At 43.4% G+C, this 288,358-nt stretch overlaps 1 protein-coding gene and 1 pseudogene across 2 annotated transcripts; both read left to right on the top strand.

Annotated features, from left to right (window-relative positions):
• The first annotated feature begins 64,094 nt into the window (after window positions 1-64,094).
• Window positions 64,095-262,276, top strand: ARID5B (AT-rich interaction domain 5B). Of its 2 annotated transcripts, XM_075534830.1 has the most exons (10): window positions 64,095-64,246; window positions 64,674-64,928; window positions 96,556-96,781; window positions 155,364-155,594; window positions 214,159-214,271; window positions 221,795-221,999; window positions 224,011-224,063; window positions 235,557-235,654; window positions 252,509-252,707; window positions 256,201-262,276. In XM_075534830.1, exons 1-10 carry the CDS (start codon window positions 64,226-64,228, stop codon window positions 258,352-258,354), a joined length of 3,555 nt encoding a protein of 1,184 aa, XP_075390945.1. In that variant the 5' UTR covers window positions 64,095-64,225; the 3' UTR covers window positions 258,355-262,276. The 2 variants fall into 2 exon arrangements, with proteins under 2 accessions (XP_075390945.1, XP_075390946.1); XM_075534831.1 differs by lacking the exons at window positions 64,095-64,246; window positions 64,674-64,928; window positions 96,556-96,781; window positions 155,364-155,594 and adding an exon at window positions 212,304-212,697.
• Window positions 112,895-113,040, top strand: LOC142429954 (U2 spliceosomal RNA; annotated as a pseudogene).
• Window positions 262,277-288,358: the final 26,082 nt, after the last annotated feature.

The following is a 288,358-nucleotide window of genomic DNA, read 5'->3' as shown; positions in this document are numbered from 1 at the left end:
TTTCACACTTAGAGAGGTTTTATGCTGCAAGTTTATGCAATGTAATACATTATTTGATTTTTCGATTGTTGCTACCATGAGCAAGGAACCCTAGTGGCATAGTGAGTTACACACTGGACTTTTAACTCAAAGGTCTGCAGTTTGAATCCACCAGCTGCTCTCTGGGAGAAAAATGAGGCTGTTTGCTCCTGTAGAGATTTACAGTCATGGAAACTCAAAAGAGACATTCTGCTTGGTCTGACAGACTCGCTGTGAGTCATAATTGATTTGATAGCAATGGGTTTGGTTTGGTTTGGTTTGGTTTGGGGATCCCATAAGCATTGATAGTCCAAGTAATTGAAATATTAAACACTGTCCATCTTTTCTCCATTTATCACAGTGTCTAATGATCGACTTGCAACCGTTTTAATTTCTTTATATTGAGTTGTAAATCATGCTGAAGGATATGTTCTTTGGTCTTCATTGGTGAGTGCTCTGAGTCCTTTTCACTTTCAGCAAACATGGTTGTGTTGTGTGTGTACCTAATGTTGTTCATAAGACTTCTTCAAATCCAGACACTCTGCTCTTCTTCATATAATCCAGGTGCTGGGATTATTTGCTCAGCATACAGACTGAATAAGCATGGTGAAATAATACAACCTTGACATACAATTTTTCTGATTTCAAACCATATTCAGTATCCCCTTGTTCTGTTCAAGCAACTTCCTCATGATCATGCCTGAGCATAACTAGGTGTTCTAGAATCCCCATTCTGTGCAATATTATCAATAGTGATTATAACCATACCACTGAATGTGTTAGCATAGGAATAAAATGCAAGCAAGCATATTTTTACCCATTCCAAAGAAAGGTGACCCAACAGAGTGCTTAAGTTATGGAACAATACAATTGATATCACGTGTGAGTCAAATTTTGCTGAAGTTCATCCGACAACGGTGATAGTCATCCATTGACAAGGAGCAGCCAGAGATTCCAGTGGGTTTCAGAAGAGGATGCAGAACAAGCGATATAACTGCAGACATAAGACGTATCTTGGCTTAAAGCAGAGAATACCTGAAAGATGTTTACTTGTTTTCTATTGACTATGCCAAGACCTTTGACTGTGTGGATCGTCACAAAGTATCCTGGAGAAGAATGGAGATTCCATCATTGCGTTCCCTGGGAACCTGTTCATGAATCAAGCAACAGTTGTGCAAACTGAACAAAGGCATGCCGCATGGTTTAAAATCTGGAAAAGCATATGTCAGGGTTGCATCCTCTCACCATACTTATTGACTCTATATGCTGAGCAAATAATCAGAGAAGCTGGATTAGATGAAGAGAAATTGAACATCAAGATTGGAAGAAGGTTTTTTAACTACATGCAACATGCAGATGATATTGAAGAGGACTTGAAGCACTTACTGATGAAAATCAAGGATTGCAGCCTTCAGTATGGATCACCACTCAATGTATAGAAGACCAAATCCTCACACCTGGACAAAGAGATGACATCAAGATAAATGGGAAAGGATTGAACTTGTAAAGTATGCAATCTTGCTTAGATTCCCAGTGCTCATGGAAGCAGCAGCCAAGAGATCAAAGAACAAAGTTTTATTGGGTAACTGTACTGCCCCAGATCTCTAACACAGGGAAGTTACTTTGAGGACTAAGATGTGCCTGACCCAAACCATAATATTTTCGATGGCCTCATATGCCTGTGAAGGTTGAACATTGAATAAGGAAGACTGGAGAGGAATTTATGCATTTGGACTATGGGATTATCAAGAATAGCTAAAGAACCATGGACTGGGACACAAAAGACATTTATAGAGGTATCAACATAGGCATGCATATATGTAAATATATTAATATATAACAATAGAGATTTAGGTCTGTGAACATATATTTATAGGTTAAGTATTGAGATAGCAGACGGACACTGGGCCTCTGCTCAAGTCCTCCGTCAATTCAAGAACACTTTATTCTAATAAACTGGCATTCTGTGCTACCTTCCTGACACGATCGCTGAAGACAAAAGCCATGCATAAGCTAATGTGGTGAAGCAAGCTGATGATGCCTGGATATAGCATCTGGGGTCTTAAAGGCTTAAAGTTAAATAGGCATCCATCTACAGGGAAGCAACAAAGTCCACACCAACCGATGTGATCACGAGGTGTCACTGGGATCAGGTATTAGGCATCAGAAGACCCAAAACAACCATTTCACTGTGACAGATGGGTGTTGGAATGGAGATACAAAACCTATCTGTAGACAATTGTACATCACCTCACATAAGGGTCACAAGGAAAGGATGAGCTAGCCAGGGTGCAGAAACATACAACATTCCTCTAGTTCCTAAATGCTTCCACCACCCCCTGTCCCCCATTATCATGACCCCATTTCTATCTTACAAATCTGGCTAGAGCAGAACAAGTACACTGGTACAGATAAGAGCTCTCTCAACACACAGAATCCAGGACAGAAAAACCCCTCAGGCCCAATAATAAGAACAGTGATAAAAAAAGAAGAAGAAGAAGAAGAACAGTGATACCATGAGGGTGGGGGGAAGGTGCAGGGGGGAAAGGGGGGGAAATGGGAAGGGATCAAAATAATAGATGTACAACACCACCCCCATATAAGGGGACAAACAACATAAATGTGGGTGAAGGGAGAGAGCAGATGATATAAAGTATGGAAATAAAAATAATGTATAAATTATCAAGGGTTCACGAGGGTGGGCAGGTCGGGGAGGGAGGGGAAACAGAGGCTGATACCAAGAGTTCAAGTAGAAAAAAAATGTTTTGGAAATGATTATGACAACATATGTACAAATGTGCTTGATATAATTGATGTATGGATTGTTATAAGAGCCCCCAATAAAATGATTCATTAAAAATATATAAATAAAAAATAATGTACCAGGGACTGCCAAAAGAACAAACACATCTGCTTTGGAAGAAGTACAGCCTAATGTTCCTTAGAAGCACAGATGGTGAGACTTTGTCTCGTGTACTTTGGACTTCTCAAGACCAGTTCCTGGATAAGGATAAGAACACGATGGTTGATAGGATGGTTGGTAGAGGGGCAGTGAAAAAGAGGAGGGTCCTCAACAAGATCGACTAACACAGTGGCTGCAACAATGGGCTCAAGCTTAAGCACAATTGTGAGGGCGATGCAGGGTCAGGCAATGCTTTGTTCCATTGTGCGGAGGAACCAACTATTTCCAATACTCTTCAACAAAGTTTTACTTGCCTGTGCTATGAATAATATTGCATAATAATTCTCACACTATGTTGGGTCATCTTTCTTTGAAATGGGCACATTCGTACAGTTATTTGGTCAAGTAACTGCCTTCCCAATGCTTGGCAGGGACTTGTGAGGGCTGCCAATTCTGCATCATTTTATTGAAAATTTTCAAATAATATCCCATCAATTTCTGGAACCTTGATTGTTGCTCGTGTTCTCACTGCACCTTGGCCTTCTTCAGTACTATAGGGTCATGATCATACGCTACCTCTTGAGCTTGTGGAGTTGACCAGATCGTTTAGGTACTGTGACTGTGTATCCCTTCCATCGTGTTTTGATGTTTCCTACATCATTTATTGTGTCCATAGACAAATTCAATATTACTGATTGAGGGTTGAATTTTTCTTTCAGCCTGAGATGTGCAAGGAGTGTTCTTCGTCCCTTCTGGTGTTCTAAATCCAGGTAGGTTCACATTTCAGTCAAATGCTTTACTTTATCTCCTCAAGCTCCCTTTGAAATGTGCTGTTCTGCTCTTTATCCCACCATTCCTCCGTTTGCTTTAGCAGCTTTTTGATCAAGAAAAGTGTTCAGACTCCTGATAACCACTTTGGCCTTTGTCTTTTTCCTTTTCTTTTTAATGAACTTTTTGCTTTCTTCCTGTATGGTGTTATTGATGTCATCTCACAAATTGCCTCATCTTTGATCATTAGTGTTCAATGCAGCAAATCTGCTCTTAAGCTGATCTCTAAATTGGGGTGGAATAGAGTCAAGGCTCTTTTGGACTTGTCTTCATTTTCTCCTGCTTTAACCTGTACTTGCATGTTAGAAATTGATTATCTCTTAAACAATCAGCCCCTGGTCTTGTTTTGACAGAAATATTGGTCTTTGCAATTGTCTTCTTCCCCAAAGGTGGCCAATTTGATTATGTGCATTCCACTTGGCAAGGCCCATGTGTAGTAAAGATGAACAGCAACTATGTGTGCTGCCTAAGAAGGTGTTTTCCATGAAGAAGTCTGCTTTAGTCTAGAAAAATCTGATCATGCAATATCCAGCTTGGTTTCTGTCATCAAGTGCATACTTTTCAACTCCTTCTTTGTTCCCAACTTTTAAATTTCAACCACCAATAATTATCTTATTTGCATATTGTTTGCACACTTGCTCAATAACAAAAAGAAGTCAGTAGAATTATTCAATTTCTTCATCATAGACTAGTTTGTGTACAAATTGAATATTAACTGGTCTTCCTTATAGGTATATGGATATTATTGTATCACAGATAGCACCAAAATATATCTCAAATGTTGCTTTTTGATGATGCATACAAAGCCATTCCTCTACAATTTGTTTCCCCAACATTAAATCATGTGGTTGTCTGATTCAAAATGACCAATACCAATCCATTTCTGCTCACATCTAGGCTACTGACCCTATGAGGTCCATGTATCTTTTGACAACTTTGTTTTTCTAGATTCATACTTCATACATTCCAAGATGTGATTATTAATTAATTATTCCAGCTCTTTCTTCTTGTTTTGAGCCATCTCCCAATAGTAAATAAAGGTCTCAAACATTTTGCTCCATCCATATCATTAAAGTTAATTCTACTTTGAGGAGGCAAATCTTCCTCAGTCATATTTTGACTGTTTCCCACCTGAAGAGTCCATCTCTGGTGCTGTATCCAACAATGAATGTTCCACAGTTATTCCAAATGTTTTCACTAGCTAATCTCTCAGAAGTGGACAGACTTCTTCCCTAATCTGTTCTTAGTCTGCAAACTCCTGATGAAACTTGTTCACCAGGGGTGATCTTACTAAATACCAGAGATATAATTTCTTGCAACACACAAACTATCATAGTACTGCAGAATGACAGGTTGATGGGGAAATAGCACTTCATGTGGGCAAATTCCAGCTAATAAATAACACAGCTAAAATTGGGATTGGAATTATTTTAAACTATATACTTTGCTGTTTTAAGTCTTGAGATTAAAAACTTGGCACAATTTGGTGAGGGTAAACACATGTGCACATACACCAACAACCTCTATGACTTTCTTTGAGATTTAAATCACCTCTATGGGTCCTTTTAAGGAGCCCTGTTGGTGCTATTGAGCAAGCATTGGGCTACTAGCTACAAGGTTGGGCCTTCTTCCATCCATCATTGGTTCTTTCCATTTCCCACATTGCATCCCACTGTCTGCCTGATAGCAATATCTTTTTCCTTCCCTACATCCACAACAAAGTGACTATTTTTTAAACTAATGTATATTAGAGAGAAGGGCCTTGGTGCCTCTGTAGAGTAAACGTTGAACTTCTAAATGCAAGGTCAGTGATTCTAACACAGAAGCTGTTTCTCAGAGAAAGACAAGGCCGACTGCTCCTATAAAGATTTTTATAGTCTCAGAAATTTGATGTAAGGTATCTATTAGTCAAAATGAACTTGATGGCAGTATTTTTAGCCTTCTGAATGGTTCTGGTCCTCTCTACAGTCAAGAACTGCTATTATACCAAACAACTCATATGGTATGTTTCATACCATATGTTAAAATGTTTTAAAATGTGAGTACTAATTATTTTTTATTAGTGAATATTTCTCTATAGGCACAACCATTATTTAAAGGATCTTATGGCTATACTTAAAAGTGAGAAAATGTAATTTTGAAAAGCAAATTATTGTCCTAATTTGCATCTAGATATTAGTCATTGAGATTACTTAAGACTGTGTGAACTACAGTTTAAATGGTGCAGTATATAGATCATATATAGAAGACAAAGCACAAATTTTCCTCTGTTTCAAATGCTTGGATAAATAGGTCATTCAAGGTATCCAGAATGGCTCCAGAACTCTCACAGACATCCTCACTTGAGCAAAGAAAACTTGGCAATAACTTTTATTGAAAAAAATGACTTATCAAACTTGCATTCATTAAAAATAATAATAATGAAATTTGAGAACCGATTAAGTTCTGAGGATTGTGGTCAGTAGTGGGAATGTAATATTAAACAAATGCATGAGAGTCTGCTCTCTAAGAAATTGTAGTCTTGAAAATAAAGCCCAGTTTTTCGGCTGAGGAGGTGCTGGTGGTTTCTCGCTGCCATTGTGAGCTACTTACCAGCTGTGCGGTTCTCAGCCCCACATGTAACCAGGACTCCAGGGCTCCTTTAGTCTTCTTAAGGTGCAGTCAGATAAATGGCCCAAAGAAAGCAGTATCTTCCAAAGGGATCTGATGGGACAGTTAAAAGTTAGGGCAGAGCTGTCACCTCAGAAAGTTTTGGGGCTTTCAAAAGAGTGATCTTGATAGTGAAAGGCACAAGACAATCACAGGGTTTATTGGGAAGAAGGTTTAAGAAAATTGAAGACTGCATTGGTGAGAAAAAGGCCAGAAAAAAAAAGAAAGAAATTATAGTCTTAAAGGTGTTTTCTGTATGATGCTGAAAATGGGTGTACTAAGAGATATCTAACTAATAAATGTTGTACTACATCATCAGAAAAAATGGGGTCACACATCCATAATGAATGTATATTTACTCATTTAAAGATTATATAATTACACTATTTTCAAATACAGGTAGTATAATCCCCCCTGGCCTTCACTATCGGGTTTCTGAGACAATGAGTCTTGATGACAGTAGATAAACTTATCTTTCTCCCAAGGAGTGGCTGGTGGGTTTGATCCTCTGGCCTTTTGGATGCAACCCAACACCTAACCCACAGCACCATCAGCAATCCTTATAAAGTAAAAGCACACACAAATAATAGAAAGTAACCATCCAGGTGTAAAGTTCTACTTTTTTTAACACCCCACTTTGAAGACGCTTGATCTAGTGGACTGGACTTTTTTTTTTGGGACTGGACTTTTAATGCTCAAGCATTGGCCTAACTTGAACCACAGCTAACTTCAAATATGATCAATGGTCATCCTATATTCTGGGTCTAGGGCTGGGTTGAGTTCTTATCCCTCTTTAGAAGGGAGCCACCATCAGTGCTCCTATCTGAGCTTCACAAACTCTTGAAATTGCTCTTGAATTCAGGACCAACCAGTTGCTTATCGGTCAATACCAACCCACGGGGACCAGTGCATGTCAGAGAGGAGAGCTGTTCCACTCCATTTTTACGTCGGTGACCTGTAAGAAGCAGATCACCCACTGTTTCTTCCAAGCCCCACTGGCTGAGACAACTTCTTAAGCAGTGGCCCAGCATTTAACCTTTTTTTTTTTTCATTATTGTTTTGTTAGGGGCTCATATAACTCTTACCACAATCCATACATACATCAATTGTATCAATTGCGTAAAGCACATTTGTACATTCATTACCCTCATCATTCTGCGTTTAACCTTTTACATCACCCAGAGGCTCCTGAATTCAGGAGAGCTTCGGACTAATCAGTGGTTTCGCTGATTGAGTTTTCACTTTCCAACCATCTATTGGGCATTGGATAGACACGCTGCTTGAGTAAATATTCCTCACAAAATATCTCACTTGCACACAGAGAATCGCTGCTTCATTGACCAATGCTGGGAAATCCAGGGACCAAGAAAACTCTCCTGTGCATTCTCTCCAGAAATGCAGTGCCTGGGTAAGGCTGGCTGCACACATCGACCAGCCCTCCAGGTATGAAGCATCAGTGTTCTTGTCATCTCGGTTTTCAAGGCTAAATTCTACAGCCAACAAACTCCAAGACATTGGTATTTCCTTAAGCGAATCTCTGCTCATTTCTGTAAATTATTTTAACTGAAATGTATTGAGTGCCTGCCATACACAAGGCACCACAAAGAAGAGTTTACTGTTTCCAAATAGTTTGCGTCAACATAGATACATTGATTAAAAGACTTGGTGATATACATAGCTCCCATTCCAAGAGAATTCTTTCACAGAGAATGGTTGCTGAAGGGAGAGTGCATGTCCATCCCGACACCATCGCGAGCGCACATTAGCGACCAGCATGCTTTCATTCCTGCACACGCTGATGAAAAATGATTGCTCATCTTCCTAAAACCAAACCAATTCTTCTTCTTTTTATTGAAGGGGAATTTAGCTTGTGTTCAGTGCCAGAATAACTAAATCTGTCTTATTTGGAACTCAAGCATCAACGTGGACCCTGTCCCTTTGCTGACAGGAAATGTAACCCAGATAGCTTATTCGTCAAAACAGGGCTATTTGGACTTTGAAAGAACAGCAATACACCAACAAGCTCCACTCTTAGGACTTCAGAACGAAGGAACCCTGTGCCCTGCCTTCCCTCTCCCTCTGTCTGGCGACAGTCCTCACGCTGCACATAACAAGGCAACATTTTACACATCCAGCAGCATCTGCTCCACGCTGGTATACAAACGCCTACCTGGTGGAATATCACCATTTCAGAACTGCTGCCTAATCACATTTTTTCAGGCTGCGTGAACAAAATAATGTTTCTTTAATTACATGAACTCTTTATTTTTTGATATTTTAATGACATTTTAGAAGATAGAACAGCCGCTTCTCTTAGATCGGGTGGTATTAATCAGGTGTGACAGCTAGTTCTTTGATACATTTTTAAATCCCACTTGTCGTTTCACGGAGTAATCTGGGACTTGATTTCTCAGTCCTGGGTCTGTAATGTCACTTGTGCTTCGGCCCATAATGAGCAAAATAATTGAACCAAATTAGCACGATCTATAATTCAGTGCTAGCTTGGAGGCATTAGTTTATTTTTTTTAATAATAATAATGAAATTTAAAAAGCATTCTCTATTCTCCCCTCAGGAAAAATGTTAATAAATCAAGGTCTGTGGGATCTATATTCTTCACCAAGTGCCTGTCCAACATAAATGGGGATATAAATATGGCACAGCTGTCAGTCACGTCCATTTCCTCACTGAATGGGCGTTTTGTGCTGGGGTGTCACTCAGACATACGGGGGTGGGGGGCTCTCTTCCAGGGGTCAGGAACCTGCGAACCATTTAGTCCAACTTAGATGCTGCTTAGGGACCACAGCTATTAGCATGCATTTGTCAAAAGTGTGATCATTGTTGACTTGTTAGTCTCTCTGGCATCCTGAATCCTGAACTGAGAGGTCCCACAGGACAGGCCTGGGTTGCCAATGCCTCAGCAGCCATTTTATTTGAAGCCCCTAAGAGAGCATCAGAGGCACTTGCCCAGGTCCCACCTCTGGCTCCAATGTTTGACACTGTTGGTAAATGGGGTGTGTGTGTGTGTGTGTGTGTGTGTGTGTGTGTGTGTGTGTGTGTGTGTGTAAGGCAATGTCTAAATATTGGTTGGTCCTCTACTTTTACAGAGAGAGACTGAGCATAAACGTGACCAAAGGCACAAAGCAAATCTACGTGAACGCCATCCTCCGTTCCTAGGGCAGGGTCCCATCCACCATTACCTGCCTTTGAGCTGTGAAGCGGAGGGCCAACAAGAAGAGCCATAGGGTAGTGCTGCTCCAGTTTGAATGTGCCTAAGAACCGCCTGGGGAGCTTGTGAACGTGCAGATTCTGATTGAGTTGGCCCAGGCTGGAGACCAAAGATCCCGCAAGTCTCAACAAGCTGCTTGTTGTTGATCCTGCAGCTGCTACTCCGTGGAACTCACTCTCAGCAACAAGCGAGTAGAAGGGTTCATGTCCCTGTCTTTGTTGCCGACCGGCAAGGTTCAAATCCTGACTGCTGCTTCCTGCAGGTGCCCATGTGCTAAGTACGACACTGCTACTGCATGCCGGACCCTTTCCTGTATCGTGCGCAGGGACCAGAGGAGCAAAGAAAGTAGTAGAGAATGTCATAGACGGTGGCACACGGAAGCACATGTGTTCTTTCTGAGGCAGGAGCTGTGGTTTCTCTTTATTTTGTTATTAGTTGATGAAAACAAGGGCACTTGGATGCCAGAGCTTTTAAATTTTCTAAAGAAAATTTTGCATCATGGCTTTTATTTAAAGAAGGAAGGGATGATTATAGATGATGATGATGAAAAAGAAGAAAATTAAAGATGATAGATAGATAGATGGTAGATATAGATAGATAGATAGATAGATAGATAGATAGATAGATAGATAGATAGATAGATAGAAGTCAGCGATAGCTCATGATTTTGAAAAGTTCACACCTACTTAAAGCATCTTAGAATCTCTTGCCGGCAACCCACTGGCTGGATCCTGCTCTGGTTTGCTTCTTTATAAATATGTTCTCATTTAACCTTCAAAATGGCCTCAAACTTTAGGCATTAGGTTTTTTGTTGTTGTTGTTTTTAGCACAGAGGAAGCTGGTTTAAAACTAGTCAGTAAATAATTCCTTACATTTAGCTAGTTGAAAGCCTGGTGGTGTCGTGGGTTATGAGTTGGGCTGCTAATCACAAGGTCAGTGGTTCAAAACCACCAGAGGAAAGATGAGTCTTTATACTCCCATGAAGACACAGTCTGGGAAACTCACAGAGGCCATTCCACTCAATATTATAGGGTCAATATGAGTTCAAATCAACTGATAGCAGTGAGTTCGGGTATGAGTTTTTGGAGTCTGTGTTAGGTCAGGTTGTCAAGAGAAACAAATTTAGTGACACTCATCTATATAGAAGAAAGAACTTTATATCAAGAACTAACTATATCGCAAGAAAGGATCCCAGACCAGCCCAACTCAAGTCCATAAGTCTGATGCTAGACCAAAAGTTCCTCTTCAGTCCCTCAGGTAGCTGCAGGTCAATGATACAGAATGATGAATTGAGGAGCAGGAAGATCACAGGCCAATGGGTACAAATTTCCTGAGATCCAAGGTCAGTGGAAATAGGACAAGCTCCCAACAGCTGTCAGAGTCAAGTGGCCCACATGGGGCTGTCCCTAGAGGTAGGCAAAGTCCCAAGAATCAGGAAGGTATAGGGCAGAGAGAGAGAGAAAGAGAGAGAAGTTTCCCCTTTCTCTCTAATAAGAAGGCTACACCCCAAGGAGGCACCCTCCCACTCTGATCTGATTGACAGGACTCCACTTTCATACAAAATTCAAGGTGACATAAAATCATCCACCAACCACAGAGTCTCTGGGTAGAGACTGCTAACCAAATTTTAGATGTTTAAATCCACCCAGAGGCTCCTCAGAAGAAAGGCCTGGTGATCTACGCCAGGAAAAGATTAGCTGTTACAAACCCAGTGCCGTGCAATTCTACTCTGACACTCCGAGAATATCCATGAGTCAGAATCAAAACATCAGCTCATTGCTTATCCAGCTAAAGGGAGGCAAAGTAAGGCTCCAAGCAAGAAATGACTGCAAAATGTGCACCCTTAACTTCTACCTGTGCTGAAGAACGTGTTTTCCCCAAACCTCCCCAGTGTCCCGAACTGCTATGCGGCGTTCCATCAAAGGAAAAAACATCAGTAAGCAACGAAAAAAGTTTCAGAGTACTGGGGTTAAAGATTGAGTTAGTTTATTGTGCCAACCTGGCCAATAAACACAAGTGGGATTAATTGAAAGGTGGAGAGATAAATGGCTCGGTGAACCTCACCTTTCTAGTTCTCAGGTCTCTTGCTCTCTGATGGTCAGACCAGGGTTCAGCTGCCTTAGCAAGTTCCCTGCTTCAACTGGCAAGGCTCACTTCCGGCAAGACATCCCTGAGGAGAAGCCACATGGACCTACCCTTATGCAGCCCTGGGTGCTGGAGCAGCCGTGTGGAGACCCCTGCCAGCGCTGAGATACTTACACATTCACTGACTCAGCTTTCCTCCTGCAGTTGGCTTCATTGCATCTGTTTCGTGAGATGGAGGAGGACTTTGTGGATTGGTGTTGGACATATGGGCTAATGTTGGACTTGTGGGGTTGGGCAGCACTGTGTTTAGGTGTTTTCTTGATGTGCACATCACCTTTATATAAAACTCTCTCTTATACATATGAGCTTCTGTGAATTTGTTTCTTTAAAGTACGCAGACGAACACAAAGATCAAATGTATGACCCTGGCCTCTGGAGAATGGTGCTCACTCATTACCACCCCAGATGCCACCGCAGCATTGTTTGTCGGTCAAGGAATGAAATGACGGCCCTTGCCAGTTTTAGACTCAGTTCGACCCCGTGTGAACCTGCCTCTGCAAGCCACTTCACGTCTCTAAACCTCAATCTGCCACGAGGCCATCTTTTGAGGCCGGTGTGATAGTGCAATAAGATTCTTGCACATCAGTGACCCATATCAAGCCCATTGATGGTCTTCAGTATATTGCAACCATGTGTCATAGTTCCTTACGCTTGAAGGCATCTCTTCCAGGAAATGAACACATAATCTGAGCGTTCCTTGTGTGCCAGGAGATCTGGTTCACAATGTAATTTCCTCGATATCTGAGCAAGGGAAAAATCTCACAGCCCGTGGGCAATGCCAGGAGTCCCTTAGTCATCATTTCCACTGTCCCTCTCTCATCGTCTCTCCCTCCACCATTAGTGCTACTATTCTCCCACTAAAAATAGTATATTGTATGTGCAAAACCTAGAGTCTGGAGACAAGACAACAAAGACCTGACTGGAATGATGGTGGGCCTTTGGCTGGTGGTGCCGCCTCCGTTATATCACATGAGCTACTGTAGGTTCCTTCTTCCCACCTGAGAATGAGTGACGGCACCCCGTAAACCTGCTCCTTATTTTTTCAGGAATTCAATGAGCTGGTGTACATGAAATTACTGATAGGCAGTAAATACCTTGTAAATTTACATTCCTTTTATCTCCATTTAGTGGGGTTTTTTTATCCACCTTCAGCCAACCTGGTCCTGCAATGTTAATAGAAATAGAGTGAGCTGATTGTATCAAAATTGTAAGCATTCCTGGGGGGAAATGGATTGCCTTGGAAGAAAGAGAAAATCATACCATTGACTCTGGTATAACAGAAAGCACCCCAGGCTGGGGATCAAGAATTTATAGATATTTAGAAACCATCCTTGGAAGTGAACGCTGTCTTATATTCATTTTAAAGCTGGGAAAACTGGTGTTGGAAGAGAGTAAGTTACTTGGCCAAGATCTCTCTGCTATTAACCAAGTCTCAGACAGAGTGTCATTTGTTGATGGCACACCCAGCTAGCAACAAGGAGCTCCTGGCGTGTCAGTTTCTGATGACAGGAAACGAAGCACTGGTGCCTACAACAGTGTGCAGGAACCTGGAAAATGTCGTGCTCAAAGAAAGAAGTCAGACACAAGGCCATAGAGCGTGTACAATTCTATACTTGGGCAAAGTCCAGAATAGATCCGTCTGAACCAGAACTCAGAACAGTTGTGAGGTGAGGTGAGGAGGGTGATGATTGGGGAGCAACTGAAAAATGGGCACAGACATTCTCTTTGGGGTGATGCGGAAGTAGACAGAAGTGGGGGTTACACACAATTTAGTCAATAAACTAAAGGCTATTGAACTCTTCACTTTAAAATAGTTAATTTTGAAAAAATAAAATAGTTAATTTTGTGTTATGTGAATCTCACCTCAATTTTTTTTTTAAGTATCTTAAATGTTCACCCATGTAAGAAGTTCCTATTTCTGTTCTGACCCTCGGGAGGGGGGGGGGCGTCTTTCCCACCAGATTCGCCATTGAGACAGACCAGGACACAGCACGATCAAACAAGCAAAGGGCAGTGGCTCCCTCTCAGTCGCACTGCTCTGAAGCAGTGGGATTACAGACAGGGCAGGGTTGGTCATCTGTCCCAAGCTGCTCTCAAGTTGGCTTGTGTGTGTGGACAGTTGGTGATTCTCGGCTCTGGATCAAAACGTATTTCCAGGGATAGTATCCCGCTGATACAGGCCAAGTTCAGCTTGGATCAATAAACCCTTCCCCACTTCCCTGTGAATTTTCTCCAAAGTAGGGAAACTGAGCGCAGCAACTCAGAGTGGAGGTACCTTGTATCAAGGCTGGAGAGAGGCAGGGGGGACAACAGCCTTCTCTTAGCTGCATGAAGGCTCCCATCAGGACTGAAATCCCAGGAGGAGGAAAGATACTTTAAATAGAAATCAAATGTTGCCGGCCCCTCCTCCTCCCCCTGCACTCACTTTGCAGACGAACACATACAGTTTACGACTGGTTAGAGATTTGGTTTCATTTCAAGCTTAAAAGTAGGTTTAGAAGACTTCAGTTTCCTGTCTCCTAACTTTCCTGACCACAGGTATTTTGTATTGTAAGCCGTAAAGCACAGGGTTATTTAATAAATTAACACTTCAAATGCCTTTGGATCAACTTTCAGAGTGTTATAAGCTTAGTTTTTCCTGGCCTCCTGTTGGTGGTTCCAAAGAAGGCTGGTGCTGGGTGCTCCCACACAGATCTGCAGTCTCAGAAAGTCTTGGATAGCTGGTTGCTACGGACCTGAATCAACTTAATGGCAGGATTTGTTTTTGTTGTTGTTCATGAAATCCTGGTGGCACAGTGGGTTAAGCATTAACCCACCAACTACTCTAAGGGAGAAAGATAAGACTGTCTGTCCCCATGAAGATGCACAGTTTCCTTACAGAAGGGTCACAAGGAAGAGAAAGCCTGTCAGGGTGCAGAATAGAACTGTTGAGACATTCAACTTTCCTCTAGTTCTTTAATGCCCCCCCCCAATCATAACCCCAATTCAAACTTATTAACTTATTAACACGGGTACAGATAAGAGCTGGAAACATAGGGAATCCAGGACAGATAAACCACTGAGAACGGGTATTGAGAGTAGCAATACAGGAGGGCAAGGGGAAGGTGGAGGGAGAAAGGGGAAACTGATAACAATGATCTATATATAATCCCCTCCCAGGGGACTGAAAACAGAAAAGTGAGTGACGGGAGACATGGATCAGTGTAAGACATGAAAAAATAATTATAAATTATCAAGTGTTCGGTGGGGGGGGGGGGGGGAATGAGGAGCTAATACCTACGGCTCAATTAGAAAGAGTTTTGAAAATGATGGTGGCAACGAGTGTACAAATGTGCTTGCCACAATAGATTGTGGTAAGAGTTGTACAAGCCCCCAATAAAATGATTTTTAAAACTTAAAAAGAAAAGCCGTGCAGTGCCGAAGACCCTCCGGAGCGCTTGTGCGCCATTCTAGAGGTACTGTGAGTCCGATTAGACTCAAGGGCAGTGAGTCGTCATGAAGTTCAAGCACTTAGTCCTGCCTCATCTCCCCCTTAATGCCTGCACCTAGAAAGTCCCAGTTCCTAGACTTGCTCTATGTTATGGTTTTACAATACTTTATTGAATGGCTACATTAGAATATCTCTACCTCCCCCTCCCCCTCAAGCTAATCCTTTTACGAGGAAGCATCCACAAAGCCTGGAATGTGGTTAGGTAAACACAGCAGTCTTTATAGCATTTTACAAATTTCTCTTGGCCTCAGAAATCATGAAATAATCCCACAAAGGAACGTTATCCCTTTGCCTGCAGGACAATGCATGATTTTTTATTAAAGGAGGAATTTAAATTCCTTCTGTGCACAGGCTGTTTTAAGTATAAAGACTTAGAAAATTAATTTTTGCCTATAATCTCTTATAGATAATACTATAAAAATAGTTCCTCTTTAAGAAGCATATTTCATGCAAATATCAAAAAGCCTTTTATCTGTGTTCAAGATTTCTTGTTCTATTTCTGTCCCTGGTTTCCCATATCTCCACTGAGGATCAGACTTCGGCAGCCCCAGATCTCTGTAGTTACCACAGCCAGAGCATTGGACAGGGGGAAGGCGGGCCTGCTTGCTGTCATAGAAGCAGAGAAACTGAAGACCCACTTAACTTCCTACTGTGTGCTGGCCCCTGGGCTGCAAGCTGGAGCAGAGAAATGGCTGAATCGAAGAGCAAGCAAGAGCTGATTCCCGCCCTCAGGGAGCACATCCAGGCTGAAAGATCATGAAGACATGAAGCTGGTGTAACAGGGCATGAAGTGGGAAAAGAAGCGGTTACAGAAATAGACACATCTTTTAAAGAGCGCTGCCCAAACTTCTGTTGCTCCCCAACTACCTTTTGTGGTATTTATCCCATTTCTAGGATCACCTATCCTATAATACCTCACCTAATTCCACCGCCGCCGCCGCCGCCCCTGTGGTAAATGATGCCTTTTTGCTGTCGTTTAATCTTGTTCTATTAAAATAAGTACCAGCCTCTTCCATCTTCAGTTGCCACTGAACTGGCGACTCACAGCGACCTCATGTGTTACAGAGGTGAACTGCTCCCTTGGGTTCTACTGTCAGCAACCTTTGTGGAAGCAGGTTGCCAGGACTTTTCTCCATGGCACAGATAAGTAGATTTGAACTGTCAACCTTTTGGCTAGCAGTTGAGTACATAGCTATGGACATTTTTTAAAGGTGCAACTGGGACGTGCCTCAGGCATACTGTTTCTCAAACTCCAGAAACATGGCTCATGCTGTGTGAGTCTGGGTGCATTAGAGAAACAAATCCGCAGAAACTCATGTATAAAAGAGAGTTTTATATAAAGGGTAAGTGTTCATCAATGAAACATCCCAACCCCGTGCTGCCCAAGCCCACAAGTCCAACATTAACCCAGGTGCCTGACACCAATCCACAAAGTCCTCCTCCATCTCACAAAAAACAAATTATGACACCGACTGCAGGGGGAAAGCATCACATGTAAGCATCACAGCGCTGGCAGGGGTCTCCACACAGCTGCTCCAGCACCCAGGGCTGCATCAGGGTAGGTCTAGGTGGCTTCTCCTTGGGGATGTCTTACAGGAAGTGAGCCTTGCCAGCTGAAGCAGGGAACTGGCAAGGGAACTGCACCCTGGTCTGACCATCACAAAGTAAGAGACCAGAGAACCTGAAAGGCGAGGCTCACCGAGCCATTTATCTCTCCGCCCTTCAATTAACCCCACATGTGTTTATCGGCCAGGTTGGCACAATAAACGTTAACTGCCTCACATGCATACCACCAGTCATCCATACACCATGCTTTGGAAAACCCCTCCTTAAATACATAGCAAAAGAGGAATGAGGACAACATAGCCGTTGCTGTTAGGTGGACCAAGGAACCCTGGTGATGTAGCGGTGACGCTTGGGCTATAATCCCTCAAGGTCGCAGTTCAAAACCACCAAATGATCTGCAGGATTAAGACTGAGCTTTCTACTCCCACACACAGTAACAGTCTTGGAAACCCACCAGCGTGTTGCCATGAGTTAGCATTGACTCGATGGCAGTGAGAAAGAGAGCATTGTTGGGGGCAGTTGAGTTGATTTTCAATGCCTAGCGACCCCATGTGATAGAGTAGGATGATTTTCTACCCAAACCCAGTGTGCCTTTCAGCAGATTCCAACTCCTCGTGACAGAGCAGCGCTGCCCCCATAGGTTTCGAAGACTGTTGGTCTTTCAGGGAACAGCCAAGCACTTAAGGGCTGTGCCACACGGACAGTCTTAGAAAAAGGACTCTCCCTGGGAGATGGCAGAGAATCTTCTCAAGAGTATATACGTACTTCAAAAGAAGCCCTGAAGACTGGGGAGCAAGACATGTTGAACCTCCAAACAGACCTCCAGGAGACCTAAGGCATGGGTCTACGAACTCACACCTCTTGGTAACAGGACGCCTGGTGGCCCCGTGGACTAAGCACTAGCTGTTAGCCAAAAGGTGAGCAGTTGGAACCTGTCAGCCATTAGGTGCCTCCAAAATGGTGTGAAAAACCGTTCCACTCTGTCCTGTGGGGAGGCTCTGGGTTCAGCTAGAAAACAGTGGGCAGGGCCTGAGTGGGTCTGCCCAAATCCATCATGATCCTTAAAACACCCATCCAAAACACACATCCTATCGCTGGAGTCAGTAAGATAAGCCTTGGTAAGGGAGAACACCAGTGCTTATTGTCACAATCAGATGCCACCAAGGTGATAAATCTGTGGCTTGCAGAGGACCTCCTGCTCGCCCATGTCCTCAGGATTGGATGTTTCAGTTCTCTCATTTCCTAAAAGCAACTGTGGAATCAAGGAAAAAGAACTGGGTGCAGACAAGGGGGGCTTGTTAGGCTTTTCTGACCAGCTGGGTGATCTTGAGTGAGCTGCATAAGTCTTGTGATGCTCAATGTCCATATCTGGTAAGTGGAGGAATTATACCCAAAGCCATCGAGTTGATTCCATCTCATCTCGTTGTTGTTAGGAGCAACCAAGTTGGTCCTGACCCCAAACCACTGTAGACACAACAGAGCCATTTACCTGCCAGTTAGTCGGCCTGTGAGGGCTTGTGTGTTGCTGTGATTTGGCAATCCATGGCGCAGGATCACTCAAAATGAACAGATTTCGGCGGAGATTCCAGACTAAGACCACATCATGAAGAAGGACTTGGATCCCCTCTTTGGAGGAAGGAGCTGCCGGAAACCATGTGCGTAGCTCTCAAACATTCCAACGCGCGGCACCTCTCCATAGGGCTTCTGAGGTTTGGATCTATATGGGAGCGGATAGCCTTATCCTCCTCCCACTAATAATACATATTTCAAAAATAAGTATCTGAGGAGAGGGGTCAAAATTACTAGAGTATATAAAAAGGAGTGTGCCTACCATGCAATTTTAAATCATACAGAACAAACCCATGTTTTAATATGAATATAGGTAGCCACTGGAAATAATCAGATCATAAAAGCAACATCACAGCACCATATGATGATTTTGAATAGGTTAATGGTGAATATGTGTGTATCCACTCACTCTGGTTTCAAAGAAGTACACTGAGTCAAAGACAAGTAAACTCAACGAAAAATATAACCGTTAAGGAGTTAGGATGGGAAGGTAGTTGGAGTAGAGATTAAGAACATTCGCCTTGAGTCGCTGAGCCCTGCCAGTTCATAAGTATATTATCTTAATTCAATTGTCTGGCCTATCTGGGCCTCCGTTTTGTTTTCTAAAAAGAATAAACACCCTGAGAGATATTGATAATCATGCCCAGCTCATCACTTGGCCTAGGGGTTTCTGGTTGTGGTGGAGTGGAATTTCTTAATGTGGCTCTTCTATCCACATCTCAAGAGCCCTGGTGGTAGAGTGGCAACACATTGGGCTGCTAATTGTGAGGTTGGCAGTTTGAAACTCTCAACTGCCCCTCAGAAGAAATACAAGGCTTTCTACTCCCGTAAGGAGGTACAATCTTGGACACCCACCCCCCGGGGAAGTTCCACCCTTCCCTATGGGGTCGCCGTGAGTCCCATTGGACTTATTGGCAGAGAGGTTGGTTTTTAATCTAGATCTCTGTAATTCCTACCAAATGACTGTATGGGATTATTCAAATAGAGCATGTGTAGCAATAATAGAGGGGACTGGTAAATGTCAGTTGCCAATCCCCTGGCTATAAGGATGAGTCCCCTCAGCGGGAACAGAGAAAGAAATGCCAGGACCATCAGAAGAAGACGGTGTCTGTCTGAAGCAGTGGAGGTCGAGACCACAAGCATCTGATCCTGTGACACGGAGACTATGAGACAGAACAAAGGCGCCAAGCCAAGACCAGTGGACAAGGGAAGGGAACAATGGCACTGAGCAACAGGGCAGCGCGGGGCTTATGGGACTACTAGGCAGTTTGACACGTGGACTTCCTGGCTCTTGAAGGCAGAGGCCAAGGCCAAGGACCATGTGGCTGAATCCCTGAAGACCAGAGAGAGGCGGGGCCGCTGCCCGAGGAGAAGTGTTGCTATGAACCGATGCCTGCATCCTTACAGTATACTGATTCCGACTTGTGATGACCTGCTCACTCTTCCAAGGAACCCCCTGAGCCATGAGTATATTCTGAGTTCTGGGTGGCCATTTTTGAATCCAGCACATAGAGTGGCATAGGAGGGATCATTGGGATCAGAATAGGTAAAGGATGATGGAAGGTGGAGGCAGGTCTGACCCCTCCTTGTGACATTTCAGCAACCAGAGGTTAGATGTGATATCCCCACTAATATTCTGTCCATTTGCCGTAAATAAACATATGCAACAAGTATTAACTTTTTGGTGAATTTTTTTTTTCCCATTTAAGAAAGAATCTTGCTTTGTTCACTCATAGAACTTGGGAGTAGCCAATGCACACCAACATTTTCTCTGGGGTTTCGATTGTTCACCCCAAAGGTTGTACTGTGGGAAAAAAACAGAAACTCAAAGATGCCGCCACCACCACTAGGCTACCCTCAGTCAATGCCAAAGCCCCCTAGACAGCTTGTGACTGAACCAGAGGGACAAAGACTTACCTCCCAACTGGCACAGTCGAATAAGACCTAATGAGCCCAGTGCTTTTTCTCTCTACACAGAACAAATGCATTTTAAATATCCCTGGGCTGTGTGTCTACAACTGCCACTTCCAATTTTACTTCACAGCTACATTGGAAAATTTTAAACCCTCTTCAATTTAGGCTGCTTGTATTTGTATTCAGAAGAAGATAGAGTGTGCGTGTCAGGGGACAACTTGACCATTAAAAAAAATTCTATTTGACTACATATATTTTTATCAATTTGGGAAAGCTATCAAAGCAGGCATTCTCACTTAAAAGCTTGGAAATAAAGCTGGTATTATCTGGTCAGGGGAGGGCTGGAGAAAATCACCATAGCCAAAAAAAAAGAAAGAAAGAAATCCTTTTGTGTATCCAATTTCACATTGCTGTTGTCATGTACAGGATGTATATTCAAATGTGTTTGCATATTTCTAAACTGATCATACATCAGAATTAGAGCCATATTGTTCCTTTTACAGTGAAACTGTTTATATAGGAAATATTGTACCAAACATTCCCTGCCTCCACCTGGGTTGTGACTGATTGCAGAGTGAGATAAAAGCACTTCTGTCCACAAACACAAGAAAAGTCTATGTGCGTGCAAGAAATCAAAGGGAGGTGTGATTTCAACACAAACACTATTATCAACCCAAAAAATAAAGACTGCTGGAGTTTATGCAAATTCAGAGAAGGCAAAAAGCATATACTTACTCAAGGACAGATTGGAAATTAGGGGTTGGGTTAGATAACAGTAGAATTCTGCTTGGTACAGTTCAAAGCAGCCCCTGACTGCCGTTGGTAACCAAGTGACCAACCGAATTAGAGTCCTTTATAAAGAGGCAGTTATGGCCCCGGAAGGGAATCTGTTTCCTGATCGACTGTGGGAAACGGTCAATTAAAACTGACCCCTTGTTTTTTAAGTGTATCTTCTGGAAGGGTTGAGTCAGTTTTACTAACTTCAATTAACCCTTCCTACACAAGCAGCCAATCCCCACCCCCACCCACTAGTGATTAGTCTGCTCAGACTGGTCCAAGCAGAAAATACAGTAGAAAGTGGGCAACTACCCTGTAAATCCAGTTGATGTTGTTAGGTCAAGAGAATTGTAGATTTAGTGGGACTCAGAGGAATTTGGGAGATAATCCTTTCAAACACTTACTCTGATCTTATTCTTTTTTGTTATTAATCATTTTATTAGGGGCTCATGCAACTCTTAGCACAATCCACACATACATCAATTGTGTAAAGCACATTTGTACATTCATTGCCCTCATCATTCTCAAAGCATTTGCTCTCCACTTAAGCCCTTGGCATCAGTTCTTCTTTTGTCCCCCTCCCTCCCTTCTCCCCCCTCCCACATGAACCCTTGATAATTTATAAATTATTATTTTGTCATATCTTTCCCTGTCTGACATTTCTCTTCACCCACTTTTCTGTTGTCCGTCCCCCAGGGAGGAGGTCACGTGTAGATCCTTGTAATCAGTTTCCCCTTTCCAACTCACCCTCCTTATGCCCTCCCAGTATCGCCACTCACACCACTGATCCTGAAGATATCATCTGCCCTGGATTCCCTGTATTCCAAGATCCTATCTGTACCAGTGTACATCCTCTGGTCTAACCAGATTTGTAGGGTAGAATTGCGATCATGATAGTGGGGGAGGAGTAATCTAGGAACTAGAGAAAAGTTGTATGTTTCATCATTGCTACATCGCACCCTGCCTGGCTCTTCTCCTCCCCAAGAGCCTTCTGTAAGGAGGTGTCTAGTGGCCTACAAATGGGCTTTGGGTCTCCATTCCACACTCCCCTCCTCATTCACTATGATAAGAATTTTTGTTCTGATGATGCCTGATACCTGATCCCTTCAACACCTCATGATCACACAGGCTGGTGTGCTTCTTCCATATGGGCTTTGTTGCTTCTGAGCTAGGTGGCCACTGTTTACCTTCAAGCCTTTAAGACCCCAGATGCTATATCTTTTGATAGCTGGGTACCATCAGCTTTCTTCACCACATTTGCTTATTCATCCACTTTGTCTTCAGCCGTTGTGTCAGGAAGGTGAGAATCATAGAATGCCAATTTAATAGAAGAAAGTATTCTTGCATTGAGGGAGTACTTGAGTGGAGGCCCAATGTCCTTCTAACTCTGATCTTCTTAGTGAGATCATCTGTAGAACTCCATTATATAATTTTAATTTTAGGGCTACCTCACTGCTAAAATTTTATTTGTTTAGTGTAGTGAGATCATATATTAAAAGCTATTATATAATTTTGATGTTAACTTTTCGCTACTAAACATGTATTTTCACAGTAAACCAGGAAAAGAAATCCTAATTTTAACATTTACCTTCTTTAAAAAAGCAGCCAGTGAGAAGGCTAAGACTGATTGGATAAACCCAAAATAATGAAATATTGAATTATGAAGGTAGTTAATAGTTTTTTAGCTATCTGGTTTATTGCTATTGAGAATATCATTGCTCACAGAAATAAGTCATATAAAAGAGTCAAAGTTCACGTTGAACTTAATCAGGAATCTTCATTTCACAAATTCAAATGTAAGGGATTACTCTATTCCAAGATCTTCACACGGACAAAGGGACCCAGTTACTCAATTAAAAGAGATGATGGACTTTGCTGTGTAGCATCTTTGCGGGTGGTGGTTCCTATGAGTATCATTCTTAAAGTTGAACAGAAATATGCTTTGAAAGGAACTTCTAACAAGATGCTTCCAAAACCCCTGAATGTCTTGAAAACCACCAGTCTAGTCCAATACCCATATTTTAGGAAAAGAAAAACTAGGACCTAATATTGGTATGACTGGCCCAAGGATATATTAAGAAATAAGAGCAAGGTATCCTAAGCTATTCTTGTAGCTCTCACATCTCCCACCTTTATTCCTACGGATTCTACTCTTTTGTTCTCATACTACTTGTGGCAATAAAATATTGAGCACTGAAATATGTCTTATCATCTCTCATCTTCAAAGCAAAGAAACAAAACCAAACAAGGAAAACTATTTCCATTGGCCCAATAGCCCAACATGTTCATCACATGTTTCTAGTCCCCTTCTTGTTGGCTCAAACTTCTTGAAACAATTGTCGACAGATACTGGCTCCTCGTTAGTCAACTCCAAACTAATTAGATCTATTTTCCAGAGTCTACTTTCTTTTCACTAAGAATCCATTCGCTTCATACAATAATTTGCAAACTGTATTAGCACACAGCAATTTTTGTCAAGAGGTCCATTACTTTATCCTGATTACCTGGAACAATGTCTGGCTCATAGTAAGTGCCCAATAACTATTTGTTGAATAAAGCAGTAGATCATGATATATTGTTGTTAGTGACTACATTGACATCACAGATCATCAGTAGATCATGTTATACTGTCTTAATGATAAGAGACTATCAAACTGGCTCCACTTCTGGGTGACTCTATGTACAACTAAACAGAAGAGTCCTGTGCCATTATCACAATCATTGGTGCATTCAAATCCAATGTGGCAGCCGCTATGGATTTCGAGGGCCTTAGAGAGTTGCTATGAGTTGGAATCAACTTGATGGCATTGGGTTTGGTTTTGGCTGGTATGATGACAGTTACATAATCTGGTGTCCATTGGAGACACTTATGAGTGAAGGGGTGGAGTCTGGCCTGTCAATCTAGATATAACCAATGAGGCCTCTGTGTGGGCATGGCCTTCTCCTGACGACTCTGGGAACTCCTATATTCTCCTCCTTAGAGGCAGAGGACACCTCCATCTCAGCTCTCTCCCTGAGAGACACTTCACTGACAAGACACATGGCATGAAGCTGATAGACCCCATGGCCTAGGAAATGGAGAAGCCACATGGAGACCCCTGCCAGTGCTGAGGTGCTTACAATCCGCTGGATCCAGAAAACTTCCCACCCACTGGCCTGTGATCTTCTTGCATTCAGCATCATTGAGTCTGAAGAGATCATTGTGGTCTAATATTGGACTTATGGACTTGATCTGGATCTGGTCTTGGTGGGTATTTTCTCAATATTCGCTGCTCTGTATATAAATTGTTTTCATATATATATATATGAATTTGTTTCTCTAGTCTACCCAGACTGACACATCTGGTCTTCCAACAGCATTTCAGAACGTTCTGTTGTGATCCATAGTGTTTTCAGTAGCCTTTCTTCCTAGTCCTACTATGGGAGCTCTGCTGAAGGCTGTTCACCATCCTGTCGGTATTTGAAATGCTGGTGTCGCATAACTTCCAGCTTCACAATAGCACACAAGCCACCCCCACATGATAAGGCAGGTGATCTGTGATGGGACCATGTGATAGTCCCTGTCTTTGTGACTAAAAAAGATAACAGAACATCTCTCAGATTTTAAATAAAACTTGATAGCTAAATAAAGGAGAGATAGGTATTGATCAAAAGTACTTGTCCAGAAAGGGTCACTTAAAAATAATCACTCAATTGCTCTAGAAACATTTGTATTTTTCTGTTTGAAGTTTTCATCAGACCTTGTCACTCAAAGGCCTTCTTAGTTTTATATTTTACCAGTTGTAGATGAGGCATGTTTTCATTTTTCCAAAATTCCTGGAATTTGAAAGCTTATAAATGGCCTTTTGATTTTGCTTGTAAACCTGTCAGGTCATTTTAGGTCATCTCTTTCTCGTCAAATGTAGCCAATAGAATGAAGGCATAGTAATATTCTGTTTCCCAAACCCGCCTGCCTCCAAGTCATGCCAGATGACATTTTTGCCAACTATTTCACCTCCATAGAACATGGGTTGCCATCTTTCCAGTCTCCAATAACAGTTAATGGCATATTAACCAGCCCCAAATGACACATATTTTTGGCTTGGCTTCAGTAAGAAATAACCATAAAAATCTTCGAGGCTTATGACAATAAAGAGTTATTTCCCAATCATAGTACATATCAGCTGCAGGGCAGCTGCAGATCTGCTCCATGTGTGTTCTTTCTTCTAGAATTCAATCTCAAGGATCAAGCCTTATTTGGCACATTGCATTCCCATGACAGAAGGAAGAAACTTATGGCTCTGAAACTTCTCGGATGCTCGTGACACTTCCATGCCTGTTTCTTTGACCAAACAATCCACATGACCACAATCCTGCTATCAATGGGGTTGGAATGTGCTTCCAGCACAGAAAGTGGTGTCCTGTAGAAGAAGAGGTCAGGGAGAAGTGGATATTAAAATATATATATAGGAAGTATGCTGGGTTTTTTTTTTTAACACAGCAGTATTGTCCTATCCAGTAACAATCTGAATAGTGGGAATGAGATAAAGGCTGGAGTCCAGAGAGACTTCCATGGTTCAAATGCTAAGGAGTATATGGGAGCTGATATGGGAACCTGAAGGGGAGAAAGATTACTTCTGACTGAGCTGATCAGGAAAAGTGTCATGACATGGGTATTAAAAGATGAATATATATAGACATTCTTTCCTCTAGGCCCTCACCTTCAAAACTGTAAGTTAGAATCTCGGTCTTCCACGTCCTCCATCTAAAGGCCAAGTAGATAGGATTTCTTTGAAATTCCATAAGCACATTGTTGTTTTCCCATAATGTTCATCCTGCCTTTGTAGCCTGTAGCAGAGATTACTGGTGAGCCACCAAACCTCTTTCTACTTCTCCTTGGGACCATGATAAAGTATATCCCCAGCCTCTAAAGATGTTACTTATGTGACTGCATTCTACACAATGCCATGTGGAAAGAGGTGCCGTGTTCCAGATCTGATCTCTGAAAACTACCTACAAGTGACCCGCTGCTCTTCCCCCTTCTACCTGGTTGATGCCCAGGCTGATCTGAAAAGCCACCCATTGAGGATGGCAGAGACTCCATCAACGGAGTTACCTGAGGGACCACGTGGAGCAGCCACCGCCATTACTACTCAGCAACACCTCACTGGACTGTGCATGGTGGGAAATGAAACTTCACAGTGTTAACTCTCTGACGTCACACAGTTCTTTACGGCAGATGCCGCAGCCCTCGTACGCAGCCCTGTTTTTATTAGCAGCCTCACTTCCCCCTTTTTTGAGTATCTTTGTACTTTTCCAAGGTGATTTTTGTGCATCTCTAAGCTTCTATTCATTATAAATTGCAATGAGTTAAAATCCAAGTTTTTTGATGGGAAGACAGCATTTTTCCATGACATTTGACTATAAACTCCCCCAAGCCCTACTTTACACATAAAGGAAGGCATGGTTTCACACGTGATCTAACTCCTTATGGCGCTAAAGGTCTGCTTCTGTGGTACAGTGACAATGGTGCCAATGGGCACATTCCAAAACTTACCAAACTCACTACCATGGAGTTGACCCTAAGTCATAGTATTAATGTAATAATTTTTAAAAGGGGGTATCAGACTCAAAGTCAGAAATTCCTGGGATCAGTTGCATGACCCCAGGCAAATCCCCTAATCTCTCAGTTTCCTCATTGGTAAATTTAGGATAAAGAGATCTACTTTGCAGATGATGTTATTATGTATCAACCCAACCATCTTTGATGAAATCCCAAGTAATAGGTTGCAGTGATGCAATGAAATAAGCATATGTATGTGAAGGTGCTTCGTCTACCTTAGCACACTCAACAATGGTTGACTTCTTTATCACATGAGCTAGCTAGGTTTCTGCTCATGTGTGCCCCCGCTCAAAACCAATGAAAGGCATCAGCAAGCAACATTGTTTGATCTGAACTAGGAGGCTACTTAAAAATTTTAAAAAAGGTTTTATAAAATGTCCCCCATGTCCCTTTGGCCACTTTACCATTTTCCCATTTGAGAAACACCATGTGGACTACCATCACCAACACTAGGTCCTGCCCCTTTCACAGATGCCCCCATTTCCCCAGGTATGTTAGATAGCCAGGAGCCAGGATTTTAGTCAAGGGACAATGGAGGCAGAGTTCATCGGTCAATCACACAGTCAACTTCAAGACGCGTGTTTCTACTCATCAAAGTAGCTCTGTCAACTTTAGGTGGACAGATTTCCTCTCTTCACTAGATTTAGAGGCCAAGTAGAAATCAAAAAGAAAATCTTATCTTCTCTGTCTCATGGCTTCCTGTCCATGTTACCATGACCACTGATGGGGAGGACTGCCATCTCATCTCTTCACTTAGAATCAGTGCCTGTTAAGGACAGGATCGGAAAGCAAGACCATTAGGCAGTTACCTGATCATTGTTTTCTCTTCCAGGGAACATTGTCATTTCTGAAAGATGTTCGCAACTAACAAATAAACGAAGTAAACTAAACCAGGTACCATTGCGTTGCTTCAGATTCATAGCGTCCCATTGTCCCCAAGAAGGCTGTGCTTCATAGGGTTTCATTGGCTGTGATTTTTCAGAAAGAGAACCCCGCTCTTCGGAGCGGACTAGACCCTCCGACTTCTGGCTAGCAGTCACCACTGACACTTCACACCAACTACATCACGAAATGTTTGGAAAACACTGAGGCAAGCAACTTAATTCTTCAAGCTCAACTTCCTCAACCACAAAATGGAAGCGACACGATGTGTTCTTTCTGCCACCCAGAAGGTTTGTGCATCACAAACGAAATTATTTCCAGCCTGGGAAAATGCACTAGGTATTCGTTCTCATTGCCTTTATTGCCATAGCACCAAGAACCGCATTAAGACCTAAGCCTATGCATTGCCGTGCTATTGACAAGGCATATCCTGGTTCAACCATGCGGGACACAAAACCACAGTAATTGCAGTGTGAAAATACGCAGGAGCTCTCTGACTTTAAGGTCTTGATCATAATAAAGTCTCAGGAACTCAGACACTGTACATTCAGAATATACCACGCTTTGAAGGGAGCTAAACCAACATGTACCTTTGCACCTCTTGTGAAATAAGGACTTGGTGTGTAAACAAGGCTTCAATGGGAGTATTGACCCTGCTCTTGAGTCAGTCTAAGGAGCATCTTGCTCAGAACTTTAAAAAAGATATGTTCAAAGCAAGCAGTCCTATAAATAAGTGATATAGCAATTCTGAAATAGTCATCTCTTTTTTAAAGCAAGTCCCCTAAGAGTCTACTCATGTAGAAGAATTTGTTAACTGAGCTTTCTTAATCATATATACATTGGCTTAGATAGTCTATAATTTAGATCTTTTACTAAGAATAAAAAAGTGTCTCTTATTGAGCGTTTACTGTTAGCGCGCCACTCTAGTTAAACCATAGTCACAAACACCATGGACGTTAGCCACTATAGGCTCGCCCCAGTGTATGGTGGAGGCTCTTTTTCTCTCCTTATTCGCATGGCAGCTGGACGGGCTTAGTGTCCTGAGTACATCCAGTGTTATAAAGTGTGGGAGTAAGTACATATGCCTAGGACTATCTGATTCTAAACGTCTTACACCTAACCACTTGTCTATATTGTTTCTTATGTGAATATTAATTTTTATCCTCTTAGTTCAACTCAGGACAGGCTATATGTTCCTAGAAGACAAAAACCACCCTCAGCTAAGTCTGTATAAAGTCCATTCCACGTGGCGTGTGCCATTGTTGGTGAATGCTGCCAGTTTGATAATCATGATACTGTCTGAGTGCTCTTCACTGTCCGAGAACTGGGACATTTAGGAAATGTTCTGGACAAGGTCCAAAAATCACCCAGCAATTGGGACTAACACAAGGTTAGTCCCAATAGCTATCGGGTGGTTTCAACAGTTAACATTTAACTGAAAGTTTCCACGTTTGAATTCACCCAGAGGGACTTTGGAAGGAAGGTCTGGAAATTTGCTTCCCCCCAAGAGCAGCCATTGACAGTCCTGTGCAGGACAGTGCTACCACCAATTGGCATCAACTAGACCACAACTGCTTTTTCATGATGTTCATAAAGCCTCGTCTTCCTCGACTCTGCCGGCATTTCTCCACACAGCCTTGCTGGCACTTTGAGGGGAGGATAAAGTGTCTTTGAAGGCCAAGACAAGAAGTATTAGTCTTTCCTGATCCCTCCCAGAAAAGAAAAGCGAAGCAGCTGGAAAGAGCGGTGCAGTTGTTTCACGGTAATGCAGGCTTTGGAGGGAGCTGGCCCCAACGTCAGGAATGTGCAACTCTATCCACTGCTGACTTTCTCCCCAAAGAGAGACCCTCTGGAACGTAAACTTCAACCGAGGATTGGATTTTTCTTACAATGTCAACAATTACTTTGTTATTAAAGAAAAAAAGTCTGGGAGGGAGACAACAGATGGGCACATCTGACAGGGGGAAGGGAGGAGGGAGCCATGTACCAGGTAGTGAAGAAATTGCTCCAGGACAATTGGTGAGTGAAAATATAACCCCTATAAATCTGCCAAAGCCAACGGGGCTGCAGACGAATCACTTGAGGAACTGCATCTCTCCCCAGCCAAGCTGACCACAGCCCTAATTGCTGTTCACACCCTGTTTGTGCAGGGTTAGGGAGTTTTTCTAAGGACAGCATGGGCAACTAAGAAGTAAACTGATATCGGTCCCCCTGCTTTGTCCTGTTAACATCTTTGGTCTCCTGGTATTTTTAGAGCTTTGATTCAAAATATCTATGCCATACACCAGATCATCAAGAATATCGTTGCCATGGAGGAAGAATATTGGCCTTGGAGTGAGAGAGCCAACTTTTGGTTCTCCGTGCCACCATCAACGTCCTTGTTCTTGCTGGCGTGTTTGAAAGAGATGGAGACAGGGACCCTTGATTTATCCAGTTGAGAATTTCCTAGGCAGCTCATGCAATCCACTAGCCTCTAAGTCACATTAGGGCAAGGGTTTTGTTTTCTTGCTCGGGGTACATTCCATGTCTTAACAGTGTAGTGTTAGGTGCAGTCAGATCAGTTCTGACTCATAGTAACTCTACGGATTACAGAACAAAATGTCCTGTGTTGTCTCGGGAGAAGGACATCATGCTTGATAAAGCAGAAGGCAGAGAAAAAGAGGGAGGCCCTCCATGAGATTGACTGACACAGAGGCTGCAACAATAGGCTCAAACATAAGAGCAATTATAAGGATGTCACGGGACCGGGTCGTGTTTCCTTCTATGAGCTGGCGCCAACTCAACAGCATGTAACAACAATGACAACAACCTCACAGGAAGAGGCCGGTTGGATCTGTAGTTTCCGTCACTGTGTGGATCCAGCAGCACTAACGGTTTTCGCTCTCATTGACCCTTTCTTTCATTTTTCTAATGTCCTGTTGCTTTTACCATGCATGATATGATTCATACCATCCGACAGTTCCTCTACCCTTGAATCATTCGTGTCCAATGTTTCGAAGCTAAAGTGACTGAAAGAAATGATGAAGTAAAAGAGAAAAATGTCAGGTCGCAAAGAGTCCCTCAAGAACACAAAGTATTCTGACGAGCTGGGCAAACACCGGGAGTTAGAAAACCAAAAGGGAAGAGCAAGCTCAGCACTTCTCAAGCTGCCACAAACGAAGACAACAATCAACTCTTGGGTAGCAATACTGAAAGATTCCACAGGCGAAACTATGGGGCCATACAGGATATCTCAGAAGAAGAAGAGAGCAATACAAAGAGCCACTGTACCAAAAAAGAACTGGCGAACCCTCACCCACTCCCAAAATCAGCATCTTATCATGAACCAGTGTTATTGTATGAAGACATGCAAGCTGCATGGAAAGCATGGGAGAAAAATAAGGCTTCTGGAAGTGATAGAATACCGATGGACATGCTTCAACTAGCTGAGGCAGTACTCACTTGTCTCTGCGAAGAAATGTGGAAAGCAACTACCCGACTAAACAACTAGGAAAGACCCATATTTGTGCTCATTTCTAAGAAAGGTGACTCAACAGAATGCTGACATTATAAAATGATATTATTAATGTCACATTGACATAAAATTTTGCTGAAGATTATTCCAAAACAGTTGCCACAATATATCAGTCGGGAGCTGCTCAAGCGAGATTCAGAAGAGTACATGGAATGAGGTGCCTCCATGCTGATGGATGTCAGATGGACCTTGGCAGGGAGCAGAGGAGACCTAAAATATGTTTACTTGTGTTTTATTGACTGTGAAAAGCAGTTGAGTGTGTAGATCATACATACAATGAATAAAATCGTGAAGAATGAGAATTTCAGAGCACACACTGTTCTCCTGAAGAACTTGCACACATACCAAGAAGCAGACATTGGAACTGAAAAAAGATGTTGATTTGGTTTAAAACCAGGAAAAGTGCGCATCAAGATTGTGTCCTTTCGCCATATTTATATTTATTTAGTCTGCATGTTGAGTAAATAAGCCCAGAATCTGGACTACCTGAAGAACAGAGCCCCAGGAGTTGAGTAAGGCTCATTAACAACCTGTTAGCTGTTGCTGGGTGTCATTGAGCTGGCTCCAACTCATAGTGACCTTATGCACAAGAGAACCACATGTGGCTCAATTATGCACCATCGTTGCAACTGTTCCTATGCTTGAACCCGTTTTTGCAGCCTATTTCAATCTATTTCACTGAGGGCTTCCCTCTTTTTCCTGCCTCTCTACTTGACCAAGCATGATGTCCTTCTCCAGGGACTGGTCTCTCCTGACAACATGTCCAAAGTACATGAGACAAAGTCTTAACATCCTTGCCTCCAAGGCGCATTCAGGCTGTACTTCTTCCAAGATAGATTTGGTTTTTGTTTTGTCAGTTCATGGTACTTTCAGTAATCTTCTCCAGCACCATTCTTTTTTGGTCTTCCTTATTCACCTGCATATGGAGCAATGAAAAATACTGGGGGCTTGAGTTGGGCACACTTTAGCCCTCAAAGTAACATTAGCAATGGGCTATATACAAATGACAAAATCTTGATGAATGAACACAAACAGGCCTTGAACTCCGTGATGAGTTAGTTCCAAAGACTATAAACCAACATTTGAGTCGGGCTCATTAACGGGCTGTTAGCTGTTGATACGAAGCACATTCATTTGATATGAATTACACCTTAAGGGAAAAATATCTCACAACTATCCCAATAAACATTATGATAAACCAAGAAAAGAATGACGTTATCACAGATTTTATGTACTTGATTGAACCCACAACCTACACTCATGAGAGTAGCAGGTCAGAAATTCAAAAGGCATATTGCATCAGATTAATTGGGTACAAAAGACTTCTTTCATGTGTTAAAGAGCCAAGATATCATTTTGAGGACTAAGGTGAACTTGATCCAAGCCATGGTACCTCCAAATGCAAAAACTAGACCATGAATGAGGGAGACTACAGAAGAATTGATGCACTTGAATTAGGATTTTGCATAGAATATTGAATATACCATGAACTTCCAGAAGAACAAATATTATTTTATAAGAAGAACAGCCAGTATGCTCTAGAAATAAGGATGGCAAGACTTCATCTCATGTACTTTGTCTATGTTATCAGGAGAGACCAGTTCCTGATGAAGGGCATCATGCTTGGTAAAGTAGTGGAACAGGGGATAAAAGAAATCCTTTGGATAAGATGAAGTGACACAGTGGCGGTAACTATAGGCTCAAACATAAGAATAATTGTAAGAACAGCAAAGGACCAGAAAATGTTGCTTTCTGTGGTACTTGGGAGCAAGTATTCTGACTGAACATCTTCCAAGACAGATTTGTATGGTCCTCTTGCAGCCTACACTGTATTAATTGTCTTCCTCCACACACAAATTCACATAAATCAATTCTACTTCAACATTCCTTTTTCCCTGTCCAGCTTCTGCATGCATATGAAGCATCTGAGAAGACTATGGTTTAGATCAAGCACATCATAGAATTCAAAGATATCCTTGATTTTTTAACATTTAAAAGAGATCTTTTGCAGTAGGCCTACTTTATGCAAGTGACCTGCCTGTAATAAGAGGTCAGTCATTATTTATGACCTTAATGAGTGAATTAATTCATTAATCCACCCTCAAAGATTAATACAGAATATGCATGGGGTATCTTTCCATGGAATTTCAAATGATACTCATTATCTCAACTTTTGTTCATAGACCATGGGTAAACCACTGGAAGATATCACCTTGGTTAAGCCATTTCCTCTGGACCACCATGTCCTCATTTATGATAGTAGACAATGGGACCAGATCAGCACCTCTAATATGGAAGCACTCAGAAAAGATGGAAGCCATCAACATATTTTGTTTGGCCTGCAGAGGCGTGTGTGTGTGTGTGTGTGTGTGTGTGTGTTTAGCTGACCAATATGTAAAGAAATTTCCACATAAAAATATGGACTTCTGATTTCTCATTAGAAATATGACAACACTGAATCCAAAGTCTTGCAAGAGAACAATGAGCTCAGGTATACCATCCCCACACCATTCTCCCCCCCCCCACCCGCCCCCGCAGTTAACTGGTACTGTTTGGCTCTCAGAGCACCCTGAGACCTACATTACTCTTCCATGTTAGCTGCCTAATACCTGAACCGTGAGCCTAGAAATTCCTTCCATGCTGAGCACTCTGTTATTCTGGAGGAGATTCTGCTCTCTGGAGCTAATCAAAAGATTAGAGATGCCTTGGAAGAAAGACCTGGGGATCTACTTATGAAATTTTCACCATGGGAACTCCTCAGAGGGAGCCCTGGTGGCGTAGTGGTTATACTTTGGGCTGCAATCTTCAAGGTCCACAGATCGAAACCACCACCCACTCTGCAGGAGACAGACTGGGCTTTCTAGTCTGGTAAACAGTGACAGTTTTGGAAACTCACAGGGGCAGATCTACCCTGCCCTATAGGGCTGCTATGAGTCATCACCTAATGGATGGCAGAGAGTATAGTTTGGTTTGGGAAACTGTATTAGTCAGGGTACACTAGAGAACCAAATTCATAGACAATCATATGTGTATAAGAAAGAGCTTTATAAACAAGAGCAATTGAATATTGAGAAAACATCTCAGTCCAAATCAAGTCCAATATTAGCCCATATGTCTGATACCAATCTATAAACTCCTCTCCAGACTCATAAAACACATGCTATGATGCTGAATGCAGGAAGTTCACAGGCCAGTGGTGGGAAGTCTTGTGGATCCAGTGGCAGTGAAAGCATCTCAGCACTGGCATGGGTCTCCACGTGGCTCCTTCAGCTCCAGAGCTCTAGCATAGCTCCATGTGTCTTGTCAGCAGGAATGCCTCACAAGGAGTGAGTGTCCCACCTCCAGCGAGCAATTCCTTTCCTTAGCGCCTCCATATGAGGTCATCAAGCTGTGGCCTGAGTGACAGGTCTATCCCTCCATAAGTTGACACCAGATTACATAGCCACCACAGCAACCAATCTTTAGAGCATCATCCTACTCTGATATACATGAAGCTGTCATGGGTCGTTCCCAAGTCAGATGACAACTGGTCATGTAATTAGGGAGGTGGGATACAAAACAAGGGGTTATTGAGGCTCAGGAGTCCCATAGAGCTCTTCAGTCTACTTATTAAAGGTTAAATAAGCACTACTTTTCGAACTACCAGATATTAACATTGGATTTTCTTGTTGGCCTGCCTCTCGTCAATGAAGTAGACAATATAAGCTGTAAAACAGCACATTTTTCCCATGGGACTCAATAAAGCTATTTTTATTTTGAATGGAAAATAAATGCAGCACATAAACACTGTTTATCTAAGCAACCCTTTCCATTTTTTAAATTCTGTGATTCTGTGTTTGATTATGTCTTTTCTCCACCCAGAGCAAAATAATTCTAAGCTAGGGATCATCTGTAAATTATCACATCGGTAGAAAAGAGTAAAACTGCAATTGCCTGGATATACGGTATATTCCCAAACCTTTCCAGAAATTAAGGAGTTGTGGTGGCATTGTTAGTTAGGCACTAGGCTGCTAACCATAAGGACCTGGGTTCAAACCCCTTCAGCCTCTCTGTAAGGAGAAAGATGAAAAGTCCCCCTGTTCCCTTGAATTTAAGAAACCCTAAGGAGCAGGGCCTGTCCTTTATAAGGAAGGACACTATGACTCAATTGATGCAGTGGGCTTGGGCTTTTGTTTCTGCTTTTGGTTTTTACATTTTCACCTCACAGCAGTCCTGTGAGGCAGTTATTACCATCCTGCTTTTTTTCTGTGAGAGGCTAGTAAACGCTGGACCTGGAAAGCAAACCTCAGCTCAGTCTGACTGGAAATCCCAAGCTCTCCCTGCTGTTCCCCATCGCCGCTGCACCACGTCTGTGCCCACAGTCAGAAACAATAGACGCCATCTTTCCTTGAGGATCTTTCTTGAGCTGTACAAGAGGATCACTCTGTCAGGTTGATCATTGCTCACTTTCTCCTGTTGATGCTTCACTTTTCAAAGCTCTCTTGAAACAATGTCTTTGTTTCAAAAACAGTGTCTTCGTTTCCATCACAAGGAGCCCTGGGGAAATAGAGGAAAGAGCTGGGAGGCAAAGGGCATTTATAGAGGCCTAGATAAAGACATGTACATATGCAAATATATTTATATATGAGGATGAGGAAGTAGATCTATGTGCCTATATTTATAGGTTAAGTATTGAGGTAGTAGAAGGACATTATACTCAAGTACTTGTACTCCCTCAATGCAAGAATACTTTCTTCTATTAAAATGGCATTCTATGGTGCTCACCTTCCTGATACAACCACTGAAGACAAAGTGGGTGAATAAGCAAATGTGGTGAAGAAAGCTGATGGTGCCCAGCTATCAAAGGAGATAGCGTCTGGGGTCTTAAAGGATTGAAGATAAACAAGCGGCCATCTAGCTCAGAAACAACAAAGCCCACATGGAAGAAGCACACCAGCCTGCGCAATCACAAGGTGTCGAAGGGATCAGGTATAAGACATCATCAAACAAAAAAATCTTACCATAGTGAATGAGGGGCGTAGTGCAGAGTGGAGACCCAAAGCCCACTTGTCAGCCACTGGAGATCCTCTTGCAGAGGGGTCTAGGGGAGAAAACGAGTCAGTCAAGGTGCAATGTAGCACCGATGAAAAATACAACTTTCCTCTAGTTCCTAAATACTTCCTCCTCCCTCCCTACTCCACCCCCCCACCACACACATATTATCATGATCCGGATTCTACCTTGCAAATCTGGCTGGACCAGAGGATGTACACTGGATAGGAACTGGAACTGGAAACACAGGGAATCCAGGGTGGATGATCCCTTCAGGACCAGGAGTGTGAATGGCAATACTGGGAGGGTAGAGGGAGAGTGGGTTGAAAGAGGGAACTGATTACAAGGATCTACATGTGACCTCCTCCCTGGGTGATGGACAAGAGAAAAGTGGGTGAAGGGAGACATTCGACAGGGCAAGATATGAAAAAATAATAATTTATAAATTACCAAGGGCTCATGAGGGAGGGAGAAGCAGGGAGGGAGGGGAAAAATGAGGAGCTGATGCCAGGGGCTTAAGTGGAGAGCAAATGTTTTGAGAATGATGAGGGCAATGAATGTACAGATGTGCTTTACACAATTGATGTATGTATGGATTGTGACAAGAGTTGCAGGAGCCACTAATAAAACGATTTTAAAAAATACAACAAGGAGCCCTGGGGACGCAGTGGTTACCAAGAGTTGGGCTCTAACTGAAAGGTCCCTAGTTTGAAGCCACCAGTTCCTCTGTGGGACAAAACCGAGGCTTTCTCCTCCCAGAAAGAGTCACGTTTCAGAAACCCACAGGGGCAACTCCACCCGGCCACCGCAAGACGGAAGGGACTCGATGGCGGGAGGGTTTTGTTTGTTTCCAGTGTCCTTATTTTTATGGTATCTCTTTACTTACTGCCAGCGATACTAACTTTTCTTCGGGCAGTAATATAACATTTTAAAAGCGAGTCAACATACAAAAATAAATAAATGATCATTAGGGGCAAACCATAGCGAAGGCCAAAATCGGGAGAAAAATATGCCAGCGTCTGAAGTTTGAGAACCCCTGGTTTGAAGGACAGTCTTTAAAACTTCACCCGTGGGAACAGCTGTCTTATTGGCTACATGTGCAAAAGGGCCAAAAATAATGAGATATCAATAAGGAATAAGGTTAACCAAAGGAAAGGTCTCTTCTCTTGTTGTCTCCTTAATATTTCCTCCTCAATACGCCCCTTCTTGCCCTACCAACCCTAACCCCACCCAGCATCTATTATTTTTCGCTTTTTCTGGGAAGCTCATGCATTTTTAAATCCAGCTTAATTGGGCACTGACAAATATCCAGCTCCTCTCTTTTGCACAGAAGTCACCCAACTCAAGTAAAAAATGTCCTCTCTCCTCAGTACAGCAAATAGAACAGTATCTGCATGCATAACTAAGTAAAATAAAAACTCCTGTAAGAATGAATATCAACAAGAGCACAAGGTAGAAAATGCCAAGTGTTTAGAAAAGAACCATCAGTTTCATTTTATTTAAACGGTCCATTGTTTGAAATAAATTCTTAAGAGCTTGAAAATCAATTTTTTTTTCTTTCCACTACCAATTTTATCCCTGGCCACTTGGCAAACACTGACTTTTTTCCTTTTGTGCCTCTGTTACCCAAGTGAGAAGTTGGATATTATGATACGACTCCTTAATTATGAACCATTGCAAGGAAAATATAAGTTCTGCACCAAATAGTATCAAAGCCAAGGTTGTTAAAAATTGTTTGAGAACTGATTATCTCTCTACCTGTTATAGACGAGAGGACCCCAGGGAAAGAAGAAATGGAAAGTCTGTTAAGGTCAGTTGATCAGGAGTGAAATCCTGAGTTAGTTAGTTTATTGTGCCAACCTGGCCGGTAAACACATGTGGGGTTAATGGAAGGGCGGAGAGATAAATTGCTTGGTGAGCCTCGCCTTTCTAGTTCTCGGGTCTCTTGTTTCTGATAGTCAGACCAGGGTGCATATGCCTTAGCCAGTTCCTGCTTCAGCTGGCAAGGCTCACTTCCTGCAAGACATCCCCAAGGAGAAGCTGCATGAACCTACCCCGATGCAGCCCTGGGTGCTGGAGCAGCCATGTGGAGACCCCTGCCAGTGCTGAGATGTTTACACATTCACTGACTTGGCTTTCCTCCTGCAATCGGCATTATTGCGTGTATTTTGTGAGGTAGAGGAGGACTTTGTGGATTGGTGTCGGACATGTGGGTTAATGTTGAACTTGTGGGCTTAGGCAGCACTGTGTTGGGATGTTTTCTTGATGTACACTTAACCTTTATATAAAACTGTCATATACATATGAGTTTCTGTGGATTTGTCTCTCTAAAGTACCCACGCTAACACAAACCCCTTTTAATTTAGAAGGCACAATTGCACCTCACTCTTATGCTAGCCATCTATTACCCATTGTAGGACTATTGCAGAGTTGGAAATGTATGACAAATGTGCCACGACTCCCCTCACCTACTTTCTTGTCAGGCATCACTAATCAATTACAGAGTTCTTACAACCAAACATTCTAGACAAATATTACTGTTGAAATTGAGTAGACAGAGGTGGGTGGAAGTGGCAGGAATTTCCCTTATTTTTGTACTTCCCTTTCTCACATTGGTATATTCTTTCTGGAAAAGGAGAGCGAGAGATTGGGAGAGAGTGAAACAGAGTGAGAAGGATGGAAGGAAAAGCAAACCAAACCAGTTGCTATCAAGTCAACTTTGATTCAGGGCTACCCCAACTGTGTCAGAGTAGAACTGCACTTCTTAAGATTCATGGTGATTGCATCTTGGGAACGAAATCACCATTTGTTCTGAAGACATTCTGGGTGAGTTTGAACTGCCACCAACCTTTCCATTGTTAGTTAAGTACAGGACTGTTTGCATACCACCCAAGGACCCCTGCTTTCCAGCTATCTCCTCATTTATTCTTCCCTGGGGTAGGACGAAAGACCTCATCCTATCAGTGATGTTTGAATGAAATCTGGCCACGGATTGGCGAGCCCCTTTCTGAGAAAGACTGCCCACTCCCAGAGAGTATGTGCTTCTGGATCTTCCCCGCCAGTGAATGCTTTGGTCAGTGGAAAGCTCAGTCTTTAGGGGAAAGTCATAGTGGCTTGGTGCTGCCTGAGAATGGGTGTTGTTTCTTTAAGACTGGAACTGTGATTGGTGTAGCCCACTTGGTCAACAGATAGAACTCACATCCATCATAACAGTGTTTACAAATAACAAAGGGATGCTTTGGTCTTTCTGTCTACTCTTTTGCCTAGCTCTAGTTGACTTAGGAGGAGCTCTAGTGGTGTTGTGGGTTACATGTTGGATTGCTAATCACATGGTCAGCAGTTCAAAATCACCAGTTGCTCCCAGGTGGAAAGAAGAGGCCTTCTAGTCCTATAAAGAGTTATAATCTCTGGGAGGATAGAGGGAAGGGGAAACAGATTACAAGGATCTACATATAAACTCCTCACTGGGGGGCAGACAGTGGAGAAGTGCGTGAAGGGAGATGTCAGATGGTAGAAGATATGAGAAAATAATACAAATTTATAAATTATCAAGGGTTCTTGGGGGGGGGGGCAGAGAGGGAGGGGAAAAATGAGGAGCTGATACCAAAGACTCAAGTAGAAAGCAAATGTTGAGAATGATGAGGGAAACAAATGTACAATGGATGGATGTATGGATTGTGATAAGACTTGTAGAAGTCCCCAATATTTTTTTTTAAGTTATAATCTCAAAAACCCAAGAGACAATTCTACCCTGTCCTATAGGGTCACTGTTATTTGGAACCGACTTAATGGTGGTGAATTTGGTTTGGGTTTCAGTTTGAGTTGACTCACTGTGAGCACACAAACACACACACACACACACACAGAGTGATATATACTGAGTTGCTAAAACAAACAAAATTGATTAAGATTTTCACAGAAAATTAAAGTGCTATGTAAAGCACTTTAGAAGCTACAGTCTACTCCAGCTTATAGTGAGAGATGTGCTGTTAATGTTGTTGGAGAGACCAGCTAACTCTCTACACGGGCCCCTTCACAGTAGTAGATCTGCAGCCATCAAGGTTTAGAGGTTGCAGTCCAGAGAGTTTTGCCATTGATGCGGAAGTAATCTGTCCCGAGTAATTACTGTAATCCAGTTGATCCAACTGCTAAGCAACTCTCCTCTGCCCTTTTCAAAGTACAAAGCAGTTCTATCTTTTGATGGCACATTTGGCAGCACACTTTGACATGGCAATGTCACCCTGCCTATCTATCCCACAGGAAACACTTACACCCATGTGAAGTGTATGACAATGCTTACGGTATGTAATAAAGGAAAATGGGAAGCTACATGAGTGTCCAATAATAGAAATTGCTTAAATGAATTATGAGTTTGGATGCACAGGCAACCATTTGGTTGTGTTTCTTAGTTATATGTATGGTACTAATGAATAACATGGGGGTAAGGGAATGGGGAACTTGCACTTCCAACTCTTGTCTCACTTTCATTTGAAATTTTCAGAACATATATGTACTTGTGTTCATTGTATAATTAATCATCAATAATTAGTAATATAATCAATAATTTTAATTCATAGTCATTTCTGTTCCCCAGAGTACAGGATGGTATTGTTCACTGTTTAAATTAGTCCTCATCAACACATCACCGGGAAACTGAATCAATTCATCAGAAGGCTGTGGGAGTCCATGGGTGGCACACACCACTCCAAGGCACCTCAAAAGAAAGCCCAGGCAATCTACTTCTCAGAGGTCACAGCCACTGAAAATCCTCTGGAACACAGTTCTGTTCAGAAGCTCTTGGGATCTCCGAGAGTCAGAAGGGGCTTAATAACTCAATGGTTGGTTGATTCTTGGTGGACGAACAGAGAAGTGCAACACGGAGAGTAATTATCTAGGGGAGGATTCCTACTGGACCCAAGTGGGTCTGATTAGCCAACTCCCTTCCTCAAAACAGCCCATTTTGCAAGGATCAAAGTTCTCATGACTTCCAAATTCAAAGTTCCCTTACCCTTTATAAGGCTGTGTGAACATCAGTCACATCTTCCTCTTTTGTTCCCCATTTCAGAAACTCTGAACAGATCATGAACACATTTCTCTGCAGTGAACGTTTATATGATATTTATTTCAGTTTGGGCAGGATTACTGTCTTTGAAAAGATTAGTCCTTTTATGACCCATGGGACACATAAAAACCTCAAACTCACTGTCGTGGACTCAATTCGGACTATAGGGCAGGGTAGAAATGATGCTATGAGTTTCCAGGACTGTAACTCTTGATGGGAAGAGAAAGCCTCATCTCCCCCCACCCCTCCCCTCTCAGAGTGACCAGTGATTTTGAACAGCTGACCTCTGGTTAGCAGCCCCACATGTAATCACTGCACTACCAGGGCTCCTCAGTGGGCATATAGTACCCATCTATATTTTCCACCTCAGGTGTTTAATGGGAATATGCATCTCACTTTTAGTGCATGCTGCTTGTCATCTGATGAAGGCATGTATAACTGGGTGGATCTGTATAAAAGGGCCTCATCCCACCAACCTCAGCACCAGAAATTCCTTGGGACATATGCATCCCACTAATTGCACCAAATTCTTTCTCTTTCATTCAAAATTTCTTCCATTACTAAAAACACATGGTTTCAGCCAAAACTTAAAACCAAAAATAATTCTGTCTTGAAAGGGTTAAAGCTGTCTCCCTCTTTCCCTCTTGAAGAGTTGTACTAGCAATCTAAGCACTTTGTTTAACTCAAACTTAGTAGACTCATATTTCTTCCTGGAAAAAAAAACCTGTTTTCCAGATCAAATGTTAGAAAGGCTTCCCAGTGTTCCACTTTCCAGCAATATGAGTATTCTCCCCTGATTGACTAGGAGCCATCCTCATCTCATTCCACAGCCACTCAGGCATTTCCACAGGAGGTTGGTTTTCTTGAATTCTAGGTAGAGCTGATCCATACGTATAATAGCAACCCCTCTGCAACATACGATGTGCTTTGTGATAAGTCGTAAGAACCAATAACGTCATGGATTTGTCAAGTACATTCATCTTAGTAAAGGCTTTTCACAACTGCTATTGTATTTTAAGAAGCCCTGGTGGTGCAGCGGATTCAACATTGAGCTGCCAACTAAAAGGCTAGTAGTTGGAACCGACCAGCTGCTAACACTGGATAATTCACTTCTATGAAGATTTCTAGCTTCAGAAACCCAGTGGAGCAGTTCTCCTTTATGCCATATGATCATGGTGAGTCGGAATTGACTTGACAGCATATATATACACACACACACACACATATTGTTGTCACAAGTTGTATTTCACATGAGTGGCCCATGTCATTTGTGGCTCTGACAGATGAGGGACCTGAAGCTCCAAAATTCTGTCCTAGTGATGACCCAGCCAAGCCTACAACCTGCATCTTCTCATTTTGAGTCCTGAGCGGATGTTGCTGTGAGCTCTTGAGGTGACTCAGAGTGACCCTACGGGACAGGGAGAGCTGCCCCAGAGGTTTACCAAGCGTCATAGAATCTGAAAGTCACGTCTTTCTGCCACCCAGCACCTGGTGGGATCACACCACCAAGCATTTGGTTAGCAACTGACCAACTTACCATGGCGACCAGGGTCCATTGAGTCTAGAACAAGAAATCAAATAACCCCTGCACAGAACAGCTTCTCGATGTACTACGATTTTCAAACCACTTGAAGCCAAATGAAAGCTTAGTCTGCTGTACAATATCTGTATTAAACCATTAAGCTCTTCTTTGTTGGAATAAATATGCCGCTCTAGCTATGCTACATGTCATTGCTGTTTCAATCTTTTCACTTTTTGTCATTTAACGGGGTCCCTGTCCAGCTCACGGCAGCCCCCAAAGGGAATAGAACTATTGAAGATACTCAAACGTGACTACTGAAGGAAGCCACGCATGCCGCCTGTGCCATTGCGGTCATTGTCCACTGGGTCCACCAAGGAATCCTAATGGAAAAGGAGGCCCTGAGTTGGGTTTCAGTGAATGATGGCAGAGGGGAGAACGAGTAGAGGCATTCCAGGAGCAGCAGTGTCACCGACAAAAGTCCCTGGGGGTCATGAAGGTTATTCTGTCCTTTCAAGAATCTTCAAAAAACCTGGGTGGTGTAAGTGGTTGGCAATTGACTACTGTCAACCTTGAGGTTTGAACCCACACACATTAGCTCCATGAAAGAAAAGGTCTGGGGATGTTCTTCTGTAAAGATAGCAGCCGGGTAAATATAGCATCTGGGATCTTAAAGGATTGAAGGTAAACAAGTGGCCATCTAGCTCAGAAGCAACAAACCCCATATAGAAGAAGCACATCAACCTGTGTGATCATGGGATGTCAAAGGGATAGGGTATCAGGCATAAAAGAACAAAAAAAATCAAATTACTGTGAATGAGGGGGAGTGTAGATTGGGGACCCAAGACCCATCTGTAGGGAACTGGACATCCCCTTACAGAAGGGCCATGGGGAAGAGAAGAGTCAGCCAGGGTGCAGTGTAGCAACAATGAAATATACAACTTTCCTCTAGTTCCTAAATGCTTCCTCCCCGCCCGCTATCATGATCCCAATTCTACCTTACGAATCTGGCTAGACCAGAGGATGTACACTGGATAGGAACTGGAAACACAGGGAATCCAGGACAGATGATCCCTTCAGGATCAGTGCTGTGAGTGGCAATACCAGGAGGGTGGAGGGAAGGTGGTATGGAAAGGGGGAACTGATTGCAAGGAGCTACATATAACCTCCTCCCTGGGGGGTGGACAACAGAAAATTGGGCGAGTGGAGACATAGGACAGTGTAAGATATGACAAAATAATAATAATTTATAAATTATCAAGGGTTCATGAGGGAGGGGGGGATGAAGAGCTGATACAAAGGGCTCAAATAGAAAGCAAATGTTTTGAGAATGATGATGGCAACAAATGTCCATATGTGCTTGACACAATGGACGGATGTATGGATTGTAATAAGAGTTGTATGAGCCCCAATAAAATGATTTTTTTAAAAAAAGATGGCAGCCAAGAAAGCCCTATGGAACTGTGCTCTGGAACATAAGTGCAGCTGACAACAACAACATGAGCAAGAGGCTTGCTCCCACACCCTGAATCACAACATGGAGGATTATCAAAGGCAATGGTGACAGCAATTCTTGGGTCTGCAAGCACCCTGAGGTTAGGCAGAGATCCAAGTATTAGGGCATTTGTCACATTCATTTTGTAACTAGGTCACTGATTCTTTTTGTTTTTTTAACCTCAGGATTAAGTGATTTACCTGTGACACATTCTTTGATTTACACAATTGATGTTTTCACATTCAAGTGCTATGCAAACACAACTTAAGGTGAGTCCCTAGTTACCTCTCCCTCTAACTGTACTACCTCCTTAAGGTTCTATTGTTTGGAAGTCCTAGCATTCCTAAAGCATTTAAAACTTCCCTTTCCTCTGTTCTCCAGTCATTAAACGGGGTGAAACAAGATGCAGAAGATAGAGACTTTCACAAGAGGAGATCTTGGTTGTGTGAGAAAGATTGGAATGGGTCCCAAACCAAGCCCAAATGTCAAATTACCAAAATTGCATGGAAATTATTTTCTCCTAAGCAGGAGCCCTGGTAGTGTAGTGAGTTAAGAGTTGGGCTGCTAACTGCAAGGTCAGCAGCTCAAATCCACTAGCCACTCCAGGGACGAAAATCTGACTCTCTACTCCATAAACTGTTACAGTCTCAGAAACCTGTAAGGGCAGTTCTAGTCTGTCCTATAGAGTCACTGTGAGTTGGAACCTACAGGATGGCAGTGAATTTGCATCCCACCCAATTTATATATCAGTTAAGAACTTTCTATCTTACACCATAGAGTCATTCATCCAAGTTCTTGCAGGGATTAATCCCCAGTAGTGGATAGTTTTATTTTTAACCAGCTAAACAGATCCTTTGTGTTGGGTTAGCCAGCTGAACTTCTTTCACCCAGGATATGATGCCTTAACTCCCTTGGGACAACTTTATTCCATATTTCTGCATCCTAATGATTCATATGCCCTTAGAAGCAGCCTCCTCAATGAACTCAGACAAGTTATTTAATCTTTCAATCCTTCAGTTTGCTCAGCTGCTAAAAGGAACTACTGAGAATGCTTATATCTTAAGAGTTGTAGGGATTTTTTTAAGAAAAGGAATTGTAGGGATTAGATAGATAAAATAATATGGTGAAAGTATTTACAAGAGCCCCTAATGTATAATGAGTGCTCAATAAATGTTAGCTATGAATTTTACTCCGAGCCTACTCTGGGTCAAGTCACTACTTGTTTTTCACATCTGTAACAAGTGTTCCAGTGACTACAGCAAGGAATTCCTAGTGCTTTTTCTTCCTTTCTTTTGAAAAAAATCATTAGTGTAGAAATTTTTGAAATGACCAAGAAGTACTAAGAAATGGCATTTATTTTGCTGTTGACATAAACTTATATGTATCCAGTTAAAAAGTCGAGTCCTTTTAAAACTTAACATTATTTTGAACATCTTTCCATTTCACTAAACATGTTTCCATTCTATTCTTACTGGGGGGAAAAAACCAAAAAACCACTGCCTTTGAATCACTGCACACTCACAGTGACCCTACAGAACAGAGCAGAACTGCTCTGCCGGGTTGCTGAGGCTGTAAGTCTTTTTGGAAGCAGACTGCTACCTTCTTTTTCCCCTGAGATGTTTCTGGCTTTGAACCATCAGCTGCCTATAGGCAGGCCAACGCTACCTCCATTGTGTCATTTGCATATTTTTCGTATCAGGAAAAATAAGTTTATTTTAACTAATTCCCTATTGTTAATTCGTTTTTTTCCAACTTTTTCCTTTTTTTACAATTTTGAGCAATGTATTCTGTACATCCATTTTTGTGAACTTGTGCTCATCTTTCTTTTGGAAAAATTCATATAAGTACAATGTCTGGGTGTAAGGGTAGGGCTGGTTGTAAGGGGATATTATAGATTGCAAATTATCTTTCAGAAGGTCTGTAGAATTGGCCCTCCAACGAGGGAAGCAAAGCATCTATCCTTACGTCTAGTCCGACTGAAAGCCACCTCATTGCTGTTGAGCTGGGTCTGACTTGTGGCAGACCCCATGTTGAGAAGTTCAATTCTTCTAGAGTCTAGAGTGTTCTACAGCTGAGACCATTCAGAAGCAGATACCAGGCATTTCTTCTGAGGTACCTCTGGGTAAGTTCTACCAATCTTTTGGTTGGTAGCTAAATGTTTAGTCATTTGTGCCGCCCAGAAATGATTTTCATTCCAACATTGGGATATATTAGTCTTATATGTCATGTTATTTTTAAATAATTTTTAAAATCAAAAATAAGGATGAAAACTTTCTTGGGGAACTGATTACAAGGATCTACATGTGATCTCCTCCCTGGGGAACAGACAACAGAAGAGTGGGTGAGGGGACACATTGGACAGGGCAAGATATGACAAAATAATAATTTATAAATTATAAAGGGTTCATGAGGGGAAGGGAGCGGGGAGGGAGGGGGAAAAATGAGGAGCTGATGCCAGGGGCTTAGGTGTGAGCCAACGTTTTGAGAATGACGAGGGCAATTAATGTACAAATGTGCTTTACACAATTGATATGTGTATGGATTGTGATAAGAGTTGTATGAGCTGCTAAGCGAGGTAAGTCAGGCACAAAAGGACAAGTACAACATGAGCGCGCTGAGGTAAGAATTAAAAAAATTTTAAAAAAGCAAAAGTGGCATAGGGGAAAAAACATTTTTGGGGTGAAGACTGTGTATTATGGCAGAGACCAGACCCAAACCAGGGATGCACATGGTAGACAATGGTGGAGGAGGCGGGGAAAGGAAAACAAAAGGATGAATACAAGGAAGAAAAGGGTAGTGGGGTCATGGGGCATTAATCCACCCAAGGAGAGGGTATTGTTTATATCTCCACAGGGAAAGTGGGACCAGACTTCAACCCAGTGCCACAAGGTGTGAATGCAATATCCCGGCATGGAGTAGGGAACCAGTGGAGAGGTCTGGGAGGCTGGCCCAGCACCATAAATTAAGTGGATTCCTGCCCCTCCCCCAAAAAGAATTTGTTCCAAAGGACGACATTGACTGCAGCTCCGGGACATGGACATATCTGATCAGAGCACACGGGAGCAGATGAAGGGGCAGGAGGAGAGAGTGGAACACAGCCTGGCCCACCAAGCCGTGAGGATGATGTTCCTGAGTAGAGCAGCCAGACCACAGAGAGAACAACATGACTGGCCCCACTATGAGAAACGATGCCAATCAGTGACTAAGGGCGATACAGGGGACAGGACCGGAGACACAGTGTGGGAATTGCACCTGACCTGATCCCACCACACTGAGGCAAAGCACTGGGGGAGTGCAGCGGAACAGCAAGGGAATGGAGTGGCAAGGTCCCCAGGGAATGCTGAAAGTGGACTTTGGGACCAGGGCGTGGTGCCCCAACAGACTGGACTGGAAAACGCTCCTAAGGGCCAGCAAATGATCCCTGAACTAACCACAAGCTTTTCTCTTGTGAAGTGTTTTGTTTTGTTTTTTGTCAGTGGTTTGTTTTTGTTGTTTTGTTGTCTGGTTGTATACTGTTGCTTTGTTTTCCTCTGTCTTGTTTTCGTGCATGTTAGTGTCTCCACAAGTCTGTCTGAATAGCACAGGCTGGATGAACTATCTGGAGGAAAAACAATGAGACCGACAGTTCCTGGGGGACTTGGGGTGGGGGGGGTAGGGGGGGTAAGGAAGTGGTGTTAACAAACACAGGGACAAGGGAACAACATGGGACCCAAAATGGTAGAGAGGGGGGAGTGGCAGGCCTGGTGGGAAATGATCAAGGGTAAGGTTGCTTAGAGAAGAGGTATACTCTGGCCCAGGTGGCGACGAAGCATGATAGTAGGGCAGGAGGAAAGTCAAGGGAGATGGAGGAAAGAGCTAGGAGTCAAAGGGCATTTATGGAGGTCTAGACAAAGACATGTACATGCAAATATATATAGGAGGATGGGGAAATAGATCTAGGGGTCTATATTTATAGGTTAAGTATTAAGATGGCGGAAGGACCTTGGGCCTCTACTCAACCACTCCCTCAATGCATGAATACTTTCTTTTATTAAATTGGAACTCTGTGATGCTCACTCTCCCGACACAACTGCTGGAGCCAAAGTGGGTGAACAAGTAAATGTGGTGAAGAAAGCTGATGGTGCCCGGCTATCAAAAGAGATAGTGTCTGGGGTCTTAAAGGCTTGAAGGTGAACAAGCGGCCATCTAGCTCAGAAGCAAAAAAGCCCACATGGAAGAAGCACACCAGCCAGTGTGATCACGAGGTGCCAAAGGGACCAGGTATAAGGCATCATGAAAAATAAAAAGATATATGTGTGTATATGTATGTATATATATATATATATATATATATATGTGTGTGTGTGTGTGTGTGTGTGTATACCATATTGAATGAAGGGGGAAGTGCAGAGTGGAGACCCAAGGCCCAAGTGTTGGCCAATGGAGATCCCCTCATAGAGGGGTTTAGGAGAGGAGATGGGTCAGTCAGGGTGCGAGGTAGTACCGATGAAGAACACAGCTTTCCCCCAGATCCTGGATGCTTCCTCCCCCCAACTACCATGATCCGAATTCTACCTTGCAGGGCTGGATAGGGCAGAGGTTGTACACTGGTACATATGAGGGCTGGAGGCACAGGGAATCCAGGGTGGATGATAACTTCAGGACCAAGGGTGTGAGGGGCGATGCTGGGAGAGTGTAGGGTGAGTGGGTTGGAAAGGGGGAACTGATTACAGGGATCCACATGTGACCTCCTCCCTGGGAGAGGGACAACAGAGAAGGGGGGGAAGGGAGACTCCGGATAGGGCAAGATATGACAAAAAAACGATGTATAAATTACCAAGGGCACATGAGGGAGGGGGGAAAAAAAAAAGAGGACCTGATGCAAAGGGCTTAAGTGGAGAGCAAATGCTTTGAGAATGATTGGGGCAGGGAATGTATGGATGTGCTTTATACAATTGATGTATGTATATGTATGGACTGTGATAAGAGTTGTATGAGCCCCTAATAAAACGATAAAATGAGAAAACTTTCTCATTACATTCATTAAACATTTGCATTTGTTCTCTTCTGTGAAATCTGTGATAATCTCAGCAAATAGAACATGGATTTTGGAAACTGACTACCTGACTTTGAATCCAGCTGTGCCACCTGAGTACAATGACTTATCCTCTCTCTGCTTCAGTGTCTATCAGAAAGGAGGACAATATCTGTGCATACAGCATAAGCACTAAGAGCGGTGAGCTACAGGTACTTACTGTCCGTTTTCCAGTTAGTGTGTGGGGCATCTAGAGTTGGATATGGTGAACCAAAAACCCGAGCAAATTGCCAGCCACGGAGTCCATCCTGACCCACAGTGACCCTATAGGACCAAGCAAAAGTGCCCTGTGGGTTTCTGAGCCTGTGACTGTTGATGGGAGTAGAATGCCTCATTGTTCTCCAAGGATACAGTGAGGAATGCAAGCCAAGGGACATCCAGATAAAGAAATGGCAAAAACAAAGACCCAAGGTCATGAAGTAGCATGCCAGCTCCTACATTTGTATCTTCCCAATAAGTTCATGTGCTTTAAAGAACGAAGAAAATGGTTTTGTGCTTGCTTTTCTACTTTATGAAAGTTGATTTAAACCATGTGGCAAAAAACAGGTCACCGACATGCAGTTTTCTTAGGCACAGTCTCCCGAGCTCTAGCAGTGCCTAGGTTGTGCAGCCGGTCACCGACAGTGACCCTCTTGAGCAGCATGGCAAAGCATGCCTTGCATTTATTCCAGAGTCCTATAACCCCTTGCCTCTGGATTCCCAAAGTATGTCGGTCCCTGGTACGCAGCACCAGAGAGAGCTAGTAGAAGCCAATTTGCTGCTCTGCTCGTGTCGTTAGGTTTGGATGGCATGATTCTGAAATGCGCCCAGACCCCAAAGTTTCAGGGAGTCACAATGGCAGGGTCAAAGAACCCTTCCAGCTCATCTAGTTCAAGCTCTTCATTCACAGAGAAGGTTCTAGAAGCTAGATTATTACCGTCAACACAAATCCAAGAGTGGAGAAATAGGCCTTTGGGGCTTGGGGTGGGGAAGCCTCTTGTTTACTCTCTCCCTCACTTCCACTGAGTCCATGTTGACACCCAGCGACCCTATGAGACAGAGTGTACTTGCCTTCTAGGAGTTTCTGAGACTGTGACTCTTGACCACATTAGACAGCCCGATCTCTCTCCCATGGACCTTTCAGAGCCAAACCCAAACCTCGGTATTGCGTCCGTGTAGATGGATTTTGAGAAAGATGGAGGAGCCCCATACAGCCTGTATAAGAATGGCCTGGGGGGTGTCAGGAAACTGGAATGCCAAGGCTCAGACTTGAACACCTTTTGCTTATAACAGTCTTCTCTTGCCCCCTCCCCCACTTTTCAAGGCTTTTTTTCTCGGAGATTTCCCTTAAGGAAGTCACCCAACCCCGCTGAGCATCTCTGGATCTCAGTTCTCTCCTACATAAAACAGGCACGCTCTTCTAACATTGTCTTCTAGAACATTTCGTGCTTCCATTGGAGGGCCTGTCTCTAAATTGACTCCAAGAAAATACTTTCCTGAGACTAAGTGCTTATGATACCCAAAAATATCACCTTCTCCATAATGACCATGATTGAAAAAATAACGCAAGGTCTCAGCACAAATTCTCAGTCAGGCATAAGATCCAATGCAGGGCTCCTTGTTCCCAGACATGAACATGCTAGACTTACTCCAAATGGGCATTAATTCAACAAATATAAACAGGGGCACTAACTGAGATAAAGAAGAGTTAAAACCATGCTGCCTAACTTTACAAACAAAATGTTTCAAATCCTCCAAATATTTCAAAACTGCCTGTCAACTACCTCGTGTTACCCTCACATAAATACCTCAAGTGGATGGTTTAACAAACAGAAATGTATTTCCTTGCGTTCCATGATGCTAGAAATCTGAATTCACATCTAGGGAGAAGTTCTTTGTCTCTTTCTGTTTCCGATAGTTGCCAGTCCTGGGAGTCCTGGCTCAGTAGATTTCTCTTCAGAGAACCTTTATCTTCTTCCTTTTGTGTTTTGCATTCTTCCCTGGGTCTAGATCGCCCCAGAAGTGGTTAGATTTCAGACACACCCACATGGATATGGACTCATTAACATAACAAAGGAAACTATTTCTAAATAGGATTACAAGCCCAGTTAGAATCTCAATACATATTTAAATGGGGAGGGGAAGGAGGCCACCATTCCAAACCTAATACTGCCTTTCATATTATCTTTGTGATTTTTCCCCCAGATTACTGAAATACACTAATCTCTCCTTCATGGTGCCACAGTGACTGGCCCAGTGACTCAATTCTGGCTACACACCAGAATTGCTTGGAGTATTTTCAATTGCCTCATATGCATGTGAAAGTTGGATAATAAATACAGAAAAGAGCAGAAAATTTGATACATTTGAATTATGGTGTTGGCAAAGAATATTGAAAATACCCTGGACTGCCATAAAAAAAACAAACAAATTTGTCTTGGAAGCAGTACAACCAGAATGCTCCTGACAAGGGAGGATAGCATGACTTTGTCTCACATACGTTGGACATGTTATCAGAAGTCACCAGTCCCTGGAAAAGGGCATCATGGTTGGTAACGTGAAGCGTCAGCAAAAATGAAGAAGACTGTCAGGAGATGGATTGACCCAGTGGCTGCAACAACGGGCTTAATTGTTAACCATGCTTGTGAGGATGGTGCAGGAGCAGGCACTGTTAGGTTCTGTTGTGCTGTGAGGGGGAACCAACCCTACAGCGCCTCCCCACATCAACAACCACCAGAGGGGTGGGCGGGGGCAGGGCAAGGTTTAAAATTATCTGTGATCTATACAGTCTTCAGCGATTCTCGTGTAATTGACCTGGCCTGGGGCCCCAGCATAATATCTTTCAAGATTCCAAATTGATCAACTGTGCAACCAAAGCTGTGCACCTTTGGTCTATGAGTTGTCTCCAGGGGTTCAGGTGTGGTTTGAGATGACCCATCAGAGTTCTAAAAATATTCAGAATGTGTTTTTTCCATATATTTTCCTTTCATTTTTAAAACATTTCATCGAGCTACGTCTTTTTAATATATTGGTACACGTTAATTCATTTTTAACATATTATGCAATTATAAACATACTTTATAAGTACATATACATTGGTCTGGTATGCATTTTGAACCAAGGGTTTTCTGATAGGCGTATATGCCCCAAAAGTTTGAATCTAAATAATTCATTGAGTAACTAGCTATTTCTACTAAGTAGGCATTTCTTTAATTATGGCCGTTGTGGTCCACTGTTAGCTAACTTTTATATTGCTTCTTATTTGAGCACTATGTCTTATCTCAAGAGTAGATTATAAATGCCTTTAAGGCAAAAACTGTTTCCTGCTTTTTACTCTGCCCCATATTTCTTGGCATACTGTTAGGCTCAGCGGGCTCTGACACTTGCTAACTGTCAACTTTGGGCCTTAGTTTCCTCACACACACAAAAATATATATAGATAGATAATCATATTACTAACTTTATGGCATTATTATCAATAATAAATTTTAGATCACTCATGTGAACCATATTGCCAAACATATATTATGCATGAAACAAATGGGAACTTTTATTTTTTTGTTGTTGGTTGAATTCAATTCTTATAGCATGCTAAAAACAAGGAGAAAATGTCTAAGGCAAGACTCTTGTCATTAAGGAATTCACAAGACTTGTGACAACAAAAAACATTTAAACATACAATTATAATACCGCATAATAGACACTGATTGATCTGTGTATAAAGTGTTACGAGAAGATAATTGAGGGAGCAATAGCCCTCGGTGGGTTAGGTGTTAGATTACCAACTGCAAGTTCAGCAGTTCAAAAATGCCACCCACTTCCCCTGAGAAATATGAGGCTGTCTGCTCTCACAAAGATTTACAGTCTCTGGACCCTTAAGAAGAAACTCTACTCTTTTCCTATAGGGTTGTCTAAATTGGCTTTTGAAAGTGGGCAGGGCCTTCAAAGCAGGAATAGGAGTTTGTGTAAAGAGACTGATAGTCATTGAGTCAATTCTGACTCCCAAAGACTCCATATAGGGTTTCCAAGGCTGCGAATTCACGCTTGCCTGATAATGCCACCTGGGCTCCATTAGCTGGAGGCAAAGGGGGTGGTTTGTGTATGAAAACACAGCCCACGGAAAGCTACGGAACTCTGTTTCACAAAGTATGATCTCTGGGAATCCCGATACCTTTTCAGAGAATCCAAGAGGTCAACACTATTTGTATAACAATGCCAAATTTTGTTTTGTTTTTAATCTTATTCTTTTACAGATGTACAGTCGACTTTCTCAGAAGCTTATGATTTGTGATATGCGGCAGATTGAATGCAGAAGCAGATAAGAAGTCTATTTTATTAAGTCAGACATTAAAGAAATTTGTAAAGATGTCTTTTCTCAATGTTTCTTTGTTTTGAAAAACACCATTATTTTTATCATTGTATAATGAGCTTATTATTATTTTAAAATGAGTTAATGAATACGTGCTTTTTATATCTCAATTCTAATTTCTGGTATACTACATATTTGATACATAGAATCACCATAAACAAGAGCTCTTTGGACTTCTAAATAATTTTTTAAAGTAAAAAGGGGTTCCCAGGCCACTGGCATAGAGGCATGAAATTGCATGGCTTATTCAAGGAATAAATGAATAAATGAATACATGCAGTTAGTCGCCCTCAGTTCTCTTTGGAGGTGGACAGAGTATAAATTATAAATATACACATCACACATTCATATGCAATGAATCTGATTATCATATTCTCTTGGTTTTTGAACAACACCCGGACACTGAAAGGGTTAATCTGAATTTACTGGTGATTTGGGGGAAAGGAGGAGGGAACAGATTTAGTTAATCCAGTGGAAGACATAGCATATAAATTTGCAAACTAAAATACTCCCTGGGTTGAGGTCATGCGTTTCATTTTAGTCAGTAGAGTGAATATGTTTGGGGAGGTATTTTGATGAAGCCGTGGCCTGAGCTGGCGATGGGTTTGACAGTGGAAACAGTGACACAAGCTTTATTATTTTTGATGCAAAAAAAAGAAAGAAGGAAGAACTATTAATGTGATGTTCTGGTTGAGAATTTAAACTCTCAAAAAATCTGGAAATTCAAAGTCATGGTACCCATAGCAACCCTAACTCGGTCCCCTTGCCTGCCCAGTGTGGAGTATTTTGTATTGCAGTGCATGCTGTGAAATCTATGCCTAAATGTGCTATATAGCAGAGTTACAGTTGCTGTGGGAACTGTAACTTTGAATTGCCTGCCTTTTGTGTCATTAAACTTTCAGCTGAAGTATTACATTAAAGAAGTCTTCCCCGCCCCCCCCCCTTTTTCCTCATTTAAAAAAAAATGATTGGACTTTTTTTTAAGACTATAAATGATGTTAGATTCAAATGCCAGGATAATACATTTCAGTTTCCCAAATATATACACTGATATAGCATTAGTGAGTTGCCACACTTACATATTTCAACCTGCAATAACAAGTCATAAAATAATCCTCCATTTATACAGCAACTTTAATCCTGAAGGGTCCCATCACATACACAGAGACACAGTTAACTGAACCTCATTGAATGGGAAAACGCAATAAATATTTAACAGTGTCCAACAAAATGATACAGTGCTTCAGGACAAACAGGAAGGAAGAAAAGCACAGTCATCCTCTGGTCAGAACACAGACCAAGGAGTGGGAAAGCTTATGTTCCAGCCGCACTTTTATGAAGGCTTTGCCTCTCTCTTTGACCTTGAGCCACTGACAAGACTCTCACAATTCCTCGGATTCTATTTTCTCTCTCTTTTCTTTGCAGAGGGAGGATTTCCAGGACCAATGGCAAGAAAAGACTTCAAAAAGTCATTTGATTGAGTCTACTACTCCCAGCCAAGGGCTGTACCTACATATTCTTGAACAAAACAAAGTAACCTCCTACTACAAGGGGCCAGGTAGTAAACATTTTAGGCTCGAGGGCCATATGGCGGTCTCTGTCCTAAGTGCTTGTTTTAGCGTGAAAGCAGCTTAGATGATACATAAATGAATGAGCATGGCTATATCCCAACAACATTTATTTATGGACACGAAATTTTTAATTTCATGTAACTATCATGCATCACAAAAAATATTACTCTTCTTGTGATTTTTCTTTTCAACTGTTTAAGTATACAAAACCATTGCTGTCCCACAACAGGGTGGTGGCCCTGTTACCCACTCTTACACTAGGTAAGGTTGAATACCATGCTTACGGCTGCCTTTAGACAGAGGTGCATCTCTAAATAGCTAACAACTTGCTCCACTTCCCCCAAAATATTGTTAAATATTTAGAGATGTACTGTCTAACATATGTATGTTTTGTGTATTTGATATGTATGCATTATACATTTATTGTACATATATAATGTGTAGTTTACTGATACACAGGATATAACGCATACATTTTCTAGTACTAATAAAATATGCAATGCTCTTCATTGGAAATCTCAGGAACCAATCTATTCTGACAAAATGCATCTGATATTATTTATTGAACTCTCAGATCCCTGGCTAACCTGTGGACACAATTAACAAATGACTCTCGTTCCAACATAAATATTGATCAATCATTTCATTTCTATTAAGGAGTAAGGCAAAAGTGAAATAATAAGTATGTATGCCGGAACTTTACTTTTTCATGAACGGTGTAAGCTATTTATTTGTCGAATCAGATAATAGCTTCCAACCATTTCCCTAATAGTTTGTTGACATTCACAACGTGATGACTGTAGCTATAAGCATGGCTTCCACATCCCTTTAAGTTTAAGCTGCAATATTAGCACTTTCTCCATCACTTTCCTGAATTTACACAACCAACGAAACTGTAAACCAGTCCCAGATTTGAACATTTGCTGAGTTCTGTGGTCTAAGTACTCTCCCACAGGCCATTTCAAGGTGGTGCCAGTGTCTGCAGTGTAGAATTTCCCCAGAAAAATACAATGGACATGAGAGTTAGATAAAAGTACAATGTGGCAATTAGAAGGTGATGAGTTTTGAGAACATATGATCTTGTTCATTTTAATATAATGTATTTAATTATGAGTATAAATAACTTACTGTTTAATAACAAATGCATTTGATAGTTTGCTTGCAATATTCTTGTATGGGTAGCATTAACCTTGGTGAGTGTGTAAGATGATTCTCAGTACATCATTCAGTAAGCACTGAGACACCTGGTCCCGTATCATGTCGTGGAAAACTAATTATCTTTTGGCCAGCATTCATTGAAGATGACAAGAGAGGCAATTTTTGTATCCCTATATGTGGCATTATTTTTCTTCTAAAGTACTCAGATCCCTTTATGCCCATTAGTGAATTTATATATTCATTTGCATATTTCAACATGCTGTAAACCCAAACCAAACTTAACTTCTATTGAGTCAGTTCCAATGCATAGCAACCCTCTCCAGAGTTTTCAAGGCTGTGAATCTTTTTGTGGGCAGACAGCCTCATCTCTTTATGGTGAGGCAGTTAGCGCATATGAACTTCCAACCTTGCGGTTAGCTGTTTAAGTTTACTCAATGTAGCACTACTAGGGCAGCTTTCACTCAGCACTCACGAGTCATAGAAGAATCCGAGCAAAGTGAAGGTGCAGGCCATCAAGTTGCCTTCTTGCTGGTGCTTCTGGTTGGTTGATGGCACAACCCAGGCAAAAACCACTGTGCTGATGACCAATCTGGACCATACTATCACAGCATCTTGAGAAACTCCACGATGGCCAAAATTAGGGTCTGGGCCCTCATGATAATTATAGGCATGGGCGTGAAGACAAAGAGAACCGGTGAAGAACGGCTCCCTTGACTTTCAGTCTAGTGATTACCGGCAGTGCTCACTCTGCTCCTAAGTCATGAGTGATCCAATGCCTGTCAGTAATTTCCCATTATAAATCACCAAATACAAGGCATCGTTAAGGTCCACTTGAAACCACACAGAGAAATGTCCAGTAGGCAGTCTATGAATCTTCCAGCATAGCCAAAAGCAATGTCTGCATATTCTCTTGTCTTCTTTTAAAATCAGGAGTGGCGAGATGGTTTAATATCCTCCCTGCTTTCAGTATGACCTCAGATAGCTACTCTCCATAACCCCTTAAACACTATGTTGGGGGGCAGTTGGATCTAATACTTTATGCATATGTGGATCATAAATGAATGCGAAGAGCCGGGAGCATGACTCACCACTACCCTTTCTTCCAGCACCTGCCATCTGGGATGAAATGGTACAGCATTCTGAATAACGGGATAAGGTCACAATTCAGTCAAAAGTCATATATGCCACTTTGGTGCACGCAATTTAAAAAAATAGAAGCAGCAGCAGCTTACTTATCTCTAAACTAAATAACCCATAAATGTCAAGGGCACTTGAAGGCAATGAATTGTTTAAAATTAAGGAGTGTTTGGGTGTATATGTGATTGGGGTAAGGGAGTGGGACTCGGCTTTAATTTACAAACAAATTAGGAAAAATAAAGACTCAGCAGTGCTGTTGGGACTTGCAAAGGTTTGGGCACATTGATTCCAACTTCCCTGAGAATACTTGATCTAGTTCAGACCCTAGAGAACAATCAAGATAGAGAAGAAGTCTCCATCTGTATTGAGACAGAGAAACTTGGGCCTCAAGTTTCCACAAAGGGCATTATCTTTCGCAGAAGGGCGGGGGACTTGCTTACATCTAGCTCCCTGAGCCTCTTTGGCTTTGTCTCCAATTCCCTGAGATGTTTGTTCCCATTCCTGTCCTTCTGAAACTACCAGCATTTACAGCTCAAACCAGAGCTGGAGCTCCACCCCCAACCCAGCCCATAGATAGAATACCAACCCCCCATCAAGTACCAGGGAGTCCATTGTGACTCAGAGTGACCCTATGTGACAGAGTAGAAGTGTCCCACAGGCTTCCAAGACTAACGCTTTAAGGAAGCAGACTGGCCCAACGTTCTATGCTGGATCAACTGGTGGGTTTCAACTACCCACCTTGTGCACTTTAATCACTGCAACACCAGGGTGCCCAGATGACGAAGTTTGCCATTGCTATTTGGTGTCATCGAGTTGGTTCCAACTCATAAGGACCCTGAGCACAACAGAATGAAATACTGATGGGTCCTGCCCTAGCTTCACAATAATTGCTGGGTTTGAGACCATTATTGAAGCCAAGCCTCAAGGTCAATTCATCTCATCGATGGTCTTCCCCTTTTTCACTAAACATCTACAGTGTCCCTCTTTAGGGGCTGGTGCCTTCTAATAACATGTCCAAGGGAGATGAGATTGACTCTTACTATTCTCACCTCCAAAGAGCATTCTGGCTGTCCCTTTTCCAAGACAGATTTGTTTGTTCTTTTGGAAGTCCACGGCATAGTCAATGTTCTTCAGCAACATCATAGTTCAAAGGCATTCCCTGTTTTCCCATCTACCTTATTCATGTCCAAATCTTGCATGTCCCAGAAACGACTGGAAATACCATAGGTTGGCTCAGGCGCCTGGGAGCCATCCATCAAGGTGACCTCCTTGCTCATTTTTGCACTTTAAAGAAGTCTTTTGAAATAGATTTGTCCAATACAATTTGGTTGGCTTCTTGACTGAGCTTTCTAGGTGTTGATTACAGATCCCAAGTAAAATGAAATCCTTGGCTACTTCAACCTTTTCTCCATCTATCATGATGTTGCCTACTGAGCCAGTTGTGGGAATTTTCTTTTCTTTATGTTGAGGAATAATCCATAGTGAAAGCTCAAGTCTTTGACGTCTTATAAGGAGCTCAAGTCTTCTTCACTTTCAGCAAGCAAGTTTGTGTGCTCTGGAGATCAATCGTTCATGAATCTTCCTTCAACCCCGATGCTGTCTTCTTCTTAATGTGCAGCGTCTCCGATGACTTACTCAGCCTACGGGTTCAGTAAGTATGGTGAGAGGATACAACCCCGACACACTCCTTTCCTGATTTTCAACCAAGAAGTGTGCCCTGGGTCTATGTAAACTTGGTGCATGCATAGACTGTGCATCGACACCATTCAGGGTTCTGGAATTCTCATTCTTCACAATTGTATGCTTAATTTGTTGTGATCCACGCAGCCCATTGTCTTTTCATGGCTAATAAAGCACAAGTAAACATCTTTCTGGTGTTTCCTGCATTCAGCCAAGTTCCACCTGACATCAGCAATGATATGCCCCTTTCCATGTCCTTTTCTGAATCCAGTTTGAATTGCAAGCAGTAGACGCGAGTAAGAGCCTTACATTTAAGATGTAGCTCAACCTTTGACCACTAGAGGTCTCATGGAAAGCAATGACCCGTATAACCCGGTTTATCCTCTTTTCAAACCAATAGACTTGTTGCTGTAAGGCTGGGTGAGCCCGCTCTGCTGGAGGCCGCCTTATTAATAACGCTACCTACCCAGCTCCCCATGATGGCGCCAGGCCTGGAGGAGGAGGGAACCAGGCGCTGACTAACCCTGAGATCGTACTGGCTTTCTAGACCAGGAATGAGTCTGCAGACTCTAGGACTGCCCCTTGGCACCCCACGGCTTGACTAATGGAGAAGGGTAGCGCCTCCATAGCCCAAGGTCCCCGGGTGGGTAGGGCAGCGCCCACGGACTTTCAACTACTGATCGACTTGGCTAAGGGGCCAATGTACAAAACCATGGGGCATCGTGTCCACCAAGAGTCTCGGACACCCTCTCTACCTCCCCCTTTTGCCCCCACTCATTGACCCCTCCCTGCATCCTGCCCCCCCCCCGTCCTTCCCACCCCCTCCACCCAACCCCCACCCCCCCATCCCTCGATCTCAGAGCCGGTACGAGTTTAACGGGTGGCTGGATGTTAAGGGACCATCCACCGTCCCTGTTCTGATCCAGGCGATATTTTCTGAAAAAAATTAGCAGCTTCTAGCCAGGGGAGGCGAGGACATCGGGGTGGGCGGGGAGGGAGGGAGGGAGGGCGGGGGAGGGCGGCTGGTAGAGGAGTCCGGGGAGGGGGGGGGAGGGAGAGGGGGCTAAGCCCGGAAACAGCCAGGTTGAATTCCCAGTCTTTATCAAGCAATTCGCTCACCAATGAAAGAACTGCAGTGGCAGACTCGGCCACACGCGGTAGTGTGTAGCAATTAGTAGATAAAACGCTGACTAAAGTGCTAAAACATGAAGTATTATTGTAGCCAAGGTCAAAAATGCTTCAGTTGTCTTTTGCAATTTGGGGGAGGGGTGCGCAGAGGAGGTTTGCAGTTTTTGAAACGATCGCCTTCTTTCTTCAAACTGTACTTTTTAATTAATTAATTAATTTTATGATCCTGTTTATTACAGTCCGAGCTGCCTAATTATGTCACTGCTGGTTTTTGCCACGAACTTAATCCGCTTGATCCTTTATGAAACGATTCACAGACACTGAGCAATGTGTCTACTACCTCCCACAACCCCTTGAGGGGTGAGGATTTCTAAAAAATATTACCTTTTAAAAAACCAGGTCTCTTAAAACAGAGCTAGATCTTTGGCTAGCAATGCAGCTAACATATAGATATGGACATATAAATTCTTGTATTTCTGTTCAAGAAACCTACTAGAAACAGTGGCTTGTGTAAACATAGGCTGCCCCCCCCAAAAAAAATCCTCTTTTATACACAGCAAGTTCCAGCTATAAGCTTTTTTTAAAAAGATAAATAAAGCCATTGCTTTTCATGATTATAACCGTCCTGAATGGATTGTCTTCTTAGAACATGCAATCTGTTTATTAGTATTTACTTTACATTAGCCCAGGGACCCTGCACTGCAGGGGTTTGCCTCTCCTCCCCTGGGTGTGGGGTCTCTAGGCTTGCATCTGCTCTGTGATTGATGGAGCCTTGAATCCACGTTATTACTCTCTCACAAGCAGAAATCAAACAGGCTATTAACTACATTACTTCAAAGAACTGTTTCAATACAATCTCCTTATCTTAATTGAAACTTTCTTTGTATGGATATTTGCTACAGAGATAATTTACAGGTGCTTACCAAGCATCACATTAAAGAAGAGGTAAAATAGATTTTTTTTTTTTTGGGTAAACACATACCCTTGTTATCTGTAATTTTAAAAGCCATTCACAAGATTGGACTAGAGGTTTGATTTATTAGATTTATTATGGTCATAGGGGCAGTGGTAACAATAAGAAGGGTAGACACTCCTGGAATTCAGTTTTGAAATTTACCATTCATCTGATGACAAGACTGCAGGTATTCAGAAATATTCAGATTAGATCCCTGCAATTGTTAACATCTCAAAACCTTAGGTATGGGAGGGGTGGTGAGGGTGGAAGAGTGGGTTTGTGGAGAGTTAGAAGAGGGATTACCCCCAGAAAGCTGGCTAGTTCAACACTTACCTTTAAAAGAAACAGATAGGGGGTTTCTAATTAGATGAAGTCCCTTATAGACATTTAATAGACTTATGGCCCCCAAGGTAGCTCACAGTGCTTAGATGTTACAAAGAGCTGTATATTTTTAAAGAGAGATTTACTATATAATGGAGAGACACCCTCAGGCATTCTGTTGAGGTTTCCTGCATAAATGCTGCTGCATTGGCCATACAGGAAACTGACTCAGAGTCGATCTCAAATATGATCTTGTCAAAATACTGCAACTTTAAGTTTCGTAAGATAGGATTTCTTGAACTGGATGTGTGCATTTACACTAATAGGACAGAGACTAACAGCCTCTGGCAGCACTCTTTTAAAAAAATGTTAAAATGCCTTTCTGTCAAGTCCATTCATATGTAAAAAATGAAAAAAATGGGTTATTCTAATCAAACGTCTGCAGTATGCATCATAAAGTTAAAGAGAAAGAGAGCTGTAATTTCTCTTTGTAACCCATGTTTATAAAATAGAAAGATCAGATGAAATTTCAAGGCAGATAATTAAAGAGGGATGTGCAAGTCATAATTTGGCTAATGCAAAAGATGGAGACTGTGAATTGTTACATTGTCTTCCTCAATGGTGTAGAGTTGTGATATTACTTTAAATTATTAAAATAGTTTCGACAGCTTTCACAATACCGACTCTTTGGCATGAGCTTTTATTACTTATTGTAATTGGAGGATCTGCCATTTTCTTTCGTTTATCTCTGTGTGTATAGAAACGAGATAGATCTTGCCTTTTATTACTTCCCCATGTTCTGAATCAAAAAATGTGGTTTAGATGATGTTTAAGTGCCCTAATTCTTACTGCAGCGGACGCAGACGTTATGAAAAGGCATAAAAATACACACAGAGGGTCTTTCCACCTCAAGTCACTGAATACGAGGCATTTGTGCTCTGCCGGGTGTATTAACTTCAGCCATGTGAATATAATTTTCATTAAAGTAATCCTGTTTCAACTAGATGCTGTGACTAGAGGTGAAACGTTGCGAAAGCGTTAAAAATAGCTTACTAGTAATTTCAACATCCTGTAATTTTATCACAGATCAAGTTTCAACTGTCATACTATACAGACCTTATTCCCCATATATTACATGTTTACTTTTTTAGCATGCCAGACCCACTTTGGAAAGATTGGTGCCAATATAATAAAATCGGGGGGGGGGGGCTGCTGGAAGAAGTGGGAGGAGAGCGGGGAAGGGGGTGGGGAGCGTGGGGGGAAGCTAGTACACCATTTTACATCAACACTGCGAAAATGCAATCTCGCCTGGCGGAGGACCGGCAGCTGGGTCGGAGCAAGCGAGGGCTTTGCAGTCTCTGCCTGTTCCTTGTTCTGTCCCTCTTAAGTTTCTCTGTGTTTGCATAATAGCCGTGCATGCAAACCTCGCAATGCTCCAGGGCTCCAGAACAATAAATATACACATTTAAAGCCTTTATTGTCTTACGGTTCATGCCCCCGGTTTTCAACAGCTTAATTTCTGGTTGTATTTAACTAGTTTGCAAATGGATTTTTTCAGTTTCAAACTATTATTGAGGAAGCTCCCCTCCCCTTTTTTTTTTTGGCTGGGTGGGGGTGGGGTAAGAGTCAGTATATTATTCCTGTAGCGCTGGGTTATATAAACACATTATCATTTGAGAGCGCCCTTGGCGTCCATCAGTATTGTAAACACGTACTAGTGTATATACTTCAAAATTAAAGAATGCACACTCAGAACCGGGAGCCTGAATTCATATTCCGAGCAGACTCGCTGCTCGCATTTATTGATTTATCATGCATCGTTTATTGTTCCAGTGCCTAAATGCAGTCGCTGTCCCTTCAATATTGTTTGCAAAATCCTGTAATGTGTGCTCACTGCTCACTTGTCTTTCTGTTCCTTTTTTTTTTTTGCTGAGTATTTTTTTTGAGAAGCGAACAAATGCATTAATATTTATATGTTTATATAATCGATAACCCACTTTTCCCTTCCATGTAAATAGGCATCAAAAGATAATTTAACAGATTAGTTCTCGAAAACATGGCAGTGAGGAAGCGTAATTTAACTATCAAACAAATCTACATGTCTAATAACAGCAAATCTGCTAAGGAGCATTAGAAAGAGGAGCAGCGCCCCGGAATCTCTGCAGGAAATGTTCTTTATATTAGACATATACAAGCAGGTCCTGTCAGATGCACAGCGGAGCTCGCTAGTCCTCTACTCCTCCAAAAATCTCATTAGGCGGCACCTCTAGAATGGGGCGGTTGGCAAGAGGGAGATAGTCTCTTCACGTAGTTCTAGGGTGGGTTTTGTTTTTTCAGATCTTCCTATATGTTTTTTGCCTTGATCGATCAGCTTCCCGCCGACATCAGACGGAGCCTTATTGCCGATTATGAATTTGATCAACCAGCATTCGGAAGGAAATCTGCATAGTTTTGACAGAAGCTGAAATTCGAGTTGTCAGAGAAATATTAGGATACATTTTCAATCATTTTGGTGCTGAAGGGGAGGCAAGAGTTCAGTTTTATATTGAGACATTACGCCCGCTGAAGGCAGAGAATGCTTTTCCCTGCCAGGACCTGATGCAATCCATTCAAGCCAACAAGTTTGGAGAGAATGTTGAGTTCAATCAATTCAGAACGTCGAGATGGAGCCCAACTCACTCCAGGTATTTCGCGCTCCTCCGCTCCTCCGCTCCCGGCACCCCCGGCACCCCCCGACCCCCCAGCTCACCCACACCTCTGCACCCACCCACACCCCCCACAAACTTTTCACCAAACTTTTACCCTCTGCATCTCCCAAATCATTTTTATTGTTTTTTTAAAAAAATCCCTGCACTGATCATACATACATAATGTAATTTTACCGCCTCAAATGGGGAGCTGGGGAAGGAGGGGGGCGGCGGCGAGAATTGGAGTTCTTTTTTTTTAAGGGAAACAAAATTTGTGGGTTCGATTATTTTTCCACCCAGCGTTATATCTGTTGGCTGGTGTGTATTAAGAGTGTGGATGTCTTGCGTGTAACTGTGTCTGGAAATAGATGTATGTGCTCCGATGGCTACATTATTCATTTGGTGCCTTTTTTCCCCCCTGCAGTGGGTCGGCTCACCGTGTGGCTTGCACGGACCTTACATTTTCTACAAGGCTTTTCAATTCCACCTTGAAGGCAAACCAAGAATCTTGTCCCTTGGCGACTTTTTCTTTGTAAGATGTACGCCAAAGGATCCGATTTGCATAGCGGAGCTCCAGCTGTTGTGGGAAGAGAGGAGCAGCCGGCAACTTTTATCCAGCTCCAAACTTTATTTCCGCCCGGAAGACACTCCCCGGGGCAGAAATAGCGACCATGGCGAGGTGGTAAACCGATCTCTCTCTCTCTTCTTTCTTTATTATTTCCACTCCGCCCCCCCCCCCCGCCCTAGTAATGCTTATTACAGGGCCAGCTTGAAAATACTGTATTCACTTCTGCAGGCGAGCAAGATCCACTCCTTTTTTAAAGGGGTAGCGCCGCTAGCGGGGGCTCGAGTATTTTGCCATTGTCAGAGTTTGGCTGTCAGCTTCACAAAGAGGATCCAACTGCTGATTTTAGTCAAGATCAAATAACTTGTTCTGTTCGGGAAGGGTTTTGTTCAAGGATGTGTGTGTGTGTGTGTGTGTGTGTGTGTGTGTGTGTGTGTGTTCGTTCGCTCTCCTACTGCTACTTGAACATCACATGCTTAATTTTTTTTTTTTTTTGTCTTTTGAAAATTTACCTTCGTGTCTGTCTCGGTCGAGGCTGGGTAGATTTCTTTCGATGGGGTTCGATATTGTTCACTTTTTTTTACTAAGTATTTGATATGTTTAAGAGGGCGGAAATTACGAAATGGAGGCAGAGTGAGATCAAAAGCTATTGCGTTGGCAAAGACGTGTTGAATAAAGTGATAAATGACAGGTACTGGAATAATACATTCAAATAACTTGCAGATCTGCCCGGGCGGATTTCAAAGCGGTCGTGTAACCGGCACAAACACGTTAAGCATTAACAACTATCTCTCGCCCCCTCTTCCCCCCCCCCTCTCCGAACAAGCCATTTGATGTTCTAGTTTGAAATTACTCCACGCAAAGTGGACGCCTCCCAGCAGGATATTTGGGGGGTGGGGGATGGAGGCGGGGGAGGGGAGGGCAGAGGGGTGTGTGCTCGCCCACCGGCCCGGCGGGTCCAGCGTTATCCGTGCCCAGACGGCGCTCCCGGGAGGGCAGGCAGGGACCCAGCCTCCGCCCGGCACGTTTCTGGGCGGCCGCGGGGCGCTCTCCGTGCTCCCGGGAGGACGCCCGAGGTGAGCCCGCTGTCACCGGGCTCCAGGGCGGCCGCCTCCCCCTGGCTCTGTCATTTCATGTGTGACCGCAGTTCGGTGGGCTCCCCTGCCTCAGCTGACCCATCTCAGCGCCTTGCTACCTACTGGGGTGGTTGTGATGGGGGAACTACTTGGGGGCGCCGGTGCCCGCGGAGGGGAGGGCGGGCGCACGGCTGCCAGGCAAGGCTTTGTGCTGCCAAAGCGAGAGCAGGGTAAGCAAATGGAGACTTTTGAGGGCAGCTAGCTCTGTGCCAGGCTCCCGAGCTTTCGAGGTAGGTGTGAGGATTTCTTTACGAAATGAATGCTGCTCCGTTTAACTCATCCCGGGGCTCAGAGGTGCCAGCCCGGCCCCGAATGCCTAGGTGTGATGGAGTTGATTGTACTTCGGGCACCGCCAGTCCTTTCCCTTCTGCCCAGGATCGAATTACCCTTCAGTGGTCTGTGCGGGTTAATTACTGGAGTTCGTCAAAACGTTCGTCCTCGACTCTGCCTTCGGAAATAAGCCCCACCCTCCTCCACGAATAGCAGCCCGCCCCCTGCGGCCCGCCCTCCTCCCTCCCCCTTCCCCCCCCCCCCCCCCCCGCCTTTCCCGATCAGCTTGGGGTTTTAAACGTTCTTATTTCCCGACATCCGCCTGCAGTTTTACAAAGGTGTTTGGAAAGACTGACAAATCCTGCAACCTACCAACAGGTTGAGCTCCTCCCCCTCCCAAGGTCTCGCTCGGCCCCCTCCCCCGACCGAACTTTCCTGCGCAGCTGTCTTCCTCCCCTCCCCCTTCCTGATTTCTTATTATTTGCTTTTCAAATTTATTACTTCAACATGGCCTGTGATCTGGAAAAGGGAAGGATTAAATATCAAAAAAAAAAAAAAAGCTGGTGCCTAATGGACTTCTGACTAAACCCAGAAGGAAATTATTCAGTGTTTTATGGGATATTTTGTGGTCACCTTTTTTTTTAACTGAAATTGGAATATTGTTTAAAGACCCCGAGTTGACCCCACTTGATCTAGTTTTAATTTCAGGTGGTGTAATTAGTGAATTCTGACTTAAGCAGGAAGGCTCTATTAACCATAGGTTGCATCTGCTAGAACTGCTGGTGGTGAATAGATCTATTTTTAAATACACGATTTCTTTTTAATTGTTCTTTATGGGGAATTGAAAGCGAACCATTGTAATGATCGGTGCATTTCGTCACTGCTATATGAGCCATACCTGAGAAAATTAATCTTGCCATTTAAAAGTAAACTCTAGGGGGTTTGCGGAGGGAGCTGGCTCTATTTATAATCCTCAGCTGCATATACATCGTCTAATATTATGCATGATTTGTTTTTTAATGCTAACGGCTGGTAATTAGCTGTATGATTATACTTGTATATTTCATTAGGACTTTGGCTGATGTCATTGTGAATTATTCAGCCATATTAAAACAATTTTCAATTGAGATAATGACACGCCTCAAAATTATGCAAATGTAGGCTGCATTGTGCAAAATAATTATGACAAATGTAAAGCAGGTAGAAAGTTTCCCAGTGCGGATCGGTTTTCCACCCTGGTGATGTCATTTCCCCCCTGGCCTAAGTTAGTCATTCATTAGCTGAATAGCAGCGGCAGTGTCCTCTGGAGGAGAGGCTGCAGAAACCAGCCTTTACTGCCTGCACCTAGAGGGGGCAACAGGGCCCTCTCATTAAGAAAATTGCTTTGTTTTCACTTACTCCATTAACTTGTTTATATACATTGAAATGATTTTTATTATTGATCTGACATACTTTTGAATGATGCACTTGCTGTTTGCAGTATGTAGCCGAAAAAAGGGAAAGGATTTCTTGGTGGTAGGCAAGTGACTTGGAGAAAATGTTCCGCACATTTAATCTGCCAGTACAGTTTATTTTAAGGAACCAAATGGAGGTTAATAATTTCGTGATCGAGCTGACATCAGCATCCATTTCCAAAGGACAGCCAGGACTCAGAATGCTTCTTTTTTCTTCAAGAGATTCATTCTATCTTTTCATGATTTCTTGAAATGTAAAGACGTCAATTCTAATAGCAGGAAATTGATAATTGCGTGAGATTAGAAATAGCATCCCTGTGTGATTTGCTATGGCTTTCAGAGGGTTTTTTTTTTTTTGGTGGGGGAGACAGGGAGGATGGATGTTTTCTCAATGATTCTTCGGATAATTGGGGAGACTGGATAAGGGAGAACTTTACATCTCCACTTTCCAGATGGGGACAGAGGTTTGCACAGGTTATGTGGTTTGTCAAAGGTCACTGAGCTACAACTAACATCCACCGAAGCTTAAGTTTGTGTGTGTGGCAGGGGTTAAGGGGGGGTGATTCTACTGAAACCTACCCTTAAAACCTGAACTTGAATGCATAGTATAGTCTAGATGAAAGAACATGGGCAGCCCCTTGTACATTTTAGAACGGTGACGAGTCAGCTCTGCCAAAGGTTGCGAGATATTTAGGTAGCAGCAGCATTCTTATTTGATGACGTTCAGCTATTTCTAGCCAGGGTAATAGACCAATAATGCTATAGTTCAGACATTTATGTTCTTAATAATTCATAGTAATTATTAGTTTTAATTATTATGATACTGACTTGTGTCCTTCTGCACACTGCAGTCTCCACGTACACCCAGTGCTGGCAGACGTGTTGAGGAAAGCACTCCAGAGTCAACATCTTGATTCTGCAGCTACCTGCTTGCCCTTGCATCTCTAACACCTTGAGCCTCAGTTTCTGCGGCTGCAAAATGGGAAGTGCAGTAAGAGGACCAGGGGCTGTTGTGACGATCAGGAGGTAGTAATCTGACAAAAATGTCCTAGAAACTTTTTTGTTCTAGAACTTGTTCTAGAAAGTCCTCACAGAGATCGAAAGGCGTTATGATCACCGCCCTTGGTTCTAGATAGCCTTAATTTTATACACAATGGCAGAACTTTTTTTATGTCTGTTTGGAGGTTACTGGGCCTAATCATGAAACACTGTCTTAAATAACCATGAACGTGAATAGCAGAGCCATGCACAGGAAGTTCAGTGTCTTCAGGACTGTAATTGCCCACAATTGCCACATTGAGCGAGGAGCTCTTCAGAGCAGGAAAATGGCAAAGTAGGTGGGTAATTGGTTCTGTTACTGGGGAACTTCTGATGACTTTCCATTTTAAATTGCCAAGTGCTTGATTTATTGGCAGTTTACCCTCTTTAAATAGGTAGAAGTGTTAGCTTGGATTTCAGCAGCACCAGCCATGAGCTTGCTTCTCCATAAAAGGTTTGCCTTGGCAGAGATGGTCAGAGGGTCAAGATCAAGCATCCTCGGGGTATTCCAGACTCTTGTCTGGGATGCATCCCGGCTTTATCCAAGTGGTTTGGCCATCACTGGCATCATCAAAAAGAGGCTTGATGGCGCTGCTGGGGAAGCACTGAACTGATACCTGCAAGGTGGGTGGTTCAAACCTACCAGCCACTCTTCAGGAGAGAGATGAGATTAGCTGCTCCCTTGAAGATTTACAGCTTTGGAAACCCTACAGAGGGGTGCTGTGCACCAGAACCGATTGGATGGCAGTGGGTTAGCATCACTGGGACATTTGCAAAGATGCAGACTCTGGGGTGCGTGATAGAATCAACTCAATCAGAATCTCTGTGGATAGGGCCCAGGATTCTGCATTCTAAACATCTTTAACGGTCTTGTGAATATAGGCAAGTTCTAAAATCTCTGTGCCTCACTTTTCTCATCTGTAAAATGGCAGTATAGTGTCTATATCATGAGGTCGTTTTTTAGGTTTCAATGAGTGACTACCTGTAAAGTGCTTACTCACTTTAATGTTTCAACGAGTTGCTACCTACAGAGTGCTTACAATTGAAATTGGCCCCTACTAAGTATCTCAATAATGGCTGGCTCTCATTGACATTGCTAACATCCATGATATTGTTCTCATTGAAATTTGAGACTACTACCTGGGACCTTTAAGAAGACAGCTTTTTAGGTTAATTTGCTAGAACACAATTGTCAATCAAGGCCCACCCCTCCACAAAAGAGACTATCAGTCATTCATATGGTGAGTTTGACTGAGTCACCAAAGTAAAAGGCTTCTCAAGGATTTTCATTTTCAGACTTACATATACTGTCAACTGGATTGGCCAGAGTTGTTTTTTTTTTAAGATTGCCTGATCTTATCACATCTGGAGTTCGACAGCGCATTCTGGAATCGAAGAGGGACTCGCTCATTTCGGCCTGTTCAAGCTTGCTCTGCCTTTGAGCAGATGTGTGTATATATATAATAAAAATATATATTTTATATATTATATATCAATAATATATATATATTTAAGGAAAGATTGCTGAGATCTCTTAAGTGACTTCACTGGCATTCAACAATTTTGTTAACTTTTGGAACCTCAGTTTCTTCATCTATAAAATGGATTTAATGGTCTCCACTTTACAAGATTCCAGAGACCGATGAAGGCTTTCTATTCTGGGAGCAATTTACAGTCTCAGAAACCCACAGGGGGCAAGTCTACCCTGTCCTACAGGTTCGCTATGAGTTGGAACCAACTCAACGCAGGACTTTTGTTTGTTATTCAGTTGGTAGTTACTTTACAAGATTAGTGAGAAATTTAGAAACACTAGTGACTAGGGCCTGATCATTAACATAGTATCTGTCTGTGGGACCTCAATAAATAATAAACTCACTGCCATTGAGTCAATTCTGACTCGACACATTCATAAGGATTATTTACTTTAGAGCGATTACTGAGAGACAGCATATCTTATCTTTCTGCCTAGCAGACCTTTCCAAAGTTGTGAGAACCAATGAATGACATGGCAGGAGAGGATTACACTGTGGCCTACTCAAAAAAAAAAAAAAAGCACAGTGTCTATTCATGCCAAGCACCTTGCCTATTCCAACGTCTAGCAATCGTTTCTAGGGTCTCCAAGGCTGAAGGTCTTTATGGGAACAGATAGCCTCATCTGTCTCCCACGAAGAAGTTGGTGAGTTTGAACAGGGGTCTGCTAACTAAGACCCGAGGGTCACATCTGATCCCTCTACCACCTGTTTTGTTTTTTCTTGTTTGCTTGGGTGTTTTTAAATAAAGTTTCATTGGACCATGGCCACACTCACTCATTTGCATGTTGAATATGGCTAGTGTCATGCTGCAACCACTGTACTGTGTAGTTGTGACAGGGACTGAATGTATGGCCTACCAAGCTGAGTGCATTTCCCACCTGACCCTTCCCTCTGCTGACCTTTGGCTTACGGGATTGATCTAAAATAAGATAGGCAATTGTAAGCCTGTTTCTGCTTCTTTCTTGAGGTTGAATTGAGATGTAGGAATGGAGGAGAGAATTTAACCTTCATATTTTTCCATTAACATTTTCATGTATGAATCTATTAATCACAAAGCCAGGCCTAGGCTCGTTTAAAATTTGAGGAGTGGAGTATATTGACTATTTTTATATGAGTAAGAGTCATACTCTAGCCAATATCAATATGGACTTGTCTTGAGTTAATGAAGAACTACTTGCTAAATACTTACAGCACTCTGTTGGGTGCAGAGAAAAAGGCAAAGCAGTCTATCATGTGTCCTTTCTCCAGAATCTTTTATCAGCCTTGATAAGGAGATGAGATCAACATGCATTAAGCAAATATAAAAGCAATTTAAGATACCACAGCAGGCCAGTCAATTATGCTGACAATACATGTAATATCTATTTGAAGGGAGACCCATGATCAGCATGTGTTCGGAAAGAGAATTTGTTTCATTAATCAGATACTGCTTACAGACCTACTACTCTCTGGGCACTGGAATCTAGAGACCAAGGAGAATGACGGCCACCCTCAAAGAGGTCATGCTCTCGCCCCACCAGCTACCACTGGTGCATATTCAGAAAAGCCGTCAGAGTGTTTGTCTACATTCCTAGTGTTGAAGTTGAGCATAAATAGGGTTGCTATGTATTTGTAATCTTCCGATGTCTTCCTGGAAACTTAAAAATGAGTCTTTGTCTTGGAACTGTTATTCTCGCAGCACATAGAGCACCTGCTAAGAGCCAGCGCCTGTTCTAAGCCCCGTGGAAACAGTAGAGAAAGAAACAGGCTAAACCCAGCGTGGAGTTTGCAGTCTAGGGACGGGTTGTAACCTCTGTGGCCTTCGCACATTGTGTCTTAGGTTACAGTCAGTATCTCTTCAAAGTGATGCGTGTTTCTCTGCCTTGTCAACACCCCTTTCCCCATCACACACACTTAAAGTAACGTTGTCCGGGCCAAAGGATTGTGTCTTCTACAGCCTCTTGTCCTTCACAGTATCCTGTATGAGTCACTACCTATTTATTGAATGACTAACCAACAAGCTCTTTAAGCTTGGCCTGCTTTCTTTCTGATACGGAACCGGCGGGCCAGTCTCCATGTGTGGACAGGCTCAGGCACCCCATCTCACCCTCTCTGCCCCCCCCTCTAAAACTCGCAGTCCTTTGGCCCCAGGAGACACAGAAGCCTGTACCAGGCTGTTTGTAGGAGGACTCCTCAAAGGAAGTCGTCACTGTTGAGAGGGAATGACAGTGTTGACACCAACCTCTTCATCTCTCTGGGGGGTGTCCAGCCTTCAGTCATTAAAGATGAGCTCTGAGATGGGGACTGGTGAAAAGACGGAACTGTAGGGGAAAGAGCCACATATCGTCTGAGCGGGGGGACAATTCGTGCAAGGCAGCATGTTGTCCAGGCTGGCCATCTTAACTAGGCCCCAGGCCCTGGTAGCGAGTCAAAATTGTAAGCAATTCAAACCTCTCTTGACATTTAGACTGTCAGGCACATACTAAGGAAATGCTATTTTATGAAGTACAAGAGTCCACACATGTAAATACTTTGTTATTAATTATTAATAAAGCATTCCATTGTTCCAAGTGGCATCTAGTGATACATGACTCAAGCCCATTTATCAAAGTCTAGTTTTAACCAATATCCAGAATATAATTGCTGGAATCAAATGCATTTGCTTGTCATTTTTTATAGCCAGGGTACTTGGATATTTGCCATCGTCTACTCAGGATACTGTTGTCGCTAGTGATCCCCTGTTGGCTTTGGCTTTTAAAGAAATTTAAAACAAATTTATCGATTGTTGGCTTCGGGACCCATTCACCTCTCAGAAATGTGGTCCTAGGTTCTTGAATTTCTTGAGGGAGTGGCTCCTGAGACTTTGCCCCATGGTGCCTTTTCCTGACCACTCGCTAGAGATCAGAACCACAGCTCAGCCCACAGAGCGTGCCGCTCCCGTCCTGGACCGTGAGCGTCAGTATTGACAACACATTTCAAACATGCAGATGATGATGCTTATTGCAAGCGTGCTTTAGAATCATGCTAATGGCATCCATCTCCAGAACACACTTGCGTAAATTAATTCAGCTTTTAAAAATCAGATGCGCTGTTAGCAGTGTTGAAGATGGATATTTGACATTTATCATGCAGACGAGGCTGGGGAGTTAATTACGGGAATTTTCGGTAGGATCGTGGTGGCTGCATAAATAGGCACACGGTGGCATGTGTCCTTATACACACACACACACACACACAGATGGCCATCACGTTCACATCCTTATCTCCATCCTTAAGCCCTAGAGGCCACATGTTGCTAGTCAGTCTAATGGCCCCATAAACATCTTCCCCATGACCTTGCTTTTCTCATGACTCTCAGTGTACCCCTCCTCCCATAGTTGTGTTCCAAGCCTGATCAGTGGCACTAAACATTAAACTCTTGTCTTTGAGAATAATAGGCTTTGCTTGCTACACCCTCAAGCATGTTGAGCTACTGCGCAGGCTGGAAAATAAAAATGTTCTAATTGTGTCTTTTAAATAAGCATAGGAGTGAATTAATTAGACCATATTTTGTCTTTAGTTGCTTAGTTACACAATAGTATTCCTGAGCACGAGTAAGATAAATTGGCTCTTTTTGTGCGGCTTGTCCCTTAATCATAATTACTGTATTGCTTAGGAGAGTAAAGCATATATAGATTTTGAATTTTTTATTAATAGTCAAAAATATGCACATGATATATAAAGTAGATGCTGTTCAACCTGTTTTATATGCTTTTTTTGTGGGGAGAAGTTTTATTGTGGTGGTAACATTTGCATTAGTTGCTCAAAAATGTAGTTCTGGGAAATACATAATTGAAATGTTTTTGAATTGCTTTTTCTGGCCTTTTCAATCTTATTCAAAATAATAGTCCTCCAGTCCTGGAGCAGTCAATCTTGTTTGATTGAACATCTTTCTTTGCCAATGCAGCACCCCATTTTAACCCTGCAGAGCCCAGAGGAGGTTCTGAGATTCACAGGACTCCCACTGGCACCATCTGTCACGTATTTTGGCTCATCCTCTCGGGGTGGTGGGCAGAGTGGGGGTCATATCCTACGGCCGTTACATCAATGCTCCCGTCCTTGGCACAGTTCCACATTCGTGGGGCTAGAGGTCATGTTGTCATTTAGGCTGGACCACTCTGTGTTTTTGCCCTCAGGGATCTCACCAAATGAGAAATTGCTCCTGGAACTTGAGTTTCTAGACAACCCCCCTCCCCACCCCGCCCATATCCTCAGCCAAAGAGGGCAGCAAGAGTTGGATAACTTGGTATAGTTATTGGAAAATAGGAGATCCTGGCTTAAGACCCAGGATCCATGGATGTGAAAGTTGATCCCATTGCTCTGTTGTACAGCGGTCCCCAGGTTCCGAGTGCGATCCGTTCCTGGAGATGAAGAATTAGTTGGGAGAGGGCTTGGGTCAAGTCATTTCCAAATGGACATAACCTGAAAGGGCAAGTAGGAGTTGTCCATAAGTCAGATGTTCATGATCTAGGGAATGACTGTATCTGAAAAGCAAGTAGATTATTTACAGATACTTGCTAATTAAAGCGCATGCTGTTTTGCCAGCACGGAAGTACATAGGACCAGGATGAGTCAAAAAGTGTTGCTGCGAAAATCCTAACAATGTTTAGGAGGCAAAAAAGATCAAATACGAAATTACTGTTTCTCAACATAGCCTCTCCCTATGTCCTTGTACTTGGCATTACAGGTAGTGTTGACATCTCTCTAACCTTGCCCCGAAAGAATCCTGTGCTCTCTATTTACTGCATATCAAAATGGCAGTTTGGGCACCCAAATGAGGTTCCTTTAAAATACTCTTTGATTTTTGCAAATTAAAAGAAGTGTGAAGGGACAAGATCAAGCCTGTAGATTGGATGGGGGTAAGGTTTCCCAGTGAAACTGCCCTAGGATAGCATTGCTCCTCTCAAACAAGGGGCAGATGCTCTGTTGTGATGGAAAACAATTTCTTAGTTCCACTTTCCTGGGTCCTTTCTTACCAAGGAAGTTTTTTCAGTTTTTCTTACAACTTCACCAAAATAAGCCCCTATGATTGTCCAGTGTCTGTGGAGAAAATCTATCAGGAGTATCCCCTTGGAAAAGGGCATTTATAGAGGTCTAAATACAGGAATGTGCATATGCAAATATATTTATATATGACGATGTGGAAATATATCTATGTGCATATATTTATAGGTTTAGTATTAAGGTAGCAGATGGACATTGGGCCTCCACTCAACTACTCCCTCAACACAAGAACACTTTGTTCTATTAAGCTGGAATTCCATGATGCTCACCTTCCTGACACAACCGCTGAAGACAAAGTGGGTGCATAAGAAAATGTGGTGAAGAAAGATGATGGTGCCCAGCTATCAAAAGACATAACATCTTAAAGGCTTGAAGATAAACAAGCTGCCATATAGCTGAGAAGCAACAAAGCCCACATGGAACAAGCACAGCAGCCTGTGTGATCACGAGGTGGCGGAGGGATCAGATATCAGGCATCAAAGAACAAAAAAATCATATCATTGTGAATGAGAGGGAGTGCAGAGTGGAGACCCAAAGCCCATCTGCAGGGAACTGGACATCCCCTTACAGAAGGGTCGCAGGGAGGAGATGAGCCAGTCAGGATGCAGTATAGCACCAAAGAACCCTACAACTTTCCTCTAGTTTCTTTGCTTCTTTCCCCCCAATATCATGATCCCAATTCTACCTTACATAGTGGCTAGACCAGAGGATGTACACTGGTACAGATAAGAGCTGGAACCACAGGGAATCCAGGACAGATAAACCCCTTAGGACCAATAATGAGAGTAGTAATATCAGGAGGGGAAGGGGAAGGTTGGGGATAAAAGGGGAACAGATCACAATGATCTACATATAACCCTCTCTCTGGGGGACAGACAACATAAAAGTGGGTGAAGGGAGACATTGGACAGTGTAAGAGAAGAAAAAAAAATAATTTATAAATTACCAAGGGTTCATGAGGTAGAGTGGAAGAGGGAGGGGGAAAATGAGGAGCAGTTACCAAGGGCTCAAGTAGAAAGCAAATGTTTTGAGAATGACGATGACAACAAATGTACAAATGTACTTGACACAATGGATGGATGGATGGATGGATGGATTATGATAACTGAGCCCCCAATAAAATGATTTTTTTTTAAAAAGAGTATCCTCTTGGAATCCTGAAAAGTGGTCACCATAACTTTTTTGAGCTAACCTCTCTGTTTTGCATCTAAGTGGCCCAGCAGGTCCCCTCAAAACTGTTTTGCTTGGACCTGTTTTTTGAGGCTGCCCTAAGGAGAAAAATGCAGCTTTCTGGAGGCTGTTTTACCAGTTCTGCACTGTCCTATAGGTTCACTATGAGTCAGCATTGACTCGAGGGCAGTGAGTTTGGCATTCCTCTTTTAAGGAGACTAAAATAAGTACATTACTGAGAGAACTTGTCTGCAGCTACCCACTGATTGTGCAGCAACATGTTTGAATGTGTCATGTTTGGAAGGAACCCATATATATATGTGACCGGAACTCCAGGAACAATACTTTTTAGCTTACCCTCATATATTTATACACACCTACATGTATATTCTACAGCCCATTCCTTTCAAGGTAAATACACAGAATTAGCAAGTTTAGGTTATTCACACTTTGCTCTCTAGTCACACGTACACACATACACACACATTTGTTGCTGGGGTGATGGGCCCATTTTGGCAGACTAGGACTTGCCCAGAGGGTTTTCAAGGTGTACGGCTTATAGGAGGAGACCCCCAGGTCACTCTCCCACGAACTGGATGGGTTCAAACAGCTGCCCCTTCAGTTGGCCAGCGAGCACTTAACCATTGGCCAACAGGGGTATATGGACACCCACATTAGGCACACCCACACGCTCGCTCTCAGGTACATGAAGGTTTTTTAACCCCCTATCAGGGAGACCTTACCTATTACAGAGACAGCGGGCCAAGTTGGCATCCAGTTCCTCATCAGTAGGCCTCCCACAGCTCTCCATGACCCCTGGAGACAGAAACCATTCTGACAGAATACTGGTTTCTTTTGGGTCCAAACATCTATTAGCATCACCTGATTTGAGCTCAGATCAGGTTCCATTGGGCGGCGGGGGCGGGGGGGGGGGGGAAGTGAAGCCAAATAGACCCAACATTATACCAACAGATAGAAAAATGTTATTAATTTGTTCTCTGACTTTCCTAAATGGTGGACGCATTGTTTCTCTTCTGTGACTCCCCAACTTGGGCAAACTTCCATGTGGAAATGTGTGTCGTGGCACGACTGTCATTGACCCTCGGTGAGGGTCAGACACAGAAAAAACTGCTGGTAATCATTCTGGGGACCTTCCTCTTGATGGGAAAGGTGGTTGATCCTTGGAGGACATTGGTTTCCTGATTCTGCCCGCCATCTGCGTGGACACAGTTGGTCCCTGGCTATTGTTGATAAAGATAATGATCACAGTTATCTAAGGAAAAGATTCATATTTATTTTGCCATAGACATTTAATAGACATAAGAGATACGATTGAAGAGATCTAAGAATGAGTCCAGCCACTTTTACTAACAAACGCAAAAACGAAAACCCAGAAAAGTCCTCTCCTGTACGTCTACAAGGGCCCCTGTGGGCAGATGTAGCCCCAGGTCCTGGAGAGATGGAGGTGAGAAAACAGGCGGGGCTGCCTTCATGGAGTTTGCTCGTGTGTGTGTGTGTGTGTGTGTGTGTTACACACATGATGGAAAAAGCTGCTGTGAATCAAGGGGTGATTTTTGTATGTGATCAGAGGGATGAAGGGACAATTCACAGACATGTGAAAGAGGTGCCTGATACAGTCAGGAGTACTTGGAGAGGCATTTTGAATGAATTATTGGCGTTGAGGTCTAGAGAGATTCTGGGGTGAAGATTGACAAATGGTTTATAGGCAAGATGGGGAGATGGTCACAACATCCCCGCAGAATGATTTCTGGACTGGACCTGGGCTGGTCCAGTCAAATAACCAATGTGCCCACTAGAGGCACCTGCTGCTTATGACTTCAGCTAGACCCCTGAAGGCCCTCTTCAGGTCTCAGTGGCACTGCATGGCATTGGAGCTAGGAAAAATCAGGAGTTGGCAAACCCTAGGTCATAAGCTCTATCTGACCCAAGGCTTGTCTTTTTATAAATGGAGCTTTATTGTCACACACAGTTGCTGACACGTTGTCTCACAATTCTTTTGTGATACAAAGACAGAGTTCACTAGTTGCACTAGTTGCATGATGTCCAAAATCTAAAATATTTACTGTTTGGCATTTTACCAAAAAAGTTTTCCCACTTACCCTTAGTCTAAGATAATATTAATAAGGATAATAGTCTGACTAACTGCTAAAAACAAGCTCTCAATGTGACTTTCAATTTACTCCTTACAATGATCATACCATGACATAGGTTCTAGGATCACCCCATTTTGTAGCCGGGGACCCTGAGAGGTTGGGTTGTTTGTCCTGGCTCCCAAGTTCATTTGGCAATTAAATGACAAAGACCAGATGGGACCTCAAAATGGTCTTGCTTCCAAAACACAGACAGCAGAAACGTGTGCTGTCCTCCTTGTAAGGAGAGGATACAGAAGTGGTATCAGGCAATGCGGTGGTAACCAAAAGGGACAATACATGTATCTGGATTTTTGCTCTGGCAAGACAGCTATTATGTCATCTTTCAAGATTCTTCTGAAAATGCCACCACCTCCAGGAAGACTTCTACTGACTATCTAGGAGAGAAGCGCCTTAGCAGAGGGGTGCATGTTTCAATGGCCATTGGACTAGCTAGGCAGGTAGCTCCGCTGAGTTACCTAGTTAAGCTAAGCCTGGAAACAATCATGTTTGGGAGAGCAGAGGCACACAAGGCCCATTGGAAGCATGTCTCTGTCTACAGTGCTGTTCCCCAGGGACGACCGATCATTGCTGTTGGAACATCATCTGCTATTGTCAGATCTTTCCGTTTTTCAGGAGAAGCCAGGAATCCAGGTTTGTGTGTGATTTTCCATTGGCAAGTTATTTAGATTTCTAGAAAATATATGGTAGGCCAAACAAAAGAGACCTCTGTCCAATCGCTAGCCCCTTACGACCTCTTTGGATGATTAGATGTTTCAATGCTTGCTTTCTCCTCCTTGGTCCATTTTCTGTAGTTAAAGCAAAGAAGGGAGAGGAATAGCTTCATGATTGTCGATGGGCAGGGTTCCAGAATCTAGAGAGGGAGATGAATGTGGAAGGCCAGCTGGCCCTGCCTTGAGGCCCACGGTTCGTCCTGGGAAAGGGTGGACATGGGGACAGACAAACGTGTGATTGCGACAGTGGCCGGTAGCTGCTCTGGAGGGTGTCCTATGGAAGGGGAGCTCGAGAGCCATCACTGGGAATCCCTGAGCAATTCCTTAGGTCTATCCCTAAGATATTAGGGATAGGTGTACTAGAGGGAGGAATTTCTAGGCAGAAGATAAGCCATAGGCCAAGTAGGAAGGCAGGAAGTATACATACTGGATATGGTATAGTTTTCGTAAGAAAGCAGGTGTCTTATAGGAAATAAGGTAAACTGAGGCCAGACCACAGGAAGTCTAACATGACAGCTTACAAAGTTGGACCTGAATCTAAAGGCAGTGAGTGTGGTTGCCATCGGAAGTTTTAAAGCAGATGTACCTTGTTGACTACTACTTTCGTGTGTGTTTCTTCTTCCTAGTCATAATATAAACTCTTCTTCTTAAAGTCTAGTAGATCCAAGTTAAATATTTACTTTGCTAGTTAAAAGCTGTGTGTCATCTCAGGCCATTTATTTAATCTCTCTGGGGTCTCAGTTTTCTTATCTGTGAATGGCTTGATCTTTCGGAGGTGAGACTATCTGATGAGAAATCTAAAACACTGAACCAGGCTCACCCTAGTCATTCGGCAGATGGGAGTTATCATTGTCACTTCATTGCCCCAAGGAAGCCTGTCATGGGCCTAGACGTTTAGTAGCTCCTTAATAAGTCACTTATTGGTTGAGTCACTGGAATACCAATACTGTGTGAACAACAACTAAGAAAACTACCAATTTAATAGAGTTTAACTTCCTTGTTCTTCATCTGACCCAAGAGACTATGCTCGGGCTCAAAGATCTTGATCCAGGTTTGAGGTTTCCTGTCACTGTGGAGGGGACATCCTCTCAAACTTCTTCTGTTCTGTTGTCTTTGGGTCTAAAGGGCTTAAAGCGGAATTTCTTCCACCACCAAAAAATAAAATAAAATGAGATAGGAGCATGGTAGAGTCTGGTGACAAAACTTGCGCTCCAGATGCCCCATTCCTATCCACCAAGCCTGGTGCTGCCCAGGTTCGTGCCTTCCCTGAGCTGACCTGGCATTGATTTCCTGAATGTGCTCAACATAGAATTTAAGGAGATTCAAACACACGCACCTTCCTGAATATTTTTTTCAAGTCTCACCTATGTGTTAATCTTCCAATCATCCCTAACACGAACACTTCTCTTATCCTCTTCCCTCTTCTTTTTCCAAAGCTGCTCAGGTGGTGGTAGTGATGGTGGGAGGGTTGAATTCCAAACCAACTCTTTAAAGATATATAATGCCAGGGTCTTTTAAAAGGGCATCAGCAAAAGGATACAAGGGCGGGGGGGGGCAGGGGGTGAGTTCCAGCCAGAATGGCTAGAGGATCGTAGAAGAAAGATCTTCAAAATAGAGATGCTGGGCCGTGTCATTAAATCCTGCTTTGGGTGAATCCCACAGGGTATATCAGATTACTAGAATTCAAATGAAAACCCTGCTCTAAGACTCATTCTCTTCACCAAATTATGCCACAATCCAGTGTATATTGGTTTTTAAGACAACACAATTGAAGTCTGTATGTCTAAAATGAAGCAGCCTGTTTCATTCCGCTCCTTGTGATTATGCTCCATAAAACGTCTGTCTTTTGAGTTCCCAGGGCTGAATGAAGAAGCCTTGGTGGCATAGTGGTTAAAGCAACTGGCTGCTATCCTAAAGATTGGCTGTTCTAACCCACCAGCCGATCTATGGGAGAAAGATGGGGTAGTCTATGTGCATTAGGATCACAGCCTTAGAAACAGCACATGGGCAGTTCAGCTCTGTCCTGCACGGTCACAATGAGTTGGAATTCACTTGAAGGCAGCAGGTGAGGGGCTGAGTATGAGTTGATCCAGAATGCAATGGGTTCTAGAATGCACATTCCCAACTATGTGGGCAAGCAAAAAAAAAAATCAAGGTTCTAATAAAAAGACTGAAAATACGTTTCTAAATTGTATAAATCACATAAATGGCAGAGTGTTCTAAAATTATCAACAGGCAGTGAGCTAAAATCAATGAAAAGAATGGCACAGGATGCCTAGTGGGGCTGAATCAAGGGCAATATAGCAGCAAGGAATTACTAAACCCATATGAAGACCAAACATGATGGTGAGACAAGAGAAAAGTAAAAGGAAATAGAGGAAAGAACCAGGAGGCAAAGGGCATTTATAAGGCCCAAATACAGGCATGTACATATGTAAATATATAGAGAGAACTATGTACTCAGATTTATGTTAAGAATTAAGGTTGCAGATGGACATTGGGCCTTGACTCAAGTACACCCACAACACAAGAACACCTTGTTTTAACAATCTGACATGCTCGATGCTCACCTTCCTGAACACAATCGCTGAATACAAAATGGATGCATAAGCAAATGTGAAGAAAGCTGATGGTGCCCGGCTATCAAAATATATAGTGTCTTGGGTCTTAAAGGCTTGAAGATAAACAAGCCATGTAGTTCAGAAGCAATAAAGCCCACATGGAAGAAGCACACCAGCCAGTGTGATCATGAGGTGAAAATGGGGTCCGGTATCAGGCATCTGCTATCTAGAACAAAATCATACCCAATGTGAATGGAGGTCGGGAGGCATGGAGTGGAGGCCCAATGCCCATCTGTAGACAATTGGACACCCCCTCACAGCAGGGTCGCAGGTAAGAGATGAGCCAGTAAGTGTGTAATGCACCGATGAAACACACAACTTTCCTCTAGTTGTTCGGTGCTTCCTTCACCCCACTATCATGACCTCCATTCTACCTTACAAATTGGATTAGAGCAGAATATGCACACTGCAACAGATAAGAGCTGCAACACAGGGACTCCAGGATAGATAAACCCCTCAGGGCCAACAAGGAGAGTAGAGCTATCAGGAGGATTAGGGGAGGGGAGGGGAGAAAGGAGGAAATCAATCACAAGAATCAATCTAGAACCCCCTCCCAGGGGGACGAATAATGGAAAAGTGGATGAAGGGCAATGGAGGATAATATAAAATATGAAAATAATAATCTATTACTTATCAAGGGTTTGTGAGGGAGGGCAGGCAGGAGAGGAAGGAAGAAGAAATGGGGAGTTGATATCAGGGGCTCAAGTGGGAAGATAATGCTTTGATTTAAAGGATGATGGAGGTATATGTGCAAACGTGCTTGACACACTGGATGGATGTGTGGTTTATGATAAGTGATGTAAGAGCCCCCAATAAAAGTAAGAAAAAAATATCAACGGGCTTGGTAGTTGTTTTTGCCTTTAGAGTATAGGTCCTGATACTCATTGTATATGTTTGGTGTTACTAGATCAGTGATTCAGTAGATCGCCCAGCTGGGATTCAAAGTACCTCTAACCCCAGAATTCCTCAATTGGCTCTTTAATGCAGTAGAGTAAAACTTTCTCAGCATGTCAAAATATGGACATATCTCTGTTCCCTTAATTTTCTTCCCCTTAAATCTTAAAAGCTATTTTCTGCCTTTGGTTTTTTCCCTTCCCTTTTTAAGCAAAGAGGACCCTTGCCTCTCTGGGCAGAGAGGATCAGAGGCTGTGGGCCTTAACGACTGGCCAATCATGGGCCCCGGCTGCAGAGTTCTCAATGCTTCAGCTGTGCCGAAGGCCTCTGAAAGAGGAATCCTGAAAAAATGGCAGAAAATGGAGAGAATTGACGCTTGGGATTCTTTTCTGGTAGCTAAGGGCAGCAGGAACCGCGGAGTCAGCTAACGCACGACCTGGGCCTCCTGATGGCTCATCTTGGTTGCTTAGACAACAGCGAAATATATTTAAAGGATATAATACTGCTCTTGAAAAGCATAATGTTTCTATTTTTAAATATAGATCTTTTAACTGCAACCCCCTTTCACCTCATTGGACGAATGTGCATAATTCGCATGGATTATGTGCAGGATACTACGGGGGTGATAAAGGGAGGGATAACAATCAGCCCCCCATTGTTTATAATTCTAGGAGAAAAGATTAAGCACAGATAAGACCACCTGACTTGGTAAAGTCATACTGTACTCTTCCCCTCCCTCCCTGAAAGGTGCGTGCAGTTACTACATGGTTAAACAAATACTTGGACTTTTTCTGGGCGCTCAAAGAAGAAAAAGTCTTCTCTAGGCAGTGCTTTCAGGATTTTGGCAATTGCCAGAGGCCTTTTTTTCTGTTGGCTTGTCAACCTCTTAGCAGAAATTAATCTAATTTCCAGGCACAGTTGAAACTAGCAGTTAGCTTGCTGTATCACACACTTTATTTCCTTGTCACACAAAAATGTGCAAATGTGTCCCATGTTCAAGCCTGGTGTATTTATTATCTATTGTCTAATAAATCACCCCCAATCTAGCAGCTTAAAACACACACACACACACACACACATCACATAGTGGGTAGGACCCACCAGGGTACTTCTAGCTCTTAGTTCAGGGTCTCTCAAAGGCGCGATGGAGGCATCAGCTGGGGCTGTAGCCATCAGGAAATTCAGCTGAGGGAGGATCTGCTTGCAAGCTTCCTCAGTTGGCTGTGGTAGGCCTCGGCACCTCCCTGACTGATAGAGGGTATTTGGTCCTTGCTGGCTGTTGGCCCAAACTCCCTCTGTTCTTCGCAGGAGGGCCTCTGCATGGGACAGCTCCCAACATGGTAGGAGACTTCCTTCAAGCATGGAAGTGAGACAGAAGCCACAGTCTTTTTGTAACCTAATCTCAGAAGTGACATCCCATCATTTCTACCTAATTCTTCTAGTTAGAAGCGGGGGCACCATGTGCAGCCCGAATTCCAGGGGAGGAGATGATGCAAGGGTTGTCGACTACAATCAGCAACAATGTCAGTCCCCTTAGAGGACTGTGAATCTGATGAGGGTAGAGTTTCTAATCACTCTTTTTTTTTTTTTTTTTTGGTTTTCTCTTTTCTTGTTATTATATATTCTCCTTCAGTGGTTCTTCCCCAAACACCTCTCTTCTCTTTGGGGCGTTTAGTCATGCAGAGTAGACAGAATATCGCATGAATCTTTGAACGATTTAAGGACTCACATAGAAAGAAAATGTTTTAGAAATATCGATGGCAACATGTATATAAGTGTGCTTAATACAATTGGATGATGGATTGTCATAAGATTTCTAAGAGTCCCCCAATAAAATGATCAATTAAAAAAATCTATGAAAGATTTGTTAGTCTTACAGCATGTCAGCAAATCATTTTGGGTCTTAAAAAAATCTGAAGTCTTAATCAGTGAACTTGGAGAGGTTTTCTGGAGAAGGTGCTGCGTCTGCTCTAGCGATGAGCCTGCAGAAACAAGGGGAAGGAAGCTTGTAGCTGATCAAATTAAAGGGAGAAAATACCAGGGTGTTTTGATAAACTTATGAAAAAATGGATGGATTTTTTGAAGCCCCCTGATAAGTATGTGTCAGCTGCAGTCATTGAGGTGGGTTGTTTTTAAATCAAGTTGGTGTCTGCAGACATGAAGAAGCCCCCAGGAGGCTGAACCATCTCGATGGGTTGTGTTTTCAGTGAGTGTATCCCCAGAAAGTGAGCCCCTCCCAGGTGCTCGCCAACCTTGTGCGCATGGCAGGAGCACAGCCGGACGTGCATCTTCTAAACCACGTGGGAAACTCACCTTTCTACCCACTTCCCTTGTGGGATGTGGATAGTTTGGTGTTCAGTGGAGTGCAGTGTGTGTGTGTTTGCTTGGAAATGAAATACACACAACAGCTGCTATTCAGTTCACACTGCTGTCTCATAGCCGCCCCACATGCCCCACAGAACGACAGTGTCCATTGGTTTTTAACGGCTGAGTTTCCAGAAGTGATCACCAGGTCTTTCTTCCCAAGCACTTCTGGGTGGACTCTGGGCCTTCAGCTAGGAACTGAGCATATGAACTGTTTGCCCATTACCCAGGGACTCCTCGTGAGGGGAAAGGTGGAACAAAACGGATTCGGCTCACTTGGTGATAGTAACGAGGGGTTTATGCCTTGACTTCCAACCTTAATCTACTTGATGGCTTAGAGAAGAGGGGTCTGCATTCAAATTTGGAGCATGTGTATATGGTTTCTTTTTAAACCTTTCTTGAACCTTTCCTTCCATCTTAGTTGCACCTTGGCTGTGGTGGTAGTGTAACGTCTGCCAAAATGGCCCAGTGTTCTCCGACCTTTTAACCTTCGTCTTCCTGGGAGGTCTCAGCAGAGGGACCTTTTCTAACCCATGGAGTTGCGGTCATCACCACGCTTGTCCCTGGCCTCCCAATCTTGACTTTCTTTTTTCTTTAAGTTCAGATTTTGTTTATTAGTTTTTGTCCTTTCCCCTCTCCTCTGGCACACACAGGGCTGCAGGCTTTCAGAGGGCAGAGTAGGGTGTTTTGACCCTCACTTTGAGTCTAGCACAGTGCCTGGCTCACAGTAGGTGCTCAATAAACATTAATGGATTGGATGAAATCGATCGTGGTTATGTGTTGGGCTGCATCACAAGCTCGGCAGTTCGAAACCACCAGCCGCTCTGTGGGAGGAAGACGGGCTTTCGACTTCCATAAAAGAGTTACAGACCCGGAAACTCTCTCAGAGGCAGTTCTATGTTGAACTCAGAATGACTGCGAGTCGCATTGACTCTGGCGGTGAGTGAGCCAGTCCAGTGAGCCATAAACACATTTAATAAGAGGTTCCTTGTAGAGTGTATCTCTTTCCCACCAGGTTGACCTCCGATGAGGCAGGGGCTCGTTCTCCACCTGTTCCCACCCCGTGGCTAGCACGGCTCCTAGATCATGCTGAAAATATTGAGGATGTAAGAGGCAATGATCTCCCTTCCGATGAAGACTAGAAAGGGAGCAACCTTCAGTCCCCAAGCGAGGAACCCAGAGGCCACCGCGCTGTGTGACTGAGGGGCAGGGCCGGGGTCTGATTTCCCCTTATCTCGTCACGACTGCTACGCGGCTCAGTGCCTGGCACCGAGCAGATAGCCGTGCACGCTAATTGGATGGGACTGCATTGAGTTGCAGGGGGGCTAGAGCCACTCCCCCCTCCCCGCTTGACAGCAGCACTGGATAAAGCTCAGCTGGTGAAGGCTCTGTTACGGGTCGCAGACTTGAATCCTTCTGGATTCTCTTCCTCAATGGCTCATTTCTGTCAGAGCGCCAGCAGCGTGCACATTAGTTCATTCTTTCTGGAAGTCCCACCTGGTGGTGCACAGGGTTTGGCAATGGACAGAGGGCTCGGCAAGGGCAGTCCTTTGAAGAAACTCAAGTTTTATTTGAAGGTGTGTGCAACCGCCCTGAGATGGCAGATGAGTTGGAGTCAAGTTCAAGCTATGGTTGTCTTGCTGGAGTCTGTCTGCCCTGTTGGCCTCCACACCATTGTCATTGAACCCGAGCAAAAGGTCAGCAACTATAGCTACCAATTGGCTCTTGTGTTATCCCTGGCTTATCCAACAACATTCAATATTTTTTCCAAGCTAAGTTTAGGCCTTTTGCTTGAAATCTGAATCATTTCCCAGGGTAGAACATATCAGTAGTCTGTGTGGGTGGGGGGTGGGGGGATTGGGTGAGTGTCCCTTTAAGTAATCCAATATAGGATAATTACATTATTAAATAAAACTGTGGGTCTCACAGCATTCTGCCATTGAACATGTGAAGATAATAATGGGAACTGTGTTAAGTGAGCCAAAAAAAAAAAAAGTTGAACAAGCGGGAGCGTGTCTAACTCAGGCTTGTGTTTAAGTGGCGGCTGTACAGAACAGGAAGTTACTTGGTTTCTACACGAAAGCCTTCCAAATAGGCACAAGCTTTCCGTATTTCTCCGCGAAGACTGTTCTTACAGCGAATGACGGTGGTATAGCAAGATTCCACGCCAGACCTCTAAAAGAATCTTTCAAAATTCCGGAGGCTCCCTGTTTCCCTTTCAAACCCCAACCAGAGAGAAGTGCCTTCTCTTTCTTTTGAGGGTCTCTCTGGAAGATAGGCCACGCCCAACTGCAGACCTGTATAGAAAGAAACTCACAAATAGTCCAGAAGATGTAACAATGGTTCTTTGGACTCATTCTGTCCAGTAAGACAATTGGGTTGGGTCTGGGTTTTGCCCGTTCCTCTAGAACATTCCGACAGGTAGGTCAGCTGAGTTTTAACATCGGCATTGGGCCCATTTATCTTCTTTTGCTTCTGTTTTCATGGCTAGCACTCACTATTTGGGTGCTAATGTAATTTTCATTAAGCCTGAACGTAGTTATAAAAGGGGCTGTGGCATGAACACCCTCTTAATGTTGGGAAGAGTAGATGCCCCCACTATTGGCTTCAGGACTTGTTTGACCGAATGATGAGAGAGGAAAGTGCCGGACACTTTCTCTCCATGTGAATGAAGCTTTGGGAAGCAGTGAATCTGTAAATGAATCCGAGGGGAGGATGTCTTAGAGTCATGTGTATTAAACAATGTATTGAAGAACATACACTAGTTAGGATTTTTGAACTATTTTGTATGCAAATGCCGTTGACTGCGTCTTGAAGGATGGTCTCATGGCACGGGACAAATAGTGCCCCAGAGCGATATTCCTCATTGTGAAGGGAGGAATTTCCCAAATCCACCGAACTACAAGCGACACACAAATGTCTGGTAAGAGGGAGCCGGCCCGGGAAACGGGGATGAGCCTTTACACGAATGAGCCTCTGTGGCAAATCTGTTCAGGATCACATTAAGGGAGTCAAATTAACCAAGTGTGGATTTGAGAGCATCTCTTGGTCACTCAGACGACTGTGCGCCTTTGACTAGCGCATGAATGGCAGTTTCTGCCCGTTTACTTTGGGAGCAAAAACACAATAAATGTACAAATCCTTTTTTGTTGCGAACAATAACCCATTTCCATGGAGTTAATTGCCACTCAGCATTTTTTGGGTAGCATTTCTGTGTAGCGGGAAGTCCTGACGGGACCAGACACTCTCATCTTTTTCTTGAGTGGCTAGGGGGTTTGAACCCCTGAGCTTGCAGTTACCCAGCCCATTGCCTAACCCACAGGGACAGCAGCTTTAAACCTCACCCACCTCGGAGTATTAGTGGGAGGGAGGGAAGATTCAGCTGTCCCAGGTCAGGAGTAGGATGGGGCTTAGGAGCTCTATTTTCCAATAGGAAGATGGTGCGACTCAGCTGGTTTCTGGGTTCCCTTCAGTTGTGTCCTCTCCAAAAGGGTCCTAAGGAGCCCTAGTGGCACAGTGGTTGTGAGTGGGCTGCGATCTTCAAGGTTGGCAGTTCTAAAGCACCAGTTGTTCCTTAGGAGACTGTAAATAGTTACCATCTTAGAAAATCACAGGTAGTCGTTCTACCTTGTCCTATAGGGTTGCCGTGAGTTGACCTTGACTCCCTAGGGGGCAGTGAATTAAGTATGTGAAAATGATCCTGAGAACGTCTACTTTGAAACGTGCTTGCAGAGATTAGATGATAGTATGTCTGTAAAGTACTTGAGTAGTGCCCAGGCAAAGTAAACAGCAAGCTGTTTGTACCAGGTTTCCTGATTCTCTGATCCAATGATCCCTTGCAGTACCCAGTAGGCGTGACCCAGTAGGCATTATTGTTCTGAGACAGAGAATTCAAAAGTGTTGGTAACACACATAACGAGCCCTGGTTGTGCTGTGAGGTAGGCACTAGACTACTAACTAGAAGGTGGGTGGTTCAAACCCACCAGCTGCTCTATGCTCCTATAAAGAATTATAGTCTTGGAAATTATATGGGGTCATTATGAATTAGAATCGACTAGCTAGCAGTGGTTTCGCTTATTTGGGGTTTTAGGTAGACACATAGTATTGATAGGTAACATCTGAATATGCTATCTCTCATTTTCAGTTAATATAATATATAATATTATAGTGATGATAGTAATAGCCTCCATTTCTCAGCTACTTACCTTGTGTTGACCACTGGACCATAACAACTTTAGCATCCTGAGGCTAGTTGTTTTATCCCACATCGATGTGATAGAACTTCCCAAGGGTAATGTGGGCGTTCAGCCCAGTAGCACTAACACTTGAAGGAGATCTGTCCGACAGTATTGTCTCAGTTACCGTTCAGTTTCGGCCAACATGGAAAGCTCAGAGATAGCATGCTATTCAAGAAAGTTTGGGTGAGTGCTTTAGAGTCTGCGTAGTCCTTGGCTCTTCTGAAATTCATGAAAAGTTCCACAAGGGTACCTGCCTCTGAGAAGTGTCTACAGTTTTAGTCTTCTTACAGAAGATCCACCCCATTGTCATCTAGTTGATTCTGACTCATGGAGACCCGATAAGGGTGGAGTAGAATTGCTCCATAGATTTCCAAGGCTGTAAATCTTTATGGAAGTAGCTTGTCTCACCTCCTGCAAAGCAGCTGCTGGGTTCAAACCACTGACCTTTTGGTTAACAGCCCAACATTTAAACCACTGTGCGACTAGGACTTCTTCTTCTTTTATTTGAACAGTTTTATTGGCACTCAATCCACATATCATATCAAGAAGAAATGTACAATCATTGCCACAATTAATTGCAGAACATTTTCTATCTTTCTTTTCCCACCATGATTAAGTTACCATGATGACTTTTTTCCCTCGCAAATAGAAGGGTAAAGTCTATCATGAACGCATTTTATATAGGTAACCCCTGTAGACGCCTATGCGTTGGCCCTCTCTGCTCTGCTCTTGGAGACTGGCCTATGTGGGGTCCGTCAGCAGAGTTCCTGAGGCATCAGATGAGGTTTCTCACCAGAGGAGAGAGAGAGAGAGAGAGAGAGAGAGAGAGAGAGAGAGAGAGAGAGAGAGAGAGAGAGAGAGAGATAGATAGGACAAGTTCCCCATTCCTTTCTCTCTAGAGCCTTTGCCCCTGCCAGAACAGTCTGCTATGGCCCTGGGCACCATGCTGGTAATTTGGAGAGGTGACATAACTCAGCAGCCTCTACCCCATGTTCTGTTACTATCAGTCTTTTATGGTTCCTTGTGTCATATCAACACCTTTCTCATTAGTTCCTTTTGTAAATAAAGACTCTTCCTCCTTGGGTAATTATCATTGGAATATTCTCTTTCCCGTTGGGAGTCTACTAGTATATGGATAGTCTTTTAAATCTAGTGCTGTTTAGCTGCATGAAACACTGCTTGGTCCTAATTTTTCTCATCCCATTGCTGACCAAAAAGCTTTATCTTGTTGACCCACATGTGCATTCCATCTTACATGACTTTATTGGACTACAGCATACCCTAAAATGTAACAGGGAAGGCAGTTGGACAAAGAGCTCCCATTGCTGTTGAGATAATGCTGAGTCATAGTGACCCTCTAAACTCCAAACAAAACTCACTGACGTCAAGTGGATTCTGACTCAGATGACTCCACAGGACAGAGTGGAACTGCTCCTCTGGATTTCTGAGACTGTAATTCTTTATGAGTGTAGAATACCTCATCTTTCTCCCTCAGAGAGGCTAGTAGTTTCGAACTGCTGACCTTGAGGTTAACAACCCAACATTGACTCCACTATGGTACCAGGGTTCCCCAATGACCCCGTGGGATAGAGCAAACTGCCTCATAGGGTTTCCAAGGGTGTACTCTTTGTGTAAGTAGGCTGCCACATCTTTTGCCCACAGGTGTCTGGTGAGTTCAAACTGCCAACCTGTTAGCAGCCAAGCTCGTAATCACTGGGTCACCAGTGTCCCATGGGGCAAATGGATCAAACTCAAACTTGCTGCCATCAAATCCATTTGAATGGAGGTCTTAAATCTAAGGGAGGCTAGAAAGGCGTAGCCAGCCTAAGCCATGACAGAGGTGGCATCCCGTTCTTTCACTGGTGCGCCTTGGTACGTGGGAGGCACACGTGTCCACCTGGAATGGTTCAGTGCTAGGGTGTAGGTTGCGACTGCTCTTTTCAAAAGTCAATTCCTTTTTCTCTCGTGTGTAGTATCTACGTTTATGAAAATTCTCATCTCTATGGCAATGTTTACTTTTTCTTTTTCCTTTTTTAAAATGCAATCCATCTACTTAGCTGACATCGTGTATTTTGTTTTCTGTTCCCAACGTTTATTACATCTCAAAACTAGTTTGAGATGTTTCAGAAAGGGCGAGGCGGCCATAATATGCTTTCCTGTCCTCATCTCACGCTGTCCTGGCCAATGTCTCCGACATTACTCTCCTCTATTGCTTGTCCCTGGGACCCCGTGAACAGACATACTAAAATGTCAGTAAATAATGACTTTTTATTTACTGCCGTTTTAGTGCTGGCGAGGATAAAGAACAACGGGAAGTCTGACGCATTACTGGTCAGAATGCAGAAGGGCAGAATCGCTCTCAAAAAGAGAATGGCGATTCGTAGGAAGTGGACGGTATTCTTACCGTGTAAATGAGCAGTCTGACTTTCAGGTATTTATCCTAAAGAACTCGAAACTTACGTACACACAGAAATCCGCACACCTGTGTGTCGTGGCTGTTTTCGTTGTGTACAAATTGTATAGTAGTTCGATTCGCAGTTGCCTAATTTGAAAGCAACCCAGATATCCCTCTGTGGCTGAACTGATAAGCTCTCTGATAGATTGATCTTAGGGAACACTCTTGAGCAGTAGCAAAAGAATGGATCTGCTCAATGACGGAGGAAGTTGCAACAGCACTGTGCCAGGGCAAGAAGCCTGTGTCAGAGGTTTCATACTACATGGCTGCATGTATGGGACACATGGAAAAGACAAAACCTGGCGCTGACACAGCAAGGGTTTCCAGAGTTTGGGGATGGAGAAGAATAGAACTATGGAGGAATAATACATTTGAGGGGATTTTTTTAGATGATAGCTCTTTTCCAATGATTATGGTGATTGAAGTTATATGAATCTGTTCATGTATTAGAACTCATTGAACTATATACCCAAAAAGCCCATTTTACTGTAAGTTAATATTATAAAATTAAAATAAAATTAGCAATTACAAACCCATTACGTTCATTTAACCTGTATTTAAAATTTTTTAAATCATATCTTCTAAGACAAAAAAAGTACTAAAAAGTGTAGCATGTAAACAAAAAAATTTTTTTACAGTGTTGTAAACTCTATCATCTAGCTTAATAGAAGACAGAGCTGGATCTTTGTATCTGCTTCTGCATTTACCCTGTTGCCCTATCATGCGGCATGTGGTGTGTGGGACTCTCCACCGTATATCTGTCAGCTCCTTAGAGTGAAAGAACAAGCAGTGTCTTGGTAGGATTCTGATAATAGCTTTGTCCCTGGGGACCACCTGAACTCAGCTTGAGGATTTCCCATGGTTCTATTTCCACCCTTTGAGAACCAGTGATATCATATTAGACATTTCAGTCTTTTCCTGGCATCTTCACACAAAAGCAATGTAGGCCTATGTCCCTTATGTCACTCTTTGCTTATTGGCTTTGTTTATATTGACATTTGATTTTAAATTAAATTCAAAGCACAAACGTGCTGCACATCCTATAAATGGAAAATCAGCACCACATCCCCATAAATAAAAGGTAAAAACAGATAGTAACTATACAGTGTAAAATCTAATATATCTTTAATTTTTTTTAAACCTGTGAACCATCTAAAATGATTTCTGTATGCCACCCTTGGGAAATAATCCATGTATGGGAGTCAAGACAATGGCCATGATACGGGGGTCTGGGGGAACCGTCACTATGTCAACCCCCTTAATCCTCGTGACTTTGGCAAGAGGTAGATACTATTATTATCCTTTTCATTATTCTATTGTCCATTGAGAAATGGTGAAGCACAGCATGATTAGTGAAGTTCACCATCATTCCATAGTAACTTGTAAGTCGCAGACTTCACAGACTTAATAAGTTGCAGGCTGGAACCAGGGAGGTTATTTCAGAGTCCTGGGAGAATGCTCTCTCAGTAGCTGTGTGCTTGTCAACAGGCTGAGAGGTTGGCATTAGGACATACCGCTGAACTTTATTGTCCTCATTAAGAAAGTAAAGGATGTGGAGTAAGTCAGGGTATGTAAGTTCGATGTTTGGTGCCTACTCAGGGCCAAGCAAGAAGTGAGATTCACTCCAGAGCAATAGAGAGTGGTGGGGACTATGGCAAACTATGGTTCTCATGTTTTCTAAAGCAGGTAACCATTACTCAGTTTCAACTTCCTTTTGCCTTGCGGTGTACTAGATGTGCCTCCACCTCTATGTGAGAGAAGATAGAAGTTGTGATAGATTTATGTAAAATTTCTGAATTTTAAAAATTCTTCGAAAAATCCAGCATACATGCGAACTGGCTGATTTGTAACTTCTCATCTAGGCAAACCTCCGATGACTTGGAAAATTGCATGATTAAATGACCTGTCTTTTAACAACGACTTTATATAAGCTAAATTCAAATTATGGAAATAGGCTATTTAAAACAATGATCAAAAGGGGAGATAGGCTTAGGAAATATCTCAACATGGCCCACATAAATATTGATTATGAGCTAGGTTAATTGAAAGACCAAGGTATACTAATTGAATAGTAAAGTGTATTTCTTCGTGTTCCTTGTATGTCATATTAGAGTAAATCAGCCTTATTTATCCAGTGCTAATTCTTGGTTTGCAAAGAGCTAATGTAATCATGCCACGAGCTTATTGGAATTCTTTTCTTAGACTTAGGGACTTGCCCAAGAATGGTGAGTGGTAGGAGCTTTAGTCAGCAGTTGCTCAGAATAGTAAATATGAACATGTGATTTATGCCATTGTGTGTACAGAGTAATGTTTCCTGAGATTTTTTTTCCTATATATATGTTGGCTGTTTTGTTCCTTGGGTTGGTTTGTTGCTTCCCCCTCGTCTGGTGATCAGATTTCCTTCTAAATCCTGGCATTTGACAATGTTGCCGGGCCAGTTTCTCTGTGAATCCACAATAAAACATACTGGTGGTTTCACAATTAATCCAAACTTTGGTTTATGGCATATGCATGTTTATATGAATTCCTGCATTTATTTTCATGTATGTATAACTTCGGAAAGGCTTGTGGAAAAGAGAAACAAAGAGAGAGGAAGAAATCTATAGACTGACTGTGTGTGTGTGTGTGTGTGTGTGTGTGACGGATCCTTGAAAGATGAGTTTATTAATCAATGACATCATAAGAATTGTATTTTTCCTTGGTTAATAAACTGCTTGGCAGGCCTTGTAAGCCAGCCAGAGCTAGTCATGCCATTTCTTGGAAAAGATCTGAAGCAACTGGTAATTGAAATGATAATCATTTGATCATAGAGCTATTCGAAAATAACACTCATCTCCAAACTTGTCTAGAGAACCTACCGTATTTGGTAAAAATGTTGTCAAATTCTATCTGTTGTAATTCTATGACTTATATACCATGATATTTAACTGTTTTCCAGTACATTCTAAACTTGATTTCTAGTGTGCCCTGTCCTGAAGCTGTTCCCATATGCTTTGAAATAATACCCAGGCTGAATTTTTATTCTGACATTTCATAATCACCATGTAATAGTTATAAAATGCATGACAACTACAGATCTTTTATTTCAAGACGATGGTGCAGTGAAGCTGAGTGAAATCACCCGTTGAAATGGTATTTTGTTGTAAGCTCCACTGTTTATAAAGAATTGCCATTTTTTCATGAGCAGAGGATAAAAACACAGTCCCACTGTGTCTCCCATTTAGTGGAAGGTCGTATCTAATCATGATAAGGGAAAGGATTCCATTACGCAAGTTTTAGCTTTCATTTTGGGTCGAGTGGTTGTTATTTTGCTCCTACTTAACAAACTTTCTTCTCAGATGCAGCTTGGAGCTGGATGAGGAAAAGTGAAATTTTAGATCCTACCTTAAAACATTCTTTAAAAAAAAACTAAATCCAGGAGTTCTAATTGTGCAAAGCATATCTTAATAACCACCCCCCCCCTTATTATTTACTTTGGAAAAGTGTCTGAGGTGGGGTGGGGGGATGGGATGTGGGTGTCAGGGGTGGGGGGATGGGGTGTGGGTGTCACGGGTGGGGGAAGAGTGATGTTAACAGCAAACGTAGCCCAATCAGTTGTGAATTCTTTTGTTTAATGACTTAGAGACATCTTCCTGTTGTTGTTTGTCAAAAATACTTCTAAGATTTTAGAAGTGTAGGGGTTTTCACAGTTAAAGCTATCTTCAGAAGTCTGAAGTAAAAAGAAATAAAAGAAGGCAATTCAAGTTGAAATGTCAAATGCTTCAAATAATTTAACTTAATAAAAACCAGAGAGATGATTTTTTATTTTTTAATCTTCTGGTTAGGGGCCCTCCTTTGTTCTATGTCTGGATATCTATTAAATATCTTGCTGAATTCATTCTGAGTGAGAAAAGTTGGTGGTTTCCTGGAAACAATTAGAGATGTTAAAAATTAAAATTTATGATCCATAGGAGAAACTGGAGTTCCAGCTAATTTTCTTAGATTCAAGGACTTTCTCTTAGTTCACCCTTTCCCCCCACCCCAAATGCATTAGAAGAAAAAGTCAGTTCATTTCTCAGCTTACAAAGTTTTTAGGAAACATGAGAATGTGTAAGTTTCTTTCTTTCACATAACATTTATGAACTATTTCTTTTGGGGTTACATCACAGTGTTATTTAATTTTTAGGAAAAAGTTAAATTCAATATTTGTATATAAGCCAAGGGAAAATGTATCATAAACACAGGAATTTGGGGGTGAGTCAGAGTTCTAAGAATCCTAGATTCATCGAGACCCTTTAGACAGAGCCAGGTTAACCATTAGTCAGCTTGCTCTCACTTTTGCATTTGCAATTAATTGCACTTAAAAAATTAGCTATCATCCAAGTGGTCAGATAATCCAGGGAAGCGTTGGCAAATAGTGCTGAAAATGGCTATTAAAATTACTGCTCTATTTTTACACACATTCTTGTCATATTACAAATATATAAATTATGCCCCAACTATACAAACAGCAGCAGAAAACCTTAGGACAAATTGAGTGATTCTGTCACTGAAAGCCACATTGTCTGTTAGCGTAAGACTAAACCATTTGTAAGATATTTTCTCGGGGTTTTATTGAAAAGTTATCATTTCCCTCAGACCCACAAATAACGTGCTTGTTTTCCCACCCCATCACTTCTTGTAGGATGAAGTCATTGCAGTTTCCGAAAAGGTGATTGTGAAGCTTGAAGACTTAGTCAAGTGGGTACATTCTGATTTTTCCAAATGGAGATGTGGCCTCCGGGTTGAGTCAGTGAAGATGGAGGTCTTGGCGAGGAATGGACAGAAGGAAGCCCTGCTGAAGTACAGGCAGTCAACCCTCAACAGTGGACTCAGTTTCAAAGATGTCCTTAAGGAAAAGGCTGACCTTGGTAAATATAAATTTCTGCTTCCAAATCTCATGTGTGGGCAACTTAATAACCTAATTTTTTTTTGTTATATGGTTTTCTGGAAATCCTGTCCAATGTGTCTAATTTCCTTGACCCGAAAAGAATCCAATGGTATATGTGGACAGCAGATAAATGGGTAGCTAAGGACCGGATGTCTCCCTTTATATTATAGAGCAGTGGTTTTCAACCTTCCTAATGCGGCGACCCTTTAACACAGCTCCTCATGTGTGGTGACCCCCAACCAGAAAATAGTTTTGTTGCCACTTCATCACTGTGAGTTTACTACGGTCAAAATCATAATGTAAATATCTGATATGCAGGATGTATTAGGCAACCCCTGTGAAAGGGTCGTTTGACCCCCAAAGGGGTCGCCACCCACAGGTTGAAAACCGCTGTTACAGAGCCATCTGCATGTGGAACCCTGAGCTAGAGACTGGGTGATATAATAGGGCCAAGAGGGAAGTGTCAAAGCATAAATCTTCCTAGAAGAACTCGAACTCCTTGCTGTCCAGTGCATTCTGAATCGCTGAGCCCCCACAGGGCAGAGAGTGACCCTGTACCATGGAGCGGCCTCATCTGTAGCCCACTGAGCGGCTGTTGGATTCCCACATCAGGTTTGCAGCCGAGCAACCACTGTACCCCTGAGGTTCCCTAAGGCTTCATTAGGGACTAAACTAGGATTGATGAAAAGTTTAAAATCTTTGTATAGTATGACATGTATTTGACGCTATGTCATGTTTTAGGTTAGATGTAAAACAAAGTGAAGAAGACACATGGGATATTTCACTTGGAGCGAGAGCGCAGCATCAAAGCAGGGGAGCCCGCTACTTGGTGACCTATGGCATAGGCTTCCCTTGCGCTTAGGCATTCAGTGATGGACATGAACTTTGCGCTTTTTCCTTGGCTCCTTCCCTCCCTCTTCCACTCTGAGTTTAGAGGAGGGGTGGACTGCTGGAAAAGTTATTTTGATTAGTGTTTGAGTCCTGATTCTGCTGCTTCCTTAGCAGGATGGCTTTGGACAAATGATTTAACCTCAGCCTCATTTGAAGAGACTTGGTGGGACTTAGCTAGCTGCTAACCAAAGCATTAGCAGTTTAAACCCCCGACTTCTCTGTGGGCGAAAGATGAAGTAGTCGATTTCCATAAAGATCCATAACCACAGAGTCCTACACTATGGCTTTATCCTATCCTGTAGTTACCATCAGTTAGAATCAACTGGACCATAACAGGTTTCATGGGTTTTTTTGGTTTAAACCTCAGTTTCCCCATCTTGAAAGTAGGTGAACTTTACAGGATCATTGCGAGATGCAAGACATAAAAGATTTAGTACAATACCTGCCAAATAAAAGGGCCTATGCAATCAGTTATATGATTTTGGTATTTTCCCCTTAGCTCTTCTTCACGCGCGCGCGTGTGTGTGTGTGTGTGTGTGTGTGTCTGCGTGTGTTTTCTTCTTCCTGGCTCTCTGGTAGCATTGCTCAAGACCAAAGTTGTTGACCTCTTATTTAAACTAGTTATTTCCTCTTTTGGCAAAGATGAGCTTCACTTTGAGCATTTTTAGCATATTAAAGCAACGCTGTCTTTCTCTAGCACAAGGCTGATTTTCACAGCTCCATTTTACGCTTAATGTGACAACTTCCTGTATTGTGTTCTTTGTTGTTTTTTTTTTAAACCCAGAGCTTAACTATTGGAACAAATCTAGACTACTTATTTTAATTGCCCTAAAAAGACTGAAAAACACCCGTAACTGCTTTTGTCCTTCATGTGACTCTGGTTTGTGATGAGCTGGTGCTGTGTTTGCGGATACATTGATATTTTTGTGTAATTTGAGTTTAATAATCAACAGTTTCCTGGCAGCTCTCAAGATGTCAGGTGATGATATTTTGGACATGACTGTCTCAGGCCAAGTGCACAGTTAGAGAAAATTATTCAACTACCACTTTTCCTACTAAAGCGAAAGACCTTTTATTGACTTAAGGCATTCTGCATATCCGGTTCAACTCCACTCCCTATTTTGTGAAATGCACAGTCTTGTCTTCTGATGTGTGGTAATTCTGAGGAATACATCTGATGTGTTGCTTAACTCATATGTGAGCTAAGCAGCATTGCTATTGTCTGGTGTTTTCTTTAACATTAAAAACTTCTCTTGTTTGTTTGATATTCTGGTGTTTTCTGTTATAGAATATATTGTAGCTATTCAAAAATCTAAACAGGAAACCTACAGAGGACAGTGAGCTTGATGTCACTCAGAAAAGCAAAAGTATTGATAGCAGAGTCATGTCGTATTTAAAACGGATGCTCTATTGATGAACATGAAAAGTAATCCAATCTCTTGATTCCATCAGAAGACCTTGAGATCTCAACTCGGACTTGGTTCTTGAATAAATAAATCAATGTCCCCAAACGATCCTCCTGCGATTGATTGCACTGGAAATTGGATTACAGTGGATATTTAAAGGACTTGCAAGTGGTTTGGCCGAGAAATTTCAGATTTGTGGTTTTTGAATCTGGTTGCACCTTAGACGTACCAGGGGAATTTAAAAACGATACTGATGGCAGAGTCCGTGGACTTGGAGGCAGGGCCAAGGAATCTGTACTGATAAAAGTCTTCCCAAGTGAATCCGAGTTTTTCGGCCTCATTTGGGAGACAGCTCCACTGGGGAAGGGCAAAGAACCTACAGGAGATTTGATTGGGAGGTTTCTCCCAGGTGGCCAAGTGGCATCATGTATTTTTTTTTTTCTTAATGTAAAATACCCCTTTAAGGATAGAATTTGGGGCCTTGAAATTCTCCTCAGTTGGTATGAGCTGTGGGGAATTTGAAACAAATAGCTTTTGTAATTGGAATGCACACTGTGTTGTAATAATGTGGAAAGAGAAACAAAAGCTTTCCTTAATGTAATGAGTCTCCATTATCTGCCTGATCTAAGGTTTACAAGTCTACACTGTCAGGCTTTACTTGGGGGCGGGGGTCGTCTTGGGGGGCAGTCGTTTGCTGTCTGTGCATTCCTGTCACAGCCAGCTTCCTCTTCAACCTCTTCCTTTCTCTGTCTGTGACATCAACCTATTTGTCATCTGTACTTTTCTTTCTACACCGTGGTTTGCTTATCTCCCTTTCTCTTAGCCGCACTGAAACCACCTCCAACACCACATTGTTCATGGAAGTTCACACACTTATTAGGTTCTGCCTTCCGACTCCACAGTGTTCTTACCAAAGAAAGAAGGTGAACTGTGAGATGACTTAAACCCACCCCCCCCATCCCCCCTTTCTTTTTTTTTTTTTTTCCGGGTGGAAGTAAGCAAAGCATGGCAAGATCTCACCTTTCTGTGGATAAAACAAAACTCCCATAGGCTTCTGTTGTGTTTTTCTTTTTAATTATTTTCATACCTGAGTCATTTCATCATGTTCAAACTTCAATAGTAACAAAGTAATTAGGTTGACTCTTAAAGAGAGGATTTTAAAATACAAAAGCTAATTAATGAACTCCTCATGCTCAGATGCTCAGTGTTTGGGTAGAATAAATTCCCTTTAATCCCAGTTTGTGTCACTTCCGGCCTCTCTCTGAATAGTAAAACGAAAAACACACCACCAACAACAGAAAAAACAGCAACACCAAAAGGAATGTTCTCACAAATGTGTGTCTGCCAACACACTAATGCCCTGCAAGGAGGGACTCTGCCCCAAACGGCAGCTTGCACTGTGTGTTCTGATGAAAATCACAAGTCTCCTCTGGAATCCCTTTCTCCCCTCAGAAAATACAGTTGGACATTATCTGTGGGTTTTGTGTGTGCCTTAAAAAAAATAATAAAAAAGCCTCTCCGGATTTTTCACTTAAGATTCTAAATGACTGATGACTAAAAACTACAGATCTAGATAGTGGAAAAAACTAATCATCTTTTAAAAAAAACACTTCTGAGATGTGGTGGCGTGCGCGCACTGCTCCCCTCTTTGTTCTTTTCAAAGAAAGAAAGTTCAACGTGAAACCGAGGCAAATTGTGACTTCACTCGGTGAAGGGCTTTACCTTCTTTCGGACGGTTTCATACTGAAGCTTATTGAAAAAACCAAAAGAAAGAAAGAAATCACTATGTTAAAATAAAAGGGTTAAGGAATGTATTATTCATAAGCATAATGAACACAAGAACTTGTTTTTCCAGAAGAATTGGGTTGATTAAATCATTCACTACACAGGCCACTAGTTATTTATTTTTGTCTTTAGAATTACAGTACTTAGCTTTTGTAATAAAGTGGAGTTGATGCCCATATTTGGTATGGCAGTTGGAAGTAGTCGGATAAAGAATTATTTCATTTTACAAAATTTTCAGCAACTAAAGAATACAAACACTATCAGTTAAACATAACAAACGTGCATTTTTTTATTCCTTGGGCTATAGTTTGAAAAAAATCAAATTATTTTATAAAACACTGCTTCTTACAGAGTTCCTTTAAGTGAAGTTTGAAAGCTGCAGTGTAAGCTTTATTGGCCTATAAATATGTCATTATAGTTGGACTACATTTATGTGCTTTGGATTGTTGTTTAAGCCAAGAAAATATGTCTCTACAGGTTGGCTTTTTATTGAAACCCTTTCAGGCATACAACAGAATGTATTTTAGGCCAAGGTTATTAAAACAGCATTTTCATTTTTTGTAGCAGACTCATTGTCAATTATTTTGCCACAAACTGTCTGTGGATGGGCAGTTATGAATGGTTTCATCTCCAAATGTGTCTTTAGAAAAAGAGAGAAAAGATAGAGGTGTCTGAGCTGAAATCGAGAAAAGAGATCAAAAGATTGTGGGTGTGGGCACGGCTGAATTTAATAATGGGGGTTCCCTCTAGTCAATTTCTGTTTCTAAAGGCCCATCAAATTGAGAATGGGCAGCTACGCCTGCTTGTCTCTTGCTCCAGGTGTACTTTTGGAGATAGATGGCGTGGCCGTGTTGAAAGGGCCGAGGAGGGGAAGTCGGCGAATCTGGGTTCTACCTGTACATCTGTGTCTCGCTCGAGAAGGCTTCGTGTTTTCATAGCTTCGGTTACTTGTGTGTAGACCTTGGAAGGGGCTAGCCATTGTTTTGTTCTGAAGCTCCGCTGTGAATAAATGAGCTCATGTCCATGTGTGAGACTGAAGTCTTAGGTGGTCTAATGATCACGTTATTATCAGAAGGAGGCCCAGATGTATAAGAGCTCTGTTGAAAATGTTAGCTTACCTGTCCCTTTTGAAGTCCCCGATTCGGACTTTCAACCAATGCAGAGTGGCGCTTAGTCTCTTTCCTGTCTACCTCAATGGGAGGCTCTCCTTGAAGTCCTTCAGGGCCTTGCTCTTTTCTTCTTCTTTTTCATGTGTTTGTTGTTTGTGTATTGAAATGTACATGTACATCAACCCCAGCCCTTTCCTCCTGACATGCTGTTATTGTGGGGGTTTTGTTTGTTTGTTTGTTTTGTAAAAATAAGCTGGGCCATGTAGGGTCAGTGGTAACAATGATTAGCACTGGACTGAGGTCCTTGCTTGGAAATTCTGGATGCCTTGTATTTCAAATTGTTGTTTCAGACCTCATTTGAGTTTGATATGTCCAGCTGCTTCCGGGGATGTGGCTGGGGAAGAACCTTTTCTCTGGGTGGAAGGAAACAGTACAAATGCCTCCAATAAGAAGCACGCTAAGGTGTGGACAGTTTGTCACGCTAAAGATCTTTCACTTGTGACAGCTAATGAACTTACTAGGATTGAAGACATACTTCTTACTGGGATAATTCTTTATTCCTCTCCCTCCCCCACCTTGTTCTTTCATTATACATTTAAATTTTGTATGGGTTCTGGAGTCCTATAAAGGTATTTATTGTTTATTTTGTAATTTCAAATGGGTAATCCTCGCCATTTTCCTTCACACTGTAGTTTCAGATGTTTCTGAGGTGACATGGTCTAGCATTGTTCTGCTCATGGTTCTCAGGAGGAGTCTTTGAATAGCTTCCTCCCTGCAACTGATTTGGCCTTTGTAGTATCTTTAACTTCAGGAAAGAAATCAATTAGAGAAGGGGCATACCAAAAAAAATCATAATGAAACATTCCAAAGGATTTTTTTTCCACAGAGTTCTCTGAGAACATTTTTTGTGTGTCTCATGCATTCTTTCAAGATTCTAATCATAGCACATGAATGTTGGAGACCGACGCATGCAGTCCAAGCGTCAAGGCGGCTCTTCCTTCAGGCAGTTGTCTCAGCTCATTGGAAGTGACAGCCCCGAGGACGTTGGAGGGTGACCAAGTGCGTACTTCTCAGAATTAGCACCCACGAAATTCAATATTTTAGAACAGCTTGATGATAAGGTTGTTTTCTAAGAAACTGGAAACACATGATGGAGGCTGGATTATTCATTTGGAAGTTAAAATTTTAGTTTGGTAATATAATAAAGAGTTGAATATTATCCTGGAATTTCTGTTGAATGGATGAGCGAAAATTGTCCTCTCATAGACACTGAGGCTCTGTTAAGGGTGGTACAAAAATTTGGGAATAGTTAATGGAATGATTGAACAACACAAGAAATATGATTAATATAATTAATGTAATCGCCTTAGCCATATGAAGATTTTAGATTGGTGTTTTGTTTCCAGTATATTTACCACAGTTTTTTTTAAGTGAATGTATGCTGTCTATACTTAAATTATTTCTGCTAGAGAGGAGATCTTTGCAAAATCTAATCACATCTGGGTCAATCCAAACTGGTCATTGATCCACACTCCTGAAGACAGACTCTTACGTTAAGGCCCTTGCATCTGGAATTTCCATTGACCCACACATCTTCCCAGGCCTCTTAGGCTAATGGCTGCTTCTTAAGAGCCCTCTTTTGATGGTGAGCTGAAGACACTGAGTAATCAATTAAAGGAAGAGTCTGTTGAATTTAAAAATGGTTTTCTTACATTTAGAACTGGAGGTGTCACACAAGATGGGAACTTACATTCAATTTTTAGGATCCAAGTTATGAAAATCAGGTAGATGTTCATGTTTTTTGGAAGCTTTTCATAGACTTATCAGCCTGGAAAAGGTCTTTGGGGACGGCGGACTAATTGAAGTTTCTTCCTCCATGGCCTCTAAGCAGCTGCCAATTATTGCTACTTATTTCACTTTTATTTTGTTTTTGCTCTTCTTTTCTCGGGTATCCAGTGGGCCTCTGAAATGCCTCATCATCCAGATTAATTCTCTTTGGATGTACTTTGAATGTTTATTTTTATCATCCTCTGCTCTCTCCTCTCAGGCTAACAGATCATTTTTACTAAGAAACCTAGAGCCCGATTAGAAGTAGCATCTTGTAAGGCCAGAGCCCTAGGAACCAGCCTGGCACCTTCCAGCAATGATGTGACAACGACAAACAATTAGCCTCTCTTCCCCAGAGCTGTGTGACTGTGGCTTTGCTGCCTCTCAGAGGAAAGGGGAATCATGGTTGGGGGATCTTTGCAGTATGTGGCCCTTCTAAAGGTTAGCTGTTAGTTTGTTTTTTAACACCAGCAGCATTCATTACAGAGTGTTATCCGGTAAGCAGCATTGCTAAGTGGAAAGAGCCATGATGGTTCAATGTTGGTGTTGGAGCTTTTCAGCTTCTGTAGTTCTTCTAATGAGATCACTTAGGGTAAAACTTGTCCCGATTGGGTTTTTTTTTTTTTTTCAATTAAGGTTCATGGTACCTAACTTGGTACCTAGCTTGTTTAAGCTCGTCCAACTCTATAGGATAATGGGCAATGACGCTGCTCTAAATGACCATATATGGCAGTTTAATTCCTACCATCCCCCTGGAATCCAGCTGTCCTTCCTTGGGGTTTTGTTTTGTTCCAATTTTGTTTCTAACGCTTTGTTTTGGATCGGGTGTTTTAGGCACATCTAAAAGACCATGGAGACGATGGCTTCATTAATAAGAAATGGGAAGTGTCACACAATTGTTTGTTTGTGCTGGTTGCCACCTACTATCAAAGATTAGGGATAGATTGACTTTTCACCTGGTTCCCTTACCATCTTGGTATGTAGCCTTTAAGCTCTGCCTATCTCTCTTACACCTACTGGAAACTATCTTTTGGGCAGCCTTGGCTTCATCTAAGCTCATCAATTTCTGCTACCCTAAATAGATTTGCCATCTTGGAGCAATAATTCTACTTTGCTTTGGTGATCAGAGTGGACCTACTGTGAAGAACAAGCTTGACTGGTCTACAGTGGCGCCCGGACTCTCTCTTTCAAAGTATGGCATTGGCTCCACACCTCAGGTGTGCTCTTAAAACACACCTTTCCCCCTTTTCTCCTCTTGAGTCTAAAATCTTATTTGTTTGTTTGTTTGCCTTCTGTTCATCATCTCTGTAGCCACTTCATGATTCCTGATGGGAGGGCAGTGTTATGGCTGCTATCACCATGGAGTATAAAGCACATACGTCTTACATGTGGATTGATGTGGCTTTTCCCAACGGTTTTGTGAGCAGGTATTTGATTTGGGCCTTTAGGTTTAATACTCTTTAGTATTGACACGGATTCTCCTGAACAGCTCGTTTATCTCTTAGAGTGCTTTCAATGTGAGGTTTTATTGCAAAACATTAATTTTCCTAAATGTCAAAGGTTCACTCCCCTTCTCTTCTCTAACGTATGTTTAGGGCGGTAGCTTTATACAGGTCACTGCAGAGGCCTGCTGAGGTTTACGCTATTATTCCATTTTAATAAATATATTTATTTAGGACAGATGGAATAATAGCAAGTTCTCAAAGGCTTTATGGAGTGCTTCCTGCACAGTCGGGGCTGAACAAATAGTGATTCAGGGTTTTCCTAGTTGCCTCCCCACTGCCATAGAGTGATTCTGACTCACAGCGAAGTAGAGTTTCCAAGACTGTAAATCTTTATGGGCGCCTTAATTTCCTCCTGTAGAGCAGCTGGCGGGTTTGAACTGCTGACCTTATAGTTAGTAGTACAAAGCCTAACTCACAGGGCTACCAGGCCTCCTCTTCTAGGTGCTTAGCCTAGAGATGAAGTAGAGTGGTTTCTCTCTTCCAGAGAATGCCTCGCTTTGAACAGTGACCACCCCCCGCTTAGACCTCCCCTCTGACTTGTGTTATTTCTAGTCATTCCTAGTACGTTTTACACAGGTGACTTTAGTTAAATATTGGGTCTCAATGTAGAGCCCCTCCCTTTTTCTGCAGCAACCTTCTGTTGTGTGCACCATCAAATCCTTTCTGACTTATGGTGACCCTACGTGAGAGAATCGTCCTGCCTTATGGAGATTCCTAAGGTGTAATCTTTACAGAGTGACTGCCTTTTCTTCATTAGCAGCCGGGTGCTTAACCATTGGGCCACCAGGACTCCTTGTCAATCATCTCTTGGATGATGGGCTGCAGATGCTGCAGGAGAGAACCTGGTGAAGATCCTGTTTAGTCCATTTCTCTTTGGGTTTTGTTTCTTGTATTAAATAGCTTTCATTGTTATTTTTCATACTACCAATATTTTCCATGTTTATTTTGGGAAATGTAGGCAATACACACAAAGAAAAAGCAGAAAATAGAAACCACATATTTTCTTACCACCCAGAAGTAACCGCTGTTGGCATTTATATGAACATGTCTATAGGCAAGAATTCATAGACACGCACTTTTTCCCCATTTAAAAAAAAAGTCCATTGTTCAAGAAACACCTCTCTCCTTCTTCAGGTTCATTTGTATAGACGTGTTATGACGTTTGTCTCATGCTGTAAAATGCTCTCCCTGCCCTTTTATTTTTCTAGCTGCATAATATTTTATTATAGAGGTGTTTCATTTATTATATATATTTATACTATATTTTTTACTATCGGGGTGCTGGGGATTTCACTTACTCTTGAGTTTGCTTAAACTGTGTGATTTTCTTGTTGCTGTGAAGTATCTTGTCACTCTTCTCTGGTATATTTATGGGAGCAGAGTTGCGGGCTTAAAGTGCACACAGATACACACACACACACACACACGTGAAGTCAGACTCTCTGGCTAACCTTATCTCTAACTCCTCTCCCATGTCAACCTTTGGCATGAGTCTAACTTGTCTAACTGCTTGGTCTTCTTTCCCTTTAACCACATACACGTCAGTGTGTTGTCCGTGACTCGTTGTCTCTGCTCACTCCTGTGATGATTCGCCCTCTTCTTTCGGGCTTGTTTGAAGCCACGGCAGCCCTTATTAGCCGTCTAACTCACAGGATTTGTCCTCCTTGATTCAGCTCTTATCTTATCATGCTCAGTGTCTCTCCCACAGCATCGAGCACTTTACTCTTTAAGTACGAATATAATGTCCTTTGCATGTTGTTTTATGTGCTGTCTTATCTTCCAGTCCCTGTCTTAACTCACTAGTGTAGGCACTCTAACCTCAAAGCTCTGCCTACTAGGTTAAGTAAACATATACCTTTTATGATCACCGCCTTCTGAAATCTCTGAGTCTTCTGCTCTTAGTCTAACACACCAACGAACAATGGAAGGTTGACTTGTTTTCTTTTGCTGCACTTCCTAAGGCACCCTCTAGTGGAGTGGATGTCTCATTGCTACCTGGTCAGGGAAGGGACCTATTTGGGGTATTCAATTGCTAATTATTCTCGACCTAATTGGTAGTCTCATTCTGGGACCCCTAATTGAAGGGTCCTTTGAACAGGTTTGATGGTAGCATGCTAGCCTGAGAATCGCTGTTGTACACAATCATTGTAAATGTTGTGTACATTTAACATATTATTGCTGGTATTTATTGATTCTTCTCTTCTTCAAGGGAATAGGTTACATGTTTCAGGATTATGGCTGTGACAGAAATGTGCAGGAAAAGAAACCCATCCAGACTGGACTTACTCTGCCTTATCACTTTTATCATCTGCTTGTTGGTCTCTGTTTGAGGTGACAGTTTATTAAGGAGATGGTTTTAGATGGAAATCGGATGCTTCTTATTCTAGACAATCACGCTCATTTACTCCTTGCCTCCTTTAAAATGGTCACTTGGTAATGATTGTGGAAGATATTCACCAGCCTTCCAACTATGCATGCTACTCCTTTGGTTCACAAAAAAGTATTCTATTAGGCGGCAGAAACAATGCTTTGGCTTGGCCTGTTCTTTCACCAAGGGGGGAAAAAAACCCCAAACAGTACATTGTTTTCATAGCATCACTGATGATAAGGCAGATTTCAAAGCACGATGAAACGTATACTTTTCTAGCAGAGAAAAACCTATAGTTACCTGGTTAATTGCCCATCACGTGATGATTGTGTGTGTAAATACAGACCTTTCCCTTGGGCAGCCTGTGTGGGTTTGTTTGTTTTTTTTTTTAACTCAAGAATGTTCATTTAGTTCCTATTGTTCTGTATTAATACTTTTCATCAAAGATGTAGAATAATGAACCAACATGAAAGCTACTAGGTTAGGACAGCTTCTTTTTGACCAAGGCCTTCACCCTTTGTCAGCCCGCTGTGCTGGAGTGGAGAGAGTGGAAAGACTTCAAAATAAGATGGGCCTGTCTTCAAATGCTTCACTCCTTAAGTTGTGTGACCAGAAAAAGTTAGTTCTGCTTGGATTGCTTATTCAAATCATTGAAATTCATTCAGGATTGAATAAGTTATGGCCCCTAGTTCTCTAAAAGTCTAGAAATTTCCATGGGATTAAAAAAACGTTCTTTAATGCTAAAAGTTACCTAAGTCCATATTGTCTTGTAAACCATTTGCTTCTCTCTTCCTTTGATCACTCTTGTATCACAATGATGTTGATCTTAGTCGGTTAGAAAATCCAGTGCCAGGAATTCAAAATGTGTTCCGGTAGATCACACAGGAAACAATCAGATTGGCCACTTCTTTGACTGTGAACTGGCTATTGGTGCAGTTTGTCAGCTGCCGTGTACTAGGAAAGACCTGGAGCTCGAGTCCTGAAAAGATGACAGGCCAGGTAGTTCTGTGCAGCAGTTGGACTTGGTCATGGGGTCCCATGAGTTGACGTTAGTCACAACGACACCATCACTATGGGTAGGTGTGTAAACGTGCTTGTGAATTTGTCAGATCGTCCAAACCGGAAATTTCTTTTATCCTTGTGGTTGCAATATTTTAGTTTAGTTTTTGCTTTGTTTTGTGTTTTAACAACTAAACCACATTGATGTGGTCACTGTTGTGTGTGTTGCTTTCCTCCAGAGACTGTGAATGAGAATTTTCAATGTACGTCAGGGTAGCCAGGGTCAAGCTGGAATAACAACCATCTTCAAAATCTCAGTAGCTGAGCAAAACAAAGGCTTATTTCTTGTCAATGCAAAGTTCATGACAAACAAGGCTACAGAATTGTTCTTTTAAAAATCATTTTATTGGTAGCTCTTTAAGATATTATAACAATCCATAATTCAATCGTATCAACCATAATTGTACAATTGCTGCCTATCATTTTCAAATAATTTTGTTTCTTCTTGAACTCTTTGATATCAGCGGCCCTTTATTCCCTCCCTCCCCCACCCTCCCCCACAGGACCCTTTATTATTATATTATATGTCATTATTGCCATATCTTATACCTTCCAATGTATCTGTTCACCTGCAATTCTGTTATTTGTTCCCCTCAGGTGGGATTGTACAGTCATCATTACTATCAGTTCCCCCTTCCTTTCCCCACAAGCCTTCCTGTACCCTCAGGGAATCATTACTCCGGCTACTGTTTCTTTTTAACTTAAAAAAATAGTTTTAAAATAATTTATAGTGTTATTTTCACATAATGCACATGTCATACAATTCAATAGTTCAGTCATATCAAGAAGAATTGTATAACCATTACCACAATCAATTTTAAAACATTTACTCCCGTTACTGTTTCTGAAGGGTTTATTTATCTTGGATTTCATACAGCGAATGATCTTGATTATACAAATGAACACAAGCAGGTCTAACAAGATTAATGAGGTAAAACTAAAACCATAATAGTAAGGGGAGGAAATTTTAAAGAACTGGAGGATAGTTATGTGTTTTATAAGTGCTCTACCGCACCCTGGATATATCATCACTTCCGTGTGGCCCTTCTGTGAGGGACTGTCCAATGATCATACAGGTGGGTTTTGGGTCTCCACATTGTCTGTGCTCCTTCACATCAATTTGATTGCTTGCTTTTGAAGTTCTTATATCTCTTCCCATCGACACCTCACGATCGCACAGGCTGGAGTGCCTCTTCCATGTGGGCTTTGTTGCTTCCCTGCTAGATGGCCTCTGGTTTAATGTCAAGCCTTTGAGACCCCAGACACTATATCTCTTAATAGCCGGGCACCATCAGCTTTCTTCATCATATTTGCTCATGCACCCATTTTGTTGTCAACGATCGTATCAGGAAGGTAGTATCACAGAGTGTCAGGTTATTAGAACAAACTTCAGAACAGTTCTTTCTTCTGTAATGACTCTACATTGGATCTTTATGTCACCGTGTGCTTCTAATCTAAAACCAGAGTCATTGCCATCACCTCCATTCTGACTCATAGCAAGGGTACTGCCTCTGTGGGTTGCAAAGACTGTAAATCTTCAAGGGAGTAGAAAACCTAATCTTTCTCTTGAGGGATGGCTAGTGGCCTTAAACTGCTGATCTTGTGGGTAGCAGCCCAACACATAACCTACTACACCACCAGAGCTCCTTCCATCCTTCCACTAGAAAGGGAAAGTGTCGGGGGTGGAGGGGTCAGTGTTAAAGCCACCATAATAATCACGTTCAGTGGTAACATACGTGCTCTTCACTCATATATCATTCATGAATGGACTTATTAATTTCAGGGCCATGTCTTCAACAAGGTGGGGATATCTATTTCTCAATATTTTTGAAAGGAGGAGGCAGTTAGACATTAGTAAACATTGATGAGTATGTGCTGCGTGCATTTAAAAAGACGAAAAGCAAACTCACTGTCATGGAGTTGATTCTGACTCAAAGTGACCCTAGAGGACAGGTTAAAGCCATTGCCTCTTCAACGGTGTAAGGCTGTTGCACTTTATGGGAGTAGGAAGCCTGGCCTTTCTCCCATGCCACGTGCATTCAGGATAGTAATGGGGTCCTCTACACAATCACCTTTGACATTTTCTATCACCAATTCTTAAATGTCATCTGAAGAAATCTGTGTATTGGCTTTTGAATATTTGGTGAGATTATCACTTTATAAGGTAATCTCATGCCATCTTTTTCTTCTTAAATAAAATTTTATTTTGTTTTCAGTGAAATTTTACACACAACAAATTAGGTGTTTGTTTAACAATTTCTATATAACCTGTTCAATAACATTATTTACATTTTTTTCAATCCAAAAGAAAGCAGAAAATACTACAAAAACAAAACAAAAAGATAACCCCTAAGAACAGGTTAAAAGAGAAAGTGAGTGATAAAATGTTAAATTTTAACCTAGCTATGTCTCCATTAATTCACTTTCTGATGTCATCTCTCAGCTGTCTCTTAACTTTTGATGAACTTAAATTTTAAGTGTATGTTTTATAATATGTTCTAGAAGAGAAACAAGATACCAAATTCAAGTATAACCAAGAATAAGTGTAAACCATTGTATTGACTTCATACTATTGTTCCTGAAAACATTTTGTTCTGTTATGCATAATAAAAATAACTCTACTTCAGTTCCTATAACACTGAACAAATCCATCCCCCACCCCCTTATTCCGGCTATCCTTTCAATATTGCGAAAATGCTTGCCGGCCTTCTCACCTCTCCTTGCACCCACCCCCAAGATGTTCTCCCCAGTTCATACCAACCTCTCCAATTCTGTCTTCCTTCTAGGCTTCTGGGTCTCGCTTCCCCACCTTTCTGGTGACCCTTCACCTCAGTCGATCTCAGTGGGCCCTGCCACTCTCACAGGGTAACTGTATTTCTCTAGTTAGGTACTTCTATCTGGGTTTTCTCCAGCCTGCTACTCTCCCCCTAGCGCATGTAAGAAGTTATATCCTGCAAAGCCTTCCGTTATTCCCCTCCCCATTCTGCACCTTGTTCCGTAAGCAACGCATTGTCCGGTGCTCCCGTCTTCCCTGTGTATATGGAAACTGTCTTGCCTTAAAGATAGGCTCTTCCTACGTGTGCTATTTTGCAGTTTGCTCTCGTCAGTTTTTCACAGGAGGCCTAGCTCTGCGCTCTCCACTATGGCAGCCATGTAGCTAGGTAGCTTTTGAGCACGTCCAAGGTGAGGATGGGATTTTAGTCTATTTCATTTCAATCAACTTAAGCCTAAGATGAAAAACTGAAACCGTGCACAATACATTTGGTTGTCATTGGGCATGACTTGGTTGCTTGCTATTGAAGGAACATGAAGCTGAAGGAGACCTGGTTCCTGTCCCCAGGAACTCAGTGTAGCAGGGCAGATAGACATAACTATGTTGTAAGATTGGGTATCTCACCAGGGCATGGAGGAAGGTGTAAGCAATGCGCATTAGGAACATGGAAGAAGGTTCCTGAATACACACATGTCTTGCCTGGGAGCATGCTTGTGAATGGTTGAAGAGCAGCCGTGTGACTCCTGTTTTTCTGGCAGTCATCTCGTAGACATTGTTGTTGAGTGAATGGGGAGATTCCCATCCCATGTGATCTTCCTATTCAACCAGGATATTACTGGAAATGAAGACTCACGGTCATCTCTGTCTTGGATCTTCCTTTTGAGAGTTCCCGCATCTGGCTGGGAATGTGGGCTTTGTCTTGGCTTTCCAGACAGAAATCCTATACTTGATATTAAGTACTACTTTTCATGGCCTCTAATAAATTTGTGGTTCAAACCAAGCCTGTCTGCTTAATAGAAGAAATAGATATATTGTATGTTTCCCATTGCAATTCGTAACATTCTGCCAAAGTTTCAGCATTTCTGCCCAGAAAGTTTTCTGAGATGTTAGAGGCAAGATAATTCAGCTTAAGATTCTTTCGTGATTTATTTGGATGTATTGAGTTTCATAACCGACAACGTTTCCTACTTGCCAATGCATGCTTTGGTGATAAGTAGCCACCGATTGAATCTCAAAATATTGTCTTCATTCCCTCGTTAGGTACCCTTGCTTCATCAAAGCAATGCTTTCATATTGCATCCTGACACATAATCTACAGACTAAGATAAAAAATTAACTTCTTTCAAGCTAAACATTAAAAATTTTTTCCTATCGCTTCTCGGCCTTTTGGCTAAGATCAAGTGTAAAAATTTTTTCCTAAAAAAAAGAACAATTTTAGAGGGCAAATGAAATTTTTTCATGAAAATGTCAACTTCTACCTCTCTCCATTATCCATAGCTGCAAGTGGGGCTAGTGCTGGTTAATCAAATCCGTTTCTGGAAAGCAATTCCTCTCAAAGCCAATATTGGTGATTGAGCTCATGAAATCAATTTACCATGAGCAGATCTTTCAGGCCGATTACCACTTTCTCCATCCTATCTCTGTTCCAGGAGTGAAGTGAAACACACACACACACACACACTGGGCATGGGGAGTTCATCACTCCCTCACACATCCTATAAAACTCCAACTTTAGGACAAATGTCTAAATGTTTTGAGAGATCCTAGGAGCCATCAGTTTTTAATAAAGAACCCGCGGATCAAATGGACAACCGCGAATCAAGAGATTGGAGAGGAATCTCAGCGGGCAGTGAGTTACACGATAGTGGAGGAAGAACAACGGCGAAAAGACGGCGACGAAGGTTGCGTCACTTCAAGAAGCCCCTCTCGCTAAGCGGGGCACGGAGAACCTGCGGGATCGGAGTGCATTTCGCTGTGTCGACACAACAGCAGTAACAACAGCAAAATGAAGACAATCCTATATCAGAGAAGGAACCCATGGAAACATTTTTGTGGGAATGAACTCCTTCCTGACAACACCCAGAGGCAAAATGTTGCGTAACTAGGTGTGTGCACATTTTCGTCTGGGATCATCAATACCATTCATTTGATTTGGAAAGAGCCCTGTGGTGATAAAAATGTTATGAATTCCTTTTTAAAATAACAACTTTTCAGTTAACCCCCTAAACTAAAACACTCCAACATTTCAGGTAACTCTTTGTGGCACATTTTTCTAATGGTCTACAGACATGTGACAGGGAGCCTGGTGGTCAGCGGTGCCTGTCTTAGTGGTGCATGGAGTCCCTGGCTGTGTTGCAAATGGTTGATGTGCTGGGCTGCTAACCGAATGGTTAGAGTTCTTCCAAAAGCACCACGCCTCGGAAGAAAGTCCTGGTGGGCTCCATCTGCAAGCCTAAGGTGACATGCCCCGTTCTACAGTGATACTCGTGCACTTGTCTTGAGTCAGAAGTGCCTTGACAACACGTGGTTGGGATGGCGCCTAACTTCGGGTGTTGGCACAGATGATTTGGAGAACCTGAAGTTCATCACGCAACGTCTCCCTCTGAATTAAAAAAAAAAAACATTTTATTGGGGGCTCGTACAACTATTATCACAATCCACCCATCCATTGTGTCAAGCACTTTGGTACATTTGTTTCCCTCATCATCCTCAAAGCACTTGCTTTCTACTTGAGTCCTTGGTAGCAGCTCCTCATTTTTTCCTCTACCCCCTCCTTCTGATTTTTATAGCCCCCAATTAAATGACATGTCAGGACATTCGTGAACACTCTTCTGACAGCCTAAGGCCCATCAAGCACTTTTAGTTAAGCGCTGCTGACTGACTGAGTCCTTTTTAACTCGAATGAAACCACTATACTGTGAAGAAGCGAAACAAGGGAGTTGCTTGGAATTCCACTTTCCCATAGGAACCTTTCCGCTGTCGTGAACCTGACAAGACGGACGGAAGGAACACATGTCTCTCTGTCTCTCATCTCATGTATTTCTCTTTTATATTTGCAGATTCTATATTCTGAACGCAGAGATGGATAATAGATGAATCTTGTTTTCTACCACACCTGACTGTTGTGTTTATTAGTTACTTCCTTTCCAAAGGGTCTAGGGAAACTTTCAACATCAGGAAGTACTATTTTAAAAACCTGTTGGTAAAGTTGTGAGTTTTTCAGCGCCAAGGCGTTGATACTGACTTCTGACAGCCCCAGGTGTTCCAGAGAAGACATACGCTCTGGTGTTTCCTTGGCTCTGGTAGTACAGTGCTGAAAGCGCTTTGATGCTAACCTGCAGGCCAGCGGTTCAAGCCTCAGCATCCTCAGGTGTTTGGTGGAAGAAAGAAGCGGCAGTCTACTTCTGTAAAGAATGAACTCCAAAGGAAATCCACTGCATTAGCAACTCAATGGGCAGCTCTCCTGTGTCCTCTCTCACCTGTGAGTAGGAGTAGAGTCCATGCCAATGGGCTTTATGGCTCATCTTAAATGGAATCAGAGCGCCAAGACGTTCTTTCCCTGGCACTGCTGAGTGGGTTTGAACTGCCAACTGTTAGGTTAGCAGTTGAGTGCACACTGTTCTTTGGTGAAGCAAGACATGCATTTTTTCTACGGCTGAGGTTGGACACTGCAGGTGTTCATAAAAAGAGGCCTGTCGAAGGATTCTGTGGAAAGTCCAGTTCTTGAGAGTCAAGTTCGTTTAGTGTCCACAACAATAGCAACACTGTAAATATTGATCAAATAAGTACTTGGCACCTTTTACCCAGGGACCTCTGCATTGAGTTAATGGTTCCAAATTTGGTCTGTATTCTAGCAGTACTCAAGATGAGAGCTTTTCTTTTGTTTCTCTGATAAAGTTTCCACTTGCTATTTACTAGACAAAACTACTTAAAGGGATGAGGAAAAAGGTAGCCCCTCCCTCTTAATGTCATGGTCTGGCATATAATATATGTTCAATGCATGTGTTGAATGAGTGATGGATGACTAGACTTTAATTTTATACCCCAAATCAGCCTAACTAACATAGAGTAAAAATGGGCTTGAACACTGGAATCCTAATTTCTAGCTTTCTCATCTATAAAATTGGCATCATAACTCCTACCTCATAGCATTGTTTGATAATTTTATAATATAATGGATTCCAGGGGTTTAAGATATGATGTGGCACAAAAAAGTACTGTATACACCATAACATTTGAAGTCTTTGGCCTTCCGTGATGAAGACTTGGTGCTCTGGGGTAAGCAGTGGCCTGCTAAGTGCATGGTCTCCTTTCCAGCCCCACAGCTCTTCCACGGGGGAAGATGGGACGGGGTGCTCCCATAAAGATTTACAGACGGGGAACCCATGGGGTAGTTTTACTGTTAATTGGACTCAATAGCAGTCGATTAAATTAAAATAACCTGCATGTAGGTCAGCTGTATACCAGCCTCACATCATCAGATGTGAAGTCCGAAATAACCCCCCACGCACCTGCCATTTTGGTGGGTCACTTAACTGGGTGCCCATAGATCAGATGCTGTTGAAACAGTACTTTTGAGACACCGACAGTCTTACAAATGGTTAATTAGTTAGCTCCTGATTGGAGGTGGAGGTCTAAGAATCTCAACTCTGGACAGATTGTGAGTGCAGACTGCAGCGAGGTGACTGATAACAAAGGATAATTGTTATCACTAAAAGATTTACTGGGAAGCTGAGCCCTGGGTAAAATTGCTGATTTACAAACTTTCCCAGAGACATATATGACTCACTGAAGTTGAACACTTCCAATCAGAGACTGCAACTGCTCTACATCCAAGCATCAGGTTCAAGTCAAGCAAAAGGAAGGAAGTACTGGTTTAAAGGGGAGTAGATTGTCATGACTCAGGAAAAATAAAGATGAGGGCCCCCATCTGTGTGGCGTTGCATAACTGACGAGGCTCCATTAAAGACGAGCTCATTGCTTGTATTGCAATCCTGAACGCTTAGGTCTCTTCGGCACCTTTCAGGATGCTGGTTAATGACTGTGGGCATGCCTTGGTAGTGGGGACATTGCATGTGGTTTGCGACATGGATGAGGAGGTGTTTGCCAGGCAATCTGGTTCTGACAGTGTGCTGCGGGCCGCCTTCAGTTTGACTGTGCTGCACTCTGTGTTGCTATGAAAGGAAAAGGCAATCCAGCCAAGCCTGGCACTGATGGCTGGAATCACTACCGCTCTGAATACACACAGTCCGCAAGGTCAATCAATCACTGGAAGAGAGGTAGCATGAACGATCTGACAAAGGCCCTCCTGAAGCTTGGGCTGGGATAAATGTCCCCGTTCCTGGACACTACCATAATCCATTGCCACATAGAATTAGTCATCCGTTTAAGTCACCCAAAAGCAGTTGTGGTCTTCCAGACAGTGATTGGTAATTATGACTTATGAGGCTATAAGTATATTGAAGGGATTTGGTGATATGATAATAAATCCCGGGAGAAGTGGGATAGTTTCTCGTGTTTGTAGAACCTGAGAACTATGTAGAGAGAGCCTGTGTGCAGCACCACCGGTCTTATGCTTTCCTTTCGGTGGGAGGAGCCGGTCTCCTATTAAAAACGTGCAAGGCCCTTCCACTGGGGCAATGAGAATCCACTGAAGATGTATACGGAGATCAAGATTTCATTTGTATGGTCCATGAAGCTTTTAGCACATGGAAAATACCATCAGAGAAAAAGACCATCAGAGAAAAAGAATATATTTCCTCCTCTCCTCTTCTTAAGTACCTCAGCTATGCTCTCTCTTTTTGAAAATGAATTTTCCGTAAAGAGAAAAAGAAAAAGAGGCGACAGTCCTGGGCTGCTCAGTTGTGGCTCCTTCATTAGGCTGGGTTTCTCCGGTTTCAGAGTCTGTAAAGTAAAGCATTAACTGCGAGAGGGAATGGAACCCTTGTCCTGGACTTTGTTTCTCTGCCTTGTTACCTCCCGGGCTGCTCATGACAGAGTATTAAGAGGAACCAGCCCACACCTGCACACCGGCTTGACTAACACTCACAGCCCCTGAATGGTGGCCTGTCATTGGAGACTGCGACAGCACCCTATTTCAGTTGAAGACGCAGCGAGACAGGTGATCGCAGGATGGTGTTGCTGCTCAATAGAATGGAGCTGGCGAGCATTTGACAAGGAAGACCATTTTTGTTAAGTTCATTAGCCCCATGGAAAGTACTGCAGGTCTCGTGTTGGTGGGATATTGAGAATTGGCTGCTGCATCTTCGTGGTGCTCTGGATTCCTGTGCTTGCGTCTTGGTGATTAGAGACTTCGATCATCATTCCTTCTTGAGGCCCATCCCATGCAACGGCGATCAGTACGATTACAGTGAGAGTTTGTGCCAAGCAAGCCTCCCCGATGGCACGTGGGTTGTGTGCTGGGCTGCTGACTGCAGTGTTAGTAGCTGAAAGCCACCAGAGATAGACGAGGCTGTAACTGCTCCCCTTAAGATTTACAGTCTTGGAAACTCAAAGATTTTCTATGATTTGGAATCAACTCAATGGCAGTGGGTTGGGTTATGTGGTAGGCACTGTAAAAGCAATAACCTGTCTAGCCAGCCCCCCTACAGCCTTGACGCGCTTAGCAACAGTCATTGTGTAGCACTTGTGCATAGGGATAGATGTGCCTGGTGTGGACAACTGTCAGGATCTGCCCCAGGGTCATATTGGTTTTGTACATTCTGTGGTCCTCAAATCCCCTTTAGATTTCACCTTGTTTGATTTTGAGTCTAGGGTTAAATATAGGGTTCAACTTACTGGATAATCACATGGACTTAGAGATGAGAATCTGCACATTAGTAGCTACGGAGTGGACCCAGGCCTCCTGGTTGGGATAAGACAGCTCCCAGGGGTGCCGGTGAGCAGGAGTTAGGCCTGCAATGCCAGAACTGTCAAGGGGACACCAGGGCATGGGCAGAGATATGGAGGGAAAGGGCAGGAAGTACTGAGGAGAAGGGCTAGGTGCAAGGGGCTGATGTAAAATCTTTTGACATTTTAAAGTCGTGAGGCCATATTGGCGTGCACTGGCTGAAGGGCAGCCCCATATAGCCCCGGTGTCTCGGTGTTAATCCAGAGGCGAGAATCAATCTAGATTCTGTCTGTAGCTTACTGAAAGCCCACCCTACAATGCTTAACTGAATAGTGCTCTTCAAAATGCACTGACTAAAAATAGTTTCATCTGCAGTGTGAACATAGTTTCATATTTATACTAGCATCTGGCCTAAGGAATTGAATACTCCATTCTTTAAATAGCTTCACTTCAGCTCTTGAATACTCTGAGAAGAAAATCTCCCCCAGCCAAACACCTTGTTTACATAGCCATGTTTAAATGCAAACAAGCTCCCTTTTTTAAAGGAAGGAGAATATTAATTTGTGAGGCGCTGATGGTGCTTTGGGGAGGGGGCAGTCTCTTGGGGGAGGGCTAAAGAAAAAAGGGGCGTGATAAAGAAGTGAGTTTAAAATGTGTCCATGTAGCAAATGATGCGTGTTTACTATATTTTGGACGGTTTAAATTCTTACGTTTTCCTAAATTTGATTCAGAAACATGTAAATAGTGCGCATGCGCTGGGTGTACCGCCTTTGTCATCAAACTGAAGTCAGCTAGAAAGAAATTCTGAGGGAGAAAACTGTATGCTGCCGCTAATGCCCAACAATAATAGAAATACAAGCCTAGATAGACTTTAACTTTTTTCCTCGAGCAAATGCTTTGGGGCCGGAAATCATTTGCCAGCAGGCAATGAATGTACTTTTGTTAGTCTTCGGGGGATCCTAATGGTTAGTCCCCATGAAGAAATATGTGAAAATAACACACCAAAAGGTAAACATTACGAATGGATGGCTAATGATTAGCTGTTACAGTCCAAAAGGGCAGAGGATTTTTTTAATACTTTTATGACTCTTACCCAGGCTCTATTGAAAGATTGTATATCCCGAGTTCTATCCACTTCAAATCTACGCTTTCTTTGAACATCCTTCTTCAAGCATCATGGGAAACAGTCCCCATGTTTACACATATGTTTCAGTAGCAGGCATGACTATGCACTGGTTTTAATATTGTGTTAAAGTAGAGGAAACGAAAATTTTTTTTAAAAACCCTACTTCCTGAATCCACAGATTGAAATTTATGACTGCCCCTCCACTGCGGCCATCCCGAAAAGTAAGTAAATAGCAAGGCTAGGGGGGTGATTTTGGCGGGTAGACGAACAACCGCTAGCATCTAGGCAAGCTGTGACTCCATATACCCAAACTTGTGTGCATGTAAGCCAATTCAGAAATAACAACCCATGTTACCAGTTTGCATTTTTTTTTCATTGCTACCAAAAACGAAAATGGCTTTTTTGAGTCCCTGGGGGGGCTCAAGTTTTACAACTGAGATGAACTCCTTAGTTCATGGCTCCTCAAATGTTCATAGATGGGTAGGTTTGAGGAGTTGCAACATAAAATCATTGATTAGATTTGAACCTGTAATCACAAGAGCTAGGCCCTGTGTTGCTGTTCAGCCGTCTGTAGAAGTAACTGCTTGGAGGAACGGAATGTTCTGGAAAACATTTGAATGGCTTCACATAGACGTCGCTTTTCGTTTCCCCAGCTACAACTCAAATGTACGGTTAGACCTTCTTTTTACGTTTTTCCTTATTACAAATGTAATATGGTTTCATGAGAGAAGGAGAGACATGTGAAAAGAAGAAATAAAAATCAGCTACAGTCCTGCTACCTGGGGCTACCACTGGCAGCAACTTCATTGCCATTTGCTGTGCTTCTGAATTTAATAGGTCTCTGGTTGCAAAGATTTATTTGGAGCAACAATAATAATTTGATTCCCCGAATACACATAATTTTAAGATAGATATGATTGGAGAAAATTAAAACATGGAGGCAGGTAGGGAGCATCTTTTAGAAACGGTTTTTTAAAGGTCCAACACTGGTCCTTTTACTCCACGAAGAAATCTTTCTCCCTGGACTCCTACTGGCGCCCAGTGAACCCTCCTCTCATCTAGGGTTCGAAGAATCACAATAGTCCCATCTGATCCCATTTTGCACGCATCATAGCAAACCTTCCTTTGTTCTGCCTCTAACACAGGGCTCACTCATCTTACCTAACCATGGAGTTTATATTTTACGTGATATGTGTTTTAGAAAGCTCTCTGCTTTTATGTCGAATTAAATACTATCGCTCTGCCACAGTTACTCATTGGAGCCAGCTTCCTTTGGGGGCCTCAAGGGCTCAGGATGTAAATGCTTCACACATGTGAAAATCCTTCTGCTACTTTACAGGTGGCACTAATGGTGCTTTCGAAGCGGGTGGTGGTTTAGGAGTAGAATGTTCATCTTCCGACAGGAGACCCAGGTTTGAGTCCCAGCCTGTGCACTTCATGTGCAGTGAATTCTTGTGTGTTCTATGATGTTGAGTAGGATCCCACAGAAGGAGTAGGAAGAAAGGGCTGGCGATCTGCAACCAAAAAAAGCAATCAATGAAAGTCCTATAGAGAGTCTCACAAGTCAGTGACCAACAGTAATAATAATTATTGTTAAATAATTATTATTATTAATAACCCCTTCAAGACTCCCCAAGAATGTTTTGATTCTTTTGACATGTAGTTTATGGATGAAACAGCTCTGGTGTTTTCAAGCAACAGGGCTCATTACATATACTCTTCTACTGTTGAAAGTACACTGGCGAATCATTGTCCACTTAAAAATATGGTCTACAGACTACATGTGTTGCCCAACAAATGTGACATCTAATAAGGCCACTACATTCTTGTTCTAGATCTATGCTTCCAGATTTCTGCCTGCAACCTATTGTTTCTCCTTCGTGGTTTGACATGTACAGTCAAGACTTGTATTCTGTTTGGCTTGTATAGTCAATTTGGAGAGCTTATTTATAAAAAAAACATACCTTTTTAATATAAAAATGTTAAGATGGGCAACTGTCATCCAATCCTTGCAAAGGTTTTTTTTGTTTGTTTGTTTAAAAAGCTAAGTGTGAAGAGTGCATTTATCTCTATTAGATTTAACATTATTAGATTTAGGCAACCTTTCAGCCTCTTAAGAGCTTTTTGCTCTTGAATCGAATGCATTTGGATCCTATCTTCCAACTATGTCATTTGCAAGTTAGAGAAGTCTTCTACATTTACATCTATTTAAGGAGTTGGTTAAAACTAGCAACCACAAGACAAAGACAAGCCATGCTTACTATTTGGATAATAGATTCCCATATTCCTACCTGAATTTCCTTTAAGGTATCACTTGACTATTAAGCTCATTGTAGGGACTTTTAAGCTCATTTGACTTACTAGTAAGTATTTATTTTTCCAGAGGCCCCGATTCTGAGTAATATTTTTCATGGGTCCATAAGCCATTAGTGAGCGACAATTTTTTTGTACTTGGACAAAGGGGAACTAGCGGTATGGGACGACATGATTCAGCCAGCTGTCATTCATCCTAGTAAAAGAAGGGAAAACCCCTTTATCACGTGTTTTCTTATGAAATGATAAGCTGGGGTAGTTGATGATGAGTCAATGCCCACCTTTCATCTAGAGGATTTATAATGTGTAGACTAAATACCAACCATTCAATCCATATGTTCCCTTTTCAAAGTGTTTTGCTAGCATGTAGATAGAACTTTCACAGTGAGTGTCTGAGTGTTAATGTCTCTTCTGCTAATGTGTGTGCCATTTACAATGAAGAGGGCGATTTTATGTGAACAAAGGGTTGGAAGGCTAGCTCAGTACAATAGAAGGGAGCTCTGAGACCCAGGGAGTAACTTTTGGAATCTTTGGTTTGCATATGCTTTGTTGTATTCATGAAGATAGCCATGTTTGTGCATTCTTACGTTTACTCATTCAGCTGGGTTTCTCAACAAATACTTTGGTGTGTATTATACTCAGGCTTGAATAGGTTTACAAAATTTAGAAATTTTCTTCTAAGTATTAATTTGCTCATTGCATGGCAACATAGTAATTGTATGGCTCATTGTAAGTATGTTATTGAGGTAAGAATTTGTCAGTCTTCAAATACATCTAAACTAATGCTCCACAGTAAAAATAAATTTCACGTGGTAAGCCAATATATAAAACACATATTTACATAGAATACATTTACATATATACATTTGAATTTCAGTATTAGGTTAAAATAATGCTTAGTAATATTTAGTACATAAAATAATGCATAGTAAAATGATACTTAGCCTTACTACAAATGATAGACTGTAAAATTTCCATTCAGTTCTGTTCTATTCTATTTCATGATTTTCAAACCTCAATTATAACACACCTGACTGAATTTGCAATCCTATTAATGAATTGTATGTCTCAGTTTAAAAAACAGTGAACCTGGAAATGACAATTTTGCACTATTGTCTGCTTTTCAAGCTTTCCTGAATGCTCATTGATCAGAATTTAGATCATAGTTAACGTTGGTTCTACCCAACCCCAACACCAAGGCCTACAGCTTTCCTTGTCTTTCTTGTCCTGAGTCTGAACAGCGAGGCCTTTCAAGGCATCCTGTTTCTGCACTGTGGTACCTTCTTATGCGCTCTTTGGTCAGCTAATGTTAATTACATATTGCCATATGTGATTAAGATGCCTGCGTCTATAGTCCATTTAGGATACAATGCCCTTTATTATTCCTTTTTTGTCTTTAGAAAATGTGGACAAATTTGCTGCTCTTTCCATCAGCAGTGTTTCTTGAGAGTCCATCTTTCAGGCATTGTCTGAATCGCTGTTACTCCTTGGTGGAGAAATAGCAATAATTTCCTGCCTCTTCGCCTTGGACCTAAGAGAAACTGCGTTTCGACATCCCAGAGACAAAGAAACGCTTCTATTTATAGGCTTCATGTGGTTCCTAAAGTTTTAACCAAAGTGAATAGAACAATAATAAATTGCTTTCACATTTCTGTCCATAGAATTGTTTATTTAGCATTTTCTGTAAAACAAGAGACCTTCCATCGGCATAAAAAGACTGGATTTTGATTGCCTGGGAGATTTGAAATGATTTCTAATCTTGCCACACCTGTCTTCTGTTGTGTAAATGAAATGTTTCATTTTCAAAGAGACTGTCAGGATAGTCAGAAGACAGCTCCTTCACGGCTCTGCATTCCCCTCCCATAAAAATAAAGCGCTCTGCTTTGTCTTTTCCAGGAGGACGATGCAATATTTCTTATATTTGAAGGCACACTTTTCAGCAACTCCGAAAATGCTTATTTTCCAGCAGTTTCTTTGTTCGCAGAAGTCACTCATAGGGTTTTCGTCTTTTGATACACGAACAACAATGGCAAGTTCTGTGGGGTGGTCCAGCAGGACAGCAGCCCTCTGGGGGTAAGACAGCTGACCCTACAATAGTGTATGTAGGCAAACCCTCGTCCCATCCTCTTCCCCTTGGGTTAGGGCAGAATCTACAACAAACCCCCCTTCCTTTGTTGAAATCATCAGACCTCTTCTTGGCCACTGGGCAAACCATACCAAGGGACCATCCATTTCTTCAAGAGCTTACTCCTCAGTCTTCCTTGACCCTAGGGCTTAGCATTTTCAAATTATTCACATACACTTATACTCCATATTGCTGCAGAACAGACTTCCAAACATGCCATGAGCCTGAAGGAAGTTCAACAATTTCTAGTGCTTCATGACCCAACTTGTTTCCATTTATAGGACGTCCCCATTCTCTTGTCTCACTGTCAGGTTGAATGGACATCCTCCATCCCATCCTCATTTTCCAGGTTCTTTCATTTTGTTTAGAAATAGCCTTGTGATTTTGGGTGGTCAGTGGGACCGAGGGTGGGGGTGGTCCCGTCCCAAAATACTAGATCTGTCCAACTGATACATTCAACAAAGGGATTTTTAAAATATAATTACATTTAAAACACCAGGGCCAGGTTTTACACATATATTACGCCTCGTCATTACCAGAAAAGTGACTAGAATCCTAGTAGAGAAAAATCGCTAGCCAGTCCATTAATTATGTTAATATGATCAAGTCTCCACGCTGCATTTAATCAATATATTCTGACTTGATTAGCTACATTGAACTACTTGAAAACCTGGCTTGTATTATGAAATTCAGATATACTTATAAATGCCAATAGCGTTTATTTACTTAGAGTCAACAATTGATGAAAAAGCTCTTACTTAAATAAATTGACTTTGAGAACAAAGATGCAAACAGAAACATGATTCATTCACTCATTTTATAATTGTTGCTCCCTGATGGGGACATTAGCCTTTGGCAACTGGTCTTTAACCATAATCTATGGTTAGATATACCAGGGGCATTGGAGGAACACTAAGGTGAATTCAAATTGGATAATGCCTGAGAATTCCAGTTAAAACAAGTTTTACTGAAACCTAACACACACTGTAATACAGACAAAGGAATTGTTATTATAGATTAAATGTATGTCAGAGATATAGAAGGATTATTGTGTCTGTTTCAGATGTAATTTCATGCCTGGGAATTTACGTTGAAGGAAAAATGGTCTGGATCCCATTAGCAAAAGCCCTGTTTTGCTGTCAGCTTAATTAAATGGAAACTGCTGGCAAGAGGCTGAGGAGGTTGATAGAAGCAGTACTATTTTGGATGTTGGAACAGGAAACTGTTAGGTCTTCCAGTTCGAAAAGGATACAAAAATGAAACCTGTGATTTATTTTTGTTTACAAACTTCCTCTTGGTTGACAATGACCTTAGTGACATTCGCTGCCATAAGTTACACGTAGTGTGCAGGACCATGGCTCAGTCCTAAACTGGGAGATGCTCCTCTTTAGTCAAGAAGACAGAGCCCATGTTAATGTGCCTCCCCCGCCCCCCCCCCAACAATGCATTCTTCAACAAAAGTAATTGTTTCCTTTGGGTTATTTTTCTGTTAAGTAGATGGAGACGAGGGGGAGGGGGTTCTGTTTGCTTTTAAAAGTGTGTGTGTGTGTGCGCCTGTGTGTGTGTGTGTGTGTGTGTGTGTGTGTCTGTGTGTGGAGAGAGAGAGAGAGAGAGAGAGAGAGAGAGAGAGAGAGAGAGAGAGAGAGAGAGAGAGAGAGAGAGAGAGAGAGAGAGAGAAAAGAAAGAATAAGGGGGCGGGAGGAGAAAAAGAGAGACCCTGAAACAGTGATTTATCTGTTAAGTGTGTTTGGCATCCTGCCTCTTGGCTGGAATTTTTGAGAGAAACATATTTGGTTTACTTTAATGGGCAAAAGCTCTGAACCTCATTTGTAGGAGAAAAAAAAGGCATGTTTTCTTTTCCCTTTTTTCAGTTTAGTTTATTATATCTTGACATTCTGTCTTGTAATTGAATAGTAATGCTGAATTTTGAGAAGAAAGAAATTCAAGTCGATATTCCTCCTCCTGCTTACGTTTCAGAGGAAAGGACTAATTGGTTCTAAAGTTTTCTCTCTTTACCCAGCCCCTCTTTGAACTGATGCATGCACACACAAGTAATGTTTGTGTAATTTTGCTAAAGTCGTGTCGCTTCATTTGTACCTTGGACTCTGCTGTGTTTTGCTGATAGGCTTTTGTCTATTAGTACTATATGAAGATAATATTCTTCCCTAGAAGGAAGTTTTCAACCCCAGCAAAACAACAGAAATACATAGACCACTGGTATGCAAATCTAGAGCTATCTTTTGGGCCTCTCTATATAAAGAAATGGATTGGGTTCTAGTCCTTGACTGGAGAGCCCCGGTACTGCAACATTCAAGTGCATGGCTGCCGATGGAAAAAGTTGACGGTTCAAACCCACCCAGATGCTCTGTGAAAGAAGGGCCTGGCCATATGTCCTTAGAGTCTAACTTCTAGAAAGACCCCATGGAACAGTGATACTCTGTCATATGGCACCAGGTGAGTTAACTTCACCCAGCAGCAGCCACATTTTGTTACTTAGTATGTTTAAAGGAATGTCTGGGGGTTACAGAGATAGAGAGGATGGTTGTGCTATTTCAAGATTGGACCATCCAACACTGGACAATTTATGTGGAGTCCTTGTCTTTCCACACCCACATTTTACTGTGTTCATTACCCTAACTGTGCTTCTTTCCTTACAATAAATAGTGATGCCTGTTCATTATCAGGTTAAGGTCATGCAAAGAAAAAATTCAATTACTTGGAAGACCATCATGTTTAAATTGCTAGGGCTGACATTTTATTGTCTGTCATGCCAATCTCTTGACTCTGTCTACATGTGAACTTTTCAAATGATATTCGACCTTGAGCTTTCTATTGTACTTTTTCATTTCCCATGCTACTTTACATAACAGATAATCATCCGCTGCATCGTTTTTAGTGATGGATTCCATTGTATTCCATTATAGAGCAGTACCATAATTTACCTTCCCCTAGTGTTGGACTTTTTTGAGTTTTCGTGCCCTGCCACGCTGGCCACCCCTAGCTTTTCACAATTGTAAACAGCACCCTCGGGAACATCCTAGCGTGAAGGCATTGTTCTTATCCTGGATGATAGATATCCTTAGGAAAAATTTCTAGAAGTGGAAATTGTGAAGTCAAAGGTTATGAGCAGAATTCTAATAATTTTTCGAAGTGACGACCAAATTGTAAAGAGCATTTTCAGTAGAATTAGAAGACAGGGAATCCCTGTGTGCTTGGCCATGCTGAAACCAATGCAAAATAAATACATTTGTCAACAAATTTCAAGAGAACATGAGCCAATGTAGAGATAGTTCATCTAGGTCAGACGTGTGATTTCCATGGAGAACATGCTTCTAACTTCTAGCTTTCAAACCAGGTGGAATAGAAAAGACAACCTAAATCTCAGAGAGCTCTTCGCCTTCTCTCCAGAGTCAACCGTGCTCCTTTGGGAGCCTCTGTTTGCACCGGGGAGTCCCCGGGTGGTGGACAGAGTTCATGTGTTTGACCAACCAAAAGGTTACAGGTTTGAGTCCACCCAGAGGCAACTCGGGAGAAAGGTCTGGTGATGTGTTCAGAAAAATCCACCACTGACAAAATCCCAATGGAGCACAGCTCTGTCTGACACACAGGGCCATGATCTGGACCAACTTGACAACAACTGGTTTTATTTGTAGCCAGCCTTCTAAGGGAGAGAGACACATCCCTTGCTGGTGAGAATGGGCGAGCTCCATGCTATGAGTATAAAAGTAGGTCAAAAAGTACTGCTACCGCGGGGGCCCGTTCACGGGTAGCTAGGGCTATGCTAGGGGAATTCCTTTGGGAAACTTCTCTTTTTGCAACCCAGGCTCGAAGAATACTTCAAGGGCATATGAGTCGGCTCCCTCAAGGATCCCAAAGCTGCTCTTTTGCGACGGTGGAAATCTAAGAGCACAGAATTCTTCCAGGGAAGGCTCCGCGTGGTGGAAACGCAGGGCTTTCAGAACTGTGTACACCTAGATGGAGGATATGTCAAGACACAACAGCTTTGTCTTTTGATATTTTTGTTTCAGAAAGGGGGGGGTCTCTCGGTGGGTAGCAGGACTTCTTGACTAGCCCTTGGATTCACGTGTTGCAGACAGGAAGCTATACAAACAAAGTCCTTCCCCTTGCTGTGCGCTCACTGGAGAATCCAGGGGACCTGCCTTAGAGAACCAGGCAGGGGATAGGCCAGGACCTCTGTGGAAGGCTTAACCTGGGAGGCTGTGGCAGCCAGTGGGCATTCTTCCTAATGATGTCACAGTGGTGATATCAGAGGCCCCCCGGTCTCCAGGGCGCTTTCTCTGAGAGGAGTTTATTATGACATCACTCAAAACTGGGAACATTTATTCCCCTTTTACTGCCTTTTTTGAGTGTGACACAAACAAGGATAAATGCAAGTTTTAATAAAATAGGATTGTGATGTGAACACACACACATCATATGCTGGTATGGAGAAAGGGTAGGGGGAGGCAACAGGAGGGGGAAGCTTTTAATCTTTGTTATTGATTTTGTGTGTGCACAATTTTATCTAGAGAGTATGGTTGACCAGCCTTTGTGGGTCTGGGTTTTTAGAGCCAATAAAAAGCTTTGGCCCTTAGAAAATAAAATGAGATATTCAGGGGCAGCTAGTTTATTTTAATTCCTTTTCTTTTTCCATTTCATGACAGTATTTCAAATAATTAGGTTGATTTACGATTACAGATCGCTTTAAGACGGAGGATGCTTTAGCAGGACAGTACCGGTTTATTGTTTCTGGCCTTATCCAATTATAAAATCGAGTTTAGTCATGTAATGGTTCTCGAACTAAACTATCAATCAGGGGCTGGAATGTTGCGACATCTATACTGCGAGGCTATTTTGAGCTTCTCTCTTCAAGGCACCCTCACATCTGAATATGCTTACTTGGCTTTCCGCTGTAACATGTAAGAACACATGAAACTTTGGCTAAATTTAGCCTCCCGAGCCGAATGCACATGCCTGGTGACAGCAAAGGGGGGGATTTTGACGACGAACAGAATATGATAGACTAGAGTAATTATTTCCGCCAGAAAATGAGCATCCTACATTATTTGGGCAAAAAACACACAGCGATCATTTGGCTGTGCCCTTATAACAAAACGATCACGATCACGTTTAATTTAAAACAGTACCCCCAGGGTCATCCTTTTTATTGAGAGCCGTTTGGGCTCCGAAGACAAACTTGATCTGCTGTTACAGTTAGCAGCAGTCTGTGAAAGGAGCTAGGGAAAGAGAGCGGGAGGGGGAAGCGTACAATGGACAGAGCTTGCTCGCCTCCCTGCACATGAACGCTAGCATTCCAGAAATCACGATGCGGGCACGCGAGAGATGCTGAAACACGTCACTTATTGAAGTACACTGGTGATTTCACGATTCTTTGCATATTGTTCACATAACCATTTATTGACAGACAATAATTTGAATAAGCTCAGAGTTCTTCCTGAAACCTTGTTTTTTCCTTTGCCCTGGATAAAAAGTGCAGCTTTAAGATATTTCTCCTAAAATAAATTTGAGACGGTCTCATTTATAGTCAGCAGGGCCTTGATTACTTGCAGACACACTGGAAATTTACATGCGCTTTTCTCCTTTATAAAACACTGATCTGTTCATATCATTAGTCCCCGCGTGACTAGTGCTTGGCTGCCTGCCAAGTGGTCTAAATCTGTAGTTGTAAATCGTGAGTTGAAATAGCAGAAAGTGGATTTGTAACTTAAAAAGTGTAAACAGTTTGGAAAATGAAGTAATTTTGGAGTATGATTGATTGCCTTGTGATTGTACTTTAAATTAGCCTGGGGTCTCGGGGGCAGGTATGTGCTCGAACTGCTTATTATCCATTTTCGGTTTTCGAAGGAATATGGCATTGTTGGTAGGCTTTGAAACAATGTATGCATCTCCTGGAGTGACCTTTTAGGAAATGAATAGTTTTATTGTGTGTCCATTACTTTGCCTGAAACAACATTTTTGAGTTATTAATTTGACTTGTTCTATAAATAAAGAATTCAAAATGCAAGGCAGCTGTGCAGCCCGGAGCACTGTATATCACGCCCGGGCTTCACAACCACTGCTGGAGACGCATCATCCGCAAAACAAATGGTTTCTTGGGTGATAAATTAAGAATGATTTGGGGAGCTTACCCTTACCAAAGATTCGATATTACAAAATCCCAACATTATGATTTCAGAGGACAATCGGTTCGTTGGCTCTCTGGGGCGCAGGGAGGGTAGACCTGCTTTTGCGAAGGGATCGCCAGTCGCTTAATGACATAGAGAGAAAATAGGAACAGCCGAAGGCTTACGTTTCTGAGAAACAGAGCAGCTGTAGGAGGGTAGAAAGTCCTGAGGCCAGCACGCCTGTGTCCAGGCGTCTGCTCCCCTCGTGTGCCAGCTCGGGATCCCTTGGCAAGTCCTTGGCTCACCAGACCTCAGTGGCCCCATCAATGAAATGGGCATACAGGAATCACAACCTCAAGACATAGTGAAATTCCAATGAGACAAGATGGGAAAGGGCTTGTGTATATGAAATGCTCTCTATTGCATTCTTATTGCTTCTGGCTAATACCAGTGCCATTGTGTTATGACTAGGGTAGTTGCTCTGGTAGGTCCACCCAGGAGTCTTGCTGGTGCATCAAGTACGCGTTTGTCAGTGACCAAAAGGGTGGGGATTCGAACCCACCAACGGCTGATTAGCAGGAGATGTGTCAACCTGCTTCTGTAACCAGGTATAGACTTGGAAGGTCCTGTGGAGCAGTTCTGCTCTGAGCTGTAGGGTCGCTGTGAATCCACCTGAGGGCAGTGGGTTGAGATTTGCTTGTGGTTTGGGTAGCTTTGCTCTTGTCTATTAAGATTATGAATGGCATCCATCAATGTAAATGCTTCCCAACAGTCTCAGTTACTCTGCTTCATGAAGCACAGGCCTAGGAGTAGTTTTAGGGTGCTAGTACTAGAATTTCGTTTTTTGTTTAGGAGACAATTTTCTCAACGTAGCCCCGTCTGTGAATTTCTTGCCTCTTGACTAACTCAGCACATCTTGGGGACAGCATTTGTTCCTATGACTGGGGACGAAGACTTGATTCCTCATGGGTCACTCCGAGTCGGAACCACCTGGCTGGCGATGCGTATGCACTTACCACACGCCCTTGCCAGACGCCATGTAGGCCCGTTGACAGGCAACACCAGGGACACACACACGGAGGAAAGAGGTGTCGGTTTTGCCTTTGCAAGTGTGCAAGCCTTCAGGCAGCGCTTTCCCAAAGAACTTGGGCAAGGGTTGCCTGGCCGGGTTCCCCAACAAGGTACCCCTCGCCGGGTGTGGCTAGCAACCGCTTGATAGATGGCGAGTGCAACTGAGAAACAAGATGTTCAGTTTATGTGCTTTTACTTAATTTCATTTTAAATAGCGCTCTGTGGCTAGCAAGGAGCCCTGGTGGCGTCCTGGTTACATGCTGGGCTGCTAACTACAAGGGCAGCGGTTCGAAATCACCAGCCGCTCCCTGGGAGGAAGACAAGCCTTCTACGGAAGGAAAGAGTTGGAGTCTTGGACGCTCACAGTGCTACCCTGTCCTTTAGGGTCACTATGAATTGGCATCGACTCCGTTGCAGTGAGTGTGCTTTTGATGGTTTATGTGACTAGCAGCTATTGCCTTGGACAGCTCAGCTCCCGGGCAAAGATGTGCTACTTTAATTGCTAGTTTACAAAGTAGTGGTAACCCAGGACATTTTGTAAGCTCACGGAAACGAAATCATCTATGTTCCTATTTCCTGTACTGAGGCATCGGACCCCAAACACACAAAACTGGTATTTGGATAATGCCAATGGGTAAATGACTGAGTCGCTTTTTAGCATACGTGTTATTGAAACTGGACTGGTTATCGATATGCGTATTGATGGGAACATGAATAAAATGCCCGAACTCTGCCTAAACTCTGGGCAAAGATGAGGATGCTGCCCAAACAGACCAGCAAGATGAGAGATGACCTGAGTCTAGCCAATTGGGGATGTTTATTTGGCTACCCCACCCCCACCCCACCCCCAATGAACAAATACTTACTGGGGTGGTACAAATAGCTACCTAAAGGCCGGAGGGCTGAGCCCTCCCCAAAGTGCCTCGGAAGAAAGGCCTGGTGACCTACTTCTGAAATATCAGCTACGGAAAACTTGTTGGAGCATGGCTCTGTTCTGACCGGGGCTCATCATGAGTAAGATTCGATAGGAAATGGTGTGGGTATGTGTGAGGGGAGGCCATCTGGGGGCATCAGTGTCCCATGGAGGAAAATGCTGGATTTTCAGGTGCTAAACTGCTCCCTGCCACACATGACCTTATGCTATGTAGTGTTTCACATTTCCATTCCTAGTTACCAACATTCACCCAGGTCCCTGGCACAGAAACTCCCAAACATGCCGGGCGGGAGATGCAGCCAACCACGTCTTATGTGCACAGATCACGTGGGAATGCGTGCGCGGCCCTTGTCTTGCTCATGTGGGCTGCTCACGGTGGCTCTGCGTCTACTCCCCTGCCCCATGAGGCAGCAGTGAATACTGTCCAACGGGTCTTTGCAAGTGGCCCGAGTGCCTCAGCGTCCTCTCTTGGTTCCTGTATTATGAGTTTCCTCTAGGAGAGGAAGCAGCTTTTGGCATGGTGGAACAGTTATTTAAATTCTTCTGGTGAAAAGTCTATTATTAGAGCAGGAACACAGGGGCGATCATCCAATCCAATCTCTTTATTTTGTTTTTATTATTTTTCTAATTAAACATTCCTGGTGAGCAGCAGCGGCTCTTCCCAAGGATTTCACAGAGTCGGTGGGAGAAATGGCAGTGGGGTTGGCCTCCATCGTACGCCCCATACACTCACTGTCCCAACGCTGTCATCCCAATCCCTGTGCCTCCTCTTTTCTAGTCTCTTCAACTGGCCACCAACTGGAGGCTTCCTTCACACCCTTCTCCCCCCAGGCAGCGTTCTCCATCTTTTCAGAGCAGCATTACTCAGGCCCATTGCCTCCAAATTTGCTCCCCTCCCCGCATCTTCAGCAACTGAGCTCTCTCCCTTTACTCAGGGATAGCTTATCTCATAACTTTAGGAAGTGCAGTGCCAAAATCAGTTGTCATTGAGTCCATTCCAACTCATGGGGACCCTGCGTGTGTCAGAGCAGAACTGTGTTCTGTAGGGTTTTCAGTGGCTAATTTCAGGGAATAGATCACCAGGCTTTTATGCCGCAGCACTTCTGAGTGGACTTGTCCCTCCGGCCTCTGACTTAACAACTAAGTATATTAATCATTTACAGGATTCGCAGGCAAAGTAAAGTGCTTTTAAAACTCAGAAAATATAATCATGCACTTTTTAGGTTTTTATTTAAGTGATAATACGTAAGAGTTATATAGTTGCCTTTATATCAATGCATTTGTAAAATATAATGTTTAATATTTTTTCTCTGGAGGAAGGGGGCCAGGAAGGAGGAAATGCCTCAGGGATTCACAAAGCTTAAAAGATGCCCCAGCCCCAAGAAGGAAAAGCCAGGGCCTAGTTTGCGTCCTCTTCCGTCTGCTGCTTCTTCAACAGACAGCATGGAGATTTCTCCTTAAAATGATTTATTCCAAGGCTGCTTTTCCTTAACCGTAATGTAATTGTACTTTAATCAATAAAAAAGTTTCCTGTGGAACAACTGAGAGAGATGGGAAGGAGAGAAGCCTAGGGAATTGGAATTGTTGTTTATTTGTCTCTCTTAAACAATGTTTCACGTTAAACCAGCTGCAAATGAAATGAGTTGTATTATAACCATAGTGGAAAAAATAGCTGCTGATCTCATAAATTCATGGAGCTTCCTGGTTCCAAAGGCCTCTCTTAAAATAATATTAGGTGCCGAGGCATTCGGTAAATACCTGCCTTCATCTAGTGGGGAGTGATGGAATTATAATTGCAAAACCAGAATGGGCCTCCCCCAGTCTCCTCCAAGGTGGCAGGTTCTGTACGGACCCTGAACAGGAATGGGGAGGATCATGGTTTCCTCGGACAGAGCATCCTTGCCTCATGTTTTGTTCTGTTGTTTTTTTCCATTTTGTTTTGTTATGTTTAATGCCTGAATCCCGTACATCATCGTTTAACTAATAGGTTGCTTCTCCGGGTATCTCCCTTGCTCAGCACAAAGCTCTGTTCTTACCCTGCTTTACTGGTATCTGTCTGCCTTTGTCTCCTAAGTTTACCTGGATCATTCATAGGCTTCTCTGAGAAGTTATAAGCAGCGGTTATGACCACAGACAGACTTGAGTTCCAACGTGACCTTGGACAAACTCCTTAATCTCTCTAAGCCTCAATTTCCTCATCTACAAAATGGAAGCAGTGAACATATTCCTCATAGGGCTGTTGCGATGATTAAATACACATTAGGGGCTTAGCACCTGCCTGTCTACACTCCATGTTCCCTAAAGGACCTGCTGGCTGGAGCAGGATGGTTTTGGATAACTGAATACTCTGACGGGTAACCTAAAACATTTTTATTAAAAAACCTTCAGTTTGTCATCAGGCATTGTAATAACTGCAGTGTTAAACCAGGAATTATGGTTAGGATTTTGCAAACAACACTCTATCTTCCCTGTTCAGTGTATAAGGTTTTCTGGGAGTGATGGTGGGTGGTGATACTAAGTTTTGAATATTGTCAACAATGAAGCAAGCTCATCAGGTTTTAAGAACTTCTCAAAACCGACCATGTCTTCTCCTCAGTGAGATTTTCCTAACACTTGTCGGTTACATTACGTTGGGCAGAGAAGGATATTAAGCATAAAAGAAACACCTGACCTATGTGTTACCAAACTCCATTATCCTTCTGTCAGATGTCCACAGGAGAAGAGGCGACTTCAGCCGCCACTAGCCCGAGTGTCTGAAGTGTTTCCCTAACTGTCCTTAATCGTGTCTTGCTGGAAACGAATGGTGCGTTAGAATGGTTTTCCCTTTGCAGGTTAGAAATCTCATTTAAATCAATGTAATGAGACACGTTCAACAAAAATGTAATCATTCTCACTCGCCATGTGTGGGGAAGGCAGCGTCACAGTGGGAGAGTGGGGTTTGGATGGAGCTGCTTATTGTCACACACACTTGAGCCCTGCCTGTGTGCAGGAATGACTTGTCACAGTGTGCCACGTCGGGAGGGCTTTGAGGGTGTGTCTGTCCTAAATTAACTTTACTCTCGAAGAATTAAGAGAACAATTTTTTCCTTTCTTTCTCCCTGCTGTGGGCTCTGAAAGAGTCAGAAACTGCAGAACAAAGCAGGCTTGCTGGACCAGTTCTTTCCTGATCTCCCGTAAGCCGTCGTGTGTTTAGACAATGAGGGGGCTCCAGTTTTCAAGCCCATGTCTTTGGCGTGGTCAAATAAGACTCCACTGGAGAAGAATGGAGTCAGGGAGCCCTCCCTTTGTCTTGCACAGAAAGGATGTCATATTTATATATTCCTTCTGAGCCTCTTACAATTGGCCCTAAAGAAGGGTGGGCAGCGGTCAAAGACTAGCTTCCTTTATTCTGGTGGAAGGAACACAGTGCCTTCCTGGTCGCTCATGACGGTGTAACACGTTGGTTGAGATTTACGAAAGAGCATCGTACTCCAAGATATCACGTGGCGAGAAAATGTATTACAAGAATCGCTTTCACTCACCAAACTAATCAAAAGGTTGGAGGTTCAAATCCGCCAAGAAGCATCTCAGAAGAAAGACTTGGAGAGCTACTATGACAAATCAGCCCTCGAACACCCGTGAGTACAATCCTCTGACACCGTGGGGTTGCTGTGAGCTGGGCTCCATTCCACCGCAGTGGGGCCCGGGTTTCACCTGTGTATCAGACCATCTGTTCCAGCTCGGGGGCCCAGTGGCGCTTGAGAAAGGCAGAGTGGTGAGGGCAGCCCCAGGGATGGGCAGCCGTTGGGTTTCCTTCTCCATGATTGTATGGGGGAGGATGAGCGCTTCCTCCAGATGTCAACGCCCTGATGGCCTCTTAATAAGGAAGAGCCACCACGGTGCTACACTGGGTTGCTCTACACATGGGTCTCTGAGCAGAGAGAGAAGAATTGCTTTAAATAGTCTGATGGATTTGAAGGATGTGGGAAGGTAGTGAAAGCTGATGGTGCCCAGAGCTGCTCCAGACCGTGTCTCCCTCAGACACTGCTCATGAGCCCCCTCTGGCTACATGCTAAGCGTAACTAGGTTACCATCCCCTTACGTTTCAAGATTTGTTACTGACACAAGCAGAGGGTATTTGGGGCGTCCCACTGGGCTGGAGGTAAGGACCTGAAAGCCTAACAGTCAATAAGATGGGAGTTGGAGGATGACGCGGAGAGGTATCAGAACACTTCTTTTCCTCCTACGCAGAGTCGCAGGGTTCCACTGGCTTTGTCTCAGAGTGTGAACAGGGATTTTCTCAAGCCCCCGGAGCAGACAAACATGGGATTCTTAAAAGCCTGGAATATTTGCGTATGCTTTGGTGGTAGCTTGGCTGGCGTTCAGTCTGTGGAAATCATCTTGATTGTGAAGAGTCGCTACATGGAGCTGCTAAACGGTATTTTGAGAATTACATTCCGTCTCAAAGTCGTGGCTCGGTCTTGGCCTCGCCAATGACCACACCTTTTCCCTCGATGTTCACTCTCCAAATCCCATCCTAGGAAACAAGTTGAATCGGGTCTGAGCCCCAGTTAAAGCGAAAATACAGTGATAACACCCATCATCACTAAAAGAGGTCTTGGCTGGAAGTGGTGCATTATTTGAAAGCCCAGAGCCAGAAGTAGAAGCAAAGTAGCAGAGTTCATGTCTCTTCACCCTCCCACCCCCACCCCCAGCATAAACCTGGTCATAATCCAAATGGGATTTTTTAAAAGCCCCACGTTGGTTCTGACAATTCCAGGAACCATCCATTCTGAAACTTCACATTCTAAATTGAAATTAAAAAAGGGAAAAACATTCTTTTGGACCTGAGTTATAAACACCTTCTAAGCAATGCTGAGCTGAGGCGTCCTTTACATTTTCATTCCTTGTCCCTTGGGCTCCGTGGTTCCTTTCAGAGCCGCCAAGTGGTTCTTAGCCTGGAGCCTGAACTCTTGCCTTCCCCATCGCTGGAATTCAAGACTGCGAGCTCTTGAAGCAACTTGATCAGGACTTTGAATACCCCGTAGCCTGGTCTTGGGGGTTCTCCATCACCCCTCCCCAGGCTTGCACTCCAGCAAAAGCACTTGAATTCCAGAGTCCTTATTGGGTCACACCAGCCCCAGCCCCTGGGAGGGACAGGAAGGGAGATGCTTGTCTCTCCTTTCGAAGCTGTAACTACTGACAAGCCAAGCTAACGGCTGGCTCAGAACTGTTCTTCGGTCCTCCTTCACCATATGCCTGTTGGCAACGCACTTACGCTTTTTTTCTTTGTGTTTTTGTCAGTCTCCTCATCTGGAAAATAGGACTAACGATGACTTCCTTTGGAGTTGTCTAGAGGAGGAGGGAGAATGTATCCAGTGACTGACACGTGGGAAGGGCTCAATGACGGATTGAGTTATTATCTGCCTGGGAAGTGTCTACAATTGCTTTCCAAACTCAGCTCCAGCATTCCCTTCCCCGATACTCCTGGCATCCAGAATCAGCCTCCTGTACTGGCTATCTTGTGAGAGCATTTATTTGGAGAGTTGCTCACAGGCTTGCCTCCTCCCCTGACTGGGAAAGGGAGCAGTAGATCATTTTTTATCTTTGTGCTCTACTCCCCCGCGAGCCAATAGGAGTGGCTCCGTGTCTGACCCGTCAATGGATCCATGCTACCCTGATGTCAGATGTGATCGCTTTGATGATGCAGAGGGCGCAGTTGTGTGGGCTGCGTGATGAGGGTCGTGTAGTTTGTGGGTCATGGTCCTATGAGCTGAAGAGAGGTCATAGAGGTCAATGAGAAAACAATACCATTGGCTTAATGGAGCCAAAAGCTTGCTTCCTAAGAAGTGTGCCCGCCGGTCTCTTTCTGAGTCTGTTTTCCACTACGTGGGTGACCTTGGACAAGTCACTTGCCTCATGGGGCTTTCCAAATAGGGGTCGTCATGATAGGCCGCAGGGGGCTTCAGGGAAGCTTAGATGCCTCCAAGAGTGGGAGAAGCTTCAGGAGTCCTGATGTATTCCAGGTGAGTGCTTCTGGGGCTCAGCAAACTGCTTGTATTGAAGCAATGTTTCGGGGGGCTGTGTGTGCGGGAGGAGTGTTGAAGGGAAGTGGAAGATTGTTGTAATCGACGTCTGGGTTGTGGTATTAGGTGCCTGGTGAGCGTTCCCCAAAATGCACTTCCGAAGAACACAAGCCAATTGAGATTAGTCATGAATAACAACAACAAATGTGTGTGTGTGTGTGTGTGTGTGTATGTGTGTGTTTTCTGGGTGTTGGGAGGGTAGGCACCAGAAAGAGAGCAGTACAAGATTTCTTGCTAAAATAAATTCAGGAAATGCAGCATATGCCTTCTTGTAGATTAAAAATCTTATTAGCAACAGCAGGGCAGGTTTTGAGACCCTCGTGGAAAAGTGGAGCTTCCCCATGCATGAGGCTCCCTTGTCTGAACAGCCGGAAGGAGACGATGCACGGGGTCTGTTACACAGTTGTCCCACGCTATGGGATGCCTTGGACTAGACAGCCCTTGATAATACACCTCCTCCCGCAGCAACTGGTGATCCTGGGAGTGTACTTTGGGGTAAAGTTGTAAGGCCATCTTAGTAACAATAGTGATGATCTATTGGGTTTACTGCGCCCTATGTGAGCCTCGGAGCTCGACAGTTTTGAACTCATTTATGCAACCCAGAAAATGCTTTTGTTAGGCCCATTATACAGTTTAGCACCCAAGGCTTTGCGAGGTTTGTCATTCCCTCCCTAGATGATACAGTTAGTAGGTGGTCAGCATTGTGTCTCGCTGCTCTGCGTTGTTGCTCTAGCATTCATGCGCCTCACCTCATTTAATCCTGCAAATGATTGAACTGCACGGCTCATGCTCTTCAAGCTCTCAAATGCTCATCACTGCACTGATACTGACAAGCGGAGAGATCGCTGAAGCTATTATGGAATATATGAATTTTTTTAAAAGCGTGAAGCCCATTTTCAAAGGCTAAAGTGCGTTACCAAAAGGAAAGGGTAATTCCCATTTTCAGCTTCATCACCACCTGTGGGCCTCTGGTAACTCTGACTACCTTTCCCTCTGAATCCTTCGGTATTTACACACCTGACTTCAGAATCTTTTAGATACAGTGCGGTCACATCAAACTGGCATTCTGTTTCTCGTTTTCGCCCCGCCCTCACACCTGAATGTTGCCTCCCTTTCAGTGGTTGCATTGGCAACACCTGCAGCACTCATTCAAGAGCATCAATTCAGAGTCCCAGCTCAGATATCCTCACCCAGCAGGTCTAGAATTCGCCCTCTGAATAACCCCTAGGGGGTTCTGATGTAGCTGGTCCACCGGACACACATCCACTCATGTAACTTCTCTGTGAATGGGGGCATCCTGTTGAGTTACCTACTTGCTAGATGGGAACCATGGAGGTGGATCCGTCAAAGTCAACGCAGGGAATAGAATTCTGCTCAGAATATTCTCTGGAAGAGGCGGGAGTGAAGGGAAGACTTCCGGGGGCAGAGTGGCCGTGAAAAGAACCAAGGACTCGGAGACTGGCAATAACAGGAAGCGGTCATTTACTCCCTTAGGCCAGAAGGAGCAAGGGGAGGAAATGGCTTTTTAGAGAGAACTGCAGTCATGGCAGAACAGTCAGGACCCAGCAGCCACACCAGAGCTATGGGGCCAAACACCTTGACTTCTCTCTTTCCCCATCAGCTGCTCTCCTGCCGGGGTCTCTGGTTGCCTGAACGGGGCAGCAGTCAGTCTGTGATGAAGTCTAATGGTCGATGGAAGTCTAATGGTCTAATGGAAAGAGAATGGGAGATGGCTCCAAGGGGCTCATGGGGGTGGCCGAGCAGCAAACATGGAATAACCAGAAAAATCCCAACCTTTCATTGAAAGGCAGCCATGTGCTTCACGTGTTTATAGGGATTCCGACATGCGAACAGCAAAGCCCTTTGCCATCCAAGGAAGCACACCTGGACAGGGGCGTGGAAGCCGAGCAGACACGCACAGTGATGCATCACTGCCTTAGGAACCAACTGATGTCAAAGATCCAGAATAGCAGATTTCTCGAAGCAATCATCTGATCTCTAGAGTAGGGGTCAACACAAGTGGAGAGTAACGATTTGAGGCTTGTGTCTGTTGTAACCACTCAACTTCGTCATGACTCAACACTGCTATGGTAGCATGAGAGCAGCCATAGGCTATTTCTGCAGGGATGGGCCTGACTCGGTTACACTAAAACTTGCTTTGTAAATTCAGACAGTGGGCCAGATTTGGCCAATAGTTTGCCAGCCCTGACTCTGATAAAAGCCATCTCACAGAAGCAGTTAAGAAATGTCCAGAACATAGATCGGTTGCTCTGGTAACTCATGATATGAAACCGCAGAATTATAACTGGAATTAATGTATTAGTCACTAGCAATTTGTTAATTATGCCTTTTATGAGAAAGAGGAAGTAGGTTTAGCTATTAGAGATTGGGGAAAGGAGCCCATTTGAAGTGAAAATTATTTCAGCGGATGATAGGTATTATGGGAAATGTGACTACACCAGATTGAGCCCCCCACCTCCTGTCTTACATCAGCTTACTCGGTACGCACACCGTACAAAAAGGAAGTAAAAGAGAGCGTACCCATACCATCAGCTTGCAGTGATGTTCTTCCCCGGTGTGGCCTGAGAGCACATTAGAAGGTGCAGGGTTGTTATATGACTGCGTTGCCGTGAGATTGATAGTGGTTTCAGTTTCCAGTAGGTTTTATAAGTGTCTCTTCCCTTCAGATGTTAAACTCATCTTAGTATTGTGCATACTAGAAAAATCGAAAAGAAATACCCATTCTGAGCAACTGATGTTCCCCAGGCATTGTGACAGACAAACGAAGAAGAGGAAAGTTCAGACAGTGGACAGCAGGAGGTGAATTTACAAGCTAGTTACTGCAAGAGACTAGTTTAACCAGTGGCCAGGGAGCGAGGGGGGTCCAGAAGGCTCTATAATTAGACTTGACCTAGGAAGCATTTTGTTGTTGGCATTTAATTTTACTTTGAATTGACTTTTATCACTCACCAGAAACTACACTAACAGCACCTTGTAGCCTGTGTTCGGGTTTGGTTATCGGAACAGTGAACTAACCACCACTCACATGGCTCTTTCTGCTGCTGTGGTCTCGAACCACTTTCCATAAAATTGAAAAGCACGTGGGAACGGTGCCGTCTCACCAAAGCAGCCTGTCCCTGCCAGGTGTCTCACTGCAGTGGCCGTCCAGTTTCGCTTCTAGCACATTCTCTAAAGCTCCATATGATACAGTAGGCATTAGCCATTGAGTGACTCGGAATTGAGATATATTGTGAGTGTCAGCAGGACCCTCAGTGGGGCTGTGGGCTAGGCATTGGGCTGCTGCCTGCAAAGTTAGCAGTTCAAACCCACCAGGCACTCCAGGGGAAAGAGGTGAGGTGGTCTGCTTCCATAAAGATTTACAGACTTGGAAACCTTAGGGAGCAATTTTCCTTTGTCCTTGTAAGGTTACTAAGAGTTGGAATTGCTTTGATGACAGGGGATTCGTTTGGTAACTGTAAAATTCATACCAGATTTTAAAGACTTCCGATGGCGGGGTGGAGAATGTAAACTATCTCACTCATAATTTTTTATGTTGATTGCATGTCAAAATAATACTTTGGATCTATTTGGAAAATAAGTAAATTATTATAATTACCTTTGCCTGTATTCTACTTACTTTTGTAGTGTGGTTACTGGAACATTAAAAATTACCTGTGTGCCTCACATTATATCTGTTTTGAATAGAGCTGCACTCAGAGAGTTTTCAAAACTTAGGTCATTCCTCTGTGCAATTTTAAGTGGATAGCTAAACATTTTTATTATAAGTTAGAATTTTTAAAGATTTAGGGGGAAAGAACAAAAAAGCAAGCCAGTTGCCATTGAGTCTGACTCCTGTATGACCCTGTAGGGATGAGAGGGGCACTGAGCGCCATAGTGTTCTCCAGGCTGGTTTGGGGGCCAGAAATCACCAGGCCTTTCTTCTGAGGCATCTCTGGGTGGACTCAACCCACCAGCCTTTCTGTTAGTAGCTAAGATCATTAAACATTGCATCATCCAGGATCATTTTTGTTACAAGGGAGAAAATAGTAAGCCTGATCCAGAGTGAAATACAGCAACAATGGATTATAATTGGAATAGACATATTATATTATATAAGATTACATCTTAATACGTACATGTAATAAAGCATAACTTCTTAAATAAAGCCTGTAAAAATGTATTCATGGGCTCTATCCAATTTATTTTTTCAAATCCGTTAGCCTGGCAGAACATTCCAGCTACGTTTGAGGGGATCAGCATCATTAACCTTTATTCTTCTGCCTTTTCTGAACTCGGAGCATCTTAACGCAGGTCAAAGGACTCAATTTCTACTGTCAGGCTCCCCCTTGACTAGAAATGTGGGCAAGAAACGGACAATCAAAAGCTTATGGTTAAAGGGGCCCTGATTTATCAATAAAGGAGACTTCCCTGGAACCAATATTTTGATTTATCTGAGAGAGCTTGACTTGAGAAATGAATAGTGCCGAAGTTTAGGAGTCTATCCCTGGGGAGGCTTCTGTATTCATTCCCTCGGGCTTCCATAGCAAACCCACAAACCAGGTGGCTTGTCACAAACGGGAGTTATTGCCTCACCATTCTGGAGGTTGGAAAGCAAAACCAAGAGGTCAGCATGGCCATGTCCCCTCTGAAACTCTTCGGAAAGTTCTCCTTTGCCTCTTGCTGGCTTCTGACGGCATTCCTTGGCTTGTAGGTGCATCGCTCCGATCTCTACCGCTCAATTCACATGGATGTATTCACTCTGCATGCCTCCTGGTGCTTCTTTTCCGCTTTTCAGTCGTATGGGATTTGGAGCCTACCCTACCCCGGTATGATCTCATGTTACCTAATACCATTTTTAAAGACTCCATTTCCAAAGTCACATTCCCTCGTACAGGGGAATTCGGGCTGCCATATTTCTTTATGGGGAGCGCCTTTAACTCATAGTTGTTCCCCTTGGAAAGTCTTCCTGGAAGCTCAGGATGTAGAGGACCAGGTTCTAGACCGCTGCTTTAAGATGACTCCATGATAGAAAAGGTCTGAGCCACTCTGGAAAGCATATGCTGGCACGGAAGACACAAATGTAAATGTCATTTAGGATGTGAGCTCCCAAAGGGTAGTGTAGTTGTTTGGAGCACACTTTCTTGGTGCTGGATGAACTCTCTGGGTGTGAGGTTATTCCATCAACGAGGGAACCACCTCAACCCGCCGCTCTCCATCTAAAAAGGTCTCCCAGCCAATGGCGGCGGTGCTGCTGATAGGCAGCTCTCTCTGGATTCGTCCTGGCTTGAGTGCATGGTAAACTGATGACATAACTGCACTTGCTCCTTGTTGGGAACTTGAATGTTTATTGCCACACTACCCACAGCCAATGACATTCGCTAAGACTCTCGGACGTCCGGGAGGAATGCCGCCGGATGACACTGATTCCGTGCCCTCAGCTAAGTTTGCGTTTTAGTTCGTGGTTAGGAAGGAGGCACTTCTTCTTTCAAGAAACAGCGTCCACACTAGGAATGCCACCCTGGCCAGATGTTATAAAAAATCCAAGAGTTGAAAATGCGGACAACCCGAAGAAGAAAGTAAACCTTACAGGCAGTTCTGAAACGTTTAGACGCTCACAGTTCGTGATGTTTAAGTCCTAGAAAGCGAACACAGGTTACAACGTCACACCGGTTGTCGCTGTTGTTGGCAGCTGGCACAGCTGTCCCCAGTTTCTGGAGGTGTCGGGTCGTGGTCCCTGCCCATGGTCGGTGCAGACCAGATTCTTGTGATGCACTCGACTTTCCTTAGCTAGTTTTTGGAAGGCGATCACCAGGCCTTTCATCCTGGTTCCCTGTGGTCAGGAAGAGATGCTGAGACCTATTGGGCACTCCCTGGTGGAATGGAGGCTGCACGAGAGATGCATTGTGTGAGAGCCAAACTTGGGTTTCCGGCATGAAGGCACGAATGCCGCCACTGGACCACGAATCCACCGCACACTCACTAGGACACCTAGCGTCTAAAAGACAAAGAAGCACAAGGGCTGCCCAGGCCGACGAGGACCCAGCACCCACACGCACTGCTTGTAGGCGTGCGAAATGGTGCTGCCACTATGGGAAATGATCGGTTAAACACCGAGTTACCACGTGACCCAGCAATTCCACTCGGAACTCTGTCCCAAGCTCACAGCCATCGGGTCGGTGCTGACTCACAGCGACCCCCCTCCACCCTCCGGGGGTTGCTGAGATGGTTTATGGGAGGAGAAAGCACAGTTTTTCTCCCAAGGAGCTCCTTAGAATTGCTGATCATGTAGATCACAACCCAATGTCTCACCACTACGCAAGAGAAATGAAAACATAACTATATAAAATTCATCTCTATAGGCACGTGTCTAGCAGCATTACTCATAATAGTAAGAAAATGGAAACAGTCCAGATATGATTAATAGATCGAGTGCTTCCATACAATGGACTATTATTCAACAATAATGGATGGAGTGCTGATACATGCATGTCACAACAGGATGAACCTCGAAAACATTACAGTAACTAAGAAAAGCCCATCATAAAGACCATGTCTATTAGAATTCCATTTATATGCAATGGCCGGAATAGGCTAATTTTTCGAGATAGTAAGTAGATTGTGGCTGCTTGGTGTTGAGGAGGGATAATAAGTAAGAGGTGCAAGTTGTCTTTGGGGGGCTAATTGAAATGTTTTAAAATTTATTGTGGGGGGATAGCTGCATAACTCTATAAACATACTAAAGTCATTGGATTTTATACTTTAAATGGGTAAATTTTGTGGTACATGATAAAGCTATTTAAAAAAAAGAAATGATGCTGACAATACTGCACAATACCCCCCTTTATCTCACTTAGCAATATAATAGAAACATCTTTGCAGGACTTGAAATACTTCATTTAATGATTTTTAATGTGCACTACTTTTAAGGAGATTGATTGGGTCAAAAAATTCCAGGTAATCTCTCCTTATGACATATTTGAATTAAAACGATCCAACTTGTGCTTGTTTGCTTGTTCATTTTGTGGAGGTGCATCTGATAGTGAGCAGTCATGGAGAGCCCTCGTGGTGGAGTAGCTAGCCAGGTCAGCATTTCGAATCACCAGCTGCTTCACAGGAGAAATAGGAGGCTCTCTGCTCCCGTCAAGCGTTTACAGTCTCAGAAATGAACCGGGGCACCTCCGCTCTGTCCTCTACGGTCACTATGAGTCAGAATTGACTCAATGGCAATGAATTTGAAAAAAAAAATTCCAGATGGGTAGGTGAGGGGTACTGAGGAGGGATGCAAGGTTAAAAAAAAAGGATTTGTTTTTTATTATAGATAGGAACACAAAGATAAGTAAAATAATATTGCTACTAGGGTTTCAGCTCACACATGCATGTGTTTATTCCAAACAAAACGTGTTTAAATCTGTAGGTGGCTGCAGACAAGTGCTCTCAGTGTTACATTTCTCATGTCTCTTTAGGGAGCCTTCAAATAACAAGGTCTACTTCAAAGAATGGTTTCCACGGAATCTGCTGGGCCAGTTACATTCAAGGCAGAGAGACCGGGTCGAAGGGGATAGTGAATGAGTTTTAAGATTCCAAAGGGGTGATCTGGATAGGTTTTCCCAAAGACCACAGGACCATCGCGAGGGCTTGTAGTGAGGAAGGTGGAAGACAATTGGAAACTGCATCTGTGAGGAAAAAGCCAGAGAAGTTGTGCCCGGGAATCATTTTCTATCCGGGCAACTGCACTCGCTTACTCGAGGGCGGTCCCATGAGAATTCTTTTGGGAAACCTGACCCCCTACCCCCAACGTATTCTACAACCCTGATGTTGCCCCTTCACATTTCCTTTTGTCCTCTAGCCTCAAAAAAACTTCGAAAAGAAACACTATTTGAGCCCTTTGAGAAGACCCAAACTGGTATTTCTACTGAGAGTACACCAGCCAACCCACTGCCATCTAGCAATGTCGACCCTTCCTGGCTTCATTGGGCAAAGTCGCCCTGCTCTACAGTTTTGCCTTTTTATGGAAGCAGACGTCTCAGATCAGCTTCAAGTGGAGCAGCGGGGGGACTCCGTCCACCAACCCAGTGCTTCACCCACTGTGCCAACAAGACTCCTTCTGAGAGAACTGGACACACCCACTTCAGAAATGTATGGTGCTGAGTGGAGCTTATCCCCCCCCCCAAAAAAAAGCGTTACCTTTTGATATTTTTTGTGGATGCTATTAGTCTCAGATGTTCCCTGGCAGACGTTCACCTAGAGTGTTTTCAGTCCCCCAAAATCAAGGGTTAGATGGATAAAGGTATTGACAATAAAAGGCAATAATCATGAAATGTTTAATCATGAAATAATCATGAAATGTTTTAAGGTATTCAACTTAACGACTTAGAGAGCCATCAGAAGTGAGCCTTTCCATAAGAGAGGGGCCTGCAAAGACCCATATGCGGGGGCTTCCAATAGTTCATGGAAAAATTCCATGATCTTTGAATTCCATTTTTCATGAACTTTTTGAAGCCCCTGAGGCCCCTTAGGATGTACGTCTATAGAGAGTGTCTTATATGATCACATTAGTCGATATTCATCAGTATTAGTTTCTCATACATAATTCACCTCACCCCACCGCCCCCGATCCTGGTATAAACCATGTTGGAAATAGTTAGATTTAACCAGAACAGTGTTGAATTGACTATGAAACCATCATGTCCGGGGAAAAGTTATGCCAAAGAGTGACGTGTGACTTTGTTATGGGACAATTTGCGATCTTCAGTGCCGAGGGACTGATGTGTGGAAGTGAATCATTTAGTTATTGATTGGCGCCTTAATTAGATGTATCCATGAGTCTGGGGGTTCGGGAGGATCTCTCATATGTCAAGGGTTTACACAAGCCAGCTGAAATAATGGTGGTGTGATTCTTGCAATGACATATGATTCTTGCAACAGATTGAAAAAGCCAGAGCCATGTAGCTAGTCCCCGGGGGGTGATGGCAGAAGTCAGTATGATTTCTGAAGCTATGTCTAATGATGGGCAGGCTTCCACTGATTATAGCAACTTTGTCTTGGAAATTACAGGGGTTGGTTGGCCAGCAGTGATAGGTAGCTACCTATAAGCCAAGCTATGTCTGAGTTTAGTTAAATTCAAATCCCATATCATAAGCCTTATCTGGTTCGCTAGTAAATAAATAAATGCCCACGTCTCTGGCTGAGAAAACTTGAGGATCAATTTAAAAGTAGGGAAACTTCTGTCGAGACCGGGGCGTCTTGGGGGTACTGTTTATGTTTTCTTCCTCAGATACTGGAACTTGTTATAAAGTGAATGGCAGGCAGTAATTTAGTGATTAACCGTGTGAAGGGTAGGCCAGGTAAGGTAGCTGAGACCCCTGAGACTCATGCTTTCGGTGTGGTCACCACTTTACCTATCCATCAGTCGGGCTCAGGCAGACATGCCTAAGTGTGCTAGCTATCCTTGTGTTGTAGGACATCTGAATCAGCAAGGTGAGCCCAATGGTAATGAAACTCAGATGCTCAGGATGGAATCCTGAGTCCTTCTGAACAGCTCCAATTCAGTGGCCAATGGGAGCACCCTGGAGGCAGAGTTAGCAAGCTTCCCTGTGGGTTCCTTTGTCAAGTGATGGCCAAGTTTGGTCTGCCTGCAGCTTTGTGTTACTTTGCTTTGTTGAGTGATGAAACAACAGCAAGAGCCACAGCTGATATTTATATATTCGTGGATATTTTTTGCATCTGCCTGTCTGCCTATCTTAAATGGCCTACTTTGGGAAACAGCTGGTTAAAACCCTAGCATTTGAAATATTCTTTGTTCTGTTTGTAAATCAAGCACTAGTCAATTTTCCCACAGCTTTTTTTTTTTTTGGTAAGTTCTCCAAAGTGATATTTTTGTTGCTTATTCTGAGAAGATCTTTGTTTCCGTTTATCAAAGCAAATGGCAAGCTGGGGACCATTTAACATTTAAAGTAGGTTTTTGTTGTTGTTGCTGGTGTGTGTGTGTGTGTGTGTGTGTGTGTGTTCGTGCGCTTAAGTTAATAAAGCCAATCTTCTTGTTCTGTTATGTTCAAAGCACATTATCTTTTTATTGCCAGGTCTGCACGGCCAGGCCTGCTTTCTGTCTTCGCCATCTCAGGCTGCCCCACTTGCTTACTGTGTGTCGTGGATTACAACATCGTGAAGGGTGGGGCGGCACCAGCTGACTTACAGTACAAACCATTTCTCAAAATAACCACAACAGTGCAATCCTGATGTGTAATTTACGTCACCGTATGTTTTTATGAAATCGTTTGTGACATTTTCATTTCTATTCCGGATGGAATCTTCTCTCTCCCTCTTAATTGGGCAGTTAATTTATTTTTATTATTAATATGTCCACTCCTTGTCTTGGCATGCCTCCAACTTAACAGCTTTGATGAGGGAGGGGGGAAACACAAATTGATCTCCCCCCAACACCACCACTCCCTGCCTTTAGCTGCAAATGTGCTTTCTTCTTCGATGCATCCTAACTTTGGGTACTAAGTTTACTTGGCGAGAGATTTAGAAATGTGGCCAGAGAATCACTACACATTTACACAGAGCTGTAGCCACGAATTGATAAAGTTGAGGTACAACTGTGGAATGTTAAACACTTTCAACCAATTCAAGCTATTTAGTCATATGCACTGCTGCATTTTCCTTTTTACAAATGTCTTTCTGTATAATGTCCTGTAATTAGAACAGGAAATCATTGAGTAACTGTAAGATGAATAAGAGCACTTAGACTGAAAGGGAAATTACCTTCCGAGAAATTATATTCTTTTTCCCCCCTGCATGTTACAATGTTGGTAATGATAGTCACAGCTGTAGCTGCTCTTATCTGTAGAATTGTTATGCTTAGGTTTGGGGGAATTAAAGAAAAATAAAACAAAATCATTTTCAGGAATCATCAACAAATGAATGGACAGAAAATAGGAAGTGCCTAATTATGAGAAATATTCGGTGTCACAACAGAGCAGCAATTAAATGGAAACTTTAATATAATTGTCAGTAACAGTGAAAATTGGATTGGTGCCAGGTATATAAAGTTGAAGCTTTGCTGCTCAGTGGTGGGCTGCGGGGAGCACAACAAAAGGTAGAAAACGTGAGAACGGGGTGTCCATGTAGGAGAGCAACAGAAGGAAGCGTAAATCATCCTGAGAGCCTCCCAGGTTGACATGACTTCACTGAAATGGTCTGAAAACGAGACATCTCGTTTTATAACATGAGGGGGTTCATATTTGCTTGGGAAAAACAGGGCACTGGATGCTGTCTTTGACCGTGTCTCCTACCGAGCCCTCGTATATAGCTGGGATCTTCAAAATGAAAAATTTAAATATTTGTTTCTATTGGCCTCCAAATACATTTGCCCTGCTATGATTTAGAGAACTAAAGGGCAAAATACTTGGCAGATTTTTCAGTTGAGGTAATTAGGTGCAGGAAGGAACATGCATACTTTTTCCACCAGGCTCTATAAAATCCTGGTGTGAAGGTTTTTAAGATTTTTTTTTAAAGCTTACTGATGTTAGAAATAGATTAGAGTGGTTTTCAGTCAGCACAATAGTGTGATGTTTCCGAAACAAGCTTTCCTTCTTCCTCCCCAGAACGAAAAAGAAAGTTACATTTCTAAATTGTTGTGTAAGCGATAAAAGCACATTTCTCCCACAGAATTTATGTTTTCAGCCTTCTGTGCATTTGGCCACCATTATCTAGTTAAAAAATAGCATTATGGATATTTGAAAGTCAATGCTCCATTAATTCATTGTGTTTGTTATTTCATGCATCTCTCTTTGTACAAAGACAACTTGAGCAATGTGCTATTCAGAGTGAATGTCTGCGATTGCCCCCCTCCCCCCTCCACACCCTCCTCCCCCACTCCCCCAGCCAACTCGGAGGAGCGCAGCCATGGTCTACAGTTACCCTCTGAAAAGTTTGGGTGGAGTAGCATGTTATAATTACAGTTTCTCTGTGGAATTCTGTTTGGGACTTTGAAAATATATAAATAAGTGAAAAATTGACATTGAGAGAGGTTAACAAAACGTGTAATTACGATATAAGCACAGAATTAGAGTAATTTTCGTTGAGCATTGCAAGCAGTGTACTTTAGGTATTAACTTTTAATAGACAAAGTTCTTTTAGAGGAGTTCAAGTGAGATTTAGTAATTTTGAGTCTCTTATTCCCTAGGACTAATTTATTTTAAAATAAGCATGTTCACATTTTCTTTTCTTTCTTTTGGAGGGGGCGAGGGGTGGGGTGGCCACTGAGGAATGGGATGACATTTTAATATAATGTCATAATCATGGTTTAAAATTTCAGTCTTGGGCACCAGCAATTTATTTCTGATTCTTTTCTGTTGACAGAATCCAAATAATATTTATATGTATATACAGCCCAACCAACTGCCACCCACTCGAGTCTGCTAGGCAGAAGCCCCTGAGAGCGGTATTTTGATCTCTTGTCCTTCTCTGGGGGTGGTTGACAGAAATCTTGGTTCCAGGAGCACCTTGTCTGTCTGCTGCTAAACAAATGGGCAGTGTATCCATTCACTATTCATTCATAGATTTATCTGTTAGACCTATATGAAACTGGAAAGGGGAAAATGTCCTTCAGACCATTTATTGGCAGCCCTTGTTGCATGGGTGACTCCATATAAGACTGTTGTTTCCTATAGATTATGTGAATATGAAATTTGTAAGGAGGGAAGAAGCAACTAAGGAGATTATATATATATATATATATATATATAATCTCCTTAGTTGATATATATATATATATATCCTTAGTTGCTTCATATATATATATATATTCTTGATATTGCTTGTTTAACTTTGATTACTTCCCAGGATAGGTAGGGCAAACTAAAATATAGTCATTGAAACATTTAATATTTTGCATAGCCGTGTCAGGGGGAAGTTGGTTTCCTGCAAAGACTTGGGGGAAAGTGAGAAGATCACAGGGTTTTAGATCTGGCGTGTTCTTTCCAAATCGTAGTCATATTTGGTTATGCATACCTTTCTTTCACGTTCAGATGATCACTTTGACTTAAGAAAAAATGAGCACCTTAGCCTCAACTACAAAGGAAGGCTTCAGTGCCTTCCTGCAGTGAAACTTTGGCCTGGAGAAGGTGTTGATCTTGCCCTTACTCTAGGTCTTCCCTTTATCATCATCGAGAATGATTGCTAACTCTCCTGAGACTCTTTAACATCAGAGCCTACAAGACATCCTCTGAGAATGTCGTCTAAGTTGGGTTGGAAATTTGCTACGGCCCAAACAATGCCAAAATCCTGGTCCGAATGGGTGGTTCTATTCATAAGCAACACAATGCTTGTAGTTCTGTTTTGGCATCACTTCGTGTACTGCCACCTGCACCCAGATTCCCAATTGTGCTTTTCGTCTCTTAATGTGGAAAGAGTTGCATGAAGGGAAGGGGTCCAAGACTTGAAGAAGATAGGGTGGATGTGTACGACAGATCCACCCGCACTACAAATGTCGTCACAATGGCAATTGCAATGGTCCAAGCAATAACAAACTGTCATGACCAAAGTAGAAGAATTCTGGCTTTGCAACCCATTAATATGTACTGCTACTAATCAAAAGATCGTTAACCAGATTCTACCAACAGGCTCCTCAGAAGAAAGTCTTGGGGATTCACTATCCCCACTCCCCTCCCCCCAAAAATCAGCCATTGAAAACACCAGAAAGCACCATTCTGCTTTGACACACATCAGGTCGCCAAGAGCTGAAGTTGACTCTGTGGTAACTGGTAAACTTAGCCATGCCTTGAGAAGTCTTCCTTCTACCTGACTGCTTTCTATAGTTCTCTAGGAAAGAGAAACTTCAATGACAGCCGATCAAAGATGATCATTTCATCCCTAATAATATAAAGCAGCTGACTCTAATAAGAATAATTGAGACATTTTTCTCATGATGGAAAAATCATCAAACTTGTAAGTTATAGTTTTCACCTTCATAATTTTCTAGTTCTTTGGGGAAAAGAATGTCTGAGCTTCAATTTTCCCATGTCTAAATCAGGGAATTTTAACAAGCAGTGATACTACTTATTGATTATTGTGAGGAACAGAAAAGAGAATGGATGTGAATGGGCTTTGTACATTTTAGTGTTCTGTGACATAGTAGATTTTGTGTTGGAGTGTTAACCACAAGGTCAGCAGTTCAAAACCACCCACCATACCTTGATGTCTGTGTCTGAACCTAGCTTTTTGCAGTAATCTACATAGACCTTGTGGTGTAGTGAGTTAGGAATTGGGCAGCTAACCAGCTAACCGCAAGGTCATCAGTTTGAAACCACCAGCTGCTCCACGGGAGAAAGCAGATGCAAGAGTTACATCTTCAAAACCCCATAGTCACAGTTCCACCCTGTCCTACAGGGACACTATGCGTCTGAATCAATTCGATTATGGTGAGATTTGTTTTCACTTTTTATTCTGCTTTCTAAATAAGAAAACAGACCCTCAGTCTGCAAAGCTTTGGTTATAGAGGTTTTTTTAATTTCCTGTAGTATGGAACCCTGGTGGAACTGAGGATTAGGTGTTCGGCAGCTCCCCTCAAAGTTGGCAGCTCAAAACTACTTTGTAGGAGACAGATGAGACTATCTGTTCTCCTAAAGAGTTATTGTTTCAGAAACCCACAGGCGCAGTTCTAACTCTGTCCTGTGGGGTCGCTGTGCATCAGAACTGACTTCTGGTTATTCTCTGTTCCACTCACAACAGTCCCGGGAAAGTAATGGGAACAGAGAAGTTGGCCCTGAACTCTGTTCTAACCCCTACGGGTTAAGAATAGAAGTATAAACTTAACAATGGAATCAAGAAATATATATATATATATATAAAACATTTAGGAATCAAGAAATTAAAGAAAACATTTAGGACAGGGACTCATGCTTAATGCATTTGCTACAAACTCAAAAAGTCACTGCCATTGAGTCAATTTCTTAAGCATAGAAGCTAGCCAGAGAACTGAAAATAAAGTTGAAGTGGCTTCATCAAGTGAAATGGTCAGCGAAAGCCAGAAGGAGAGTTGAGGAATAGCAAGCAAGTCGAGTGGTCCCCAGAGCCCGGCGGGGTTCTTCTCCTGGGAAGCTAACTCTGAAGCTTCCTGTCTGTCTGTCTTGTGGAATCGGAAAAGTGCGGAAGAAACTTGTTACCTTCCCTCCCACGCAAAAAGGACCACAGCACACCCGAGATAGAAGTTATCTGCCCACAGGCATTTGCCTAGAATTTACTACATTCATAGTATTTGGACATTAGGTGCCAAGCATGATGAAATGGAGTGAGCCCTGAGAGCTCTCGTCCGTGGACAAATAGCAAATAATAGTCCCATTGGTAGGCTGGGGACTGCTTCTTCAGATATCGCTGAGATGCTCTAAAGTTCTAACGGTGTTTGGAGAACATTTCCGATAAAATATGTTGGTCTTTAACTCTCGAGAAAGCACTGGGTTGAACTTAAAAGGTGAACTGATATCTTGGAATGCCACAATATAGGTGTATAAAATCGCCAACTGGGGATATATAGCAACATCTCTGAATGACTTCTCACTTGGAGACTTGCCTTCAGTGAAAATAGAAATACATAATTTCCTTTTAATTGCGTGTGCCAGCTGACAAAGTGGTGACCCACAAGCTAGGCAGGTGTCTGAGAAATGGACATTTCTAAAAGATGCTGTCTCACAAGCAGCAGAACATCTCTGTTCGGCGAGAAGCCTGCAACCTGAGGGACTAAGTGGGCACAGTGAGAGACACATCTGGGTCTGGGCCTCCCACTGGGAAAGGTCGTATGCACACCTTCCGTTGGTGCTGGTTATGTTCCATCATTACATTCTGCCCTTACTCACCCATCTCCCGCCGGTTACCAGATGGCCACGAGAATGTCGGTATCCTTAACAACCGTCTCGTGCAATTCCCCGCAGCATGGTAAGGGCTGGAAATATTGAGTGTTTTCCCTTTGGATAAGCAAGTGACATGTCTGGGAGTTACTTGCAACGGTCCTGATGGTGTGGTTGGAGAGAGTGGTGGCAACCTGGGTCACGGAGCCGAAATTCAGCGTCGTGGCCTGTGGGAGACAGTGCTCTGACGGGGGAGGGGGTGTATTCGCCATTTCTCAGACTTGAGAGGTAGAATCTGCCTTTTACAAATGGGAACAGGTGAAAGCGAGGTGTCAAGAAGCATTCGGATCACGGCAAGGAAGGGTCCTTTGGAGTGGCCGCCATGTTCTCCTGAGTTCAGCCGGTACTGATGGAGGTCGCTTACAAAGACACTTGGGGAGTCCTCATGGCATGGTGCTCTGGGATGTGAAGAGCATTGGCAGAGAGGGGGTAAGGGTAGAGGGAGGGAGGAAGAGAGAGATGTTAGCCATCAAGTTAGAACAGAGCATGTTGCCATAACAAATGGCCCTTAAATGGCGGTTGCCTAAAACAACAAAGGTTTTTATTTTTTTCTACGTAAGTCAAATGTCCATTTTGAATCATCCCGGGGCTCTGCTCCACATAACTCCACGCCAGTCCCCATCTTGACCAGGCAGCCACTGTCTGGAATATTCCAGCTCTCCAGAGCATAGGAAGCAAGACAGTATGGTTATACACCTCTGCTCCGAAGGGGACTACCCGGTTCTGGCACGATCTTGGCCAGAACAAGTCTTCCTGCCACTCGCCTTCAGGGGCTGGGAGGTAGGGGCTTTCCGCATGCCCACAAGAAGAACAGAAAATACCTGTGGAAGGCCACCAGTGGCCACTGGGGTAGATGGCGATGTCACTTGGACATCTCTTTCAGAGGTCCCAAGCACAGCAAAGATGATATCATTGACAAGAAGGGCAACCAACATCATTACGTGTCAAGAAACTAACAGTTCGGATTTTTCCTTCAAGGATGCTTACAAACGATAGCAGATTCTTTCAAAAACAGTTCTCTGCGTCCCTGCTTTTTATATATTGCCTCCCCTGCCAGTGGGGCCATCCAGCTCTCTCTTCTGGCCACAAAGCGGTGCTGGCCACAGGTAAGGCAGCCGGAGGCATGTTCTTATGAAAAATGGATGGTGGATGGTGGGCTGGAGGTATTAGCCAGGTGGTGATCCCAATTACCTAGTCTAAGTGTCTTTTTTGGGAAATGGCATTGTTCATCCAAAATGAAAAATAATCACTACAATGACGCCATGGTTAAGGAAGTTCGTTGTTGCAGGGAAGAGGCTCACGGCAATGTTTTCTTGTTCCTCTAGGGGAGGACGAGGAAGAAACGAACGTGATCGTGCTCAGCTACCCTCAGTACTGCCGGTACCGCTCCATGCTGAAACGCATCCAGGATAAGCCTTCGTCCATCCTGACGGACCAGTTTGCATTAGCCCTGGGTGGCATCGCAGTGGTCAGCAAGAAGCCTCAGATCCTGTACTGCCGGGACACCTTCGAGCACCCAACGCTCATCGAAAATGAGAGCATATGTGATGAGTTTGGTGAGTCTTTTTGTTGTTGTCATTCCTGTATGAAACCTGTGTGTGTAGTTGCTTTCAGTTCTGGTGAAGAGCAGCGAAGGGGAACCGGGCCTATTTTGAGAAGCGGAGTATGCCACCCTGCCCTCCCAGCCTCCAGATGAGGGCAGCATAAGGTGGCCTTGCCTTCTTGGCAGTTTTGGTTGACCATGGCTAAAAGGTTATTATTTAGAGGCTGGTGTTCATTAGAGAATCAGAAGTTGCTAGGTCGACCTTGAAATTGGACTTCAGGACAGGACGCTTTCATGTTAGCCATCTTTCAAAAAGCTTTGGCTGTTGAGATAATGATTTTTTAAAAATGATCAGTCCCTTTTCTGTATTATAAGAGTCTATAAAAATGCCTACTTGGGACCATTTCTACATTGCAAAGCAGGTAGGTTGGTGGGTAGATAGATAAGTGGCATGGTCTACTGGCATGGTCCTAGATTTTTTCAAATGTGTGTGTGTGTGTGTGTGTGTGTGTGTGTGTGTGTGTGTGTGTGTGTGTAGAGAGAGAGAGAAAGAGATTTAGGATCAACTTGTAGATACACACACTGCACATATACAGTTTGACTTGAGTTATAATCAGCATGATAGCAAGTGATTTTAGATAGTTTTTACCAGAGATAAAACTTACTAAAGATAAACCAAACTTGTTGCCATCATGTTGATTCCAACTCAACCCTATAGGGCAGGGTTGTACTAGAACACTTTATGGGAGAAAAACCCTTGTCTTCCTCAGAGCAGCTGGTAGGTTGGAACCACTGACCTTGTGGGTTAGCACTTCAGTGTGTAGCCCACCACATCACAAGAGTGCCTTTATGTGTGTCTATCTGTATCTGCCTCTTTGTCTAGCTGAATGGTCATCTGCCTTTATAGAGAGATAGGGAAAGGGAGGAGATATCAGATATCACCAGTTCAAGAAATCTTGCCTGGTATAGTGACTGAGGAGGCAAGTCGGCATAGCTGTCATCTCACATCTTTACTTTCTCATGTGTTCCTTGAAGAGATGGGATCACATCACTGGCTGCAAGTGGGCTGGAGGGGAACCAGGCCCTATCCCCGCACTCCACCTGTTCTCTGAGAATCACCACCGTAGCGTGTGCCAATTCACATTCCATGCCTCCTAGGTGCCTGGATAGAGAGGAAATTGAGATTCCCTTGCCTACAGAGAGCCTAGGGGTCCCTTTCATCTGAAGCATTCCTTGATTCTGTTGACTTGACTGATGTTTACCCAAGCTTGCAGATTATTCAGAACCCTCTGATTAACCACTGCAGACCTGGACATGGTTTTCGAGGTTCATGGTGGCCTCCCAAGTTTTATCCATGACTCCAGTAACCCTGTTGCTACTGATGAAGGTGTTATAAGTTGGCTTGTGGGCTGAGGAGAGATGAGGATGGAGGGATGGGAGAGGATGCTGTCTGATGGAACAGAAAAGGAGGAAGAAGGGGGACAAAAGACCCAAGGTTTTGATCTCTAAAGGCCATGGCAATTCTGTTGTTTTTCACTCACCAACTTTCTTTTCTGATGTTTGCACAACTCTGGTTTATTAAATGCTGCCACTCAGTCTGGGGACAGTTGTGCTTGTACATTTAGTATTTTTTAAAGAAATATGTATTGCCAAAATTTAATATTCACATAACACTTGTATTCAAGTAGATGAATGTATCCATTGAAAAACAAAACCAAACCTCTCTTTTCAGATTAGCATTTCTAGACCCTCCCTTCTTCGTGTGTCTATTTTGAGAGTTTCTTCTGTATCCTTGACTCTGATGGCCTTCATCTTGTTTGCTGCTTAACAGATCTCTACATTCCTGACACAGACTAAAAGAATGCTTTCCTTCATCAGCGAGTATTCAAAATTAGAGTTTCACAATGTAATGTAATGCAAAAAAAATGTTTTAACCTTTTTGGCTAATTTAAGAGTTATTAGTCATTGAGTTTCAAAGCTGTTGCTAGAATTGGTAATACAAAGAAGTTCCAATTTAACAGTGATCACAATGGTTAGAAGTTACTAAATTAGTTTCAAACGTTCTCACAAACACAAGCATCTGACTTTTGAATGTTTTTCTGAACTTTCTTCTGGTATGGCTAATTTTAATGCTGTTTTTCTCCTCCAGTCTCTTAACATGGACTAAAGGTACCTTTAAAGAGCTTCTAGCTGGCTAGTTGAGTAATTAGAACATTTGATCCCCCCCCCCCACTTTCTTTTTAGTGAAGCTTGTACTTCACATGCTCAAAGTGTTTCCTTTTAAGTGAACAAAATAGCTTTTTTTTGACCTGATTTGAACACTTTCCCCCACCTTCTACTTTCGGTCGCACATCTACATTTCCAGAGTGTACCCCTTTCAGCCTCCAACCGGCTGTAGTGGAAATCAAATGGGGTTAAAGAGTTTGTGAAAATGTGGGGTTGAGTTTCTCCAACCAACTAACAGTTGGTGGGAGAACATAAATTTAATTAGTGACTAGCATTAAACAAATGTTCCTAATATTAAACACTGCCAGATGACTGAAACACTTCTGTCAGATTACCGCGGGTGCCAGGGGGCCCGCAGATGAATTTTCTACACAGTATATATTCTGTACCGCACATTTGGTGACTTCGGTAATTGGTCAAATGTAATTGAAGTAACAGTATGCCTAGGCTGTAAAAATCAAATTTTATTAACCATATCACCAGGTGGACGAATAGTGGAGCTGATGGCAAAGAGTTTATAGCATTTAGCAGCGACACCTTTGACACATGAAATTCATAAATTGCCATAAAATACCTCCAAGGTCCTTCTCAAAAGGACAGTGTCTGCTTTCCTATGATTGAATAATGTTTCTTTTATTAAGGAATACATATATATATTTGATTTCTTCAATTAAATTAGGAGTATGGAGGAGGAGTTGGGGGGTGGTGGTGGTGGTGCTCAAAAGATAAATAAAACATGGCCCTTACTTGATTTGAGGATTAAAACTCTAATTGGGGAAGACAGAATTAATGCACCTAAAAGGTTAACTAATGTTTCAAGAAAGTCAATGATTAAGTATTCAGCGAGTGGTCCAGACAGCAAGTGCTGTAGGAATTTAGCAGTGGGCAGGAGAGGGGAGGGGGTGGGCAGAGCACGGTGGTGGGAAGGGGGGCGGCAGGGGGAGGTCAGGCAGGGAAAGCTTCATGGAACAGCCAGGGGTTGATCCAGTTTTTAAGGATAAAGAGGTTTTATTAGAAAATGGTTGGAAATGTCTAGGTTTTTAAAAATTCCTATCTTGACTCCCTGTGTTAGCTAATAGCTTCCTTCACGTGGGCTGCCTATTGGTCTTTCTTGAGTTTGTTCTGCTCTGAGTCTGTACCTACGGGCCTTGCCCTTTGGGTGAGTGATATAAATGGCTTGATACATTCTCTGCCAGTGGAACATGCCTCTAGGTTAGAATCAGGGCTGGGAGAGACTCAAGTGGCGACTTTGGAACTAGAGCTGGCCTTTCTGTCTTGAACGGGGATGGCCTCACATTGGCACCCTGGACTATATAGCGTGGGCATCCCTGGTTGGCACAAACAGGGAAGAACATTGAAAGACTTGGTGACCTGTTTTCAAAAAATCAGTGATTTAAAGACCCTAGAGAACACAGATCTGCTCCAACATACAAGGGTCACCAGGACTGGTTTTTTGTCTGTTTGCTTGTTTTGCTTTACTATTCAGGTTACCTGCATTTCCCTGGGTTCATCTCTAAAGATGAACTTTACTTTGTGGAGAAGCTTGCTCAACTGCCCAGGACAACCCCACCCTCTTTGAATGTTGTCCATGAACTAGTATGTTTAATTGAACAATAAAAATAAGGTTTTTCCAACTCTAATGAGTCCTTATAAATAAATCTCTCTGTGGAATTTTATGAAACTGCTTAATGAAAACTTTGATTAGAAACTATTAAAGAAAAATAGAATAGATGAAATTTCATCATTTGGTCCAACATTACAGTCGTGTCATTTTGATTTTTATTTACATTGAGATATTCAGAATAGAGTAAATATATCCTGGTTTTAATTAACTATCCTCCTTACTTGGGAAAGGTTATTTTAGGCTTGAAGGGTTTTGATAGCATACCATCTGCTTTCTTTGCTGTGTTTTATTCAAGCCTGTTCCCTGCTTACAGCGCTGCGCAATGTCTAAGCCTATGACATAAGCATAAATTGAGTCATATTAATGGTGGGTGATTGAAAAGCTGCAACTTTGACACCCTGCCTGCCCGCATCCTTCCATCTTGTCAGTTATAATGCTCTTAAAGGTAACGTGCTCTCTTAGCACAGGAGAACTGACTATTTTAAAAACTAAAACAAGGGGCCCCCTCCCGCCTCCCCCTCCCAAAGCATTATGGGAACTGGTTGTATTTCTCAGCATGCAATTAGGAAATGAGATTGTAATGACAGTGAGGGGGGAGTGACGTTATAGATGATAATTTTTTTCCTATAAAAATCTTTACCTTCTGCATCATTATGGTCACACTGTCCTGTTAAGCTGTCCTAATGTATGGCATTCACTAACAACTGCTCACCTTTCTTTTATCTCTCTTTTACAATTTGATCATTCTGATGTAAAAGGCCTCCTCTCCTTGATCCTGCTATTTTCTGTGCTGTAAGGACAACACACCAACACAAACATTTTGCTGCCAGAACAATAAAATGTCCACCGGTTTGTAATGCACATGTTTACATTAATATCATGCAGATTGGTATCACATGTGTGAAGTGTTGACAGCTGAATTCTAAACAGAGTCCCAGGCAGTCAACTAGATAAATGGATACCTTTCAGGTACTGGCTTCCATCAGAGCAACGTAAGGCGGACCCAGGGGACACAAATGGGATTAAATTAGACCTTGAATGTGGTGGGGCTACGTGGATTAAGATATGGGTTGCTGGGGCTGGGGGTTGCGTTATAAAGAGACGTAAGATGTGCTTCTAAGTTTTCTGACAATTGGAGGTGGGTTTGTTTCTTGCAAGGAATAGCATGGGTTTAAAGGAAGGAGATGGTTGGTCATTCTTCCAAAAAGAATGGCGAGGAAGATGTACTGCCGTGTTGACTGTTGTTCCACGTGTAGAACATCCTGAGCTGGGATCTTCAGCTAGAAGGTGTCTGTGTCGATACTGAGAGCACGTACTCTGCTGTGGGAGGAGAACATATAGGGAAATGGGTGTTGGACTTGAAGGCAAATGGCCCAGATTTCAACCGAAGCTCCACCGCTTGCTTCTCTGTGCCTCTGGGCAACTCATGTCAGGTCGCTTACTTGACTCCTTCGTAAAATTGGGCAATAAGAGCCAACTCTCCAGGCTTGCAGAGACTCGGTTTCTGCTCATTCTAGACCTGGAGTATCTCCTGGTCACTCACAACCATCTCCCTCTTTGGATGATTGAGGAGTCCCGCTTCTCTAGAGCTCCAGAAACTCTGGGATGGGGGAGAAAAGTTGTCTGCTTTGTGCAACATACACTTGGGACGCTTTCTTCAGTGCGCACAGAGCCATCCTTTCCTCTTTGACCATTGGATGACATCATGACAGGACAGACCATAAAAGGAGAAGCCAATGAAGGAAGGAGCCAGAGGAAAGAAGGACGCAACCTTGGATTTCAGCGAAGGGAAAGCAGGACGTATACAATTGCTTCGAAGCATAAAGGCCAACTGGACTCTGTCCCTTCCCCTCTACGCACCACATGTTTTGCTGGAAATGAAAGGAAAGGCAGTTGTTTTGTTAAGGGTCATGGGAAGTTGTAAGTAAGTAAACACTTTCTTTTCCTTGCCAACGTCGGCTTCGTAGGCACAGTGGAGCCTACTGCCCAAATGGCTTTGTCCCTGGGCCCAGGCCACATGCAGGCTTTTGCTGCCTGCGGTGCCTACCGGTGCCCCACCAGAGTGTGAGGGAGACTATTCTCTTTAATGGAAGCCAAGTGGGGAAGGGGTTGTGCTTCTTACTGTCTATTGCTGTTTATGTAGAAGACCTTAACCTTGCGAGGCCTCGCTAGTTAGGTCTCCTTTGTCTGTGAGGTGTTACAGAGTTTTCATTTACTGGTAGTAGATGATCCGACCAAGACCACTCTTGACGCCTTCTCCTTATTTTGTAGACGGCTAATGTCGAGTCGGCGAGACTCTCATGGCCGTCCTACAGCATAGTGAAGCAGACCCCAATCAATCTGCTGGCAGGGGTGGATCAGATGTCCTCTCTGGTCCATGTAATGTTAAACACGTGGGCTTGGTTTCCAGGACAGTCAAGCGCAAGGACAAGTGGGGAGCAGGCCTAGTTGGGCAGAGTTCCAGGAAGCCAGGATACCATCTCTCTTGGGTGGTAGTGAAGAGAATTTTTATGTTGCTACTGTAAATTAATTTACAGAGTCATGCTACATAGGATGGTAGGACTGGCGGAGTTCTTTTCTATTTGGGGACCTTGCAAGGAGGTTTTTAAAATAACGCTGGACTACTTTTGTAGCTGAGTGGACGCCATGGGTTATTACAAACTTTTTGGACTCCTGGGTACACTAAACTCTTGTTCACCCCAGAAGAAAGGATTTGTGTCTATATTGGATAATATTTCACCTTGCGCTTCATCCAGAAAAGCAAGAAAGTTATATCCCATTACATTAGTAAGATCAACATATTCCTCTCTCGGGTGAAATGGATATTCTTATCAATTAAAAAACACACATACACTCGACAGGAAAGAGCTAGGTCACTGAAAATCACAAGTGAAAGCACTGGTCAGAGGGGATGAGGTTCAAAATAAGTCTTATTCACTTAATTTTTAAAATCCTCTCGGTGAATGACAATTCTCTCTAATTCTCCCTTCATTCGATTCTTTCAGGGGAACTGGATTGACTTGAGTTCCTTGGACTGCAGGCGACACTGTCTGAGGACGGTTAAAGCCTAGCACAGTGTCAGGCATGTAGCTCACATATGTCCATTTAACCGCTATCTGTTACATACCTACTATGTGCACCGTACTGCTCTGATTCCATGTAGTTCACATATGTTCATATGTTCATTTAACTGCTATCTGTTATATACCATGTGCACAGTACTGCTCTGGTTCCACATAGTTCACATATGTCCATGTGTCCATTTAACCGCTATATTACATACCTACTCTGTGCACAGTACTGCTCTGGTTCCACGTAGTTCACATATGTTCATATGTCCATTTAACCACTATCTGTTACATATTCTCTGTGCACAGTACTGCTCTGGTTCCTTGGCACTGGGTTGTGGACAAGACAGAAAAGCTCTCTCTCTGCTAGAGAGCTTATATTGTGGGATGAGTGGTGGCAAGGGAGAGAATGGGATAGCCATGGATTATGTGGGAGCCCTTGTGAGAAGGTAGACTGGACGTTGGGCTGGTACAGTCCAAATCCACCAACCACTCTACAGGAGACAGATGCCGAAGTCTACCCGCCTCCTGCCAAAGATCGACAGTCTCAGAAGTCCTACACATGTTCACGAGGAGACCAAATGGACTCAGTGGCAGGGGTCATTTTAGTCTATCTGCCTCGTAGGGGTGTTGTGAAGACCAAATGAGTTAAGTAAAAGCTCTCAGATGATATATATCAAATCCCATTTCAGTGTTAATATTCCTTATTAACCCAACCTTATATCCCCAACACACACACACACACACACACACACACACACACACACACACACCCCTAAAACAACCTTAACCATATATTGGGTATGTAGGAGGCCCTTAAAAGATTTCCAGGAAAAAATTTCATATCAATACAGGTGGTAGGATCCCTAATGGAACAATGGTTAAGCGTTTGGCTGCTAACTGGAAGGTTAGCTGTTTGAACCCACCAGCTGTTCTACAAGAGAAATATATGGCCGTCTGCTTGCATACTGACTTAGGGCTTTAGAAATCCTATGGGGCTGTTCTACTCTGCCCTTAAAGCGTCCCTATGCGTTACAGTCAACTTGATGGCAATGGGTGTTGGCGTATACTGATAATAGTAGTATTTGCTACCCCAAATTACTCAGCAGCCAGCCACTGATTCCAGAACGTTTGTCCCTTTATCCGAAATGTGTTTCACTGGTTTCACAGGTCTGCTTCTTTCTCATCGCTCAGGCCACAGCTCAAATGCCTTCTTCTCTGACCACTCATGTGATCTTATCTTCGTATCACTCACCAATCTCCTCTGCTTGTTGACTCGGCTTGTTGATGTAAATTGGCTCCTCTGTTTGTTTCTGTACATGTTTATGGAATTTCCCCCACACTCCCACCCAAGCTGCAATGCAAGCTGACGAGGAGAAGGGAAGTAGTCCGTCTTGCTCACGCTATGTGCCCAGGACTGGAGCAGCACTAGAATATAGTAGATATTGGGTTACTAAATGGATATGTAGGTGCTGTATGTCAGTGCCATGGATTTTTCCATATTACACACCAGGACACTGAAGCGCACCACCATTGCACAGCTCAAGAACCCACTGGCCATTGAATTGATTCCAACTCTTGAAGACCCATCCTTGCTGGAGTAGAACTGTGTTCCATTGTGGTTTTTGGTCTTTTGTTTTATAAATCATTTTATTGGGATTCATACAACTCTTACCACAATCTATACATACATCAATTGAGTAAAGCACCCTTATGCATTTGTTGTCCTCATCATTCTCAAAATTCGCCTTCCACTTGGGTTCCTGGAATCAGCTCATTTTCCTTTTTTCCCTCCCACTCCCTCCCCGCTTCCCCCTCCCTCAAGAACCCTTAATAACTTATAAATTATTACTCTATCCTATCTTACATTGCCCGGCATCTCCCCTCACCCACCTCCCTGTTGCCCATCCCCCAGATGGGAGGTTACTTGTAGATCCCCGAGATCGGATCCACCCCATTGTGGTTTTAAAGGCCGAGTCTTCACGAGGAGACCGTCAGGCCTGGTTTTCTGAGGAACCTCTGGGTGCACTCAGACTGTCACCTCCTCCGTTAGCAGTCAAGCTCATTAGGGATGCCACGACACAGCTCTCAAGTGGTCAAACTTGAACCTTAATGTAGACAGCCTGCTTCAGCTGCCATGCTCATCACCATCTCACGAAGCGGTCTCTGTTTGGCGCCTGCTCAAAATGAGCCTTGAGGTCTCGAGATCAAGCACTTTGGAAACAGAACATTGATAACTGTGGCTCTAGAGGATGAGTGAGGAGTAGGTTTCGTAGGGTTTCATTAGAGAATTTGGTGTGCGATGGGCATGATTAGGAGAGGAGTGATCGTGAACTTTCAGAATCTGAAAGACGATCGGATGGCATCAAGGAATTATGATGCCAGCTAGCTTCATCTCTCATCTCTATATTATTGCTCTCCTATTATTGCTCGCCCCACTTCAGTCTTGCTGTTCTGCAGCCCCCCTTCAGCACTCCAGCCAGGGCGATCACTCCCCTGCTGCAACTGCCCAGTGGCACCATCTCGTCAGAAAAGGAGATGTGAAGACAGGGCCCTTTAAGAGCTGGGGAAACAGAGCAGTTGAAGGGGCAGATAGTAAAGTTCCCTGTGTCCCCGTGGTCTCTGTAAGGCATGGAGTTGGGAAGCTGGCGGGACTTTCATTACTCACCTCTCTGTAATTTTCTGCTCAGAACGCATGGGCTTCCACAACTTGGCATCCTTCTTTAATGAAAAAATTATAGGTCTAATTTCAAAAAATGAAATGTATGCAAGCTTTCCTGCTTCTGTCACTTCTCAATGCCTGTAGCACATAAATCATTTCCCTTTTTAAAATTAAATTTTGCTTGCCATGATTTGGTAATGGGTTTTCAAAGGAGGTGCAGTAGCCAAGCCCTTGGCACAAGGGCCGCTGCACTGCCTGCTCAGGAAATCTCACTGCTGGCTGGCGTGGGCCCTGATTCCATCAGCTGGGCTTTAGGATTCCTGTGGAGATCGCCTGGAAATCCTCTCCCTGTCAATCCCTTATCTACCTGGCCCTTTTGATTCTCCTGCCACCATACTGGAGGACTAAAGACTAGCCGAGACTTGAATAGGAAAATTGTGATGGACTTCAATGCTTCTGGTGTGCTTATTCATCCAACTGTACTTACAGCGCCGCTCCAGGTTGATGGGATATTGATATGTGGCATTGTCTCGGCTCCCAGGACAGTTAATAACCAAAGTAGGGAAGATAAGACAGGGAGTAATGATACAATAAAAATAGTATATCCAGTCCTCCTTATAGCTTTGCATTTGACCATTGAGTGACTTCAGACCAGGCATGTGGCTGAAGGGTAGCACCATTTGATGACTTTCGTGGGTACACTATTCTGTTACAAAGTGAGTAGACCATGGATTTGAGAAGCAGCAATTACTTGGAGCTCCCAAGGGAGTGAAGGGTGGGGAATGATCCCTGCTAAAATGTGGTAATAGGAAGACCTTGTCATACTGGTAGGATAGACCCAGCAAGGCAGACTTCCCAGAGCTAAGGGAGGAAGAGGTCAAGCTTTAGGTGCTGCTGCAGTTCAGAGATGTTTGAAAAGGGTCAGAAGAAATGTCATGGAGGGAGTAGATCTTCACCCAGACCTTTAGGATGAAGAGCATTCAAAAAGCAGGACGAAATTTCCAGAGCACCTCTTTCACAGACTCTATCCTGGACCTGGAGGAAGTCTCTGGAAGGGGAATGAACTGAACTCTTATAAAATGGGATATTTCATAGGGACCTCCAGAAAGAGTGAAGAGAGATGCACCCACTGATGATGGCAGGTAGAGGAATGACATACCAACTTCTACCTCTGACTTCTTCTTTTTTTAATCATTTTATTAGGGGCTCATACAACTCTTATCACAATCCATACATACATCAATTGTGTAAATCACATTTGTACATTCATTGCCCTCCTCATTCTCAAAGCATTTGCTCTCCATCTAAGCCCCTGGCATCAGCTCCTCATTTTCACCCTCACTTCCCACTCCCCCCCCCATGAACCTTGATCATTTATAAATTATTATTTTGTCATATCTTTCCCTGTCTGATGACCTTTGGCTTCTAAAGAGGCTACTTCTAGGCTGAAAGGAATGGCTTCGGAGAAATCATCTTTAGCTCTCTGTCCTGTCCCTTCTGAGGTTCTTGTACTTTTCCAAAGTGTGTTGGTTTTCTTCTGACGGGGATTAAAGTCCACACTGGTATTGCCTCTCTCTTCACTAGATCCTAAGCTCCTTGAAGGGTAAGAATCATATCACACTCATTGTATCAGTCTATATTTTGGAAATTATTTTTTTTCAAAAGGAAGTAAAAGACACTTTTAGAATCCAATGGGCTTCCAATCTCCATCATCTTATCTCTTTCTTAGAGTTAAGATATGTTTTGCTTTCATCTTTAAGCCTTAGCTTACTGCCAGTTGATTTAATTCACAAGTGAAAGTGTCTAACTGAAAGGAACCTGGTTTTCCCCAGCAGTTACTCACTTGGTCAAATGAGAAAAATCGTACACCTTAATTGGTCGCTGTCTTTGGTTGAAGAATGTTAATTTAGTGTGGAGTGTAACAGGTCCTGAATGTACATCCTAGAATGGTGTTCTTGCTGAAGAAGTTGAGAAGCATCCTTAAAGCTGAACAAGGGGCAGGCGGTATGTAAAGGATGACCTTTCCAACTGCTAACCTACAGATACTTAAGTTTATAGTGGAAACTGAGGAATAGTAGCTGGGCCGCTTGTCGGTGGTATCCTGACAGTTTCAAATGTGAGTTTTCTAGATTAGGAACAAATCCCATATCAGCTACACTTTAGACTACTCATTCCAGAAAGTCTTCAGGGAGAACGGTCTTCACCGGGACACTGGTTCATTGTATGGGCTTGGTGGACGACCCTCATCTCCTAAGGATATTTAGGGATCATTGGTCAACTCCATGTTAGTAATAAGTGAGGACGAGCCCTTCTGTTTCTCAGAGAGTCCCTTGGGTGAGACAAGCACACACCACGCAGCTTTAGAGGGTTACAATTCCAGCCCTCTGTTCCAGGCACAAACATTATACCTTTTTGCAATAGGAGATCAAATAATTTAACAAGGGTGACTCGAGTCTCAGAAATGTTATTTTCTCAGGGCAATGACTCTAGCCCCATTCCTTTTGTCCTTTTGAGATCTGTCCTCCCCTTAGCATAGATGACTGGCACTATGCTATAAAAACCACATTTCAGATCATACCTCATGCAAGGAATGGCCTTCAAGGGGAAGAGAGTTCCTCATCGTTGACAAAGGGCCTTGACCAAGACATCCATGCCATGTAATAATTCTGTATTACAAAGAAGACATACATCATAGATGACAAATGGTGGCCCAAGAAACTCGTTACTGAACGCTGTTGACTAAACATTTGTGCCATCACGGGAAGACTAACTTGGTACTCAGAAAGGATTCTAGGTCCATGCTCTTTTGTTTTCATTTTTAATTGTGGTAAATATATAGTTATATGTAAAGATTAAATATTATTCTTTCTGTACAATTCAGTGGCATTAATTATTTTCACCATGTCGCACAATCACCAGCACAATCTGTCGTCAATGTTTGCTATGTCGTACTTAATGGAAACACAAGGGCCCTGGAAGCCATTAGTAAACACTGGACTCTATGCATTTGTTTATCCTAATTATTTCATATAAGTGGCGTGGTGGTATAACATTTACCCTTTTGTATCTGACTTATTTCACTCAGTATAGTGTCTTTAAGGTTCATCTATGTCACAGCATGTATCAGAACATCATTTCTCTCTTTGCTTGAGTCATAGTCCATTGTATGATGATATCACATTTTAATAATATATTCATCTGTTGACGGACACTTGGGTCATTTTCAACTTCTGGATATTGCCAGTGGTGCCATAGTGAACATTTCTGGGTACATACAATGCTTGGGTGTTTACCTAGTAAACGTATTGAGCCATATGGTAATTACAGACATTACCGGGTGGTGTAAACTCTTTGTATTTGACTGATAACCAGTAAAGTTGCACCTTCCAGAGGTGCCTAGGAAGAAAAGCCTGGCATTCTGCTTCTGAAAGATCACAGTCCCAAAAACCTTATGGAGCTCTGAGAACTTGAGGGGTAAAAGTCGGTTGCACAACAACTAGTTTTGATGATAATTCTGTGTAACTGTTTGCAGAGTAGGCTTTTGCTTGCTCGTAATGCCATCCCACCTGCCGAGTGGTGCTGTGACTGTGTCTGATTGCTGACGGGCAGGCCATCACATTTGCAAGGTGACCCCATTAAGGTGAATCTGTAGTTAGTCACGTGCCTCATTGACTTTGTACAATATTTAAAGGAGGGAAAAGCAAAACAAAACCAAGCCCCATTCAAGTTTTATTCTCTCTTCTTTTTTCCAAAAGTTTTTCAAGACATTTTTTTCATTATGAATTTTTTCCATTATGGAGAGAACAAATATAATAATAGTAATTATTAACCAAACTTCTGCAAGCATGTGACATATGTCAGATCTTGAGCTAAGCTCACTGCATGTATTATACTACTTAATTCTCCCAGTGCATCATCGTTGTTGTTGTTGTTGTTAGATGCCCTTTGTTGTTGTTGTTAGGTGCCATCAAGTTGGTTCTCACTCATAGCAACCATACATACAACAGAACAAGAGAATCCCCCAGTCCTGGACCATCCTCGCCATCGTCGATATATTGAAGATCTTCGTTGCAACCACGATGTGTGTCCATCCATTGAGAAGCTTCCTCCTTCGCACTGACCCTCTGCTGACCAGGCATGATGTCCACCTCCAGGAAATGTCCCCTCTGATAACACGTCCAAAGCACTTCAAGGTCCTCCAGAGTCTTGAGATCCTCCCGTCTAAGGACCATGCTGGCTCAACATCTTTCAAGACAGATCTGTTCATTGCTTGGGCATATTCAGTGTTCGTCTCCAACACTGTCATTCAAAGGCATCGATTCTTCCTCATTCTTACTTATTTATTGTCTATCTTTTGCATGCTGGCGAGGCCCATCTTGGCCCTGAAAGTGAGATCTTTGCTTTTGAGCACTTGAAAGAGATTGCGATACTTCGTTCAATTTCTTGACTGCTGCTCCCATGGCCCTTGGTGGCAGGTGCAAGTGTAGTGAAATTACGACAGCTATCCCCTCGACCTCTCAGGGCCCAGTTGGGAGGCCTTGGCTTTCTTTGTACAGAGGTAGAATCTAGACTGAAAGTTGCGGTTGCTCATCTTCATCAGTAAGTGTTTTACGTCTTCTTCACAATCAGCAGCCCAGGTCGTGTCATTTGCGTATCACGGGTTGTTAAGGAATCTTCCTGGACCCTGATGTCACATCCATCTTTACATAGTCCAACGTCTCGGATTACTTACTGCATATGTATGATGAAAGGATGCATGCCTTTCCTGACGTGACACTACACAACGTTCCCATGTGTTTGAATGACCACCTCTTGGTCTGTGCATATTTTCCTCCCCCCTGGAAGGAAGCTCATATGAATCATCATTTCACCCGCGACAAAAAAGAGGCTAAGAAGGTTAAATACGGCCAAAGTCACATAGCTAATAAGTTGCCACCTGGATTCCAGTTCCGGTGTGTGGAGCTGTGAGGCCTGCGTGCGTACCTGCGCCTCTCCTTGCCTTCCTCTCGCTTCACTGCCAGGAGTCTTGGTAGCGCAGCACTTTTGTGTTGGGCTGCTAGCCAGCAAGGTCATCGGCTCAAAAGGAGAACTACCAGGCTTTCTACTCCCTTAAAGTCGTCCAACTTCAGATCAGATAAACCTATAGAGACAACAACCAGGTGGATAGGTTCAAAGGGATATGCCGAGGGAGGCTGGCAGGAGGTTGGGAGCTAACGAGGGGTACAAGGATGAAGAAATGATTTGGAATCGATGGTGGTGATGGCTGCACACTCTTATGAATGCAACTGAACTGTTGAAATGTATGATATGCAAATTATATGTCAGTGAAATTGTTGAAAAATAAACTAATGAGGAAAAAAAGCTACAGTGTCGGGCACTCCCAGTGGCAATTATACTGTGTCCCATAGAGTCAAGCTGAGCTGGAATCTAGTCAGCGGCTGTGAGTTAATATCATCGATGATCTTATCAATGCTTATCTGTTTCCTTCCAGTGTTTTTCCACTGGAAAATACATTTTTATTTACTTGAGAACCTTTCACGTACAGGGGGTTTCAAAAAGAGTTATGGAAAAATGGAATGAAGAGATAATGAATTTTTCCACCAACTTTTTAAAGTCCCAACCTATGTAATTGTTACCTGAAGATCTTCATTATTATAAAATGCGCATTTCCCATTGTCATTTAGTCAGCATGTTAATGGTTGCTGAATTATTGCAATTAATGGACCAGTCATAGTTTACATCGTCTCCAAGAAGCTCTGCTGGGTAAGTGCCGGACTGCTCACAGCAAGGTTGGTGGGTCAAAGCAGCCAGTGGCTCCATAAGATGAAGAAGCCATCTGCTCCCGGAAAGATGGGCCTCCTTGGAAACCCTATAGGTGGGTCAATGAGCGTCAAAATTGACTTGCTGGCAGAGTGGGTCCAGGATCTCCTCTTACTGGAATTTGAGAGCAGCCCTGATGTATGGTGGCGACACATCGGGCTGCTACCGACCACAGCTGGGAACCAGCAGCTGCTCCAAGGGAGAAAGATAAGGCTCTGGGCTCCTGTAGCGTTATGCTCTGGAAGCTCACAGGGACGGGTCTACCCTGTCCCAGAGGGCCGCCATGGCAGTGAGTTTGGTTTGGTTATTGGAATTGTAGGTTGCCGCCTATGATGTATTATGTATTGTCAGCCCTGTGATGAACAACGTTATAAATAAAACTCTCTGTGAGTTTATGACACTGTAGCTTTTTTGTTTAATTATTTGTGTGTGTTTTTTTTAACAATGCCACCAAGTACAATTGACATCTACATTACACCAGTTCCATTACATTCATAAGAGTTGTGCAGTATATCTGATCAGTTCTTTTAAGGGTGACTCTAGGACTCTGTTGTTGTCAAAATTAAGCAGGACTCGGTGCCACTGATGGGCTTTATAGAGGGGAACAGTGGGCTCACAAAGTCAGGTTCAGCTCTCTGAATCACAAGAGGAAAAGAAATTATTCAGGGAATTACAGCATATGCCATAAAATAAGTTCAGGAAAAGAAGCAGTCACCTGAAGAACTTCCTAAAATGTCCAGTAATTCGTGGTGATAAGGTCGCTATGGGTTGGAATTGACCAGGTGGCACTGGGGACCTCAGACTTGCTAAATCCGAATGAGTAACGCCCAGTACCGAGATTTTAATCAAGATTCCCAGGTAATGGCTCACACTAAACGTTTGAGACCCATTGCTGTAGGAAGGCCTGAAGTTAAATTTGATGACAATGATAATGAAGAATGGAAGTTGACAAAGAAATTAGTACTAGCGGCTCCTCCTTCCTCAATTGCTTCTCTTCAGATGGAATGGAGATGGTGTGCTGAGAACCAGGAACAGAAGGGAGGCCTATGATCCTTTGACCGCCAAAACCAAAGCCAAGCCAACTGCCACTGAGTGGGTTCCACTCATAATGTCCCTGTAGGACAGAGCAGAACTGCTCCACAGGACTTCCAAGATTGTTGCTCCTTTCCCAGAGCAGATAGTCTCATCTTCCTCACTCAGAGCTGCTGGTGAGTTTGAACCCACCAGCCTTGTGGTTGGCAGTCTGATGCTTAGTCCGTGGTGGTACCAGGGTTCCTCAAGCCTTGACGTAGTCTTAGGTAGACGTGGGAACATTGTTTTACAGGGATCTACCCTCATCCTACGGATGAAGGAGAAATTGAGAAAAAGCGCAGTATGTCTTCTTACAAGGATATTTGATTGTGAGACAGGCTAACAGTTCTGAATCAGATCCTCATGCTACAGAGGCGCACGAGGACATAGGTGACTCACTGAATCTCTCTCCTGTGTCTTACATGGGAAATGGGAGGTTGGGTTGGAATGATGATGTTGTTTTGGATGATCTTTAGCCCCTTTCCGAGTCAATGAAAGACTCTTCTCTTTAAAATAGGTGTGCGCCCATCATCATGGCTCTACATAATCTAATAATCTAATATCCAGCACATGCAAAAGCTCCTGTTTATGTTTGTAGGGACTATGCGAAATCTTCGATTAAGTACCCTGAGCTGGGTGACCTTTAAGATCCCTTTCTGTTCTCAACAGACTTGCATCCTATCAGAGACACACAAGAAGTCGCTCTTGATGAGTCTTAGGGCATTTTTCATTTCATTAACTAGGCAGCCATTTTCCTGAGATAGCTAGTTAAACCCACTGCCATGGAGTCCTAATCTAGGCAGTTCAAACTAAGTTGACAGTAACTCCTACATTTTGTTATGAGCTTATTTTGTACCAGGCACCACCAAAATAGTTTTGTATCCCTAAAGGATATCCATTTAATAAATCATGTGTATTTATCACAATTATTTTCTATAGTAAAATGCTTAATGAAGTCGAATTGATCTAGTCTTTATTAAAACCCACTCTAGACATTCTCTCCTGCTAAACCCACCCTGGTGGCATAGTGGGTTACGAGCCGGGCTCCTGAGGTCAGCAGCTCAAAGCCACCAGCTGGCTCTGAGGCTCTCTGCTCCCATTAAGATTCACAGCTTGGAAGCACACCGCAGCAGTTTCACTCTGTCCTGTAGGGTGACTATGAGTCGGAATCAACTCTATAGCAGTGAGTTCTGACGGAACATTTTAAACCCATGCTGTAAAGTAGGCACGTGTGTCCTGTTCTGCAAATGAGATAACAGACTCGAGTTGCTTAAGGGAGTTATTTGGCCTGTTTGTTAAGTAAATAACTCGGGGATTCAAAACCAGCCCGGTGTACTTCAAAGCCCATACCATTGTGCTATGCCGCTCTTTTTAGTATTTTCTTGACTCTTCCTTTTTAACTCTTCGTCTAGTATTTTCTTACTCTCATTCAACGAATGATAAAAGGAATCTAGCTGATGCTCAAGATATCTGGAACTTTGGGCAAATATATAAAGCCAGGTTCCTCGGGGATTGCCAGGTACATGCTTCACATTCACCTAAAGAGGCTTTGCCTCCTTCTCCATTCTCAGCAGTGCCCATTTAGTGATTGCTCCGGTGTAGTGGGTAAGCGTTGGGTTGTTCATCTCCAAGGTCAGCAGTTCAAAACCACCAACTGCTCTGCAGGGGAAACGTGAGGCTTTCTGCTCCCTTAAAGATTTACAGCCTCCCAAACCCAAAGGGGGCAGTTCCACCTTGTCCTCTTGGGTCACGGTGAGTTGTAGTGAACTTGGTGGCAGTGGGTTTTGGTGTGTTTGGACATGGCGAGTTGCTTCTTCTGTATCTGGCAGAGGACGCAGACGAAGAGCTGCTGTGTTCAACAAGAGGTAGGCCTTTCAGCAGGTTCCCCACTGAGGTCTAGCTCACTCAGCCTGTGTCCTCACAGTCTAGTTTGCATACAGCAAACACGGCCACAGGCCACCGCAGGTCAGTCGCCTATTTTTATAGAATTTTCCTGGAACACGGCCATGGTCCTGCCTTTACATCTTGTGTGTGACTGTTTTTGCAATAAAGCGGCAGAATTGAGTATCACCCATGGAGCCAAAAATATTTACTGTCAGGTCTTTAGCAGAAAAAAAATAGGTTGACCCCTGATACCGACCTGAGAGCCAGGTATCATTTTTCATCAAATCTGAGGCCACGTCAGACTGCGCGTTGGCTGCTGAGCGCGAGAGTGGCGTCTACCAGGAGGAGACAGACTTGGAAGAAGATCTGCAGGTCTGACATAAAAAATTAGCCACGGACCCCCTGGGAGGCACCGTTCTGTTGTGGCACTGACTGGGTACCAAGAGTCAGAGTTTACTCTGGCAACTGGTTCCAAGACATCGTTTGCTAGACATAGCATGATTACATGCTCTGCTACGGAATAAAAACATTGCCAGATCTCATTGTAAGTTGCCATTCATTTGAGAGGCACTGGTAAATTGTGGGGAGGGGACGGATTTGGTCATCCTTGCAATCCCATCCTTTTTGGAGGGGTGTTTTCAAGGCATTAAACAAATGCAAGGCTTGTCATGAAGAAAAGTAAATATGGATTGTCTTGTTAAAGCCTACTTTCCCATGAGTCAACCAATCGTTGGGCACCCTATGAAATTTGGAAGGACCCCCATGACGGGCCCAGTTAGTTAGGAAAGTTGTTGGCTTTTTTGGTATCTGCCTTCCCAACGACTGTTGCTAATAATGAGCGGAAGAAATATTTTGGCATTGATCTCAGATACTATTTTCAACTCCTGTTGGTGTAAATATTTAGGGTGTTTCTGTGCAGTGGGCTGTGTGGAATACAGTTGTTGTTTCTTTTATCTTTGGCCTGGATTATTTGAACACTATGTCTGGTCTTAAAAGTGTGTTATGGGGCTATGAAAGGCTTTGGAATTGGAATCTTTTCATATGTTCTTCTAGTCAGATTCTTAGTAGTCTGAAAAATATGCTAATTATCCCTTTAGCAGAGAGAGTGAACTCAATATTACATTGTAAACTTCCTCAAAATAAAAGCAAAACACTTCTTAAGGGGAAGTAGTGATTAGTGCCTGGTGTGGGTCTATAAGTTGTCTATTCTGAGCACACACACATTTGTACACTCACATTTAATCTGTCCTGAACATACCATATTTGCATAAAGAAGTCTAAGTATTGGTCCTAGAATTAGCTTTTTGTCTTACTGATGGAAAGATGTATGTTTGGAAGACTTAGGACATCATAAGAGCATTTTATTTAGAAGTGTTAGGAAGAAGAAAACTTCACTCTGTCCAAATATATACCTTCACATCCTTGCCCTGTTTTGAAATACTTCAGAAACAGAAATTTAGGAATTATGAGTCAGGTCACTTATTAGTTGCCTAATTCAGCTCCAGAATAAATTATTAATAACTTCAGATGTTGTTTATTGTGATTGGAGTTTTTTTCTTTCAGTTGTGAAATATTTTGTGTGTGTGCAAGTGATATTTCTTAATATGCTCTACAGTATCTGAATAAAAATTGATGGCAGACGAGTTCGCATGCCCAGTATAATTGGTTCTAAGTGAGTTCTTCCTTCTTCACATTCAAGTTCTAATTGCTTTCACCCATATATCTAAAAATAAATATTTGCAAGTTTTGTGTTTTTGCCGCTTATTGTAATACATAAAATATTTGTACACTGAGCAAAATTCACTGATAATTTTTGCAATAGGCTATTTTGAGAAAGTAAGGTTGCTGTGCTAAGAGGAGATAAAATACATTTTTATTGATGTACATGCCAAAGAAAGTCATTTATCTTTTTTAGAAAAAAAATATTTTTAAAGGAGTGGCCAGCTGTTTGACCTTGGAGACAATGTAAATAGAATGTGTTGGAAGAAGAGACACAGAGTCAAAAGGAAGTCTGTTTTGCAATATAATGGCCACTTTAAATGATCTTTGGGATGTGGCAGTTAATTTTTTATTATCGGGGACCAAGACCCTACTATGTAGATCATCCAAGTCCCGGTTTGCTGGGCCAACCTCCCCTCCCTCCAGTAGGGTGGTTTCCAGTTCATTAGCACCCCCCCCCCACCCGAGGGTCGGCAGAGAAAAGGAGATGAAGAAAGCCGGAAATCGCCCCCACTGCTCGCAATGGCCCTTGGAAAGAATGCGGTAGAAGCCAGTGGGAAAAACAAGCTATTGGATTTTCTGTGCTTTCTTTTATCCCTGCCTTCCTTCATCAGCACACATAATCAATAGTTGGCTTAAAGACTTTTAAATGAACTCTTCATTGGAAGGCTTGGCAATGATCATAGCAATATCATTATTCTTTTCATACCTCCAAAAGACTGAGTGAATTCCAGAGAGGTAAATATTGCCCAGTCTTGTGTTAAGACGAGCTATATTCTCAATCTCTGGTTTTTCTAATCCACTCTGGATCAGTTTGTATACACAGAACTCCCCCCTATGGACAGTAACTCTTTCTTTTCTCACCCCCACCCCCACCCCACCCCTCTTGTATAAACATGTACTTGGCGATCATACCTTGTGATCTTGTCTTATGATCCTGACCTGGTGATATTTTGGATTAATGAGAGGTGGCAGGTTTAGTGTTCCTCGTCATATTTGCTTCTTAATGTGCTGCTATATTTACAGTTTAACCAGAATAATCTAGGACAAAGGTTTGCTTTTATCAGGACAGCCGCCCTATTTATACCACCCGGTATAAATAAAGGCTCTCTTAGGGGGACAATAAAGTAATTCTTCACTGTTTACCTTACTTAACTCTCTTTTGATATGTATTCTTGAAGGCATCCTGACTCCGTGAGTCTCAAATTGCAGTCTCTCTTCTGGACCACCGTGCAGGCCAAAGCTTTTGAGCTTTGTTTGGGAAGCTCCTTCCATCAATCAGAATACCAAATTTACATTGTTAGGATCCCTGGAGGTGTGGGAGCTTTGAATTCAGCAAATCATTGTGAATAAGAACGTTGCAGCTAGGGCGAGTGCCAACATTCCAAATGCTAGTACAGTGGAAAAGAGAAGTGGTTTATGTTATAATACGGTCACATTCTTCTGATTAAACCCACTCAAAAAAGACAACATTGTAATATTTTCCAATGACTGTTTATCGTGAATTACGTCAGCCTTCGTTTAAATTGCTATTATTTCTCCTTAATGCTTCTTGGTGCCTGAATAATTTATGGCATTGGCAGCCCAGGGACGGAGAAACAACCTTGCACAACGACCATACGATAGTAAAGAACATGGCGTTTTTGTTGTTAATTATTATAGGAGTCCTTTAACTTTTACAAAGTGACATAAAATATCGTTGAGGTATTTATGGCTCCAGCTACTTTTACATGGATCTAGTTTGCTTCTGGCTAGTTCTTAACTAAAGCAATCATTTGTGGTTATTAGGCCGCCGGAGATATTATGTCAGAACTGGTTTAAGAGTATTATTATGTATCACATGCCATGCACTGCATGTCAGCACTTGAGGCTGTCTTTCAATAAAAACACATGTAATTTTAGTGTGTGCTCTTTTCGGGAGCGGTGATTTGTAAGCGAACCTGAGTTCATTCGAAGGTGTCCCAACCGTTGGGGAGCCCATGGCGGCCTTCCCCCCTGCCTTTTCAGTCTCTTTCCTGTGCATTTAGGACCTTTCCAAAACAAACTTTGGCAAAAGGTTTCATTCAGAGTGGCTCTTTGCTTCTGGGGAGCCACAGAATTAGGGACTGGTTAATTGCCCGTGCCTGAGCCATGCCTGAGCCGGTGCTGCCTGCCCCGAATTAGGGGCGTGACTTAGGGAGACCTAAGCCCTGCGTCTCCTCATTATGGTCCCTGGGGGGCGCTGAAGAGGCCAGGCAGGCTGCAGAGGGAAGGCCGGCACCACCCCCAGTTTAGGAGGCCCACAAGTCCTGGGCAGAGTATCATCGAAACAAAGGTTGGGAATGCCTTAGAGTTTCCCCAGAGCAACACTTCCATGCACACTGAATTAATATGTCCCTCCCCTGGGCTCCAAATACTGAGCATATTTTCCAGTCCCTGCTTATTTAAAGCAAGAAAGGAAGGGCGTGCCAGAAAGTTTTACAAAGAATGAAAACACATTAATGACTCATGTGAACAATTACTGATTTTCTTAACATGTAATTTCTTAATTACTGTCAACCAAAATAATTTGCATGATCATATTTTCCTCTCCCTACCCCCCCCCCCACTGGTGTGGAAGAGCCATCGAATGAGTGATGGAAGAGCCCGTTGGATCCATCCTCGGGAACTAACTGTAAGGCCTTCATTCCTGGTGGGGTGGCAGAGGACGCTGACATTGGATAATCTCTAGAATAATCACCGCCAACATAATGGGCAAAATGAGCTCCCTGGTAAAACACACAGCTTTGAAAAGAGCTCGGGGGCATTTTCTTAAGCTTGAATTCAAGGAGGAAATTGTGACTTTTATGAAACTTGCATAAATTTACATGTATCCTGTCAGAGTTTTAAAATTAGACAACATGCCTGAATGCCCTGGAAATGAGTCTGCCGCCCGATTTAGAGTGCGTTTAGCTTTTTAAATTAAAGACATTTCACAAGCCAACACCAGAGAAGAGAATTGAGCGTGACATAAGAATGTAGCAAAGTCTGAGATTTATTGGGTGAATATTACCAATTTATAAAGGAGATAAAAGGGGCGAAAGGAGCAGTTGGGAGCATTCTATTTTTTATTTTTTATTTTATCTCCCTGTGAAATGGAAGACGTGAAGAGGCCAGGCTGACATTTGCTGTAGCCCTCCTTTTGGCCCCAGCTCAAAACTTCCAGAACTGACTGTGGGGCTGCGATGCGCGTTAATGAGCACTTGTGGCAGTGAACGAGGATCCTGGGTTTGTCACATGCGTGTGTGTGTGTGTGTGTGTGTGTGTGTGTGTGTAACTCAGAACTGGAAGACAAGAGCCCTTGCTATGATGTGGTTGTAAGAAGCGCTAAACAATTAAAAGCAACCCAGAGGCCACACTTAACAAAGCTCCCAAGCTGAATCCCACACACACTCGTTTTAGATTCTTTAATAACTGCTGATAGTGAAAACACAGTTATTGAAAATTGTGTTTAGCTACACATGTTATACCATTTAAAAAACTTAGACTAAATACTGTCAGCTCGTGTTTGCTTTCCTAGCATGTTATTCATTTATTGAGAAATTCAGAATGTGAAACATCTGGGAACGACTTGGTGCGTGCAAAGTCATTTTTAAAATGTGTATATTTCAGAACTTCTCTCGTGTATTTATTTAGAAATATGGGAAAGTTCTGTAAACATGTTCCGGGATATATGGAACATTCACATATGAAAGAGAAAGTTGGCATAATTAAAACCCAAATTTCATGTTCTATAAATATTACTGTATCCGAGGGGATGGGGTTTCTGAAATTAGAGAACACAGATTATGGTTCTCAATATTCACAAAGAAATGGCTCCCTTTGCCCTGGACTGAATGTGTGAACCAGAAACATCCTTTCTGACCCTTTCCCGGGTGTGATGTGTTCATGTCTAAATAAAGGAGTTAATTTATTGCATCATTTCAATGCATGAGCTGCAACTGTACAAACCCTACTGTGTAGAAATAATGGAGGACAACCGGAAGAGTTGTACCACTGTCTGCTTAATAGCTCCCTGGTTCTGCTCAAGAATTAGTTCATATGCTTTATAGCTGGGCCTTTAAGAAACCAGAATCAACAGCCCAGTCACAGTAATTAGGAGAAGGTACAATTTAGGAATAAGGGAAGGGAAGTTACTATAGTGATTTGTGATTCTTCTCATTTTGAGGACTAAGGCCCAATAGCACATCTCTCTTTTCATTTCTAAATTTTACATTTTATAACCACGTTAGTAGCTTTTAAGCCCCAGGGCACTTCACCCTCCCCTATTTTCTCTAATCCTCTACTTTTTTGTATGAAATAAAATTCTTTGTGATATGAAAGAGGTTACAGAATTAAGTTTGCCGGTGTGCCCTGCAGACTTGTCTAGATGCGCTCTCCAAAACACCAAAGCAGACTCACTCCCATCGAGTCAATGGACGAGGCGGAACTGCCCCTGTGAGCTTCGGAGACTGTAACTCTTTACTGGAAAGCCTTGTCTTTCTCCAGAGGAGTGGCCGATGGTTTTAAACTGCTGACCTCATAGTAGCAGCCCAACACATAACCACTATGTCACCAGGGCTCCCCTAAGGTCTGGAGAGACACCAGCTTCGTGAGATTCCAAAAACCATCTTACAGGTGAGAAATGTTGGGGTTTCCAGCAAGGGACCTGCTGGCTTTTTGTCAATATCCCTTCACCCTTTCTCCTATGACAACGGTGATTCCTCACTTGTAGCTTCAGGTTTGCTCCTTTTGCATGCTTTGAGGAGCACCGTCAAAGGAATATTGAAATCAGTGTACTTTCTGTGGACCAGTATTTCCTGGCTCTTGTCAAAAACTGAAATGGCAGAAAGCAGCTAGGATCATACTTTGTGGCAGGAAATTGACTCAAAATTAAAATCAAAACAAGGGAAAAAATAACAGAAAACCTCAGGGTGATTAATCCATAGAGATCTCTTGGAGCTCAAGTCCAAGGTTAGATCTGTTCATTGACCTGGGTAGCAAAATGTATTGAGCCAGTGTCACTGACTTCCCATTTTTTCTTAAGAATTTTGTCTTTATATCAAAGAAATAACTGTAAACAAGCCAAAGAGACATGCCTTTTTGTCTATCCTGTTCCCCTATCTGGGTTTTTAACGCACTGGGAGACACTCTTGCCCATTGCTGAGCATCTAATAGGTGTGGCAGAAACACCTGGTGACAGGTGACCTGTCATTCAGAGAAAACTTGAAGATTGTAACCCATTGATGTTGTCAAGCTCACACCTTTACAATCAACTCCTATCTGATGTTAAGACAACACTTCCCTTTGGAAATACTTTGCCATCAGACAGTCAGATATTGGAAAGTCATGAAACGCTTTGTAGAACAGTTGACAGCTCAGACGGCTGTCATAATATGTAATTGATGAGCACAGAGTAAATGATGGTGTTTCCAGAGTTCCGTATGTGATGTACCTAACATTGAGCTCCTTTCGGTCTGTGTCAGGGCCACATTTACACACGTGTGGGAGAACTTGGGCATAGTTCGAGGCATACTCTTAAACCTACAAGATGGAGAGTTGAAGGAATTTGTCAATTTAAGGTTGATTTGGAGAAGGGAAGAAGTTGGAGATCGGGGCAGATCCGCAAATCAGAAACAACACAGAGACTTGTGATGGGATGGGACAGTGATCGAGCAAAGGGAAGCCTTACTTATTGGATTAGTAAAAATGGGAAGTTTGAAAAAAGTTAAGAGGGATATTTCTGATCACACAGTCAAGCCTCAAATGTTGAGTGGCCATTCTGCCCTGAAATGTGTCCGAAGCACGTCAGAGGGCAGCCTATTTTCAGAGACTAAATAATTACATCTAAATGATTCCTAAAATAAATCTTGCATAGAAGCATAAAGGCTTGCTTTGTTAGCAAGACTACATGTCATTGAAAACAGGTAGCAATGGGTTCCAGAGCTGTTAGGGCTACTTTGGGTGGTGGTTGTGGAGGGGGTGGGGGTGGGTGGAGTTGTGGGGGGTGTTAACTAGGTGCAGAGAAAGGAGAGGTTGAAGACCGAGGTGTGTCCACACCGATGGTCACACTGTTGTTGACATCAGCATTGGACCTAATGAGTCTTTATGACTCACCGGCAAGGCAGGGCTGTCAGGGTGGCTGATGTCCCCAGGCTTCCAGGGATTGATGACGGATCTGATGGTAAAAATGGCCTACAGAACACAGAACCACCAATTCACAAGAAGGAAACCTTTTGTTCCAGATTATGAGGAATTTATGGGCAATTTCCTCTCCAATGCACCCCTTCCTTCCAAGTCATCACTGTAGCTTTCAGCTGGTATGTATCTGTTTAGTCACTGAAGGGTAATAATATTGCTAGGTGCCACCGTATTGGTTCCAAGTCACAGTGAACGCAGGCATGACGCACCGAAATGCTGATCAGTCCTCACAATTGCTTTGTTTGAACCCATTGTTGTAGCCAGTGTGCCAATCCATCTCATTGGCGAGAAATAATAAGAAAAACTCATTGCCATTGAGTCACGTCAGACTCATAGCAACCTTACAGAACAGAGTAGAACTGCTCTTGTGAGTTCCCAAAGCTAAGATCCTTTTGCCCAAACCAAACTCACTGCCATCCCATCAAGTTGATGCCAACTCATAGTGACCCAATAGGAAAGGATAGGATAGAAGTGCCCTGCGGATTTTCACTATTAACTCTGTATGGGAGTAGAAAGCCTTGTCTTTCTCCCTCCCCGTGGCTGATAGTTTTGATCCCCTGACCTTGTGGTTAGCAGCACACTGCATAGCCCACTTCTCCACCAAGAGGGAAAGATTTGAAGCCTATTATCGCAGATGAAGAAAGAGAGTTATCAGGACATATGAAGTAGAATGTGTCAGCAGAGCCTGGAATACACCATCTTGGTTTAAACACTCCTGCTCTGGTTAGTGACGGGATGCTGACCCAGAGGTTTCTTTGGCCCACATAAGGGAGGCCATCCCTTCTCCATTGCTAGCCACCTTGAGGTAATAAAACTACCCCTAGGTTTGCCTAGTGTTTTGTCTGTTTCCTTGTTTGTTCGATTGTTGTTGTTTAAATTAATTAACTTTTCATGCTCGCTTTGGCGGCACATATACTAAATTAATTAATTTTTCTGAGCTTTCGCCTCTCATCTACAAGAATAAGAACATCTGCTCCTATGGTTGTTCTGAGGATTGAACAAAATGCTTTATTAATAAACCTCTAGCACTGCTCCTGTCACCTTAAAATAAACAGTAGTGGAAGCGATGGTCACGGCCACGCCAAGTGCACTCCCCTCTCTGCCACTTGGATGCCGGCACCGTCAGCGATATCCACCACAGAGATGCAGAGCACAGTGATGTAAGTGCCTGTCTTCCTTTACACGCAAGCCTCAGCCTAGTTAGCTCTAAAATGGGGGTGATCCTCGGCTCATTCTTCTCTTCATCTTTCTGTTGAGAACGCCGTTCATTAATACAGCAAATATGTAGTGGGAAAGGAATTAGGAACTAGAAGCCAAATTAAGTAAGCTTTAGTGAATTTAGTGAATTAAACAGAGTTAAATCTCCTGTCCTAATGGAGTCTAGATTTCAGAGATACGGGTAATAAGCAAGTAAACTCATGCAATCAACACACACACACACACACACAGAGAATTGTGCGTAAGATGGCTGTTGGGAAGAAGTGAAGTAATGGGTGTGAAAAGTGCTCCCGGCCTGTGAAATATCAACCCGAAGAAACTCAACTGTGACCCACAGAACACCTGTTTTCTTTGTGGTTCCCAGTGCTCCGTGCCAGCAGTTTACTGGCTACCCGGCCACCCCTTTTTCTTTGAGGCTTATTTCAGAAAGGAGAATGGCAGGAACCTTTCTGTTGAGTTTATAATAGCAATTACAAGCTGATACGGGCAAGCCATTCATCAAAGGATCATACCTCAGGACTTATCTCTTTGGGTCAAATGTTTCCTGATTGATATTGACTAGCATATCTTAAGCAGCTTTGAGCGGATAAGAAGCTAGAAGAGAAATTCCTTTGAAGGAGATTTGACCAAATTATGTTTTCTGATATATATATTTTTTTTCTATCAAGGAGGGAGATTAACTTCCCATTGTTCTTAAAGAGTACAAAAGCTACCAAACCAGTGGATTGATGAAATCCAGAAAAGTTGACCAGGGGAGACATTGACTGAGATTTCAGTGGATGCAAATGATCGTCTCCCTTATTACTATTCTTTCTTTGTTTTGAAATCGGCTGGAGAGAACTTTTAAAATATTGAGAATGACCCTGTACTTGGGAATAGACAATTACCTAAAGAAGAAAAATGGTTTGATTAAAACGTCGAAGTCCTACTGGAAGCAGTACTGTGAGATAAAAGTCTTGTAAGTTAAATATAATTCATTTTTGTGGAACGTCGTTAGTAGAAGCAATGTTTTAAAGACGGAGAGGGTAGGTTTCTGACCACGAACCTGATATCCAGCTTTTAATAGGAATAGCCATAAACATCGTAATTAATCAGCTATGTACTCAATTATAAAGTATATAATTACATTCTGAACAGTAAAAAGCTTCCTAAAGTGTATATAAATCAATTAAACGGGGGCAATACAGTAACCGATCACATAAAATTATATTTAATGAGATGTGTAATCTATCACCATGTTTTCCACACAGTTCTTATCTTACATCTTTGTGATTCATTTGTGCCTTATTTTTACTGCAGCAAATCTCCCTGGAAAGCAACCTCCTTTATCTTGGGTATAGACGGCAGTGACATGACTTTAGACAGATTTATGCGAATATCTCTAAAGAGAGTTCAGAAAGGGTGAGCTTTTGGGTGATTTTTAATGACTTTTTGGAAAGGTAGTCTGGAATTGGCTGTTTTTAATTCATCATGAATCTCCCATCACAAAGCTTAAGCATTTACTTAAGTCGTGTTCCTGCTGCTGTATTCGCAGTTGGCATCTGTTGCCATGGGATTAGCCGGATGGCCTCTGCTTCCTTGTGTACTTCCTGCAGTAGCTGCTGGACATTACAGCAGAGGTAATTGGGAAAAACATTCCAGAGACAAGTCATTCTTGATCAAGTCACTCCCTGTTGAGGACAGGGAATACTTTATAGCCATATCACAGCCTGTCCTTGTATGTGAGGCCTTCGTGGTCTCTATACCCAAGCAAGGAGGCCAGAAGAATTGAAGCAAAGGTCCTGTGTATGGGTAATGTTTAACCCTGGCAATTGGAAGGCTTTTGAAAATATTTTGTTAAAGTCTTCCAGAATGGCTTTTAATGAGGGGGCGTAAAAGAGATAGTTGTATCTAGAAAGCATACGCAAAAGACCCAGACCATGAAAATGTTGACCTGTTCTCCAGGATGGATATCATACAATTAGCTAAGTATTCCCCAATGGCTGGCTTTCAATAGCATGGTGGCAATGGTGCTTCTTTCCTGCCTCCATGCCAGAGGCCCGGGTTTGATTGCTAGCTGGTACAGGCAAGTTGCTGGCTTGTAGACATCCAACGTGCACACAAGGTAAGTCACAAGCTATTACTACTGGAGGTCTAGTTCATACCCACTAGGGTTTACGGCATTCAGAGTGTGTTTCAACACGTCTCTATGATCGGTGTGTGGCTTCATACAAATTCTCTCAGTAATCGACTTGTTTTCTTACAGCCATCGCCTCAATTCCGACTCATAGCGACCCTGTACAGCTGGGTAGAAGTGCCCCCTGTGGGTTTCTGAGACTGTAACTGTTTACAAAAGCAGAAAGCCTATGGTTGTGAACTGCTAACTTTCCGTTAGCAGCCCAACGCATAAACACCACACTACCAGCCTTCTATATTTATTTGTCTTAGCCTCATTTCAACAACACCAAACATACTCCTATCCAGTCTTTATCAATTCATAGTGACGCTAGATGGGGGAAAATCTTTAGGGAAGTGGACGGCCGCATCTTTCTCACGAGGGTACCTTAAAAATGTCCAATTAAACAGTGGCTTCCAAGAGGATCTGCCGGGACAGCTGAATCAAGGTCAAGAGCTCATCTCAGAAGGTTAGGTCAACTGTTTTTTGTGGTTTCTAAAAATTATGATTATCCCAAGGGGAAAATTTCAAAGGTTCTCGAAGGTCACAGATCAATCACAGGGACATATTAGAAAGAAGTTTGAAGAAAATGGGAAGTTGTGTTGTGAGGGAAAGGGAGAATAATTTCCCAGAGAATGGCTTTCCCACCAGGACAGTGAGTCTGCTCCGTGTCGGAGGGTAGCCATTCTGTGACACTTTCACTGCGAGCCCACCTCACCCACGCTGTAGCTCAGAAATTGCCCCTCTAGACATCTTTCCGTTCTTCAAAGTCAAAGAACAGTGAAAAGGAAATGAGTTGAACCCCTTGAAGATGCCCAAGCAGCCATTTTGAGCTGGCTTCAATAAAAGAGGCCGGCTTTAGAGAAGGCTTAGAGAGATGGATCAGCCATCTTCGAGAGCATAGAGACCTACAGGGGGATAGGGTGAGAAACACGGGTTTTACATTTCAATACTTTTGTTGAATAAAGCTTTCTCTGATTTTTGTTACAGTACTTTTTGACTTCCCCTCATGCAACCCTTAGTTACTAACCAATGCCCATAAAGTATCCACTGACAAATTTGCAGGTCATTCAATGAACACGCCCCCGAATTCTATTCAGAAGACGGTGGTTATCTAAATCCATTCATCCCTACCTCCTAAGTTCTAATTCACTCTCCACAGCCTCCATGCCTTGTGAAACGGATAAGGCAGGAGGAAAAAAAAGCTACGTGACATTTATCGAGTGCCAAGCTTTGCAGAGGCAGCTAAAGCAAAGGCAAGGCCTCAGAGGAGGCAGCTAGTCAGTCCGCGGCAGAAAGACCATGAACCTCACTGCTGGCTAGTCCCACCTGACTTGGCAATGCCTGAGGCCCTTCACCTGTACAAGGTCTGCATGTACGGATAGTGGGTTGCCGGTCAGGTAGCACATGGCCTACGCATAGCAGCAGGCCCATGCACACCACCTAGTCATAGCAGCAGGCCCACCAGCCCAGCCTGTGCCGCTCCATCAGCACCAACACCACAGAGATCTCACCCAGCTCACCATGGCAGCATCCAGCCACAGCGACCTGAATCCTACAGGAATGCAGAGCTGCTATTTCACAATGTGCATCAGTGTTCCTATTACTGTACCAGGATGTTAAAGGTGTTTCTTTCATGAATTTCATGTACAGAAGGCACATTGTATGCTAAGACTAACATTTGACCAACTGATAAGAACCTAACCCAACTGTTCTGACTTACATAAACATTCTACTGAAAGGTCGATTTCGGCTGGCCCTGCTTTGTAACCTGGGAGCTGGACTCCTCGTGTACAGCCGCAGCTCGTCTGTTAGCGAAAGCTTGCATCTCATTACGATGGTGGACAAGTTTCGGCATAACTTCCAGACTAAGATGAACTAGGAAGAAAAGCTTGACCACCTGCTTCCAAAAACTGGCCAATGAAAACCTTCTGGAACCTTCTGGGTCCAAGCTACACCCAGTAGTGGGGACGGTGGAGGCCCTGCCAGCATTCTGCTCTGTTGTGCACTGGGTCAGCATGAATAGGAGGCTGACTAGGCAACACAACCAATGGGCCTTCTTCTCTCACTCCCTTCAGCTGCAACCAGATTCTACGTGGTTTTTCCACAGACAGGGTCAGACTCATGCTAAAGGTCAGATTCATGCTCAAGATAGGTTGTTAGCTGGAAACGTCTCCAGGCCGTCTCGTCCCTCTTAACTGAGCACTGGTGTGGTTCCTTTGACCCCATAGTTTTCCTGCACGGCAGATTAGCAGATAGCTACACTGGGCACAGTTGGTTTGCTAATGTACTCATTTGTCCAACCAACAACTATTGACTAACTACTAGGTATTAGGTAAGCCCTATGCAAAGACCTAGGGATCATGTAATATAGAACAGAAGATGGTACTAACTTTTGAGATACTGATATTCTAATAAGGGACCTTTGTAATTAAGAAACAATAATATCAGATACTGTGATATTAATAGCTAATAATAGAGAATATTATCAGTACAATATTATTTTATTATTAATGTAATACTAGTACTAATAGAATATATTGGTATTATTCATAATAGCTAATACTATGTAAGTGCTGTGATAGCGCTAAGTGAATCTTTGTCATGCTCAGTAGGTGAGAAGGATGATGCTTCTTTATTTAAAAGATAGTCCCTTGAATATTTTACTGGAACGAATGTAATTGAGGGACTGGCAAGTTTTGCAAGTGACTAATATATTAATCTCACTCTTCCCTGCCGCCTTGTGGGAGAGTCAGTTGAGTCAGGGCTTAAAAATGGAACTTGATGAGATTTGCTCAAAAGCTATTGACTAATACCCATTAAACTCCTAAACATCACACTCAGATTGATGATGTCTTTTTCAAGACCCCAAAATACACCTAGTTAATAATCTGTTCCCTATCCTTAATAAAGAGCAGGCTAATTAAAAATTGTTTGCTAGCTGAAAATGAGTAAATGAAGACTCAATGTTGAACCAGAAGGAGCCCGATGCAGATAGGTAGGGGCTGAAAGGAGGCGTTGTGAATCCTTTGTCCCTAAGGATGGTGTGTACAAATGGGGAGTCGTGTCACTGTGACAAGGTGCTAGGTTAAGGAGGCTCTGGACACGGCAGCAGGGAGGGCTAGTTTGACTCTGTGTCCCTAATACTACCCTGAAGCCGAGGAAAGGAAAACGTCTGCGTGTCTTTTCTTCCTAGTCCACCTTTCTTTTTCCTGCTAATCCTTCAAGCCCCAGCTTGCTGCAAGCCGTCTGCCAACCCCTGGATTTCCTCAGTCTCTCGCAGAGCTGCAGCCCAAGGAGCTGTACCAGGATGCTCTATTTGCCTCGAGGTATCTTGGAAGAGGATACAATCAGTTGGCCAGTGATTCTAACTCATGGTGACTCCATGTGTGCCAGTGCACAACTGTGCATCTTGAGTTTCAGTGGCTGTGGCTGGACTTGAACTGCCGACATTTGGATTAGCAGTCATGCTCTTGACCATCTGCTTCACCTGGGACTCCTTGTGCTGTACACAGCCCAGCAACATGAGATTTCTTCATCTTCCTCTTCTAACCCCGCCTTCAGATTTTGACCTCTTTCCCTTGAATCTAAATCAGTGCATACGTTGTCCCTAGACAAGAAACGCTCCTATCCCCACATCGCTGCTGACATTGGCCACCTTCTCTCATCCTCCGACTCTCAGCTTAAATAGCGCTCCTCTAGGCAGGACTTTCCTGATGTTTCCACGGGCTCAGGGCTCTTGCACTTCCCTTTGGAGGATACGTCTCACAGCTTACTGAGCTGCTCTGCTTTGTGAGGGAAAGGAGGAGGTACATCTTGGACACTGTTGTCTGCCCATTATGTACCTGACAGCCTCAGGGAAGTGATGGCCGTCAGAGGGATATGGCAGCTCTGACCTTCCAACAAGCTACTCAATCCAAAGCCATTAGAAAGCAAGAAGCTGGCCTGCTTTCTTCAGTAACCTGCACAGGGACAAACTGGTGGCAAATAAATATCTATTGAAAACAATTCTTCATTCTGATAATGTATTTGAGTCCTGCTGATACTGTGAGGGAAATGTTAGACTGCTAAATGCAAGGTCGGCAGTTCAAAGTCACCATCCACTCTACAGGAGAAAGTTGAGGCTGTCTGCTCCCCTACAGATTTAGCCTCAAAAACCCTCTCTAGCAACAATTCTCAACCTGTGGGTCGTGACCCCTTTTGGGGTCGAATGACCCTTTCACAGGGGTTGCCTAATTCATAAGAGCAAAATGACAGTTATGAAATACAACAAAAATAATGTTATAGCTGGGGGTCAGCACCGCATGAGGACCTGCGTGAGAGGGTCGCGGAGTGAGGAAGGGGGAGAACCACTGCTCTATGGGGTCACTAGGAGTCGAGCTGACTGGGTGGCGGTGGGTCTTGGTAATGTATTTACCTTCGTTGGGAATGAGAAGAACTTTCTTTAATAATGTGCGGCCCAGGGAGAAAACGGAACCAGCCTGGCCTTGTTTCTCTCTTGTCTGAAGGCATTATATAAGTCAAAATATTCATTTTGGGTATTGACTGGGCAGGAACCTGGGTAGTGTGGGCAGTCGTCATTGTTTTGTGCTTTCAAGCGTCCCTTGGCCTTGACCTGCTCATCTCAGAGAACAGATGCCTTCCCCAGGAGCGGCTTGGTTAGGGTGCCTGTGCCAGCAGAGCAGCAAGCAGGGGCCTATGGAGGCCCTGGGGCCATTCCCACCCTGGCTGTGTGCTCCTGGGTCATTGGTTACTTAACCTCCCCAAGCCTCAGTTACCTCTTTTTTCCTTCTTTTGAAAATCATTTTATTGGGGGCTCATACAACTCTTATCACAATCCATACACACATCCATGATGTCAAGTACATTCGTTCATTTGTTGCCACTATCGTTCTCAGAACCTTTTCTTTCTACTTCAGCCCTTGGTATTAGCTCCTCATTCCTGCCCCCACCCCCGAACCTTTGATAATTTATAAATTATTATTTTGTCATGTCCAACGTCTCCCTTCAACCACTTTTCTGTTGTCCATCCACCAGGGAGGGGGTGATATGTAGATCCTTAAGATCGTTTTCCCATTTCTACCCCACCTTCCCCTTACCCTCCTGGTATTGCTTCTCTCGTTATTGGTCCTGAGGGGTTTACCTGTCCTGAATTCCCTGTGTTTCCACAGGGATCTGTACCAGTGTACATCCTCTAGTTTAGCTGATTTGTAAGGTAGAATTGGGATCATGATAGTGGGTGGGGAGGAAGCATTTAGGAACTAGAAGATAGTTTTAAGTTTCATCGTTGCTACATTGCACCCTGACTGGCTCATCTCATCCCCACGACCTTTCTGTAAGGGGGTGTCCAGTTGCCTACAGATGGGTTTTGCGTCTCCGCGCTGCATTCCCCCTCATTCACAATGATATGATTTTTTCTTCTGATGATGCCTGATACCTGCTCCCTTCGACACCTCGTGATCACACAGCCTGGTGTGCTTCGTCCATGTGGGCTTTGTTGCTTCAGAGTTAGATGACCGCTTATTTACCTTCAAGCCTTTAAGACCCCAGATGCTATATCTTTTGATAACTGGGCACCATCAGCTTTCTTCACCACATTTGCTTACGTACCCACTTTAGTTACCTCATTTTTGAATCAGCAAGAATGATCTTGCCAACTTCAACATCAGAGTCTATGAACCTTGAGTTAAGTGCTACACTTATGCCAGTGGCAGGCATCAAACAGCTGTTGGAGATCTAGAATACAACGGGCACAAACCAAAGGGGATCCAGTGCCATCTGTCCTCTGGAATAGCTTGCGGCACAATTTATGGTAGCCGTAGGAAGTCTAGGGCTTTTACCTATCCAGAATATTCTAGAGTGTCACTGTGGCATCCCGGACTCCATCCTCTCTTTCTGGTCCTGCCACCCCAGCCCATGCACCCACCACATACTGCTGCCCGTTCTGATACTCATGTGGTATGCCGGGCCCTCTCTCGCCTCCCAGGTTTTTGAAAAGTCAGTTCCTAAATCGAGAGTCCTCTTTATTGGGTGTACTTTCCCCTCTGAAAACCACCGCTGTCTTTCTGTGGCAGGTCAGTTCTCCTCAGTATTTCTCCAAACGGATTTCCCCGAGAATCCAGCAAAAGGAGAATTCCTGCCGCCATTAGAGAGCGGGAAGCCAAACATCCTAGAGATAATATTAACGGCGATGCTTATATTCCATGTGTGATGTGTCAGGCACCATTCTGAGCCCGGAATTATTCTCCCCATTTCACAGATGGGGAAGCTGAAGGCCCGATTGTACTGCATGGTAAGAGAAAGTTTGTCCTGAACCGCATTTGAACTGAGGACTCTATTCCAATGGAATTTTTTTTTTAAACTTAAACCCTAATAAGAGAGCCACCAACTCGCCACAGATCCTGCCTCTGTTAAATGTTGACGCTTGACTCAATTTATAGCATCTATGTCTGTGTGGCGTGATCATGACATTAGAATTCTAAAAAGATGAAGGAGAAAAATGCAAGGAAAGCAGAGTATAAAAATGAAATCTGTGTTTCCGGGTAAGAAGCACAGAGAATGTGGCGTCGGTGGAAAGCTCGGCCTTGGAAGTGGAAATAGAAGATTCTTGTTGTTTCCATTTGGGTTAGAGAAAGAGATGATCACCCTGTGATAAACCGAGTGGACTCTTAAGCTAGATGTAATAATTGATGAGCCGCAGTTGTCCTGCCCGGAGGATATGCGAGTATGAAATACACATGTCAGGAAAAATGTGGTCAGTGAGGAACCACACCGCAGGAAAAGCAGAAACTCCTTAACAGACAAATCCCCATTATCCTGAGTTAGGCTGTGTTAGGAGACTAGCTACATATTCAAAGGGAGGCTGAAGAGGGATGATGAGAGACAGAGAAATATATTGATAAATAATTATTGGTGGATCTCCTTACTCCTTGGCATACAGAAGTCAGCAGACTTCAGGTCCCGGTTCTGGGCAACTGCCTAAAGAGGAAATGTCTTATTTTAGGTGTAACACTGTCCCCAATTTTAAACAGTTTTTCTCCTCTTTGAAAATGTGCACACAATGAATGCCTCTTGCATGTATTCAACAATAGTTGCCTAGCAACCATCAAGCAGCTTTAAAAAAAATTTTGGAGTGCAAAGGGTCTAAAAATGAATGAAGAGCAAACACAATTTGAGTCACTGACTTTCTGATACCAGTTTCAAAGCAGATTCTCCCCCAACACCACCCCAGCCCCCAATCATAAACAGGACTGGTCTGGCATCCTTAGACGACCACAGAAATGCCCTTCTTCTTGGACTTGTGCAAACAGGGAGTATGGGGAACATGTAAAATTGTAAAACGGGACCTACCTCTTAAAAATTACCATATATACTAAAAAAAAAAAAGACAACCCGAGTATAAGCCGAGGTACCTAATTATTACCTGGGAAACCAGGAAACTGATTGACTTGAGTATAAGCCTAGGGTGGAAAATGCAGAAGTTATTGATGAGTTTCAATAATCAAAACAAATGAAAATAAAATTGATAAAATTTTAGACATCAGTGGGGTAATGTATTTAAATATTTATTTTAAATAAAAGGACAAGTCATTTAACATTAGTAAACCAGCACAGAAAGTGGAAAATAGGTTCAACAAAAACAATAAGGTGTCAACAATGATACCTTAAGAATACTAGTCCCTGAGCTCAGTCAGCAACCAAGCTAAAATGTTAAAGAGTCAAAATCCTTCAAAACTGGATTCCTCATCATCATCCATATCACAATGCAGAGCTTCAGCTGGTGTGAGGTCATCATAGACGCTGTCCTCACTGAGATCGCTGTCATCACCCTCACTGCTGTCATTTTCATACAAAGCGCAGTCTTCACTGCCATCCATAGCATGACTAATACTACATTTCTGGAAGGCACGTCGCACCATGTCTTCTGGAATGTCTTCCCATGCATCTCGAACCCACTTTGCTATGAACTTTATGTCAGGCTTCATGAGATTTCCTCCTTTTGTTAGTTGGGGTTGACCAGATGACATCCATTCATGCCACATCCTTCGCACTCGATCCTTAAAAGACTTATTCAACGATCTACGTCATAGGACAGCTCTGATTGGTTAGATGTGAGTAAACAAACATTCAAAGCCCTGCAGTGTCAGTGGGGCTTTGAATGAACAGCGGAGAAATGGCAATCACCCGCGGGATAAAGGGCACTCTTCCTGTTACCTGGGGGGCGGGGGCAGGCAGAGAGATGTTATACCTCACTGGGGTACCACTGACCCATGTATAAGCCAAATCCCAGTTTTGTGCTGAAAAACTCGGCTTATACACTTTTAGGAAGACTGCCTCCTACCTAATACCAAATGGATACAAAGCGAGTGGCATTTTTGATAACTCTTAAGAAGACTGTTACTACCTCCTTTAGGGTCTTGCACCCCTTGGACTGAGACCACAAGGTAAAGAGACTGACTGGCATCATTAGTTGGTTTTAATGGCTGCCTTATCTAAAACGAAAAGAACCCCAAATACCTGGCAGATCATAAACGGAGGTGCCCTGTGGTGTCCAAATCTAGAGAAAAAAGGGCAGGGGCAGCCTGTGGGAAGCTGGGGAGCAAGAATCCCCTTGCTCTGTCTAAATAGGCAGCTCTTTTTCTTTTTGTTTTGTTTTAACTCTCGTCTCTTGTTGCACTTAGGAAAGTCCAGTGTTGCCAGATCTCTCTACTATTTAGAGAAAAGCTAGAAATACCAAATTTTATGTGGGAGTCTCATTTTTAAGTGGTGGCAAAAATATAAGGAAAAACTTATCAAATTATGTCTTAAACAGCCAGCTAAGTAAGACGTCGAATAAGTCCCCATGGAAGATGCACATCATACTGTGTGATCCAAGGATTTTAAATAATAAAATCCAAATCTGAAAGAGGGAACAGTATCAGAGCTTACCTTGTGAGCACTTGGTTTGCAGAAGCCTATGCATGACAGTCGAAGGCCAAAATCCATCTATAGTGTTTCCACGTGGATTGGGCCTCCTGGTGGACGCCCTCTGGCCATATTGGAGGGATGTGAACAGCCTTGCTCTCAGACAGAGAGCATTGTAAAGTCAATTATAGCAGATGTAGTTAGGCTAAAATATAACACCTTGTCATTTGCTCTCCCTTTGGACCTAAAGTTGTTTCCGTTTCTCGTATTTTCTGCTTTATTTTTGATTGAGGTTTTTCTCGCTGTTGTTTGGTCAGTTTTGTTTGTTTTCTTCCTGTCTGTGTTTTGTATGATTTTCTGCATATGAAATCCAGTATAGCTAAATTTATAGGCAGTAACTAGATTATTAATTACCTAGAGGCATGGCAGGGGAGGTTGGGGAGAAATGAGGAGCTAACAACACTGAGCGTGAGTAGAAAATGTTCTAAAATTGGGTTGTGGTGATGGCTGCACAACTCTTCCTAGCGTCATTGAACTGTATGATATATGGAGCCCATGCCAATAACATTATTTAAAAATCACTTCTCAAGATAATTAAACTCTATAGGAAGCCAGATTTGGTCCACGGGAGTCTGGTATCTTGAAAATGTGAATACTTACTCAAAATCGATGAAAATATGAACGCCACACTAGGAACAATTCTTTCTTCTCTGTTTTACCACCAGGTGACTAGCGCGCAATGCCTAGCACGTGATGGTCATGCAAGAAATATTTATTGAATTAAGGGATATTAGACATTAACATTAAGATAAGTACTTGATTTGGCAGTAAGAAACCTGGACCTTAAATTCTTCTTCTCAAATAATTACATTTTTCCCTGCCTAAGTGACGTATAACACCCTAGATAGCCTAACTTCTATACAAGTAGAGCTTCTTTTTTGCCAAATATGACTTGATGACAAAGAATTCTTCCAAGTGAGATCTGCTGCATCAGAAGGCTCTAGCAAGTGTCTAGGAGAAGAAGCCTGGATCTTCTCTGGGGGCTCAACTGTTCTGAAAGATAGATGTGCCTACACTGGATTCTACAATCCACAGGTTGCCTTTCACCCGGTCTCCAATACTCAGTTCTTTCCATTTGCTGCCTTTACTACTAATTTTGAAAACGAGGCTCCTTGGCAGTCTCCCTTTTTCTGCTTTTAAAACTGATGGTTAGCACCCATTCAGGTAGTATCTTCCTGGGCGATTATTCCTGTCCGGACTTTCTGCTTTGAAATGGAAATTCCCCTCAAACACGGACGCCCTTAGCAACAAGACACGTGCTCCCTTTGCACAATTCAGTGACAGCCTCTGTGGCGGAGGAGTCTGCCGAGAGAGATGGCAGTGCGACCCGCAGGTTGATACGGCACATGGTTGTCTCAAAGCGATCCGTTCTTCCCGAGTTCTACCAGAGATTCACTTCTGTGCTGAGTGGCCAAATACTTCTAGCGTTTCAGTAACTTTTTCACCTATTTCGAGAACTGATGGCTCCTTGCAATGGTTCAAGTACTATATCGCGTCCATGTGTCTGTGAATCTAATCATCATTGTAACGCCCTCCACCAACGACTTGTGTCTCTGTGCACCACGTACTGCGCTGGGCGTATCTGAGGAGCGCTCCATTCTAACCAGTGATCTACATAATTTGATCTCCAATCTAATCTTTCAAGATAGAGACAGTGCCCCCTTTGAGCGCATGGGCAAATCGAGTCCCAGAGGAACAGTAGGACGTGCCCAGGGTCACACATTTGCCCCATCTCTAATGTGACTTTGGCTCTCCAAGCTCCTGCGCTCTCTATCTCCTGTGCCGCTTGAATGTCCAGCAGGTCACCAGCAGTTTTACGATCTTCTCCCACATTCCAGAGATAAAGACAAGATGGCACAGCTTTCCTCAGAGGCAAACTCCAGGGGCCATTTTAAATGAAGTAGATGATTTTCTTTGAGGCTGTGTGTAACTGTAGGACAGTGTTCTTTGCTGGCAACAATTATCAGATGTAATGTCATCTGCCCCCTCTCTGTGTCCCTGATTTCATAAAACTGGTGTAGCAGTTTATTATTATAAATTAGTATAGCATAGAACAAACCCGGGCCGCCAGCCAGACGAAATAGACAATGAGTAGTTATATAAGGTTTTGGAAGCACATGTAGCAGAACACAAGCTCACTGTATTTTCTTCTCAATTGTCTGCTGTTTGTTAATGTTTCCTTTTCAACATGACTGCATCTCAGTTTAATAGCACTTGCCATTTCAGGCTTTATGGTGCCAGGCCTGACATAGTTACATCCCCTCTGTGCTAAAAATATTGCATGTATATATTCAACCACAGCCCGACATGTTTAGCTAATGGGTTAGTCAGGAACTATGTGCTTATATAATTAAGTGATGTATGTAATTGTGTGTTCACACATTTGCAATGTGTGTTTCCCTGGTGATTGCAATGCTTTATTCTCTGTAAAGTGTGACATTTTAATTCCTGCAGAACCATTTCCTACCTTGATTCTCCTCTGTTTTTTGTTGTTGTTATTGCTCTTTATTTATTTATTTTTGTGGCAGGGGATTATTTTGCAATCAAGATAAAAGCATTATATATGGAATTTCTAGACTATCCCATTACTAGGAACTTTTAACTGCAGATCAATCTCCTATTTTATTGATCTTTGTTAAAAATCTTTATTGGAATTTAAATTTAATCTCTGCACTATAGATTTGCTCAGACTTTCATCTGTAGGCACTTTTTTTTTTAAAGGAAGCTTTACAGAGATGGGGCTGTTTAAAAAGTAATTCTTACCAGGCAATCTGCCATTTTCCCTAGGGAACTTTATTTCTCTGAGGTGTTGCTGACTCCTCCCCCCGCCCTCCCTGCCTCTCTTATTTAAGGGTGCTCTGGGAGAATTAGGATCCCTGTGAGCTTGAGGGTGGGTTGGCAAGCCAGGTCAGCTCAATGGGTGTCCACAACATGACGGGGTCCCGATAAGTGATTGACAAGAACTGGGTTTCAGAGTCACATGAGCTGGGAATCAAGATATTAAGATGTGGGCATTCAGGTCTTCCTCTTGTGAATGGTGATGACACCCAAGGAAAGGGGTAAGTGGGAAGACCACTCATGACAGCCACCTCTCCTCAGAGATAGTTCCTTCAGTAGGATAGGCAGTTTAATAAACATTTGCCAAACTCCCAGTCCCAGACAGTGCGTTCTGAACACGATTTTATAGAACATGTACTATGAAAATGCTACGTTATCCAAGATAACCAGAGTTCCTGTACTTTGGTGAGGGAATGGGCCGTGGAAACAGGTCATTTTAATGTAGATTGAAACATATTTGATATAGGAACTATTGACAGATGTTGCTCACCTCGCTGAGACTGACGGACTTAGGGAAACCATTGAGAGCAGTTGGAATCCTTAAGTGATGGTGTTAGCTCGCCTGCTATTTGAAAAGTTGGAGATTCAAGTGCACACAGCAGCACCAAGGAAGAAAGGCCTGGCTAACCCTTTAGAGGAATCCAGTTCTACCCCCAAACACCTACAGTCTTCCTGAGTCAGAGTTGACACATGGACAGCTGTCATACTTTTCTGTTTTGTTCTCAAGAGGAGCTGGGCCAGGAGGAGCGCATGATGAAGGAGAAGGGGGCATTGCGTCTGTCCGAGGGAGCCCTGAACCAAAGGCACACAGGTGTGAAACAACATGATGTTCTACGACTTCTAAGGCTTTTGTTACTGGTGGAAGGGAAGGAGGAGGCTCCTCCTAAGCGAGGTGGGCTGTGGGTCCTTTCTTTTGGCCCCTAGAAGTCTAGAATTCCCAAAGCCTTTCCTCACCCTCAGGTGGACACGTTGGTTCGGCAGTCTAGCCTAACAAAAGCAAGCAGTCCCTCACAGTGGCGTCTGAGCTGACCGCTGGGAGGGTGGTGCACTGAGCTCCTGCCAGACTGACCCGCAGTCTGAGCGCTCCAACCGGGTTTTTTCGGTGGTGTGCTTTGGCGTTTGAACACAGTGGGGATGTCCTTGGCAGCTTTATTGATTACACTTTCTTGATTACAATCAACTTTATTAATTATACTTCCCTGGAAGGTGTTGTTTTGGTAACGTGGTCTTGGGGGTGACTGTGCTGGCTCTGCAGAGACCCCAGTGGAGGTCTTTGGGGCCATTCAAACGTCATCCGTTGCCAAGGCTCCTCTGTGGGTCCCACGGGGCCAACAGAATTCCTACGAGGGCCCGTGGGAGCTCCGCGGTTGGCTGCGCGGCTCTGCCACGAGGCGTCAAGTGCGAGGTTGCAGTAGCTGGTGCCAGGCGGGTGGTGGCAGAGGTGCAGGGGCAGAACTCTCATTTTCCAGGTTGGACGCCTGGGATTCGAGACCCTGCCACTGTCCGTGGAGGTGTCAGAGGGGTTTGCAGCTTCAGGCGGACGAGGCACAAAGACCAGAGGGTCTTCTCCAAACTGAGCCGGGGAAAGCCAGGTGGGTCCCAATGAGAGAATGGCGCAGCCCGGAGAAGCGTTTTGTGCCAATCCACGTGCGGCCTCGCGAACTGGAAGGCTGCTAACCACCCAGCCAGGTTTTCTCTAAACTCTAGAACCCCTTCCTTCTACTCAGTTGCTCACAGGAAGATCCCCCCATCCTCATTTGTGCATACTCCAACTTCAAGTGCAATGATCTTGGGCTCCAATGCGTTGACAAGCCAAGAACCATTGCCACAATTCATGATTTGTAACAGGGGACTTTGTACACACTGGTCCTCGCATTTGTATTTCTATCGTTGTTTTGTTCTGTTTGAAAGACACAACGGAAATTAGTAAGCCTCTGAATATTCCTAGAATGGATGGCTCAGTGATCCAGTCAGTAATCCATAGTATCAACTGTGTCGCAAGAACCGGTCACCTAGCACCCCTGTGTTCAGTTCCAGGGCCCGCCCCTGCCCCCACGTCCAGAGCCTGAGGCCTGGGTTAATAACGTCAAAAGAATCTTTTAAACTTCCCGGCGCCCTCACATGGTGAGAGCCCTGAGCTGAGAGTCAAATTCTAAATTTAATTTCAGCTTCCCTGAGCACCTTGGTTCTCAAACTTCCTCAACATTTAACTATGTGTCAGTTTTCCCATCTGCAAAATAGGCTGGAGATGCCGACTCCGTAAAAAATACCGTGGACAGCTTTGCTGTACACAAAGGTTGGCATTATATTGGGGCAGAATATTATTTTTCATTCCATAATAGGAGTTGAACAAAAGCCCTTTGAGTGCAAACCGTGTGTAAACATGCTGTGCTTAAACGCTGACGAATTTCAGAGGTTAGCAAATACCAGCCCCCGCCCCACCCCCACCCTCCTTTATTATTTTTTAAAGCTAAACAAGCCTACCTCGGGAATTCATTTTGGAATCAAAAGACATTAAAAGAAGGGGTATTTCAACTTGCACAATAGTCCAAAGAAGAACAAGAATCGTCATGTTTCGCTAAAGAGCTCACAGCTGTTTAATTTTATAGTAAATTACTTTAAGAACTTCGCTAATTCAAAGACAAAACCAAACAACTTTTGTTGCAAAACTGAACTTCCCCATGTGATGTGAGTGTGGGTCGGGAGGCCAAGTTCGGATTAATCTGCCCCTAAACTCAAATTAAAATTTTGATAGGTATTTAATCCATAGAGTATTTTTTCCTTAGAGGATTTATTTAGAATTTCTGCGTATGCTGCATCGAGGAGAGGTTCCGATATAAATACAAGGACATGCGAGAGAGAAATGACCCATTTCCTGGTAACGAGATGAAAAGTAGTCGGCGCCCTCGGTACTCTGTTCTCATGTCCTTCTCTCTTCTTTCCCCAGTTTTGTCTAGTGTCTGCCTGACTAATGCCAGTTTTGTTTGCTTTTGGGGGATAGGTCTGTTAGGCAGGAAATTGCCTAAAGGAAGTACAATAGAATTGTAAATGGTGTTTTTAAGAGATAAATAAAAATTTGGATAGCAGACTATTAAATGTGGAGTTTGGAATTTTAAGAAATTTTCTTCTTAGAAGCTCTGGGTGGATTCCGTGCCTAACTCTTGGTCCTATAATACTTAAATTTCCATATGTTGTCTATTGTCAGCAACAAATAAATTGTTCCTTATTTTTTAAGTGGTTTTTCTTCCATATTAGGGAATTATTCAGACTTCTTTCCTTGGTTCCTATAATTCCAAACCAGTTGGAACATCAGTCTATTTTTGGTTCTGAAGGGCCTTTTAATAGTGGACATGATTTTTTTAAGGTTCTAAATCTTGTAAAAATCAATTTGCCACAGATATATAACAATGATGGTTATAAAGATAGTGAAGTCATTGTATTCCGGAAAGACAAAATTTTAATTTCCATATTTCAAGGCCCTTCGCCCCACCCCACCCCACTCCACTCCCTACCCCCACAACCAGGCCCTCTCCACCTAGAAGGACTGCTTAATGTACATTCTAAAACACATAAAACAGCATACGGTTGTGATTTGTGGCTGTTGCTGTCAAGGATGAATGTTCTTACCTGCATTTGATTAAAATCTCTTGTTATTTTCTGGGATTTTGTGGTCTTCCCCCCCGCATCACACAGATTTACCACCAGAGGGCAACAAAGAGTTTGCTTTGGGCTAACAAAGCTAGAACTGGTTCTAATATCAGCTAAGTGTTTTAACTCACTAAGGATTTATTTCCCCGCCTTCCCATTGCCACACATGCAGCCCCGGAGTTTCCACTGACAGCGAATAATAATCCAAATAAAGTTCTTCTGAGGGAAAATGTAGACAGACTGGTGCAGACAAGTTCTTTTGCCCAAATAAGGATCCCTTTTGTGGAGACCCCATGTGTTAGATAACCATCAACTGACAGTTGGTCATGAGTTAATAATGCTGGATGCTGAAATATGCATACCATGTGGTATAAAAGAGTTTGGAGGACAAAGACAAATACTGCTAGAGCTGGAGACCAGAAACACACAAGAGGTGCACGGACTGCTTCCCTGGATGTGGGTTGAACCCGCCAAGCCATTTCACAAGAAGTATTTTAAGTGTCGTACAGTAGAATGTACGGTATTCCTTCGATGTTTTGTTGACGCTGACGAGATTTGGGCCTTAATCCCTCTGCGTGTGACTGCTTTACACGTTACAGCAACTCTTGCCTTCTAAGAAAAGAAACTATTTCCTAGGCTTATTTCCACTGCTACTGTTCTTTTATTTTTACAATGTGAGCCGCCAAAAGGGGTTGGGTGGCCCCACAAGAGAGTCGCTCTGGGAGTGTAGCCCTTTCGTTGGGATGGCGTCTTCAGGGGACTGTTACTATCTAGGTTTCTGTTTCGCTGCTGCCTCAGAGATCAAGCAAGGGGTGAAGGGGTGGGAGACTCAGCTTTCATTGCCAGTCATTTGCGAGGCTGGGAGATGGGTCCAGGTGGGCTCTGGGTAGCCGTCTTCCTGGACGGATTCTCCATGACTTGGGATTTGTTTGGGAAGGAGGGATGGCTCCTGTCCCCTGCCTCCAGAGCTCAACCCTTTTTGTTTTATAAACTCTGCCGGGCGTAGTGGAGTATCTTTCTCCAGATGAGATCGCAGCAGATCTCTCTTTCTGTCAGATACAATCGGGGACCCTGCACAGGTGAACAAAGCCAATTAGGTCACATCCCTGACTCACTTGCCTTCAGGTGGAATCTCTGGGAGGGAGAGCACAGCCAGAAGGTGAACGGATCCAGCAACCTGAGGCTCGGGCACTTCCCTTTCCAACTCGCCAAAAATCACTCAAGTTCCATTTTCCTCTTACTCAGTTTGCACTGGAGAATGAAAACAGCTTACATTCGACCCATCCCGGGTTGGCAGCAAGAGAGAATAATTAGTGAAATAAATAATTAGACAGACTCCCTCCTATCCCTATTCTGTTGCCAAGACTTAACATTTGCTTTGACATCTTAGTTAAGGAAGTTAATGAAAGAACATCTTTATCAGGGTCATTTACTAGTCTTGAGTAAATGATTATCATATCTGAGTTTACAGGAGGGGCTTCGGCTCCGGCAGAATGTTCACGCACTCACATCAATCCAAGACTCTCCTCCGTAAAAGTGATGGAAATTCTATATTGCACCAAAACTTAGCATTGTGATTTTTGCTGATTATATCCTAGCTGCAGATGTTTCTTGTTCCATACTTGAAGATGTATTTCCAAGGAGATATCAATAACAATATCGTTGGCTTGTTGTCTAAACCAGCATCGTCCAAGAGAAATATAACATGAGCCACATATAATTTGAAATTGCCTAACAACCACATTTTGAAAAGCCAAAAGAAACAGGTGGAATTCATTTTAATAATGCGTGCTCTGTTTCGCCCAGTAGATCCCAAATGCGATCATTTCAATATGTAATCAATGGGAAAGTGTTATCAATGAGAGAGGTTTATGTTTGCTTCGTTTTATGTTCTCTGAGGGTTTGAAATACTCCTATGGACTGAACACAGGCAAGTGTTCCGTAGCCACATGTGGCTGGTGGCACCATGCTGGGCCAGAGCAGCTCCAAATAGTCAGAGAGTGATTTTCTCTGAAAAAGAGGGGAAGATGTTCTGAGCTCCTCTGTGTACTCAGTACAGCAGAAATTTTTCCTCGTTGTACTTTCTGATGGTCTCCAGCAGTTGCGTCTCCATGGTGTGACTCACTCTCTCTATGATGGGCTGAGCACACTAGCTTACTCTGCTGTGATTGACGGCTAGCAAACCGGCCCCCAACGCACAGCGACCCCATGCACAATGCTCCATAGTTCTTATTGGCTGACTTTCAAAAGTGGATCACCAGGCCTTTCTTCCATCCACACCTAGCAGTACCACAGCAATACACGACCCTCCATGACAGACAAGTGGCGCCTGCCCCTGAGGTGCCTAGACTGGAAATCAAGCCTGGATTTCCCACCTAGAACGTGAGAAGTCTGCTGCCGAGTCAACTACAGGTCTTGGGAGCCCCGGTGTCTGGAAGTGGTTACACTTTGGGCTGCACAGTCAGCAGTTCAAAACTACCAACCGCCAAGGGAGGAAGACCGGGTGTCTGCTCCCTTAAGGAGTGACAGCCTCAGAAACTCACAGGGGCAGTTCTGCCTTGTCCTATAGGGTCTCTGTGAGTTGGCATCGACTCAATCAATGGCGCCGAGTTTGTCTTTTTATTGGGTGCTGTCTTTGGTCGGTGACACTGATGAGTTTTTGGAGTCGTCTTCCAGGACTGCAGTCTGTTTGCTCAGACAAATGGAGTTAAGGGACCGCTGAGGTCCTCAGTCAGAGAAGATGTCACCGGCAGTCACAAAAGAGGAAGGGTTACGAGGAATTCATCTGAGCAGAGAAAGTGCCTTAGAATCGCCGACAACCGAAGGGAGTCATCCTTTCACTTCTAAATGGGAACTCACCTACTTCTTAAATCAGTCTTTCTGATAGGCAGACAAACAGAACGAGAGTGAAAAATGCCCTTGGCAGGCCAAATTCCTTGTAGGGATCTTCTAAAACAGAAATTGGAAGCCTGTTATCTGATGTTCTTTTGCTTTCCCCCCCTCTGTGTGTGTGTGTGTGTTTCAAAAGCAAAAACGTCTCCTGTCACGTAGGAGCCCAAGTCCGTAATGAGTTAAATATCTGCAAATTCATTCATGTACACACACACACACACACACACACACACAATGTATTTTACTTATTTCCAAGCAGGGGAATGTTTTCTTTAGAGATGTAACAAATCAATTACCCTCAATGTTGAAAATGGAATATCTCGTTTCTAAACCTGGAGAAATGGTGGAACAAGAATGTTCCGTTTATAGATGGGTTTTAAAACTCTTCTGATATTTACTGCTCTGGGCGAGGCGGGTCAATACAAAATGTAGCTCTCCCGTCTGTGCTGTCAGGTTCAATAGTAACACCCCAGAACACATCAATCATTGGCAGAATAAGTGGGCTGATTGATTGCAGCAACGAGAGAGGCAAAAATTAGGTGTCTATGTTGAAAAGATTCTATCTTTAAAGCCTTGGAAATGGTGGAAATCAAAGTGTCCTTAAGACGTATTTCTGGGGACGGAGAGATTCTTAAACATCCTCGGGGAGAAAAACAAACGAACAAAAACACACACACTAGTGTCTTAAGCTAATTTCTCGTCCTACAGAGACATCAAGTCCGTTTCAATGTGTGGCGCCCCCGCGTGTGTCGGGGTAGAACTGCACTCCGTTGCAGTTGCAGTAGCTATAATCCTGTGGGTGTCGGTGGCCTGGTCTTTCTTGCACAGGCCGTGGCTGGATGCAAACTATCAGCCTTCTGAGGAGTAGTCTATGGCAAATAATTTTCACCTCCCTGGGACGTCCTGCTAAGGAAGATTAAATATGTGTTTATGGAACAGGGTAAGAAAAACAAGAAAGAGCCATTTCGAAACAAATGAATATTTCTAAATCCTTAGAAAAATTGCATCGGGGATCATCTACACCTTGTTCTCCTCATTGTAATAGGTCACATGCAGTCTTTCTTCTCAGTTGTCTGCAGGGAACTTCCACATTGAGAGAAGGGCCTGGGGCCTGGGGCCTGGAAATGCCTTGTGAATAGCTGGCATCTGAAGCGGAGGAGTGCTGGTGGTGTAGTGGCTACATTTTAGGCTGTGATCCTCATGGTTGGCAGTTCAAATCTGCCAGCAGCTCCCCAGGAGAAAGCCTGGGCTTTCTACTTCCCTCAACAGTTACAGTCTTGGAAACCCACAGGGGTCACTATGAATCAGCATTGACTCTATCTTTATGGTAGTGAGTTTCATTAGGGGAGAAGGGACAATAGGAAGGAGGAGTGGCCAGGTAGGCGTTAGAGTGAACACGTATCATTTTCAGAGTCCACTTTTCATCTCGCTGGTTTGGGGACTCCATAACAAGGCCCAACAGCTGTGGGAGAGACCAGGGCCCTTGGTGTCCAGCGCTGGCACCTAGATATCACACAGGACCAAGCTACAATCAGTCCTCTCTCCTTATACGCTATTTGGGATTCATGGCAAAGGAGTCTTTTGATGGGCCCTTGGTCCACAGGAACATGTAAGTCATGCACAGTCCGTGGCTTAGTATGCAGACCCCGTTGCCCAAACAGTAATGTTTGCAAAAGAGCTCTGAGCTACCATGTCTATCCTTCACAGATGCTGAAACCAGCCAGTTGACGCCGAGTAGAGTCTGGCTCATGGAAGCCCCATGGGCAGGGGTGAAAGTTGGCTCAGTCATGTACCATCCTTATGGTCATTGGTGGACTTGTTTGAGGGAGCTGTGTATTTCGAGGGTCTTCCAGCCTAGGGGCTTCTTCTGGCACTGTATTGGACAATGTTTGCTTTTGACCCTCCACAGGCTATTCCCTGGCTAATTCTCAGAGAAGTAGAGCCTTCTCCTAGTCATCCTCTGGAAGCCCCACCAAGCCAGTCCATCAAGGCGGATTCTGGCACTATCTGACCTACTGGTATCATAGTCCGCAGCATCACAGCGACATATACACCACCACAGCGCCACATACTGACAGTGGGGTGGGGTGGAGGTTATGAATCCTGAAGCGGGGTCTTTAACTGGGAGCCAGTGAGAGTGTGAAAGGTCAGATGTGGATGTGGATTTCTATCTCCTTTTTCTATTTCCAAAAGTCTTCTCAACCTTCCTAATGCCAAGACCCTTTAATGTAGTTCCTCGTGTTGTGGTGACCCCCATCCATAAAATTATTTTTGTTGCTACTACTGTAATTTTGTTACTGTTATGAATCAGGTGACCCCTGTGAAAGTGTTGTTCTCTTAGAGAGTCAACCCTGTGAAAACTCAGAATATCTCCACACTCTACACCTTCATTCAGCTCCCAGAATTTCCTCTAAATGGCAAATGAGGTGCATGCATCATTCCCTCCTTCTTGGCCAAGTTTTTCTAGGCAACCCTATTATAGACTTTCTGAATGTTTCTGTATTCCCTTGGAATTCATGACATGACTTCAGAACAATATTAGGTAACATTTGGTCATTTACATTTCTCTCTCAACTCAAGACACAGAAGGGAAGTAAAGATAGGTATCTGCCCATCAATGTGGGTAAAGCTTGACTATAAAAGAGAATTGCTTGCCTTTGAATGGGCAAGAACTCACGGAGTCACATGCTTTTGAACCAATTAGCAATACAGATGAGCTAGCAAGTCTTGTTCCATTTATGGGTGGAGGGAAGGGAGAAATCAAATAATCTGTGTCTTTAAGTGTTTCTGAGAAATGAAGACCGCCGGGGCAGATAGAGAAGGCAGATCAGGAAATAGCTATGCAAATAGCATGCCTATGAAATTACTAAAACTTTGATCAGGGGCGTTAGCAATTGCTCCAGCATTCAGAGAATGAGTTAGAGCAAGCGGGCAGGTTCTGGAAGGGATTACAAGAGTGTTTACTTCCACGGTTGGTTGAGCAGTCAATGAAGCCCACGGCTTTTTAGGACTTAGGTGGCCCGAGCTGGCCAGGTATGATAAAGGCAGTAAGACCGTCCACTCTCATTAGGGAGACTCGTGGGGACCTCCGTGATTTTGACAATGTACCAAAGTGACCAAACCTCACATAAATCCAGCTTCACACCCCCACCCCCCTGCCCCTGCCCATCTTCTTCCTAATAACAGAACTGCTTGCCTTTCCCCAGTGGGTAGGAGAGGGCCCTGGATCCTGGGAGGGTGTATTGTATTGGGAATCCACCACTGTAGTTAGTGAGCAACTTTAGTGGTGGCTTGAATGGAGTCAAACTTGGAAAATCAAGAGCCCAGGTCTTCACGCAGCCCTTCGTCCAAAGTGGGGCGTGTGCTATTTCCCCCAGGTCGTTGCCAGGGCTGTGTGTGCTCCTAGCACTTGGAAGTTAGGACATTGAGGCCTGGGCTCATCTTTAGTTAGTCAGTTAGTTAGTTAAAAGGGACTCTTCAAAGGGAATTGTGAGAACAATTCCCACATGGTAGTACTCTCAAATTGTGTGGCAAACCTACTGCTTACAATTGATCGAGTAAGTTAGGCAGTTCCACAAGATCGGGTTGTGCTTGTTCTTGGCCCAGTGTGTTCATACCTCAGACAATACACAATTGTTTCTCTTACTTGCTGCTGGATGTGGAAGTCAGAATAAAGGCAACGTTGAGTCTTAAATCTCTACATGATCAGCACTTTGTGAATTCACAGCAAGACACAATCAAAAGACACCGAATGTGTGTTGGGGGGAGGGGCATGAGTGTAGCACCAGTGTTAGTTGTGAGTTGGTGAATGCAGGGAATATAGTTGTGGACATAAGATCTTAGGAAACCATTTGTGAGTTTTTAAGTTAAAAATGTTGGCTTAAAAAAAAGCACATACCAAATAGGAAAAATATGTATTGGCTTTCATTTAAAGCTAAAATGAGGATTGAGGGCTTCTAATTTTCTTCTTAAGCCGCCAGCCCACCCCACCATCCTCCCCCCTTCCCCTTCTAAGTATTTAAAAACTGGAATTCTGTAAGAGATTATCTGTGAAATGCCTTTCTTTTATTATGCTCGTAAATTTCAGGACTGGCTTTGATCAAGCCTTCTGCTTTCTTGGTTTCTAAATCTTTTACTCATAAGTTAATAACTTTAAAAACACTCATCCTATTTTTGTTGTAGTGAAAGAGGAAGTTTCTAAATAGTCAAAAGGGAAACCTTGAAAATAGAACACAGTAAATGATAACTAAATTAGGGTGTTTCTTTTCTTTCTTTCTTTCTTCCCCCCTTTCCAGAAAAAGCAGTGCACCATGCTGAAACTTGCCAGAGTATTTTAAGATGATTGTCTGTAAAGAACATGTATCAGCGCATTGAGAGCCTCAGAGGAAAGGCATTGCAGAAATGCAAAGTATTATCAGTAACACAAACTATACATAGAACCATGTTTGTCGGGTCCTAATACTTCAGTTAGTGCAGTTTTCTTGTTTGGCTTGTGTTTAAAACACACACACACAGCACTTGCAAATCAAATGAGTTAATGCTGTGTGAACTTCAACTTCCTCTAGACATTGACTCCTAGTGTAAAAGTCTTTGAAAAATGGTGCCTGGTTTTCCATCCCTCGGATTACAGTCTCCACCAGAAAGTAAGTCCTATCCCTGCTTGGAAGCTCCCAACAGATTTCTCCAGAGAACTTGTAGTTGCACTGCCAACCCATCCCTCTCTGCAGAAATGGGAAGAAAGGGTTGTTAACTGATGAGTCAATCCAGCTTTTATCTCCATGGTATTTCCAAGAGCATAAATGTTATTTAAAAAGAGAGATGCCATGACAGGAAGAACTCAGTAGAAAACAAAACAAAACGCTGAAGCCAAAAGCAATTGACTTTGCCAGTTTCCTCTGTTGTGTTATTGTTGTTATTGCAAGAAGTCGGGGTTGACATGAAAGTTTCCCACACTGCGGTCATCCTGCCCACAGTAGAGTTGATACAGGTAAAAGAACGTCCGAAATCCCTGACTTCCAGAACCTTACAAAATGTTTTGCCATTTCGCCAATTAAATAAAAGGACTATATCATTCCTTCATATTTGAGTGTGTTACCAAAGCTCAAAACCAAACTCACTGCCACGGAGTCGATGCCTGCTCATAGCGACCCCACAGGACAGAGTAGAACTGCCCCTGTGGGTTTCCAAGACTGTCAACTTTGAGGGAGCAAAAAACCTCAGCTTCCTCCCATGGGGTGGCTGGTAGTTTTGAACTGGTGACTGTGTGGTTAGCAGTGCTATGTATAACCAGCAGACCAACAGGCTTCCTGTGTTACCAAATGGGGAAGGTGGGAGTTGGGGGCGGTTAGATGTCAGCCTAGCCAAGGCACAGAGAGGTCACTTGATTCGCGTAGGGTTAATGCCCATGGAAATGGCAATGACCTTGAAAATGTGAGTCCAGGTTTCCTCAGTGACCCAGACGTCTTGGTCTAAGTGACTAAAGAGGTGGAAATGTAAACTGGAGAGGACTTGGAGCCTGTAGTCGCATGCAAGTTCATTTCAACCAAATATCTATGGTTGAAATACCAAAACAGGGCATTCCAAGGAAAACTTTCAGCACAAACGGTGTAAAGTGAAGGAGCGATTGCCGTTCATTACATGGGGCACATGTTTGAGCACTTCCTAGTACTCAGTAAAAATAATAACCCAGCAAATCAATCATACCAAATAACACATAAAACCTAAAATAACAATACCATAAGGAGGGAGGTCTAGAGGTGGAGTAGGTTAAGGGTTGGCTGCTAACCACAATGTCGGTGGTTCAACCCCCCAATCACGCTAATGGAGAAAGATGAGGCTGTCTGCTCCCACGAAGGCTTACAGCCTCAGAAACCCGAAACCACGTCACTGTGTGCGGGAAGGACTCCGTGGCAGTGGATTTCGCGGTGCTGGGTGTATGGTGTTCACAGACACTGTTTCAAGTGGTGGCAGCCTCCTACTACGGGGCTGAACATAGTTGCCACTCTGGCTGTGAGTTGCCTCTTCCGGGTTTGCTGCAAAGCCAAACGCTAAATGCTGGTGGAGGTTTTTGACTATTTTGACTTTTTTTTTTTCCTTTGGATAGCCAAATTCCTCTTCGGATTTCTTTCAGTCCCCCATATCAGGTGCAAGCTCAGAAAGCAAAATGGCCTAAAATGAGATTTCGAAAAAGCAGGGGATCCCTGGACCTGCTGATGCCCTGGCGCTGCGGAAGACATGTCCATCCAAGAGGAAAGGTTGAAAAAACACAGAATTTTCACCATTTCGGCAGAAAAGTTGATGGTCACTGTGAGACGGTAGCATGGGTGTGACTGTCGCCGCTTGGTTTCTTATTTTTTATAGGAATTTGTGGCTTTGTGGAAGTCCTGTCACCTGACACTTGTCTCAGGACTGACAGGGACCTTCCCTCTGGCCAGCCATTGTAAGATTGCTGTTTGCTGCTCAGAAGGCTGTGTCATGTGCTATTTGAGAGGTTTTCTTATTTGGGGAAAGTTCGCTGTGGGTGCCAAGTTAATAATACAAATCCTCATTATGGGACAGAGTGGGGCTATGTGCCCGTGTCAGAGAAAACTTGCCGAAACCAGGGCCTATTCTTTTGATAAGGAAATTGGATGAAGTCCAGTTGCTTGGCTGGAATCTTCCTCCTTAGAGTAAGCAGTTGCACCTGGGACAAGTCCTTTCACCTGTCTCAGTTTCCTGGCCTGTTAGATGGGAATCATAAAAGCTCCTTCCTCATTGGCTTCTGGTGAGTTTAAAATTAGAGGCTGGCAGTAAAGTGCTTATTAGACCAGTGACTGGCAAGTAGAAAGTGATTGGTGTTAGCTCTTATTACCTATTATTAATATTTATGTCTAATGATGCACATTTGTGCAAAGAACATCCGATGGACTCATGATGAACCAAGCCAGGGCTTGGCAGTGGATTATAGACACGCAACAGAGCATGCAGTTATTCCTGTGCTTGCTTATTACAGAGAGCTGCCTAGAACCAATGTCACTATCCGTCGGTGCGCTGCCGGCCTTTGCTAGAAGAAGTCAATCTACTGTGAACCAGTGGAGCTGGTCTCAGTTCTAGAGTCTTAGAAATTTACTTTTCTCAGTAGATGTGTACCCTTTAGCTTCAAGTACAGCTTAGATATGGGTCCATCCAGGGTGGTGGGAGGAGCTGGGACTGCTGCTTCTGTAAAACAATTAAAGGCCAGGCCCCCTAGCCCGGCCCTACTCCACCCTTGGGAGGGCCACCACACTACAGTGCATTCTTGACTCTAGATTTTAAAAAAATAAACAAACCCAAAATAGGTTTTGGGACCAGAAGTTTGTCACCAAGATCCAGCCCCTTTCACCTTGGGGTCTCAAATTGTATTATGCAGGCTCCTACCCAGCCCTGCATGCTCGAAGACTCCTGGGACTTGGAATCTCTGCCCTTTAGGACATTGGTGCATCGCAGCTGGGCCTCGAGCCCTACAGAGAAGCTAAACACAATGGCTTCATCGTGACCCAGGAGCCAAAGGCCTTTGTTGTCCTGTTTTAACTCCCACCACAAGCTCAAGTCCCTGATTTATATTCCCAGAGTGCAAGAATAAGCGACCCCACCACTGCCACCAAGTCCACTCTGACTCATGTGGAGGTCCTGAGACTGTACATCTTTATCGGAGGACACAACCTCGTTTTTCTCCCTCAGTCCCACTGGTGAATTTGAACCACCGAGCTAGCAGTTAGCAGCCCCATGCTAATTCCACAGTGCCAGCAGGCCTCCTCTGAAAAATACATAGCAAAGGTGAATACCGTTTTACAAATGTCCGATGCGATAAGAATACCACATCGTGGGGTTGGCCGGCCCAGCTCAGGAGGAAATGAAGGCTGCGTGTGTGGGCGTCTTTATTTCCATTAGTTACCTGCTCATTCAACAAATTCCCATAATGCAATGCTGCGCCTGTGTATGGACCTGGGACAGACGAGAGAGGAACCTGAAGGGGCGTGCCCTGAACGTCTAGTATGATGCTCAGTTATCAAACACAACTATATTATAAGGGATAAAGTGATGCCTTCAAAGAGGGTCAGAAAAAAGAGCCTAGAGGGGTGACCACAGACGTACTTGAATTGGAGCCTGGAGCAGTTGGTGGGATTTACCTCGCCACACTTGAAATACCAGGGGACTTGCCTTATGAGGAGCAAATGGCTCTCCACTCCACCCCACCCCACCCCGGCTCAACTCCCAGTTAGAGTCTAAGTTGTGTTCTAAATGGGTGATTCTCAGAATCTGCTGCGGAAGACCATCTGCTTCTCTGGGCTCTGAAAACAGGTCAAGGAATGGAGAAAGCAGATCTGATTTAGGGATGAGTGATTGTCAGGTCTTGCAATCTTTGTCTCCTTTTAAGACTTGCATGCTCAACGCACATTCTGTCCTCTCGCTGGCTCTCTCTCTCCGGGATATGAATTTTTTTTTCCTGGAAAATAAGCGCGTTTTACATTTACATGCTGTCCCCCAAAATGTGAGGAAAGAGGGGCTCCCAGTACTGTGTCTTGGAACGGAGGCTCTCCGACTATTGTTTTGTTCCTTTGCTCGAAATACCAGCAACCTAGCCCAAGCGGTTCGCTTCTGCCAGCGTGCTGCTCGGCTATTATTTTGATAAGGGACAGGAAAGGACATCCCTTCCCTTCCCTGCCAGTCATTAAAGTCTTAGCACTTAGGTCCTCTGTGGAAACACTTCTGTGCTACCCCAAGTCTTGGAGGCGACCGGGTCCACGCCCAGGCTCCAGGCTGTGGCAGCTGCGGGGCACACGTGCCAGGGGGCCAGAGGTCAGGAGCCACAAACACGCCGGATGAAATCACCAGCCCCGCGAGGGGAGGTGGCCCTCCCTGCCAGTCTGGCAACTCCAGCGAAGTCGTCCGCGCGCATCCCACACACTCTGGGCGCTAGTCACTGCGGCGTGTTTACATGAGTAATGGAGCCGCGGGGGGAAGGGAGTTGTAAGCCGCGCGCCGGGGCGCGCCGCGCTCAGTTGGAGGAAAGCTGACATCCAGGGATGTGGCGGCGGCGGCGGCGCGGTCACAGGCCGGGGCGTTCGTGAGCGCGGGCAGCGTCAGGCAGATGTTGGTCGACTGGCATGGGTAAGCGCCACTCTTCTCTGCGCGGGGTTTGCTTTCGGGAGCTGCTTCCCCTTTGCTCACTCCCCGCTGGCTCTCCGGGATGTTGGTCCGGAGGAATGTTGAGGAGCTGGGAGGAGAGAGGTTTGGGGAGGGAAAGCGTGCGCTCCGTGGAAACTTCGGCCTCTGCGATCCTAAAGGCAGCTCCGCTTTGCTGAGCTTTATCAGCCAAGGGCACGCTGTGGCCATTCGCAGCAGAAGAGCAAATGAGTGGGATTAATTGCGTTGGTGAAATGAGCGCCATGGGAAATGCCCCGAAACCACCGGGTTCACTGCGCGACTGAAGTAAGATGAACAGCAGCCAGGCGAGTTTGGGTTGTTCAGGGTTGGCGTTGTCACGATCCGACCCGAACGGAATAGTAACACAAGTGTGGTGACTTTGGGAGGGTTGCAAATGCATTGGCTGGGATGTAATTCGTTAGGTTGGTATTGTTCAGGCGCTGGCTGGCTGGAGCGTTGGCTTGTTTTAAGTTTTGCTTGACTTGGGTGACTGATGAAGTTCAATGTGAAAGTCGATCCCGAAGTCCGAATATTGAATGATAAACAGCAGCTGTGTGTGTGTGGGTGTGTGTGTGTGTGTGTGTGTGTGTGTGAGAGAGAGAGAGAGAGAGAGAAAGAGAGAGAGAATGAGAATATCAAACTCAGCATAAAGGATGAACTAGAACTTTGATTTGCATCTTATCTACAGTTTTTAAAAAGTGTGAAGCCCGCCAGAATCAGCCTTTCCATGGTGTGATCTTTGGAAATAATTTTAAATAGCCCTCAAGGTTTTCATAAGCCAATACGTTTAAAAAGAATCGAGAGCGTGCTGGTTTAAATGTATCTGCCAGATTGGTTGAGATTTGAAACTTGCTGCTTGCGGTATTAGTAAATACACGCGAGGCTATTTTTTCAGATTGTTGCTGTGAATGCTTCTCTAAATAGACGTCTGACCACCTTATCTCTCACATAATTTGATGTCTCCAAATACTTTCCGAGTGAGATGTTCTCATAGGTTACTTCCTACGATACCGTCTTGGGTCAGCGTATCACTTAGGTTTCTGAAAACAGAATCCAAAGTAAAAAAAAAAAAAAAAAGCAAGAATGATCTCAGAGCCTGGCTTGGGGTTGTCTTTCGATTTAAGATGTTTCTTTTCTCAGACAGGACAGCGCATTTTCTTTGGCGTCATTCTTTAGAATGAAGAGCTTTGTTTAATTGATATTGGTTGGGCACGTTAAAGTGTAATAGATTCTCTTAGGGAAATGCAGCGCAGAAATGAATCATCTACCACGATCTCACGGAGGAGGCATAAAAGTGAGGTTTTTGCCTGCCAGTCTGTACACTTCTCCACATGATTACTGGGAACTACACGGTCTGATGCTAGGTCTTTAAAAGGAAACCCATACAAATATAATGTCTGTAAATTGTTCTCCATTTGTTTTCAGCGCCAAATCTTAAAGGCAGACCACGCAAAAAGAAATCATGCCCACAGAGAAGAGATTCATTCAGTGGCACTAAGGATTCCAACAATAATTCCGATGGCAAAGCCGTTGCCAAGGTACAGTCATTCATTCCATGGCATTCATTTGACCGCATCTCCCCAGCCCCCCACCCCTCACCCCTGCCATATCTCTTTGCTCATGTGTCTTGCTGGCAATTTTTGATTGCGATTCTGACTTTGGTATTGCAGCTCTCTGCTGTGTCTCTTCCCAGCTCCTCCCCTCCCCTCCCCCAGGGTGTGGGGTGTATCTGGGGCGACATAAGCATTATGATTAGTCAACAGAAAGACTGCCCACCTCCCAGCTAGGCCTGTTGGGTAAAGGACAGATGATTAAGCGCCCACGTCATTGAGGCTTGGGATTTCATAGTAGGTGACACAATGACATAGTTTACTCTGCTCAGATCAAAAATAGACCGGCCGAACCATCCTCTTTCTGAGTGTACTCCTCTAAATAGGTTTCAGAGATTATCAGAGAATGAACTTGGGGATGGTGAGAATTGATCTTTTTACTTCTGCTTCTTCAAAGTCACCTCTAATGTATTGCTAAAGTAAAACTAAAGGCACATAGAAAGGCTGTGTGTGTATATATGTTATATATATAATGTGTGTGTATATATATATATGGTACATGTGTGGGTGGGGACTTCAAAAAGTCTATAGGATAAAGGAATTGAAAGATGATGGGGTTGCCCCACAAACTTTTGGAAGGCCCTTCGTAGATACATATAGACATATGTATTTGTATGTTTTTAAAACGATCTCTATTGATGGCCAGTACAAGCCCAAATTCTACTGTGTTTTTTAGGGTCCCTGCATTTGCGAAAACATTTCTTGGAATCTTGAGAGTGCATGCCTGAAATCTTTAGCCACCAGGAAGGGTTAAGTGGCATTTCATATTTTTAGACTTATCTCCTGTGACTTTTGTGGGCTTGGCTCAAATGTCCTCAGTTCCATTTAGCGGGTGCTAGCATTTGGGTGTTGTTTCTGTGACAAAGCCAGCAGTCGCTCCTCTAGACCCTAATTTGAAGACCACATGTCAACTGGCACCAGGTTTCCAGATCCGTGGAGTAAACATCTGAAAATAGAAGCATTTTGATGAAGCATGAGAAGAATGTGGAAGAATCTTACACAGAAACACAGGAACCCAGTCACGGATGGACAGTCTAATGTTTGTCCACAGTACTCGCCTCCCCTGGCGATGAAGTAAACCCTAGACATTTACAGTCTCAAAACCTCATCTTCCAATATGATGGTCTCATGGGGAACCTCGAAGATATTAGGGTTAAGAGTTTTCCACTTCTTCCACGATTGAAGAAAGTTAAGACGAGATCAACAAATAACTGTGTCTTTTCCATTTTTTTTTCTTGTTAAAAGCAAATCCGCCTTTGCTGAAAGCTATGTTTGTTATGCTCTTTTAACATTCTGGGAGTGAATTCACATGGACCCCCAAGAACGACACCTCTTAGGACTACCTTTGACTTGGGTGTTGAAGGATGTCAGCAAGAACCCTCTGATGTGGTGTGCAGGCTCCTGCACGATCCTGCAGAATGGAGTGAGAAAGTTTTAAGACTACAGCATTTGGCCAAGCTTGCACGAGTGATGTTTTCTGTTGGCATCCCGCCTCATACCTTCAGGATGGTGTCATGTGTTCACTGCACAGTGTTCTGTACCTGAGCCCAGCAAGAGGAAGCTCCTTCCCAAGTCATTTGGAGTCACTACCAAAGCAGGCCTTGGGGAATTTTATGAAACTCGTAAAATTCATGTGAGCAATAGCACCTCCAATCTTCCTTGCCATGGAAGGGAGCTCAGGTCTCACACTCAAGCCCTCAAAATGAAGCCAACAGCCGCCTGCTGTCCAGATGGGCTATAGTTGAGGTTCACTGACTTTTCTTCCGAAGGAAAAATAATAGTCAAGCCTGGATCATTTCTAAGACCAGGGCCGTTTTCCCCGTTGTTGGTGTTCAGTGGTGGATGCGGTTGGATTATGCTGCCTGCAGCTTCTGAGAACTGGTCGAATCACCCTGCTCTTCTCAAAGTTGTGGATTACAATACTGATGTCATCGTTTGTGGTGGTTCTGGCAAGACGGTTTCCCCTAGAAAGGGGACGATTGGCTGGTTTGAAGTATGGTGGGCTTAACTGTCCGCACCAACAGGGCGATGAAAAACCCCATGAAAGGACCAAGTCAAGTGTGGGGCCAAGAACGACATCAAAGAGTTGTTTGAGTCTTAAAGTGTTCTCCTGACGTGCTGCGGTAGAGACCGCCTGACCATTTGCTGAGCTGGATGCAACCTTTTAGAAGAAAGTCAATGGTTTAACTTTGTGACCAAGACCTGTATGACCGTCTTGTCGCACATGCCACCACCAGCATCTCTCACTCTGGAAAAAGACGGCTTTCACCGCAGCACACGGCGAAGATCTGAGAGTAAGGGTCCGTCTGCTGGATTTGCTGTGCCCGGGAGTGCAAAAGCAAATGAAGCCCGTCACCCCTGGCAGGTCCTTCTCTCTCAATGACAACTGGAAGACCAACACTGACTGACCCCGTTTGATAATGGAGGGGGAGTTTGATGGCAACAGGTGCATATAAAGGAGATTGCTGAAGATGTCATGGCTGTGTCCAAGCCTTGCTCTTTCTCGGGGACCTGCTTATAAGCAGATCCAGGGTTCTGGCTTGTTTGCATGGTGGTCTATAGAAAAGGAATCTTCTTGGCCAAGGGTCTCAAATGAAACCTGTGTGGATGAGGACACATGATTTCTCATATCCCCTAAGTATTTTCCCAAGGTCAGCCGTGTAGAACCCAAACTCAAACCACCTGCTTAGTCAGTTCTGACTCATAGTGACCCTTAAGTAGGGTTTCGAGACTACGAGTCTTTATGGGAGCAGATAGCTTCAACTTTCTCCCACAGGTCGGCTGGCGGGTTTGAACTGCCCACCTTAAGCTTAGGAGCCCAAAGCTTACTGGACAGTACTATCTGGGCCCCTTGAATGCATGACAGGTGGCTTCTCTTCTAACATCAACAAATGTGGTTTTTAAAAATTTAAATCACAAACATACTTTCAATGTTTCACAAATGTTATCCTTCCACCATCCTTAGAACTTACCCCCCCCTGCCCCCCTTCCAGGTGTTGTCCTTCCCATTTTACTGAGGACAAACTGGGAGCCACCTAGCTAATAAGTGACCAGATAGATGTGAAGTGTCTAGCTTCTTTACTGCTCGTTCGGTACATCTGATGCCCTGACTGGGGGCAAATTCGTTCTAACTCAATCCTGTGGCAGGATGTGGTTAATATCAACTGGGTGGGGGCTCACTGAGAATGGTAAACGTGGACGCTTTAATTAGCACCCCTCCCCCTTGGATGTACTGTTCTTCAGACACTCCAAAGCACTTAGCGTGAACTCAACAGGTGTGGTTTCCAGGCTCTGAGAAACCGATCTTGTCGTTGACTGTCACCACCTAGAAGGTCAGCTCTCCCAAGGCCTGCAGGAAGACTGGCTCCAATTTCCATGGACGCCTGCGTGAGCATAATTCAGTAATTTGGGGAAACTCCTCCCCTAAAATGTGGAGAATGTTTTGAGTCAATGTGAAAAAACAGAGAGAGTTTTCCTTCTGCTTTGGGGGTTTCTGTGCAGGTGATGTGAAGGTTACGCAGCTCTCGGAACAAGGAGGGGAAACCTCCTCCACCAGTAACAGTGGGCTTTTGACCTAATGATTTTGATAATTGCCCCATGACCCCTCTAAATGACTTACAGACAACTCAAACTGAGCATACACAGCTCAGATGGACCAAAACAGAGTGTGGAGCCAGGCAGACCTGAGTTCGAAACCCAGAGTTCTGCCCCTACTTAGCCTTATGACAAGTTAAATAGCCTTGCTGAGCTTCAGTGTCCTTACTGTGAAATGAGACTGAATACGTCCTCCCTTTTAGGATTCTGATGAACACCAGAGTAGACTTTGGAGGGCCTATGGCACTATACTGAAGCCCATGTAGGTGTTCAGTCAGTATTAGTCTCTGCCCTTTGGGTCAATATATTCAGGAAGGCGGGATCTTTGGGAACCACCTAGTTTTGTGTTTTACATTATACTATGTAATTCACATTTCTAAGCTTGATGCTTTCTAGTGCCTAGAATGGAGACAGGCTTTTTAAGGGGCATTTTGACCACCAACTTAATAGATTAAGTTTCAGTAAAGTGCAAGGTGAGTCAGAAAATACTGCTACGAGGATTCCCGCTCACCCATGCTCAGGTCCATTCCGAAGCAAACGCGGTTACACACGCCTCTGAAACCAACAGCTGGCTGCAGGCCAGTTCTCTCGCTGACCCCCTTGTCTTAGTCTCCGGAGGGTACCTTCCTAAAGAGGTCCCATCAAAGGAGTGGCTCTGCTGGGCCCATGAAGGGGATCTGCAGGACCCATTAAATTCCAGGCAGGTCACCCCTGAAGGGTATGTCAACTGTGCTTGGGGATTCCTAAGGGACAGTCGTGATCAATTTTCTTGAAGGGCATAGGCCAATCACAAGTGCTTAATTCAGAAGAAATTCTAAGACTGTCGAAAACTGCATGGGTGAGGAAAATAGCAGGAAAGTTTGCACCCAGGGATTGTCCTTTCCTGACAGTTCCCCTGCTCACAGCGCTCTTAGGAGAATGTCACCGGAAATCCTTGCCCTATCTACCTGACAGCCCTGCTCCTGCCCCTCCCGACATCACTTTGTCCCCCAAACTTAAGGAATATTTCAAAGGAAGACGATTGGAGCCCCTCGAGGGCGGGAGTGAATTGAAGAGCACAGACTTCCTTGGGGAAGGGTTGGAGATACGGAGCCAGCACCATCCTAAGCGTGTAGACCCTCATGGAGGTTATGTTGAGAAACAATTAACTTCACATTTTGAGAATTTCGTTTTTCAAGTTCGCTGTGATTTTGTAGCCATGTTTTCAGCCCCTCCATCATACGGTGTTTAGAATTACAAGACTCCAAGATTAGAGTATGTGTCAGCCCTGGCTTTCTGAGTTACCACACCACCCTAACTACCATCTGGCTTTAGGTTTGGGGCGGGGAAGGGGAGGGGTGGGGTCTGGACATCTTGTAATTAGTAATACTTCATACAATATTGTAGCAATAATTTGCTGATATTTCTTGAAATGTTAAAAGATCAGATTTATAAGGATATTTATAATAACAGTTTTTTTAAAGGTATTCTACTTCAGTCAGAACAAATTGACAGCAGTTGTTGAATTAGAATCCCTTCCTAAGTTGGAAACTCCCTCCCTTATCTGCTCCCTATCTCATACTCGGTCCATATTAACTGGATGGTCTTATAGACATTACTCATCTTCTCTGTACTGAAGCCTAGTCTTCCTATCAGCCTCATGAGTTTGATGAGCTGGAAATTAGATCATACAACAAAAAATGTTTAGAACAGGCTACCTGACAAGTACAGGCTTGTCTCCTTTTTTACATGTGTTGTTTCATTGCACTTTGCAGAGACTGTGTTTTGTACACATTGAAGGCTCGTGGCCCTCCTGCCTGTGCTGACCAAGGCCATCTGGGCGCCATTTTCCAATAGTATGCGCTCCCTCCGTGTTCCTGCGTCACGTATTGGTCATTCCCACAATAGTTCTTACTTCTCCATAATGCTTTTGTGTACTTGATAGACGGCAACAAAGGGTCAATGTAGCTTTTGTGTGCCCTTGGGGGTAAAATGCGTGTGACTTGCCATATTTGCTTTATTGCAATATTTGCTATATTGAAAGTCTGAAGCCAAACCCACAATACCTCTGAGGTCTGGGTGTGCTCACAAAAGGCCAGTGGGCAAATATAGATGGATACTGGAGTGACTGTATGGGTTTTTTAAAAAAATCCATTAAATTATACATTTCATTAGCCCTTTAGACCCAACAACCTAAAATCCGGCTGTGAAAAATGATAGCATCACATTTTACAAGATGTTCATTTTAATGTCATGGTACAATGCACTCAAGTTTGAAAATCCTGTAAATAGGAAAATCTACATGGAAAAGGACTTGCATCCCATTTGCACAGTGCCTCGCAAATTAAAATCTTACCTTGAGGCCCAGTGCAATGAGTTGTGCAGGGAATTTTGTCTTTCCAGGACCAGTCTAAAGATATTAAACCAGTGTGTTCACTTGAGAGAATAAGCAATAAAGGAAGCCCTTCCAGAGGATGCTTCTCCCTTTAATAAATAAGCCGCACCTTTTAATGTGCTTCAGTGCTTGGGAAGGAAGATTTGTGGGGAGAAGGTAAAGAAGGGCGATGTACACAATGTTGGAATGTACACATTCCCCGTGGGCTTGCGTGAACTCTTAGGTCTGACCCTTTGTACTTTACCCTCTTACAATTAAAATAGCTCAGTAACTTAGTGGTATATTTAACAACTATCAAAGGCCTCCTGGAGAACATGGCCAGCGAGGAGGGAACATTAGGCTGGCAGCCTGCTATGCCCAGCTCTGTGTTCTTGGCTAGTGTGCAAGGCAGAGTATCTGGCCTGCTTACCACCATTTGGTTGTCAATCGTGGAGCTTCTCAGTGGCACTTTCAGCGGATCTGCTCCCTTTCTTATGGCAGGATAACATCTACGTTCCCCAAATCCTTGGGTGGTACAAACATGTAATACACTCAGCTGCTAACTAAGAGCCTGGACGTCCCACCCCACCTCACCCCCATCCCATGCCCCCCTTTGCCCCCACCAGGTGCCTTGGAAAACAGATGCACTTCTGAAAAAGCAGCCATGAAAACTTGATGGAGACTAGTTCTAGTCTGAGACACATGGGGCCGTCATGAGTCAGGGGCACCATGAGTTGACATCTCCTCGACAGCAAGTGTTTGTTGTTTTGCTGGTTGTTGTTATTGTTTAGTATTTCCAGAACTGACCCCCAAGCAAGAAGCTCTCATGTGGCATCATCCGAGGCCTGTGTGTCTGGGCATCGCCCGAGGGCCACGGGCAGCTGGAACCCTACTCCTGTGCCTGGTGCCAGCATTTCCTGGCACTAACACACTTTTGTTTCTCGAGGTTGCTAGAGAGAGGATCAACAAGTTGAGTTGCTTAGGAAGAACTAGACTGGCCTGTCATTTTGATTCAAAGTACCTGGAATGGGACTGTTTCCTAGGAAGGCAGGACTTGTCCAAGGGTTGTAAGGAGGAGAAGAAGGAACCCACCCAGATCAAACATTGTTGCCTGGCTTCACGTCCACATAACTGTGGGGTCTTAAAGAAAGTTGCTAAACCACAGCCCCCGGGCCATTTGTTCCTATACATAAAGGGGTTTCTTGGGGAACACCGTGCCCATCTGTTTCCATGTTGCCTATGAGTGTTTTTTACACCACGCCAGACGAGTGGAGTCGTTGTGGTCGTGGCTGGGTCGCTTAAAAGCCCATCTCTTTTATTCACGCCATGGCCCCATGCAGAACGTTTGTTATGCCCGGGTCTAAGGCCATTCCCAGAGAGCGAGGTCTTTTCGGGGCTCTTGGCAAACAGGAAGGACTGACTTCTGCCTGCCCTCCCATTGAGCGGTGGGCGTTGCTCGTGCGTGGTGTCCAGAAGCCCGATGTGCATCTCCTCTCTCTTCCAGGTGAAGTGTGAGGCCAGGTCAGCCTTGACCAAGCCAAAGAATAACCACAGTAACTGTAAGAAAGTCCCCAATGAAGACAAGCCAAAGGTGTCCATCGGTGAGGAGTGCAGGGCGGATGAGCAGGCCTTCCTCGTGGCGCTTTATAAATACATGAAAGAAAGGAAGACGCCAATAGAACGCATCCCCTATTTAGGTTTCAAACAGAGTAAGTATACTCGTCTTCATTTTGGAGACATCACAGCTGTTCTGAGTCTTTGAATTGAATGGGGGGGGGGGGATGGGCTGGGGGGGTGACCCAAGGGATTATGTTGAAATCCTAATTTGGGGCTGGTGCCCTATGTTTATCCTGAGTCTGAAAGTTGTCCAAAGCAAGCCTTTTCTCTCCTGCCTCTTTCTGTTACATTGTTCCCTTCTGGGGGGCAGTTGCAGGGAGATATTTCTAGGCTCGAATCCACTGATTATGACTGGAAATAGACATGTTGAAAGTTTCTCATTTTCTGTTTTGTCAATCTCGCAAGTCCCCAACGCCTTTCTTCTGAGATAATCCTATGACGTAGCTTTATCAGGCGCAGATGTTGCCTGTGAAAGGCTGCTTTTCAGAGGAGGCCGTTTAAAGGTGGACAAACAACCACAAAGAGAAAACATATTCCCGAAACCCAAATGTGTTCAGCGATAAAGATCTGGCTTCAGAGGAAACAAGAAATACAGGCTTGGGCAGGGGCCCTATTTTTAGCGGCTTTGACATGTACATTTTACGTGTCATTGTCTATTTGTAAGAGAGCCAGGCATGCAGAGCTGAGCAGAATTCCTTATAAAAGAGAAGAAACCCAGACCCTGGGCTGATTTTGCAATTGAATATATATTTGCCTCTGTCTGGATTTAGTGACACACAAAGCGATGAGCCCCTGGCTTGAAATATTATTTTCTCCAAACGTATCTTCCTAGATTAAAACCATGTGTCATTTTGATGACGAATGTCAAGCCTGTATGTTTTACATAACAATTTACATACCTAATAGCAATTGGCACTGATTGCCACAGAACACTCGCAGCCATTATAAACTTATATAACTAGGAATGATTACAATGTTTGTCTGAAAACTGGCTGCTTGAAATAGAAGTAAAATTAATGTACTATGAACAGCTTTGTTGCATTATGCATTGGTTCAGATTAAATCAAGGCTGAGGCAGGGCTCTTGATAGCTTTGAAATAGTACAAGGTTCAATGAGGCTTTGAGAACGTGTTGTGTCAAATAACCTTTTTCTTAAAAAAATGTACTATTATTTTCGCTTTCTTCTTCATTTCCTTTTGCCAAGGAATTACTTGAAGTTCAATTTCCCCCCCTTGTAAAAGAATCAAATTCATAGCAGCCCCATATTCCTTGGAAGTTGGTACAAATGAGCAGGGTTGCTGGCAATTTGGAATAGTTGTTTAGCAGCAAAATCATTGCAAACTCTGTAAAGAGAAACCTGCTCTATAGTGTATATGTTGATGTATACACATTTCTGTATGTATGCCTATCAGCGCACAGTGAAATCCGCGGGCCGTTTGGTCTCACTGCTCAGTTCCTTTGTGAATGAATGTCTTTCTCAACTCCCTGTGATCTGTTACATCACTTCCGCCTCCTGTCTGAAGGATGTGTTTCCCCAGTTATTGGAAGACACCACGTGGTTATTGAAATCTGATAGGAGCCTTTAATATAGTGCTGCCCATCAGAGGTCCAATTACTGAAGTCATCATTTATTGGATTGGATATGACTTACTCATTGTGGAAATAAATGTCTTATCTCAGGGAAGCATTCTAAATTATCCTTTAATCAACACCTTCTTTCTAAGGGTTGAACAAAACCAAGCCCAATTTTGATCTTACGCACTTTTTTCCCAGGGGCCCATCCAGCTTCATGTTCCTTGCTTTGTTGATGGCAACAGAGCTAAACTTGTGTTGTCCTTTATCCTAAAAGTAGAACCATTTCCGTAGTTTTGTGACTGTTTCATAAGACATATTTTAAGTGGTAATAATATATCCTGTTGTTGAATGCCCCTTGGCAAACTGTTTCCTAAGAACTTAATTCTCCGGGGTACGTTAGTATTTCTTTTTCTGTTTTTTTTTTTTTAAATCTTTCTCATTGAAAAACAGAACACAGTGTTTTGATTGACAGTGCTCGGCGATCTGTTGATGCAATGCTTATCTAAATACTTATTGTCCCTCCAACAGTTAACCTTTGGACTATGTTTCAAGCTGCTCAGAAACTGGGAGGATATGAAACAGTAAGTGTTTAAGCAACTTCAATGAAATCGCTTTGCAATCTAACCCGGACCCCGCTCCCACCCTCTACCAAAACGGAGAAAAGCAAGCCATCATGGACTGCCTTTGCAAATGACTCTACACTTTTGGGGGTTTATTGGGCCGGTTTTGGAAACGGTCCCAATTAGTTCCAGGTTTGGCAAAATTGCAAACTTGTCGTAAAAACTACAAGTGGAAAACATATGTAACTCTCCCCTGTCAGGGAAATTAGTTGGGTCTGTAATTTTTTCCCATGTTGAGAAAGGGCTATTATTGTACAACAAGCCAAGATTGCATAAAAGAAATTTCCCTTGGCAACATACCTGACATCTGTTCATGTCTAATATGGGAAATGTATTAAAGGCTTTCAAAAGTAATCAGTATTGGCCATTAAGGAATAGAATGCAGCGAACCCTTCTCTCATTCTAAGGCAAAGAAGCTTTATTAGCCCAGGGTCACTGCCCCATAAGCAGGAAGTTTTTGAGCTTATTCAGAGCAGGCTCTGACCCTCTGTATCAGCTAATTCTAACTGACAGGAACGGGTTATTTTTAGTCCCCAGGAAAATTTGATGGCCATGGATTTTACAGCACGTATTTTCAACCAGTAAAATGTTAGCACAACAACCTAAGATTAAAACCTTGAAGTAAGAAGAAAGAGCTGTATTAATGTAGCACAGGGAGATGGCATCTGTAATAAAATCAATTGACATAGGAAGATGTCGTCATTGGAAACATTTTCTCCTCCGCACAGTGATCAGATTAACTTGTGCAGTTTCTTCTGCAATTGAATAAGAAATTATGTGTTCCCTTTCCTTATGAAGTAATCTGGGATATCTCTGTGCTGTAGTAAAATGACAGTAAGAAACACGAAATCAAGAAGATGAAATTATTGTAGCTGAAAGGGCACAGCCAGGGTCTCTTGCCAGACAAAGCATCTTGTCCCACAACCTAACCCAGCGATCTGATGGCACGAGCTGGGGTGGGGAGCAAGGTGGCAAGGCATTATGGTACTCAGATAATCTGGTCTTTTTTTCTTTTATTTTAATCTGGTCTTTCAAAGAGAGAGATTTGCCACGAACTCTGACTATACCCATTTTTAGGTAAATATATATGCCTATCAAATGCCATTTCATATATAGGGTCTCTGTATGGTTTATAAGGGAATATGATGTACCAAGTACCTATAAAATGTGTATTTACAAGACATGAATCAACTTGAAACATTTCTTTTATCGAGTGTCTTAGATACAAATAAATAATGTAATTTTTCACTTGGTTTGCTCTGTTGATAAGACAAAGAGATTGACTCCTTACCACTGTAGCTCAGACTTTTGCAAAATCCTGAGCTAATTATAGCTTTCACCCATGTGCAGAATATGATAACTCATTCAGGATTAGTCTCATAAATTCGGAAATCAACCCCTGAGCCCAGACTTTTATTGTTCTGCATAGGAGTGCACATTTTTTATGCACTGCGACTGCAGATAGTTACATGGTATTGCACAATATTGTGAAATGTCTCTTTAAACCCAGGGACTTTTTGTTATTCACTGAGAGGGAGAGTGCCCGCAAATGTCGCGGAATCAGTTGTTCCTGTTTTCCTGGTTTTTTTTCTTTTCTCTTTTTTCTTTGATGGCCATCCAGCAGCAAGATGGCATACAAGGGGTTTCAAAAGGTTTGTGGGAAATCCATTGTTCCTTAATTCCATTTTCTCCTATGAACTTGTTGTAACCCCTCATCGTACACACAAGAAACTTCTGATACATTGCACAGCATCAGGGGCAGGCTCATGCAACCAAGAGTCCTTTTTCTTTCTTGGAGCATGAGCACGAATGACGACACAGATAGCAACTCACCTGACCACACGTGTACTGAGAACCTCGCTGTGTTCAAGGCAGATGTGAAAGCGTCTAGGCCAGTGGGTGGACCCCTTAGTTGCTTACCCTCTTGAATCGGTGATCACTCAAGTGCTTAGCAAGGGGAGTGACTTTCCATGGCCGCTGCACATACTCTGCCTCCAGTAGAAATGGGAGGAAGGGCCAGAAGACTCCGATGCCGGTCGAGGAAAGGCCCGTGGGACTGATGGAAGTGAGAGAGAGACGATTCTGGTCTTGCAGGAAGAGAATCAAATGGGGAGTAGCGGGTGGAAGTGTGGAATTAGGAGAAAGTTAGGTAGAGTTTGAGTCACTTAAAATGCCCAGAGGGATGGAATAAGCAAACACAAAGGGCAGTCTTTAGAGGGATGGCAAGGCGATGGGGCTGAGGAAGGAAGTGTGCCAGGCTGGGCCCTGAGAGGACTCCGTAAGCATGGGGAAGGGCCTGCTCCGAAGGTTGATAACCCGCTAAGAGTGGTGCTTTGTGATTTGTTCTGCTCCGGTGTGTGTATGTCGGTGAAGAGAGTCTGGGTGAGGGACCAGGGGGAACCATATTGGAATCAGCCTTCCATCTGCTTAGGAGCCTCAGATCCCTGCAGACAAGGACCGGTACCCTCTGTGGGCCTTTCCTGCTCACCTCTCCACTCACCTGCCATCTTGGTCATCATTGGCTGAGTCCATTTTTGTTCTTGTTTTTCCTGAATGCCTGCCATCATGTCAGGCAATGCATCTAGGTAGGCATCCTAATATAAAATTACCATCTATGCTCATTGACTAGGTGTAAGGCCCACGGGTGAGATTTTGTCTAACCTGAAGAGTGCTTTTGAAGCAAGATTTTCCCTTGATTTTCAAAATAAAAGTCTTTATCCTACCTGTTGACTCTGTAGGCACTGAAGCTTGCCACTCTCCCTCATCCTTTACGCCGATGAAATTTGTGCATTTTCGGTGGTGTGTTTTGAAATTTGAATTTTAAGTTAATCCAAGAAATGTACAAATAACATTCAAAGTCTGTGATTTTAACTTATCATAAAGTTACTAGAGGATACTTATCTGCGAGATTATCTGATACCAGAAGCAGGTGTGGACTGGTAATCATTTAGAGTTCAAAAGAGATCTCAGAACCTTCTAAATCAGTGATTCCCTAAGGCTAACCCAAGAGCTGGTGCTGGGATTTGCTTTGAGGAACTTTAAAGGATATGTGGTTGTTTAGTCCCATCCCCCTAGAGACATGTAGATATTTACTTTACTGGGGCCTGAAAACCAAAGACTCATTGATTGATTGATTGCTTGATTGAAGGTTCCCAGGCGATGCTAATTCAAAGCCAGTGGGCGCAATGGTTATCAACACTTACTGGACCCCATGGATCTTGGCTCCAACATGTCGCTCACATCAATATCAAGTATCAAATAATAGAACATTGTCTCCATGCTGCTACTGTAAAAACATGCTAGCGTGTTACGGTTTGCTTGGCTCTGAACAGCACCAGATTTCTGACGAGTATTTTTCCATTCAATAAAGTGCCCTCCTAAGTTCTGAGAGCACTCTTGCTTTTCATTTCTGCACTAGTTTCACTTGAACAAGGGAAGGGGGCACCTGAGCAATTGTCTTTTTTTCTGCAAACCAAAGGTTGCTTGCCCTGCTCTCAAACAGAGTTGACCAGCCGAGGCCCAGGGAGAAGAGTGGACTGGATTTACCATGACGTTCCTCACATTCTGACTGGCTGAGAATGTTGTGTACAATGGCCTGAACTTCCAAACCCCTCTGGAAGGCAAAATATCAATAAATAACCATTCTTTGGACCTTCCATTCCCAGCAACCTCTTACATCGTCCGATGATGTCTATGTATTTGGGATCATGTGTTAGGACTAGGCTCCAGTAATAACCTATTTCCACTTGTAGTGCCTTTCAATTACTTCTTGTGATTAATTAGTGCCTTATAATCATTTTGTACCTAATGTGAACTTTGCCTTATTAATGAATTGGTTGAGACTTTTATTATTATTATTACTGATTCATGAGAAAAATGCATGAACTTTGAGGATGGGTTAAGAAGTCTACTTGAGGATAAATATTCAGCAATCGTCGAGATTTGCCAAGTATGAAATTTGTGGATGTATTGCATCTGCTGGTAACTTGTGATTGGATAAAGACATCTCTCTGGAATCCCTTCTGCTTATAAAAAGAGGCCATCATAATGGGCTTGTTTTTGTTTGTGGTTATAAACTATTCCAAACCTTCTGGTTTGAATTGCGGATTATGGATTATTTCATTTCAGTCCTTCACAACCCTCAAATTGAATTAAAAGAAAGAAAGAAAGCACAGAAGTTTTATTTTAAGCCTTTTTAGCTTTCGACTAAAGGCTACATTTTTTTTCATTCTCTTTGCCTCCTCTGCCTTTTCTTCAATGCAAGTGGTATCTCTTCGTTAGCAATCATAATTGGATTAAACGGATTTGGTTGTCTAAAAACCAGTAACCTGGCAATCCCATTGGTTGGTAGTGAGGACACTTCGCTGGCAGTCATACATTGGGCTTTTGCTTCCAAACCTGTAGGAGGACAGGGCGGCCTACAGTTGAAGAGGCGCACTGGATAAAGCTTTGCCCAGTGAGCTATGGGGGCTGTCGCAGTCTGGTGAAGCAATTAAAGCTCTCGCTCTCGGAGTAGTTTGGGATGCAGCAAGCTAAGCGTGGTTTGCTGAAGTGATTTCCGTTTGGCTCACCGTTTAATGGCTAGCCAGAGGCGATTCTTAGGAGGTAGAGTAGGGACAAGGGTCTTAAGGAAATCATATTCTAAAAACAGGAGACTTTGCAGAGGGTGGCTTTCTAAGAATGTCAGCTGCAGCCTCCTCCCGCCCACAGGTGAGACAAGCCCATTCTTTTTTCATCTGGGAGAAGTTGCTTGGCTTCTGCTTTTGACATCAGTTTCAAGGCATCCTCTGAATCTAACCCTGGTTCTCTGGACAGGCAAAAGCCTCTTGCTTAATTCAAAATTCTGAAGGCCAAAGATGATGTCATGTCGTTTTGAAAGGCTCCGGTTCCTGGAGTACTACCAGGAAAAAAAGTAGTCATCTTCCTTGAATTCAGGCCGCCCTCAAGGTGCCCCGAGAAGGAGCTGGCGCCCCCGGTAGCCTGAACACTACCAAGTGCAGGCAAGCCATCCCCTGACTTCATCCTTCCCGGCCATTGGGAAGCCCCACGGAACCCAGGTCCTCAAAAAGTTCCGATTGCTGTATCTTCACTTGCCCTAAAAAATATCACAATTCCTTTATGCAACCGCAAATGGGATTGAGAAATCAAGTCTCCAGGAGAATGTCTTCGGTTACAAGAGTGGTTTGGTATTTCCGTGACTGGATAGTTTCATCAAAGATTTCTTTCCCACTCATTGGGCCCAATGTCTTGGCGAGAATGTGGGCGTGTAGAGACAGTTGCCTGGGCTCGGAAGCACAGGGATTGGAAATGACTGGTGGATAATGAAAGCCACGGGGTGAATAATGGTGTAGGGTGCTTTCACAGAGGTCTTTGAGGCTTATCCAGAGGAGGAAAAGAATATTCAAATATATTCAAAGTAGGCTGAAATCTCAAGGTACCCTGATTGATTGTTTTTACTTGAGTGCGTTCTGCTCAACATTTTAATCTACCTTTCTGATTAATCCCATGGGGTTCTGCTTTCTGCTGCATTATGAACTGCCTTCTCTTCGTGGCAGCCCGCCATCCTACCTCCTTTCTCCTCTATGACTCAGACCCCAGCACTGTGTCCTATAAGGATATGCTACCGTGGATGTGCGATGTCATAAATCTCTTGTAGACAGCCACAGGGCATGATACATCATCCAAGAGAAACCATTACTTGGATGGATTTAGAATTTTTCTATAGAAAATAAAGTTCCAGAAATTCTTTGCACCCCTGAAGACCTAAAAAATATAAAGCCAGTCTGGTTGGTGATGTCATAAATCTCTTATGAGGACCTTGTAGACAGGCACAGGGCACGCATGACACATCATCCAAGAGGAACCATTACTTCAGCGGTTCTCAGCCTTCCTAATGCCACGACCCTTTCATACAGTTCCTCATGTTGTGGCGACCCCCCCCCCAACCATAAAATTATTTTCATTGCTACTTCATAACTGTAATTTTGCTACTGTTATGAATCGGGTGACCCCTATGAAAGGGTCCTTTGACCCCCCAAAGGGGTTGCAACCCACAGGTTGAGAACCACTGCATTACTTGGATGGAAATATAATTTTTTCTATAGAAAACAAAGTTCCAGAAATTTTTTGCACCCTAAAGCCCCCCAAAATATAAAGCCACTCTGATTGGTGAGCAGAAAGCTTCAGGCTATAAGATCAAACTTTCCAGATGTGTGGGGCTAGGAGCTAGCTAGATATCTCAGTTAGAAATTGTTTATGTTCCAGATTGGGTTTTAAAGCTAACACCTATCAGAGAAGAGTTGGGCAACAAAATAAAAATATTGAACAAATACATTTTGTTGTTGTTGTTAGGTGCCATTGAGTTGATTCGGACCCATAGTGGCCTTCCTCCCAGTTGTTACCTTTGAGCCCATTGTTGCAACGATTGTGTCAATCTATCTGGTCAACAACGGTCTTTTTTTCCCACTGCCCCTCTATTAAGCATGATGTCCTTTTTAAGGGACTGATCTCTCCTGATAACATGTCCTAAGTAATTGAGATGAAGTTTCACCGGCCTCACTTCTCAGGAGTGTTCTGGCTGTACTTCTTCCAAGACAGAGTTCTCGGTTCTTCTGGCAGTCCATGGCACTTCCGACATTCTTCAGCACCCCATAATTCAAATAGATTGGTTCTTTGCAGGGTCTTCTTAGCCATTATCCCATGTTCACATACACGTGAGACAATTGAAAATACCATCTAGTGGATCGGCTGCACCATAGTCCTCAGCATGATAGTCTTGCTCTGGAATACTTTAAAGAGGTTTCAGGCGCATTTGCACAGTATAGTTCATTGCTTGATTTCTTGACTGCTGCTTCCATGAGCACTGATCATGGATCCACGTCAAATGAAATCCTTGACCACTTCCATCAAATACATAAGTGGATACCCTTCAGGCATGATGGGAGGAGTCCCTGGGGAACACAAAGAGTTAAATTCTTAGGTGCTAACCTGAAGGTTGGCTGTGGAAACCCTCTAACTGTTCCCAGGGAGAAAAGACCTATGGATGACCTGCTCTCATAAAGATTACGAGGTAGTCTTTGGAGGCAGTCGAGCCTGTTCAATAGCACTGCTATGAATGGGAGTCAACTAAACAGCACACAGTAACAAGAACTAATGGCTATTTGGGGAGTTTGGTAGCTCAAATGGTTAAATGTCCAACTACCCAAAAGGTTGACAATTTGCATGCACCCAAAGGCCCCTCAGAAGAAAGTGCTTCTAGTCCTCTGAATGGTCACAGCCTTGGGAAACACTACAAAGCCTCTGTTCTTCTCTGCACACAGGGACCAACCATGGGTCAGCATGTACTCAATGACTACTGGGTAAGACGTACTGCAGACAAGGGCAGTTTTGTGAGGAGGGGGTTGTGGTACACAGTAGATGGGCCAAGAGAGACTCCTTACTGGGCTCTGAGACCCATTGTCGCTTTGGGAAACTAAGATGGAGGCCTTTTTTTACTTCCCTCATCGTCTGTGATTAGCATTTGAATTGTATCAAAATACAATTCGTTTGATCAAAATACAATCCTAGAGATGCACTACCAGGGGGGTCTTTCCTTGCAAGTTGGAAAGAGCCCGTTTTATGATTTTCCTGTGAAAAGAAAAAAATGCTCTCAGAATGCCCTGCTTCCTCTGGGCCAGGCCGTGGACGCTCAGTCAACAAGCCCAGTCCGAGCCGCAAAGGCCCAGTGCTTTGTTCCTTCCAGACGAGCCCACACCGCTAAACATGGTGTTTAAACCCCAGCAGCTCCCACCAGGAGGCTGGCAGACCCCTACCATGCTGAACATGGCTTGCTGGGTGCTGACTGACTGCCCGCCGCCCACCGTCGGGGTTTCATTCTGAGTCTGCGGAGGTCTTCTTTCCTTGTGATAATCCATGGCTGTTCTGGAAGGGGCCTGGTCGTTTCGGTGATCAGCAAGTGTTTCAGGAGGCTTTCCTTAGCCTGGGAGGTCAGTGCACGAGGAGGACGTGGTCAGTTTGGACACACTGAAAGGACGGACTCTGTCGGCAATGGCGTTGTTCCTTCATTGGATTCTTCACAGTCAGTTCTTGTTTTGTTCATAGCTTGGTTCCCTTGTTTAGGTGGGCTGCCCGTTTTCGAATGCAGTCTTCTTGGGGGTTGGGTAGGCTTTTCTCATTGTGTTCCCGTGCGGCTAGCACAGTCCCAACCAGGTGAAGGTGACCAGGAAACGACTGGTGAGTGACTGGCTGTGTGAGCAGATGGGTTCTGATGGTGAGCACTCATCAGTGACAGGAATGGAAGAGAGAACCGAACCTCTGTTCTAACTAGAAACACACAGGTGGTCAGCAGGGGGAAGGAGCCATAGTTTGACCGGGTGCCTTTGGGAAAATCATGCCTCAGGGCTGCTAACCCCAAGGTCAGTAGTGCCAGCTCACCAGCTGCTCCGGGGGAGAAAGAGGTGGCTCTCTGCTCCCATAAAGCGTCACAGTCTCGGACGCCCACCAGGGCAGTTCTGCTCTTGACTTCTAAGGCTGCTTTGAGTCCGAACGGACTCCATGGCTGTGAGTTTCTTGCAGCCCATCTCCATTCCAGATGTCCTCTTCCTGATGATATTTCTCTACTGGTGGAAGAGAACTCAAAGTTGACAACTTGTAGCAGAAGCTGCTTCGCAGTTACTGCCGCGTTTGAAGGAAAAGCCCTGGAATTAAAGATCTTAATACATCTTTCTGACATGAGGCTGCTTTGATACCGTGGGGTTCAGGGGGTGAGGAGGGGTGTGGAAGGGGCCACCTGTTCCTGTGGCCACAAGACATTGCTACGTCATGGCTCTGCCACTGGCTCTGCCACTCTGCCATTACGTGTCGGTGGGCAAGTCACACAACATCCGAGTCTCACCTCTTTCACGGACCAATGAGAATCCTAAAGTGTAGCTTTTAATAGGTTGGTGGGGAGGTTAGATGAAATCACAGGAGTGAACATACCTCATAAAATATTAAAATATGGTATGCATAAGATGACCAGAGTGATTACAGGAAAAAAAGAAACACGGGTCGGCTGTTGGCTACTCCTGCTGGGCTGCCCAGGGTCTGCACACCTCATTCAGGCCAGGGGAGTGCGGAGGCGTGTTTCCAGGCAGCTTCTGTTCTTGGAAAGAGCCGTGGCGGCGTAGTGGATTACGTGCTGGCCTGCTCATTGCAGTCTGTGGTTTGAAACCACTAGTTGCTCTGCGGGAGAAAAGGGAGGCTTTCTACTCCTGTCAAGATTGTGTAGCCCCCAGAACCCACTGGGGGAGTGCTACTTCGTTCTGTAGCAGCAGTTCTCAACCTGTGGGTCGCGACCCCTTGGGTGGTCAAACGACCCTTTTGCGGGGATCGCCTAATTCATAAGTAGCAAAATTACAGTGATAAAGTAGCAACAAAAATAATTTTATGGTTGGGGTTGGTCACCACAACATGAAGGTTGAGAAGCACTGTTTTATCGGGTGACTTTAATGATGGCGAGAGTCTTTGCAAGTGACCCTGGGTCGTGCAAATGGTCCACATGCTTGGCTGCTAACTGCAAGGTTGGAGGTTTCCGTAAACCTCAGAGGCGCCGTGGAAGGAAGGCTTGGCGCTCCTCTGCCAAACAAAAACAAAAACGTCGTGAAAACCGCGTGGAGCACAGTTCACTCTGACGCTCCAGGGGTCCCCAGAGGGGGTCACCATGACTCAGAGTTGACTCCGCAGCACCTAGGGGGAGGTTGTTATTGTCACCGTGCGGAGGAGTGTGAGGACTAAATAGAGTGAGTGACATCCTCTGTCTTCTTGCCTGATGCCCAGGGCTCTTGAATAGATAAACCTGGGACCTTGTCAGAAGACAGGAGGAAGATGGTAATTAAATAGAAACTAATTATCAAAATAGTATTTTGAGTTCAGTTGAAAGGGATTTGAAGTCACTTATTAAAATCTTAACTGAACTGTAACCACCGAAGGCTTTTCTTTTTGCTTAAAACCGCTAGTAGAAGTAAGAGGTCGCTCTTCCTAATGAGAAACATTGAAACAAATTGGGTCAAGGATGCTTCATGGGGAACTGAACAATGCAAAAATAGCCTTGGCTCCAGGTTCTCCTTGGGCCTGTTGAGAATGGTGTATGGAAGTAAAAGCATTCTTTTTACTTCTAGTGGGAGAGGTACCATTTGACCTTTGACATTTAATACCCATCTCCTCCTCCTCAGATTACAATTCCAGAGCTTGAGTTGCAAGTTGAAGGGTTATGGGGTTTTTTTGTTTTGTTTTGTTTTTTTCTGATTGCTGCCTTTAGTTTTTTGGTGAACTGCCCTGGCAGCGTTGTGGGTACTTTTTTCCACAGACACCTCCTGCCCTGATTGTGTTAAATATACCACGGGCACCTTCTCCGGCACATTCTAGGGGCAGCATTTTCCTGTACCTCATGTTGAGAAATGCCCCTAAGTCCCCCGGCCCTTGTTCTGGCTCCCTAGTTTCAAGGAAACACTAACATGCTTGAGTCTAGTCAATGAAGTGGTTTCCCCAAGTGAACCATTTGCCAGATCTCGCATCTGTTATTTTGTGGAATCTTAATTGATATACCAAAATAAAATTAAAGAAGGAAAGGGAAAGAAAAGCCACAAACCCACCAGATCGTAGTATGCAGTTCAGTACATTGCAAGCTGTTTGTTTTTTCTCACCCCACTCAATAATATACATCGTTTGCATTTTAGCTCTGGAATGTGTTCATTTTCATAGGATTTGATCAATATCCCATTTTGTCTGACCTAAGTGAATAAAAATAAACAGCGTGTGACATACATACATTCTGACTCTAGTTATATTTTTGTGGTTAAAGGAGCTGGCATAACAGTATAGCCTGAGACGACTGTACATTCCACCACCAGTTAGATCTTTTAAATTAATTTTTATCATCGTATTGCTTTCTTTTTTAAGTGGTGCATCATATGGTTCAAAACTCAGGAGACACAAAAGCATGCTTGGTGAAACCTTTCCTTCTTCATTGATATCCTCAGCCATGGATTTGCACACCCCTTGGGCAACAGTGCATTCAGATTCATTTAAACTGATGAACTGAGATAGATTTTAACTCAAATCTGGTTTTATTGTGCAGCTTTTATCACATGACTTAGAGGCATAGGCTCTGCGTTTGACACCTGGGGGGAAATGACGAGGTGGCTATCTGGGGGAACAGCCTTAGATGAAAACAGACTAAGGGGTCACCATATAGAGCCAAGTCAAATGTCGACTTTATTGTGAGGCAAAGGCCTGAAAGTGAAAGCTCACTTTCAACCCCTAAATCCCCCCACCCCACTACACACATTTAGGCTACTCCATTTCTAGGTTTCCAGAACAGACTAGTCTCCCCTGAATGCTGTGTATGTGTCAAACCCTGGGTGAGTGAGTCTCTTTATGATGCAGGAGTGAAATTTCCCATTGCCGCTTTTGCAGATAACAGCTCGCCGTCAATGGAAACATATTTATGACGAATTGGGCGGCAACCCAGGGAGCACCAGCGCTGCCACTTGTACGCGGAGACATTATGAAAGGTAAGCCCCGGGCGGATGGGTTGTTGTTTGGTTGGTTTGGGAAGCCTTGCTTAATGAGAAGCGTGCCCATTGGAAGATGCTCCCGGTCAAGGACAAAATAAAAGAAGTCAAAAGGACTTTGGGAAACCATCCCTCTCCAGCACTTTACATTGCGATGTTCTTTTTTAAGGTGAGGTATTGTCTAGCGATAGAGCTAAAATTAGAGCTCTATTATCTTGCATTTATTCTATGATCACCTGCGTGAACAGCCCTCCCCCACTCAGCATGGGCTGTTCTGCGTGTTCTCTGTTGGTTCATTTAATAGGAGACCCTTCTTTTTTTTTATAGAAAATGGATCTGAAATGTCACTCTACGTTTGCAGTGTAGCTGATCAACATTTCTAATAATAGGAGGCTTGTCCTCACTTGTACTAATCGTGTCCCCTCTTCCCCCCCATCCCCCCTCCCACCCGCCCCCGTATTGGTATTTTAATTCAAGGGCTATACTCTTGGCCCAGGCTTTGTGTGGCTGGTTTCAAACCATTTCAGCTTTCTCAGAAAGGTGCTGATGGTGCCAACAAACTACACTCAAACTTGCCAGCTTTGAAGACTGCATCCACGGGACTGTTTTCTCTTTGTATTAGGGTTCTGACATCCACACCACTGAAGGCCGGTTCGCAAATGGATGAATTGTCCTTACTTATGTCTATAAGTTGTCCTCATTTCCTTATCACTGCTAAAGGGTTGACTCACTTAGCTTCCTGCTCTTCTGTTTAAAGCTGGGCAGAGGGAGACGTGGAGGGCAGAGCCAGCGGTGGGGTACGCGTGTGTCTTTGTGTGCGTGGATAATGGCCACGGGTAGAAGACCGTCAAGACACAGCCCGGTGGCTCAACAGATAAGCCAGTTACCTTGCAAAGTTAGCTCCCTGTTGGACTGCCATGGAACTCATCGATTCTGTGTCATGTTTTTCCTACATTTGATTGTTTTTATTGTACTATATTTAATTCTGAGCTGCCTGTCATGTGACCATTCAGCAAACACGTAGAATGTACTTGTTGGAATTATCATAGTGAATTGAGTTGGGTTTAGTGTCTCATGAAAAATCCCTGCAAAGTATTCACAAGATTATTTTCTTACTTGTGTTTAACGTACTCTGACAAGTATCTACATTAAAATGGCCTCAATCTTAAAGGACATACCATGATATATTATTTTTATGATTAGATACTTTTTCTCATAGCTTACGTCTTCTTGAAGTGGCAGAAACCCATATGCTTTCAATCAATCAACATTTAAAATTCTAGTAGAGACATCTCAAATTTCAGCAACTATGAAGCATTTAAAATTTTCCCTTCTCTACTCACTGTTTCAAGAATGCTTGGTCCTACACTGGATGGGTTTTTTTTAAGAACTGCGTCATTTCCTCTTCCAAATCCAGAATTTATATGGTAGTGTATCTCTCCCAGAGGTCAATCAAGACAAAAGAATCCACACCAGGCATTTCAACAAAGAGACTTCACCACAGGGGGTTGGTGAAGCAAATGTTGCATGTAGAACATTAACTGCACGGTCCTAACAGCTAAGAGATAGAGGGGTACAGATGTTTGGAGAATGAGCTGTGCAGAGCTGGGGCTCAGATTCCTGGAAACCAAGGACTCTCACAGCTAGAACTGGTGTTGCTGAAGGTCAGAGGAGGAGTTCTAGGGCTGGGGGCTCACCTCAGGAGGCAGTGCTCCCTCGCTGGGATTGTTCTGTGAATGCACGCAGCGAGACAGTCTGGAATGGTAGAAACAAGCTAAAGACTGGAACTGCTGCTGTTGAGTGGACGTGCACATGAACAGGCAACATCTAGAAAGAAGCAGGTCTCTTTTACTTTCTCTCTGACTTCTACTCCTCCCAATTTACGGAACCCAACAGGAAGACAGATGACAAGGAAGACAGATGACAAATGAACCCTGTCGTTTGCAAAGACCCATTCAAACTTCATCTCCACGCAGAGTACAAAGGCGTGGATTTAGAGCCCCACCTGGCGCCCCTGACATAGAAGACAGCTCTTGCATATGTGTGGCTGCAACACCGTTGGTTCTGCAGAGCCTAAAGCTCCAACACACCTGAGCACAGGTGTTTTAGAGTGCTTCACAAGAACTTAACCCTTTGACCTTTTCTCTTTTTCTTTTGCCACCTTGTCCCCTTTCATGTTGTTGTGATAAGGTGAAAGGTGTGTCATACATAGTTAGGAGTTGATGGCATACCAAAATTTACAGATAATTTATATATTTTTAAATAAATTGATTTCTAATATTGTCACTCTCATTCATCAGAACCAATCATGACAGTAAAAAACTCACCCATAATCTTTCATGTTATGGATGTGCTAGGAGTCCCTGAGTGGGGCAGGGGGCTTAGCACTCCACGACTAGCGGAAAGATGAGTGGTTAGAATCTGTCCAGGTGCCTCAGAAGATATGCCTGACAGTCTGCTTCCAAAATGTCACAGTCCTAAAAATTCTGCGGAGTAATTTTCCCCTGCAGGCTTGGGGTCATTATGAGTTGGCATTGGCTTGGCAACTAACAACAGCCTATATTGTGATGGGGAGAGACAGCTGGGAACTACTGTCTAGGGCCCTTACTTTTCTTGGTTCTAGCAGGCCAGGGACTATGGGGATCTGTCTGGGGAGTTGAAACACTTCTTCTTTGGTCAGTACAGAAGCGGCAGCTCTTGGGCGGAATGAAGTGTAGAGATGGTGGTGGATTCCATCTGTTCTTATGATTTAAAGAGAAACAAACAAAAATTCACGGTCATTGTGTCAATTATGACTCGCGGCGGATCTTCCCGATGAAACAGGAATGGCTACATCGGTGAAAGGCCACCCTTTACCAAAAGATTCCAGGAGTTCAGAGGGGGCAGAATGCTGTGGGCAAACGCACCGTCTTGGGATGCTCTTGGAAATGTTATTATAGACAGATTATTGAGCAATATATTATTATTCCTGGGAAACTTGGAAGGCTTCCAATCTTGCAAACCAGATTGTGATCAATGAGGGGAGGGGTCCCTCATGTGGGGTTCTTCTGGTCTCTCCCTTTTCACCCTGAGACTATCAGTCGCTGGCTCCTGTCCTTATGTCACCGGACTATTTTTTGTGGAAGCTGGAGAAGAAATGAGTGATCTACTGTGCATTATCCACTGATTCATTTTTCATGCAGTGTGGTTCATGATTCCAGTAAATGTTTTCATTTTACAACAAGAAAAAAGGAGCGAGCTCCTCAGTAAATGTTACTGGCGTATTAGTTGGGTACTTTTGTTTTATTAATGAGTACCATAACGAAAGCACGGGCTGTTGAAAAGAATCAATGGGTGCATTTGTTTAAGGCATGGCAGAAAGGGTACAATGCCCATCAATGCATCATTGTCGCTGAAGGTCTTACGTGTCCAAACTAACCTCGGACTGGCTTAAATCAAATGGGTCCGCGCACTTCATAAAAATGTCTTTGTCAGCCTGGTTTTGCTTCCAAACCTATTCATCTCTGTCAGTTTTGAATATTAGTACCAGGCTCCTGGCCATAGTCCATTAGTACTGTACTTAATTGCTCATGTTACAGATGATTACATACCAATATAAAAAGCATTAATGTCTCCCCGTCTTGAGACTGCACTGTGTAGACGTCTCAAACTCAGCAAAGCTTAGGAAGCCTGCTTATTCTGGCCATCTCCCGCTGCACATTTCTACCCAACTTTACTGTTAATTATCATGCAAAAATAAAACTAACTAACTAAATAATGCCTCCTTCCTCTAGGGCAGAGCCCGGCTAATTTGAGTGTTTTCTTTCTTGTGTAACTCCTAAGATGCCCCAAATTGCTGTCTTTGATCAATAAAGAGCCAAACAGGACCAACGCTGCTTTTATGGAAGTCTCTTAGCTTGATTTTCAGAGATAGGAATTCACTTGAAAGGCTTTGTGTTCACGTGAAGATTTCTTTCCTCTTTAAAAAGAAAGGAACGAAAAATTAAGCACACGCAGAGGGGGATAACAAAAATCTTTACACAGAATTCCCGATTACTGGTTTTAATTTTCCTGCATAAATTACATGGTCTGTTTCTGTGGCGCACATGAAGTTGTTATTAGGGATTTAAAAGGAGCAGTTAGGTAAAAAGAACTTTATGATGTGCTTTTCGGAGTATTTAGAAACTCAAAATCATAAACAAATGTATTTGTTTGTGGGGGGAAATGAGCAATTATGCTTCATCTCCTGGCATACTTAATGCCTGACTTCAAATTCTAACCTTTTGCTTTTCCTGTGTTTCTTGGCCAAGACTCCCATGGGACTACCTGAGGTGGCTTCCTTATGGTGAAGGCTCAGGGTGAGCCGCCGCGCCCAGAGAATACACTGGGGCTGAAGGAGGGAAGGTGTCTGCTACAGCCTCCACCTTTCTCCTCTCAAGGTGGGGGGCAGTGTGGAAGCTTCCTGCCCCCCAAGGAGGCCTGGCGGGGGGAGGGGGTGCATGGTTCAGCACTTGGCAGTTCAAACCCACCCAGCAGCTTTCGGGGGGGGGGGCGCGCAGCAGAGAGGGGGCGGGTATGTCTTCCTGTAAAGATTACAGCCTAGAAAACCCTACAGGGGCAGTTTTGCCCTGTCCCATGGGGTCACTGTGAGTTAACAATGCTCTCCAGAGTATTTAACAACAAAACAGCAATCGAACTTTGAGGCAAACCACCAAAAATATATCTAGTTCAAAGGAACTCAGCAAGTCATATTTGCAAAAGAGCCAAGGCAAAGTGAGATGCTTTACCATTCTATTCATGGTCGGGACATGTCTTGGTATATTCTTGCTCTATTTGGCCCCATGGGAGCTTATAAATACTCAATTCAGAGAGCCATGCGCAGACTCTCAGGCTCCTGTGTTCCTCTAGACCAGTGCGACTCCAAGGGAGTTGGTCCGGCCCCTCCATGAACGGTCACTAGCCCGTGACAGGCTAAGTATAGGAACTGCGAATAAGTATGTTTACGCTCGCAATTGAATTTGCCAGAATAATCTAATGTGTGCTAGATCTAAAAATAAAAATAGAAAACTAATTTTGTAAGACTTTTTTTAAAAGTTCTATTTTTAAAGCCTCAGATGGCAACATACTGGAAATTTAGGAACTTCGTCTGGCACCGTGGGTTACTTGAGAGGCAGCGCTCCAGTGTAGCCAGGCTCCAACTCAGATGCCTAGAGAGGCTGGTGGGGTGGGTACATACAGTGGACCAGGTGAGACAGCAGGAAGCCGGTGTGCCCAGCCTTGAGTGGAAAGGCCCACTCTGGGCTTAGGCAGAGGCAATCCCCAAGCTTTAGACATTCCATGTTTCTAAACTAAGTTTGGATGTGAAATCTCTGACTTACAGATACAATGTTGGTTCCAATAACTCTAAAACAATTTTAAGAATGTTAAACCCCAAAACTATGGACAAAAAACCAATGCCGTTCTATTGCCGGGGTCCATGAGAATTGAACTCCCCTTGGGATTGGGCTGCCCAGGCTCTATTCAAATGCCCTGCAGTGGGCAGAGTGGTGATGCTAAGACCCTCTTCGCCATGTGAACACTCTTCCTCGCGCTGGCGGAAGGCTTTCAGGGACTCTCCCTTTATCTTCCCCTTGCCCTCTGGAGCCGCCTCTGTCCCTGTTCTTGGTGGCATGGCTGCAAAGCTTAGGCTAGCTCCTCTCTCACTTCAGGGTTTTGCCCAGTTTGCTTAAATATTCTTATTTCATTTCGCCAAGCTGTAAATCATGAACTGTGGGTCCTTCATCGGGTCGGCTTGCACTTGTGTGCCACACCCATCTGATATGTGTCCCTCTGAATACCCTGCTCCCCTGCCAGGGGACAGTGGGACACAGACAGGGTCAGCCTATCGAAGTAGCTGAAGATTACATTGGAAATTGGTAAGAAGCCCTCTCTTAGCGATCCGCTTGCTTTTCTAGGGCGAAAACAATGTGCCATTCGATCCACTGCTTGCTTGCTACTGCCCTCAGGAGCCAATCATTGTTTTATGAAGGCCCACCATGTGCGCTATAGTTTCCAAGATAAGAAGAATGTATGACTCAAAGAGTTTAGAACAGGGCTGGCAAGTCAGGAAATGCTCTGACTACCACCTCCCCAGCGGATATTGCTAAGAGAACGCCATGCTGTTTCTCCTGAGCCCAGGCACACCCTTGGGAGCTTTCCCAACATGGCCTGAGGGCAGCCACTATGAACCGACTGGACTTGTGAGGTTCTGCAGCCCTCAGCGTACTTATCGCATGATCGGACCTGTAGACCAGGCCACACGAAAACAAGTTGAATCTGTACTGTAATAAGAATCAGGTACGCTATAGATACAAATCATAAGGTCAAAAGAAACCCAAGGAGGAAGAGAGAATTTCCAGTCAGAATAACCAGGCTTTTGAAGCATCCAGAATGTGAACAGGACCTAGAAGATGGAAGGTTAGAACTTAGGGTGGATCATCTCTATTACAGAAAAAAAAAATTAGCTATAGAATTTAGACATAGCAGTACATCCATTTTATTACCTTCCTAGAAGCGTCCCCAGTGTGCCTGGGATAGTATGGTAAACATATCAAGTGTTAGGAAATAGTGGTTGGACTGGAATTAAATGCAAACCAAAAAGATACTTTACTCTGGAAAATGTATATAAGAAGATAGGGAATCAGGTAATGGAAGGAACGGTCAGAAGAATTCCAAGTCAAATTTCAAAAACGGGATCAAAAGTAGGTATTAGGGAGGGGGATTAAGGGGGGTGGTGGCAAATGGGAGCTGATTTCAAGGAGTTCAAGAAGGAAGAAAATGTTTTGAAACTGATTGTGGTTGCAATTGAACAATATGCTTGATGTGATTGAAATATGGAATGATATATCTGTATTGACTCCCAGGAAAATGGTTTTGAAGGGGAAAAAAGTAGGTATTATTTTCAAAGGTTATCCTCCAGCCCAGGGTTTGGAAAACTTGAAAGAGCCAACCCTGTCACTCACAACAATTTAAAAATCATTGGACAACCATCCATATCTTTTATGAACAAATGAAAGTACCATTATGTGAATAATATCCTTAAAGGATTTTCCGTTTTACTTCAAAGCCACATGTACATCCCGAAAGAGCCGCTAAGGGTTCCGGAGCCAGTTTGCTGACCCCTCCTCCCATATGTGGTTTGCTGAGAGGGAAGCCCCTCTCTTGGGCTCAGATAGACTTTTGTGGCACAGCCTTGGTACAAGAGACCCGGCCAGTGACCCTTTCTGTACTTTTGTTCCACTGTCACCGGACACTCACATCTCCCTTCTCCCCAAACCCACACGAGGCTGCCTAGCCCCTCTCAGCACCCCAAACCCACTGCTATCTAGTGCGTAGCAACTCTATGTGATCCAATGTTGGGTTTCCAAGTGTGTACATCTTTCCAGGAGCCAAGAGCCTTGTCCTTCTCCGTCAGAGCAATTGGTGGATTTGGACCACCAACCTTGAGGTTTGCAGCCCAATGCCTAATCTGCAGTGCCACCAGGGCCGGGAAATCAGACATGAGTTGATTTCACAGTTATATAAGCTGAGGCTCTAGGGCTGCCCTTACACTGGCCCCCGCCCCCAGCCCCGCCCCCACTTAGCCTCCAAGGACCTGAGTAGGAGGGTCCAGTGTGAGCTTCAGAGTAACTTCTTCTTATCATCTGTTAAGAATTTCTCCCCAGGCGACAGTCAGGTAATTTCATATGCAGGAGCCTCACTGTACATCGCCTAGCATGCCTCCAATGCTCTGCTAACTTTCCAACACTTGAATATTTCAGGAAACTTTGAAAAAGAAAAACAAAACCCTAGCCAGGCCCTGGAGTAGAAAAACCAGTTTCGGGTGCTTTTTATTTATTTATTTTTAAAATCAACAACAGTCTTTGGAGGAACAAAAAAAAAAAAAAATCAAGCCCTATTTAAAAATTCCAAAATTTGCTTCCAAATGTGAGATGTAATTAATAGAAGTTGGAGTTTACACTGTTGAGTGTAAAAACACCCGCAGGCACAAACTAATCAAGTGTGTGTGTTATGCTGTAAACTACAGCAAGTTCTTTGTTTGACCAAAAAAAAAAAAAAACACAACTTGCCAAACAGCAGTTTTCCTTTGTCAGGTCCCCTTTATTGTCTCATTCTTGTCTTTACCCTAAATGCCACTGCCCCCCTTGAACCAGGCTATACCATTTAAGAAACTTTTCAGGTCCCAGGTTTTATTGATAGTTTGCATCAAGCATGAATTTGAATTTGAGAATAGATTAGTTGTCTGAGCCCCTTTTCTTTTTGATAAATAACGAGAGGTTCCTACTTATGATTTTCTGTCCTCGGGGCTTTATCATTAAGATTAAATAACTGTAGTCTCAAGCATGCCGCTGCACAAACATCTTTCCAATTATGTGAGTAACAGATGCCCTCACAAAGGAACTATTGAAAATTCAGAAAGCATGTTTCCAAAAGGAAAGGAGGGAGCGGGGAGGGGGAGTATCAGATGACAGAAGAATGTAATTGTTTACCATTAAAATATATCCTTAACTCCTCCATTGAAAACCTCTTGGAACATTTTGTTTTGGTACAAGTTACTACAAAGTTTGATCAAAATAGTAAATGCTTTGGGGGATTGTCAAACATTTCAGCAGCTCCGGCATCAGTGGGATCCACATGCGTGCGCCGAAAATGGAATAGTTGTTTGCCTCCTTCTGCACAGGCATGCTGCCTCCTTTCATTTGTAGGCCCACCTCACGTGGAAACCTGTGTCCTTATCGTAGACCATTACTCTTCATGAAATAATGTCCATCTGCCCTTGAAACGGGTCCAAAGCAACTCAACTCTGAGTTCGTCATTGTTTTCTCATTAGGAAGAGTTATTGCCGCCAGCTTTTCAGATTGGCATTGGCGACGGCAGGGTAGAGACGGATGCTGTTTACAGTCCGTGCCCTCCTGTGGATAAGCATTGAGTCTCCGATGTGGAAAGGCTGCCTTCTGTAAGTGCAGCTACCCGATCCTCCATGTGATCTTTGTTCAGAGGACACAGGGCTAACTAAACAGCCGCAACAAAACTGGGCTCACTGCCCTGAGTGGATTCTGACTCGTGGCACCCCTCTGGAGGGTTTTCAAGGTTGTAAATCTTTACAGGAGCAGGGAGCCTCATGTTTCCCCCACAGAGCTACCGGTGGGCTTGAACCACTGCTGTTAGCAGTCCACCCTGGGGTCCTTGACACCAATCTAGTCACTCCTAAAAATGGCTGAGAGACATCAAAGGGGCAAAGCAACCCGAGAACTTAATCGTTTGACTGAGAAGAACATCGACCCAAGGCACTTGGGAAGTCGGACTATCGTAGGCCCAGGATTCATGGAAGATGCACTTCTTGAACTTTATTGTCCATTCTCCGGTTGGGCTGAGCCAATTGTGTCACCACCTTTGGGAGAATAACGGCACGGTTTTTCACGGCATGTTTTAAGAAGTGTGTTCTGTGCCAGCGCCCAATCCATAGGCCTGCTTCTGTCTGAGGGAGTTGGACCCCGCTGTGGAGTGAGCCCATGGATTCTCCTTAGACTTAGATCTGTGGTTCTCAGAAAAGGAGTGTTCGCCCTAATCCCTCCATTCCTTAGGAGCTCGGAATTCACGTAATCGAAGGGTGTTCCAGCACACCTGTTATCACTGGTGCTTCTCAGCCAATGTATGAACATGCACTTCTACCTTGACAAGTGGATGGTAACACAGATTAGCCGAGGGAAGGCAGATCCAGATCTGTGATTGGATTCAAATGTTGACACTTAATAGCTGTGTGCCTTTGACTCATCACTTAATTATTTAGCTCTGAACCTCCATTTCCTCATCCATAAAATGGAAGTAAAACTACCAACTTGTGGAAATTTATTTTTGTGATAATTAATATTAATAATTAATAATATAAAGTATTAATAGTGGCATTCGTACAAACCTAATAATCTGTGAATGTTCTTGTTATAAAACAACATAATTTAAACAGAGTAATAAATGTCTGGGGGAATAGCAATAATAATAATAAATGTACCATGGACTGCCAGAAGAATAAACAAATTGGCTATGGAGAAATCACAGCCAGAATGCTCCTGAGAAGAAAGGATGGAGAGACTTCATCTCACTTTGGACATGTTGTCGGAAGCAACCAATCCCCGGAGAATGATATCATGCTTGGTAAGAGAGAAGGTCAGCAACAAGAGGCAGATCCTCAATGAGATGGGCTGACACATACCTGCTATTGTGAGGATTGCAACCCACTGCCATCAAGTCAGCTCTGACTCATAGTGACCCTGTGTCCAGGGCTTTAAACATTCTCTCTTGGAGTAGCTGATGGGTTTAAACTGATGACCTGGTGGTTCTCAGCCCACCCCTTACCTGACAACTTCACCAGGGCTCCTTAGGATCCCATAGACTGGGAGATATTTTGTTCTGTTGTACATAGGAGGGCTTTGAGTCAGAGCAGACTTGAAGGTGATTAATTAAATATATATATATATATATGTATATAACCTGAAGTTTCTGTGTCCACGCTCCAGTGCAGGAGACCTGACGTCCCATAGTACGCACATCTTTATGAAAGTCAAGCTATCCTCTTGCTGAGTTCTACTAGCAGCTACCTCTCTTTCCTCTTCTAGCTTACTACTGAACCAAGGAGGATGGTGTCAGAGTTGCCAAGGGTGCAACGAACAACTTTCCTACCATCTCCAGGGACAAATAGAGAGTGTCAATGCCTTTAAAAGTTTCCCTTATTTGCCTTCTCCCTAAAGCAGTCATGGAGGCCCTAATGATCGGATCATTTTCACAAAGAAAAAAGCCTTACTGAGAGCAAGTGGTCAAGTCTTTTTCAATAGTGTGGGACCTACACCTTTGAGGTATCGTTGCATTGGCATCTGCTGCTTTTGCCGACGTCTTTTCAATGGAGAAGGTAGTGCGTGTGCCCTTAGCTGCTCATGGGCAAGCTAAGTCTTGTGTACGAGATCTCTGTGGCATTCATCTGGCCACTTGCTGGGCTCAGGGGGGTCCTGCTTACAGACTTGTTCTCCACGGTCAGTATGTGGCATGGCATGTCCCTGCAGGGGTGGGTGTTCAAAGCTTGCAGTTCCCCAGTCTCATCTGCTGGAAGGTGATATCAGAGGCCTCTTTCTCAGCACTCTTAGATGAGTGGAATCTTGCTACTCACCCTTTGCTCTCTATTTTGGCGGCTACACTGAAACTCATCCCATCAAACTGGAGGTTTTTACCAAGAGCCCACATCTTCTGGCTTAAAAAAAAAAATCAGCCCAGTTACTGTCAAACCCAATGAGACATGTCTCTACCGAGGCAGCGTTCTGACTTCTCCGTTCTCTGCACTTGTATTTTGTGTTGATCCCCATCCCACCCACCACAAAGGCTTATCATCTTCCGTTTTTATACTCACAGTCTCGCACCCTGCGAGGGAACAGTATGTGAGATAAGAAACTCGAGCCGATTTGTTAGAATCTTAACCAGGGTGTGTATACCTTTTCTTCAAAGGGGGAAAGTATACCTTCGTTTCTGTTGGCCCCATATTTGGTGAAAGATTGCTTCCCACACTTCACAGTGAAGTTATATTTTCAATCTCTGGCTGGAAAGGGAGACGGTCTGGCCAAGCCTTAGAATTCATCAGTCGTGGAATCCACTCAGAGGTGCAGGGACTCCGTTTGGGACTGCATCGGGTCCGAAGCTGCACTGGAACCAATATGTCGTTGCTTTTCTATTGTCACTGAAAACCTAACCGTCTAAGAATAGAAGCAGCATTTTGACCTGACACGAACACCAATTCTATTTCCCTCTGCTCCTCAAAGCATCTGTTGCAAGGGCGGCAGCCCACCTTTGGGCCTGGATTTCTTACCCCCACGCTGGTTCGAGGATACCAGAAAAGTGCCCATCTTTGTGTCACAAAAAACATGGGATCTTTGAATGTGAGGTGCAAATTCAGTCCAAAGATTTCCCATTTCCCCCTCCGCTTTCTGGACTGACTCCATTCCAGACATGATTACAATATCATTTTCCAGACCCCTGTGCATAGATAGAGCCTCACCTCCTCATGGGCACTGTCTGCTAAATGTTTTGGCCCAAAAGTTCAGTCTTCCCATGCAAGCATTAATCAGTGCAGAGACAGTAGTGGTTACTCATTCCGATGAGATTTGACCTGATTTTTTCGCTGCTTTGGGGATGGGAGAGGGGTGTCACCTAATAAAGATGAAGTATCTCTTTTTCTTTTGTATGAAATGCTAATGACAAAGACATGTGCGCTGTACACTTCCTTACAGGACGCTGCTTCTTTCTGTTAGAAAGAGAAGCAGGGCCCTGGAGGATTTTAGAATTTGTAAATATAAAATTATCTGCCGTGGTGTTTAAAAAAAAATAAATAGGAGAAAGAGTTGGCAGGTTGCCAGATTACTTACATTACAGTAATAGATTTGCTGACCCCTGACTTCTGCTGTGGAGAAATGTATTGAATTTTTCATAATGTCAGATGAGGCAGATCTCAAAACCTAGTATACCAAGCACTATTATTTAACTTGAGATTTAGTAAAGCCAAAATCTTTCCAAACAAGTGATTTTGTGTATCATGATAATTTAGTGACTTGGTGCTAATAAATCAAGGTTATAATGCCATTGATTTGTTAATTTTAACTTGGGTTGATTTTAAGTCGTCTTTATTTTAAAAAGAAAGAAAGAAAGAAAGAAAGAAAGGAGAGTGGAGGGGGAAAAAACCCTAGCTTTTCACAGTGACTGAATTTAATAAGAATCTCCATGATAGCAAAAGGCTCCCCTACTGTTTCTGCTTTGGGGTGGAAAATGTTATTCTTGTATTATTCCTAGGGAAAAATAAAATCTCATGCTGCTACAAATCTTAGGCCTATGGAAAGAAGTTATTTTTAATACTTGATGCCTTACCTATTTCAGAGCCATTAATGACATCGTAAATAAGCATTTTGCTAATCTGAGATGTGAAATCGGAATAATAATAAAGACCTATTTATTTGCCCAGCTTTCAATCCCGAGACTAGATGTAGATTGAGGAAAACAGGACCAGGCGGTGGGGAGGGCAAATCTCTCTGGATTTTTTTTAATGAATATATTGCTTTCCTCCACCATTACTTCCACCCACCTAAAACCCAGCCCGCATTTTTAGAGCTAGAGAGAAACCACTGAAAATATTCTGAGGGGATAGGGGTACATTTTTGCTTTTATCTGTACAGTTCGCAAACGGATTACATCTTTGTTGTCCTACAATTACTTGAGGAATAACCACCAGCAAGGCTCAGTCATGTTTCATGATATTAAATTCCTTATCATTGGGCAATGCTGACCCTGTAGTGGCTCCCCTGGTTCAGTGGGCCACATGGACGCTGATTCTCGGTCTGTGAAAACTTGCAGTGTTAAGGTCATAGCCTGTGGGGTGGTGACGTTGTCCGCTGACAAACTCCCAGAGAAAAATCTCCAGTTGCACCCAACGGAGATCACTGTAGGAAGCAGCAGCTGTGTGCGCACCAAGGGAGACCATGCCCTGTTCCTCGGTCACTTGTCCCTATTTCTACTTGCTACCTTTTAGCTGCCATTTTTCTTGTTTCACTTTGGAGTCTTTTATTCATTCATTCATTCATTCATTTATCTATCTATCTATTTTTAACTCTGGGCCATTATAATTATCTTTCCATGATTTAAAAGAAGGGAAAAAATGGCCTTTTCCTTACATTCTCACACATTCACTCAAACCCATTCACACATACCCTCACTCATCCCGAATCACACACACACACACACACATACACATGCATACAACACATATACTCTCGCAAATAAATGCACACGCCTCTGGACAAGCAGCACTCGTGTTTGGATTCAGTTTTACCTTAGTCATGCCTCTTTCCAGGTACAAGAAACATTTAATTCCAGATTTCCTGCTTTGGGCTTTAGGCCTTTGAGCAGCAAAGTAGAATGTACTTTTTACTGCTGCGGCCGGCCAGCTGCTGAGTTGAGTGAAGGAGAGTGAGGGGTTGGGGGGGGGGGACAAGAAAAGGGGAATGGGGGGGAGAAGAAGAAGAACTGGAATGAGGAATTAGCCTGCCTCGTCAACTTGTAAAAGGAAATTAAAATCTATCTAGAGATTGGGGTAGTCCCAGAACCAACAGAATCCAGAGGGAGGAGTCTGCTGGGGCTGACCCTCTGCTTCCCCTCCTGGGTCTCTCCACATGCGGAAAGACTGCTGTCATCCCTGGTGTGATACCACCTCCATCTGAGAATGAAATGAAATGTGGGGGGGGTACTGTGGCCACAACAAATGGCGATCATTGCAATACCCAGGCTTCCTTGCTCCTTGGGTTCCCATGGCAACCAAACAGAAGTTAAACAAGCCTATCGGTCCCAACAATTATCTCCAATAAGAATATGTTTTTGTTAAAGTCAATTTAAAATATTTTCTCCAGTTTAAAATCTTAAACACATTCTGCCCCTGGACAATAAAATAAGCCCAGTCTGCTTGATGTTGAAGGGGATAAAGTTCCTGGAAGAGCCCAGCAGATAAAAGGAATTGGGGGTGGGGGGGAAGTTGGGGACTTTACAGATGAAGCAGAATACATTCAAGTATGAACAAGATTGCTTTTTTCTCTCTTCTGTGTATACTTTTTATTATATAAATATTAACTGTAATATTACAGTGGGAAGCAGGTATTTGGCAACCATATATTATTTTAGTATGTCTACATAGAGAGAACAGTTTCCAGTTTTAGCAGCTGCAACATGTTTAAACTCAGTTTGTAATGGGATCTGAAGATAACTCTTCCCCATGGGCTGTGTTGATCTTCATGGCTGGCCCACTGCCAGATCTGGGGCTCAAAAGCATTATTCACGCCCCCTTGCACTACCTTGTCTGAGCATGCTCAGTAAATGAATTTTGTTTCTAATATGCTATAAATTGGGATTTGATTTTCCCATAATTTACGTGGCATTTTATTGAAGAGGGAAATCTTATGATCACAAACATCCCTGCTCCTAGACTTGAGCAGCGGGCATGTTTAAGTAGTTGTGATCCAAATTGCTTAGTTAGAAACCAATTTGAGGATAGCTAACAAATACCCAAACCAAAAGAGTTTTTATTTTGTTTTGTTGGTTTTTTGCCTGGGTGTCTTCGTTTATAAAAATAATTAGGAGTCCCAATATTTGAACAGATTTATGTTGTTTATAAGCCAAGTACATTTTCTTCATTGAGTCAACTTGTCTTATTTAAAACAAATTATGTTTGCTGTATGAAAGTTCATATTTTTAAGGCTGAGTCTTGTATTAATCCCACAGTGAGTCATTAATCATAGCAAATGCATTATAAAAACTTTAATCACTGAAGTTGAAACTGAGATTGTAATGCAATCCATCCCTTTTAATTACATCAGCTATTTTTCCCTTTCAGATCAAGAGCTACGGCGCAAAGGGAAAACAGATTAAAACTAGAGCCGTTTGATGTACCTCTTTTTAAAGCAATTTTATATAATTAAAATTTTCAGCCCTCTGTTTCTCCGGGCTGGAACGGCCTGTCCACCTTTCTTCTCACTGAGGTTCTACGCCTCAGCCTTTCCCTGTTACCCCCGAGTAGATCCCTTCATCCTGGATGCCACAGATCCTTGGTGGAGCCTCAGACATTTCCCCTCGGTCACACTGTTCTTGTCTCGCACAGACCCTTTGTCTTAAGTGTCTGGTTTGCACTTTGACGTAAATGAAAATGTGGACTTTGTGGGCGTGTGAGCTTCAATTTTCACCTTGAACAAACAGAGGGCACTTAAGCATATCATTTCATCTTTTTTGGATCTTGGTTGCCTTCCCTATTTAGAGGGGGAAAAACCTCATAAGAATGGTGCGGGGGTTCTATGGGCCAATTTGTATATGTGACACATACTAGTACCTACTTAAATATAAGCTTCTTGTGGTCAAGGACTTAGGTTGTTTTGTTTACTGCTATATCTAGGGGCCTACCAAAAACTGCCCGGCACATAGTAGGTGCTCAGTAAGTAGTTGTTGATGGAATGGTAAATAAATGGTCACTATTGCTATGATGAGGGGACCCTGGTAATGTAGGGTTTACTAGTTGGGCTTTCATCCAAAAGGTCAGCAGTTCGAAACCACCAGCCGCTCCACGGGTACAAGTCTAGGCTTTCTACCCCCTTAAACAGTTTCAGTCTCAGAACTCATGGGTCAGTTCTACCCTGTCCTATAAACTTGTTGTGAGTTGGTAGCAATTTGATGGCAATGAGTTTAGGGTCGTTTTTTGGTTTGTTTGTTTGTTTATTGTTACAAGTCCTTGCGCAGCACAAATAGCTAAGCACTCAAGAACTAGCTAAAAGGTTGGCAGGTTTCACCCACTCAGCCCTCTCCGGAGAAAATCATGGTGTTCTGTAGCTGAAAAGTCACCGCCATGCCACCCCTCAGGAGCCAGTTCGACTCTCCGCGCATGGGGTGACCAGGAGTCAGAATCAGTGTAAAGCAACCAACAGCAACAATCATTATTGTGGCGATGTCATTGTTGGCAATGAGCCAGGTGCCGTGGGCAGGGAGGATGATGCTATGGCCTTGTCTACTTCCGCTGGTCCCGCACCTTGGTCTGTAGGTTCACCAACCCCAGAGCAAGTCATTTAGAGGAGGAGGTCAGTTCACCAGCTACTGATTTCATCAGGGAAGTTGACTGTTCAACTCTGGCGTCAGTGTGCAGCACCGCATCCATGGGGTGGGAGGCGGACTCGTTCGATGAGTTGGTTGGGTCGAGAAAAGAAAGCAACCCCCGCTCGCCACAGTGTTACTGGAATGACCTCAACTGATCAACCGTTTATCCTGTGATCCTTTTAGATTAATCCTGCCCTATGAAAGGTTTATTAACGGAGAGGAAGATAAGCCCCTGCCTCCAGTCAAGCCTCGGAAACAGGAGAGCAGTTCACAGGAGAACGAGACGAAAACCAAGGTCTCAGGAACCAAGCGCATCAAACATGAACACCCCAAGAGCAAGAAAGAGAAGGAGAAGGCCCCGAAGCCCCAGGACACATCAGAGGTGAGTTGCCCTCCTCCTGCCTCATGGCCGTGTCCCCATGAAGCAGCGTGGCTAGAATGAGAAGGCAAATCATCTCAACTTGACAGTTTCCCCGCTCTGAGTTTGCTCAGGAGCCAACATGGACTACAGAGCATGGGTCTGGGACAGGCCAAGAATAGGAGCCAGAGGAGGCCATCGGTGAGTGGTCTGTTGAAAACTGACACCAAATCTAGAAGGAGGCAGAGCTTCATCCCACTGAAACCTTCTCTGCCGGGGACGGCTGCTCGGCCATCTTAGAGCTAGTCGGTCTGAGGAGTTGGGGTAACTAATGCCTTTGGTGTCTGGGAAGCGAGGGGAGCGTAGAAATCGAGGTACCAGGACTCTCTGCAGGACCGCCTCGCATACTTCAGAGGCTGTTTGTCCCCTGTAATTGACTCCGATGCAACAGCCTTGAGTTGAGACCAATTTAGAAACGTCTTAAGTATATATTATTTATAGGGAAATTTTGAACTGGGTCCTCAGAAACCATTATTATCTCTCACGTTAACAGGTATTTAGTTTCTGAACCTTTTAAAACAAGCCCCAGCTCCCCGCAGCCCTTTTGATAGAAGCCATTACTGTCAGTGTAGATGCAGCCATGGAGGCTGATCTGGGCTCTGTTTCAGCATGAATAATAATAAATAAAAAAAGAAAACCCTGCTGCCCATAATAAAACTCAGCAGCCACATTTGGAGACAGCATGTTCTAGGATTCATTCCCAGAGGGAATTTTCGTCCTGATATTAAACACCCCCTAAAAAATCAGGTTTATAATGAACACATAAGAGACTCCCTAATTAAACACTGGCTGAAAGCAAACACACAGTACACACCACCCTCCCTCACTAGAAATTAACTTGCCCAACCGACTCCAGTAGAAGGAGATAGTTTTAATGCCAAGAGGAGAGTTTTGTTAGTTTTTGTTTGGTTTGGTGGGTTTTCTTTGTTGTTGTTGTTGTTGGGGTTTTTTGGGTTTGGTTTTGTTTTGGGGTGGGGGCTTAATTATTTTAAGCTCTAGAAATTAAAGGGGGTAGAGCGATGATACAGAGATTTCTCAACATCTGCAATCTTACTACATAAAATGGCCCAAAGCAAGGAAATTCCAAGTGAAGGCCCGCATTCCAGTCATCCTTTATCCTGTGGGCCCAGTGATTTCGTAGAGATTTCTGATCAGTGCGTCCTATGAGATTCCATTTGTACTGTGCTGGTAAAGTACCGAAGGTCAAGCTGAGGACGAAGGAGCCTACTGATCTTTGAATGGCTCTGCTTTGAGGATGAGGTTTGAAACAGTGGGTTTGTCAGCTGTGGGAGAACTAGCAGGTCTATCTAGACACTGAGTCTGTCAACTTGGGAGATTACCTTTCCCCAGAATGGTACCTGGTGGGAAGAAGTGAGCTCACTTTAAAAGACACCCAAAAGGAAACCTAGGGTTAACTATAACACGTCCTTGGGGGGAATTTATTAAAAACACCTTGGCAGTCTATTGGCAGAAATCCCTAAAGGCCAAACAGTTCCCTTCAGGGAGGTTTCTGTGCCTCTTGCCTCACAAGGTGGTCATAAGCAGGTTATCTGAACCAGGTGGGAATCTTACACCCTCTCCAAGGATGGCAATAATGACAAGAATCACTCTACCTCAAACATGGACCCATACTCTTGATTGGGTATAGTTCTTCTGATTTATTATCTTGTGTGTGTGTGGGTGCTTAGATCTCATTGCTTTCACTGGCGTTTTCATTGTTTTTAATTTTTGATGATTACAACTCAGAGCAGTGAACTCGGTGGAGACAAGACGGCTTAAAACCATCCTGGTGAAATCCACTATCTTTAGGCAACTCAGAGTCCAAGTTGCATGATGAGACGATATCACTTAAAATACTGAATCCGCTCATAAAATTCCATCCAAGAGAAAAGAATCCTTTACTGTTTGGGCATTTTTTCTGCCTGACTTTCAAAGGTCACCTTTACACAGTGAGACTAGGAGCGATAGGACTCCTTGTGACGAAACACAGAACCGCATCGGTGTTGCAAATCTCCTAGAGCTCCACATTAAATGACAATCCCAGCAAAAACTAATCAATTAAATGCTATTTGCCTTTCCCTCTTGCCTTACTCATTTTTTTCCTGTATTTTTAGGTAGTGATGTTCAAGGGACCAATGATGGTTGTTAATGTAGAACAAGTAATGATACTTGTACTAGAAAACGTAACTATTAGTAACCACCAGACACCCCCCCCCAAAAAAAAGACAGTAAACAAAGTGTCTTAGGAATGATAAATAAATAAAGATGTCTTTAAGTAGATTTGGAGAGAAGCATCCATAAAATAGGGGTGATTCCTTCAATCCTTTGTCCTTAAGCCTCCCTGCACCACAATCTTCAGTCTTGCCCAATAAACTAATGCAATTGAGACTTCTTTTCTGAACCGAGAAGAATGGATGAGATGGATGAACCCCCCCTCCCCAACCCCTCCCAAAGCCAGCTCAGTACAACTGCATTATGTGTGCCTTCCACTGTGATACGTCAGGGCAGAATGGCAGCGATTGTGAAAGGGCTTTGTACTCGGCTGTGTCACAAATGGAAAGTGAGAATAAGTGTCTGAGATCAGAGTTCACTTGGCTACATAATATGATGAATGGGTCGAATTGTGCCCACAGCTTCCGTCCATGGAGATGCAGAGAGAATGCTGCGTTGCGGGCTGTAATTTATTTCAGTGAACAGAGAAGCTGTATTTATAATGTTGATGCTACTCACTGCTTGAGTTTTGACAACTTTGTGAGCACTAAGAGACACATAGGTTGCCACGGTCCAGAACAATGGAGTGTCCTCTCTCACGTGGGTCGGCGGCCGTTTGTCCGCCTAACTGTTCCACGTTCTGGCACCTTTGGTATGTGCTGTGGCACTACCTAAAGATTACTAGTAACACTTGGCATCTCTAACCATCATTGTATTGAGCCCCTTAGGAAGGGTTCTGCTCTCTGAAAGAATGGCCAGGGGTTAGAGTAAGGATTTTATTGTTTACATGGAATTGGTGGGGTTTTTGCAAGAGAGACGCTTAAAAAAAAATCTTTCTCTGGAGTGTCATAAAACACAACATCTAATTTAAAACCCATTTGGATAATTGACTGATTTGACAACCTCGGAATTAAGCTATATATTAGAATCAAGGAGAGATATGATTATATACCATCAGTACATAGCACTCTGCTATTTTGATAGGTGTCTCATAAGGGACTAAAACAAATATGCATATTTCCCCTCATGTTTCTGTAATTTAGATTTCTTTGTTTAGAACTTTGATTGGAGAGTAATAAAGCTCTGCAGAAACCCCATGAGCTGATTGACAAGCATCTCTTCATGAAAAAAAGAAAAGAAAGACAAAAACACCTTGTGTGTGATAGTCTATTGCACAGCAAAAAAAAAAAAGCATCAGTGTGTTTGTTTGCCTTCCTTCTGACTGTCTTTTGAAATATTTCATCAGGTGTCATCCGAGCATGAGAAAGAACCAGAGATTTTAAACCAGAAAAGTGTCACGGAGCCGCTCCCAACAACAGATATGAAGAAGAAAGCGGAAGTGCATCCGGATTCGGCATCACGGCCCCCAACATCCAGATCAGACCCAGAGAAGGCCAACGAAACAGACCAGGTTTCCAGCGGTGAGCAGGCGGTAGAGGATGGGCCAGAGAAGGGCCCTGCACCTTCACTCCCAAGTGCACCTCTGGCCCCAGAGAGGGACCCAGCAGTTCTCCCAGCGGCTGGCAAACCGTCGCTCGCCTCAGCCAGTACCCAAGTAGACTCAAAACAAGAGCCCAAACCTTGCCGTTTCACAGAGAGCCCTGCCACCGAACTCCAAGAAGCGCCTGGCTTCCCCGCAGCACAGCCACCCTCGGCCAATGCACATGAGATGGAAGATGGAAAATTACCAGCTGTGGCAGACTACATCGCCAACTGCACCGTAAAGGTGGACCAGCTAGGCACCGACGACATCCACAACGCACTCAAGCAGACACCCAAAGTCCTGGTGGTCCAGTCTTTTGACATGTTTAAAGACAAAGACCTGACCGGGCCCATGAATGAGAACCATGGACTCAATTATACGCCCCTGCTCTACTCAAGGGGCAACCCAGGCATCATGTCCCCATTGGCCAAGAAGAAACTTCTATCCCAAGTGAGTGGGGCCAGCCTCTCCAGCAGCTACCCCTACGGCGCTCCGCCCCCTCTGATCAGTAAGAAGAAGCTGATCGCCAGGGATGACTTGTCCCAGGCTCACCATGGCCACAGCACTGACCACCTGGCAGTCAACCGGCCCTCCGTGATCCAGCATGTCCAGAGTGTGAAAAGCAAGGCCTCTGAGGAGAGGAAGACCATCAATGACATTTTTAAGCACGAGAAACTGAGTCGATCGGACACCCACCGCTGCAGCTTCTCCAAGCATCACCTGAGCCCCCTCGCTGACTCCTACGTCCTGAAGCAAGAGATGCAAGAGGGCAAGGAAAAGGTGTCAGAGAAAAGGGGGCTCCCCCATTCCCACATGCCCAGTTTCCTGGCGGACTTCTACTCGTCTCCCCATCTCCACAGCCTCTACAGACACACCGAACATCACCTTCACAATGAACAGGCATCCAAATACCCTGCCAGGGACATGTACAGGGAATCAGAAAACAGCGCGTTCCCGCCCCACAAACACCCAGAAAAGCTGCATGTCAATTATCTCGCATCTCTGCATCTGCAAGACAAAAAACCGGCCGCAGCGGAAGGCCCCACCACGGATGATCAGCCAACAGATCTGAGCCTTCCCAAGAACCCGCACAAACCAACGGGCAAGGTCTTGGGCCTGGCCCACTCGGCCGCAGGGCCTCAGGAGGGCAAAGGCATCTCCCAGTTCCAGGTCATAAGCAGCCAGAGCCGAGACTGTCACCCCAAAGCCTGCCGGGTCTCGCCCATGACCTTGTCGGCGGCCCCTAAAAAATACCCTGAGTCACTTTCGAGATCAGGAAAGCCTCCCCACATGAGACTGGAGAATTTCAGGAAGATGGAAGGCATGGTCCACCCCATCCTGCACCGGAAAATGAGCCCCCAGAACGTTGGCTCGGCGCGCCCTATAAAGCGCAGCCTGGAGGACTTGGACCTCGTTATCGCCGGGAAAAAGGCCCGGGCCGTGTCACCCCTGGACACCTCCAAGGAGGGCTCCGGGAAGGAGAAGGCCTCTGAGCAGGAGTGCGACAGTGGCAAGGCGGTGCACGGTGGGCATTCGGGGGGTGGGGCGGAAGGCAACAAGCTTCCCCTCTCCTCCCCTCTCTTCCCAGGATTGTATTCCGGGAGCCTGTGTAACTCGGGCCTCAACTCCAGGCTCCCAGCTGGCTACTCGCACTCTCTGCAGTACTTGAAAAACCAGAGTGTGCTTTCCCCGCTCATGCAGCCCCTGGCTTTCCACTCGCTGGTGATGCAACGAGGGATCTTCACGTCGCCCACCAATTCCCAACAGCTGTACCGGCACTTGGCCGCCACCACCCCCGTCGGAAGTTCGTACGGTGACCTTTTGCACAACAGCGTCTACCCCTTAGCTGCTATCAACCCTCAAGCTGCCTTCCCAGCTTCCCAGCTGTCTTCTGTGCACCCCAGTACAAAACTGTGAGCCCGGCCGGCCTGCGTTCCCAACCGGCGTGGCCGCCCGAGTGTCGCACCACCTACCCTGGGAGGATGCCGGATGGAATTAGAAGTCAGTATTCCTTCTGGTCTGGGGGCGAGTGCAGCCCCAGCCAGAGGGGCCAAGAGGTGAGGTGACCATGCTTGGTTTTTCTGGGGTGGCTCCTGCTTTGGATGGCCAGTCTTGACCCCTTTCCAACATGGAGGCTCCTGCGCCCCCTCCCGGGCCATTTCAAAATTGCAAGAAGGTTCTGAGAAGGGACTTATGGGTCCACAGAAAGAACTTACAGGACCCTGTCAGATGGGCAGACAGCAATCTGGGGAGGTGGGGGTAAAAGAGGGAGCAGGCATTTCAAAGGAAGGGGCAAGGAGGCTGGCACGCGGATGCCAAGGGATGCCCGCTTTTCTTCACACTCTCCAAGGTTCCAGCAATGCAATGTATAGTGAAACTTCAATAGACCTTTCCTGTTGACACTATTAAACAATCCAGAGAAGTAAAACACTGTTAAATTAACTGTATATATTTGCTTCTTTAAAAACGAAAAAACAAACAAAAAAACTACCCGTATCACTGTTTGCTTACCTAATTTATATACAGGTGGTTTCATTTTCAGCCAGTTCCCTTTTTTTGGTTTTGTTTTTAATTAAACAGTATCACTTTTGTGTGCAGGTCTTTTGTGTTTGGGGTTTGGTTTTGTGTTAAAGGCTGACTGACTGTCCTAGCGGTTGATGTGTGTTTATCGTTTTTTCCACATCTTATCATTTTGAGCAGCTTTGGGTGGTGAAAGCTATTGTTTACAAATTGAAGCAACTGATTCTAGTGGAACAATTGGAAAGAAATCTGTTGAGCACACCCCAGTGCAAAGAGCGCCCCTTTGCCGATCTGTGACTTGAGGATGTGGTTCCACGGAGATGGCAGGCTCGAAAGAGCGTCTGTGCTGCGTACGCGGCCAAGTGCTTTGCTTTGAAGTATCGGGCGATGTGCAAATATTGCGCATTGTACTCACCTTATCTAGGCTGTGAAGCTGCCCCACATACCAGAGGAACCATCCAAACAAAAACCTCATTGGCAGCTAGCTGCTGAATAGCAAGAGTCTAGAGGACATAGTTGTGGGCTGCACAGATATTTTAGGAATTTCAGAAATTGAAAAAGGAGCCAAAATGATTTACATTGGCGTTGGCACGGATCCCTTTCAGTGGTCTGGGGGAGGGGGTGGGAGACCAGGCCGGAGCTGAATTCTCCGGAGGCCTGAACACCAGATACTCTCCCGAGACCGGGGTCTTTGGAGTCCAAGGTACGGGCAACATTGCCTTTATTCCCAAGAAGGAAGCTCGCAGGTCACATCTTTGAGGATACTTGACTCCCTGGAGTCCCCATTTCAAACCCCGTCTGTCATCGTTGGTTTTGTGGGCCGTGAGGTGTGTGTGTGTATGTTCACATAAGGTGGCTTGTTTCCTTGACTTTCTTCCTTCCTCCTTCTTTTTTTTTCTTCACCTGGCAACACAGTCTACTTTCTGATTGCTTTTATTGTTGGGAATAAATGGTCAAGCCGTCCATGAGGTCAGAGGGCGTGGAGAACATGTCCCATTGGGGTGGACCCATTTTCTAAGTGTATTAGACTCGATCAAGAGAGAGGGGATTTGTTTCCAAGTTCCATCCCTGCTGACGACTGTTTTGACTATATTCCCAGTCCTTCCATCCGCGCCGTCCCTCAACACTACCTGTAGACAATAGGACCATAGCTACCCAAGTCTTTTACCTCTGAGATAATGAATTCTATGAAAATTGGTGACAATTTTCAACATCGAAATAGGTAACTCGACTGAAAAATACCGAAATCTAACAGTCAAACCGAGGCTCTTAAACAAAGCCATGCATGCCATCCATTTGCGTTGAAATGTCTCCATGATATGAAAGCCAAATATACAATGTAACATACTCAATATCCAAAGGTGGAAACAAAAGAATGTAGAGATCCAGTGTTAAGAGTTCCATTTGCTTCAATTAATTATTTACCTTCCTGTGGAATAATATATATAGATAGCTATATTTAATAGAACCATAGATAGACTAGTAGACTTTAGGTTATTCATGTGCGAGTGCAGATTATCCTGCGACTGCACAAAGTAGAGGGAGAAAAAGAAAAATCTCAATTCCAGCTAGCAAGGGGCTAGCCAGGACACATGTAAGACTTGCACTAGAGCGAATGGTCACAGAATTAGAAGACATGGAAGGAAAAAGATACTTAGGTGGTTCTGCAGAAAACCTGGGCTAGGTTGTATCTGGCTTGTAGGAGTTCTCTTCTCAAAGCCAAGGGAGGCTGGCCCTGCTGGAGCTCACCTGTTCCTTCGGAAGCAGAGGGGCCGGGGCTGGGGCGCTGCGTTTTCCCCACTGCAGTGATTGCAGTGTGGTTTCATCACGTGGGAATCAGATCACATCACTTTCAAACAATGTTAACATGGTCTAGCTTTGGTTTCTCTCATCTCTTCGGAGGGGAGTCACTATTTCTGTCTGGGGAAGCGCTTACCCTCAGCAAAAGCAGGGGGACAAATACAGGGAAGTGGGGATATGTTTTCCCCACAGAAGCTGCACGGTATTTGTTTTATAACTCTGAACAGAAATCTTGGAACTCTTTCAAAAAGACCATGGAATTCTTCATTGGCCGAGAGCTACTTTTTTATTTTATTTTAAAGTCTTAAATAGGGCTTTGTTTGCATTGTTTGAGTTCAAGGGGCCTTATTATTGAATGGAATTGCACAAGCCTTGCTTTGTGCAATCAAACCATTGTTGTTGGTAGTTCTGTAAAGGAAGCTGTGGAATCTAATTGGCAGCGGAGTCATAAATATATTTACTGAGTGTGGCTTCCAAGAAATGTTGAAATTCAGAATGCACTAAGTACTTGATTTATTGAGGTTTGGAGATTTTAAATAGTATTTAAAAAAAAAAACAACTTTCCAAGCAACTTCTGGTTTAACTTTTGGCAACATAAAACAGAGCCCAACCATCTGAGTTCAGAAGTAAGCATTCTCCTCGTAAGTGATTCGAACTTGTAATATTTGCCACAGGACTGACTTAATTTATTTTCTAGCTAGAAGCTCTTTCGTTCACTCGTTTATCAGGGCATATTACAGAAGGGTTTGTTAAAACTCAATGTTGACTTTACAACTTTCTGACCTGGTGCATGAATTCTCAAGTACTGTATTTCACTGTGTTGGTATGTCTGATGGAAATTTCAAGGTGATCCCACAAAATATATATAAATATATAAGTATATATTTTATGTAGTGTGCCTTCAAAGAGAACCATTTATTTCTCTTCACTGTTGTTCCACAGTCACATTTGGTGGTGGTCAGCCAAGGCCCATGTGGTCCAGTTTTACCCTTGTCCCTGTTTTAAAGAGCTATGGGAGCGGTTCGCCCCGGCGAGACCCACCCCACTGACATGATGATCTCGAGCACTTAAGCTCCAGTGTTGGCTGTGGATGTGTTTGATATTCTGCTTGTCTCCCCATGGTTGAAATACGTCTGAAGAATAGCAGCATAATCTCTTGGCTGTTTATACTTTTTTAAACTTTCCTGTGTTGTAAATATTGTATACTTTTGGTGACTCCAGCTATGTAACTTCTATGCTCTGTAAGGTGATTATTTGTATATAGCAACCTGGCCCAGTTATATTATATAATTTCCCAATGGAGAGGTTATTGAGTAACCTTTGCATTCATTTAAACACTACCAGAAGAATGCTGAGCCAACTATAAACACTCGATTTTGTATGTTTTCCAAATTGTACTTATTACTGCTTTTGATACTGTATTACGTGCCAATAGTTTCCCAATCACATAGCAGGCAAGAGATATTTTGTACTTTTTGATCCACTGTAATATTTAATAAAAAATGTTACTATCTGTTTCCTTTCGGGTGTGAGTACTAATTCTGTCATGCTGCGCTGAGGAGCGTGGTGGTCGCACCAGAGGGCTTTCTGTCCCGGGTTGGATATTAATAGGGACAGTACTGATAATGCCTGCCCTTCACTGAGACCCTGCCCGGTGCATGTGTTCTCTCTCATCTTCACGCCGCCGTGTGGAGATCCCCCGCTGCCCATTTCACTAGTGAGAAGGTGGAAGCTTAAGGCAGGGCCACTCCACTTTACCCAGACTCACCAGGCCCACCAATGGCAGACTCAGAACTGAAGCCCAGGGCCGTTAAGTCTGGGCACTTGTACACTGTGCTTCTATCCTGGCAGGGAAAGCTTCTGCTTCTTCATCGGTCTCAACTGCCAGACAGAGGCTTAGGAACTGGACGACAGGGGTAAATAAGAGACAGTGTCTCTGGAGCTTGTAGGTCCCCTAGGAGTGAGCGTTCATCACATGGTCGCCCATATAAATGGCGGACCTGAAGGTGCCAGAGTTCCGCGGGAGAACGGGATGATAGCTAAAGCGAGGCCCCCAAAGAAAGTGGTGGCGAAGGAGGAGTGTGAGCTGGCAAGGTGGAGAGGAGAGGGGAGGCCCTGACATGGGAGTATGCTTGGTTTCCAGGACTTGAGGAAAACGCCTGGGTCTCAGAGGCAAAATGAACACCTTCGGGGAATGAGGTGGAGGGAAGGTTAGAAAGTAGCAAGCTAAGGTGCCAAGAGACCAAGTTGGGCCTTTTAGTCTTTGGACTAAGCGAATAGAAGACGAGTTCAGAGTGACACCTTCCGCCGTGGGTGAGGTGTGGGTCTGCCAATGGCAGGGTGGGGGCTTCGAGGCCACCTACAGCTCCATGGCGAAAAAAGGTGAGGTGGTCTGCTCCCATAAAGATGGACGGTCTTAGAAACCCTAAGGAGCGGTTTTACTCTGTTCGACAATGGCACTGAGTCAGAATCAGCCGCGAACGGTTTTCCTCTGGCTGCTGGGTGCAGGTGGGGTGCTGGAGGTGTGAGGGGCCTGGGGATCGCATGCAGAGATCAAGAGGGTGTTCGTTTCAGTTGGGCTTATGGAATGGGGAAAGTGGACCCGATGGGAAGTCTGGTGGGGGATATTCAGGAAGGGCCCAAACGGTAGCAAAATAGCCCATTCCGAGGTCCACGTTGACCTTTCCATCATAGACGGGGTGGTAACAGATTTCTGATCTCTTTCTTGGTCCTCTGCCTCCAGGATCCCTGGGCCTGCTCAGCTTATTGGTTGAAAAGGGTCCTGCGCAGCCTAGCGCCCCGCACACTCCCTTTATGGCGTCCCAGAGGGGTCTGACCACAGCGCCTGGTCACCAGGCACTTGGAGTCGATAGAAGATAATAGGTTGCCACACGCATGTCACCCACTCTCTGGGAGAAAAGGGTTTCTAAGTAAGACATGGGACTCTTCATCACAGTTGACTGCCAACCTCTCTCAGACCAGCCGAGGTGGTAGCGGCACACGAGAGGTGGCAGAGGCCTCACCCTCTCCTGACTGCGGTGCTCCCTTTGCTAGTCCGGCCCTTCATAGACAGGTCTCCTGGCTGCCAGTCTGCTTCACGTGTACTTCACCACATCGGGTAAGTGGCTATGGGCATAACAAGAGCGCATTCCTCCAACCACGACACATTCCGTAATTGCAGATCTGATACTTGCTTCGTACACAACAGGAAACATCGTGATAAGTTATCTATTTTTACCAGGCCTGGTTGACAAAGACTGATGGGAAGGGGGCACTTTTACTAAAGATGTCACTCAGAAAGCAAAGGCAATGAAAATGCCCAGTAATGTATTTTAGGAAAGTGGCCAAAGTTGACAAATGTTTTAGGACTGATAGTGACCAGGAAGTGAGTGATTATTTACAGTAACCGGTGGATAAATGGCAGAGGGTGGAGTGGGGGTGACCTCAAGCCAGGGATGTGTGAAAAGAAAGCGTATCCTTTCACAGCGACCTGGGGAACCTCCTCAGTGGAACCGACTTGGACTGCACCAACAGAGTTCCTGAATTCGCACATCTCCAGGTGGTCAGAAGACTGCTCTGCCAGACAGATTCCCAGGATAAATAAAATGCCAAAGGGTTTGCTTCACCTGTGTCACAGCAAACTGTATTTGGGCTCATGCTAGACACAACTGGCATTCAGCCCAACTAGTGAGGGCAGGGAGATCCGTTCCCTGAAGTACCCGTCTGAGAATGACTGCAACTGCCATTGTTCCTGAAACTCCCTCTAGAACAGTGAGGCCCATGCGCACTTTCCCACGAGGGGGGCGGGAATGTGGCATCATTGAGTGCTGTCCCATGGGGCTGCTGAGCCCGTAAAATGTGCCGACTATGAAGAAGGAACAGTTTCATTATCTTTCATCTTAATTGAATTTAAGCAGCCACATGTGTGCATGTTGGACAGTATGATTCTAAGGGGTCCAATTGACCGGTGTGCATGTGGGTGGACCCGATTAGAGATGGGTCAACATCTGCATGTAAACCTTAATATGAACACAAAAGCAGGCTGTCTTGTGCCTCTTCCTCTTCTTGGCAAAATAGGTTATGTTTATTAGTGGTGACTATGAATTTAACACTTTTCCTTCAGAATTTATAGTTGACAGACATTTAACTCACTGATAAATGAATAAATAACCCATTCTCCATCATTCAATGGATAGAGAGAACCTTAGGAGGGAGCATTATATATATCTTTAGAACTCCCTATTACAGCTTTTGTTAATCCAGCCCAGTTTTTTTTTTTACTTTTTTTAATGGAGAGAATACAGGTATGATATCATTCCATAGCTCAATTACAATCTCCAGCCTTTTGATGTTAAATCTGGTTGTGTGAGGATTGGATCCAGCTTCCAGAAGTTTGTGGCCATGTCCAGGGCAACGGATTCATTCTGTGGTCATTTGACACTTGACTGTGGAGACAGGGAAGGCCGCCAGTATACAGGAGATGACCCAGGGAGAGAGCTGGATCGAGCGACCAAGTGTGGAGAAATTCACATCTGTTCTTGAACCTAATGATAAAAATCAAAACAATAGCTAATGGCAAGAACTGACAAGCCCATGTGTGCCTCATAGTTTAAAAACAGTTTTCCAGTATAAATTCATTTACTCCTCCTATCATCCCATGACATGGCACCATATGAATGTGTGTGTGTATCCCAGTAGCACATTTTACTTACATCTAAACATGCATATATATTAAAGTTATAGATATATGCAGTATTTAAAATAACTATCCTAAAAAATGCAAGGCTAATGAAGCCATATAAAATCTATTAATGAAAAACATCAAGAAAAAAGAGGTTTGGGGAATATTGGACAGCCAGCTGGGGGGAAAAATTTATTCCATACCTCAAACAATATACAAATGAATTGAAAAGAGATCAAAGATATAATGTTTTTTGTTTTTTTTAATGAAACCAGGGGATACAGGAGTAGGAGAGGTGAGGGAAAGGAAGGGGTGGGGGGACCAGCCCAGGGACAAGGAAACAACAAGTGAACTGAAAATCAATGGAAAGAAAAGTGTAGGATGCCTTGTGGGGCTTAATCAAGGGCAATGTAGCAGCGAGGAATTACTAAACCCCAATGAAAACCAAACATAATGGTGGGACAAGAGGAAAGTAAAATGAAATAAAGGAAATAAACAGAAGGCAAAGGACATTTATAGAGGTCTAAATACAGGCATGTACATATGTAAATATATATATATACATATATATATACATATATATATGAAACAAGAGGGGAATAGAACTATGTGCCCATATCTATATGTTCAGAATGAAGGTTGCAGATGGACATTGAGATGGACTCAAGCACTCCCTCAACACAAGAACACTTCATTCTAACAATCCGGCATTCAGTGATGCTCACCTTCCCAACACAAAATGGGTACATAAACAAATGTGGTGAAGAAAGCGGATGGTGCCTGGCTATCAAAAGATATAGTATCTGGGGTATTAAAGGCTTAAAGATAAACAAGTGGCCATCTAGCTCAGAAGCAACAACGCCCACATGGAAGACGTACACCAATCTGTGTGATCATGAAGTGTCGATGGGATCAGGACAGGCATCTAAGACCCAGAACAAAATCATATCCAATATGAATGGGGGGGGCATAGAGTGGAGATCCAATGCCCATCTGTAGACAATTGGACATCCCCTCACAGAGGGCTCACAGGGAAGAGATGAGGCAGTCAGGGTGCAGTATAGCACCGATGAAACACACAGCTTTCCTCTAGTTCTTTGGTGCTTCCTTCCCCCAACTATCATGATCTCAATTTTACCTTACAAATCAAATTAGACCAGAGCATGTGCACTGACTGCTACAGATAAGAGCCTGCAACACAGGGAATCCAGGATAGGTAAACCCCTCAGGGCCAACAAGGACAGTAGAGATACCAGGAGGATTAGGGGAGGGGGGGGGGAGAGGAAATCAATCAAGGATCAACCTAGAACCCCCTGAAAGAGGGACGAATAACGGAAAAGTGGATGAGGGTCAATGGAGGATGATGTAAGATATGAAAATAATAATCTATTACTTATCAAGGGTTTGTGAAGGAGGCCAGGTGGTGGAGGAACGGGGAAAGAAATGGGGAGTTGATATCAGGGGCTCAAGTGGGAAGAGAATGCTTTGAAAATGATGATGGTGACATATGTGCAAATGTGTTTGATACACTGGATGAATGTATGGATTATGATAAAAGATGTAAAAGCTCCCAATAACAGTAAGAAAAAACCCATAAAAATATTTGAACATGTGAATATTCATTTATAAATTGGAGTGGGGAAAGGCATTTCAACTGTGGCTCAAATTTCAGAAATGACACAAGTTTTCAAGTTTTATCTACATAAAATTAACTTTATTTAAGGAAAAAAATAAGCAAAGTTCAAATCAAAGGCTATTTTGAAATTAATTCTTCAATACTCAGAACGCAGAGGACTGATCCCTAACAGAAGAAGAGCTCCTGAAAATCAGAGAAAAAGCACAAGTGACTGGAAATGTCAAATTTTAAATGTACAGATCCATAAATTCTGATAAAGCTATACCTCCATGCATCCATGATAGAGTATATTCTGTGTCAGAAGAACATTCCCCTATGATCATTTTCAGTCAGTGGGTTTATTCCATGCAGGAGGCCATCACTATACTGATTCCTATCCCATCAATTAGTTTTGTCTGTATGAAGCATTTCTTTTAGAAAATTAGGAACACAGTGATTTCTTTATCACATCACTGCTTTTATGTAACATGGATGTACAGGCCCTTTGCTGTGTAATATAGCAGTAAAAGGAAATAAAAGACATAAAGAGTCCAAAGGAAGAAATAAAACGGATTTTTTCCTAAATAATATGACGGCTTCACCAGAAAATTCAAGAGAATCTACAGATAAGTGAAAAGAATGAACCAGTGAGCTCAGCAAATGTGCTGACTGTGAGATGAAACAACCAGCATCCTTGGCCTTTGATCCACCAGGAATAATGGATGGGTCCTTACAAAAATTCCTTTGCACAATAGCAATAAAACCACAGAGTGAGAATAAATCTAACAAAATATTTGGAGAGAAATTTGGATAAACGTGGTCAGGTTGAAGACGTGCTTGCTAGATACTCAGCAGGAGCAATTTTAAGTACACACAGAATCCGCACCCTTGGGCTACTAGGAGTACGGACTGGGTTCTCAGTGAAGCAACACTTGTCCGTAAAAACAGACACGCAGAGAAAAACCTAAAACAGCATATAAAAGCCTACTGATGAAGAATAGTTCAATGATAGATAGATAAATTGATGATAGATAGGTGATAGATGATAGATAGTTAGCTAACTAGCTAGATAAAGATATAGATGATATAGATATAGAGATAGATAGATAATAGATATATAGGTAGATAGAGATAGATAGATAGATAGATAGATAGATAGATAGATAGATAGATAGATAGATAGATGGCACACTATACAAATAAATACAAAGGCTGACACCAATGGCTAAGTACTTGGCTATTAAGGGGAAGAGGGAGGTTCGAATCCCCCTAGAAGTCGTTTGGAGGACACGTCTGTCACTCTGCTTCTTAAAGACCATGGCCTTGAAAATGTATGGGGAACACATGGAGGTGCATGAGTGGGAATGGACTTGCTTTGAGGTTACACAATAGTCCTAGTGAAATTTTAAAGATCTGTGTATCAATAGCAGGAGTCCTGCTGGCACAAAGGTTACGTCACTGCTGCTAAGCAAAATGTTGGTAGTTTAAACCCATTCTGTCACTCCTGATGGTCTCTTCCTATATATTAAAAAAAAAAAAAATCACAGTCTAGGAAACTCCAGAGATAGAGGGCTTTGGTTCCTTGGCCTGTAGCCCCCTTTTCAGGGGGGGAAATTACCTCGCTGGTGATGAAAGATTTCTGTACTCTAGCCTGTAATCCAGAATAGGCCTCTGCATTTGCATAATTCCCCTGGATTGTTTCAGTGCAGTGAGTGCTATCTCCGCACTGCTCTGCCCCTTGGGGTCACTGTGAGTCGGTACCAATCCAATGGCAGGAACAGAAATAGGGAAGCATCCACAGCTTCCTGCTGAGTGAGAAAAGCATGTTCAAAAGGAGCCAGACAGTAGACGATTTTTGAAAAGCCTAAAATAATTGTATATATTTGATTAATGGAGGCGTTTAAGGACCTATAAAAATATTAACAGTAGCACATCAATATCAGGTTATCTCCCGCAGACATGGAGGGAGAATTTGATGAGGGAGAAAGCAGCCTTAAACTGCTGGTAACCTTTTATTTCTTTTAAAATAGGAAGTACAGTGGCAAAATGTTAGATGTGGTAGCGAAGGATGAAGTTTGACATATTGTGATAGATTGGAAATTGTGCCTGCTTTGCAAAATAAAAGAATTGCCTTTTCCTGATGTACATGGAGTAAAGGCATGTGGGTTTGTATTCTCCAAGCGTCGGTGAGCTCACCTGTACCAGGGGCTACACCAGCTCTGCCTGGTCTTCTCAGTGTTGTCAGGCACACACGCACTTGATGAGCAGTTGAGTTCCAGGCAGGTGCTATAGTTTTGGTTGATGTTCAGCTTTGCTGCCTCACACAGCTTACGAGGCGCCATGCACATGAAATATATTGCGTCCCTACCCCGTGCCAACCCCTCACGAAGAACCTCAAATGCATCATCCTATGTAATCCTCTCGTGACCCCAAGAGACAGGTACTGCGCTGTTCTCATCCCAACCTCACATATTAGTAAACCTCACCAGAGAAACACTAAAGGCATTCCCAAGGTCCCAGAGGAATGTATGGTCGAGCCAAGCCTTGAGCCAGGTCCAGCCCACTTCAGTGTCTTCCGCCTACCCTCCACCTCGAACGGTGGCAGTAGAATCCACGAGATTTGCAGCTTTCCCGCTAAATTCATGGTCCTCCGAGATTGGGAGACCTAAGCCCCATTCCCTGCGCTCTTCCTATCTGAACTCTGGGAGACTGGTTTCTCTCGGCTTCTCTCAGTCTACCCCCTACCCCACATCTTTTCGGCATTTTGCATTTGATTCATCAAACACCCATGCTATATTACCACACAGTCTGACCATGTGTGTGCCCAGCTGTTTCCTCTGTTGACTGTTATCCCACACCGACACTCCAGCCTTCCATCAGTATTTTGGCCGTGGCCTGCCTCATGTGGGTGGAAAGGAGAAGTCATCCCCTCGGCTCAGACTAGCAGATGTTGATCCCCTATGATGAGTGTCTTGGGGCTGGGGACAAAAGGGGAAGGGAAGAGTCCCTAGGGAGGTGGGAGTTGACAAAAACCATCATTAAAATCCCTTAATTATAAAAAATGATAGCAAACAGTTACCCTGGAACTGACTCTAACATAATGACCCCATGTGTATCCGTAAACTGTGCGCCATAGGGTCTTTCATGACTGTTTTTATTTTGAAGATCACCAGGCCTTTCTTCCGAGGTGCTTCTGGGTGGGGTCAACCTTCAACTTTCCAGTTAGCAGCCAAACATGTTAGCCAGTGACATCATCCAGGATTACATTGGGAAACTACATCAACATTAACATTTTTCAAAGCATTCCTCTTTTAAGTTGAAAACAGTTTAAAATTCTAGTAGTTCACCTCTGACCATTTTCTGTGCTATTAATTTAGTTTGTCATCAAAACATTATTTTTCTATTGAAAACTAACACAAATGTATCACATAATAGAGGAGTTCCTGGGAGAAACCAGTGATAAGTACTCAGCTGCTAGTGAAAAGGTTGGTGGTTCAAGCCCACCCAGAACCCCTCCCTTTCTGAAGAAAGGATGAATGATCTGCTTCCAAATGGTTACCGCCTTGAAAGTCCAATGGAGCAGGCCCACTCAGCAACACATAGGGGGCTCCACGAGACAGAACAGGGCCCCAAACAACTTTGGCAATTTTGTAAATGTCTTATGAAGGAGCATTCTTCAAAATTTTAAGATAAAGCCAAAACATTTTTAAAAAATTCCAAAATTGCATTCTACTGCTCTGGCCTATAGTTGGACCGAGTGTTATGGAGGGTGACCTGCTCTGGGCCCAGATCGCCGTGCTAAGGGAGGCAGGGCTGTCCTGCACCTCCAGGCACTTGATGGCTCGGGAGGAAGGCAGGCCTGCAAGCTGCCCAGCTACTTATGTTGGTTGAGTCACAGAGGAGAAGGCCAGAGAACTGTGAGAGGACAGAGCCAGGGCGACGTTGCCACCAGTGAGAGCTCAGGAAGGGCTTTTTTAAAGCAGTGGCTTTTAAGCAGAACTTTAGGATGTGACAAATGAAGAAATAAGGTCAAGTCTCACAAACAAGAGAGTGGTTTAAGTACCCTGGGGAAGTACCTGAGTAGGAAAGTTCGAGCAGAAATGGCTTAGAATTACAACTATAGTACAAACTCCAATAAAACAGGACCATTCCAATGGAAGGCAGGCGTCATGGAGCAGTGGGTAAGGGCCCCACTGCTAATCAGAGGAGAAAGATCAGTGATACAAACCAGCCAACAACTCAGTGGGAGAAAGTTCCACTTGGGGCCAGAGGTTGGGATGAGTCTGAACTGACTCCACAACAATGGGTTCTTTTCTTTTGGTTTTAATCAAACGTTTGTTGAATGCAAGCCTAAACAAATATTACCCCATAGAGGGTAATTTATCCTAATAGAGAATGTTACATTCAACTGCAGAATGATAAGGAAGTCTAAGAGATGACTTACAAAGTATATATGTAAGGCTAATTAACCAAAAACCAAACCATACTCCCTGCGATCAAGTTAATGCCAACTGACCCTATAAAACTGCTCAGAACTGCGCATGTGGGTTTCTGAGACTAAGGCTTCACAAGTGTACAGAGCCTCATCTTTCTCCCGAGGAGCAGCTGGTGGTTTTGAACTGCCAACCTTGTGGTTAGCAGCCCAACAGTAATCATTGTTTCTCCATAAGGCTGGTTGTGTTTCCTAAACTACACTTTATTCAAGTTGGGGTGGGAGAAAATATCTCACTTTAGGGAGCCTAGAGTTACATGCAACAAGTCATTGGCAGAGCATTAAAAACACCTTAGTAATCTATTAGCAGACTTAAAGATGCATTTTAAAAAAACATTTTATTAGGGACTCATGCAACTCTTATCACCATCCATCCATACATCAATTGTATTAAGCACATCTGTACATTCTTTGCCCTCATCATTTTCAAAGCATTTGCTCTCCACTTAAGCCCTTTGCATCAAGTCCTCTTTTTTCTCCTCCCTCCCCGCTCGCCCTTCCCTCATGGACCCTCGATAATTTATAAATTATTATTTTTGTCATATCTTGCCCTGTCTGGCGTCTCCCTTCATCCCCTTTTCTGTTGTCCGTCCCCCAGGGAGGAGTCACATGTAGATCCTTATAATCAGTTCTCTCTTTTCAACCCACTCACCCTCTACCCTCCCAGTATTGGCCCTTACACCCCTGGTCCTGAAGGTATCATCCGCCCTGGATTCCCTGTGCCTCCAGCTCCTATCTGCACCAGTGTACATCCTCTGCTCTATCCAGACTTGCAAAGTAGAATTCGTATCATGGTAGTTGGGGGGATGAAGCATTTAGGAACTGGAGGAAAGCTATATTCTTCATCAGTGCTACACCGCACCCTGACTGACTCATCTCCTCCCCTAGACCCCTCTGTGAGGGGATCTCCAGTGGCCGACAAATGGGCTTTGGGTCTCTACTCTGCACTTCCCCCTTCATTCACTATGGTAAGAATTTTTTTTTCTGATAATGCCCTATACCTGATCCCTTTGACACCTCATGATCCCACAGGCTGATGTGCTTCTTCCATGTGGGCTTTGTTGCTTCTGAGCTAGATGGCCACTTGTTTACCTTCAAGCCTTTAAGACCCCAGACACTATCTCTTTTGATAGCTGGGAACCATCAGCTTTGTTCGCTACATTTGCTTATGCACCCGTTTGTCCTTGGTGATCATATCATGGAGGTGTGCACCCAATGATATTATTTTTTGTTCTTTGATGCCTGAAAACTGATCCCTTCAGAGCCACATAATCACACAGGTTGATGTGTTCTTCCATGTGGGCTTTGTTGCTTCTGAGCTAGATGGATGCTTGTTTATCTTCAAGCCTTTAAGACCCCAGACACTATCTCTTTTGATAGCCGGGCACAATCAGCTTTCTTCACCACATTTGCTTGTTCACCCGCTTTGGTTTCAGTGGTTGTGTCAGGAGGGTGAACATCACAGAATGCCAATTTAATAGAAGAAAATATTCATGCATTGAGGGAGTGCTTGAGTAGAGGCCCAAGGTCCTTCTGCCACCTTAATACTAAACCTATAAATATAGGCGCTTAGATCTATTTCCCAATCCTCATATATATATGTTTGCTTATGTACATGTCTTTGTCTAGACCTCTATAAATGCCCTTTGCCTCCTAGCTCTTTCCCCTATTTCCCTCGACTTTCCTCCTGTCCCACTATCATGCTCCGTCCCCACCTGGGTTTCAGCTATACCTCTTTGTTACATTACCCTTGATCATTCCCTACAGGGCCTGCCACTCCCACCTCACCACCAATTTGGATCACTTGTTGTTCCCTTGTCCCTGGGTTTGTTAACACCACTTCCTTACCCCCCACTTCCCCTTATCCCATGTCCCCCAGAACTGTCGATTAGGAGGCAGAGGGAGAGGCATAAAAAAAGAAATAGCTCAGTCTGATAGTAAAATTACTTTAAAGTCATTACCATTAAACAGTTTTCTCCTCAAGGAAACCTAGGTCAAGGGGGAAACAATAGGAAGTTCATCGATGAAACCAAATTTATTTGAGAAATATATGAAAAGGTGACACTTCAAAGCAGTGAGGGCCTAGGACTAATCAGTAAAGGGTACTCATTTCCCACTAACTGGCAGATGAGGGAAAGATAGAGATGGACAGCTATTCTATCAGTAGCGCCAGTTCCAAATGAATAAAAAATGCAAATGTGAAATGGTACAAGAAACATACTAGAAAAATAGATCACCTCATTGACATTCCTGGCATGAGGAGGGCCTTTTTTTTTTTTTTTAACACAGGATCCCACACTTGGAAGCCATAAAGGAAAAGATTGATAAATTTGGCTATGTGGAAGTTGGGAGTTGTTATTAACATACAAATAAAGAGAAATGGCAGGTTAGGAAAATGTTCATTACACATGCACGCTAAAAACGGCCCTGGGGAGTGCCACATCTGCCTTCCTCTGGCTTCTCTCTCGCCACGAGTCAGGGATCAAGTACACCTCTGAGGGCTCGCCTTCGTTTACCCATTCTTCACCAAACATCCTTCCCACTTTGTTCTGCATCTAGACCGGGTTCCATCATCCATTGCAATGGCCCCATAGAACTCAGACATGACTCACAGTCATGGAGTTTTATTAAGAAAATTAGTAAGTTCTCACAAGTCAGGATCAGCAAACTAAGAATACAGTCACTGGTCTCCTCTATCAGAAGCCAAGTCCCTCTTGGGTCTTCAGCCTCTCACCCACATGGTCTCTAACCTCATTGAACCTGGAAGCCAGCCTACCCGTTGCGCTGTCCCACAATTCTGTAGTCTCAGGTGAGATGAAGAGAAGGTATCACATCTCAGCTCTGCTCCTCTGGGTGCCCATCTACAGTCTCTGGTGTATCGGTGACCACTTCAGACAGAGGTCTTGGGCGTGCTTTTCCAAATGGTCCTGTGAGTTTCCTCTGGGGCCAAGATGGCTCTTGGACACCAAGGAGTGGCTCTATGGTTTTCATCTTTTATCAGACCATACTCCCAAGGAAACCAGGCATGGAACTTGGCTTGCCTCCTACACTAAACATCAGGATTGAACCTCACCTTCATCCTGTGCTTTAGCGTGGCTGAGGACTCCCTCCAAGGGGGGATGGGACCCCCAGGCATAGAGTGCAGGATGCTAACACAGCACCTACTAACATACATCTCCATTGACCATATCGCAATATGGGAGTCAAAAAGCTAATTTCTCTCATTTCCACAACCTCATGCAAATAAAATAGGAAACTGTTGAACAATCTAACAGAAAAGAAAATGTGTATAAGTAGGGAGTTATCAAAAAGTGAAATAGAAAGTAGTCAAGAGATATGGAAACATGCCTGAATTACTCATAACAAGGAAATGTAAATTAAGGAACAATAAGAGTCTGTTTTTTGGGAGGTTTTTTTTGCCCCAAACTGACATAATGGCGTATTCTGAACACTGTGTTCCACTATCATAGAGGAGCCATAACAAAAATTCATGTGATTTTGAAAGTATGTATCATTTAATATATCAATTCCTTTGCTCAAGACTTGCCTTACAATCGACTTGCAGACATTAGGCAGGAGCCCCAGGATGGTACAAACAGTGTCGTGTGCTACAACTGCTGTACCTGCCCTGCTGGCTCCAGGGGATTTTGGTCTCAAGAACCAAGGAATGGATGCACAAAGCACAAAAGGGCAAGCAGAAAACAAAGTTGATCTGGAAAGGAGAGAAAAACACCGAATGCTACAGGTGGGGACTCGAGTGGATTGCCCTGAATAAACTGTGCGGAGGGGCTTTTATCAGGTGCGGTTACCCGGCCTGTCTGCATGTCCAGGTGATGAACAGACGGATCCCAAGTGTGGTCCTATTTCTCAGGTCCAATCATAAACCTGGTCATGCTCTCCCTACAGCTGGGTCTTGCCCAGGCATGGATAGAGAAGTGAACATGCAATGGGTCAGAAAAAAAGTCTTGGGTTTGTTGATTTTGGGGTTTAGACTCCGCCTGGGGCTCTGATGCCTGCAGCCTTAAGGTTTGAATTGTACAAGGCTGTTGAAATCACCCCGTCAGGTATCAGGCCACTCCCAAGTCTTCCCGCCATCACCACCGCCAGGTCTCTTTCTCTCACCCTGTCTGTGGGCTCGCTATGTCCTAGCTAGAAGGATGTCAGCACACCTGCCTGTAGATTTGCTGCTGAAAGGTCACAACCAGGAAAACTCTCAGGAGCAGTTCTTCTCTGAACATATGGAGTTGACATGAGTTGGAATTCACTGGATAGCAACTAACAACAAACATTGGTCATATATGCATTGGACCTCCACTCAAGTACTCCCTCAATGCAAGAATACTTTCTTCTATTAAATTAGCATTCTATGATGCTCACCTTCCCGATACAACCGCTGAAGACGAAGCGGGTGCATAAGCAAATGTGGTGAAGAAAGCTGATGGTGCCCGGCTATCAAAAGAGATAGTATCTGGGGTCTTAAAGGCTTGAAGATAAACAAGCATCCATCTAGCTCAGAAGCAACACAGCCACATGGAAGAAGCACACCAGCCTGTGTGATCGTGAGGTTCTGAAGGGATCAGTTATCAGGCATCATCAGAACAAAAAAATCTTACCATAGTGAATAAAGGGGGAAGTGCAGAGTGGAGACCCAAAGCCCATTTGTTGGCCACTGGAGATCCCCTTGAAGAGGGGTCTAGGGGAGGAGATGAGTCAGTCAAGGTGTGATATAGCACCGATGAAAAATACAACTTTCCTCTAGCTCCTAAATGCTTCCTTTGCCAACCCCCTCACCGCCACCCCCCCACACACTATCATGATCAGAATTCTACCTTACAAGTCTAGCTAGACAAGAAAATGTACACTGGTACAGTTAGGAACTGGAAACAGAGAAATCCAGGACAAAAGATACCATCAGGACCAGTGGTGTGAGTGGCGATACTGGGAGGGTAGAGGGAGAGTGGGTTGGAAAGAGGGAACTGATTACAAAATCTACATGTGACCTCCTCCCTAGGGGAAGGACAACAGAAAAGGGGGTGAAGGGAGACGTTGGACAGGGAAAGATATGACAAAATAATAATTTATAAATTATCAAGGGCTCATGAGGGAGGGGGGAGCAGGGAGGGAGGGGGTAAAAAGAGGACCTGATGCCAAGAGCTTAAGTGGAGAGCACATGTTTTGAGAATGATGAGGGCAATGAATGTACAGATGTGCTTTATACGATGTATGTATGGATTGTGATAAGAGTTGTATGAGCCCCTAATAAAACATTAAAAAAAACATTGGTCATATATGAATAGATGTGCATACATATACAGGAGGCTTCCAAATGTTTGTAGAAAAGCTCCATTAGCTTTCAATTACATTGTTGCATGATTTTAGATGCACACACATATGTATATATGCATATATGTGTATACATATATGAAGTCCTATCATTGGTAATCTCGAGTCAGTTCTGACACAGAGAGGCTCTATGTACAGCAGAACAGAACACTTTCCAGTCATATGCCATCCTCTCAGTTGTGGCTAGGGCCGAACCAATGGCTGGAGCCCCCGGGTCAATCCATCTTGTTGAAAGTTTTCCTCATTGCACTGATCCTCTACTTCACCAAGTGTGCTATGATGCCTGGACCTTCCGAGTAACATGTGCAAAGTCAGTGAGGTGATGTCTCCCTAGTCTAGCTTCTGGAAGGTGCTCTGAGGTGGTACAAACCTTGAACATACTTGCTCACTTCCCGTAGATATGGACATAGGGGGTAGGGGTCAAAAGGTTTGTGGAAAAGCAGAATTGAAAGAAAATAGGATTTTCCATGAACCTTTTAAAGTGCATGTGTGTGAGAGAAAGAGAGAGAGGACTTGGCATATGTGATTGTATTCAAAATTCAAAGGTTAAAGGCAACCTGGAAATAGGAGGGTTATCTACATTTTTTCCTTTTATGATTATAGTTTTATTATAGGAACAAAAAGGTTTAAATAAATAGGTGCATAGGGTGGGGTTCAAGAAGGTTCCATGTCCATAGCCTGTACTAGGGTCTCATTAATGATTGAATCGTGCCCTTTCACTACACACACACACACACACACACGCACGCACGCACGCACGCACACTGTAGTCTTGAGAGAATTCCTTCTCTCTTGGGAAACTCCATTTTTGAGGTCTTCAACTGATTGGACGAGGCCCTCCCACAATGTGGGTAGTAAATGCTTTACTTAAAGTCTTCTGATTGCCAATGTTAGTCACATGTAAATCTGTGCGTAAAACATCTAGATTATCGTTTGAGCAAGTAATTGGCCACCACAATTTAGCCAACTTGACACACAAAGGCAATCACCACAGATAGCGTCTAGCTATCAGAAGTAATAGTGTCTGGGGTCTTAAAAGCTTGTCTCCAAACAAACATCCATTTCATTTAGCTATCAGCTAAACCACACAGAAGATGCACACCAGCTTGTGTGATCCAAGGACTGTAAATTATAAAACCCAAGAGTAGAAGAAGGAATTATGCTAGAGCTTAAATCCGGAGTGCCCTGTTTGCAGAAGGCTATGGACGACAGTAAAGCCCAAAATCCCACTGGCAGGATTTCCACTTGCATCTCCGCTGACCACTGACCACTAACCAGGGGTGTGAATACCCATGCTATCAGATGAATGCACTGGAAAGTGGACGAATGCAGATGTAGTTAGGTTAAATGTTAACATCATTTGTTTTCCCTTGTGACCCATTTTTAATTTGCTCTGGATTTGCTATTTTCTGCTTTCTTTTGCATTTAGTTTTTTCTGTTTTATTTTGTTACTGTTGGGGATGTTGCTGTTTTTAATCCAGGGTAGGCAAACCTATAGACAGTAATGAAATGAGTCATTTCTCTGGGTTGGGGGAAGGTACACTGGGATGAAATGGACAGCTAATTCCAATGAGTACAAAAATGAAGAAACTTCTAAAATTGATCCTAGGGATTATTGCGCAACTTTTTCTTCATATAGCCAAACCATTGGAATCTATGCTGTGTGAGTTATATGTCAGTAAAACTGTTAAAAATAATAATAACAATAATACCAGAGAAGCTGCAAAGCTGAAGAGACAATTATTGTGGTTCTCATGTGCTGTCGGTCTACTGCTAAATATTGGCCGGTGGAAACATTGATCACACAGAATATTGTCTGAAGTAAGGGGCACATTTGTCTGAGAACGTGGCAGCAGCATTGGCCTCAGCATATTAACAATTGTGAACGTGGCAAAGGACCAAACACCTTTCCTTCTGTTGGACTCGTAGGTGAGATAACCAAGAAGAGTAGGGACCCGCTTTATGGAAATGAACAACAAACAATAACCAGAAGACGATAATGTGGTAGAAAGAAAAATTTAACCAAGGAAAACATTTTTATCTGTTTATCAAACACGTGCATATAGATAAAATGAGATGGAGGAGGTATGAGGGGAAATTCCGTATTTCATTCTAAAGAAAACAGCCCTTCAAGTAGTGAGATTAGTGTTTCAAAAAAAAAAAAAGTCCATCATCATAGATAAATAGGCAGGCAGACAGACATGCACACTAGTATAGGCATAAATGAAATTTCTGAAACCAGTAATAGTTTCTTTGTGAGTCCCTTCAGGTAGAGGGTCAAGGTTAAGGAATGAAGATTTTTACATTTAATTTTTATACTTTACTCTCTTATTTGAGTTGTGAGAATGTAAACAAATTGCTTTCATTTGTTAAAATGCCATTTCATTTGCTAACCACAAATAATCTGATTACTGGGATGACAGGCTTTTTGTGTCCCCAATGTCTCTGTAGCTTCTTAAAAACATGTGGGGAGGGGGTGGAGTGGGCGGTGGCACGTGAGTACACGTAACTAAAACAATTCCAAGCAAGGGCAAGGTTTCCACTGCAAGAAATAGCCCTCAAATTGTAGCATGACCTACGCTGCCGGACCTCGAGGAGGGCTTCTAGATGAAGGGACTTTCCAGCCATGCACAGAGTTCCCCAATCGCCTCACACAATGATGATCCTCTCAGATGTAGCCATAAGGCAATTTGGCTTCAGCATGGAGAGGGTTAAAAGAAAGCAAAGGAAATCAGGCCTGAAAGAGAATGGCTTATAATTTGTGTCAGCATTTCCCCTCTATAGATAAATTTGAAGGAGATTACAAAAACAGATACAAGCTCACCTCATGCTTTTTTCCCCTTCCACTGAATTAGACAATCTAAAATGTCTGAGCCAGCCTGTCTCTCATGGCCCTGCATGCCTTGGTGGGCTCAGCCCGCAGCAAGCTTCAGCCTGACCCCAGGAACACGTCCTGTGGCCTGGCTGGATCTTCTCCCCTCATCACTCATTTCAAAGGTTCTTCTCTGTCCAGTCAGTTCTCACCAAAGACACTTTCTAAGATGAGCTCTAGGGTTCGAGCAACACACTCTTTACCCTCAAAAAAAAATCCCAGAATAATGCTCTCAAAAAAAAAAAAAAAGGAAAACACCCAACAAAGTACGAAGCCACAAGAAAATATTTTGGCCAAGGACAGATATTGTTGGTTGGGTGGCCCAACCCCTAGTTAAACCAGGCTGTTAAGTCCATTGTAATGCACAGCTACTCCACCCAGGTGTTTCAGAATAGAAGAACTGCTCTACTGCTCTACTTGTGGCTTTCAATAGCTGTGAGCTTTCCAAAGTAAATCACCTGACCTTTCTTCCAACAAACTGCTGAGTAGACTCAGACCATCAACCTTTCCATTAGTAGCCAATGGTTTAACCATTCACCCATGCAGGGCCAGCTAAATCCCTCCTTATTCATACAGTGGGGGGCAGCCCTTTGGCACAGTTCAAGGCAAAGAGAAAGAAGTAGAACTCTGGATTAGGCTCCTGGAAAAGGTTTGTAAAAAGGACAGACTCAGTAGACATCCTTCTGAGGGCTTTTGCCCCAGAACCTTGCTTTTTTTTCTTTTAAGGAGATGTGGTGCTGGGGGAAAAGCATTGGGTTGCTTATGGCAAGATTGGTGGTTCAAACCCACCAGCCACTCCAAGGGAGAATGAAGAGGCTATCAGCTCCCATAGTGATGTAAGTCTCAGAAACTCCAAGTACGGAAGTTCACTTTCCATGAGTTGGAATTGGTCCTATGGCAGTGGGTTTGGTTTTGTTTTCTGCTTCTTTGGAGGTGTTTGGCCATCAGGCCAGGAGCAGTAGCCATCTTTCAGTCAGCGACAGCCTGCACCCTCGTGCATGTGAAAGAGGGCAGAGCAGAAATACAAAGAGCCCAGATCCCTGCTGACATTGTGTGACTGCTACACCAGCCTTGAGTCTCCACATCCAGACTTCATCGCAGGAGAAAAACAAGCCTTCCATGTGGTAGAGCTGCTATTGTAATGTCAGGTGCTCTATTATTTATTGATTGATGTTTCAATTGATTGGTGTTTCAAAGTAGTTACTCCAGTATAATAAAAAATGGCTTGGAATTGAAGAATTTCCCTTCAGATCATAGAACTATAACATGCCCTGGGGTATATCTAACTAGGGGCAGGAAGGACTTTTAAGATTAAAAACTATAAAAAAAGACTAAAGAAGACTTAAGTAAATGGACAGAAAGTCCATGTTCATGGATTGGAAGACTTAATAGTATTAAGATGTCAATTCTATCCAAAGCAGTCTATAAATTCAATACAATCTTAATGAAAATTCTAACAGTCTTCTTTGCAAAAATGTATATACAATTTCTCAACTTTATACGAATTGGCCTTGAGCTAAAACAAAGCTGAAAGAAGCTTAAAGAAGGAGGGTTCACATTTCTGGATTTAAAAATATACTCTACAGCTGCAGTCATAAAAACAATCTGGAAGGAATATAACAATAAACATGAAGCTCAATGGAATAGAATTCATTGTCCAGTAATACACACACACACACACACACACACACACACTTATAGTCAACCGATTTCTCACAAGGAGGTGAAGCCCACTTGATGGGCAAAGAAGAGTTTCTTCAATAAATTGTCCTGAGCATATTGAGTTACTACACACAGAAAAATGAAACGGGAACCATGCCTCACGGTAGATAAAGAATGAAAATGGATTAAGGACCTAAAATGTACCAAGTAAAACCATGAATTTATTAAAAGAACAAACAGAAGCAATGCTCTTTGGCCTAGATTTCAACAGTGGATTGTCTAAAGTAACAACAAAAGCACAGGGAGAGCCATAAATAAATAAATAAGAACTAAGAAAAAAATTCAAACTGCTGTTCATGAAAAAACTTTACAAACTAATGAAAAGACAGTTACTATCTGGGTGAAGAAACCACTAACCTGACAAGAATCTAATAACCAAAATAAACAAGGGGGCTTTAAAAATCCATGAAAACTTCTCTTACCTTTTAATTCCAGTTTCTCACACACGTTCTGAAATTCTCTGTCTGTAAAGCCTGAACAATTTCAAAACAAAAAGACAGAAAACTCAATTATACAATGGAAAAAGAACTTAATAGACATCTCACCAAAGAGAACATTTAAATGGTCACCAAAAACATGGAATGTATCATGAGGCATCAAGGAGGTCCAAATAAAAAAGACAATAAAATACCACTTAGCTTCCACTAGGGTGGTTAAGATGAAAGAAAAGTACAAAAATTCAGGAGGATTGGGGGCATTGGAACCCTTCTTCATCATTGCTGGGAATGCAAAATGGTACAATCATTGTGAAAAAAAATGTTTGGGGAAGCCTCAAATAAAACTAAAACTAGAACTAATATGGGACCCAGAAATTCCATTCAGAGATATGTACTCAAAAGAATTGAAAGTAGAGACTCAGAAAGAGATTTGACACCAAGATTTATTGCAAAACTATTCACAATAGCCAAGGTGGAAATAACCTTAAAGCCCATCCACAAATGAATGGCTAGATAGATAAATAGATACAAGGGAACGTTACTCAGTCAGTAGGATAAGTGATGTCTTGAGATGCTGCAATGTGGATAGAGCTTGAAGATACTCTGCTGCGTGAAATAAGCAAATCACCAAAGGACACATATTGTATGGCCTCGCTTATATAAAAATACAAGAAAAGGCAGGTGTAGAGAGACCAAAGTTTATTAGAACATTACCAATGGTGGAAAGGGGGCGTTAACATTGATGGAGAAATTACATTAATTAAAGGGAGGGTTGCATAGCCTATCATGGTAATTGCTGTCAGTAAGTTGTATGCCTATAAAAACTGAACTGGCAAAAGTTGTGTGGTAGAAACACAAGGCCGCAGTTGAGGCTATTTATGTATAACCAAACAGCTCATAGGATTTGGTTTCTTGATTTGGAGGTGGAGGGTCACAGTTTCATGGAGCATCCCAGTTGCATAACTTAATCCCGCGTCCCGTGCTTCTGTCCCATCTCCTACTTTGTTGCATATTGTGTGGAGTCTTAGAGCTGGCAAGTGGCTAGCCGAGGTGCAACAATTGGCCTCTGTTCATCTAGAGCAGCAGAGGAAAAAGGAGAGGCAGGCACAGGACTAATATGTGGACTGTCTCTTTCAACAGCTGCCCCCTTTATCCTGACACCAGAAGCCAGTGGCACCTGGCTACCCTTACTGAACATTTTGATCCAAGTTTCAGGTGGAGAAATCAAAGATGGAAAAATGCAGAACAGAATTTCAAATTCTCATAGATTCTAGAGTTTCTGAAGCCAAGGCTCCTGGATGAAGCACCGAAACGACTGACCTGAAGTCACCTTAAAACAAAACCATAGCTTACCTTCACAGGTGAGAAATGTCTGCCTTGAGCATTATGCTTTTTAAAGAGAATCTATACGGAATCAAATTGACAACAGTAACTTCAAAAAAAAGCTTGAAATCTTAGGGGCATTACTCGTGGAGTCATGGAGGGGGAACCACTCAAGAAAGGAGGGTGAGAAGGTTTCACAAATTTAATCAAAGTCTCCAAATTACACAGACAGACACTGTTGAACTGGTGTTCTTTCACTGTGTAGTCTCAACAACAAAATTAATAAATTATATGAAACATATCTAGTCCCATGGCTTTATAATAGTGTAAGTTTTTACTTAATTTTTCTGGGTCCCTATCTTTGTGAGCATACAAGGGGGCATGTAAAGCTACTCAGACAGAGGCTTGAAGATTTCATTAAAAGGGGATGTGAAAGTAACTTCATTTAATAGGTCCTAGCACACTAGGCCCTGTTAAATCTTTTGCTAAGAACGGAGAAAGAAGTCGGCAAGAATGGCATACAAAGAGAAGGAGACGAGGTGGAATGTGGGCGGTGCGCACCCTTCAACACTTAGCTACTAACTGGAAGATGGACTGTTTTGAAGCCACCCAGAGGTGCCTGAGAGGACAGGTCTCGCCATCTGCTTTTACAAAGTCACAGCCTTGAGCCTTATGCAGCAGTTTCACTCTGCAACCCACGAGGTCTTCGTGAGATGGAATTGACGCAACCCGTTTGGTTTATTGGTGGGTGAAATGTATTTTGAAAGTGGAGAAGTGAAAACTCCAAGAAATGTCCACAAAAAGGGGAAGTGGGCAAATCACATTTCCCCCCTTGAAAAAGACTGAGAATCTCTTATAAAAATCACAGAGAAAATGGAATTGATGTAGTCCAGGAGAATCCTGGAAACTCGAAAGCCCAAGGCTGCAGACCCTCCCTAGATTTCCCGACATCTAGAAGAGCCATCTTCATGGACATTTTGTCTTTCTGTGTTCTTTTTCATGGTTTTCTTTTCTCTCTCTTTCCCTTCTCTCTTCTTCTCCCTTGTCTTTCTCCATCCCTTAATCCCCTTCCTTAAAACAAAAATCTCTTTCAAAAGTAAAAACTATTTCAAAACCGAGTAGAGAGGCCTTCACTGGTCTGACTCACAGTGGGGACATGAAGGGGTCTGGCTTTTCAACCCTCTGTTATATTGAACCTGCACTAGAAGGCTTCTGAACTCTGCCATTCTTCCCCAGGAGAGGAAGTACCTTGGTGCAGTGGGTGTGCTAAATAAAGAGTAGGGCTTTCTCAATCCTGCCCGGCAGGTATTTTCACGTGGTCTCCTAAATTCTCTTAAACTAAATTCTCTTAACTTCAGCTTCCTCATCTGTGAAATGGAGGGATGGAAGGGGTGTAAAGTAATGAGGGAAGATCAAATATGCCTCCCTGGCTTTGTTCCTTTAAGGACCCACTCATCCACTCACCCAAGAGATGGATTGATATAAATTAACTAATTAATACAGTTTTAAATTAATTTATGTATTTTTAAATCATATACAGTTTTAAATTAATTTATGTATTTTTAAATCATATATTTTTTAGAGTGTCTTAGTCTGGGTTCTGTAGATAAGCAAAACAACTGAAATTATATATATATATATATATACAGAGAGAGAGAGAGAGAGAGGAACCAGGATATGATGCAAGTAATTGTGGGGGCTGGCAATTTCCAAATCCATGGCTCAGGCAGCAAACTGAAGACTTCTGCTGACTCACAGGGCTGTAGGAGCTGAGGAACCTAAAATCTGTGGGTCAGGTGGCAGCCTAGAGACCTCTGCTGGCCCACATAGTTGTAAACACTGTAGAAACGAGATCTGGAGTCTAGGCAGCAAGTTCAATACATTTGTAGACTTATGTCTCAAGAACTAAAGGTCAGGAGAGAGAGTAGAGAGAGTTTGGGGTCTAGAGAATGCAAGCCTGGCTAGAACACACATTTCCATTCTGGAGGAAGGTCACACTCCCAAAGGAATTCCACATTGATCACACCACAAACACAATTATGTTATAGAAGAACAATCAGTCCATTGTCTGTAAAATCATTGAGAACCGTAGCCTAATAAAGTTGACACATTAACCATCATGGGGACAAGTGGGGAGTCTGTTTAATATTGAAAGATATAGTTGTAGGATAATCGTTAACACTTATCTAGAGCTTGCTATGTACTTAAGCGTTGTTCTATGGGCTCACATATATGAACTGATGACGTCATGGAGGCACAGCAAGGTAAGTACTTTGCTCAGCTTGCTAAGGCACAGGTGGGACATGGAACCAGGTCATCTGGTTCTATAGCTAGTGTTCCTAAACAGTACACTGTTCATCTCTCCTGGATTAAAGGTACTTGCTTGCTTTTAACAGTGGACTAACACAGTGAGTGAGAGTGGAAGTTCTTCTTTTAGGAATCTTCTGTCAAAAATGTTGGAGATGATAGAAATCAATACAAAATTAGACAAAATTAATTTCAATTCCCAACACTGTCACCTCTTGGTTATGCCAATTCTCTGAGCCCCAATCCACTCATCCACGAAGTAAGGACAATTAGGTCTCACTCACATGTTGTCTTAGTCTGGATTCTGTAAAGAAGAAAAAAATCAGTGAAGTGTGTTGTTGTTGGTGCCATCGAGTTGATTCCAACTCAGAGCCACCGTGTGCATCACAGAACTAGGCACTGTCCATCCTGCACCAGCCTCGCAATTGTTATGTGTGAGTATGTCATGGAAGCCACCATGTCAATCCTTCTTTTCTTAAAAATTTTTTTCCCCAAATTTAAATCATTTTATTGGGGGCTCTTAAAATTCTTATCATAATCCATACATCCATCCATTGTGTCAAGCACATTTGTACCTTTGTTCCCTCATCATTCTCAAAACATTTGCTTTCTACTTGAGCCCTTGATATCAGCTCCTCATTTCCCCCTTCCCTCCCTGTTCCCCCTCCCTCATAAAACCTTCATAATTTATAAATTATTATTATTTTGTCATATCTTACACTGTCCGACATCTCCCTTCACCCACTTTTCTGTAGTCCATCCCCCAGGGAGGAGGTTATATGTAGATGCTTGTAATCGGTTCCACCTTTCTACCTCACCCTCCCTTCAGGTATCGCCACTCTCACCACTGATACTGAAGGGATCATCTGTCCTGGATTCCCTGTGTTTCCAGTTCCTATCTGTACCAGTGTACATCCTCTGGTCTAGCCAATTTGTAAGGTAGAACTGGGATCATGATAGTGGGGGGAGGAAGCATTTAGGAACTAGAGGAAAGTTGTATGTTTCATCGTTGCTATCCTGCACCCTGACTGGCTCATCTCCTCATGACCCTTCTGTAAGGGGGTGTCCAGTTGCCTACAGATGGGCTTTGGGTCTCCACTCTGCACTCACCCTTATTTACAATGATATGATTTTTTGTTCTTTGATGCCTGGTACCTGATCCCTTTGACATCTCGTGGTCACACAGGCTGGTGTGCTTCCATGTGAGCTTTGTTGCGTCTGAGCTAGATGGTCGCTTGTCAATCCTTGTTATCAGGGGCTTTCCTCTTTTTAGCTGTACTATGTCAAAGGATGGAGACGAAGTTTTGCCATACTTGTTTCTAAGGAGCATACTAGCTGTACTTTTTAAAAAACACAGTCATTTTTTGTTCCAATCAGTAGTCCAAGGTGATTTCAACAAGCTTCATCAATGCCATGATTCAAATGCATCAATTCTTCTTCGGTCTTACTTATTCATTGTCCCATTTTTCATATACATGTGAAGCAACCGAAAACACCATGACTTGTATCAGGTGTACTATAGTCCTCAAAGTAACATCCTTGCTCTTCAATACTTTAAAGTGCAGATTTATCCAATGTAATGAAGTGTGTGTGTGTGTGTGTGTGTGTGTGTGAAAGAGAGAGAGAGAGAGAGAGATTGAGAGAAATTTACTTCTAGAAAATGGTTCACATAATTCTGAAGGCTAGCGAGTCCAAAATTCATGGGTCAAATGACAGGTTGATGATCTCTGTTGGTTCATGTGTTTGTAGAGGCTGATGAACCCCAAACCTACAGATCAGGTGACCGACTGGAGGCCTCTACTGGAGTATGTCCGAAGAACCAGAAGTCAAACACCAAGGAGATTTCAATGTCAAGACAGAGAGAGAGCGCGCGCTTTGATAGAAAACCTATTTATTTATTTATTGGATGCAAGCCACACCCACAAGGAGTGTCCTCAACTGATGGGCTGTTCATATCAGATCACAAATGGGACATGGTTAAATAAAGTCTACTAAGTCAGTGAGAATCAAAGCTTAGCCAAGATGACACATAACATTAACAATCACATGTAGTACAAGGGTCCGAGGAGAAAATATTCATCAAACACATAGCATCCTGTGTGGCTGAGTGAGTAATATTCTTATGATGAAAGCATCGGAGAAAGCAAACCATATTTGTGGCATCTGATGGAGGCCTTCAGAAACCAGGCTCTTTAAGGGAAACTGAACTGTATAACCTGGCATGTCTTGGTGGAGCACAGTTTTGTAATATTGATCACACTATAAGAACATGGTACCTCTGGGCTCAGTAAGTTCATTTCTGGAAATGTATCCAGTAGAAGAGAATCTATGCACAAATATATGAGGCTATCCCCACCACTTGTCTCGCAGTGGGTTGTGTGTTCCTCTGATGCTGGAAGCTATGTCACTGGTATTTCAAATACCAGCAGGGTCATCCAAAGTGAGCGGATTTCAGCAGAATTTCCAAACTAATAAGAGACTATGAAGAAGGAATAGGCTGTCTACATCAGAGGAATTGGCTACTGAAATTCCCATGGATGGCATGGAAACATTGTCAGTTACTGAAAACACAACGTATAGAAGCAGAGATATCAGAGATAGTACCAGATGATGAGCCCCTCCAGTCAAAAGGCACTAATAATTTGACTGTGGAAGAGCTGTCTATTCAAAGTACAATCAACCATATGATGTGGATGGAGTAAAATCTATGGGAGTAAGGACTTGAGACTTTCATTTGCTCATGGGAAACAATTCAAAATGAGAAGAAACAACTGAAATTAATAATTGGAACTTGGAATATATGAAGTAT

Source organism: Tenrec ecaudatus, chromosome 16 (assembly GCF_050624435.1).
Source record: "Tenrec ecaudatus isolate mTenEca1 chromosome 16, mTenEca1.hap1, whole genome shotgun sequence".
Classification (NCBI taxonomy): Eukaryota; Metazoa; Chordata; class Mammalia; order Afrosoricida; family Tenrecidae; genus Tenrec; species Tenrec ecaudatus.
The sequence above is the reverse complement of the archived record's forward strand: the minus strand, read 5'-3'. Positions and strand labels throughout refer to the sequence as shown.

Bases quoted from the DNA above. Each gene is read 5' to 3' on its own strand.
- ARID5B (XM_075534830.1), top strand. From the start codon at position 64,226: ATGGAGCCCAACTCACTCCAG. The intron at 64,247-64,673 runs GTATTTCGCGCT...TCCCCCCTGCAG, and splicing joins TGGAGCCCAACTCACTCCAG to TGGGTCGGCTCACCGTGTGG. The intron at 214,272-221,794 runs GTACAGTCATTC...TCTCTCTTCCAG, and splicing joins ATGGCAAAGCCGTTGCCAAG to GTGAAGTGTGAGGCCAGGTC.